General features: G+C 39.4%; 9 protein-coding genes across 21 annotated transcripts; 4 read left to right on the top strand and 5 right to left on the bottom strand.

The window, feature by feature from the left end:
• Nucleotides 1–5,111: 5,111 nt before the first annotated feature.
• Nucleotides 5,112–12,817, bottom strand: dusp26 (dual specificity phosphatase 26). The gene is made up of 4 exons (XM_026172912.1): nt 12,033–12,817; nt 11,549–11,732; nt 10,937–11,148; nt 5,112–5,920 (listed from the first exon to the last, which is right to left on the bottom strand). The coding sequence occupies exons 2-4, from the start codon at nt 11,725–11,727 to the stop codon at nt 5,715–5,717; spliced, it is 597 nt and encodes a 198-aa protein (XP_026028697.1). The 5' UTR covers nt 11,728–11,732; nt 12,033–12,817; the 3' UTR covers nt 5,112–5,714.
• Nucleotides 12,818–13,849: 1,032 nt separating this feature from the next.
• ddx56 (DEAD (Asp-Glu-Ala-Asp) box helicase 56) lies at nt 13,850–31,188 on the top strand. Its single transcript, XM_026172911.1, has 14 exons — nt 13,850–13,971; nt 15,795–15,956; nt 16,221–16,375; nt 17,148–17,318; nt 17,876–17,966; nt 20,324–20,565; nt 21,620–21,760; nt 22,646–22,759; nt 22,841–22,935; nt 23,581–23,654; nt 24,869–24,958; nt 25,047–25,152; nt 29,325–29,425; nt 30,928–31,188. Exons 1-14 carry the CDS (start codon nt 13,915–13,917, stop codon nt 31,009–31,011), a joined length of 1,683 nt encoding a protein of 560 aa, XP_026028696.1. The 5' UTR covers nt 13,850–13,914; the 3' UTR covers nt 31,012–31,188.
• A 1,514-nt stretch (nt 31,189–32,702) lies between these two features.
• aebp1a (AE binding protein 1a) lies at nt 32,703–61,599 on the bottom strand. Of its 8 annotated transcripts, none has more exons than XM_026172903.1 (23): nt 61,476–61,599; nt 60,261–60,448; nt 57,316–58,062; nt 50,893–51,141; nt 49,184–49,228; nt 47,353–47,427; nt 44,019–44,093; nt 43,835–43,894; nt 43,666–43,725; nt 42,734–42,811; nt 42,396–42,505; nt 40,933–41,072; nt 40,750–40,834; nt 40,509–40,653; nt 38,300–38,379; nt 38,034–38,157; nt 37,529–37,725; nt 36,648–36,821; nt 36,421–36,546; nt 36,084–36,330; nt 35,446–35,585; nt 33,785–33,884; nt 32,703–33,688 (listed from the first exon to the last, which is right to left on the bottom strand). In XM_026172903.1, the coding sequence occupies exons 3-23, from the start codon at nt 57,560–57,562 to the stop codon at nt 33,120–33,122; spliced, it is 3,126 nt and encodes a 1,041-aa protein (XP_026028688.1). In that variant the 5' UTR covers nt 57,563–58,062; nt 60,261–60,448; nt 61,476–61,599; the 3' UTR covers nt 32,703–33,119. The 8 variants fall into 8 exon arrangements, with proteins under 8 accessions (XP_026028688.1, XP_026028689.1, XP_026028691.1 ...); XM_026172904.1 differs by having other exon boundaries at nt 60,261–60,432; XM_026172906.1 differs by lacking the exon at nt 61,476–61,599 and adding an exon at nt 60,647–60,661 and having other exon boundaries at nt 60,261–60,432.
• An 8,532-nt stretch (nt 61,600–70,131) lies between these two features.
• On the bottom strand, nt 70,132–70,838 carry pnx (posterior neuron-specific homeobox). The gene is given in 4 exon segments (XM_026173600.1): nt 70,132–70,198; nt 70,200–70,301; nt 70,304–70,626; nt 70,718–70,838. Coding segments are annotated over 4 exon segments (573 nt in total). The 3' UTR covers nt 70,132–70,171.
• Nucleotides 70,839–80,916: 10,078 nt separating this feature from the next.
• ash2l (ash2 like, histone lysine methyltransferase complex subunit) lies at nt 80,917–101,951 on the top strand. Of its 2 annotated transcripts, XM_026172900.1 has the most exons (17): nt 80,917–81,019; nt 81,991–82,048; nt 82,130–82,275; nt 82,371–82,459; nt 82,565–82,659; nt 83,403–83,498; nt 84,448–84,543; nt 84,635–84,710; nt 86,377–86,394; nt 91,955–92,054; nt 93,738–93,955; nt 94,721–94,888; nt 98,533–98,726; nt 100,791–100,883; nt 100,977–101,075; nt 101,163–101,222; nt 101,308–101,951. In XM_026172900.1, the coding sequence occupies exons 1-17, from the start codon at nt 80,961–80,963 to the stop codon at nt 101,413–101,415; spliced, it is 1,773 nt and encodes a 590-aa protein (XP_026028685.1). In that variant the 5' UTR covers nt 80,917–80,960; the 3' UTR covers nt 101,416–101,951. The 2 variants fall into 2 exon arrangements, with proteins under 2 accessions (XP_026028685.1, XP_026028686.1); XM_026172901.1 differs by lacking the exon at nt 86,377–86,394 and having other exon boundaries at nt 80,918–81,019.
• Nucleotides 101,952–101,997: 46 nt separating this feature from the next.
• Nucleotides 101,998–114,607, bottom strand: LOC113025301 (G protein-coupled receptor kinase 5-like). The gene is made up of 16 exons (XM_026172899.1): nt 114,398–114,607; nt 113,713–113,793; nt 113,506–113,618; nt 112,319–112,396; nt 112,077–112,174; nt 111,217–111,309; nt 111,005–111,068; nt 110,514–110,654; nt 107,894–108,084; nt 107,779–107,816; nt 107,196–107,285; nt 104,959–105,167; nt 104,539–104,676; nt 104,064–104,201; nt 103,853–103,984; nt 101,998–103,770 (listed from the first exon to the last, which is right to left on the bottom strand). Exons 1-16 carry the CDS (start codon nt 114,450–114,452, stop codon nt 103,615–103,617), a joined length of 1,815 nt encoding a protein of 604 aa, XP_026028684.1. The 5' UTR covers nt 114,453–114,607; the 3' UTR covers nt 101,998–103,614.
• A 3,421-nt stretch (nt 114,608–118,028) lies between these two features.
• On the top strand, nt 118,029–213,284 carry LOC113025299 (ras-specific guanine nucleotide-releasing factor RalGPS1). 3 transcript variants are annotated; one of them, XM_026172892.1, is made up of 21 exons: nt 118,029–118,102; nt 118,202–118,401; nt 129,752–129,891; nt 138,020–138,124; nt 147,022–147,072; nt 151,611–151,694; nt 155,381–155,470; nt 159,070–159,162; nt 162,990–163,116; nt 187,136–187,273; nt 189,920–190,013; nt 195,785–195,852; nt 201,845–201,971; nt 203,360–203,511; nt 203,605–203,653; nt 204,136–204,216; nt 204,642–204,747; nt 205,466–205,558; nt 208,375–208,480; nt 208,590–208,681; nt 210,965–213,284. In XM_026172892.1, exons 3-21 carry the CDS (start codon nt 129,835–129,837, stop codon nt 210,992–210,994), a joined length of 1,743 nt encoding a protein of 580 aa, XP_026028677.1. In that variant the 5' UTR covers nt 118,029–118,102; nt 118,202–118,401; nt 129,752–129,834; the 3' UTR covers nt 210,995–213,284. The 3 variants fall into 3 exon arrangements, with proteins under 3 accessions (XP_026028677.1, XP_026028678.1, XP_026028679.1); XM_026172893.1 differs by having other exon boundaries at nt 118,046–118,106; XM_026172894.1 differs by lacking the exons at nt 118,029–118,102; nt 201,845–201,971; nt 203,360–203,511; ... (5 more) ...; nt 208,590–208,681; nt 210,965–213,284 and adding an exon at nt 197,766–198,961 and having other exon boundaries at nt 118,114–118,401.
• Nucleotides 163,544–183,995, bottom strand: LOC113025300 (angiopoietin-related protein 2-like). 3 transcript variants are annotated; one of them, XM_026172897.1, is made up of 5 exons: nt 180,249–183,995; nt 175,984–176,901; nt 170,994–171,187; nt 167,719–167,989; nt 163,544–163,980 (listed from the first exon to the last, which is right to left on the bottom strand). In XM_026172897.1, exons 2-5 carry the CDS (start codon nt 176,864–176,866, stop codon nt 163,781–163,783), a joined length of 1,548 nt encoding a protein of 515 aa, XP_026028682.1. In that variant the 5' UTR covers nt 176,867–176,901; nt 180,249–183,995; the 3' UTR covers nt 163,544–163,780. The 3 variants fall into 3 exon arrangements, with proteins under 3 accessions (XP_026028682.1, XP_026028683.1, XP_026028681.1); XM_026172898.1 differs by having other exon boundaries at nt 180,366–183,995; XM_026172896.1 differs by lacking the exon at nt 180,249–183,995 and having other exon boundaries at nt 175,984–177,524.
• A 17,261-nt stretch (nt 213,285–230,545) lies between the features above and the next one.
• Nucleotides 230,546–244,582, top strand: fbxw2 (F-box and WD repeat domain containing 2). Its single transcript, XM_026172891.1, has 8 exons — nt 230,546–230,857; nt 231,549–231,841; nt 232,891–233,113; nt 235,768–235,962; nt 240,671–240,804; nt 240,951–241,037; nt 241,154–241,323; nt 243,610–244,582. The coding sequence occupies exons 2-8, from the start codon at nt 231,575–231,577 to the stop codon at nt 243,896–243,898; spliced, it is 1,365 nt and encodes a 454-aa protein (XP_026028676.1). The 5' UTR covers nt 230,546–230,857; nt 231,549–231,574; the 3' UTR covers nt 243,899–244,582.
• The last annotated feature ends 6,471 nt before the right edge of the window (nt 244,583–251,053 follow it).

The raw sequence follows: 251,053 nt of genomic DNA, 5'->3' as shown, positions 1-251,053 counted from the left end.
GCAATTATTTTAGCATTTATTTATTCTAAATGTAAATTATTTTGATATTTCTAAACAGGACGTTCATTTCATTATCCCCCTTTGAATGCAATGTTACATCTTCCGTTTGCATTTCTTTCACTTATCACTTTTTATGTATATTGCCCTTAAGTTAATGGTCACTAAAAATTGTACCTGCGATGGAATTGGAATGACGGAACTGAAAAAGCACCACAGTCCTTGCAAAAAACACACATAAAGTGGGTTTTTGCCAGTAGAAGTAATTTTTAATACTGCAAGGCATAGACATTAAGATGGACAACATCACAGCTCCCTATTCTTGTTAGCATAGAGGATATGAGCCTGACTAAAACATATTTTATCAATTGTAGCAAATATGTAGTCAAATTGACTTTTACGCATCACTGTGATATTTTGTCACTGTTTAGTTGCTTGATTCTAAAAAAAGGTATCTGATGACTGAAAGTGACAGGTAGCTCCTTTGAACAAATAAGTAATGTAGACATGTTTTAGCATCTGTTTAGATATTGTACATAAAAACATTGGAGGACTTTTTAACATTTTTTAATAGTTTCTCTTATGGCTGACACAGCATTTTAGATATACAACAATAAACTACTGTTATCAAGTGAGCTACCATTTGGGTCAGGCACAAGTTGTGGCTACAATACTATGGTAATGTCATGCTAGTTACACTCAAAGACATGGGCTAAAAAGGCAGGAAGTGATAATGGGTATTCCATCCATCTTTATATGCTTTCTATAACAGAAAGTTATAGTCTGATGTGGCCATTTGATTATCTATTGAGCCCTAAGCACCCAGTTAAGATGCAATTAATTCCCTATAAAATGCACACAAATTGTCACTGAAAAGTCATGACAGTTGAGTTCAGATTGCTTGTTGTTCTTTTTTGCGTTCCAATACTATGGTTCAAAATACAGGTATGTATTTTGTGAAATACACCCTTTCTTGCCAAGAGCAGTGTTGCAGAGTAATGGAATACATGTACCGGCGTTATGTATTTAAAATACAAAATATGAGTAACTGTATTCCATTACAGTTACTGTTTAAAAAAGTGATAATAAGAATACAGTTACTGTGTTGAAATAAATGGATTACACTGCAGTCATTTCCTGTTTCACAGGCTGTCCCGTCTCTAATTTTGGCAATTCCCCGCAAACCCAAACCTGGAAACCCAAACAAAACGCAAAATACAAGTCTCTAATGTAAGCGTCCTGTTAATGTTGGTGGCGTCAGTTACACAATGGACCTGGAACAAGCACAACAGAGTCAGCAGTGCGTGGGAAGGAATGTATTTCTTACTTGGAGATTCTGACAACACTTCATATTTGCCAGCAACCAAGCTGCTGAGAGCAATAGTAATAGCACAGTCTGCTCATTTCCAGATTCTCATTTTTATTCTTCAATCATAATAGATTATACTATTTCTTTTATGCTGGGTGTAGGTGCAGGCACTAAGTTTATCCTCTGTCTGAAGAACAGCCAACTTTCTTTAGATTTGCTGCTCCTTGCAAACAGGTTTGAACACCATATGGGTTGGGAGACTAGAGCTGTGTGCCTGAGATGACCTTATTGGAGATATCTGTACTCACTGAGATAATAAAGAGCTAAGAGTAGAAAAAAGCTGTGTGAAACTGTACAATGTGAAGCCAGAGGTTTTACTTGTAAATAAAAATTACTTGTAAATACACTGGCATCAGTGTATTTACTTTAAACACTTTAAACATGTTTAATATGAAAATCCAATATTTTAACACTAATGCGTCTACATATGCATATATATATAATGAGCATAGTACACCCTCTTTAATATCCACAGACTGTACAGATCCTCATTTTGGGGGGTTATTTTTATCTCCATTTGCTGAGAGTAACAATGCTCAATTCATTCCCCCTTGTACCTCAACATGGTGATGTTACACAGCACAAATTCTACAAGCCACAAAATATGTGTTTCAAACATCATTCTTGAGGTAATCATTAGTAACACACTGGAAAGTATTTGAAATGCTGGTTAAAAGCACAGAATTGGCTCTTCTAAAGGTTTTTTTTTACAAGCCTCACTTTTAACATCAAGACAAAACAGCAGACTTTACCCGACTTGTGCACGCAGCATGATTACTGTGTATGTTATCCAGGCAGTTGGTAGCTTTTGCAACGGCACATCTGTGGTATTGTCTCTCACTGCATGTCTACTCAAAATGCTTCTTGAGCTAGCATACTACATCTTCACTTCGAGTAGTACTCTGGACAGCTAACAGTCACTGTAAAGTTAAGGTGATACACTGGACTGGGACATACTTAGAGAGCACGAATTTATTTTGATAAATTACCCCATAAAAAGGTTTACTTACACAACACCAAATTGTAAGCAACTAATTAATTAAAGATGCAACAATGGCTTGGCCAGGGACCATCTACTTGGAACAGCCTTACGCTATTCAGAGCTCAGAGCCAACCAGAAGCTGCTCTGTTACAAGAAAAATTATGAAAATTAAAAAAAATGTTAAAGAAAGAGAGGTCAGCATAATTTTATCTGGTAAATTTATAAACATACTGGAAATAATGCAACTACCTGATATTTGTTTTGTTATATAAATCCACCTGCTTACTTTTGGTAAGTTAAGATATGTCAGATAACAGTGGGTATATACCAACTCATTTCTGTTAATTATTTGTACCTCTTTTCACTGTTTAAAAAAAGAGAAGATCCTGTTATTTAATGCAATTTGGGGGATTTAGGAAGTTTAATTATTTCTTTTAGTATGAAAATAATATTTTACTTTGAGAAAAGTTGAAAAGTTTGTTTGTATATGCTGTAAGTTATAGTTTTTAGAAAAAAAAATCTGAATCAGCAAAAAAAGGAACTTGGAAGCAAACAACCAAATTGCAATTGGTGCATTTGCTTTTGTGTTCACAAACAAATAATTACATTATATATGCTGTAATTACGCTGGAATTCTATAAGCTACATAACTTTGCTGGATTAGACCCGGGTTATAGGGCACTTCACAAATGTAAAAGTGACTGGAACCACGGGGGAAAAAATCACAAAGAACATTTTTGGGGGTTGATATAACTTATTTACGCTCTATATTAACTAGAAAATACAACAAGGAACGTGTCTGCTTAGGGTCAGTTGTGATCAGTTTTTAATTACTGACACTCCTGAATCATAACAGTGACCCGTGTATTTTATCCATAAGATTCGGGCTAAAGTTGTGGAACATTTAAAGAAATTACTTTCAACATGATGAGGGAATACATTAAATTGATATGGAGTATCACACAGGGCCTAATGTTGCTGTCACACAAACATTTAAATTTCCTAGCACAAACAATTTTCTTCTGCCAATTTTCATCATGTTTTTTTTAACAGGCTGAGGTTTATTTTAATATACGATTCTATTCTACTTTTACATATTATAATTTTTGATCATAGTAAAATACCTTTCCTTTCTGCAAAGGACCTCATAACTTCATTAACCACTTTAAAACATCTGCCAGTTTAATTTCAGGCATGAAGTGGATTCACAAATCTTTAAGACTTGCAAATCTATTCAACTATTTTAAACAACAATGCCTGTTTGAATTTTAGGCTTAATGATTTGATTTTTGTAATATCACTCGCACCTTTCACTTTTCTTATCTATTTAAAAATATATTTTGTAATGCAGTTACAGCCACATAATGTTAATTCCAAATAGACAGACAAGAACATGGAGTCTGTTTTAAAATTCTTATCTTCACATAACTTTAAAGCCAAGTACCTTTGTGTTACCTTTGTGTAAATTCCCTCTCATTTTAACAACTGAGAGGGAATTTACACAAAACGTTATAAACCTAACGTTTCTGGACTACCAGGACCAATAAACAGCATTATAAACCTTGTGATCTGAGTAGTTCAGTGTATAGTTCAGTGTGTGGTTGGTTAGCTCAAACTAAGCAGCTGAAGTTTTTTGATATTGTTACTTCTCTCTGGGTTGAGGCAGTTTTGTTTATTTCATTTTGTTGTAATCATTAAAATACTGATATAAAACCATTCTTGAACACATACTTTCTCTTGCTAGAAAGTCAGACAACACTCAGAAAGTATGTCAAGACAACAGTAAACTCACATCTGCAACCTTGGCACAACTCATATGTGGAACTATTTCTCTACAAAGACTAGATAACAAAAAAGATTAACATCCTATTCAATATCACAGTGTCTGCTGGGGTTATTTTGTGACTCTTTGCTGGGTTCAGACCCCAGATATGTTAATCAGGTTGGCGATAACCTGCCTCAGGTTGACTATTTTCTTCTGAAATTTAAAAAAGTCAGACAGGAATCTCTGTTAGACGTGTTCTCTACAAGCTTGACTAAAAAGAAAAACAATGGATATGAGTTCGAAACTGCAGAAGCGTCCAAAAACATGTGTAGATGAATCCTGTAAAAGCTTTTGGCATAAATTTTGTGGACATCTGTGGCTGTCAAGATAACTGCAAACATGGTACCATGAATAAACATGTTAGCACTTGTCAACCATAAGAATGATTGTTTCTAGTCCTTTATACTTTTAACGTAGGTGTTTTCCCCTTGTCAGCCATAATTGTGCAAAAATTGTTTACCGAGCATCGAAACTAGATCTCAGATCAATAAATAGAAGCTAAGTTAAGGCTACGTCCACACTAATGTGTTTTCTTTTGAAAACGCATAGTTTTCTCTCCGTTTTGGCCTCCCGTCCACACTGAGATGGCATTTTCCCCAAGGAAAAACGCAGCGTTTTGAAAACGCTCTCGAAAATGCATATATTTCAAAACGGAGCTGTCCCGTCGCAGTGTGCACACTCGAAAACGCAGACTTTCTAAAACGATGATGCATTTTTGTCCTGTGATGCATTCATGTGACCAATTAAACAAAGATAGTGGAGGGCATTATACAGCAGTTGTTTTGATTGCTCTCAATTTTGACAGCCCTAAAAAAGATTAATATCAGTTTGTACATGCTCCAGATAGCTTTTCGTCAAATTCTTTAATTCTCACCCACTTTTGCGCATGCGCAGGACTGGAACGTAAGCGTTTTTGGCCGTTTCAATGTGGACGCACATTTCAGACGAAAACGCCGTTTTCAAATCTATCCGGGCTAGTGTGGACATAGCCTAAATTAACATAATTCAGAGGTTACACACCAAACTCCTGTTTCACATCTGACTCAAACCCCGTGCAGCAGTTTCCTCAATTTTGGACTCGCAGTCAACTTTTGAATCCTATACGTCAAAGGTAAGGTTTTACTACTTAACTTACATAGGTCAACTGATGTTGCTGTAAAATTTCTACCATTATGTGCGTGAATGAATCTGAAAGGCAGAGGTCAGTTACAAATTGAAAAAAACACTTTGAAGGAAATAGTGGAATTATTAATAAAAGTTTCTAATTTTTTAGAATCTTAATGTACCAGTAAACTTTGATCTTAAGGAATATAAAATTATTTGGTGCTGCTGTTTCAGAGTCTACAGAACTACAAAGATTAAACAAACTGAGCAAATTGACTATGAAAATAATGGCATCACTTGATCTGTGGTATCACTGGCTACCATTCAGAGATGCAAAGTCAGAAATTCACAGGTTGCTCCTAGTTTGGTCCCAGAATATCTCCCAGTGTAATGGGCTGCTACCTCAGGTGGAGTGTGTCTTGACAGTATTTTCAGCTCTATGGTGATGTCTTTCGGCTCTCTCTCAGGATGCTGTCCAGGCCATTCAGCTGGCGGAGGAAACCTCGGTTAGGGATGACACCTCTGTGGTCTTTTACTGTCTTGATGGCCTCCACAAGCGTCAGATTTTGTCTGATCATCAAGTAGGCTAGCACCAGAGTAGCTGAGCGGCTCACTCCCACAGTACAGTGGACCAGAACCTTACCTGCACATACCAAAAAACATAATCACAAGTCCACGCAAATTAAACAACCTGCATAGAACTCAGTAGCCATGCACACAAAGAACCCAGCACATACACAAAACTGTTTGCTTTGTATCCACTGTGGCAGAAACATCAGCGTTGTTTTAAAATGCATTTTTTTACTATTTGAAAAATGAAGTTTGTCAACAGTTATTGTTTGCTGTGTAGCAGTGGAAATATCAACAACTGCCACTGGATTACATGAATCTTTAAAACTGGAGGATTCTAAGGCGAGCTCTGAAGCCTCAGCACTCCTGTTCCATTAGTCTTGTACAATATCAATATCTTGTACAAACAAACAAACAAACAAACATAACGAGGCTCAGGAAAGTAAGTGTGCATTGTGATCCAGCAATTATAACTTTGGCCAAAATACAGACATTTCATTCGCCAATAAAAAGTTGCTCAGCCTTCAGCAACACATGTAACTGCACGTATCATGACTGGATGAGTTTCAGGTTTTGCATTTTTTTCTGTATTAGAGTGAAGCCAGTGATAAATCAATACATCCACCCATGTACAGTAGAAATTACAGCTATAGTTAAAATGGCAAACTTAACTTTCAAAAAGTCAACAAATCCTGAAGACAACAAATTATTGATGTGCAGCACACATATCAAATCTTTCATAGTGATTTTGTAATTTATTCAAACTATAAACAGGCAAAATAAATAATAAGTTATGGTGTGTTTTAGCTACAGTGAATTTGTTCCAGCTCGGGTGGAGACTTTAATGAGTAAATACTTTTATAGAGATTCAAGTAGATTTTATTGCAGCACATTTATACTTTTATTTCAGTAAAATGTTATTTTTACTGAATATACATACACTATTGTATTACTTTTATATAAGTAGCAGATTTAGGACACTTCTTCCAAAGCTGTAAAATGCTGATAATCAGCATTTGATCAGAGCATTTGTTCACTGTTTATCAAAACAGTGAAGAATACTTTACTAGTAAACACAGATCTAAGTACCACCAGATTTACATAAGATGATTTACGTAAAATGATAGAAACAACCTGAACTGTTCAGATCAGACAAATGAGCTACTTATTGTTGTCATATATTGTAAAAAGACAGTCTGTCACATACTCCTCTCTGTCCACTGCTCAGCGGACGTGTAACTTTATCTAGATGACCTATAATACTGGAACCTGAACCCGCAGTGAGTGGAACTCTGCAGCCAGAGGTGTACAGCTGTGTTTCACTGAGTGACCATTTGGCAGCAACATAAGCACTGGAGAGGCTTCCAAATTTAGTTTCCAAATTGTACACAAATACGGTTCAAAACAACGCTGATCATGGCGCCACCTTGCTTTAATGCAGTAACCTGAAATGTCCATTAAAAGTGACCAATCACATTAGAACCCCTCTTCCTTTGGGCTCTGCTCCAAACAGTCAAAATTCAGTTCATTTGCAGGAGCAAGAGTGAGAGTGTGAATCAAAGTTCTGCATGCACAGGTTGTTGAATTTATGCAGAGGAATTTAATTCTAGATTACGTTTTTTCCTGCGTGGAATTTTTGACATAAATAATTCCATAAGATTACAAAATGTTAGGTCAAAATGTTTTGCTTAAAATGGTCAGTTTGTTCTGCAATTGGAATTCCCACCATCTCTGGCTCCAAAAACAACATGCCAGTGGCCACAAAACTAACATTACGCCAGATTCCAGAAATCAATGGATGATGTCACAAACTTCCATTATTTTTATACAGTCTGCAAAAGAGACATACAGAACCAGAGTGTGAGCTTGTGGATGTTTGTTTATATTACAATCTTCAGCGTGGTTTTAGGATAGCTGTGCCCCTGATCACTGCTATTAAACACAAATGGTTGCTCCCCTCATCCCAGTGCAAATTACTAGGATAAATTGATGATTTACAAAAGACTATTAGCTACCCTAAAAATATTTATACATATTTTATATAAATGAAAATAGTTTCATGTAATCAGTGTAAAGCAATATACTAAATATTTGTTCATACTTTAAAGAAAAAGCTAAATGACCAGTTAAGACAAGGGCTGTGCCCCAAATTCCTCTTTTAGAATAGAATAGAATAGAATAGAATAGAATTCAACTTTATTGTCATTGCACATGCACAGGTACAGGGCAACGAAATGCAGTTTGCATCCATCCAGAAGTGCTTTAGTGATATAGATATATTACAATATATATTAGCAATAATATAGATATGTGAGTATATTACAGAAATGGGTCTATTATGGTATGTTATAATGTACACGGTATGAAGTATGTTGTGAATATTCTATAACTATAAGTATGTACAGGCTGTAGTGAGTACAAGCTATGTACAGGATATGAACAGGATATAAATATGAAAAACTATACAGGATATGAAATAAATAACTTTACAGAATCTGGGATATACAGCTATACAGAAATGGGAACTATGCAAGTTGTAAACAGTTGTAGGATTAAAGATTATCGAATGTACAGAATGATTATTTACACAGAGCTATACAGTAGTGCAGTTAAGATAAGTGAGGGTGTAGATAGTTTCTACAGAGGCTATATAAAGTGCTAGTGGTTGTGAGTGGTGGTTCAGTCCATGTTATTATTGTGTTTGAGGGTACAGTTGTCCATTGTGTGTGTATGTTCAGTCCATGAGTTTAACGTGGGTCAGATGTCAGGAGGCAGAGTTCAGGAGTCTGACAGCTGTGGGGAAGAAGCTGTTCCGGTACCTGGTGGTCTTAGTCCGGAGGCTCCTGTGGCGCCTCCCAGAGGGCAGGAGGGTGAAATATCAGCATGTGATGGGTGACTGGGGTCTTTGATGATTTTCCCAGCCCTTTTCAGACACCGCTTCCTGTAGATGTCTTTTATGGCAGGAAGTGGTGCTCCGGCGATGCGCTGGGCAGTTTTCACGACCCTCTGCAACGCCTTCCGGTCCGAGGCAGAGCAGTTCCCGTACCAGACTGTTATACAGTTGGTCAGGATGCTCTCGATGGTGCAGCGATAGAAGTTCACCAGGATGTCTGAGGACAGGTGGTTCTTCCTCAGAGTCCTCAAGAAGAAGAGGCGCTGGTGAGCCTTCTTGACCAGCTTGGAGCAGTTGGTCGTCCAGGTGAGATCCTCGGAGATGTGGACTCCCAGGAACTTGAAGCTGCTCACACGCTCCACAGCCGTCCCCTTAATGTGGATGGGTGGATGTGGGTCAGCATTCCTCCTGTAGTCCACGATGAGCTCCTTGGTCTTCTCGGTGTTAAGCAGCAGGTTGTTTCTGTCGCACCACTCAGCCAGACGATCCACCTCCTCCCTGTAGGCGGCCTCATCGTTGTCACTGATGAGGCCAATCACCGTGGTGTCATCTGCAAACTTAATGATGGTGTTGGAACCATCAGCAGGTCTGCAGTCGTGGGTGAAGAGGGAGTAGAGGAAAGGGCTCATCACACAGCCTTGTGGTACACCGGTGTTCATTGTGATGGTAGATGAGCAGCGGTTATCCAGCCGGACATGTTGGGGGCGGTTGGTCAGGAAGTCCAGTAACCATTTGCAGATGAGGGAACTGATGCCCAGGTCTGTCAGTTTCCTGATGAGTTGTGAGGGGTGGATTGTATTGAATGCTGAACTGAAGTCTATAAACAGCATTTTCTTCTTCTTCTTCACTACATTAGACATTTGCATCATTATTTAGACCTGTTGAGCCACACAAGTCTAACTATATAACACAACATTTAAGTGTTTTTGAAGAAGCAACAGCATGTAGTGGGAAAATTTATAAACTAAAAACAGGGCCATTCAAATACAAATGGATGAATCTGCTAAAGCAAGGTTACATTAAGCGTTCCCAGTAGTTATATAAGACCTTTCCTAGATCAAAAAGAGATTCATTTAAAATGTAGAAGATACTACAGTGGCAGCACGGTGGCACGGTGGTTAGCACTGTTGCCGCACAGCAAGAAGGTCCTGAGTTCAATTCCACCATCAGGCCGGGGTCTTTCTGTGTGGAGTTTGCATGTTCTCCCCGTGTTTGCGTGGGTTCTCTCCGGGTACTCTGGCTTCCTCCCACCGTCCAAAGACATGCAGCTTGTGGGGATAGGTTAATTGGATAATTCAAATTGCCACTAGGTGTGAATGTGCGAGTGAATCTGAGTGTGAATGGTTGTCTGTCCCTATGTGTTAGCCCTGCGACAGACTGGCGACCTGTCCAGGGTGTACCCCGCCTCTCGCCCTATGACAGCTGGGATAGGCTCCAGCACCCCCCGCGACCCTGAAAAGGATAAGCGGTAGCGAATGGATGGATGGAAGATACTACAGTCTGAAAATTTTTTAGGTCTTTGGGCAAGACACTTCACCCGTTGCCTACTGGTTGTGGTCAGAAGGCCCGGTGGCGCCAGTGTCCGGCAGCCTCCCCTCTGTCAGTGCGCCCCAGGGTGGCTGTGGCTACAATGTAGCTTGCCATCACCAGTGTGTGAATGGGTGGATGACAGATTGTGTAAAGCGCTTTGGGGTCCTTAGGGACTAGAAAAGCGCTATACAAATACAGGCCATTTACCATGTACCATTTAGGTCAAAGAACAGTCTTAGGTCTTAAGTCTTAGGTCAAACAACAAATGTATTTGTTTACTCTAGTAATATAATAACTCATTTTTACTTAAAATTACTTTAGTCAATATCTATCCATCAGGCCATCAGGGTTATATGGGGTTCAGTCTTGCCCCGGGATCTTTTTTTGATATGCAGAACACAGAGCTTCTAACTGCTAGATGACCTGCTATTTGAAATGATAATTTTCCCTCATGTTATCAATTAATAATACATTTTTCATAGGCATCTTTCAAAAGAATCAAAGATACCTTGTAAGCAATTAAATAACAAAAAACACAGCATGCAAAAAATAACAATTGGAAGAGTGCATAGATTTAAAAGTTAATAGATCATAAAATTAAAATCAAACACAGTAGAACAGAGAATCTACCCACACAGACCCCCACACACCCAGACTCAGACAAACCTCCACTGGTGAGGGCTTTGTGAATGAACTCAGAAGCAGGATAGAAGTTAACACTCATGTCAAAAGTTGGTGAGTCATGAGCCTCAATGCCAAGATAGGTGATGTTCATCCCAGCATAATATTCGGCTCCCCCGCGCCACTTCGTCTGTGCGCAGTTGAGGATATGTGTAATGCCAAGTTTGGCCAATTCTCGTCGATCTGATGCAATGTCCCTGCAGAGGAGAGAAGGTATTTCCAGCTCTAGCAGTTAAACTGTTTTCACTTGACTACATAACTTGTATGATTTATGCTGACATGTAACTCTTATGTGACTCCTAAGCTTATGAATGAGACAAACAGATACTGCTGGGTGATGGAGCTAGATATAGATGTTAGATAAATACGCTTGCTTTAGACTAAACAACTTTCAGCTTATATGGTGGAATGCCAGAATATTTACTTCATTAAAATTAGTTCTCATTGGGTGCTCATTACTGACTCGTAGTAATGGGTATTTTTATTTCTAAGTAATACGTTACTAAGAAATTAATACTTTAAGTATTTATTCACTGTTATTAAGACACTCTGAGTATTTACTTCTTCTGCCACCGTTTAGAGGTTAGAAACACTCACTGGTCTCCGATATAGAGTCGTGGCCACACTTCGTCTGCATGGTTGCAGGCCGTTTTGCCCGTGTAAAGGAGCCTTTCTAGCTCGGAGACGGTCAGGATCGGGGAGGAACGTTCAGAGTCTTTTCGGCTCGGAGACCTGGAGCTGCTCCGGGACCGAGAGAATCGAGACATGAACGCCATTAAATCTGTGAAAACAGAGATGAAAAGAACGGGTCTTTTATTATTATTATCATTATTATTATTATTAAAGAAATTCACACGCGCGTGCGTTCAGAATAAAACGAATAAAATTAAAATATAAACTGGTTGTGTGTTGTAATCCTTACGTTTATTATTTGAATATGACATTTTAATAACAAATGTACCTATAGCTTTATGTAAATAATTCGTAGCATGTTAGTTTACAGTTGCGGATACAAACAAAAGCATGCAGATCATGAATTTTACGTGTTTTTTAAAAACGCGAATACCATATTTGTATTTACCTGTGTTGTTTTATTCCGTGTCTCAGTTATGTGGGGCTAGGTGCTCTGCGGCCATGTTGACTAATTTATTTGTTATGGGAGGATAACTGTGTAGACGAGACAGCTGCTATTGCATTCAGTGGGCATCTTCACCGTCTTCTCAACAAGTCTTCATTGAGGTGCGTGACTCCGAGGACATAGCTCCCGTTTTAAAACGAAATTTAACGAAATTTAAAATAATGTGAGCTTACACAGTACAAAGAGCTTCTCCAGTTCTTCTCTGTGGCAATTTATAGTCGGTTGTGTTGAAATAAGCGACTTTCAGCTGCTCCTTTAGTCACATTGGTCACAAGGGGTCGCCACAGCGAGTAAGTCTGCATATTTGATTTGGAAGATTTTTACACCGAGTTCTTGACACCATTGTGACTAAAGGAAGCAATTGAAGGTCGTTTATTTCCCGACGCAACCCCAAAAGGATTTGTGAGCACTCCTGGGATCGAAGAGGGATCTTTCAGTTTTTATGCGAATGTTGCTATTGCTAACTGAAATGATGGCTTTAATGGTATTATTTAACATTAATGGATTTTAGTCATTGTGGTGTTTGCTACCATCTGCTGGTCAAATTGGGGTAAAGCATTAAAAATGTCAAGGTAGGAAAAAATGAATAGCAGTCTTACCACAAGGTCCATCTGCTCTGGAACTTTCCATCACACCGCTGGAGTAGTGCGGTGTTGTTCTCCTTGTATAAAGAGTGATGGAAAATTCTGTCATAAAACTGATTACGTTTTAGTTTTTCTTTAGGAAGACCCATGTGCAGAAAATAATATATGTTATGAATTACAAATTACAATTAATAAAATTAGTTTTAAATCTGATTTAATAATAACTGGTTTAATAAATCATTTAAAAATATAATGAAGAAACGTTAGACCCACTTAAAAAAATCTAACCATAAAAAAATCTAAATTTGGGCTTTCTACGGAAAAAAAAATATAGGGAAAATGAAAATTTATTTGGAATGATTGTGTGAAATAGTACGATTTCTTTCCAGCATCAGACAATAACAACATAAATAACATTATCAGAGGCCTGTATTATGAAGCAATATTATGGTCTTGGTGAGGTTAGTTTTCATTATTGAGGTGGTTGCTTGCCAGGGTACATCACAATGGTAACTTGCGGTAGAGTATATAGAAAAGTATATAAACCTGAAAATAGTATTACTGGTCATAAACAATATTGAGTTGAAATTTAACGTAAAAATGAATATATCCAGATCATATGCCTATCTCATCCAATCTGAAGCACCGTCTTCTGCAACACTAACATACTAAAGGTCCTTCATGACATCCATGATGGTTTTCCTCTTTTCCTCCTGCCTGACAGCTCCATCCACAGCATCTTTTGTCCAGTAAGCTGTCTTTACGGCACTTGCTCATACCATCTAAGTCTTGTTATGTGTGTGTGTGTGTGTATATATATATATATATATATATATATATATATATATATATATATATATATATATATATATATATATATATATATATATATATTTAAATATATATATATTTAAATATATATATATTTAAATATATATATATTTAAATATATATATATATATATATATTTATTTATTTATATTTTTATATATATATATATATATATATATATATATATATATATATATATATATATATATAACCTTGGTTATGTATTTGAAATATGCTTCAGTTTCTTTTTTAAGAGCAAGAAAACTCTGTTTAATATTTAAAAAGTACACTTTTTAGTTATAAAGTAGAGATTGACTACAAAATGTTCTTTCTTTTATTTCGGAGGTGCTTAAAAGCGACATGACGTCATAAACTTGCGACGCACGTGTGAGCTTGGTGAGAGACGAGCGATGGCTCATGAGAGGCTACAATTCCATGAAATGGGCTTAGACGACCGCCTGCTAAAGGTAACAAACTTCGAGGCTGTCGGGGGAACTGTGAATTTTCAGGTGGAGAATAAAATCCTCCGAGAAGTTTGAAAATCCGACAGTTACTTCGGGAGCCGGAACTGCTCGCTCGGTGGCAGAGTTAAGTTTTTATGCAAACATGAAGTTGTGCGTAGGTGAAATTACTAGACATGGAAAAATGCTGGATTACAGAAGTAATAGAAATCATGTCCGCTGTTTTCTAGTATAGACGCCGTTTCGCACTTTTATCAAAAGCTAATAACAGTTTGATTACCCTACATTGTTTTTGACTTTCTCCTGGTTGTAACTGCCTTCCTAGTATCCCGTTTATCATGTATGACAAAATCCGGTTATAACGATATTTACTTAAATGGTCATTCAGTTAACCCATAAATGATGATTTCGACATAAACATGCATACACAGACGCCACATTGAGGGAGGGGGCTCACCCGTTGCTGCGACCCGTCAGCGCGTCCGCCATATTGAATTTGTCCTTCTTTTTTAGCAGCAAAACTACTACAAAAATTATAGATCCGTGTTTCATTGTATGCAATAAAATTTTACGGTTAGAATGTAAAACAAAAAAGGGCTAGTTCCAATTTTTGTTTTGCAAATGTAAGGTGCACTACAAATTAAATGTGTTTATTATTATTCTTGTTGTTGTTGTTGTTGTTAATAGACAGCTGTTCTCCCTCAGCTACAGAGAACAGCTGTCTGTTCTCTCCCTGTTCTCCTCTCCAGCTCTTGGCTGCTTCTGGCTTCTCTTCCTTCTAATCTTCCACACACAATTTGTCTTGGCCTATCGTCAAGGGTGGAAAGTGTCTATCCTGTCACCTCTCACTTTGCAGTGTGGGTTTCTTAGTCTCTCTTGACTTTGGACACTTCAACCATGGCATTTAACAGATATTTTATAAAATGTTGCTATTTTTGTTAACTTGCAAAATGAAAACACAATTTTGACTTAGAATCCCATGGACATATTTTATATATTTTAATCAAAAGGAAAACCTAAGAAAGGTGAAATGGGACATAAAATCCTACAGAAATAATAATAATAACTTTTATTTAAAAGCACCTTTCAAGACACTCAAGGACACTAAACAATAGAGTAAAACACATACCGGTAGTAGAACAATGACAAAATGAAGAACAAAAAAAACAAACGCATACACACAAGATAAAATAAATAAGGTTGGGCAGATGTACAAATTTTATGTGTAACAAGTTTATTCCTGGACCACTTCACTTCGACTGTCCGTCATTTTTGTTCAAAAGATTTCTTCACCAATATGCAAAGCATCTTGGGATAGGGTGGGCCTCGAAGGGGGCTGCATTTGGGGGAGCCAGCTCAGAGTCTTTGCTGTATGTGTGTGTGTGTGTAAACAAATTCCAGCTCCATGTTACACTGCTGCTGCTGTGTTGCTAGTCCTTTTGTTGAAATTTTTTTGCAGAGTTTGTTTGTTTTTGTGGACATGCTTGCTGCTTTTTCATTCATTTTCAGTCCAGCCCTGTACCTCCCTGTTTTCAGTGGGTTTTTTGTTTTGTTTTGGGGTTTGGTTTTTTGTGTGTGTGTGTGTGTGTGTTTTAAGCACTTAAGTGTAGAAAAAGTGGTTGTGTGATTGAGTAAATGAGACATGTTGTATAAAGCACTCTGAGTGCTCAAGTAGATGAGAAAACTGCTCCATTTACATTTAGCACAGCAGTCAACATGGGTGAATGCTCTGCACCAAATATTAAACTGAGATTTGTCTGACATTTGTCTGTGTCACTATAATAATTTGTTTCACCTCTGGGTTTTTTTGTTTTTTATTCTTGACTCAGGCAGTCGCAGATCTGGGATGGTCAAAGCCCACTCTGATCCAAGAAAAGGTAATCCCTTTGGCTTTAGATGGAAAGGACCTTCTGGCTCGAGCCCGGACTGGGTCTGGGAAGACTGCCTCATATGGTATACCTGTCATACAGCGCATCCTGGCTTCCAAACAGGTGAGAAACAGCAATAATGTTTTTGGAAGCAGATTCAAATGCTGAGTTTACACACTGTAGGTTGATATTACTTTCATCTTAGATGATCTCTGCACCTTAGAGAATGTGACTATCCAGATTTGGTTTTTTGTTTTTTATTGTTTAGTGTATAAAATTGAAAAAACAAAATGGTGTTCCCATTGCTTAGGATGATGTTTTCTGTTCTCCAGACAATTTGTTTTACTCCAGAGTTGTTTATTCACTGTTTGTTGTTTCTCCTGTTAGACTGTGCGTGAGCAAGATGTGAGGGCTCTGATTGTGGTGCCAACCAAAGAACTGGGTCACCAAGTTCAGATTATGATGAGACAGTTAACAGCGTACTGCTCCAGGGACGTCCGAGTGGCCGACATCTCTAGCAAGGTTGATCTGTCAACACAGAGGTCAGCACATTTCTTTCAGTCAGAAAGCTGAAGCGGTCTGTTCAAATAAAGTCTGTGTGGGAGACACTGGTCCACGTGGTCTGAATAGTTTTTATTTATCGTTTAACTTCACGGAAAGAGTACTCCACAGAAAAAAAACACAGTGACCTCAATATTGCTGTCATCAGGTTACTTTTGTTCTCACTTTGGTTCTGATTAGTGCCAACATGTATGGAACACGTCAGAAGATGGGTGCAGCTGTGTGTGGCTACAGTAATCTCTAAAACATTGTGGAGGCCTCGCCATGCTTTAGAGCTGCATTTCAGCCAGTGGTGTTTGGGATCATGTCAATACTGATGGAATTATGAATACAGTAAAGTAGAATTTGATCTATCATGGTACAATGCTACTGTAACGTCTGTATTTGATTTCATGGTACGGTCATTTTTTTAGTATTTTATTTATTAATTAATTTCTTTTTTTTTTGTAAATCTGCAATCATTTTGCTAGTGAACAGTCCTCCTTGTTCTTTTGATTTTAATTGCTCTTACCCCTTCCTGTTTTATGCTTTGCTTGGGTTTATTGTTCTGTTGTGCATTTAGCAAGCTCAAAAGTCCCTGATTGTGTGATAAGAATCTAAAGACTTCAAGTGCCTGCATTTTTCCACAGTATTGCAGTTATATAATATTTTTAAATCCGCAAAGTGTAATTGTGGACTTCATAGATTAATAAAAAAGTCCGTGTTGTCAAATGAGGAGATGTATTTTAAATGATCACTTTTATGTGTGGACAGGCCCATTTTAATGGAGAAGCCGGATGTAGTTGTGGGGACGCCATCCCGTGTGCTTGCCCATCTCAACGCACAGAACCTGGTCCTGCGTTCTTCTCTTGAGATGCTGGTGGTAGACGAAGCCGACCTAATCTTCTCTTTTGGCTTTGAGTCTGATCTGAAGAACTTGTTGTGGTGAGAGTGTACAGATTTTCACCAGAGGGAACTCGCTTCATGCAAGCGTCTCCTGCTGCTGTTTGTTTTAAAATTTGCATTAGAAAGGTGGTGTTTTTGTTTGTTTTTAACGTCCGGGATTTAAATGAGAGATTCCCAGCCTGTTTTAGGTGAAAGTTGCATGAAACTTACATGTGTAATAGTGTTATAGGTTATAGCCTTCTTATGAATATGACACGAGCTAATAATGTTTTCAACTCATCCATTTTCCAAACTAATTTAAATGTAAGAGGCAAAGAAGAAAGAAGTCTCTTTTTTCACATCATAGTTTTCTTCTGTTCTTGTTCTTAAAATCTCAAACTTGGTAAAAAAAGAAATGAAGCAAAAATCTGTTTTAGATTGGAGCATCAGTCTTTTTCAAAGACCACCAAACATACTTTTCTTCCCTGCAGCCACAAGTTGCCTGTGTTTACATTTAGTTTGGCTTCAGTTGGGTTTAGGTTAGTTATTGTAGCCTTAATGTCAAATTTAACTGTTTTTTTTTTTAATCTTTCTTTCTTTTCTTTTTTTTAAAACAGCCATTTACCAAATATCTACCAGTCTTTCCTGATGTCTGCTACATTTAATGAGGATGTCCAGAGCCTCAAGGAGCTGTTGCTGCACAATCCTGTAATGTCCCCTTAACACTCACTTGATCAAAGGTTTATTGTTTTCTATACAATTGAATGTTTAGATACATTATTAATAACATTTGAGTTACTTCCTGTCAAGTCAAATCAGCCCTGACTTTCTCCGTCAGCCTCAGGTATCAACACAGATTTCTCCCAGAGACTCCCACTTACTGAATATATTTATTCAGTATTTATTATTAGATTTACTATTATTAGTGTGAATGCTTGAAAAGCATTCACAGTATTGTTCTTCAAATCTTTATTATTATTCCATATTCCGTACGTTTTTTGGCATCTAACTCCTTCAAAACCGTTCAACTTAGAAAAACCATTCAAACATCGTTAGATTCCTATTATTTTGGACATGACTGCTTCTATTTTTCTCATTTTTAACATTTATATTTTTAATTTTATTCAACTTTATTCAACAAAAATTTCCCATGTATTTCAATGGGGAGACCCTTCAAATTCTCATTCAACTTACTCATTTTTAAACTCTTACTACTTCCACATACATTGACATAGAGCCACCATTCAAACTTTAAAACGAAGACAAGACATTCAACTATTCAACTTGTATTTATCTTTTCAATATCTATTATACTTTTTCTTCAGTTCCAGTTTAAGCTTCATGATGTTTTTTCACCCGTTTCAGAGTTTATAATGGGTGTGTATGGGACGGAATGTTGGGGCTAGAGTGAGGCAGCTCAACTGCTAGAGTGAGAGGAGCAAAAAAATTAATCTTAAAATCTTTTTTAAAACTGCTGCTGTGTCCGCAGCGTTTGCTCTACAGGTATGATTTTACCCTCAAAACGTAGCCATGGCTGTCCTCTTTCATCCAATGTGTTTACTATTGTCCTAGGTGTTATGGTTCTTTCGTAAATGTCACCAATGCACAGCCTCCTCCCTCCAACTCTTCCATAGACTCTAATGTTAAAATGGCTCAGAAGGTTCGTTTGAAAATCAGAAGAGCATGGTGTCTTTCCACTGTCACCACGTCCATATAATAAACTCCACAGGCATGAAAACTGAGAATTCAGTAGACTAGACATTGCTGTCACTCACGGTGAAAGAATTTTGTCAATACGACTTTTACTTTTCATTTGGGAACGATTTGTTTCGGCCTGACTTTTCTGTTCATTTTAAGCAGCAAAAGTGAGGCGCATGTCTGTGTACGTGTGTATGGAGCCATTGGGTGCGGTCACTATAGCAACCAGGCTCACACCTGCCTGCTTAACGAGCTCTGCCTGCCACTGTACCAAGATTCATCTTAAGCACTTCTCTTTCAACTGCTGCTGTGTCCACAGTGTTACAGCCATCATTTTACCCTCAAATTGTCGCCATTATTGTTCTCTTTCCAACACCGTATCTTTCAAAGCTCAGGCATTTAAACTTTTTAAACTGTGTGGATCAAAGTGGAGGGATCACATTTGAGTCATTCAGTGATTCAAAGAATATGACCTTTTAATATTCATTCAGATGTTTTCTGACTCTAAATGTTCTTTTCTCATTTCTTAGGGTTTTCTAATTTACATTTAAAACATTTTCAGTTTTTTTCCAACTCCTTCTTCTGTGTAACCTTCAGCTTTTAGCAGTTCAGCACCTTTGTTTTCAGGTTAAATTCGTGTTTTTTTTTTGTTTTTTTTTTAATCTCATTCAATATTTTTAACTCAAAATTCAGCAATTAATTCATTTCAGTGCATACATTCAGATTCAAGCATTCACACTGCAGTTTCTTCAGAAAATGCACTTTCTAGTTATATTTTTTCTTCCCTTAACCCCCAACCAGTAACAGCAAATGGCTATATAAATTTAACAGAACACAGTAATTGCACTTGGGTTGAGAACAAAAGAAAACAATCATACCGTTCATACCATAAATTTGTTAGAAACAAATTTATGGTATGAACGTGATTCAACCCAAATACTAGTAAGTTTGAGATACACACCTTCCCACCTGAGATGTGGCGGGGCATCATAGAAGCGAAGGTCAGTACAAGTTAGCAACTAGCCACCTGATTCGGACCAGAGTAAAAGAACTATAGTTGTGAAAACACTCTTAGCCTGCTATGTTTCTAATTAATACTGTACAGACTGAGACCAAGAGTTAATTTCACACAGTGTGAATTGATCATTGTTGTATTATCATTATCAGTGTTCTCTTCTGCATTGTGCAGTTAAAGACTTGCGCAAAGTAAATGAGTACAAAAAAACATAACTTTATTCTCTTGCGAAAACCTTAGTGAAGAATAAGAGTGAAGTTTAAGCTGCAGTCAGAGGTGATATGCAGGATGTGTTGATGTTTCTGGTTTTGTCTTGACCCACACATCCATTTTGGATATGGTGTTTTGTTAGGTGATACTGAAGCTTCAAGGATCCCAGCTCCCAGACAGCAGCCAGCTGCAGCAGTACAGCATCAAATGTGAGGAGGAGGACAAGTTTCTACTTGTGTACACACTGCTCAAGCTGTGCCTGGTTAAGGGGAAGACGTTATTGTTTGTGGGAACTGTGGACAGATGCTATAGACTCAAACTGTTTCTCGAACAGTTTGGCATTCCTGCCTGCGTCCTCAATTCTGAACTGCCGGTCCAGTCCAGGTGAGAGGAGAATTCACAGGACAGTGTTATATACATTTTCAGGTTTTTTTTTCAACTTGGTTCTGTGTGGAAATATGAAGGTGTACAGTCACCTTATTCAGAGCACAACATTGGGCTATATACAGTGTAATTATTGAGTTTTCTCCTGATGTTGGACTGATGAACATGAACATAAGTGTTAAAAAGGCCAGAGTTCCTTTGTGACCATCTAGACTGTTGCAGTAAACTTTATTGGTCAATGACTCCCGTGAAGAGGGACAGTCAATTTCATTGATTTTATACGCAATGTGACAGTGCAGATGATTCTGTAATATTTCCTTAAATGATTAACATCAGAACCTGCATGAAACATGCGCTTTGAAGATCAGACTTTAGATCCCAAGATTGTGTAAAAAAAAATTAAAAGAATTGGGCTCAATAAGCATGCGAGTATCTGTGAGCACAGTAAAAGGAGTCCTTCAAATATTGCACTTTGCAGCCAATAGCTGCTCCAGCTCCACTAGCTTAGACTGCAGCTGATGGTCTTTGTTCTGCACCGTAGCCATGGGGAGCTCTGTGTAGCAGCACAAATCCAGTTTTGAACTCGCCACATTGTAAAATGCCCTGCATGTTTTGAAGAAAAGTTAGTACTGCAGTCTAAGTTGGTGAAATTAAGGTAAATTTACCTGTGGGTTAGGGTTGGAACCTCTGTTGATAAATAGCTGGATGACTTAAAGAACAAAAACTACCGTAATCAATAATCAGTCTAGACAGCAAAGTAACAACAAAGGATCACGTTTCAAGGCACTATTGGAGAGGCTTGTGTAGTGTTACACAGAATAGTCTGTCCACAAATATAAGTATCATAGTTTTGAACTATTAATGCATCTGTTTTAAGATTTTTGTTTATTTGCTTGTTTTCTTTTTAAGCGTCTTGTTAGTTTGGACCCGACACGGCACATGACACCCACAATAGTAAAAGTATACTGTAGCAGGCAGTCATCCAGTATGTATGGTGCATTATTGATTCCTTTCTCTTCTCTCTGTGTTTGTGTTTTGTATCACTCTGTTGCAGGTGTCACATCATTGCCCAGTTTAATCAGGGGTTTTATGACTACATCATCGCCTCAGATGAGCAGAGTCTGACTGATACAGCCGCTGCACCACAGACGACTGCAGGGAAAGAGAAGAAAAAGGCCCAAAAGAAGGGAGGAAAGTAAGTCAGACTATTGATTAACACTCAAATAAAAAATATTAGAGAGATAATATTCTGAAGCAGCACAAGATGGGGGAAAATGCCATAAGGGGGAAAACTAATGTTAGTAGAATACATTTTATGTGATGTTTCAGTAACCAGTTGGACTTTCTCAACAGTGTAAAACTACAGTTTATATTCTTAAGTATAGACAACAGTGAAGTCTTTTGGTGCTGGTTACCAGAAATGGTGCCCAGGGTTCGTACGGGTGCTTGAAATGCTAGAAATTGCTTAAATTTTAACATTGCCCTTTCGTGGTTTGAAAAGTGCTTGAATTTTGGATGTGGTGCTTAAAACTGCTTGAAACTATAACTGTCTTTCATTCACCACAAATACCTATCTGATTGGATAGTTCTTTTTTTCTCCTTCACATATAGAAATTAAATGAGTCACAAAGTCTAAAAGCAAAATTTCTCCGCCTGGGCTGCCTTGCCACTGTTCTCCATGCCTGTCTTACTGTACATGATGTTGTGAGTGCAAACACTTTAAAGGGGATAATTTAGGACTTTAACAATATTACAGACAGTAATATAGTCAAACAAAAGGCTCCAGTCTCTCCACGACCCTTATCAGGGTTAGCAGGAGAGGATGGATGGATAAATGGAAGCTTTCAGGTTGTTGGTCTTTATCAGTGGAAAAAGAGTTTGATAGTCAGTTGGATTGCTGAAGTTGAGATTTTACCATTTCAATAAATACATTTAAACCTTCTAAACAAGCTGTGTTTGCAGCCACATTGAAAAACCCACATTATGTGGCGTAACCCATGTCGTCAGATATTGGATGATAGAACCAGCCTATTAAAAATTGCATTTGGACACTGTATTGACTGTTTTGTTGTCTCTTTAGAGCTAAAGATAAAGAGTATGGAGTGTCAAGAGGTGTGGACTTCCAAAATGTTGCCAATGTAATTAACTTTGATTTCCCAAAAACTGCGGAATCGTATATTCATCGAGTTGGAAGGTATGTACAGTTTCTTTTAAAAAAATGACATGATAATCTTTACTAAAAATCAAACTCTGATGGCCACTTTTATTCTTGCAGAACGGCAAGAGCAGACAACCCGGGCACCGCTCTGTCATTTGTATCTCATACCGAGCTTGGTTTGCTGTCAGAGGTGGAGGAAGCTCTCACTGGGGGTAATGAAGATGTGTTTTGATCTAATTTTAGGCCTACACCTTTTACTGACTTTTTAATGTGAAAATTAAGTAAAAATGGAGTTGCAGAGAGATCCACTTGCATTAATATCATCATTATCATTATGACTGTTTCTGTGTTGATGACTGTAGCATGTTGTTTTTCATTTTACTTTAAACACAGTTAGGCTATGTTCACTTCACATGCGAAAAAGGCCCACATCTAGTTTTTCGCTGAATAAGTGAAATGGTAGACCGTTTCTCTAGTTAGTCAGCTTCACCTTCTACAGCTGCATCAGAGTTTGATGTATCTCAGAGCTAAAATATTGAACCTCAGGGAGTAGTATACAGTGCTGTGAACAAGTACTTGCACCCTATATCTTTTTGCATATTTGTCACATTTGCATGTTTCACATTATCGAAGAAATTGATAACCAGACTAAACACAAACTGCAGTTTTTAATGTTTTGTTTTGCTGGAAACCTGGTGGAAGTATGGATTCTGCTGTCTACCAACAAGTGAAGGGAAGACAAATGTACAAAATAACTATGAAATCAGGATGGGTGCAAATACTTTTAGAGTGTAGCATGATATTTAAATGGAGTGAGATAATTTTTTGTAAGTTGTTTTTATTCTGTTTGTGTTTAGATGAGACCAATTCTCCCCTCAAACCTTATGAATTTAAAATGGAGCAGATTGAAGGCTTCAGGTACAGATGCCGGGTGAGTATCCTCCTCCTCCTTTTGGAAGCTCAATTTAATTCCAAAAATGGCAAATTCCTCAACATTTGCTGATTGTTGGCATTAGTTAAGTCTATGGCTGAACAACAAATGGAAAAAACAAACAAACTTATAATCAGTTTTTCATATCAGCACAAGCCAGTATACTCTGTGCCAGTCCCTTCGCCCTTGTAAATGGGGAGCGTTCCTTCAGGAAGGGCATTTGGTGTAAAATCTTGGACAAATCAAACATACTGATCAAAAAAGATTTCCCTACCGATTGGTCAAGTTTTGACTCAACAATGACCACCTCTCTGGGCCAACAGGGTGTTAGTGTTGGCTGAAAAAAGAAATGGGAAAGGGGGAAGACATGTTAGGAGGCAACAAGAGAGAAGGAAAGGCAGGAGAAGGAGGCAGAGGATGAAGAGCGGAAAGATTTTTGGCTCAGTTGAAGGAGGGAGATGTGTGGGAGAGACAGCGGTGGACCTTCTGACCAAACTGTTTTAAAACAGTCTTGGAGAGTGAGACAGTGAGGCTAAAGAATGGAGAAAAAGTGTACTGGTAGGGATGAGACATATCACGAAGGTATGGGAACCCGTTGTTGAAGTTAGGCTAAGAAGGGAGGTGACAGTTAGTGAGCAGCAGTATTGCTTCATGCTGAGAAAGAGCACTACAGATACAATGTGTTGATGGAGTAGGTCAGAGAAGCCAGAAGCAGTTGCACTGTGTATTTGTGAATCTCGGTTAACAGATGAGGTTGGCAGGAATCCCTATGTTTGCAGATGACATTGTGATGTTAAGTGAGTGAAGTATACAGAGAAGAAGAACAAAAGTCAGTAGAAGCATGACAGAAGGCAGGTGCGTGAATGGGAGGCAGCCGGGTAGAAAAATGCTAGAAATAAAGATGGTGATGAGTTCCTTGGTTGTTCATCGTTTGACCTTTGGACTGTGTCTGTTCAGTTGTCTTGTGTAGTAATGCCATCAGCTGAGTTTTCGAGCACATGATTGATTTGGTCCAGTGCTATTCTCATTGTGCCTTTTGTGATGTCTGTCAAATTTCAAGTTCTACTTTATGTTGACCATTTCTCATATTTCTTTTGATGGAAAGACGAGGAAAGATAACCATTTTTATCGTTTTATCGCCAAGTCCTAGCCCCCTTTTTTTTCTTTTTTAAGTGTAATGTAAGGGGAATTGATTATTTTTAGTTTTTCTTTAGGACGCAATGCGCTCAGTGACAAAGCAGGCAGTGAAGGAGGCCAGACTAAAAGAGATCAAACAGGAGCTGCTCAATTCAGAAAAACTTAAGGTGAGAGATGATTTTTTTTTTTTCTAAAGACAGAGGAAGGCAGAAGTGTTTGAACACGTTTTGATTGCATGCTTGTGCTCTCACTCAGACATACTTTGAGGACAACCCCAGAGATCTGCAGCTACTCCGGCATGACAAAGACCTCCATCCTGCTGTTGTCAAACCTCACCTTAAGAATGTACCTGAGTATCTCAGTAAGTGTCTGATTATATATGAATATCACCCTAACCAAAATTTTCCATTAAGATATTTTTCCTGTTTATAATGTATATTGTTTATGCTAAAAAATATTGATCTTCTACTTCCATGATGCCATGTAGGTCTTGGCTAGTAAGGAGTGATTTGTGTGAAATAATTCATTTTTTTTGTTGAAAGTTTGACTCTAAATGCAATACTGAAAGAAACTATTACCCATGAGCACATCACATTAACAATTAGGTTTACATAGTGTTAGCTCAAATTTGGATAATTTCTTCTAAAATTCTGTTAGTTCATTTTTTATTGAAGGAAATTAACATTAACAGAACGTCATTTTTTTTTATTGTGAAAAATGTAATTGGGCGAGATAACTGAAAGTTGGAGTTAAGTTACAGTAGCATATTTTCAGAACTTACAGAGCTTAAGTTACACTGTGTAAAATTTCACCACTAGATTGCAAATTTCAGTCAAGTTGAGTTTTGTTTTCTTACGCCTCCCAATTCAGTTCAATAATCCTAGCCATAATGGTTGCTGTAGGACAAAAAAATGTTAATCAGCTGTCAATATGTGGTCAAATCTATTTACGCCGAAAGAATTCGATACAAATCCACGAGTCAGTCTGATGACAGTGATACTGAGTTACTGAAGAGATCTAAACTTTTCTGTCAGTAAGTGCTTCTGTTTGTCCTGCTGTTAGTCATTGTTTGTAAAACTGTCATATAATGTGACTGAGCAAACTATTCATCAGAGCAGAAAGTACATTTTTTAGGAAACTCGAACCTAACATTAGCTGGTATATTGCTAGCATATAATCAGCTATTGTTAACTGGCTTGTTGTTAGCTGTCCGGAGGTGGGATGGTCACATGTCTAATTTGGTTGACCATAAGCATTTGCAACAATATCAGGAATAAATAAGAATGTTTACATATGTTTTTGTATGTTAGAGGCCTGACTAAAGACTTCAGATGAGGAATGAGGTGAAAAGATGGCGTCTTATAATGATGCCTGTTGTGTTGTCTCTTCCCTTTGCATTTTTGCTTCTTTTGTGGAGACAGTTTCTCAAATGAAAAAAATATAAGAATGATCCTTCATATGTTGAGTGTGAAAGTCGACAGACAAATTAAAATTTGTCTCAGTGGCACGCAAATGCCTACGTGTTTCTTCTCTTCTGCCTTTGGTGTACTGCACATGTGGATCCTTCTCTGTCCACATACATAAAACGCAGTTAACGCAAAATGGCAAATCAGCCACTGTGTTCAAGATGGCAGGGCAAGTAGGGCTGCTCAATTAATCGAATTTTAATCACGATTACGATCTGGGCTTTCAACGATCATTCAATGACTGAGCCGATTATTAGCCCCTCCCTCATTTATCCGCGACACCTTAAAGGCCGGTGTTCCAGATCTACTGGCGTTTAGATCAACTGGCGTTGGTCGAACAGATGTGTGGCAGACTTGCGTTTCAGGAGCTGCTACCGACAAACCAGCAAAAAAAAAACGCCAAATGTGTCATCTGTGACACTTGTGAGGTTGTCTCAAACACACTCCGTCAGTCTTGATGCTGTTGAACAACAAAATGTATAAAAATGTGGCGAGTTTACCTGGTGATATCCTCATGCGCGACGCGATCGCGAAAACAGCAAACAAGTAACACCACGGCGATGTTGTTCACAGGACAGCAAGAGTAAACGATCGGGAGACTCTTGTCGTCGTTATCGTTCCCCTCGCACGGTTTATTTCTCCGAATTCAGCGTTTTTGCTTCACAACTACAGCGTGCAGTTTACTTTGTGCACTAACATGGACTCGGGTCAACCAGCGCCACCTCTGGCCAAGTGCCACAGCCTACAGCCAGATCAACTTGTGACACACATCTGCACCACATTTGAATTCGTTTCATGCACAACACATTTGTACCTTTCAATTGCACCTTCTGCACAGGGGAAGTCCACACACACTGTGTGGTACCACTTTCCACAGAAGGTGCATTCAGTCTGCAAGATTGAATGAGATTGTCAGAGTCATTGTCTGACTGTTTATTACTAATCACTGTGTAACTGCTGTACATTCAGCGTAACTGCCATCTCCTTACACATGTTTATTAGATTAACAGACTGTATATAACAACCAACTCTAACATGTTTGTTCGCAGAGAAAAGACACAGACAGACTACGCTAACGACACGTGATGTTACAAAACTAGTGAAATATTAGTGTCATTTCATTCTTTTCAAAGGTTTATTTGCATGACGCACAAACAGACACAATTGAAAGGTACAAATGTGTTGTGCATGAAACGAATTCAAACGTGGTGCAGATGTGTGTCACAAGTTGATCTGGCTGTAGGCTGTGGCACTTGGCCAGAGGTGGCGCTGGTTGACTCGAGTCCATGTTAGTGCACAAAGTAAACTGCTCGCTTTAGTTGTGAAGCAAAAACGCTGAATTCGGAGAAATAAACCGTGCGAGGGGAACGATAACGACGACAAGAGTCTCCCGATCGTTTACTCTTGCTGTCCTGTGAACAACATCGCCGTGGTATTACTTGTTTGCTGTTTTCGCGATCGCGTCGTGCATGAGGATATCACCAGGTAAACTCGCCACATTTTTATACATTTTGTTGTTCAACAGCATCAAGACTGACGGAGTGTGTTTGAGACAACCTCACAAGTGTCACAGATGACACATTTGGCGTTTTTTTTTTTTTTGCTGGTTTGTCAGTAGCAGCTCCTGAAACGCAAGTTTGCCACACATCTGTTCGACCAACGCCAGTTGATCTAAACGCCAGTAGATCTGGAACACCGGTCCGTGAAAATATTGTCGGGCATAAACCGGTCCGTGGCGCAAAAAAGGTTGGAGACCGCTGATTAAGAGGACCCGAGGGAAGCTCGGAAAGCTAAGCAGAAGTTATTTGGAGAGGAGAGAGTGACTGCCTTTGGTTGAAAAGAGAGGTTAAAAAAAACTTCAGTGGTGTTGCACACTATATTATATTATTTTTTAAAGTCATTGTTAACCCTTTAAAGCCGGTCAAAGCAGCACGCTCCGTTTTGCGTAACTATTTTTAAATCCCTGTAGAACCTGAACCGTGTAAGCTAGCGCAATAATTTGTTTTGCATATGAAACCGGAGGAGTTGTACTTACATCTTATGCCATCAGCTTGTCCTCGGTCATGGTTTCCTTCCACATAAAGCTTTGCAAAAATTGCATAAAAAGCGCTTGCAGGAACAAAAACATAATATTCCAGAAACACGCTTTGCCGATCCGATCAGCTGTTCGTAACACTTCCCACAGTGAAACAGACGTCAGCGCGAACTGTCGCATGTCCGCCATTTCCTGGCCGAAACCGGAAGTGACGTCATTTTCGCGGAAAATGTAGTTTTTTACTTGTAGGCCTTAAGGCCTTAAGGCCTTAAGACCAGTATAGGCTTATACTGGTCATGTTAGACTTTTCTGAATAGTTTCTGGGATGCTTAGAACTCGAATTGCACTGCTGGAAATAGTTTATTTTGATGCACCTGCTGTTTTCTTTGCAAATTTGCATCATAGGATTGTTTTTTCATTTTTCCTGCAGTATATAAAAATTGCTGTATCTCCAAAATAAAACTATGAAGACACTCAAAATAAATTTCCTGTTGTTGTAAACTATTTTTTGCAACTTTTTTGTATTTAAAGTTTTGAGGGATAAACCTCTTAAATTTCTCCAAGTAGAAATATATGTAAAAAAAAAAACCAAAAACGATTTTCAATTTTTTTGTAGTTTATTGCACTTTTTTGCAATTAATGTAGTTACTATGGACTTAATGCATACATATTATTAAAATATGGGCTATAACAGTTGTATAGCAACTTGAAATGCTCCCACAAATGGCACTACAACATGTAAAAAAATAATATAAGCTCTGGCGGACTTGGTTCTGTAGTAGGTCTTAAAGGGTTAAATAAATATCGTCAAATAATCGAGATCTCAATTTCAGTGAAAATAATCGTGATTATCATTTTTGCCATAATCGAGCAGCCCTAAGGGCAAGCATGGTGGCTTTCTACTCCTAAGTATGTTTCATGGATTAATTTATTTTATAAGGATGCATCAGTGTGCTGGAAGATCTAATTACAATGTATCGATGTATATTTGAGTATGCAATTTTTTTTCATTTTCATTTCACTTTCCTGCAGTTCCTGAGGCACTGAAGGGCGTGGTACATCCACTGACAAGCAGAAGAAGGCGGAGAAAAGAGATACAGAGACCAGGAGGAGTCATCAAGAGCAGTTTTAAGGTGAGATTTGGTTGGAAGGGACACCAGATCTTTGATACGCCACAGATCTGTGTAATAGTTTGAATTCTGTTCCAGGTTTCACCTTTTTGGCATATTTTTTGTCATGTATTTTCTGTTTCACTGTGAAAACAAACTGTATATCTATTAGATTTTAGTTAAACAAAATCAGGCAATTTGAGTTGTGAGCGTTTGTACTATTTTCTTACTTCTAAATTTCAGTTCACTTTTACTTATAATGTACCAAATGAGAACAGTTGCTTCAAGGCATTTTATATTGTAAGGCAAACACCCTATGATAGTACAGAAGAAAACCCCAACAGTTGAACGACCCCCTGTGTGCAAACACTTGGTGACATTGGGAAGAAGGAGCTTCCTTTTAATAGGAAGAAACCTCTAACAGAAACAGGGAGGGGCAGACATCTACTGCAGCTGGCAGGATAAAAGACACAATCTGATAATAATGAATTATAATAGTCTAGCCTAGATGTAATAAATGCATGAACTAGTTTTGAGCATCACTCTTAGATGACACGTTTTATCAATTTTATTTATATTGATATTAGGGCTGCACGATTTTGCATAAAATGAGAATCACGATTTTTTTGGCTTAGAATTGAGATCACGATTCTCTCACGATTTTCTTTTCCAGTATAAATATTTATTGCACTTATTTAACTGCACATCAACTTCGTAACAGTTGAGACTGAACATAAAAACAATAAATAAACATAAAAACAACAAATGTCTCACGTTTTGTTGTTGTACTGCTTGAAATTCCATCTCCACCGTTGCTCGGCGCTGCGTGTATAGAGCAGGTAGTGCAACAATAGAAAAATAGTTGCGGGACGGCACTGTGTAGCGTTTGTCTAGGGTGTTGATCATTTTCCTAAATCCCTCGTTTTGCACAGTGTTGATGGGAGCCATAATCTTTGGTCAGGTGATAAGTGATAGCCTCCGTAATTTCTTTGTGCCTGCGGGAGTTCGACGTGTATAGGGAAGCGCTGTATAAGGTTCCTGTTATTGGTGTTTGGGTGGTTGACGAAGACGGATTTTCTCCTGTCACTTTCGCGTCATCCCTGACGTGCTCTCCGTTGTTTTTTCCCTGCTAATTTTAGCATCACACGGCACAGCTTCTGTATCACGTGGTATAAGGCTCCGCCCTTGTCATTTGTTGAGCAGGAAGAGTGAGCGCTTGTTTTCATGCAGAGTACGTCCCGGATCAAAATGCGGTACAATCGTCGTCGTCTTTTTTTTTTTTTTTTTTTTTTTTTTTTTTTTTTTAAATCGTTGTCATTTGGAAATGAGATCACACATAAGTATGAATTGAGATCGCGATTTTCTAACGATTAATCGTGCAGCCCTAATTGATATTAGTGAGATGCCATTTTATGTCTTTTACAAAGCTCACAATATAAAATGTATATTAAAACAAAAATGTCCAGTTAGTTTGATGAAATCACCCCCTTGTTCTGAGCTAATGTGTTCCCTTTTGGTTTTGGTAGAAGAACATCCGGGGGAAGAACCCACTGAAGAGTTTCCAGTACACTGGAGGGAAAAACAGAAAAGGCAAAGCGAGCCAGTCATAGCCGTTGGAACACACCTGAATGCGTTTGAGTTGCAAATGTTATTACACTCATACACCAGTCTATTATATCTCATTAGCAATATCTGTTTTATTTGATCCATTGAATAATTAACTGTATACACAGTGCATTTGCTCTGTATAATTACACATGTTGGAATACATTTTTTGTCAAACAGTGTCTCTGTTGTGCTGTAATTCGATGAGCATTAGCATGCTGATGTTTGCAAAATGACACCTAAAACAAAGGAACGTTGGTAAAGTTTAGAAAACTTTAGTTTCCCTGAGTGAAATTCTAGTACTTTGTTACTTGGCAATAATTTGGTCTGTCTCGTGACTTCTGTCTTTTCTCTGTGTATTTGACTCAGAAGCCCAGAGGCTAAAACTGAGGTTTCTAACCTTTTAGACCTAGAATCTAAGTCCTTAGTAGTTGTTAATTTTGATCTGAAAATGCTTTTAGGTTAAAAGTATGGTTTATTTAAACTCTAAAGTTCATGGAGGGTAAGGATCTTGAGTGGGTCAATCTAATACTCCATAGGATTATAAGTAACTTGTAAACCAGTTATTTTCTGGGTGGTCGCTTCACCTGCCAAAACGATCACCCTTGGTGTAGAACTACATCCAGATGAGCCAAATTAAATGACTGGCCTGCACAAAGCCCTGAATTGAATCCTATTAATATTCTGTAAAACTGAAGACCAAGGTCCATGCCAGACGACTATTAAATCTGAAGGAGTTTCAGCGATTTGCCAAACAAAAGGATACGCAATTGAATATTTGCATTAGGGAGACATCTATATGCACAGGAAGCTTTTTGGAAGAAATTTGGGTATAAATGATCACTGTTTATTCAGGTTTGGCTGTATGTGTTTGTGCAACTGTTTTATGATTAGTTTGTTTAGTTATTTGTGTGGATTGGAGCATTGTGAGACCTCAAGTTACACACAAATCACCACACACATTTGCAAATCTTACTCTAGGCTTGTCATCAATCATGTTATACACATTTGTAACACTTTTGAGGCAAATTTCTCTCAAAATCTCTCTCACCAATTCCTTTTACAATGCAGCTTACAAATGAAGCTTGCAGGTGACTTCAGTAAGAGTAAGGTTTCTATGTTTTCTACTCCTCTACATCATAACTGTTGCTCAAGGTAATTAATAAGAGAAAACCTGTTCATATCATAGAGTATTTTGCTAATTTTAGCTCTATTTCCTATCTATTTTTGCATATGTATGTAGTAATGGTAACTGATCTTGGAGCAGTAAAAGCCAAGTCAGGGGTAGCTTGTCTGGCACTCTGGTCTCCCATCAAAGACAGGTTTATTTATTAAAAAACAAACAAAAAACAAGCAAAAAGTCTGCTACAACTATGGTTTGCCAGTGTGTGAATGTGAGAGTGATAAATAATAATAATAATAAACTTTATTTATAAAGCACACTTAAAAACCAAGGGTATGCCAAGGTGCTTAACAAGTAACATAGAGAATAAAAGGAAGATAATAGAAAGATAATAGAAGAAGAGTGAATGAATAATTGTAAAGTGCTTTGAGTGTCTAGAAAAGCACTATATAAAATGCAATCCATTATTATTACATAAATAACTACATCTACAATCTACATCTGTGGCACATTTCCCCATGAGTGAACTGTTACGGACCTTCTTTGAACTATAAATAAATACATAGACTATAGTAATTTAGAAAATAACGTCATTTTAATGCAATGCATTCAGCAGTACAATAAATCAGTTTAATTGAAGCCAGAAATGATTCTATGAAGCCATTAAAAAAATGAAGACAGACCTAATCCTGTCTTATTGAACATACTGTATGTTTAATTTAACATAGAGCTAATTAAACATGTGCTGTGTAGTCTTTGCTCAGCAGAGACTTCCATTTCTTCTTTATCTCTCTCCAAGAAATATTTGTTCCCAAGAATGTAACCCTCAATACACAATGCTGCCAACAAGTCTTATTTTGTCCAAGCTAAATCATTAAAGATGTTTTTTGTGGGTTTTTTTTGTTGTTTTGTTTTAAAGCTGTGATCTTGCAGCAGATTTGGTTAGTAAGGACTTTCTATAAGATAGATCTGGGTTTGTATGTGCAGTAATCAGTCTATAGTGTATTCAAAAGGATAGTCCTGTGTGGGCACTGAGTCAAAGACAACACTATCGAATGGGTTTTCAGTGGACCATTCATCCACAGGAAACCAAGAGTCATACCATGAGGTTGTTCTCTTGGTTTCAGGTGGTAGAGTGGTGGATGCTGTGGTGGTGGTTGTTGTCATTGTAGTCGCAGGGGTGGTTCTAAGGCTGGCTTGTAACCTCTGCAAACGCAGCCTCCGTATACGCATCAGCCGCAGCCGTCTACGTCGCGCAATGTCGTGAGTGTTGGCGGGATTTTCAAGCTCTGTATCAATGCTGGGGGCTGCCACAGTGCTGGCTGCAGTTGTTTTCACTACATTCGCTTTGGTGATGAGTCGAATGGGTCTTTTGCCGTGGAGTGCCATGATTTTCTTGATGCGATCCCAGTTGGATTTGGTTAAGGTGAAACTGCAGGGTGTTGCTCCGGAGTCATAGCCCACCATGCAGAGCCGTGTCTGAGGGGTGTAGCCATCAGCTTTGGCTGTTACCTTGTACTCCCCAGGATTTAGCAGTCGCCAGTAATCCCCGCCCACAGCTATACAATGGTTACATTAAAAAAGGTCATGTTAAAAAATGCTGTAAACGAATGACTGGATCTTCATGATCTGAAACACTATATAAAATAGTTTACCAGTTTTAACATCATGCCGTATCCCCTCAACAGATATTGTCGCGTTGGGAAGTGGATTTCCATCTATATCCCTCACAATACCCTTTATCCCGCGATGTACCTGCACAAGAAAAGTACATCCCAGTGAATCTTAAGGAAATTTCACATGTAGAAAACATTAATTTCCACGTTTGTCAATGACATATCAAAGCTGCTATGTACAAGACTTTTCGTGACAAAAGCTTGCGTTCAGCTACCACTAAAGCAGATAAGCAACTGACATGAAAATATAATTTTTAACTACACTCAACAAAAATATAAACGCAACACCTTTGTTTTTGCTCCCATTCCCCATGGGATGGACGTAGAGACCTAAAATTCATTCCAGATACACAATATAACCATCCCTCCCAAACAGTGGTCACAAATCAGTCCAAATGTGTGGTAGTGGGCACATCTGCTATATTGAGATAATCCATCCCACCTCACAGGTGTGCCACATCAGGATGCTGATCTGACATCATGAGTAGTGCACAGGTGTACCTCAGACTGCCCACAACAAAAGGCCACCCTGGAATGTGCAGTTTTGTCTCACAGCAAAATGCCACAGATGCCACAAGCAATGAGGGAGCGTGCAATTGGCATGCTGACAGCAGGAATGTCAACCAGATCTGTCGCCCGTGCATTGAATGTTCATTTCTCAACCATAAGCCGTCTCCACAGGCTTTTCAGAGAATATGGCAGCACATCCAACCGGCCTCACAACCGCAGACCTCGTGTAACCACACTACTCCAGGACCTCCACATCCAGCAGGTTCACCTCCAAGATCGTCTGAGACCAGCCACCCAGACAGCTGCTGGAACAATTGGTTTGCACAACCAAACAATTTCTGCACAAACTGTCAGAAACCGTCTCAGGGACGCTCAACTGCATGCCCGTCGTCCTCATCGGGGTCTTGACCTGACTCCAGCTCGTCGCCGTAACAGACTTGTGTGGGCAAATGCTCACATCCGATGGCATCTGGCACGTTGGAGAGGTGTGCGCTTGACGGATGAATCATGGTTCACATTGTTCAGGGCAGATGGCAGCTGAGAATGTCCCAGTTCTTGCATGGCCAGCATACTCACCGGACATGTCACCCATTGAGCATGTTCGGGATGTGCTTGACCGGCGTATACGACAGCGTGTACCAGTTCCCACGAATATCCAACAACCTCGCACAGCCATTGAAGTGGAGTGGACCAACATTCCACAGGCCACAATTGACAATCTGATAGACTCCATGCGACAATGTGTTGCACTGCATGAGGCAAATGGTGGTCACACCAGATACTGACCGGTTCTGGGTCCCCAGACCCCCAATAGCGCAAAAAACTGCACATTCCAGGGTGGCCTTTTGTTGTGGGCAGTCTGAGGTACACCTGTGCACTACTCATGATGTCAGATCAGCATCCTGATGTGGCACACCTGTGAGGTGGGATGGATTATCTCAATATAGCAGATGTGCCCACTACCACACATTTGGACTGATTTGTGACCACTGTTTGGGAGGGATGGTTATATTGTGTATCTGGAATGAATTTTAGGTCTCTACGTCCATCCCATGGGGAATGGGAGCAAAAACAAAGGTGTTGCGTTTATATTTTTGTTGAGTGTAAATATAATGAAATAAAATTCTCACTTGTTCAATAAAGGACAACAAAGCCTCACGGTTGTTCTCCCATTCAAGAGGCAATTCACTCTCATGGGGAAACTTATCACAGCCCAAGAAGATGGAGAGCTCGAAGCAGTTTGTGTGCAGGTAGCTGAAGTCATTCATACCTGTGGAGGAGATTGTGTTTTAGAGGAAATATTCTCCTTCAGTTGTAATATCATCTGGCTATTTAGATGATTTTATTTGTCCATTTTTGGAGAAACAGAAAAATAGCCTTTTGATAACCTTGATATTTAAGGATAAATCTTGTGATAGAATTCTGGTCGACTGTTTCTGATTTGCATAAAAATTTTAATAAACAACCCTAAACATTTATAATGATTGTCATATTAATAAAGACATTTGACATGGCATTTTCACTGGTTTTTCTTACCATCACAATGATGGTAAGAAATTAGGAAAGACACATAAAAAATGTACATTTTCCAGCAATATTGTAAAATTATAAATGGTCAAACTTTGGACCATAAACTTTTCATGCAAACAGGAGATGGTCGATCAGGAGATGTTCTAAGGTGATGATTTGAGACAGAAAGACCCCTTAATGGTCTTGACTGAAATATTTTTCATTTACGACCTTTTTGCTGTGTCATGTTAACACTTACTTCCCACCACTGGCTTCCAGGTGGCTCTGTTAGTGATCCCCTGTCCTCCAGTGATATCATCTCCATGGCAGGAACCTCGGTAGGTCTCTGTCATGGTTAGATGGCTGTGGGCATATGACATTGCCAACCACCGAAACATGGCGTCGTCTGGAGTCTCCCTCAGAGCACCCTCATTCTGGCGCTGAATGCGAGCCCAGGTGTCCTCGTTCATTTCTGCATTATTTCTCCAACGACGGTTGTCAGTTAGCTTAAACATTAAGACAGCATAGAGTTATTATACAAGTGTACAGCTGCCAAAGAGTGCTTTTGTTAGGTGTTCTTAGTAAAAGAGCCATACAGAAATTGGTGGGCGCTGCATGTCAAAAGGATATGTGACCAGTTTTTCGCCTCCTTGCAAATTAGCTCCCAGAACAAAAGGGTTGCGCTCCATCCAGGTAATTACAGCTTTTGTCTCAACTGCAAGCTAAAAGAGATAAAGATTGCTAATAAATTTGTAGTAAATTAAAATACACACACACACACACACACACACAAACAATCCCAAAGGACGGTAAACAAACTCACAGAGCCATTCAAAAAGTTTTCTGGAAGGGGGATGTGATGATTAGGCACTATACGAGGCACCCAGCCTCTGTCTTCAGCTCCCCACAAGATGCTGTTTAGATCTGGGAAATTCTGGAAGATGTCATAACCTTCTTCAGTCCAGTGGCCCAGGGCCCAGTTTCCCATCTCTGATCCCTGCAGGAGTGAGGATGGTGTTAGGTCATTCATGCTCTCTGGGATCTCTGAATAATTTTTCTACAGTGTTTTGAAAAATCTGTCAGTTGTGGTGAAGACAAGTAGGCTCAGACATGAGACGAAGCAACAAAATTCCTTTTATAAATGCAAGATTTGTAGAAAACAACTTAATTAAAAAAACATTAAAAACTGTATTCTAAACTAATTAACTAATTTAAGAAATTAGAAATTCTGGTATGAGATACTAAATTTGGATCAAAAATTTCATACTGCTTATGGCTCTGTAAACAAAAAGATGTTTACAGCCACTGTTACTTTGAAAGGCGGACACAGGCATCATCATGTATCATACTGGTTTGGGAAATCTTGTTGATGAAACCTTGAGCTTAGGATTTTTAAGCCTTTAGCATGTTTTTAGCAATGAAACTGGCAGATATTAGATATTCATATGGTAGTGACTTGTCAGTAAGAAGTAAGGCCTGACTTACAATGTTACCTATTTTATTGTCCTTCTGCACTAAAAATGGTATCTATAAGCTATGAGTTGATGGAACCGAGGGTTGTTCTCCACAGACTGCTCAACCTTTTTTACAACCTTGTTGAACATTAAAGTTTGTAGGTTTAAGGCACTTCCACAATTGCTTCACTTTTCTCCATATTGTTTGCGGTATGTGCCACTAAACAAAGTTTGAAGCCTTTGATTGTACCATCTCGTAGGCCAGCTCGTAAGCATCCGGGTTCAGTGAGGGCACCAAGTGTATTCTAACACCATCCACCAGGCGACGGACTCTTGGGTTGTCATCATTGTATTCTTTACATAGAAACTGCATAAGCAGCAGGAGGAGCTCTCGTCCAAGTGCCTCGTTACCATGGAGGCCAGCTGTGTAACGAAATTCTGGTTCACCTAAACAAAAAGACAACATATTAACGCAACTAACAATTTATTTTCTGGACTAAGAGCCACTTGAATGTGGTAAAACCTATTTACATTGCTCTGTAAAGATGCAAAGCGTTATACATGTACATTAAATGACAGACATCATGCAATGTCTACAAGTCAAAAAAACAAAATATTACTTTGCCAGCAACAAGTGTAATGACACTCAGATCTGTGTCTCACGGTGAACCATAATCTGTGTAAATTATGCAATTCTAAGATGAGCTTCAGCTGAGAGAATTACACTTAAGTAAAAATATTATAGATCTCTCTACCAGGCTCATGCTCCCCGGGGTTATCGGAGATTTCCATGGCATACATTTTCAGGCCCTGGGAGCTTTTTCCAATGTTGTAGATCCTGGTGATGTTGGGACATTCCTCATTTATTACCTTCATCATCTAGAAGAGTGAAGGAAAAACACATTTATGGATGGTTGCTGCAACATTATTGCTTTTGTAGGTTTTGGCATACTGCTAGAGAGGCAAGGTTGAAATGTTGCATTGTGGAGTAGACTGATAGTGTCCCAAGTGAGAAACAGACCTGTCTCATCTCCTTGTAGTTGTGGTGTCTGAAGTCCAGGTCATCGGATGGGTTGACCTCATTCTCACTGTGGTGGCTTCCTGAAAAAGTTGGCAAAGAGATTAGCAGAGTGGGAAGGAGATATTTTACTAAGCAGAAGTTTTTAATTTCAGTTTCAAGTACACTACTCCACTTTAAGTATTTGTTATGCATTTATAATTTATTTAATTTATTTAAGGGTACCTAATATGCTTATAAACAAAAATGTTTAACAGGTCTAGTGTTGGCACAAGTAATCATTGGGAATTAAAACACTGTTTTAGATCATTTCTAGTTTATTCTCACATTACGTTTTATGTGGTTAGAAATTCACTGTAGAATTAGTTAGAAAATCCCTGCCCAGCAACAGCGGGGGTTGAGACAGGAAGCTGTTATAACTGTAGCAATGCAGGAGTTGTGTGTGAATGTATAAAAGAGAGGCTGAGACGTCCCAGTGACAGAGCTCTCATGACTGTGGAGCTGTGATGTTTGATGTGTGTTAGCAGTAATTAAAAAAGCTTGGCCACAGCTGATTGTGTTGCTTTATTAACAGAAAATTCCATCACAGTTAGGACCCCTGGTTTTAGAACCCAGGGTTTTGAGTTTTGGTTACTTTCGGTATGTTCATATATACGTTGTTTAGGGTTTTAGTTTTACCCATTTTGCCTCTCGAATCCTGGATACTAGGTCCAAAACCTACCTGCTGTACAGCGCATCTTGATAAAAACACTCGTAATGGCTGAGGTATTTTGTTGCATTCTGAAGCTTTTGATGGTTTTAAATCCATACCCCATGAAGTAATCCACAGCAAACCCTCTTATTTTGACTTACCTACATGTTTAAATTTTGATCTTCAAAGTAACCTAAACCTCAGTTGTCAGATAGATAACACAGTAAAAACCCTAATATTTCTATTTAAAATACAAGCTTATGAGTAAGTACCAATATTTTGCAGTCAAAACGTTCAGCTGCTGCTGAGTAGATGTTATTGTTGTGTCTTTCCTAAAGCTAGTGGCAATACAAGCAGTTATCTTGCACTTATGTAGCACACTTAAGGACCACGGTTAGGAGGTTCATGCTATGATTCTGAAACAGACTTTTGTGTATTTCCACTCTTACTTTGGCAAAAGAACAATTTTTTTCTTGTTTCCCCCCTTCCAGTATGAGGTGACATACTGTATTATGGAATGAAGAAAACATGACTCATAAGGTTGGAAAACTTCAAGTTTCTACAAATGAAGTGAAAAGTCTGTGAACATGTTAAGACTGATGTATTTCTGCATAAATATACCCTCAAACATTAATTTTCACACAGCTACTAAAAGTAGATAAAAAGTTAAAAAGCTCTTTAAAGAATCAAAGATTTAGTTATTTATTTATTGAGATATTACATCCTGTGACAGGGGGAAAAGTATTTGACCCTTGAGGATTAGCAGTAAAAACAAGCCATAATTGTCACGGTTCTTGGTCATTTTGACCCAGCATTTCAAGTTTTTTGTGTTTTGGTATTATTCTTTATTATGGTTTATGTTCTGATTCACTAGTTGTGCTATTTTGATTATTATTATCATATGTTTCAGTGGAATTGTTGTTAATAGTTTAGTTCTTAGGTCTAGATTTCGTGCTCCCTCTGTTCAGTGTCTAGTCCATGCCTCTGTGCCTGTCCTGGTCCCTCATCTCTATGTTCCCTCTGTCGTAGTGTTAAGCTCGTGTCTCTGACTCCATGTCTGTGCATGCTTGTCTTATTTTCTGTTTTACTTTGATAGTCTTGTGTGCTTTGTTAGTATGTTTAGTTTAGTCCTACCTAATTAGTTCCAGCTGTGCGTTTCTCCTATCTCCCGTTCCCTGATTACTCCGATGAGTATTTTAATCCTCAGTCTTCCCCTCTTTCTGTTGGGTCGTACACAATCCCTTCGTGTTGTGTTTCTACCTCATGTTCTCGTTGCTTGTTTCTGGTTTAGTTTTCCTAGTTCATGTTTCCTAGTTTTACTTTCTAGAAAAAATTTTCTAGCAAATAAAGCTGAGCTTTAAGTTTATCATTCAGTCTGTGAGTCCTTCATTTGGGTCTTTCCTCCTGCCTGCCACACAGCAAATTTGACTTGACAGTAATAGAATCCAAGTTAATGCATACTAAATCTTTGTTTTGTCTGACATTTTAATTTAAAATATTACTATTTAAAAAAATACTAACTGGGTAGCTGACAAGCTAGGATCTCGGCTCTGAGACATAGGCTGCCATTCCAGCTCTGAGGCAGAATACGGATGTAACGTGCCACCACTGGTGTAGCAAACTGACTCATCACTGGTGTTTCCTTATCCACATTGCCATAGAACAACTGCAGGAGAGAATCACAGGAGAAGGAAATGAGAAGGTGTAAAGGTGTAATTCACTGTTACGAAAACATTTTCATAATTAGTTGTGGCTCAATCACCCATTCAGCGTAGCCATCGTGTAGTAAAGTCCAGTCTCTGCTGTCGTTGCTGAAGGCCACAAAGTAGGACGACACAAAATCCTCACTAGGATCAAAACAAAAGAAATTACTGAGTACTGACTTTAATGAAACACAGCAGCACTTGTGCAAGGTTTTATTATGTGGAGATGGAGTAGGACTCACTGTAGCTCAGAGTTTCTTCCCTGGGTGATGACCCCAGTAAACTCCACCTCTCGGCGGGCATCAACTTGAAACCAGTGTTCTCGCTCCTCTGACTCTGCACACCATGCACCACCATACAGGTCTTCATCATTGTCAGAGCCCTGTACACAACCACACAGAGAGCTGAAAATACATTGTTTTCCTGATAAAATGATGGAATAACTCTTGAAAGCCTACGAGGAGTAATCATTGAAGCTCTTTTCTCAACTGAGAGGCTTCTGTCATATTTCAGGGCCTCTCATAGGACAAAATGGTTCAGTGCACATTGGAAGTTTTTGAGGGTTGTCTCTGTCCATGCAGCTACCTTTGGAAAAACCTGGAAACTATTCTAATGGTTGTCTTTATTGACCTATACTGAGGTGCAAAAATTCTTAATTAAGGGTGAGGTCATCAAATACCATCTTTATGGGGGAGTTAAATTAGTCCCAGTGTGCACCTTTTATGTATTATTTTGCACGCTTTTTCTGTTAGTCCTGAGAATAAAAACATGATGATTCACAAAAGAATGTTTTTGTTGTTGTTTTGTTTTAACTGAAAGCATCATGCAGTTTTGTGCACTCTTTGTTTCTCCGAATCTGTGCAGCATTAGTGGAGAGTTAGGATGACACAGATAGTTTCATTAAATGAAATTAACATCCATCCATTGTCCTTATCAAGGTCATGGGGGGTGCTGGAGATTATCATAGCCACCACAGAGCAAGAAGCAGGGTACACCCTGGAGAGGTCGCCAGTCTTTCGGAGAGCTAACACAGAGTGACAGACAACCACTCACATCTATGGGCATTTTAGAATCCTCAGTTAACCTAACCCAACTAACTGTGTGTTTTAAAAATGTGGGAGGAAGCTGGAGTACCTGGAGAGAACACATGCAACCACAGGAGAACATGCACACTCCACACAGAAAAACCCCAGTCAGATGGTGGAGTCAAACTCCTAACCTTTTTGCTGTAAGGCAACCATCTTTACCACTGCACCACCATGCTGCCTAAAGGAAATTACACCAAAATGAAATTATCCTTTGTGTTGTACTCTGTTGCGGCATCGGGATAACAAGCGGAAATCTCCAGGTCTGGAAAATTAGGTTCCTCTAAAGACAGCTTAAAGCTAACTCCAAAAGCATGTCATTCCCCAATCCCAAGTAATGAAAAATTCCCCACAGTGCTTTAGTCAGTGGTTGACTCTTGTGCTTCAATACAGCTGCCATAAACACAGTAGCTACATATCATGTCTATTTATGACGGTAGGACAGTAACTAAAATCACTGTAACTTGTAATTTTCTACCAATTTTCAGGTGACTTGGTTTTATATTTTCATCTGAAAGGTTCTTGGTCCTTTGTGTGAAGGCCAGTGCACTTTGTGTTGATTTTTCTGAATATCAGTTGTGGGTTAATACGGATAAGGAAGTTCTGAATTTAGAGTATACCTGCATGTTAAGGCGCCCCCTCTGAGCTGAGAACCCATGATGAGACTGAGAGGAAGCTAACAGCTGGTCATCTTCTACCCGGTGAGACTCCAAGCCCAGAGGAGGACATTCTGGGAGGGAAATCAGAGCACACACCAACAAAATCTGTGTAACAAATGTTGCTGAGAGACACTAAAAAAGACACACAGTGTAAAAGAAATGTTGTAGTTCAATATAAGGCTGATTGTTTTGTTTTTTTACAGATCTTATCATTATTATTAATATTACATTAATCTCTGTCTTTACTGTGAATGTTTAAAACTAAAAAACAAGTGAACAAAACAGAGAGACTCTCTTACTTTTTGGTTCAGCTGGCACTGAGATCTGCTTACGTCTCTCCTCTTCCTCCTCCTCCCACTTTTTCCTCAGTCTTTCGGCTTTCAGAGATTAATAAAAAAATAGTAAATGTCAGAAAAAGGGACTTGCTCTCAAGCCCACCACCGCCACCACACAAACTATTTCCACATGTGCTCATAATATGCACCTTGATTTCCACTTGTGTTCCATTATTTGTTTTTACTTTAAAATACAGGGCATTTAAGTTTGTAATCAGGAGTAAATTTCCTTTACATTTCATTGGATTTTACAGGAAATTGTTCTGAAAAACTCTGTTATCAAACTGATCCTTTCAGTCACCCTCTTCTGCATGTTTTGATATCACCATAATATCTCCTAAATAGTCCCAGAGCTTTACATAACTATGCACAACAGGATACTGTGGCAGCTGTTGGAATTCTAGTTCATTATTTATTTTCTCATTAAAAACAGACCACTGATGACGTAAGAATAATAGTGTCACGCTACATTTTTTTCTGCCAAGATTTCAAATAAAAAGAGCAAAACCAGCAAGATGTAAGTCATTTAAAAACACTTCAAAAACGGAGCATATCCTCTAGCTTAATCTTTAAACAGTTTAGAGTAAATGTTTTAATTTGCTCTGTTGTACAATGAAGTGGACGGTTACTTGTATCAGTTTTGATGGAGTTGTTCTAATACTATTTCCATATTTTATCATGAGGCAGGTTTTATACTTTTTATTTTTTCGTTTCTTAATTAAAAAACAAAAACAGAAGGCCGTGATGAAGTATTGTTACTATTGAACATGTAAACAGAGTGAAAGAGAAATGTATAATTTTAATATTCTTCTGGGGTTTGTGGTAAAGGTTTACAACATGATGATGTTAAAGTTTTGATGTTTATCAATGTAAAAAAACAAACAATAAATATAAACCTTTTTCGGCCTTTTCTTTTAGAGCTCTCTCCTCCTCTTCTTCTTGTTTTTTAGCTGCCACTGTTGTCAGGGAATCAAAAAGTAAAAAATTATCTTAATGTCATGATGAAGAGCTGCAGTGTATGTTATATATTACACTTCATTAGTTATTTGTGGCAAGCAGACGTACAATCAGTGTAGTCATATTCTTCATACCAGGCTCCAATATATGGAACGGTGGTGGATTCCTCTGAAAGAGATGCAAAGATCTGATTTCAGTTGGAGTTTTTTGTTTCTGCATCACCAAATAATTTTTTTTTTAAAAAATGACACATTGCCATTAACACAGCCCTACACTGTATGACATTGTATACCTGGTATGTACATGATGACCTCAGGAGTTGTGACATCTTTCTTCATATCAGGATATCTGCCAGGCACCTCATCTGCTATGAACATAGCAATCAGACATTATTGTTTTAGCTGGAGGATGATAAAAACTTTAAAACGAATGAAAACATCTTAATCAGAACAAAAGTTCCATGTTACTGTGGAAATATTAATGGAGAAAAACTCCCACCAGAATGGATTTGAACTTAACTCTAAGTTGTCTTGATGCATGCTCAGTCATGCAAAGGACTGATTGAGCATGCATCATTCTGTTCAACTGGACAGACAGAATCAACTTTTGTGGGTTAGTTCCCTTCTTTTAAATTCTCAAACGCCCATTCTTTATTATATCTGAACTTGAAATATATCTTAAATGTGGTTCAGTCAAGAGAGGCAATCGCATGAATTCATTCATTATCACCTGGACCTAAAAATAAACTGTGTTTTATATTCCATCCATCCATTCTCTTGCTCATTTGGATAGCTGGTGCCTATCCCAGCTCTCATATAGCAAGAGGACATGTCACAAGTCTGTTGCAGAGCTAAACATAGACCACAACCATTTGTTGACATATTCACATCTATAGCCAATTTAGAATTACAAATTAACCTAACCTTTGAACCCATAATCTGTTTTCGGTGGGATGATAGTACCTCTCACCATTGTCATTACTTTAATGAACTAAAGTAATTTAATGAACCGTCTAGGCTGTTTTGACTGATCATTGTGGGCTGCCTGGACCAAAAATCCCAGGCGCCCAGTTTTGTTGTCCTTGTTCAGCCCTGATAGAGCTGTACAACACAATACAATACAATGCCCTGCAACATCACAATGATGCCATAATTGGCTGATGCAGTCATATTGTAATAAAAACATCATAAAGCATCAACATTTTAGCATAGACCTTGCTCTACGGGGGGTAGTGCTCTTTTTAATTATAATATATCATTATATACTGATATAAAAATTTTTTTATTGATGGCTATCTATAGTCACATTGTAAAATAACCCAAAACAAACAAAACTATCTATGATAGTTTCCTCCTTCACAACAATTGTAGTACAGGTAATTAAAAAAAAACTCACCCATTTGGTTTTTTTTAAACTCAAAGTTAGAATTATGGGGCTTTGTTAAGTGTGCTAATACAGGTAGCTGTAGCTGACAGTTGTCTGTTAGGCCTTTCCTCTGGTAATTTGATTCATTGAGCTTTTCAGAATATTTTAATGGCATTAAGTATCAAATAATATGGCTTGCTGTACCTGTATTTTATGCACTATTTATGCTACTTTGCTAATTATCAGGTTAATAAGCAGGTACCTGTCTGTGCATTGAAGTAGTGCTGTTTATGGATGCACCTTCTACCTCATGTCTAAATATGGTCACTTCTAGTTCCGCAAAACAACACGGCTCAGGCCAAAATATAAATACTGAGATGTCAATGAATGTGTGATGTCAGAAAGGTTACAACCACAGCCATCCTTTGTCTATTTGTATACAGGGAGTGCAGAATTATTAGGCAAATGAGTATTTTGTCCACATCATCCTCTTCATGCATGTTGTCTTACTCCAAGCTGTAAAGGCTCGAAAGCCTACTACCAATTAAGCATATTAGGTGATGTGCATCTCTGTAATGAGAAGGGGTGTGGTCTAATGACATCAACACCCTATATCAGGTGTGCATAATTATTAGGCAACTTCCTTTCCTTTGGCAAAATGGGTCAAAAGAAGGACTTGACAGGCTCAGAAAAGTCAAAAATAGTGAGATATCTTGCAGAGGGATGCAGCAGTCTCAAAATCGCAAAGCTTCTGAAGCGTGATCATCGAACAATCAAGCGTTTCATTCAAAATAGTCAACAGGGTCGCAAGAAGCGTGTGGAAAAACCAAGGCGCAAAATAACTGCCCATGAACTGAGAAAAGTCAAGCGTGCAGCTGCCAAGATGCCACTTGCCACCAGTTTGGCCATATTTCAGAGCTGCAACATCACTGGAGTGCCCAAAAGCACAAGGTGTGCAATACTCAGAGACATGGCCAAGGTAAGAAAGGCTGAAAGACGACCACCACTGAACAAGACACACAAGCTGAAACGTCAAGACTGGGCCAAGAAATATCTCAAGACTGGTTTTTCTAAGGTTTTATGGACTGATGAAATGAGAGTGAGTCTTGATGGGCCAGATGGATGGGCCCGTGGCTGGATTGGTAAAGGGCAGAGAGCTCCAGTCCGACTCAGACGCCAGCAAGGTGGAGGTGGAGTACTGGTTTGGGCTGGTATCATCAAAGATGAGCTTGTGGGGCCTTTTCGGGTTGAGGATGGAGTCAAGCTCAACTCCCAGTCCTACTGCCAGTTTCTGGAAGACACCTTCTTCAAGCAGTGGTACAGGAAGAAGTCTGCATCCTTCAAGAAAAACATGATTTTCATGCAGGACAATGCTCCATCACACGCGTCCAAGTACTCCACAGCGTGGCTGGCAAGAAAGGGTATAAAAGAAGAAAAACTAATGACATGGCCACCTTGTTCACCTGATCTGAACCCCATTGAGAACCTGTGGTCCATCATCAAATGAGAGATTTACAAGGAGGGAAAACAGTACACCTCTCTGAACAGTGTCTGGGAGGATGTGGTTGCTGCTGCACGCAATGTTGATGGTGAACAGATCAAAACACTGACAGAATCCATGGATGGCAGGCTTTTGAGTGTCCTTGCAAAGAAAGGTGGCTATATTGGTCGCCGATTTGTTTTTGTTTTGTTTTTGAATGTCAGAAATGTATATTTGTGAATGTGGAGATGTTATATTGGTGTCACACTGGTAAAAATAAATAATTGAAATGGGTATATATTTGTTTTTGTTTAGTTGCCTAATAATTATGCACAGTAATAGTCACCTGCACACACAGATATCCCCCTAAAATAGCTAAAACTAAAAACAAACTAAAAACTACTTCCAAAAACATTCAGCTTTGATATTAATGAGTTTTTTGGGTTCATTGAGAACATGGTTGTTGTTCAATAATAAAATTATTCCTTAAAAATACAACTTGCCTAATAATTCTGCACTCCCTGTATAGTCTGCAGTTGGTCCCTATCCAGAAGCTCAAATAAACAAAACAACTTAACACTTCTGTAGCCATTTTTTTATAATCTATGATAAGGGTTCATTTTTGATTGAATAATTCATTTGTGACAAAAACCTTTGCTGCCATTTTTTAAAATCTTTCATCTTGACAGTCATTGTATTCTCACTGGACCTTGTAAGCTTTGTCATACAAGGGTTGATTGAAAGTTCTGACTCTCAGTGAGATAATATTAATGGAACATACGTCTGGGATGCCAGTAGTCAACATCAAGCTCACTGTGGGTTTTTGTTGGAGATGTTGGCTTCTTGAACATGTCATCTGTATAGAAAAGACAAAGAGGAAGACTATTAGTAGTATAATTCTAACTTCAAGTAATAGGGCAGCTTATGTAAGAGTTTCTTACATAAGTTATCCAGCGCCAGTTGCTTCTGATCAGGCAGTTGAAAACTAGTGCCAAGATGTCCAGTATATTAGAACTGTGTGTCTAACTAATACACTCAACAAAAATATAAACGCAACACCTTTGTTACTGCTCCCATTCCCCATGGGATGGACGTAGAGACCTAAAATTCATTCCAGATACACAATATAACCGTCCCTTCCAAACAGTGGTCACAAATCAGTCCAAATGTGTGGTAGTGGGCACATCTGCCATATTGAGATAATCCATCCCACCTCACAGGTGTGCCACATCAGGATGCTGATCTGACATCATGAGTAGTGCACAGGTGTACCTCAGACTGCCCACAACAAAAGGCCACCCTGGAATGTGCAGTTTTTTGCGCTATTGGGGGTCTGGGGACCCAGAACCGGTCAGTATCTGGTGTGACCACCATTTGCCTCATGCAGTGCAACACATCGTCGCATGGAGTCTATCAGATTGTCAATTGTGGCCTGTGGAATGTTGGTCCACTCCACTTCAATGGCTGTGCGAGGTTGTTGGATATTCGTGGGAACTGGTACACGCTGTCGTATACGCCGGTCAAGCACATCCCGAACATGCTCAATGGGTGACATGTCCGGTGAGTATGCTGGCCATGCAAGAACTGGGACATTCTCAGCTGCCATCTGCCCTGAACAATGTGAACCATGATTCATCCGTGAAGCGCACACCTCTCCAACGTGCCAGATGCCATCGGATGTGAGCATTTGCCCACACAAGTCTGTTAAGGCGACGAGCTGGAGTCAGGTCAAGACCCCGGTGAGGACGACGGGCATGCAGTTGAGCGTCCCTGAGACGGTTTCTGACAGTTTGTGCAGAAATTGTTTGGTTGTGCAAACCAATTGTTCCAGCAGCTGTCTGGGTGGCTGGTCTCAGACGATCTTGGAGGTGAACCTGCTGGATGTGGAGGTCCTGGAGTAGTGTGGTTACACGAGGTCTGCGGTTGTGAGGCCGGTTGGATGTGCTGCCATATTCTCTGAAAAGCCTGTGGAGACGGCTTATGGTTGAGAAATGAACATTCAATGCACGGGCGACAGATCTGGTTGACATTCCTGCTGTCAGCATGCCAATTGCACGCTCCCTCATTGCTTGTGGCATCTGTGGCATTTTGCTGTGAGACAAAACTGCACATTCCAGGGTGGCCTTTTGTTGTGGGCAGTCTGAGGTACACCTGTGCACTACTCATGATGTCAGATCAGCATCCTGATGTGGCACACCTGTGAGGTGGGATGGATTATCTCAATATGGCAGATGTGCCCACTACCACACATTTGGACTGATTTGTGACCACTGTTTGGGAGGGATGGTTATATTGTGTATCTGGAATGAATTTTAGGTCTCTACGTCCATGGGGAATGGGAGCAAAAACAAAAGTGTTGCGTTTATATTTTTGTTCAGTGTATAATTGACTTGTGTTACAAATAATACAGGTCTTTGGCAAGTCATCCATACAAAAAAAGATTGTATGTTAACTTCTGACCACAATTAGAGATCAATTTACTGTATAAGACATTTTAAAACTCAATATATGTATTATATGTAAACTAGTGTAAATGTTTTAATCAGGCTTTTACTTCAAGTACTTAAACAGGTGAAGGTTTTAAAATCGTTCATAACCTGTGAAAGTCTTACCCAGGTCTGGCTCAACAGGCTCCTTTGGGGTCACAGGTTGAATCGCTACAAACACAAAAATAAAGGGTTAAAAAGCTGCAATCTTAACAAATAATCTCCAGTGGAAGTCCCAAGTAAAGAACTTGCTCCAATATAAACTTTTATGGACCTAAAACCACTGATATTCATAACAGGTACTTAAAATGCACATAATAAGTAATTTGTTATGTACAGTTATTATAGATGATCTGCAACATCATTCACTGCCATATTCTTAAAGAAGAATTTAATTAATTATTTGCAGACCTTTAAAAACACAGTTATCTATACATATATATATATATTTTGTTTTTTCACTGTGGGGTGCCCTAGCATCCCTATTGATGAGCCACCACTGGTCTATTGTGTTAAATAGAGATCAGGACAAATGCGAAGCTGACAATTTACCGGTTGATATACGTTGATGATATGATGATAACTACGTTTGGGTAATGACTGAAAGAATGAGATTACAATGGAAATGAGTTTTCCTCAAAAGGTGGCTGGGATCATTTAGGAATAGGATGAGAAGTTCATTCATTTGGGATGGACTCAGCAGACCTACCACTCCTCTACACTGAAAAGATCTAGGTAAAGTGGTTTGGACATCTGATGCCTCCTGAGTGCCTCTGGAATGAGGTTGGCCTAATGTACACTAGAGCCTTGAGGTGACATTTGATGTGATTTGGCGCTATATAATTAAAATTGAATTGAATTGAATAGAGAGATTATGTCTCTGCAGGCCTTTGAAACGCCTCAGTATTATATTAAATATAAATATTGTAAAATATAAATTGTATACCGATTCTGTTCATAATTTTTATGGACAGGATTTCTAGGCGCAGCCAAGTGGCGGAGGGCTTTCACTTCGGTGGCCTCAGAATCTCATCTCTGCTTTTCGCGGATGATATGGTTCTGTTGGCTTCATCGGCTGATGGCCTCCTGCTCACACTGGAACGGTTCGCAGCCGAGGGTGAAGCAGCAGGAATGAGGATCAGCACCTCCAAATCTGAGGTCATGGTTCTCAGCCGGAAAAGGGTGGAGTGCCCACTCAGGGTCGGGGATGAGTTCCTGCCCCAAGTGGAGGAGTTCTTGTTCGCAAGTGATGGTAGAAGGGAGCCGGAGATCGACGTCCCTACCCTCACCTATGGCCACGAGCTGTGTGTAGTGACCGAAAGAACGAGATCGTGGATACAAGCGGCGGAAATGAGCTTCCTCCGAAGGGTGGCTGGCCTCTCCCTTAGAGACAGGGTGAGAAGTTCAGCCATCCGGGAGGGGCTCAGAGTAGAGCCCCTGCTCCTCCACATCGAAAGGAGCCAGCTGAGGTGGTTCGGGCATCTGACAAGGATGCCCCCTGGGCGCCTCCTGGGTGAGGTGTTCCAGGCATGTCCCACCGGGAGGAGGCCCCGGGGCAGACCCAGGACACGCAGGAGAGATTATATCTCTCGGCTGGCCTGGGAATGCCTTCGTGTTCCCCCGGATAAGCTGGAGGAGGTGGCTGGGGAGAGGGAGGTCTGGGCTTCTCTGCTTAGGCTGCTGCCCCCGCGACCCGGCCCCGGATAAAGCCAAAGAAGATGGATAGATGGATGGATAAATTGTATAATATTTAACAGTAACTGGGAAAAAAAAACCACCATTACATGTGATGTTACATTTTTAATTTCCTTTTTTTACATTTAAAATGTACATACATGTGTCCAAGCCCAGCTTAGTCAGCAGTTTCTTCTCCTCTTCCTTGTCTGGATAAGGCTGCTTGATGTCTGGCTGCACTGTGGTCGTCGTCTTTGGTTTCTTAGTGGGTTTGGGCACCTTTGGCTTCTTTGTGGGTTTCGGTGGTTTGGGTTTCTTCGTGGGTTTGGGGGGTTTGGGTTTTTTGGTGGGTTTGGGGGCTTTCTGCTTCTTTGCTTTGGCCTCCCTCTCTGCTGCCTTCTTTGCCCTGGCTTCAGAGAGATGAGTTAACATTATTACTCAACAGTTAACATTATTTTTCAAACATATATATATATATATATACATATATATATATATATATATATATATATATATATATATATATATATATATACATATATATATATATATACATATATATATATATATATATATATATATACATATATATATATATATATATATATATACATATGTATATACATATATATATATATATATATATATATACATATATATATACATATATATATATATATATATATATATATACATATATATATACATATATATATATATACATATATATATATATATATATATATATATATATATATATATATATATATATATATATATATATATATATCCATCCTTACATGTAGGCTACTTTACATGCAGCAAAGAGACATAAGGCAGTGATGCTACTTCTTCTGCACAATTTTATTGTTTATAGTGTTTTTTATTTGCTTATGATTCTCTTTAGTTTGCCTTTATAGTCTGCTCATATTAGTTGACAGCAAAGATCATTTTATTTTAACTGTCTCCTAGTAAAACAGTAAAACATGTTCGAGCTAAAACTCAAACACACACAACATGAGAGCTTTTACATATCTGTGGACAGGGGTAGGTTGTTACATAATCCGGGGCTAGTTCGGAAACAGAATCTGGTGAGCTCATTAGTTTCTTAGGGCTGGAGATAAAAAAAAAAAATAAAGCACTCAGACCTGAGGCCTTGGCTGGGGGCTAAAAACATTGTCTTTTACATGTTCCTCTGAAAGTTACCACTGTTCAGTGTGCACAACAGAACAGATACATAAATGCACTCTGCAGAGGAATCGAGAGACAGTAGAAAGAGTAAATGTAAAGTAAGTAAATAAAAGTCTATTTATATAGCACTTCTCACAGACAGAGGTCACAAAGTGCTTCACAAGAGAGGTAACAAGAACACAATACAGTCATAAATACATCATAAAAACCCTAGTCTAATTACAAGCTTTTTGAAATAAAAATGTCTTTAGCTGCTTTTTGAATGTCTCAACCGAGTCTAGACACTGTAGAAATAGAGGAAGTGCATTCCACAGTCTGGATGCAACAGCTTGGAAAGATCGGTCCCCTCGAGTTCTGAAACAAGTATGTGGGACCACTAAAAGGTTTTTATTCGATGACCTCAGGTTACGAGAAGAGGTGTGTATGCGAATCAAATGACAAAGGAACTAATATTAGAAAATCTTTTTGCAATATATAGATCCAATTCATTTCCTGTTTGACTTATTGTCTATTGTTGTTTGAACTATTTCATTAGAACAAAAATGAAGTAGTAGTTTCAGTGGTTTAAACACCAGAACTACTTGGCCGGGAAGAGAACACGGCGTGGTTTAAAACACAGCCATACACAATGTTTACCTTGCACAATGAAAAACACTCAAGCAGCCCCTTGTGGGTGAGGTTTCTAAAGTTATCATTTTGTACAACACAAAATGAAGACAAAGTAAAATAAATTACATTACAAATAATTAGTAAACAATATTTTCAGTGCTAACAATAAAATACCTGTTTGCTAAATATGAATTCTGAATGTTTATTAAAAGTGTTGTTATTTTTTATCAACTTAACCTAAAGTGATAACTTATTCGAATTTGAAGTATTTTAAATTAAATTGGTGAGAACAAATAGTTATAGTAGTAATAGTTATAATTAGAAGTAGCATGTTAATCAGTGAGTGTTTGAGGTGTTAGTAGATGTCTATTTGAATATAACTTGTGTAGAGCTTCATGCTGAGTCCTTATGTTAAGCCAAACTGGCAACATATTTTCTGATAAATATTTTTTTTAATTTCATGAATTTTTTTAGGGAAGATGGGTGCATTAATTCGAAACAAAAAATTATGTTCACTTCTAAGCACAACATGTTGTGTAACTTGATGGCTAGGATGATGTCGGAACCACCAGACTCAAACTATGTTGATCTTTACTGCACCTCTATCATGCAGAAGTGTTGAGTTCCACCCTCTAAAGTTTCTGATGACAAACTGCTTATAAACTTGAAGGTATAAAATGGATGTTTTGAAGTTGAGGTACATAAAGTCTTTTGATGAGAGGATTTTAAAGCGACATCAAGGCTGAGTGTCTAATTTTCTCTCATTACATAAGCATCATCAGACTCCAACACCGACACACAGGGTGGCTTTTTTCTGCGGCTAGACATGTTTCCTGAAGTTCCATTAGTACTTACAAACAGCCAACCCATTACTCACCCTCAGACAACATGGCCACCAATTTTTGATCCCTGTAAAAACATTTTCCCACCATCAGTGCCTCCACTATATTGAGAGTCAGACAGTTTCTGTTGTTGCTGTCTGTTTGTCCTTTGTTTTACATCTACAGTGATTTCTACATGTGCATGCCACTATTGCATGTTATGAACTTGTGTCCAAACTCTCTCCTCTCTCTTGTAGTTTAAATCTTTTTTTGTGTTTACAGTCTCTCTGAAAGTGTCACCTGTTACAACCTTAATTCCAAAGGCAGTTCAGATTCAGTCCCAAATTTTTCCCAGACACATTTCTTACAGCCCTGGTTGATTGAACAAGGAGGCCAGAATCCATATGGCAAAAACTCCTGTCTGGCCCACTGGACAGCTTTGGAAAACATGAAGGAGAACATGCATTTTAGAATTTTAACTGTATTTTAAAGTATTACCAGCCTTTAATCAAAATAAAGACCTCTTCCAAGTAATATTTACAGAATTAGAAGACAGAAAATTTCCTGTTTTTGTCTGCAGTTTTACGCAATTTAAAAAAATTGTAATGTAGCGACAACAGATAAATCTTTATCTTATCTTATCTCGTCCCCTATTGGTGTATTTTGTAAATAATCTAATTCCCTCACTGTCTATGTATCTCCTAAGCATAAAGGATGAACTACTTATTTGTTTTATATACTTTTGTTTTGTTTGAGCTTAGTTCGGGAGTTATGTTTAGCATGTATTTTTTTGTCTTTTGGTTTTATGTAGTGATTAGGTACCACTGTTCCTTGTAGGGTGGCTGGTTTGGGTTTGATACTGTGAAGGTAGCCACAATAACTTTGGTCATGAATGACTGTGCACAACATCACACCATTGATGAGTCTATTACAGCCTGAAGCTCACACTTTGGCAGTGCACATTCTGTTCCTCCTTGCACAAAGGACCAGTTACTGGTCCTCCTAATGGCTTAAGGATCGTATATTGCACTGTCCAGCTCTCCTAGAGTAAATGCCTGTCTCCTGCAATATCCTCCATGTTCTTGAAGACTGTACTCAGAGGCAGTTCTAGCAATGGGATTTATTAATGGGACCTCCTGGAAGAAATGGGGCTCCTCTGCCCCCTCTGTAGGGCTAAGGTGTTGTTTTATACAACCAGTAGTGACTCTGATCCTAGGCAAACGCAAAACTAATGAAACAGTGAAAAAAAAAAAAAAAAAAGGGGGGGGGGGGGGGGGGGGCTTTTGTAAAAGCATTTGTGTTTTGGGAGTTGTCTCATTCTAGGGCACCAGCTGTTAATTTCACTGTTTGAATTTTGGATTCGTTTGTTGTAGTATTTTGAGTTTTGTACTATTTCACTTTTAGGCCTTAGTTGTTTGATTATCTTTACATGCTATATAGCATATTTGCTCATCTGTCTGCACACACATATGGACTTGAGTGTATGGTGAAACATTAAGAGTTTGTTTCACTGGAACTAAGAGGCCAAACATAATTACTATACATCATTACTGCACAATTACATAATACAACACCACAATTACAACACCACACCAGAATGCCCCCTTCACCCAACTTTACATTTAGCACACTTCAGACAGACAAGTACTGTCTCCCAGAAACTACCAAATCCAGACTCATTCATCGGCTTGCCAGATGGAAAACACATGTCCACTACTCTAGTTTCCAGTGGTGGTGTGCTTTATACTACTACATCCAATGCTTTTCTTTGGGCTTGGTGATGTAAGGGTTGGATGCAGCTGCTCAGCTATGGTAAGCTATTCCATGAAGCTCTCTACACACTGTTTTTGAGCTCATCTGAAGGCCAAATGGCGTTTGGGGATCTATAGTGATTGACACTACAGAAAGTTGGTGACCTCTGTGCACTGTGCTGTGAGATAATACAGTCAGACAGGTATAGTTCTCGTGCCAACCATCATACCCAAACATCCCTGTCAGATTGCCAGATGGCCAAACATCTGATGCTTTGTATTGTGCTTGGTAATGCAAAGCTCAGATACAGCTACTTAGCCATAAAAATCCATCCCATGAAGCTCTATTTGCACTGTTCCTGAGCACATCTGAGGGTTACATGGAATTTGGAGGTTTGTAGTGACTGACATTACAGAAAGTTGGTGTTCTCCATGTACTACAAGCCTCAGCATCTCTTGACTCTGTTCTGTGATTTTATGTGGCCAACCATTTCGTGGCTGAGTTGCTGTCTTTCCCAATCACTTCACTTTTGTTATAATACCACTAAAAGTTGACTGTGGAATTCACTGAGCTCCTCAGAACTTGTGAGAGATTCTTTTAGAAATGTTTGTAAAAGCAGCCTTGCCTGTCTAGGTGCTTGATTATATACACCCGAGGTTATAGAAGTGATCTGAACACCTGAATTCAGGGATTTGAATAGGTGAGCAAATACTTTACACAATTCAGTCTATTCTTAGGTCTGCTTACTTTTAGTATAGCTTTTGAATTCTTTTGTTACAGCTGAGATTTAAATCATTGGGTTTTCAGTTTTGATACCTCTCATACTTTTCTTTTATCCTGTTTTCAAGTTTGCATGTTAGAATCTGCTGTCTATGTCTTTACTTTGTGTTTTACCTTGTTAGTCATTAGTCTCTTGCACTTAGTGTTTACCTTTACTTCCCACATGTCTTGTTTTTCTAATTAAGTTCAGTTCCCAAGCATATCCTCTCTGCCCCAATCACCCCTTAGAGTACTTATAGTTGCTGTCTTCCCCTTTGTCTTTGTCAGAACATCTGGTCTCCTTGCCATAGTGTCTCCTAGCCCCCAATGTGTTTTAGCTTCATGTCCTAGTAGTGTATAGTTTCTGTACCCTGGTGAAGCCTATTTAAATTCTTTAGTCTTCCTAATTCCTGTGCTTGGGTGTTTCGTTTGGTTTTTGTTCTTAATGCCGAAATGCGTTAGCCCAGGTTTGAGTCCAACCTGCAGGCTTTTGCTGTGTCTCTTCCTTTGCTCTCGCCTCCTCCTTCCTGTCTACTCTTCACTGCTAAACTGTGAAATAAAGTCAGCCCTCCCCCACCACCTCAAATAAAAAAATGGTAGCAGTGTCTCCATTCTTAGTTGCATCTGAAATTCTCTTGAGCAATTCACTTAAAAACTGGGAGTGAATGTTGAGGTTTTACTGTCAATCACAGCTGATACAGATGTGCATGCTTGGCACAGCTGTCTCAAGTCAAACAAAATTCGAGAAATGAAAAATCACTTTGGATCTCTGGGTTAGTTGGCCTTTTATCTAACCTAAATCAGCCACACATGAAAAAACAACTCTGCTGCTGTGCTTGTGGTTTTGCTTCATGCAGCAGAAAGTTAACATGTATCTATGCTACTGAAAATGGGTCCTCTCATAAATCCTGCCTGCTCACTTGTGGAAAATCATAGTGGAAATTTTTCTGCAGTTTGTCATGCTTTGTGTTTTTCGCAGATGTGTCTTTCTTATAGATATAATTTAAACAGACATGCCATTCTCACATTAAAGGTTGATTTTCTGATAATTATGCTGAACAAAACACACTGATGTTTAACTATGTAATCCTGGCAGAAAAATTAGGTCATGTAAGCAACATTGCGGTCACACTGCCAAGAAAATGTCAGACCACCGACTGAATCACTGCAAGTTTCTGCCCCATCATTCCTTAGTCACAGAGATATTTTCATCCAAATTCCCTAGCTTATAAAGAAAGTATAGGTAGACCAAACTAAATGTTCCTTCCTCAAAGGCTGATTGCAGCCTTTCCTGTCTGTTTATCCTGAGTGTTTTGGCTGCAAGCTTTGATTGGAAACTCAAACATAGAGGCAAGGAAAGGTCAAGAATAATCTTGTATATTGTATCCATTCAGTCATAGTTTAAAGTGAATGTTGTTCTTTGAGTGCCTGTATTTAGGGGCTTTTACATACCTGCTTCAATCTCCTCAGGTGTTTTCTTTTTCTTCTTTGATTTTGTCTTTTCGTCTTCCACCACTTCAGTCAGCTTGTCTAACATTTCAGCATCCACTTCTTCTGCTTGTCTCCTATTCTTGGTCAGTGTTTGAGGTTCTCTCACCTGAACTCCAGCGAATTTGTTCTCCTTTACATCTTCTCGACCGCAGATCAGGGTGCAGCACAAAGTCAAGCCGACCCACAATATCAGCACCTCAGCCTTCATTTTTTCAATGACGGCACAGTACTAACTCGGATGAAACACACCAGACGTATTCCAGGAACAGCCCCAAATTTTTAGCTGTAGAAATAACTCACAGTGAGAAACATCTGACTTGCAGATGCAGGGAGTCGTCTATCTTGGGTCACCAGAATTTGAGGTCTTTAAGGAAACATGAAAGGGTACGGTTCTGCAGAGAACAAATGGATGAGCTGAGGGAGGACAAGAGCGTCTCCTCCTCCCTGGTGGAGAGTCAGCATGGACACAGGAAGAAAACTTGAATACTGAAAGTTTCAAAGCAGTCTCCTGACCGTGCGGGACTGAGGAAACTGCATCTATTTGGAGTAGATTTAACCAGCAGCAGCAGAGCAACACACCTCCCAGCTTTCTCCTCCTCTAACTCCTCTCCCACATACTCAATCACATTTCTCCTTCATGGCCCTTCACCCCCTTTTTCCCCTCAACTTCTGAGCAGAGGGGAGGAGCATCTGCCACATGTGACATTCCTATGGGGAGGCAGGAGGATTGTCAGAAAGAAGTGCTTTGCATTTGTTTTCAGAGTGACAAGGGGAATAAAAATATACTAAACCCAGTGATATTAAATATCAGGAGTTTATAAACTCAAAGTGATTCAAAACAAACTGCAGCTCAAAGTTCTAGAAAAAAGTATTTTTTCAAGTTTGCAATTAAGTTCAGTCTAATTCACTTTCATCTGTCACCTCTACGAACAACAAGATGCCTGAAAGCTACTATTATGTGTTTTACTTTATGAAACAGAGGTGAAAATCACATTTCCAAAATTTGACTTTGACTAGGAATACAAGTGCATCATGGTACCATACATGTTCCTTCATAAAGCTCTTTCCTCTGACACACCCACAAAGAAATGCACACATGTCATCATTTCAATACACACAAATTTGCTTGCCCACATACATCTCATATGTGTGACCCTTAAGTGACCCCTGATCTCCTGGTTCAAACATGATTCTGGGGTCACTCTTATCGAGTCCACAGTCCTTACTGAAGGAATGACTATAACTGACTATAACATTCTTTCCTCCCATAAAACGATCTTTTGCACATTTCCTGAAAGTTAGTGTAATTATTATTTTTTGCCTACTTATATCAAGATGCAACCCTAATCTCCTAATCTCTGTTTCAACACACCTTATTTGAATAATCAAAAGGGTATCAAATGTTACAGCCATCTGATAACAAGGTCTTAATTTGAATCAAATGTTTTGGAGCAGGGAAACACAATGAAAAGCTAAAACAAACAGCCACAAGGACCAAAGTTTAGAAACACTGCTTTAACAGTAAGAAAAGTAGACTAACTGCACAATGTTTTACTGAGGCAACATATCAAAAAACACTATTTTAGTAAATATATAAAATCAAAATTTGTCAATAAATGACAAAATATACTTCTCCTGATATTAATGTACATATTTGCTAATATAGTTCTTCCAATTTAAGCATAGGATGCGGTGCCAATTACTGCTAACCGGATTTGGTTTCTGAAAGAATTGCTCGACCCCAAGGTCAAAAATGAGACAACGCATGGTGTCCTCTGAAATGTCTATAGGTTTTTAGTCATCCTGGTCACGGTAGTCTAAGGAGCTTTGAAAGGAGTCCAGTCGCTTTCTTTCCAGCCTCCTTACACTGTCCTGGGAGATCTCCCCCCCAGATCATCACTGAGCTTTTGGCCAGTGTATGATGCAACCTAGTAGTGTCAAATGGACTAGAACAGCGGTCCCCAACCCCCGGGCTTCGGACCGGTACTGGTCCGTGAGTCGCTTGGTGTCGGGCCGCGAGAGTTGAGGCTCAGGTGTGAAATGGTTTTCAGGGTTTTTATCGATTTTCAGCGTTATTTTGTTATCGTTTTTATCGTTAACTGGGTCTTTACGTGTGTTATGAATAAATCTTCTTTTTTTTTGGTACCGGTACTAGTTTTATTTTGTTGTATTTATCCGCGACACCTTAAAGGCCGGTCCGTGAAAATATTGTCAGGCATAAACTGGTCTGTGGCGCAAAAAAGGTTGGTGACCGCTGGACTAGAACATAATGTCCCAGAGATGTTCTACAGGATTTAGGTCAGGTGAGCATGGGAGCCAGCCAGTGGTATGATTCCTTTGTCAACCAGGACCTGCCTGCATACTCACATGAGGCCAAGCATTATCATGGGTCCAAGGATTTTCTTCTGATACCTAATGGGAGTCAGGATGTTATTGGCTAGTCTGTAGATATCTGTGCATCCCTCCATGGATGTACCTCCCCAGACCATCACTGGCCCACCACCTACCTGTTCAAGCTGACTGATATTACAGGCAAAATAATGTTCTCTACAGTCTGCAAATTCCCCTGCTGATTAGACTTCTTATAGAAAGTCTTCTAAGAAATAAATATACAATGTTAACTTACAAAAAAAAACAAATTACAATTGTTGCCATGGTCTGGGTAAGTGGTTGTGCAGTTTTTCCAGTGTCAACGACTCCACCTCCAGGTGGAGTTCTTATCAAGTGCACTTGCAGTTCACATCTGATGATGATCCACCGACACTATTTAAGCCCAGCACTCACAATCGGTCTTTGCCAAATTGTCTGCTAACCACATTAGTGCTTCACCAAGTTGTTGCATTTCAAAGCCAATTCTTGCTTATGCTTATCACATATCTCCCTGTGTCATTAGTAAACTCACTCACCTGGCTGGATGCTGTTCACACTGCTTAAACATTTGTTTTGCTCCATCTCTTTGTCCTCCTGCCACAACTACCTAGAACCACTGGATCAATCAGGGTGGACTTGTGTAACTCGGCACTGCCCTTCTGGAAACTCACCCGGACCTCTCTGCCTCTCCCTCACATCACACTCCACCTGCGAGCAAGTAAGCCTGGAAAGTTAAAATGTATTAGTTCCCTGGCACCTCTCACAGTATTCCTCTGACGTCTCTCTCCCTCTGTTTCAGTGACCTCCACTCTCATTTTGCGAGCCACGGCTTTCCCCACATCACATTTCAATTCATAACTTGTTTCCCAAATTCACACTGCTACCTGCTGGCTTAGTAAATAAAGCTTCATTAAAAATCTACCTGTTGTCTCCTCACTTGCATCTGCTTTGGGCACACTTTCCCAGATCAGCCTCTGCGGCTGTGATAATAGTACTTAAGAGCTATTTCAGAAAACCACAACAATTCTTTTCCAGAATTTTGGAAACATCTTGTTTTACATCTTGTACAGCTCCTTTAACTAGCCCATTTATCACCATGCCTAGTTCTATTACAGCAAAACTTGGAAAGTCATTGATCCAAAGAACTCAGCTGGGCCTGATAATCTAAACCTCTATCTTTTAAAGCTTGCAGCTAATTTTATTACTAAGTCTATTACTCGTGTTTAAAAAAGAAGAAGAAAAGGAATCTGAGTAGTGTAAGGGTAGTGTACGGCTGTGATAGGCAGTGTAGGACCCAATGGTAGGACTCAGAATAACTAAGAGAGGCAGCTTTATTGCTGTTACTTAGATACTCTCAAAGATATACAAAACACCAAAACTTACACAAGGGAAAAACTAGGAACTAGAAATTAGGTACTGAAAAATAGGGAACTAGAAAATTTGGAAGCTAGAAGGGAAACATGGGAGACACGGGAACACACAGCAAGAGGGGACAACATAACAAAGAACAGGAGGAAAAAAGACAATATACACACACGAGAGGAGATATGGGCAAAGTGGACACACCTGGAGAACACAGGTGAACAGAACCTGACTAATGAGGAAAGGGAAGCAAAACTGAAATAATACACACAAGATGGGAGCCTATCAGAATAACACGTGTGCTGCTTCCTTTCCCACAATTCCTCCTGGGAAAACACGCATACAAAGGCAGCCGTGAGTACTTAGCATAACGGCAAACTGGCACTAACCTTACACATATTACTGAGACTGACAGGAAGTCACTCAACAATCCAGCGTCGAGGAGCTCTCAGCCACACTGTTTTGTGGCCGAGGCTTGATCGGCACCAGGTGTGTGTGGAGATTCTTGGGTGTGACCGGTCAGCTGGCAGGGCCACACCCACCAGGCCTGAAAGTGTCTGTCACGACCGCACTCTCACACACACGCACACACCCATACACACCTGCCAGTACACAAACAAGGAACACAGGACAGCAGCAGTGCAGAAGACACAACCCTCAAATAATAATAATAATAGTCCACACTGCTCACGGACCCCGAGTCCCTGGACCCGGGTCCGTGACAGACACAGGGAACTGGGGAGATAAAAGGACAAAGCAAACTGGACATGAGAAAGGGAACAGACATGAAAGCAAAAAATGAACCAAGAACTAGAAACATAAGCCTCTCAAAAACTGAACATACAGTGACTTGCAAAAGTATTCGGCCCCCTTGAACTTTTCCACATTTTGTCACATTACAGCCACAAACATGAATCAATTTTATTGGAATTCCACGTGAAAGACCAACACAAAGTGGTGTACACGTGAGAAGTGGAACGAAAATCATACATGATTCCAAACATCTTTTACAAATAAATAACTGCAAAGTGGGGTGTGAGTAATTATTCAGACCCCTTTGGTCAGAGTGCAGTCAGTTGCCCATAGACATTGCCTGATGAGTGCTAATGACTAAATAGAGTGCACCTGTGTGTAATCTAATGTCAGTACAAATACAGCTGCTCTGTGACAGCCTCAGAGGTTGTCCAAAGAACACACCAGACAGGTCAGGGATAAAGTTATTGAGAAATTTAAAGCAGGCTTAGGCTACAAAAAGATTTCCCAAGCCTTGAACATCCCACGGAGCACTGTTCAAGCGATCATTCAGAAATGGAAGGAGTATGGCACAACTGTAAACCTACCAAGACAAGGCCGTCCACCTAAACTCACAGGCCGAACAAGGAGAGCGCTGATCAGAAATGCAGCCAAGAGGCCCATGGTGACTCTGGACGAGCTGCAGAGATCTACAGCTCAGGTGGAGGAATCTGTCCATAGGACAACTATTAGTCGTGCACTGCACAAAGTTGGCCTTTATGGAAGAGTGGCAAGAAGACGGCCATTGTTAACAGAAAACCATAAGAAGTCCCATTTGCAGTTTGCCACAAGCCATGTGGGGGACACAGCAAACATGTGGAAGAAAGTGCTCTGGTCAGATGAGACCAAAATGCAAAACACTATGTGTGGCGGAAAACTAACACTGCACATCACTCTGAACACACCACTGTCAAATATGGTGTGGCAGCATCATGCTCTGGGGGTGCTTCTCTTCAGCAGGGACAGGGAAGCTGGTCAAAGTTGATGGGAAGATGGATGGAGCCAAATACAGGGCAATCTTGGAAGAAAACCTCTTGGAGTCTGCAAAAGACTTGAGACTGGGGTGGAGGTTCACCTTCCAGCAGGACAACGACCCTAAACATAAAGCCAGGGCAACAATGGAATGGTTTAAAACAAAACATATCCATGTGTTAGAACGGCCCAGTCAAAGTCCAGATCTAAATCCAATCGAGAATCTGTGGCAAGATCTGAAAGCTGCTGTTCACAAACGCTGTCCATCTAATCTGACTGAGCTGGAGCTGTTTTGCAAAGAAGAATGGGCAAAGATTTCAGTCTCTAGATGTGCAAAGCTGGTAGAGACATACCCTAAAAGACTGGCAGCTGTAATTGCAGCAAAAGGTGGTTCTACAAAGTATTTACTCAGGGGGCTGAGTAGTTACGCACACCCCACTTTTCAGTTATTTATTTGTAAAAAATGTTTGGAATCATGTATGATTTTCGTTCCACTTCTCACGTGTACACCACTTTGTGTTGGTCTTTCACGTGGAATTCCAATAAAATTGATTCATGTTTGTGGCTGTAATGTGACAAAATGTGGAAAAGATCAAGGGGGCCGAATACTTTTGCAAGCCACTGTGTATATATCAGAATTTCCAAAGAATGAACTTACAACTGCATTAACACTTTGTTGATAACAATATCTTAAGTTAAACTCAGTTTGGCTTCATGTCAGGTCATAATACCATAACAGCAGCTATGCCTGTAACAGATTCTATTATTAATGCCTTGGGCAGGACGCAGCATTGTAACCTGTGTTTGTTGATCTATCCAAGACATTTGATTCTGCACAGTACAGATGGATTTAACTCTTTCACGCATAGTGGTCACTACAGTGGATAGCTATTCAAAGGCTGTTTTTTTTGTATTTGTGTCAGTGTTGATGGTGTACTTGCACATAAACCACACTCCATACCATACTCCATATCCATATGTCACTCCATACTCTGCCACCCACTGGTCGTTTAGGTGGAGTGGTCGCCCCATGATCGGAAGATCGGGGGTTCGAATCCACTGAAAGGTTACCCTGAGGTACCCCTGAGCAAGGTACGGTCCGTAAACACTGCTTCCCGGTGCGCCTGCTTAATGGCTGCCCATTGCTTCACTGAGTGAATGGGTCAAATGCAGAGAGAGTAATTTCCCCACAGGGATCAATAAAATATACATTATTATTTTTTATGTCAGGATTTTTTTATTCATCTTTTCAGAGATGAATAAAAATACTTAAGAAATATTGACTGAGGTTGTCATAATTCATGCATGAGAGGGTTAAGGCAAGTTTCCTGAAGATTTTAAGAGTGATCCCCCAAGGCTTGATTTTAGCCTCTGGTTTATTTTCCATTTTCATTACTACTATAGGAAAGAATATATTTACAGCTAAAGTGCACCTTTACAGATGATACCATACTTTACTCAGTTAGCTAGTCTCCGAATCTGTCATAAAGTGCTTTGTGCAGGCAGACAGGTTTTGGACTCAAAAGCAAGACATGGATACCAGGATTCAAACTAAACAGCAGCTTTATTGGTGAACTCACATGAAAAAAAAAAATACAAAATATAAGCAAACTTGGACTAGACAGGAACCAGGAACTTATTTATTAGGAAACCACTAAGGTAACATGAAAAATATGGAGCACACAGGAAGAGGGAGGACATAACAAAGAACATACAGAGACTTGGAAAATAAATACACAGTGGGTAATGATGGGAGAGGAAACAATTGGGAACAAATCAGGAATAATGAGACAAGGAAAGTAAAATTGAACCTAATGCACATGAGACAAGAGACTATAACAATAGAACAGGAAACATAACTAATATTGAGGTCGCGACTAAGACACACTAACCTGATACCGACAAAAAGATAAGCATCATGCAGACATGAATGACTGGGAAAAACCACAGAGTGATGCTTGAAGCCAGCAGCAGTTTCGACAAAATGGAACTTACTGACACTCTGGGGATGAGAACAGGCTGGGAAGTCCTGTTCTCTATTTGCAGTATTTGTACATGTGTGTAAAATGCACAGAATGTCCTCCAGTGCTTCAATTTGAACTTTATTCACTAGAAGAAAATTCAGAGATCCAAATCTAACAAGTAGAGCAATTTGCAGATAAATATGTGTTTATGTAGCCAAAAATAAATAGATAAATAATACAAAAAAATCACAGTTTTCAAGGCAGATACACAGATGCACAAAGCATGCTTTGTGGTGTTCATTAACCATGACTGTTCTTTTTAAAACATTTAAAGTCATTTCATGCAACAGCTTGCAACAGTTCCTGGAGCATCTAGGGCACCTCCGGTCCATGCATCCATACCAGTTCCTCAGATAGTTGGTGTCCAACCATCATATGCACCCCCTGGTCTTGAACCTAGTCCTGCTAGGCAGAGCTAGAGGTCTCTGCTCTACTGTCTCTTCCTGTACCACCTGAGCCAGAGATCTGCGCTCCTCTATCTGGTCCTACTCTGCTTGAGCCAGAGAGCCTCCTCCGTCGCCGGCCTTCAGATCTGCTTTTCACTGTTGACCTCCTGGTTGACCTCCAGAACTGCTCTGTCTTTGCTTTACTGCCAACCTCCAGATCAGCGTTGTCCCTGCTGCCTAAGCCCCTAAGTCATGCCTTGTTGTCTAACAGGCCCCCTAAACAGGTGGAGTGGCAGGTGTTGGACTTGTGTGCTTTGATTTGGATTCTTGTGCTCCTGATTTTTCTGCAGTTTCATACTCTCATGGGTAACTATCTGTGCTTGGAGGTAATTCCTGCTGCACCGGTGCACGCCTCTGAAATTAAATGATTTGCTCAAATTATGTTTTTTCTCGTGCACCACTTTTGACAGAAAACTAATTGTGTACTTTAGAATTTCCAGACCATAAATGTTCCTTTGTATATTGGTGAGTTCATGTGAAGAAACGGCTCTGGAGACTGACAGGGCACAAACTGAAGACAAGGCAATATTTCGTTAGTATGCACAGGACAAGTTTGCAAGAGAAGAGTATAAAAGCTAGTCTGTTTAAGACACTGAGTATGCTGATAATCTGGCAAGGTCTGGATGGCTAGTCCCTTTGTACTGTGGCTGATTAGGTTGCTGAATAACAGGTGGTTCGATCAGGAAATCGAAACGCTTCAGCTCCATCCCAGAGTGGCGGAGAATCTCCTGCACACCTCCAGCTCTCAAGGAAATCAAAAACATTTATAGAGCAGTGTAGACTACTGCTATTTTTAACCTTTTCAACTTCTTTTTAGCCTTATTTTAATTTCCTAAACAAGCTTTGGCTCTTGGCAGCACACATGTCTAAATAAGAATTTATTCTAAATGCATTGTGTGGTTGAAACAAATTTACACCATTACATTACACCATCACGACACCATTTTGTGGTATGAATTGGTATATTACACTAAAGTACAGCCCTAGTTCAACTTTGTTTGATATCTCTTTAACACCAAACTGATGTTTTTGACTAAAGTCAAAGCGGTTGTTTCGTTATATTATTTTGATAGCGTTAGTTAATTTTGAAAGGCTAGAAACAGTTTTTAAATGCATTAATTTACAAAACATACCTTTAGTGTGAAGGCAAAATGAGACAATTCTCATGGTTACATTTTATTATTTCAAAACCTTTCAGACAGTCAAGTTGTGTTATATCATGCACACCACATGGATTAGATTTCTACAAACTGCATAATCGTTGCCCTAATCAGAACCATGTGCATGCATGCATGTGGAACAAATGTTTCCTCTTTCTCCTTTTGTCTCTTTTATTTGCTTCCATTATTCCAGTGCCTCATTGATGAATTGGATTCCAAATGTCTTTCCCTGAAAAGTTGCACTAAGAGGTATTGATTTAATATTCTGAAATTGGAAAATCTGTTGTTATATTGTTAAAAACTGTCAGAATTATGTATAAGTTGCATATGTAGCTTCAAACAAAATTCGTTTTTTCTCACTGAGTTACTCCCTTTATGTATTTTAGTTTTTCTAAGTCAACCATACGATTTATTTAAACTAAATACGGTTTCTTTTCCCATAATGGTTTAACTTATTGGCAAATTCAGGAGTCCGTGACGATTGAGTATAAGAGCATGTGTTAAATTGCATACAGATGTGTTGAAGTGTGTGTGTGTGTGTGTGTGTGTGTGTGTGTGTGTGTGTGTGTGTGTGTGTGTGTGTGTGTGTGTGTGTGTGTGTGTGTGTAAGCAAAATGAAAAAAGATTAAAGCAGATGGATTCTTCTCATTCATATTTGGGCCTGGTTGGATATGTTCATAGTTAGGAACTGGGTTTAACTTGATCACCTTGATTGATAACTTGATCAGAAAGACACCACAAATCGCTCCTTCCTCAGTAGGTGCAGCAGCACCGGCGTAACTTTGTGCTGAACACTGGGGAGGTCAAGATCTCTGTCTAAATAAATAAATAAATCTGGGTAAATTCCCAGATGATTAAACATGCAACTATTTTGCTGGTAATACTTGAAATGAGTAAAGAAAATCAACAGCCTATTTATGCAAGATAATTCATAATTTTGTTGGGGGGGTTATTTTGGTTGGGTCTGATTATTTGGGGGGTAATAACCCCCCTGGAAATTACACCCCTGTGCAGCAGCAAAAATAAAAAAGAATGAATGAGCATTATGGCTATCAGTAATGGTGTTAGCTAACTAGCTATCCAGCATAAATACATTGATTAGCGTGCTGCTGTGACATTAGCTTTAGCTCAGATATTTGACAGACAGTTCAGGTTCCAGCAGTGTCTTCTAGGGTTGCCAACTTTTTAACTATAAATTAAGGGACACTCTGAAGGGCCAGAAGCACAATGCACAGTCAACTGAGCATAGTGTATGCACTGTAAGTTCATATTCTTATAACAAAAATGTCAATACCTCATCTAAAACAATAAAGAAAGATAAATATAACATAAATTACATGGGGTTTTCCTTTGAAAAATAACCAAAAAACAAAAGATATTGTTTTTTTAAACATGAAATATTGTAAATACAGGCTTCAGTTACCCAGTTTAATATGCTACGCAGATCAAATGGCACCTTATTTTGATGAATTACGCATTACTCTTCATATCTGTGTGCCTGTACACAAAAACTAATCTGATACAATTCCTGTCAAATCAGATTTGGTATTTCGAAGAGTGTCATCTGTTGGTCAGAAAGTGGCATTGGCGGTAACATCAATATATGGGAGGTTTAATGTAGAATAAGGGACGAACCAATTTTGCTCATTATACGAGATACCCCGGCTAAAACAGGATAGTTGGCAACCCTAATGTCTTCTCACTCAGTTTTTTCCCCATTGTTGGTAGTAAAGGAGGTCCATTGGTTCATCTTTGAACTTGTCCCTCTGTCCCTCCCACTCACGAACATCAAGTAGTAATAAATAGTAATAAATGCATGAACTAGATTTTCTGCATCACTTTTGCTTTATTTGGGTCCACTTGTTGCCCTAATATAAATGGATATACTGTATGGGAGATTTACAGTTTCCACTCCCTCCACATTCTTTTTTCAAGTTCTCAGACTCCGATGACACCATGTTGGTTTCTGCACTAATGTCCTGTAACTGAACAAAATAAAATCACTGTTAGACATACATCACTTGTCTACTTTCATTAAGACAAATAATACAATATAGCATTCAAGGTTTACATTTTAAAAATAAAAGTATGTTGACTTCTAATGACTAATTAATGTCTGCTAGTTTTTATTCTTTATCTATGGAGTTCAGGGATTTGTTATACAGTGTTGGTATGAATCTTTAATAACGTAATAGTTTGCCTACAGACTGGCCAATATGGTGTGATTGTTCTTATTACAATTGTAATAAGAGATATCAGATCTCCCATAATCTCAGGAAATAGAAAACTACTGTAAAAGCATATTGATTCCAAGACAAGTTGTTTGTCCATTTATCTAATGTCAGAGGCTGGGCTTCTCTCATTTTTCAGTTTTGTGCCTCCTTTCTCTTTCTTGAGACCCCAAAAATATCTTCCATCTTATTGGACATTTAATTTCATGGACATTTCTCATTTCCTAAAATGCTTCTGAGACAGAGGAGACACAGGTGTATGTTTTTGTCAGTGGTTTTACAATGTAGACAAGGAGCAACAAAAAGTTGGAATATACAAATCATGAGGACAATAAAGTCAGAGATTTATTGTATTCTTAAGTTTTAGCTATTTGAGGTCATTTTGAAGTGAGTGTGATAAGACGAAAAACAATAAATCTACATGCACATTAGCGCTTAGTAAGTCTATAGCAAACACTTGCAAATAAAGTTTTTCTATGAAATGTGGTTTAAGCTGTAAAAAAGTGTTTCTTTAAACTGTCCATGAGAAATAAAAATGTTTTGGAAGTATCTGCCATGTGTAGCATAGTAAATTTACTGTTAGTTTGAAATAATTGAGTAACATGAGACATTAATACCAAAGAACAAATAAGAATGCAAAAAAGACACAATAAACAGTAGAGCACAGTAAAAATAGTGCTTATTTATTTGTATACCTTATATAGCTGGCACAGAGTGAAAGTGAAATTAGATAGAAGCAAGTGACCGTCCAGCAGTTCAGAGTGAAGGCTCAGGGGTAAACTAATAGGTCTCTTTTACTTGTATTAATCAGTGGCTTAATGCTGGATAGCCAGCCAGAAAACATGTTAACAACATGGCTGGAAAACATGGGCCCATCTCTTTCTTCTGAGAAGAGTGCTGTCACTTGTTAAAGTTACAGTATAGTTCTTACTGGGTCTTGTGCCAACTGATTTTCAACGTTCCATAAATGTCCCTGCACAGTTGCACCCTGAACATGATAAATCTTAGAACTTCAAAATCCCCCAATGCATCCAAATTGTAGCACAGAATTGTTTTAAAAAGCAACTGCTAACCAGTTTTGAATCCAACAGTCTGAATTCAAACAAAATTCAACAATTCAGGATTAATTTTTTTGATAGTTTGTTTTGATTCAAATCTAAATATAAACCTACCGCCTTTACTAGCACTGTGTAATGAAGAAAACGAAACTATCTGGGTAACAAATGAAAAGTAATTTGAAAAAAATAAGCTTTTACAAATTTGTCTATCGGAATAAATTATAATTACATTAGAGAACTTTAAACATTTAACCCATTTTCATTTCTAAATACATTCCATTTGTATAACTTTTACAACAATTTGATAACACTGCAATATTTTTGCAATGTAATTTTTTTCTGAAGATGCCGGTGGGCGACATTCTGGTCCAATATTCAGTCACTCCGTGCGTATTTTACGCCTTATGTGTAATAATGACAGATGTGCACCAGGGGCAGTGATGCAAACAGCTGGAGCGGAGGGTGCTGCTGGCGGAAAAGAGAACTGTAGTACAGAGAAGAGCAGAGCGCAGGATGGGAGGACAGACCGTATTTTTCATCTTCGCCCTCCTTCGCCTGCAGACGCTCTTTCTTCCACTTTGTGCGCCTGTTTTGAAACCAGATCTTTACCTGAGTCTCGGACAAGCGCATGGCTGAGGCGATGGTGTGTCGCTCCAGCACCGACAGGTAGTGGCACTTCTGAAAGCTTTGCTCCAGAACCTGCAGTTGCTCCAGGGTGAATGCGGTACGGACCCGACAGCTTTTTTCTTCCGAGCTCTGAAGCTGCGTAGCACACAGCGCTCTGGCCATAGGGCTGTTGTTTTCACTTGAGGTGCGATTGTGTAGCTTTCTGGATTTATTTCTGGAAGTATGACTTCCTGAAAGAGAATGATAAATTATTATTTCACTTGTGAATACATTATTACATTTAAAGTTAAATTCTCAGGCCTCAGAGAGTTTTATTCTCACCCGGAGCTCCTGTGTCCCCATTACGTATTTTTTCCCCTGTAAACTTCGTTGGGTCCAAAATATCTTCCACGGAAAACGATGTTTTGTGGATGAGCGGCAATTTGGCTTCAGCTGGCTGCATTTCAGCTTGCAGTGGTCCGCTAAGGGCACAAGTAATCAGTGTTGGTGTCTGTGCTTATATGTACTACCTCTTCGAACACCACCGGGGCGCTTTGAAATTTACATGTCATTCAAAAAGATACCCAAATGAAGCAATGCGTCTTCCAGAAACAATTGCACCCAGCGCCCTCCATGTGAGGACGATCTGTGGGACCCTCGGGTACTTCAAAATGTAAATGTGAGGCCCCAGGGTTGGGGGGGGTGTGGTGTGGTGTGGTGTGGTGTGGTGGGGCAGTTATTTATTGCTCCGGATCCGGTTAAAATGTGCCTTCTTTCTTTCAGCTCGTGTTCCTTATCGTTGCTTGGCAAGTTATTGTTTGCAAATAGGGGATTTTCCGCTGTTAGGACACGTACATGGTGGTTGTTATGCTAATTTATTGAGTCATCACAGGGAAAGTTTCAGCCTTTTCCTTCCTTGTATTCCACTTTTCAGGGTGCCATTTGTCTTTTAGAGCTTATGTTTTATTAGCTTGTGGGTTTAATTAGAAGGCACAGACAACTTTATGACAGCCATCGGATCATCGCAGACTGATCGTGTGCAGCCCTTCTCGTTAGAAAGACTGTTAAGATGTGAAGATAGATAAGTTTTCCATCACTCTTTCTGTTAATTATTTTATGTACCGGTATTTGGTGTTAAAATGCTTATTAAATCTTAAAAAAATCTAATGTTATATCTATCTATCTATCTATCTATCTATCTATCTATCTATCTATCTATCTATCTATCTATCTATCTATCTATCTATCTATCTATCTATCTATCTATCTATCTATCTATCTATCTATCTATCTATCTATCTACGGTATCTATCTATCTTGTGAGTTACTCACAAAACAGAAAGAATTCAGCATTTTTTAAACTGAACTGACTAAACTGTTGATGACTTCACTAAACAGGTAACCCTAAATATCAATATATGCACATGATGCTGAGTGTAAAAAATGGCTTATCTTCATTATCAAAACGCTCTTGTGCCTTTCCTAACTATATTTCTACACTTAGTTATTCAAATTAACTAGATATATTGTATGTACAAATAGAAAGAAGTTAACCTTAAACGCAAATGTCAGTAATTGATCACCTTAAAAAATTTATATTGTACTACCAGTGCACTTTTTTGGTGTTGTTTAAGATACTCAAGGCACTCATGTTTAACTGTACCATCAGACTTAAAATATTAACTTTGATGTACTCTTGACTTAATAAAGACTAATCACTTACTATTTTAAACATCTAATGAAAGTTCCTGCAACATATAATTTCTTAAATTATGTTTACTTGAACAGAAATCTTGTTTATGCAAACAAATGCAAACAATTACCTTAAAAAAAACCAACAAATGTTACTCACACTATTTCTGATATGTCATGCCATTAAGGCCAATACATGATTAAGACTCATATGCACACCCAAGGCAGACAGCGTTTATCATTTCAAAGCTTTTATTTTCTACAAGGAGAGAGGAGAGTGTGATTGGTCACATAGCATAGAAGTTGGAGGACCTCACGACTGAAGGATACATCAAGGAGTCTCCTTGGCGGAAGACCAAACAAGAAATCAATGAACCACCCTCTTTCATATACAGTGAAGTAGATGGACTTTCTGTTTATGTAGTCTCTTCTACATATGTGTGGCCTCTGCACCCTTATTGGCAATCATCAACTGCATCTGTCACACAGCTGAGACACCAAGAGATGGACAGCAGCAGCAGCGGATATGACTTTCTCACAGCTGTTTGGCCAGGAGATAAAGGTACTGGCCCTGTGTACACATGGTGCTCAGTACTTTTAATATGCTACTGCGTGTTGATGACTATGACATATCAAACTTGTCTAAGATCTCCCAGAAGCTATTTTGGTTGGCCATGTACCACAGGAACATCAACACCTTCTTTGTCACAGGAACTCTTGCGACAGCTCTTAACTGGGTTCTTTTTGTAAGCTCTTCTCCTGCAGCTTTGTAAGGAGGTATTCAAACTGTGGCTTGGTGACTCACAAGCGACGTGCAAAGGTTTTGCTATCCATGTCAAGCATGAGCTGCTACTCTGTCCCAGTGTTCAAGAGTAGGGATGCACCGATACCGATACTGGTATCGGGTATCGGGGCCGATACTGTAAAATGTGTGTGTACTCATACTCGTAAAAGTTAACCGATACCATGAACCGATACCAACTTATTTCATTAATCAGAGGGTGGCTTGTCATTTCTGTTGTAGTTTTTTAGATTGGCCACTAGAGGAACATTCCGCGCTAAACAGGCACAGGGTTAGGCGAGTGAGACTGGCGACTCCAGATAAAAAAGAGAAACTGGAGGCTGCTGTAGCTAGACTAAACAAAATGTCAGCAGTGTGGACCGGAACAGCCAAATTTAACTCAGGTTTTATCGCTCTGGATGACCAGCCAATGCCGGTCGTGGAAAATATAGAATTGCATTGTCTTCTCAGCATACTCGAGCTGCGATATGAAATTCCCAACTGCCCATACATCAGGGAGATAATGGTGCCAAAACTTTCTGAAGAGGTAAAGACAAGCAGTGTGTCAGTCTTTGGTTTAACGGCACAGTAGACTGATGAGGAGTTTGTTCGTCAATGCCAAATACTTTTGTTATTTTGTTTGTTTGTTTACAATATGGACACTGCAATAATTTAAAAGTTTATTCTATTCTCAAACCTAATTTGTATTTATTTTATTCCAAACAAAAGTGTTTATTTATTATTCTGAAAGCTCAAGACAGTGCCAATAGTTCAGTGATATTTTGTAAAATTACAATGTGGAGACTCTGCAATCATTTAACAGAAGTGCTTATTTTTCACTTGAAATTTTTTTGTGGTCATTTTTATTAAGATTTTATTTTTTTATCGGCAGGGAATATAATAAAACCTGTCTTCCAATTAATTGTATTTATGTGCGTGAGTGTGTGTGTGTGTGGTAGAAGTATCGTTTTTCTGTACTCTGTATCGGCAAGTACTCAGATCCAAGTATCGGTATCGTATCGGTTTGAAAAAATTGGTATCGTTGCATCCCTATTCAAGAGGAAACATTGTGTGAACCTCTAGTGTTGTCTTTATAAACAAAAAATGAAGAAGAGAAAAACAAAAGTAGAGAGAAATTGTTATCAACATGTGTGTGCTTTTTGAATGAAACAGTCCATCTGCTGATAGAAAAGCTACTTTAAAAAAACTGCAGCTAACAAGACATCAGCGAGTATTAATTAAATTGATTTGTTTGTTTTTTTATATTCTTTGCTACATTTTTATATACAAAAATGTTTCCTTTCTATGAAATTTTGATCACTAGCAGCCCTCAACTCACGCATTCATCCTCTCATGAACCCACAAATGGTGTGTTACAATGAAATGAAAAGTATGTTTTCTGCTGGAAATATAAAAAGAAGCAACATATGTGACCTCTGTAATGTCTCCTCGGGTTCTTTAGATGAATGGATGGGGTCAGGTCAGTTTTGCAGCAACAGCCCCTTTTTTCAGCATTTACATTTATGACAAACAGCAACAAAGTAGAATGGTTAATTCTCATGGGCAACCAGCACAAGCCCTCTGTTATTCTGAGGATTACCCACAATTTGTTTTCCTTACTGTATATATTAACATTCTGTTGAAAACAGTCTAGTTTTCCTTTTTCCCCCACTAAGTTATATGTCACTATAGCTAATACTAACTAATGTAAGTTGATTACAGCAACCAACCAACCAACCAACCCAGTGATATCACATTCTGTACAAACAGAAAATGGTGCCAAACATGTTCTAAAAACTTAATCTGTAAACAGTTATGTCTTAAATCCAGCTTCACGGATGGTGTTAAATCTATGGCAGTTTTTTAGAGGAGGTGTTCGTGTTGTAAATTAGCCTTACATGTGGTGTTTCATGTCCACTTTCAACAATTAAAATACATTTAGACCACAAAAGAGAACAATTGCCCCTATTTCAACATTCTTGGTGACAAAGTTGTTGTAAAAATGTTGATGACAAAAATTATGTGCAATTTTGAATAATTTGTTTTACAAATCAAAGTGTTCTGTGCCAAGAATCTTTATAAACAAAACAGAATGAATTAAACCAATTGGTACCTTAACCTTAACTCACACTGAAAGGCAGGTCCACTTTTTGTTGCAGACACCTCAAGAAGGTTGGCCAGTTGTAGACAGAAAAACTGTGTTTCAGTCCAGATATAGTTGACAACAGGTAGTGCTCAGATTCACAGCGAAATAGAAGGAAACAGTTGCCTACACCAAAAGAAAAGTGGCCAAAGACCATTTCTCTCTCTTTATTCCTTCTGATTTTTCTCTAGTTTTGATTACAGTACATACAGCCCATTTTAGGTTGCACAGGTAGTCCAGGATGACGCATTCATGCAATGCCATAGGAAGAAGGCTTGCTGTGTCTCTCAGCACAGTCTCAAGAATTTGCTAGTGACAGGCTAACAAGGAGAGCTCAACAGAGCTGTAAATGGTATCAGCTAAGCTGCAGCACTAGTATCTGTTCTTTTGTGTCTAGAGGTACAGAACATACACTGCCACAAAAATGACCTCCAGCTGGCTATTCATGTGCATGATTTCTCCACAAGGTCTGCATGAGGGCCCAAATGTCTTAGAGGGAGCTGTGCCCACAGCATGTACGTTAATTGACATTCCCCAGAGAATATCAGTTTTTGTCTCAATGGAACCTCATTGTCTCCACAGACGACAGTTCATTAACAGTTGGGGGCGACCGTGGCTCAGGGGGTTGGGAAGCGCATCTGTCACCGGTTCGATCCCCGGGCTCTCTGTCCTGGTCGTTGTGTCCTTGGGCAAGACACTTTACCCTACTTCCTACTGGTGTTGGCCAGAGGGGCCAATGGCGCGATATGGCAGCCTCGCTTCTGTCAGTCTGCCCCAGGGCAGCTGTGGCTACCACCGTAGCTTGCCTCCACCAGTGTGTGAATGTGAGAGTGAATGAATAGTGGCATTGTAAAGCGCTTTGGGTGCCTTGAAAAGCGCTATATAAATCCAATCCATTATTATTAACACATTTTTTGTTATCAGGGAAATGCTGACCTCTACCTCTTGTTGGAAAATCCCCCCCCCCCCCCCCCCTTTTGATCCTTTGAGATTTGTCTTGAAAATGCATCTCTGAAATTAAATACAAAAACATTCTATAACCAGTGATTAATTGTGGACTCCTCTGTGACACTTGTTGTAAATGCATTAACAATAAAATTAGAAAAACAGTTGGAATTTGCAAATAGCATGTTTGTGGTGCCATTTCTTTGGGTTTATGGGTCTTTATTTCATTATACCTGAACCGGTTTCTTTTGGTGTTTTTTCATGCCTTTAGTTCTGAGCTATGTTCAAGCTCCTGGCATGCAATTGTCACGGTTCTGGGTCAGTTCTGACCCAGCATTTTGGGTTTTCATGTTTTGGTTTGATTTTGTATTTTTGTTTATTTTCTTGATCTATTGTCAGGCTATGAGGATGATGATGATGATGATGATGATGATGATGATGATGATGATGATGATGACGATGATGTTTAGTATGTTCCAGCTTATTCTGGTTTAGGCTTAGTTCTGCCCATGTAAAGTCCGTGTTTCTTAGTCTGCATCTTTGTGTATTGTTTCCTGTTTTATTTTGAAGGTTTACATCTTATGTCAGTATGTCTAACTTCACTCCCCCTGTCTTGTTAGCCCTAATCTCTCCCAGTTGTGTCTCCCTCCTGTTTTCCATTCTCTGATTACTCCCCTGTGTATATAAGCCCTGTGTTTGCCTTTGCTCAGTGTTGCGTTGTACCCTCAGACTTGCTTGTGTGTTTCAGTTTCCAGTGATTCAGTGTCAGTTCGTGTTTTGCTTTCTCACCAGCAATAAAGCTGAGGTTTTTGAGTTTCAATTCAGTGTTCGAGTCCTACATTTGGATCCTCCTCTCCATCCCTCCGCACACAGAGCCCTAACAGCAATGGTTTTGAGCTCAGCATTAATTATGCTTTGGGTTCCTTGTGTTTGTCAGTTGTGCTTATAAATTTCTTATACATTTGCTCTACTCTGCTCCCTATTAATTCCCCATTGTATTATTTTGTTTCTAGTTTAGTCATAAATTACCTTACATTTGTTCCACTCCTGTTCTCTCTCTGTGTTTCATCCTTGTTTATTTACTTTTTGTCTAGGTGTCAGTATCTGTTTAAGTGTTTATGCTTCCTGTTTTATTTTGATGGTTCCTTTTCTTGCATATATTATGTTCAGTTTTTCTTCCAATGTCTCATTATGCCTAATTTGTTCCTGCTGTGTCTTGTTCTCCCAAGCGGTCTTTACTTGCCCTACCACCCTCCTGTGTATATTAGACTTGTAGTCAAGACCGCCTAAACCAAGCCCAAGACAATACCAAGACCAGAGGGTATCGAGACCAAGAGCAAGACAGACCGAGTCAAGACCAAGACAAAGTCGAGACGAGACTGAGATAAAAAAGTCTTTAAACTACAGCCAGATGCTGCTTCGTTTACGGGTGTCAGGCATATTTATGTGTTTTTGCGATGCACTCTCACAGCCCTCCTCACCGCTGTCTACTGTTTCACTCACTTACCGAGGAGACAGACGCACGCTCCACTTGACTGTCGCATCTCTCATCCTCTCCGTTTTTCACATAATGATATTATCCAATATCCTTGCATGTGATTGGCCAAAATATGGAGTGATTGGAGCATAGCTGAGCCACTGTGTGAGAGTTGAGCAGCGAAAGGAAATTAAGTGAGGAGCTGGCTCTCGCTCAGTGGGAGTCGACTCTTCGGATTCACTACAAAGCACTCTCTAAGCACGGCTCTTAGAGCTGATGCTTTTGTGCATGACACATTATCGAACGTTACGTTGTGTGTCATGGATACTGTTTACTCCAAATCTCCCGACCACTATGTCGATCTGAGACAGCAATTCCAAGACAAGACCGAGATCAAAGTCCGTCGAGACCAAGACAAGACCAAGACCACGTAAAAGTGGTCTCGAGACCAAGACCGGTGAATCCTGAGCCAGAACAGCTGCAGTCCTTGCCTCCAGAAGGGTTGGCTGTATGCTCTACAAGCAGCCCCAGCCTCTGGCATCTCCAGACCACCCTGTGTTGTGTGGGTTTGGGGTTATGTTTTTTTTTTTTGTTTTTTTTTTGTTTTTTTGCCTTCCCAGAATATCCTGTGAGTCTTCTCAGTCAGCCCCACTCTCCTGTTAAACCACTGGTGGGTTCTAGTCACTGTCACTGGTCCCCAGCCAGGCCACCAGAGGGTCTCCACCTTCAGTTCCAGTGGCAGGCTCCAGATAGTTTCCTCCTTCAATGCCATTGCGGGCCTCATCCCCAACCATCAGCTGGGCTCCACCTCACCTGTTGACCTCATTCCCTATCTCGTCACTTTTGCTTCCTCCATTCGTACTTCCACAGGGTAATGTAGGGTGACCAACCATCCTCTTTTTTTGCACTTGTTGACTTGTAAAAGCTTATATGATATTTTTTATTTCACCATTCATTAACTCATTCACTGCCAGCCATTGGCAGTGAATGAGTTAAACCCATTGACTCATTCACTGCAATTGACGGCTATAGACGTCAATGGCAGTGAATGAGTTAACCGCACAGAGAACATCGTTTAAGTATGTTAAAATTTTCTTTAAACAAACAGTATTATTAAAGTTCTTCAAGACTGGGCCGAGTGGCCTCTTTTTTGGAAGTCTAAATATGGTCACCCTAGGTAATGTCATCTTTGTTGCCAGTCGATTGGGAATAAGCCAATTCCGAATTTTTGGTTAATTTTGCTGAGAAAAACAAGTCTGTGAGCACAAGGAACACTCAAAATCCAAAGAAACATATGTGTGGATGCTTTGCTGGTGACATTGTGAAGGGACACTGAACCAGTATAGCTACCACAGCATCCTGCATTGACATGCCATCCCATCCAGTTTGTGTTTAGTTGAACCAGTTTGACCAAGAAGGAGAGTAATGCTGTGCTAGATGGCCTGGCCTCCACAATCAACTGATCTAAACCCAATTAAGATGGTTTGGGATGAGATGGACCACAGAGTAAAGGCAAAAGGGCCAACAAGGGCTGAGCATCTCTGGGAACTCCTTCAAGTATCTACCTCATGCAGCTCATTGAGAGAATGCCAGGTGTGGGCAGTAATCAAGCAATCTATTTTGAAGAATCTAAAATATAAAACATGCTTTGAGTTATTTCAAACGTTTTTCTTTACTATATAATTCCATATGCATTCATTCATAGTGTTGATGCCTTCAGTGAGAATCTGCAATGTAGAGTACGCTTGGGGAGTGTGATTGTGTGTACAGCGTCTCTTTATGTCTGTCTCCACGTTGGTTGAGTGTGGAGTGAGTGCATATGAGAGCATGAGGGTGGGAATGGATGTTTGTGTCTGTGTGTGCCTGTATGTCTGTATCTATATGTCAGGTTGGGTGTCAGACGCCACCTCTCTGGGGACACCTCAGGCCCTCCAAGGTTTGGAGGCCTATCTCCACCCACCACCACTTCCCCTGCCGGTGGCGGACTCCCTCAGGTGTCGGTGTGTTGGTGGTTCTTTGTGTCTGGGGGTGGGCGTCCGGGTACACACCGGCTCACTCCTTGGCGGCCGCTTGTCGGGGCCTGGGGCCTGGGGCTCGCTCGGGCCCCTTTGGAGGTGGGGTGCCCCCGGCCTCTCGGCCTGGGGCTCGGTCACTCAGGCACAGCTGGGGGCCGGCGGAGCTCACGGGCGCGTCACTGCAACTCCCCCTGACTTCTGCTCCGCGGCTGCTGGGCGAGCCCTCATCTGGGACTCTCCTCAGCTCTTACTGGAACAGTGGCGCGGCTGCCCCTCTGTTGGTCTTCCATGGTCTCTTGTGTTCTGGGGGCCTCTGGATGTCTGGAGTTTTGATCTCCTCCATACCCGCTTCACACCCTGGAGGACGGGGCTGTGGCCCCCCCCACACTCCCTAGCAGATCATTACATGGAGAAACCTTTGGAATGCAAACATGCTGATCCACACAGGTATGCACACATGGGTATTCACAGACGCGGACTAAAGCTTTCTTGGCTGCTGCCTCAAAGCACACTGTGCGCTGTCTATCTTGCGTGCTGCACAATATCGTTTATTATTTAGTAAATATTGATATCTATGACTAGCTAGTTTATTGTGATGGTGCTTTGTTTTCTCTATTATTATGTTGCTCTTTGTTGTTTGCTGTCTCCTCTGTTTGTTTTTTTTTTTTTTTTTTTTTTTTCTCCATACAGGTGACCCAGGAGTTCTTTTTTTTTTTCTCTCTCTTCCCCCCCCTTCTCACCGTCTCTTCTCCCCTTTGGTTTTCTTTCTTTCTCTCCCCCTCTTTCTCTCATTCATTCCCCCTGTCCTATTTATTAAAAAAAAAAAAAAAAAAAATGACAAAGGATGAACTGAAGCTCTGCCATCACGTAATGTCGCATACTGCTGTTTCTGATGTCATTTAGAAGAAAAAAAAAAAAAAAAAAAAAAAAAAAAAAAGAGAATCTGCAATGTAAATACTCATGAAAGTAAAGAAAAACAATGAGGTGTGTCCAAACTTTTGACTGGTAGTAAATTTCATTTAAGACGTAAAGACTATTTTTAAACTTGTTGAATTAGATCAGATACCCACAATTAGAAAACTAAAATATTTCAACTCCTCCTAACATGGATTTTACAATTTACATTTTAAAATTTTAAATGAAAATTTTCCAATTAATGATTTTATTAGGCTGAGACTTGAAGTTGATTCAAATGGTTGTACTGTTATAGTGAAAGTAAAAAAAATAAAAATAAATAGAGAGAATATAATCACGATTCGACTGTTTCTAATGAATAGAGAACAACAAAACAAACAAAAACAAAAAAAACCAACTTTAACCTAACATGATTGTTTATGCTGCCCTTTAAATGTACAGCTGGATGTAATTTGTGCTTTTGATTGAGAATGGTTTGCCTTTGTTTGTTTGTTTTTTGGTAATTTTGTGTATACAAGTTGAGTACAACTTCACAAATTTGAATTCCTGTGGCGCTGATTCACTAACCGGAAGCTGTCATCTTCTCGCGATGTTTTTTGTTGTTATTGATTCGAAACATGGCGTCCGAGGTAGAGGCGGGCATTGCTACTGCAGCCGAACCTGAGTCCGGAGAAGGGTATGTGCGCCTGATGCAACAGTTTTATTGTATAGAATTTTTAGGTCATATTGCGGATTATATGTGTACATATAACCCGCATTAATTAGCATTAACGTTCTGTTTTTATCAGAAACAATGTTAGCAAACTGGCTAAACTTGCTAACTAGCGTTAGCTTTTCTTAAACTTACAGCTTAAACGCTAATGTTAGAGTTTAAGCTGGATTTATGGTCCCGCAAATGTGTCCATCCGCGTACACGTTTCCCAACATCTGCATCTGCAGGTCCATAATTTCCACTGTAGTACAAGCGTGTACAACACCGGAATAGAGCTTACCGGGGACCATTAAACCGTGCCAAAACCCAAATATCAAAAATTATAGTACGAGTAGCACAGAGTGTGGTTGCAGTGACACTTTTTTTTTATTGTTTTATGCATTCGATTTCTATTCAGGTTTAACTTCGCTTTTCTCCGTCGCTAGCTAACGGACCAACAACAACACATGCGAGAGTGTCTCATAGACCGGTTGTAAGACATTGCACACCGCCTCCATCTGACAGCATAGCTCAATACTCAGCGGCCATAAATTCTGCTTAAATTCCTGACCTACCGAAAAGCGTACGCAGACGGACACATAAAGCCAGTTTGAAAGAGAAAGCAGCTTTACACCAACAGACCCTACACTGCGTGGTCTGCTGACAAACGCGTAAAATCTGGAAATTATAACTGAAGACCTTTATGTGGAAAATAGCAATTTTCTTTAGCAGTATGCTTTTGATTAAAATAAAAACTAACAAAGGGTAAACAAGTGAGCATGTACTAGCTGAAATAAGATCCCTTCATGGATGGGTAAACTTTGGTTTTCCTTTAAAAAAAAAAATAGACATTTATATTATAAAGTTAATAGAAATGTTGTTATTGCAGTTCTCTTATGGCTGCTTTTGCATGTATAATAATTGTTGGATCATCTGATTTGTCCATTGATGTTCAGGGAAACTGCATTTGGAGTGCTACCGACCATGGAGACTGAGTCATCTAATGGCAAAGAGGTAATGGTACTGAGTTATATAACTGCTAAGGCTTTGTTTTGTAAATTCTTGCTTTTAATTATCTGAGTTTGATTATTTCAGGAGGCAGCTGGTGAAGGCTCAGAGGCTGCTGACGCTCTCACTGGATCAGGAGATGAGGAAAGTGGCAGGCAGCTGGGAGAGGTGGAGCTGCAATGTGCTTTGTGCATGAAGTGGTTCACCGCTGACACATTTGGCATCGGCACAGAGTAAAGCTATTATTCGGTAGCTGGTCAGTACAATATCAGCAGCTGTGTAACGGTCCTGACAGCTTTCATGCTCCAGTCTTTCTCCTCCTCTACAGGACCTGTCTGCCCTTTATGACCAATTATGTGTTTCACTGCAACGTGTGCCATCACAGTGGTAACACATATTTTCTCAGGAAACAAGCAAGTATGTGTGCCATGTGCTTTAACCAGCTAATAACCTTTCTGAAGCTTTAAGATCATAACTTACTCTGTGTTTTGAATGACTGACAAAGCGCTTTTGGTTTCTCAGACCTGAAAGAGATGTGTCTCACAGCTCTTGCTAACCTGACATGGAGATCCAGAACACAAGACGAGCATCCAAAGACCATGTTCTCTAAAGACAAGGTGCGTGTAACTGTTTTTGGCTTTTCCAATGATATTACACTTATAGGATAGCCATTAGTCTTATAAGTAGGTGTATCAAACTGTTGCCTTCCTATCCCAGACATAGTAGATGTTCATGGAACAGTTTTAAATTCTGAGTAATGCTAATCTTTACTTAAATTACTGTTGTTGAGTTCGTTTCCTGACGCGCACTGAGTATATGAAAACTGAGGGTCAGGCAGTAAAGCAGGTCATCTACCACCTAAAAGAGCCATCTCCAGCTCCTTCAATATTCCTAAGGGTTAAAGGATAGACTATAGAACTGTATTAAAGTGGGTGTGAATGGGTGAATGAGGTTTGTGTTATACAAATTCCAGTCCAGTTAATTTCCTAAATCATAATGGGAAATGAGTACAAACATGTATAAACACACACTGGTGGATGGTCATCTCAGAGGAGCCATGGGAGGTCAGACGGTAGTGTACCTTTTGTACCAGTTTTAAGCTGGGAAACATGTGGCCAGTTACATCAGAAGGGGAGCTGAATGTAAAATCCTTTACAAATAAATTAAGTGACTAAATTAAGTGGGAGGCAGATGATCCGCTGTGGTGACAACCTGTTAAAAGGGAGCAGGGGGAAGAATTCAAGCTTATGGACATTTATGTGAAAGAATTATTGTTTACCTTTTTTTAACTTGTTGAAGCCCTCCTAAATTGTAGGATTAATTAATTTTCAATTTTCCTTTTTATTTTCTTTTGTTACAGGATATCATCCCATTTATTGACAAGTACTGGGAGTGCATGACAACTCGACAAAGACCCGGGAAGCTCACCTGGCCAAACAATATAGTGAAGACGATGGTACAGTGACTGCTACAGTCCATTACACAGAAAATATAGGCAGTTATGCTTTAAATTCTCTTTTTTTATTAAAAAACAAAACAAAAGACAAACATGTCCATGTGAAGACAGCACAGTTAGGAAAAGAATCAGAATACTTTAATAATCCGTAAGGGAGTGATGTGGGTTACAGTTGCTTCAAGACAATAACAGTAACAGACTAAATTAATTAAATAGTACAATATATTACAAAGTTTAAAAATGTAAGAAATATCACTTAAATATACAAATAGCTCAATTTAAATATTAAGAATATTACAGAGGTGAAATATATATGATTGACATTTACCTTTAACCTGTTAAACTTTGTCATTTGTTATTTTACTGTAGAGCATGTGCAAAAGGGTGTAACTGTTGCAGTGTGCACTGTACATTAGATGGAGGAGTTGTACAGAGAGAGAGCCACATGGAAGGAATGATTTTCTGTGTCATTCAGTGGTGCATTTTGATAATCTCACTGTCTTACTGAACATGCTCCTGTGACTGGCCAGCCTCTCTGGCACCAACCTAAGGAAGTCCAGCTCCATCCCCACAACATTAATGGCCTTGTGGATGACCTTATTGAGTCTGTTGGCATCTGCGACCCTCAACCTGCTGCCCCAGCATGCAACGTCATAGAGGATGGCACTGGTCACAACAGACTCGAAAAAGTCCTGAGCATTGTCCACCAGATGTTGAAAGACCTCAGCCGCCTCAGAAAATAGTGTAGAGTGCAGTGATGTTTTTAACCCAGTCCAGTTTATTATCTATGTGTACTCTGAGGTATTTATAGAAATGTTGTTTAACCATTCTTGTAACTATCCACCCTGCTGCACTGCTATATCATGACCAGGTATCCTCATATAAATAAATATGTAATGATTATTGAAATGTTGTAGTATTAGTATTGAGTAGAACTTTTATTTTCCAGTGCAAAGAGCGCGATGTTTTCCTGGTGAAGGAACACCCTGATCCAGGCAGTAAAGACCCTGAAGAGGAGTACCCTAAATTTGGCCTTTTGGACCAGGTATTTTATTCTGTTATTTGTTGCACACTGGAGGGGCATTTGTTGCATTTTTTAAAAAATACAGTATGTAAAATATGTATTTCTTGTGTAGGACCTGGGAAACATTGGACCCTCATATGACACACAGAAACAGACTACTGGTACTCCCATGGCTGGTGGGCTCAATGGTAAGGGTGCAAAACAATATTCCAAACTGTAATAATGATAAGCACAGATTAGTCCTGTTATATAACATTGTGTGTTAAAGAAAAAGAGGCTAAAATATTTGCAGGTGGTTTCACACCCACAGTTTGATTCGTTTTTGGTTCACTTGACATTATTATAAAATAAACAGACATTTTGGATAGATTTAACAGCTGTCATCCTGCATGCAGCAACAACTCTCACAGTTGCACATGTAAAGATAACATTTCGGAGATGTCACAGCAGATGATGGTGCACTTGATCGACATTGACATGTTTATCATCATTAACAAGAAACTTATTGCAGGCATTATAATCTGGCTCTGGCTCAGCCAGCATATAATGTTTATAACTCTGTAGCAATCAGAATTATTGTCTGAAGGCCATGAGAAATGCCCAACAGATTTCCTTTTCCAAGTGGATCATTATGGCTGAAGAGGTTCAGTGTTTTTAGTGCGTATGTCCAACAGGGTTGGATGTATATTTATATCCATATATAAGTCACACTCAAGAGAAAAGAACATAATCAGGAGTACTCACGAATCAGAAGGAAAAGATATGATCACACAGGTGGTCCATTAATGTTGTGAAGGAGGTCATGCTGAACATTGAAGTGTCAGAGGAGGATGTTAGGAATGGGGTGAGATGGAGGCAGGTGATTTGCTATGGCAACCTCTCAAGGGAGCAGCTGAAAGAGAAGATATATTCATTAAATTGTTAAGAGGTCACTGTTATACTAACTGGGCAAAATGTGCAGAAGCATATAATAGCAACTTTTCTTTTGCTAAAAAATTGAAGCTTTTGCTCAGTTATTCCACTGTTTGTGGATTCATTTATTGGTTAGGTGTAATGTTTTCAGGTTTGGGGCTAGAGATTTTTTTTTTTTTTTTGAGCAAGTTAACCACCTTATCTTGATTGACTGTCATCCCTCTTGGTCACATCAGTGACAAAAAAGCCTAGCTTTTGAAATGACTTCTTGCTTTCCCGTGCTCTCTCCTTGGTCATACAAGCACTGAGGTCTCAGTGAAGGAGAGTGATGTACAGTGCGTTAGAGCAAGCTTGTGTTGATTAAAACTTTCTCTGCTGCAGTCACTCTAACATAAATGGTTTTTATTTTGATTGGGCTTTTTTTCACCATAGAACTGGATAAAATTTCCTTGGATACATGCCAAGGCCCTCCTTTTCAGGCAGAGTTGGTTAGGTTTCATTTGCACCAGAGTTTGACAGCTTTCACAAACTGCTGGCATCTATCATAGTAAACCCTTGATTACAATTTCCATGTCCTCCAGGGTTTGCTAGGGTCCAAGTGATATAAATTTTGCCATCAGATGGTGAGTGTGAGGGCAGGGCAGACCTTGATGTGCCTGCCTATTGATTTTTGTTTGTCTTCTCCCCCCTTTTGCTACCTGACTTGTCCACAGAGAAGTGAACATCAATCTGAGTGTAACAGGAATGACTACTTGGCCATTGTGTCTCTACCTTTCCATGTCCACAACAGAGTATAATCAAGGCGTAAGAGTGTGACTAAACTGAACCAAATGGGTTGGGTGTGAAATCAGCCTTACATGAATAATGAGCTGTAAACTCCCCAAACTCAATCAAATGGTGTGATATGTGATTCCCATAGTGATTCTGTGCATTATGTTCCAGGTGGATCTTCTTTCTCAGGTGAATATGTGGTGTGTTGGCATCTGGAGTAATTAGTGTGGGGTTTGTGTGTGTGTGTGTGTGTCATAACTTCTCTGGATAGAAGTTGGCCCAAATGTTCCAATCAGACTTTCCTGTGTAGCACAAACCAACCCAAACTGATCCCCAAAAAGCATCTTGAGGGCAACTTCATCCATATCCAGTTGTAACCTCCCTGTTTGCTCTCTGTATCTGTTTGGTCTCCCACCCACCTTCTAAAAAGCTTTTACCCTCATTTGTGAATCTTTCTTGTCTCTGGCTTGCTGCTAATGAGCTCTGAAATCCTTCAAAATCTCCCGACTGTAATGGCACTCTGCCCTTCCAAAGTGCAATGGCTGCAAGAATAGATTTTCATTTTTGATTTGCTATTGGCTTTTACCCAATGCTTATTAGCCTCATCCTCTTCAATTGCCTCCATCTCAAGTTTTGTGTCACAGGTCTGGAGCCATAAAATTACTTTAAAAAGATAAGCTCGACGGCAAAGGGAAAAAAAAAACTCAAAATGACAGGTTTTAGACATTTCTAGAAACAATCTATACAAAAATATCCTACTGTAGTGTGAAAAATTTATTATTTTCTCGCATTTTATTTACCGAACAATTGTGTTCAATAAATAAAATGGAAATTGTGAAAATAATGTCTAGATTAGAATCTTTAATGTTTGTAGTTTGTGATGATCAAATATTTTAACATCACAATGAATTTTAAAAATTAGTTGTTGTTGGCATTAAGCTGTACTTGCAATGGGATGTTTATAATATGCATTTATTACTTCAGCTCACACCTACATTCAGTGGTTAAACCTGTAGTTCACAAATAGCCTTTTTTCATTAGTACCTACTTGGGTTGGCTTGACATGGCTCAACTCGGTTTGTAGGGTTTCCAATATAAATGGTACCAGGTATTTTCTTTAGTACCACCTCTTCTGGGGTTCCAAGCAATCTGAGGCAAAAATCTGACGTCAACATACTTCGTGCCAATGATGAAAGTGTCTCTCCTTTGTGAAAATCAACACCAATTTTGAAACCCAGCAATGAGGGGGCAAAAAAATAAGAACACTGTGGTCCCAGAATCTGACAAAAAGCCATACACTGAGCAGCAGGTATACCGTTGACTCAGCGTTAGGGCTGCCACAAACGATTATTTTGATAGTCGACTAGTCACCGATTATTTTTGCGATTAGTCGACTAATCAGATCATCATCCATTGGACGTACAGCTTATTGCACCAGCAGCATCTGGTCTTATATAACTATCATTAGCTTACAGCTTGAAGTGTTTGTGCTAACTAAAAATAAAGACAAGATGGTAGTTTATTAATTTTTAATGAAATTTGCAGATTGTTTCGGTGAAGTTTAATAAACTCCTTGCTTTCTAAAATATAACAGGACACCGGAGTATATTATCCAGCTGTCTGCTTGAAGTTTATTTAGCTGTGCAAAAACTATAACTTTAATCTTAGCCAAACCGATTTACTCAGGAACAAATAAAATACTAAAGAAAGCCAAACAATAACATTTTAAGTTATCTAAGTGACTTATATATCATGTTTAACCTGAGTAGCGAAAGACAGTGGTGGGTTTGAAAACGATTTGCCGGGAGTCCGGTGTTCTCACGGCTCTAGTTAGCCTTGCCCCCGCCTAGCTAACGAGCTAGTGGGTAACAGACGTCTCCGAAAACGTCGGAGAGCTTTTGAAAATATGTGGTGTCTTGATAAACTGAGCAGATATTTGAGGTTTACACAGCTACATTCTCGCCTGAAAATATGTTAAACGTTTATTTTGTGACCCAGAAAGAATAATAGGAGTAAAGTTAAAACTAACTAGCTGCCGCCATTGTTGACAGCTGCGCTATGAATTCTGGGACACAGCTTCTTCTTCTTCGGGGTTTAACGGCAGCTGGCATCCTTGTACATGCAGTGCTGCCATCTTCTGTTTCAGTCCGTTATTACACCCTTAAATCCTACTACTCATTCCTGCGTCCTTTGTGATCTTACAAAGCTTCAAACGATGCGTCGACTATTAAATTAGTCGTCGACGATTTTGATAGTCGACATAATCGTGACTAGTCGACTAATCGTGGCAGCCCTACTCAGCGTCCTCCTTTGTTGTGGGGTTTGTGTTGCATGCAAATGAGTCACGGGACCTTCGACTATGTTGCTATAATGACCCCATGTACATTTGGTGGTATTCAGTTGTAATGAAAATGACCAAAACTGCAGATATGTGATTAGGTACTAGTGGAAAAGACCTATAATTTAGTTAAAAGTAAAGTCAGGTAAAGTAAAAGATGTCCAGATGTATATTGAACAACTGAGTAGCACGTTAGAATTGGAGACAAAAATTTGACTTAAAAATTAGAAAAATAAGAACTGAGTTATGTGCAGCTACTGAGAAGCCATCACTTGGATCACTAAACTTATTGATAAGTGGGCATGTTTGGTTAGTTCTTGTTTACCTTAGAGCACTTAATTCTGACTTTCTATTTGTGTTTGGAGGAATGAGTTGAATCAAATGAGTAGGTCTTGTTCCATTTAATTTACATTTTGCCAGACAGATGTGGCAAGGGCACATCAAAGAGGCATTAGAGGCTCATAGTATTTGGAAAATGCCACATAACTCATGGACTAATTCCTGCCTTTTTGTGTCTGCTGTCCTTCCTGTGTACTCCAGATGCTGAATAAGCTGCTTTCTCCATTTGTGTGTGTATGCTTAGTGGTGGTTTTGGCAATATTATTATAAAAAAAAAAGAAAGAAAGAAACAATAGTTGTATATCAAATAGTAATATTGAGCAGCAAACATTTGTCTTTAAAGTCATTTACACATATTTATTGCAACTTGTTTTCAATGGCTGTCTGTCCACAAATTCACTGCTGCTTTATCTGTACTCTGGCCTTTGGGTTCAGTTACACCAACAGCACTTGAGCTAAGTCAGTCATAACTTACTGTAACTTCTTGTGTAGCCCCGGTTCTCAAAGCAGCACATGTTAGATGTTTCACTTGGAGATGCACATTGCTGGGTATTCTTCAGAAGCATGATACCAGTCCTGATCTGCTGATGATCACAACAACTGTTGGGCTGAACCACTCACCCTTAAATAGCTTGCTCTATTGCACAGTCTGGACAAACGTGAGGAGGGAGGACCAGCATGTTGTGGCACAGATGCCCCTTAAATAGGGCTCAGGATGCTGCTAGACAACAAGTAAAGTGAGCTTGCAGACCCACTGGCACCTGCAGCCCCTGACTTGTATAAACACTGATAAGCCAACCCAGTAAATGAAAAGCTGAAGAACTTTGCCGAAAACTCTTTTTCCTGCACAAAAAAAGCATTTGAAATGCAAACAGGGCACATATTATTCTTTAGACAAAACCAAAGGAGACATGGAGAGATAAAAGGCACATATGAACCAATCACGTTAGGAAATGAATGCTCTCCCCTTGCAGAGGCCCAAATCACTGCTAAGTCTCCAGAGGCCATCTGGGGGCCCCTTTAAAATGTTTTCATTTTAAAGGGGCCCCCAGAAAAGGACATGCAGGATGGTTGGCCAGCTGTTTTATCCCCAAACCCTACATGACAAATAGTAATAGCAGCCCAGTAAACTTTAAATGTGCTTGTCAATCAGGTCTTAAAAGAATGACAAAAAACTACTCAAACCAGACATGGAAAGGGAATGTGACACCAATCCTCATTCTCTGTTTACAATTTTAAAGAGATCTGGTGGATCCCAAAGCATTTTAAATGGTGTTAAACCCTGTGGAAGGCCCACTGGGACTCCTTGCGTCAGAAAAGCTGGATGTCACCAATGGCATAATGCTATTGTGCATTCTACTGTTACAATTACTCTTTTCTGCTGTGCACTGGGCTAGGTCTGAGATATGACACCCAGCACTTAAAACTCCCTCCTCTATACCCAGCTGAATCAGACTACTAGGGTACCTGATGCTATAAGCCCCAGTAACAAATGCATAATCTGAAGGTACCCATTTGTGCAGGTGGTAAAGAATGAGGCACGCTCTGAATGCCTTCACTTTAGTAAAGGAAATTGAGTGTCTTTTAAACTGTCTACTTCCCATTACCCCAAACCTGTTGCCAAAGATGGCTGCCCCTCCCTGAGCCTGGTTCCTCCGAAGGGTTTTTCCTCTTAAAAAGAAGTTTCTCCTTCTCACTGACACCAAGTGCTTGCTCAAAGGGGTTCATTCGATTCTTGGGATTTTCTCTTTATTGTTGTAGGGTCTTTACCTTACAATATAAAGTGAGGCAGTTGTTGTTATGATTTGGTCATATATAAATGGAATATAATTTAATTGAGTTCACGGATAACCCAGAAAAGTTATGTTGTTGACAACTTTTTCTGTGTTTATAGAAATGCTCAGGTAGGTCAGATGTATCGTGACAGCAGTGACGCAGCCTTCTGCTCTGGACATGTGAGAAGGAGCCAGTCATCTAAAAGTATAGCTAAAAAAACTTGCCTACTGCCTCAGGACACTTTTGTTGCTGCTTCAGTGCAGTGTACAAAAACAATGGAACTAAGGGATTGGCCAAATGGCAGCACTGTGTACTTGTAACAGGCGCCTCAGATACCTGCTGTCAGGGTAAAATTATGTGTCCTACAGATGTAAACCAGTTTCCCTGGTGCGTTAGACATCTCAGAGATACATGAGTGACCATCCCAAATTTGTATGTTGTGAGTAAACTGTTCAGACCCTGCAGAACAGGGCAAATGCTGCCCTATGTTCACCAAATTTTTATAATCACCTTGATCTTTTCCCACACATGCCTTCTGTGACACTGATACCTCTTCCAGCAGCTGGGAATAACTGGTTTGCTGGTATTCTCTGTTACCACAGCAAGCCAAGTAATATTCAACCTGTAATGTAGCACATTTGCAGACGTTCTGCATATCTGTCCTAGCAGTGGGGGAGTTTGGTGCGCTGTCCTCTTTACCTCAAGGGGGAATGAAAATTTTATGCGTCATCCTCCTAGTTGGATATGAGGAGCTGTGAGGTGTTCTCATAGTGATCCTCATAATCTCCAGTACCTCATTCAGTGGTGCCACAGTGGCAAGGTCCATTTGTGGTTAAACTTCCACAACTCCTTGTCATCACTGTCAGTCAACATGTCAGCCCAGAGTCGACTGTTCCCTCAGGACTGCAGGAGGGCACTGTCATTTCTGCAGATTTCTGCACCAAACTAGTGAAAGAAAAGACCAACCTAGTAGTTAAGGTCAGGTTCAGTAAATACCAGTTGGTGTAATCAGACCTGAAGACTAGTGCCTGCAGTACTGCAAGTCTTTATATGTCCACCACACCTAGGTAGAGCTAAGCTAATGGAAAGCTAATTTAAGACGCCGGCCCTGCAATAAATTCTCCTTTCATGAATATTGGTTGAGATTGATGAGAGGGGAGAAAAGCTGACATAAGGAAAATTTCTTGCAGGACTGTGTGAGAAATTGGCATCTAAGTGTATATTGCCTTTGCTACTGTCTGGCTGTTTGTGTGCCTGTGTGGGTTCATTTGAATAATCTATCTTATGTTCTTGAAGGTGCTTTGGCCCCTGGCCCAGGAAAAGGAAGAGGTGCCAAACGTAAACAACAGCAGCAACAAGAGGGGACGGCTGCAGGAGCAGCTAAGAGAACTAGGAGGTACTAACGGTCCTGTATTATGATATTGCACTGTTGTATGTTCTGTCTGTTATGTATCATGTATAACAACTGGGAGGCTTGTGTTTATTATATACTCAGTTATCACTATAACATCAGCAAAGTTTATTTAAATGTGATGAATCAACTAATGTCAAATACATATTGCATAGCTAAGTTATAGCTTTCTGGCTATATGCCTGCATGATGGCCATTACTGTTTAAAGCAAATATAAAATATGCATCTTTGCTTACATTATATGATTTGGTGATGGCTAAAATCCATTTAGTTGGTGAGGTAATTTGGCAAACTGGCACTTAGCATTTCCATTCTGGTTGAAGAATTCCTCAAAGTGACAGGCATAATGTCCAGGGGAAATACTTTGGGACAAAGTCAACATAGGCTTTTTTTCTTCTTTTTCCCCCTGATACACAGGCAATAGGTGAGCATTGATCAACCAGCTTAGTTTATGTTTGCAGTTAAAGGCAACCAAGGGAGTTTGATTTCGGAGTCTATTTAAGTTTTAAGGTTTAGGTAAGTCTATTCAGACACTGGGCCTCATTTATTAAAATTTCTGAGGAAATGTTCTTACCGTGTGCAAAAAAGTGGATTCCACACAAAATTACTGTTGAAATGATTAACTGCACATACTTGGTGCAGTTAATCATACATCTATTTTGTTCTCACCACATGCATATCATAGTAAATCAGAATCATTCAGAACCAACAGCCTTGTGCACTCTCCATACAATTTGCATGTTGCCCTGCCTCCATTTCACAATATAAGTACATACTTTTGAGTGATGTTGTTGTAAGAGAAGCCTGTACCTCTAAGGCAAAATATAAGCAAAAAAATCTGTCCCAGAAAATTGAATGGTAGTTTTGCAGGTCCACGTAGACAGCCGGAAGAAACTGCTTTCCAAAGTGTAAGTGACAGTCATTTAAAAATAATAATAATAAAAAGCAACACTTGGGCTGAAAACAGTGCATGAGTGATTACGGACTTTGTGATGGATGGCGATATCATCACCCTGACTGCAGGGAATATACTTTCTTCTCACATGTTCATCACTCTTACTCTTGTCTGGATTATTACCTAGTCAGCAGCTCACTGTTGAGACACTGTTTCAGACACTTAGATACACCCAATAGCTGTCAGCGATCATGCTCCTGTGTCTTTAATACTAGTAATTAAGAAGGTCATTCTGCCAAGTAAAAACTGGAGATTTAATAAATCATTGCTTAAAGACGAAAGAGAAAGAAGAAAAGAGAAAACAAGTATTCAAGAATTGGAGGAAACCAATAAATCCTTTTCATTTCATTCATTTGGTTGATTCTCAATATGATAAACTTCTCAGATTAGCTGGCAGGAGGTCTTATCATCTTTTTGAAGATGCCCACTACTTTTGAGGAGACCACTCTGCAGGCAGGAGGATCTGCCAGAGGTGGAGGGGCTGGATGGGCCTGGACCCCCCTGTCCTTGTTGGATTGTGGGGAATTTATTAAAAAAAAAAAAACATAGCTTGTGGGCATTTTAGTTATGGATATATAACAAATATATAGTTATATAGATGTCATAGTTATCCCTATGCATTTTTCTAATGCAAATCTATTTTGTTCCTCATGCAACTTTAACACGTGCATGCTACCATTAAATTACAACTGGTCATTCTATCTCTTTGCAGCGACCCTCTGTTCTCTGCTCAGCGGCTGCCTCCTCATGGTTACCCACTGGAGCACCCATTTAATAAAGATGGCTACCGTTATGTCCTAGCAGAACCAGACCCGCATGCTCCAGACCCAGAGAAGCTCGAGTTGGACTGTTGGGCAGGCAAACCCATACCTGGTGATCTGTACAGAGCCTGTCTGTATGAGAGAGTGCTGCTGGCCTTACATGACAGAGGTATGGGTTTCAAGGACGTTCTGTTTTCTTCGTATGAACAATACTGCGCACAAGACTTGAGCCACCCTTGAGTTCATTGTATTTTGTTTGAGGCAGTTTATTGAAACACGGACAACGAAAATGTAAATTCATTATATGAGGCAGAGTGTAGAATGTCAAGAAGTTTGAAAGTCGATATATATCTTTTTCCTTCAAAACAGCCTGAACTCTCTTTGGCAGCTTTTTTTGTTATTCATTTTCGCAGTCCTCGGGAGTAGTTTATCAGGCATCTGATGCAAAATTGTTACCTACAGTGAAATTGGACCCCTTCCAACCAAACATGCTGTTGAAACCACAAACATCATATTGGAAAGACAATGTGATGTTTGTGCTAAAGGAATAAGGATCACAATATCTTTAGGGGCAAAAAGTGCCTAAAGATATAACTGAAAATTGGTCCTTTGCTAAGTTTTCTGTTATGCTTGGGCACAACACTGAATCATCCCTCAACTTAGAAACTAATGAATGTTTGAATCATTCATAGGTGAGTTGCTTAACAAATTTTCCTCTGAAAATTTTCTAGTACAAAGACTGAAACTGAATCCAAAAGTAGTTAATATCTTGATGTTCAGAAAGTACAACTGTTGCTCAAAACCACTTTTAAAAAACAAATTACAAAAAAGTCCGGTTCCTTGAACACAAAATGGAGTGAGGTTATAGGTGACTCAAGACTTTTCATGGCACTTTACTTTATGCTGTGTATGAATAAGTATGTTTATGTTGCAGCGCCTCAGTTGAAGATCTCTGATGACCGCCTGACAGTGACTGGGGAGAAGGGTTATTCAATGGTCCGAGCTTCCCATGGCGTTCGGAAAGGCGCCTGGTACTTTGAGGTGTCTGTTGATGACATGCCTCCAGAGACCGCAGCCAGACTTGGCTGGTCTCAACCACTTGGTCAGTAGTGCTTTGTACTCATACAAATATGATTACATTTACATCTACAATATAGTTTGTGTACAGAGTAGGGCTGGGCCATATTATACCGTTCACGGTAATACCGGTATAATGTTAGGCAACGATAGGAAAATGAAATATCGCGATAGAATGGGAGTAAAACGCGCATGCGCAGTGCCTTTGTTTTCATACGCACATGGCCGATTGTTGAGTGAAACAGATGAACCAGAATTGGCTTGTAAAAATGGTGCAACTTCAGTGATGTGGAACTGGTTTGGTGTTTGTCCGTCAGATACACGACAAAGCACATTTTTTTGCAGAACATGCAAGCGGGCTGTCGTTATTGTCGTATTTGTCGGACTAAGATGCTGGGAGTAATCTGGGTCCTAAACTCCGTATGCTTCAGGTCAAACGAACACTGCAGCATCACCAAGAGTTAACTGTCTAAATTCTTTCATCTTTAATAAAACGATCAGCATTGCTGCTTTACCAGGTGTAACTATGAAGTTTAACTTCCAGGCATCCATGAAAACAAAATGTATTACATTTAACGGAGTTAGAAGTTAGCAGGAAGTTAGCGGAAGTTAGCTCGCTAGTTTCGCTAGTTACCTAAGCATGATATTGCATGTTCTGACTGAGAGTTTTCTGAAAAAAATCAAACGTACAGCTCTGCTATCACTTCCAACATAAATGAAGACAGGAAACTAAACAGCAGCGACGTTTGTAGGGTTACTGAAGTTGGGCTAGCTGGTATATAATTATATGCTACGTGCTCGCTAGCGACACAGCTATGTTAGCATAACATAAACAGTGAAGCTGGAGGACGAACACTTAACACTTTTCCACTTATAAAAGTTAACGTGAAGGTTCCTCATGGTTAGAGACAAATGCAATCGCATGGCAGGATGCTGTAAACGGACCAAACTTCAGTCAGGAGAACAACTGAGATAATCCATCCACAATACGAGGTTAGTCATTAATATACTGCAACAACATGGGAATAGAGCAGCTGCCAGAGAATTCAACATTAATGAATCAATGGCACAGAAGTGGAGGAAGCAAGAAGAATGAGTTTAATAAAGTTTGATTTATCTGACTGCTTTGTTTCGCTTAATGTGCCTTATAATCCCGTGCACCTTATGGTCCGAAAAATACGTACTGCACGCTGCAGTTTAATGTTGGAAAGCACCTCTTTTTAACTTCAGTGGATATTATACATGGTTATGCTCAGGATATGTCAGCACATTTCTACTGGAAATGCCTTTTGGTTAAACTTTCAGCAAGGAATTTGCATTTGCACTGTTAAATTTTTATAAAGCTTTAATGTACATAAAAACCAGTTTCTTGTTTAAGTGAAAATAAATGGAAGGTTGTCTTTTTGCGCTAGTAAGGTTGTGGAGTTGTATTTTGTCTCGCATCAATTATATCGTCAGTTATATCGTTATCGCAAATTTTCAAATATATATCGTGATAAATATTTTTGGCCATATCGCCCTGCTCTACTACAGAGTAGAAAGACATATACAATGGCATTAAAATAATATATAATTATAAAGTCTCATCAATTGACTGTAGATTAGATTAATAAGAGTTTACAAGGTTATCATAGTTCAGTAAAGCTAAACTAAAAATACAAACTTGGGTGTGGAAAGATATTTTTCTTAACTTGTAAAAGAATAAAAACAAATTTAAAGAAAATTATATAGTGTATCTGAAAAATTAACTAAAAGAAATGTATATTTTGTGCATTGAGGCAGGAATGTCATCACTGTGGGTCAATATCATTTAAGTGTATTGTGATAACCAGAGCCTTCATTCTGATTTAAAAACTAAAACTATAGAAACAATTGTTTGTTACAAAAACGAACAAATTGAAAATCAAATTTTAATACAGAAAAAAATGAAATGATGGAAAGAAAAAATAATGGCTTATATTAGACCTTTAGATTTCCCTTAGTGATGACATTTTGTCACAGTAGTAATCTTGCTCAAAAGGACCACAGATTCAGGTTTGGGTCGGTCAGGTGTGTGCTCGGCTGAAGAGCAAGTGGGACACTCCGTTCATTAGACTTATAGCTGAACTGCCAAATCAGGCTCAGGCTGTTTAAAGTGAGGCTAGGGTGACGTCTAATGATGGTTTGCAGGGTGCCAGGAAGATTTTATGGTGTTTAAGGCCCTGGGGTCTTGTCCTCTGTGCATGGTGATGTCTGGGTCTTCTGTACTCTTGAGGACCCATGCAGGGCTCAGATCTCCTGGATCTCTGGCTTCTCACTCTTATCATGATTGTTATGTAATAAATATATTAATGTGAATAGTATTTATTTATTTTTTTTATTTATTTATGTTTAAGGAAAAGAAATTGAGTAGCAGGAGAGATTTGTAGAGCTACCCTTGACAAAGCAAATGTGTTTGGCACATCAGAATTCAGTTTGCCTTTGGGCTCTCAAAGCTGTGCTCCTGAGATAGTAATTATATTGGGGCTACCTGCTGTTACTGCCGATCTAATGGTAAATGGCCTGTATTTGTATAGCGCTTTTACTACAGAGCTATTTTCAGTTTTTGGACAATAAAGATTAGTTGTATATACATTAACATGTTCAAAATGCACAACATGTACATTTAATGTTGGCTTTGGCTCAGGAGGCAGAGTAGGTCACAAGACTGGCAGGGATATTAAGATACTAACCCCAAATTGCTCTCCATTGTTTCCATCGGCGTGTGACTGTTGGATAGAAAGCACTTAAGCATAGAAAAAAAGTGGTCAGTTGATCATTAGCACCTGTTTTTGTTTTTATGTGCATTAAAGTTATATAAAAATGTGTACATAAAATCGTTTCCAGGTCAGTAAACACACCCAGAATTCATAAATAAAGCACACGGGATTATAAGGGGCACTGTCGATTTTCAGAAAAATCAAAGGATTAATTTTAAGTGTGCCGTATTTTCCAAAAAACACGGTAATAACGACGGCCCGCTAGCATGCTCTACCAAAAATAGTACTTTGTTGTGTATCTGACGGACGAAAGCTAAACCAGTTCCACACTGAAGTTGCAACATTTTTACAAACCAATTCTGGTTCATCCGTTTCATTCAACGATCCGCTTTCGTCCGCCATGCTTTTTCTGCCATGTGCCTATGAAAACAAAGGCACTGCACATGCAAGTTTTACCCATATTCTATCACGATATTTCATTTTCTTATCGTTGCCCAACATTATACCAGTATTACCATGAACTGTATGATATGACCCAGCCCTAGTGTATACTGCGTCTTATGTAGTGACTTCGGGGACAGCCTTCAGCCACCTCTGTGGCTCCTAACTAGATGGGAGGCTAAGAAATTCACAAACCTCAAAATTTTTCTTTAATGAGTATCTGCCATTATTATGTATTGATATATACATCAGAACAGGTCCTCTTTTTCCTTTCAGCTTTAAGGTTTGTTTGTCCTTACTCATTTTTCAGTTAATATGTATTCCCTTCAATTTAAATAATAAATTGTGTTGTCACTCTTTACCAGAGTGGATAGTGGATATCATTCTTTGGCATAATCTGGCAGCCCTAATATAGAGTTAGATACTCAGCTGCTTTGACAAAATGTTAATACCACAATATCTAACATGTTGGATCTTATTTATAACTTAGGTAACCTGCAGGCGCCTCTGGGTTATGACAAGTTCAGCTACTCTTGGCGCAGTAAGAAAGGGACGCGGTTTCACCAGTCAATAGGAAAACATTATTCCTCAGGCTACAGTCAGGGAGACACACTGGGCTTCTTCATAGAGCTGCCTGAAGACACAGAGACAGCGAAGGCTCTGCCTGATACATACAAGGACAAGGTAACTGCAGCTACATCAGCTGCACTTCTGATTTCTTCTTGTGTTCAGCATTGCATTTCTGTCACATGCAGTTGTATCAAAATGGTCCCAAGAGCTTGGCTGTGTTTCATTTGTCCACCTCCCATGTTACTTATACAAGAGAGATAAATGCCAATCAGATTTATACCACTGGATACCACTGCCAGTATTTTTTAAAGGAACAGCAACTGTTGGAATGATAGATGTGTTCCTCTGAGCCAGAATTTGTGTTGTAGAAATAACACAAATTAACAGTATTATTACTAGGCTGGAGTAAATAAAAATAAATAAATAAATAAAATAATATATTGTAACGACTGTGGGTTTGGGGAGCTGACTGGCTAAACTGCTCACTAGCTAAACGGCTAGCGGGGCGCTAGCAGCTATCGCTAAACCTCGCAATGAATGGAGAGCGCTCGTGCCTCGTACACCGCATGACCCCGAGCGTCTCAGCAGCAGACTGGTAATCCCCGAATAACCCAGCAGGAGGCAGTAGTGGTTCACCACGGGCATTTATTCACCTTTTTTAACAGCCACGTAACACTGCTGACACCGAACCCCTATCACGCTCCCACCACATAGAGTCGCGGTGTCAGCCAACCATGCCAATTCACCCCCCTCCACAGAACACACATCAACTTCACTGTGGCTTACATTAACATAACACTAACACAACATGCAAATCAAACACATATGAACTAGCAGAACGATAGAAAACACAGAGACAACACAATACCCAGAATGCACCTGGCTAACAACCCCAGCCAGGTCATTACAATATATTTGTGGTGGGGCGTGGTTTGCGGTGCCGTGCGGACGCACCTGCACGGCATCCGCAATCACGCCCGCCGTGTTAAAACACGGGGACTCAGGGGTTGGTGTGGGTGTGGTGTGACGTGAATTAAATAAAGTTGGCTCTGAACGTTGCTCCGGGGTCCCGCCGTGCCTTATTCACGCCACATTGGTGCCGAAACCCAGGAGGCGGCACGGCGGGTCCGTATCGGAGCCAGGGAATGGAGGAGCTGGCCCGGAGGGTGGCCGAAATGGCGGCCGCCCAGTGGGAGCAGGCGGCGGAGGTGCGTCGCCAGCAGGAAGAGCTGCAGGACCGGTCCGAGCGCCACCTGGAAAGGATTGGGGAGCTGGTGGCGCTGCTCTGGGCCTGGGCGCCACCCCTACAAGTGTGTCCCGAGGACAGTGAAGCGGTGGAGGAGCCGTGTGGGGCACCTCGGCAGCCGGAGGTGGTGGACGAGTCACGCGGGGGTCCGAGCCTGCCGGAGGAGGAGGAGCAGCCGGGTGAAGGGCTGCTCCTGCCGGGAGCGGTGGAGGAGCCGCTCCAATCGGAGGCGGAGGACGAGGCGGGCGAGGGTCTACACCTGCCGGAGGAAGAGGAGTCGCTCCACCCAGAGGTGGACGAGGGGCTGTGCCTGCTGGAGGCGGAGGCGCAGTGCGGGGAGCCGCTCCAAACGGGAGTGGCGGAGGCGGTGGCGGAGCAGCTGTGCGAGGAGACGGAGGTCCCTGCTCCAGGGCAGCCTGCGCAGCCAGAGTTGGAGGCAGAGGAGCGGGACAGCCCCGCTAAGCCGGGGGTCGGCGGGCTGGCTAGTCCAGCCTCGCTGCCACCAGTCGATTCTGCGCGCCTGACGTCTGCCCAGCTGCCTGGGTACAGGAGCTCACGGCCATGCCTGTGGGGCCGTGTCCGCTTGCTACGCGGCCGACCTCCGGGCCAACTTCGCCGTTGCCGCTGGATGCGCGGGCGGCCACCAGAATGGACGCTTCCCCGTCGCTTGGGCTGGGGCGCCGATGTTTTGGGCCGAGTCTCGCCCCAGTTCGCGGGGGGGGGAGTAGGTTCGGCCAGATTGCTCCCCGGCCTCAATCGGGCGATGGGGGTATGTGGTGGGGCGTGGTTTGCGGTGCCGTGCGGACGCACCTGCACGGCATCCGCAATCACGCCCGCCGTGTTAAAACACGGGGACTCAGGGGTTGGTGTGGGTGTGGTGTTTTCATGTCTTTCTTGGACTAGTTGGATCTAAAACCAGTTTCTCTTTTCAGGCACTAATTAAGTTTAAGAGTTACCTGTACTTTGAGGAGAAGGACTATGTGGACAAAGCAGAGAAAAGCCTCAAGCCAATGAGTCCCAGCAGGGTTAGAACATTTTTTCAAAATTAATTCCAGTGGAGAAAACCTACTGTCATTTTCCACTACCTACCTCTTATTGGCCCGGCTCTTGTTTTTCAGATGATTTTCTACAAAAATGGAGTGAACCAAGGTGTTGCCTTTGAAAACCTGTTTGAGGGCATCTACTTCCCTGCCATCTCACTATACAAGAGCTGCACAGTGAGTACACATGCACATTTGATGATTTATTTGATTTTAAGGTTGGAAAGGGGTTTGTTTTTTTTAAGTATACCCTTACCTCTTCAGGTTTCTGTCAATTTTGGACCCCACTTCAAATACCCTCCAAAGGATGTTAAGTACCAGCCGGTGAGAGCTTCATACCTTTTAAGATTCCCAACTTTCTCCAAATGATCTTGAAACTTCCTCTGAGTCATTGTTTGATTACTTTCAGATGAGTGACATGGGCTGGGGAGCTGTGATCGAACACACTCTGGCTGACATGCTGTACCATGTGGAGACTGATGTGGATGGACGACGTAGTCCTCCATGGGAGGGATGAAAACATTGAACTGACTATACACACACCCCTGAGTCAAAAACGTTGTTCAACCTTTAGATAGCCAAAATGAAAACACTTCATGCCTGCAGTAAACTGTAGGTCAAATAAGCAGCATTTCAGCTCTTGCAATATTAAAATATCGTCAGCAGTATGGGCTGAATGAATTCTTCCTAGACATAAAACATTTAAAATGACACCGAACTGCATATCATTGTTACCATAGGGCGAAGTTCCATATCAGGCTTTTCTGAATTAGTTTACTTATGGTGCTCCGGTTTCAAATGTGTATAATTTAAAGTTGTTATGCTTTAGAAAGGTTTTAGTTCAACACATTTTTGGCACCATGAAGTTGTGTGTGTTGTTGCAGCCAAACAGAGCCAATTCACCATTTCACTTATTGTCTAAATGAAAGTCTTTGTTATTGTCTCTTTTGGGTGAATTTTATTTGTTTGTGTTTTTTTTTACACTGGGTTAAATTTAATTAAAAAATCCCACATCCAAGTTGATCTGATTAATTAAATCTGTTTTTTGTTGAATGGTCTTTTTGGTTCACCTAGCCTTTTTCTAAGGAGCTGCTTTACTGGTGAACTTTGAAATTATTTGTATCTATGATGTAGAAAGACTAATTTATACACAGTTTCTCTCCTATACTGTGTCTGAATGAGCTGTAATGAACACCATCATTCACCCACTACCAAGGAAAATGTTCAATACCACTGGGAAGATCTTGAAAAAGGTATTTTTCCCAAATTAGAAGTCAGATTTAAGATTTAATTTATAGCTTTTATAAAGTTTTACAAAAAAAAAATATTGCATTACAGAGAGTGAAGGTGAAATATATTTTAGAACCTATTAACACACAGGGTACAAAAAGCCAGTATAATACCTATCATCTGAACAATTTATTTATTGTAAAAGAAGAGCTTTGTGGAAAAGTTACAAATGTACTTTATCAAAAGTCACTGCCTGCATTTTAAAACTGGCCACATCAAAATAAACATTTTAAAAATTATTGTAAAAGCAAAAAAAGTTAAAGTTGTCCACAGTCGCCTGCAGCCTCTTTCTCATTCACTGGCCACACTGCTCTGTTTCAGTGTGCAGCTTTCACCACCTCTACTCTTCAGGCCTAAAACCCATTTGATTTTGCTGCGCTCCCACAGATGTCATTCATTCTTTGCTCAGATTGGTTCTCCAAGCTCTGGGTGCTGCTCAGTTTAGCTACAGTTCCCCTGCTGCTTCATGCAACCAGTAACTCGCCTGGTTGTGTGTCCATAATCCGTTGCCAAACTAGTTTAAGCTGAGCATAGTTGTCTAAGCTAACCAAACACTTAGTGCTGCCTGTAGCTAATTGTGCGATTTGGAGGAAAAAAACATCAAGAGAGAGCAAAGTGGCAGCTAGTAAACTTCCACAATGATAGCCCTAGTATTTGGCTTTGATGCGGACGGCTGCAGTTCGTCCCACTCCCACTGTAGAGTAGAACAGAATAGAGTAGGCGTCCATGTGAAGCTCAGCCTGTTGTGGAAGCGAGGCCTGGTTAGCAAGCAAGCATTTCTGGTGCTACCTAGTTAGTTGGCCTTTCTATTTTGGAGCCTTTATTGTTTCTGTTATATCTTCCCCTCTTCTTAGCAGAGATAAGGCATGCCCTTAAAGGTGCTCAAATTGTGCTGAACATGACATCTAATTAAATATCTCTTTTAAGCTCCAAGATTTTTCTAAAGGCATCCAAATAGATGCTTAGACTCTATTAAAAGTTGGATGGCTGACAATTTTCCCCAACCTAAATCTTCATTTGTGTCCCTGAAAGATACCTGAGATAACACTAGGTCCCCCTTGCCTCTTTACTTCTACCAGGAACCTTGCTTAACTGCTGACTTGGCTTTGAGTTTTTATTTTTATGTCAAATATCTGGTTCAAGCTTGCTTTTTTAATTGAAAAATTATTACAAGTTAATGTCTTGATGCATGCTCCATCCAGGTAAAGAAATCCCAAAAGGTCTGAACACGTCTGGACGTCCAGGTGACCCATTTAATCCAGATAATTCCACATAATTTATTATTCAGATGACATTTATTATATTGGAATTGTTAAAAAAAAATACTAGTACTATATACTATATATACTAGTACAGAAAATGCTAATACAGATTAGGTGTAAGGAAGACAATGAAAACACAAAATAAATGCCTGCTGTGCTGCGATTTAAAGGGAAGAACCCTTTGCTACAATGACTTGTTGTTTTTTGGTGTCTTTGTTGTAGACTTTCCTGGGATTCAGGGCAGAGTTATGTATTCCTGATGAGCTGTAGCCCTCACTGGACAACAGGTTCTCTCTGCTTCCGTCAGAATCTGAATGATGCTGTTTGAGTGAAAAGAGGAAAGATATCTTCAGCTTTCCACAAAGGGCACACATTTTGACAGAATGTATTTTATGTCCTTACGTTTTTGCGAAAGATTCGGCGCAGCAGGCTGCGTTTGGGGCTCTCTGGGGCCTGGGACCAGTCGAGATCTGGAGATGCAGATCCCTTAGGGCCAAAAACATTCAGTTCTTCAAAACATCCCGTTTCTATTAGCTACATGGAAGACAGAGAAGGAAGGTGAGGTTTGAAGCTCTTGTCTGGATTAACCCTGGTAATGTAACCTAGAACTTGCCTCATTTTGCCAAATTATGGAATTGCTTCCTGTGTTGAACTGGGAGTAGAAGAAGCTGTCAGTCTGGTCAAAATGGACTCCTTTCACTGTGGAAAATTCTTCTATGTCCTGTACATCAGTGCAGTACACCTGACTGGGCTAAAAATAAAAGACCACATGCAGTGAGTACAAATTTAAATGGCTTTAAGATTGTTAAAATCTTCTTCTTCTACATTTGATCAGTTTTTATTTAAGTACTTTACATACTCTTTAAAAACCAAAGTCACTTGACAAGATATTTCTTACATCGAAAACACTACATCCAGCTAAATGGAATCCAATTTAAATACATAAATGTAATCCTGTATGTATGTATGTATGTATGTATGTATGTATACATATTCAAAATTCAAATTCATACACACACATATACATACATATCTAGATATCTGTCTCTATCAATCTATAGATATAGATATCTCATTTGGGTACTTACATCAGGTTTAAATGGAGGGTCAACGCGTCCTGCCTCCAGCATCCGAAAGTTGATCTCTTGGAAGAAAGGATGAAATTTTACATCTTTTCCCCCAGACTTCTGGGAGCCCAGCCTCTTTGTGGGGTCCTTGGTCAGCAGCTACAATAGTGGAAAAAAAGGTGTTCTCATTGCTTGAAGGATGTAATACAGCCTCTTCCGAAATTGGGGTTAGGATTTAGGCTGAAAAGCACATGTATGCGTAGTAAATCTCTAAGGTGTAAGCAACCCTGAACCTATCCTATTAGAATATGACTTGGCTTTTGGAAATTGTTGTACTGTCTTAACAATCTGACATACATCAGGGGATAAAGGTATGATGTGGATGAAAGAACATCTTCTGTGCATGCTGAAATAAAAATAGTTTCATTTTGAAGAACTCACTGAGGAGCAGATGTCTTTTGTCTCCTTGCTGAACTGGTTGCCATATTCTTCATGTTCATTCTGAATCCTTCTCTCCATTTCTGAGGATTTAGGCTGTTCTCCTTTGGCCCTGAAAGGGGGCCGACCTGCAGTCATTTCATAAATCAGACACCCGAGGCCCCACCAGTCCACACTCATTCCATAACGCTCATAGCCGATCACCTCAGGAGCTGAAATGGGAATGCAAACGAATAATCTTTTTATGCTTTGCTGCTGTTACTTATTGCCAAGGCAATATTCTTGTGTACTCTATAAGTCTATATTTCCATGTCGTGAAAATTACTAAAAACCAAACCCTGACTAGTCTCGTAGTTCCTGCTCCTGAAAAACAACCCCAGAGAATGATGCTGCCACCACCATGCTTCCCTGTAGCAATTGCATTCATCAGGGGATCATTGCTGCCTAGTTTCCTCCAAACATGACACTTTAAGGATTTCAATCTTTGTTTCATCAGACCAGAGTTTTATTTCTCATTGTCTGAAAGTACTTCATGTTCCTTTTTGCAAAACTCCAGGAAGGCTGTCATGTGCCTTTTAATGACAATTGGCTTCCAACTGGCCACTCTACCATACAGGCCTGACTGGTAGAGTTCTGCAGAAATGATTATCCTTTTGGGAGGTTCTCCTCTTTCCACAGTGCAATGCTGGAGCTCTGCCAGAATGAACATTGGCTTCTTGGTCAGTTCACTGACTAAGACCCTTCTACCCCGATTTAGATCAGATTGGCTGGAGTGCTTCCACACTTCTTCCTTTTATGTATGATGGAGACTGTTGTGCTCATTGGGAACTTAAATACTGCTGAAATCTTTCTGTACCTTTCACCAGATGTGTGCCTCAATAAAATCCTGTCTCTGAGGTCTACAGACAATTCCTTGGACATTATGTCTTCATGTCCCAGTAACTTTACCACAGGTGGAGTCCAATCAAGTCATAGAAACATCTGACCAGTGCACCAGGATTCAACTCACTTTGGAGTCTTATGGCAAAGTCTGTGGGTAGTTAAGTTACAGTTTTGTTTTGTTTTTTTAATAAAATTGCTAAAAAAAAAAAAATTCAAGCTAATTTTTTCACTTTGTCAATATGTGGTATTGTGTGTAGAGGTGAAACAAATGAATTTAATCAGTTTTGGAAATAGGCTGTAACATAACAAATGTGGAACAAGTGAACCACTGTGAACATTTTCTGAAAGCACTGTAGACATAAAGTCATAATAGGTTCTTTCTTCCCATCCAGTTGACAGCATCAGGTAATTTGAAAGTTTTAAACTATTACAATACAAGAATTCAGAGATTCTACATTGGAGACACCAAACAGCCATCCTATCAATGCATGGCACAACATAGCAGGACAAGACCAGCTAAAGATCTGCGCCTAAAGGTTAAAGGTCAATCTTTTGAGGATGCCAATTTTCATATTCTGAACTGAGAAGATAGATTGTTTGAAAGAAGAGTAAAAGATGCCATCTATTTTCACTGTGAATGACCATCACTGAATAGAGGGGGTGGCTTGTGACACCAACTGTCAGTCACATACAATGCAATTTTAAGATCTATTCCCAGGTGCCTCAGGTTTCTGTTAACCTCAGGTTAATAGGGTGAGCCAAGGTATCACATTAGTTTCTCTCAAAACCTCTGCTGGTCATGATCCATGCCTTTTTCTCACCTTGGCTCATGTGACACAATTAATAGTGGGTCAACAACCCTTTTAGTGACAAGCCCCACAAGGATTTAGATACCTGGGACTCATTTGGTTTTAGAACTGAAGACGTTTTCTGGATGAGAGGTGAAACATCTTCAAGAAACTTAAAGAATTCCAATTCCTTTCTTTCAAAGTTCCTTAGAAAATAGCAAAATCACCATTTGCTTTGCTTTGATTTTATTGACAGTTGTTTGATTTTTTGTTTCTGTTGTTTTTCTGATGTGTTAAAACAAACTATCAGGTCTACAAATCACCAACTCCCAACACAATGCAAACTGCATCATAAACTTAAATTTCAATTAGTGACTTTGTGATGGATAAACTTACATAGATAAACTCTATGTAAGTACTTAAGCAGTCCATCCATCTGTGTGCAGGCCAGTAAGCACCACTGAGAGGTATGGATAAAAGTCATACAATCATAAAAATAAATTGCTTTGTTTTCCAACACACTCATATAATCTAGTGATTTATGTGGGTCTGTAGAAGTTCCATACATACCCATATAGCCCAGTGTGCCCACCCTGCCTCGTACTAGACTCCCCTCAGACATCTTCACAGCCAAACCCAGGTCAGAGATGCGGATGTGTCCTTAATGGAACAAAAAAAGTAAGATTAACTGAAATGGCATGATTGTTGAGATTATTTTTCTCACATACTTTCACTTTTGCCCTGTCAAGTTAGGCTTCACTTTTCTCCAGCTGACACAATGGGAAACTACAACTGTTGCTTTTATTCCAAGAATGAAGGAACAGGTGTGGAAGTTTCTATAAATAGATAACAGGTTTTTTTACTTCCTCAAACTACTTTTCTTTTTCTTTTTTTTTTTACCCCTGTCAAAATACAATCAACACAGAATTTTCTTGAGAGCAGGTGGATGCTTCTGATAGGCTGCATGGCCAAATGTGTGGCATTTCAAACAGTCAGATTATTTTCAGAGTTAAAAATAGCAAGAAAGTAACTGCCAGCTTTTGCTATGTGTGGATGTTGGAATGCTATCTGCTTGGATGTTACTGTAGTACAGTTGAGGCTATTTATTGTACATGAATGATTAAAAAAAACACTGTTTTGTAGTTGCGCATACCATTGTCATCCAAGAGAATGTTCTCTGGCTTCAAATCTCTAGAAGAAACACAGCATTTAAAAACTTCTTCCCGACTAGTAGAGATGTGATTTAATGCATGTAGAAATACACTTACCTGTATAATATTGACTTTTGGTGGAGGTGAATTAAACCACAGCAGACTTCTGCAGCGTAGAAACGTACCCTGTCTTTGGTCAGACCAGGTGACCCCATGCGATGTATGTGAAACCCTAGGTCACCGCCGTTCATCATGGTCAAAACCATACAGAGATTGTGCTTGGTCTCATAAGCATATGCCAGATTCACCTGAACAATAAAAAAATAAAACAAAAATAAGAAAACAAAACTCACTAAGGCATCAGCAATACTATAAATTCAGCTTTTACAAAATACTTGAAACAATTCAGTATAATTCAGTGCAGAACACCACTCGCTATGAAAGAAAGCCAATCATAAGGATTAAACATTATCCTTAACCTCCTAGGACCTGGCATCCACATATGTGGACATCACATTTTGGGTTATTTAGACCAAAATACTCAATTTTGCTCTATATCCACTTACGAGGACATTATACTGCTACTGTGCTATCAAAATGTTAAATGAATATCCTCATATGTGGCTCTCATTTTTCTTAGAAACAAAAATCAGGTAAAAAAAAAAAATCTGGTAATTCTTTGTTTTTACATTAATTGGGTCCCAATCAGCCCAAATATCAAAGAGAAATTGAAAATGCATGTCATGGAAGAGTTCCGGTCTTAGGAGGTTAAAAGAAACTGCAAATACACATTTTAGAAAAATTGAGTTGTGCTCACTGATTATAAAAACTGGACATCATTCTTAAGAAAAATAAGACTATTTGATCACGAAATTCATCTGAATCAGTAGATCAGTATAAACAGAATTCTGTCTGACCGAGGTTGCTTTTGAACTTGTTCTCTCCCTGATTATTTTATACTCAGCTATATTGCTGAGACGAGGTATAGTGGCACCAAGAAAGTCCTTGGTTTGAATCCAGTCCGAGGCCTTTCTGTGTATAGTTTGCATGTTCTCTCTTCATCTGCATGAGTTCTCTTAGAGTTCTCAGACTTCCTTCCACAGCTCAAAGATGATGATGAGTCTGAATAGTTGTCTGCTTCAGTGTTAGCCCTGTTAGTCCAGCCTCTCATCCTGTGATGGATGCGATAGGCTACAGCCTCGATGTAGTGGATAAAAGCAGAAGAGGATGGATGGATGGATGGATGGATGGAAGAAAATTGATGGATGGATGTGTGTCAGAACATGTATAAAACCTGTTGAATGATGTGATGAGTCTCTAATTAAGCATATATAAATAGTAGATCGACTGGTTCTTATTAAGTACTTTTCTGCCTAACTTGAGCACTCAAGGATAGGTGAGTATGCAGACGGGAGCGACCAACCTTCCAGTTAATAATTGACCTGCTCTACCTCCTGAGTCACAGCCACCTCTTCTATGTCTTTTATAAAACATAGAGAAGAGTTCATGTCCATTATCCCTATCCCAACTGTGATAAGGTGAAAGATGGGGTATACCCTATACAGGTTTCCTATCGGTGTCACAGGATAAACTTCTCTTCACTGTAAAAATACCTTGTATAAACATTCAGTAAAGATCATTTTTGTTAAATGATTTGTTCAAACATTTGGCAGCTGGAGTTTTTAACAAGTGTCAGTTATGATGGAATTATAAAGACTATTTTGAATTGCTTATTAATGTCTCGTTCGGTGTGAGCTTAAGCTTTATTAATCTCTGTCTCTCTTCCACAGCATGTCTTTTATCCCGCTGGGGCGATCGTGGCTCAAGAGTTGGGAGTTCGCCTTGTAATCGGAAGGTTGCCGGTTTGAGCCCCAGCTCCGACAGTCTCGATCGTTGTGTCCTTGGGCAAGACACTTGACCCTTTGCCCACCTACTGGTGGTGGTCAGAGGGCCCGGTGTCGCCAGAGGGCCCGGTGGCCCGGCAGCCTCGCCTCTATCAGTGCACCCCAGGGTGGGTGTAGGGTTGATGGCACCCCAGGGTGGGTGCCATCAACACACTGTTGATGGCAAATCAACAGTGTGTGAATGTCTGTGTGAATGGGTGGGTGACTGGATGTGTAAAGCGCTTTGGGGTCCTTAGGGACTAGTAAAGTGCTATACAAATACAGGCCATTTACCATTTACCGTCTTCTCTCTCTCTCCCCAACCAGTCGCGGCAGACGGCCACCCCTCCCTGTGCCTGCTGGAGGTTTCTTGCTGTTAAAATGGAGTTTTTCCTTCCCAGTGTCGCCAAAGTGCTTGCTCATAGGGGGCCATATGATTGTTGGTTTTTTCTGTGTATCTATCATTGTAGGGTCTACCTTACAATATTAAAGTGCCTTGAGGCAACTGCTGTTGTGATTTGGTGCTGTATAAATAAAATTGAATTGAATTGAATTGAATTGAATTGAATTCAACTGAATTGTAGTCACAGTGTAACTTAATAACAGTGTATATGTTTATTTTAACGAAGAAAGAAATATCAACCATTGTAACAGTGCAGGTCATGGATTTGCTTTTTAAGAATAACCCAACTTTGCTTACACAGATAACACTGGTTAACAAACATACTGATTTAAAAAAAAATGAACAAGGCAATGTGAAAACCATCACAATGAACAAAAACTAGTTTGAAAATGTAAAAAAAATTGACAAATTAAAAAATGATGCAAATATTTGAAGAGCACAGCAGTCTCACCACAAAGCGACTATCCAGTTCCTGTAGTATCTCTTTCTCATTGAGAGCCATGTCCTCTCTTTTCCTCTTCTTTACATGGGTTTTTTCCAGCTTTTTGCAGGCATACATCTTGCCTGTGGCTCTCACCTGACAGGCCCACACCTCAAGACAGAATAACAGGATTGTAAGACAATAACACCCTTGTGATAAATTTGTATCTAATGCTGTTGCCAGTATCAGAGCTGTTCAATATGTCAAAAAAGAATAGGTTGCTGCAAAGTGAAAGTATACTAATATATGTAAGGGAACTAAAGAGTAACAGAGATGTAGAACTGTGTTGTGAAGGTCTAAGTCCATGAATTCCCCCAAGGGAATATGTATGTAAAATAAAAAATAAAAAAACTACCTTCATTTTGATACACCGTGGGTAAAGACATACCTCAAAAACATATACCATAAAGTGTCTGATATGCTAACACTGTGTCTTAGAGTAAATCCCAAAACATACATACCGCTCCAAACCCTCCTTTCCCCAGTAGTCTGTACTGTCGAAATGTTTGCTTCATGATAGGCTGCCTTGAAAGAGACAGACATGTTGTTTTCATTTGAAATATTTTTGTAAATACATTTTTTAAGAAGAACTGTAAACAGCAGCTACTTGGCTAACCACTGATCCATGAAACAATTCGTCTCATACCTTTGTTGGGCATACACATTTACTGACCTCTCCAACTGTTTCCATTGTAGAAAGCGGGCAAAGAACATGCTGTCCTGGTACTGGGTGAAGGGCTCGTTGCTGAGGTATTTATGTAGGTCTCTAATCCACAAAAGAAAGATGAACTCCATCTGCTCCATTGGTCAACAGTTTTCAACAGCATGTGCCACACTTTAGAGAACTGATTCTGAAAAGCAGTTCTTCTATTGGCTACTGGACATACTGTATATATTACTGTGTATATCCCAGTAATTTAGCAAAATTAGAAAAATAGTCATCACATCAGGCCAGCAAAACTCCAGTTAAGCCAGTAGTTAAAATTATATACAGTCAGTATAGTGCAGTGTTATGGTTAGATGCATTCAGATGTGTTTGATTTGAGGAAGATTTGGGCATGGATGTCCCAGAAAATTCACACCAAAATCTGACTGTGCAATACTCAAAGAAATTACAAAACACACAAAAAATACATCTCAGACTCTATAGGCCTCTGTTAGCATGCTAAATGTTAAAGATTTACAACAGTACAATTAGAAAAAGATCTAATAAGTGTTGCTTCCCAGGAGAAACTTGCTTCTCTCTAAGTAAAATATGGCATAGCTGAAGATAAATCTGAAACCCCTAAACCTTCTGGAACAATGTCCTTTGGACAGACAAAACCAAACTGGATACATTTGGCCACAATGTATAATGCCAGATTGGTGAAAATAACCTTTTTCACCAATGCAACCACAGGACCTGGGCACTTTGCAGTCATTGAGTCGACTATGAATTCCTGTGTATACCAAAGTATTCTAGACTGCATTGAGTCCCCTACAAACTTGTTTTAACATGACCATCTATAAGCAAACCAGAGAGATATAACTTACTCCCTGCAGCCATGAAAGACATCACCACAGGGATTGAGCTCCAGACTCTGATTGCAGCTTCTTTCATGCCTCAGTAGGATGGACACACACTCACTGGACTGAGGGAACATGATACACTTGGATAAAGTGATGTGTAGCATGATATAAGAATTCTTGTTTCAAACTTCAGAGGAGAAAATAATGAAAGAAAAATATCCACGGTTGTAAACTATCAACCATGTTTTCTACAAATGTTGTCACACCTGCTTCATGAGGAATCTCTGGATGATCCTGTTCCCAGACTCTTTCCTTTTGTCATCTGACTGAATGTCAAAGTTGTCCTAAAGAAGAAAATAGGTATTAAGATTGTTTGCATATGTGGATGCAGAGTCTATATGTACAGGTTAGTTCTTCAAAGGGTTTAGACAGTAAAATCTAGTATCAGACAGAAGGTCTGATGTCAGTTTTTCTGAAGTAATTTGAGCTATTTACTGCAAAATGTTTAAGTGGTCAGACATACAGATGCTCACACATGAAGCAAATCACCAGTAAATTAAATGATTTAGTTCATTCACAATCTGTAAGTCGTGCAATAAACTTAAAAAGATCTTGTGTCAATGAATAATTTATTGTTTACAAAATGTTGTGTAAACTCGGGCGGTTAAAATGTTTTAGAGAAGCACACTTCTCATCTAATTTCTCAGGTTTAATATTGCCTTTGAGACTACCTACTGTACCCTGGATGTGATTACTTGCCAGTTGAAGTAACGGTAAAAATATTAGGGTTTTTTGTTTGTTTGTTTGTTTTGAAACATTTGCCAGTGTTGCAGTGGTTAGCCACTTGATAAGGCAATCAGCTGCCGCTTAACGCTGGTGCTTTGAGTGTTTTGAGGGTCAGGCTCATTAGATACTACCTGTCCAGTAACACTTTGTTTCTGCACAGGATACAAGGTTATATGAGCTGTTGTATCTACAAGAGTCACCCTCTTGTGCACTGAAGTCCAAAATTTCTTTTTTACTCAATATGAATATACCAGAGTTAAATTTGGCTGATGTTTTTTTTCTTATCATTTAATAATGCCGCGGTGTCTCATGCATCATTATCCATCAGTAATCAAGAAAGAAAGAAAAAAATAACAGATGGAAATTCCAACATGCTATAGATTATTTTGATGTTATATTATATGTGTTATGGTGTAATTCTTCAAGTATATTTTCAGTTCTCAGTTTTCTAATGTTCTTCATGTTAGTTTCACATTTGTTTTGCTCTTAATCTCTTATCTCTCGTTTAATATTTTTAAAAAGCGCACTGCACTGCAATGTCATTACTTAAAACACACAAGAGCAATGCAACTCTAGCTTCTGAAATAATTACTGATATTTAAGTGCCATTATTTTCAATATTTTTAAGGACTCAAATTCCAGTAAAAGAATTTTTCACAGTTTGTACCAAAGCATCTTGGAGGGAAATGTAGTTCTGCAGATCAGGCCGACTCCGACAGAAGAGCTGAAACAGTTTCTTGCCAATAGGCTGCTTCACACATAGACTATAGTAGTCTCGTTCTAATGGAGAAATATAAAATAAAATATATGGTGTGAAATCTCACAAAGAACCAGAACTTGTTCACACTATTGAAACACACTTGCAGATACACACCTATGTTCATGGCCAGGTCTTTGCACTGGCTAATGTGGGGAAAGCGAAGCATTTCTTTCCATTTCCAGCTCCTTCCTCCACCTACAGACAGTGGGGACACAGAAAAGGAGTTCTTTAGTGTTGTGAATATGCATACATGCCTATAACCAAAGTGCTGACATATTGAATAACTCAGACTGAGATGTCAATCAGCATGCCTAGTCCTTCAGGTTTCAGACAATAGCTTGTTCGACTACAGTGAGTGAACTATAAATAGCTCCAGGAACAAATTAAACAAAGCCTGTGGAACCACATTACTCTGCAACGTACTTTACACACTATCACTCATAGTTTGCGTCTCAATTTCCACACTCCAAATTTATTTCATGTCTCAAGTAACAGCAAATAAATTTATGTTGCCTTCAGAGAGAATTTCACTTTATTCAGAAATGCTAAAATTGATAAACTGATTTATCCTAAACTGAACTGGTGAGTAAAAAAAACCAGACTTAAAACTCATCATTGATCAGGTTTATCATACATCACTCTTCCACACTGTGACTGAAAAATCATTGTCCTGAGATAACCCATATAAGCACTACTTCTGATGGAGGTCATGTCCCAAATTGAGAAATAAGTCAAAAATTGTCAGCATTTTAGCATGTCATCTTCTCACATAAACTTTCTGGATATAGAAAGTTCTTACCTTCTCTGGCTCTAACAAGAGCAGTATTTGCCGCAATGCTTTCTATGGTTTCCATGTAGCACTGTGCCTTTGCACTACAAGTTACCTTTAGTTAAGTACCGCACAGTATCCAGCCTTCATGCACAAAAGTAAAAATACAACTTCTCAGCAGGCCCAGTAAATGGCAACTATTATATTACAGGCTGCTGAAATAGCTAGTCGTGTTGTCTAACCTGCAGTACCTGTGAGTCACTAAAGAATGTGGGATACTTAATATATGACAGTGCACTCCAAGCACAGGACACGCCCTAAGTAAGAGAGGAGGGACAAAACACAGGTGTAAAGAGCATACAAATAAATCAAAAACTGTAGAGAGGTGATGGATTTGCAACAAAAGCAAAGCAGACAGAAAGAAAGAGTTATTAGAAAAGAGTTTCTAAATATTGACCATTCTTGATCAACAGGTAATCAGAATTTAATTGGTTTTGGACTACTTTTCAGTTCTGAAGTTACTCCCATTTCATGTCCAAAACCCTATTTTGACCAAAGTTGAACTTATCAGCTAACACTTGCAAGCTTGGTTAACAAATCGCATACATAAACTGTATGAGCATGATGCAATAACATCGTAAAACTAGAAACTGAAAGATTCACTTAACACACATCTATGAAGCTAATGTTCAGTCACTTGAAGACATCCCAATCTCCATTTGTATATAACTAACTAGAATATAACTAACAGGTCATATACACAAAGTGGTAAATGGTAAATGGCCTGTATTTGTATAGCGCTTTACTAGTCCCTAAGGACCCCAAAGCACTTTACACATTCAGTCATCCACCCATTCATGCACACATTCACACACTGGTGATGGCAAGCTACATGTAGCCACAGCCACCCTGGGGCGCAATGACAGAGGTGACACCCAGTGGCTTAATACTGGCCTCCTGAGGCACAGGGGTGGCTGTACCTCAGCATGTACAGCAGGTCCTCTACTAATTGAAAGTTTGGTGGTTTGATCCCTGGCTGCTTCAGTCTGCATGCCAAATTGTCTCGGACAAGATACTAACCCCAACTTGCATCCATTGGATGAATGAAGCGTATTGTATTAAATCTTTTGAATTGTCATGTTAAATAGAAGAAGTGCTATATAAGGACCAGTGCATCTACTATGTAGTTTACATTTATCATTTTTAGAAGGACAGCACATACCACATACACCACAATGGACAAAAACAAAAACAAACAAATGGACAACTGTACCCTCATACACACAATAATAACATGGACTGAACCACCACTCACAACCACTAGCACTTTACATAGCCTCTGTAGAAATTATCCACATATTTCACTTATCTTAACTGCACTACTGTATATGCTTTATAGACAATCATTCTGTACAATACGATAATTATAATTCTACAACTGTTTACAACTGTTTATACTGCAGTGGTTTGTATCATATCTATCTAATAGACTCCAATTTGTGCATGTAAATGGAGAGTCCTCTTCACACACTGAGGTTAATTATGGAGTTCCACAGGGTTCAGTGCTAGGACCAATTCTGTTTACATTATACATGCTTCCTTTAGGCAGCATCATTAGAAGACATAGCATACATTTTCACTGCTATGCAGATGACACCCAGCTCTATCTGTCCATGAAGCCAGATAACACACACCAATTAGTTAAACTGCAGGAATGTCTTAAAGACATAAAAATCTGGATGGCCGCTAACTTTCTGCTTCTTAATTCAGATAAAACTGAGGTTATTGTACTCGACCCTGTAAAGCTTAGAAATATGGTATCTAACCAGATTCTTACTCTGGATGGCATTACCTTGGCCTCCAGTAACGCTGTGAGGAACCTTGGAGTCATTTTTGACCAGGACATGTCCTTCAACGCACATATTAAACAAATATGTAAGACTGCTTTCTTCCATTTGCGCAACATCTCTAAAATTAGAAATATCCTGTCTCAGAGTGACGCTGAAAAACTAGTTCATGCATTTATTACTTCCAGGCTGGACTACTGTAATTCATTATTATCAGGATGTCCAAAAAACTCACTGAAAAGCCTTCAGCTAATCCAAAATGCTGCAGCAAGAGTGCTGACAGGGACTAGAAAGAGAGAGCATATTTCTCCTGTTTTGGCTTCCCTTCATTGGCTTCCTGTTAAATCCAGAATTGAATTCAAAATCCTGCTCCTCACATACAAGGTCTTAAATAATCAGGCCCCATCATATCTTAATGACCTTGTAGTACCATATCACCCTATTAGAGCACTTCGCTCTCGCTCTGCAGGCCTACTTGTTGTTCCTAGAGTATTTAAAAGTAGAATGGGAGGGAGAGCCTTCAGTTTTCAGGCCCCTCTTCTGTGGAACCAGCTTCCAGTTTGGATTCGGGAGACAGACACTATCTCTACTTTTAAGATTAGGCTTCAAACTTTCCTTTTTGCTAAAGCATATAGTTAGGGCTGGACCAGGTGACCCTGAATCCTCCCTTAGTTATGCTGCAATAGACATAGGCTGCCGGGGGATCCCCATGATGCATTGAGTTTTTCCTTTCCAGTCACCTTTCTCACTCACTATGTGTTAATAGACCTCTCTGCATTGAATCATATCTGTTATTAACCTCTGTCTCTCTTCCACAGCATGTCTTTATCCTGTCTTCCTTCTCTCACCCCAACCGGTCGCAGCAGATGGCCGCCCCTCCCTGAGCCTGGTTCTGCCGGAGGTTTCTTCCTGTTAAAAGCGAGTTTTTCCTTCCCACTGTCGCCAAAGTGCTGGCTCATAGGGGGTCATATGATTGTTGGGTTTTTCTCTGTATCTATGAAGCGTCTTGAGGCGACTTTTGTTGTGATTTGGCGCTATATAAATAAAATTGAATTGAATTGAATTTATAAATTGCACAGTTCAGATTTCTGTATAGTTTCATATTTTATATTTCTGTATAGTTTTCATATTTATATCATGTTCATAGCCTGCACATAGCTTGTACACCCACTACAGCATGTACATACTTATAGTTATAGCATATTCATAACATACCTTCATACCGTGTACATTGTAACATACACATAATAGACCCATATTTTGTACCCTTATACCTATAACAGACCCATTTGTGTAATATATCTACAAATCTATATTATTGCTAATATATATTTTGTAATATATCTATATTATGGCTAAAGCACTTCTGGATGGATGCAAACTGCATTTCGTTGCCTTGTACCTGTGACATGTGCAATGACAATAAAGTTGAATTCTATTCTATTCTATTCTATAGGCTTAAAAGAGCCTAGCTGCTCTCATTCTGCTTTATCAAACTTTCTTTGGGTTACACAACCAGAGAGATAATAGAGAAGATAATTAGACATTAGAGTGTCTTCTCTTCCTCGCTGGCTCCATGACTCTCAGTATGGTGCAGACTGGTTCGCTATGTCTTGCACAAAATCACCACCAAAAACACTACAAATTACTCCCATGATTGTATTTCTTATAAACCCCTGAATCGGGTATAAAAGGAGTATAATGTACGAGCTTATATACTGCTGTTGAAGGCAACATAGATGCACCTGCGTCTTAAGGACGCTGTCTTTGATCCGTTCCCTGATTGGTCCGTTGCTCTTAGAGGCGGGAGCTGTCTGTGAAGCCAAGCACACTATTAGGCAATACACCTGGCTATCAAGATGAATGCGCCTACCTGTCACTTCCTGCTGTCGGTATTTATTCATTTTCACTTTTTTTTTAAATTCTGGGGATAATTTGGCACGTCACTGCCATATTTGAATGATTTCGTCTAATGTATCCCTTGCAGCTTGTGGATCGCGCGGACCACACGTTGCGACCTTGGCTTCATGTTCGGCTTAAAGGAGGAGTAACCCTCCTGGACACCGCTTGGAAAACACCGTTTGGATTTTAATGAGCTGCAGCTTCGGGGGTTGTTTTAATGTGGGCTCATATTGTCGTCTTTGTTTTTACAGCAGCAGGAGGAGGGAGGGACTGTGCCATGGAAAGGTAGGCACAACAGATGTGTTTGTATGCTTTTTTCTTATCGTTGGGAAGAGGTTGATACAGACTTGGCAGCAGGCCTGGCAGTGCGCGCTTAATAAATAAGGCTACTAGAACAGCCGCGGCGTACGACGTCGCTGTCACAAGACGCAGCCTGCGGACACCCGCAAACATGCTTGCGATGCGCATCTTTTCTGTACAGGCGCGTGGATGTGTGTCTCTTTGAGGCTTTTTACATGTATTTCAGCTGCCAAAAGATGTCTGTGTGGTAAAGTGCTCGCTTCAGTGTTGAACTGGCCTAAAGCACAAAATGCCCCCCCCCCCCCTCTAAGAAACTAACTCGTCACTACCCCCACCCCTGCCTCTGCAGGGTCATATGTAGGGACGTGGCAGCATATACAATAGAGACAACATTGTCGACACACACACACACACACACACACACACACACACACACACACACACACACACACACACACACACACACAGGCTAACTGCGCTATTATTACAGTAGTATAGTGCAATACAAAAAATCTGATACTTGCTTTGATATTAAATGATGTTCCTTCTTTACTCTGACTTTCTGTTGGAGTCCAGCTGAGGTGAGTGAGGTGACCAATTGAATGCCATTTTGGTTTAATTAGTGGAAACAAACACTTCTATTGCAGTGACCTTAAACTGTCCCATAATACTGACATGCTCACACCCTGTGCATGTTTTGAGACTGCATAGTAGTAATGAGGTCCACTGTATGCTGTTTAAGTCTTATTTTGGCACATTCTCAAAAAAAAACTGTTTTCAGACTATTTAGTGAAATAATCTGCTGTCTTCCCATAGTATAAACACATGAATTCTATCTATATAAATAAATACTTGAATAACATTATCAGTGTAATAATCTATTCATTATGGCACTTGTTAGTGGGTGGGGTATATTAGGAAACAAGTGAATGTTTTGCCGTCAACATTGGTGTATCAGAAGCAGGAAAAATGGGCAACCATAAGGTTTTGAAGGAGTTTGCCAAGGGCTAAATTATGATGGCTAGAGGAATGGGTTAGAGCATCTCTAAAACTGCAGCTCACTGTGTGTGTTTCCAGTCTGCAGTAGTCTGTATCTGTGGTTATCAAAAGTGGTACAAGAAAGGAACAGTGGTGATCCAAGAACACAGTCATGGAGATCAAACTGCTGAAAAGGTTTATACTGGTTCTGACAGAAAAATGTGAGAATACATGGTGTATTGCAGTTTATTGTGTCTGGGGTTGCATAGGCACAGACCCATGCTGACCCCTGTCCACTACCTAAAGTGGTAACAACGGGCATCAGACCTCAACCATGGAGCAGTGCAAGAAGGGGGCCTGGTCTGATCTATTTCAATTCAATTGAATTGAATTTTATTTATATAGCGCCAAATCACAACAAAAGTCGCCTCAAGGCGCTTCATAGATACAGAGAAAAACCCAACAATCATATGACCCCCTATGAGCAAGCACTTTGGCGACAGTGGGAAGGAAAAACTCGCTTTTAACAGGAAGAAACCTCCGGCAGAACCAGGCTCAGGGAGGGGCGGCCATCTGCTGCGACCGGTTAGGGTGAGAGAAGGAAGACAGGATAAGAAGGAAGACAGGATAAGAAGGAAGACAGGATATCTGATCTGACCTTGAAAGATATTATAGTGGGTTATTTCACAGTGTTTATCAGAGTAGAGGAACAAACTGTCTCTGCAGCGGCTAGGTTTGGTAAACAGCACTGTAGGTAGGGGGTTCTCAGAGTCCGCCATCATTTCTACTGTCTTGAGCGGGTTCAGCCCCAGATGGTTCTGACGGCACCAGTGGACCAGCTGATCCACCTCCCATCTATACGCTGATTTGTCATTGTTCTGGATCAGACATTGGTCTGATGATGATGGCGTTATCTGTGAACTTCAGGAGTTTAACAGATGGTTCTCCTGAGCTCTTTGCCAGAGGTTTCCTTAGCGTCATGCATTCTATTCATTTTACACAGCATGTCTCTGGTCCCACACACACCAAAGGACACACACTGAACCTTGTTTTTACTTTAGGTTTAAACATTGAGTTTATTTGTACTGATGACATTTTTATTTCGGACCATTGTTGTATTCTTTTTAACCTGTCTTTTCATCTGTCCCTCTCTCCTCACTGAAAAAAATATGTTGTTGGATTTACTTAATTCAATGGTGGACATTTGTTGCACACAGATGTTTTGCTTTGGCAGCAACTTAAACAATTGAGTTAAATTAACACAATTTATTCATGTTCAATAAACCTGTGCAATTTGTGTTGATAAAATGTGACTTAAACATGTTTTGATGAAGTAATTTGAGCTCTTGAAATATTTTAATCCTTCACAATTTTCTCACTTTATCCCAACACCATTCAATAACTTTTACCCAATACTACTTGGTCACTTAAATACTGCATGTTATCTTCAAATTACATTTTGCTATTATATTCTAGTATCAAATACACAATTTTCAAATGGAGGCCTTATAACAGATTATATTGTCCTCTTCCAAGATGGTTGCTGGCATCCACCAGTAACCTTTCAAAACAAAATGTCTAATTTCACTGCATTGACAGTAGGTAAAGAATTAAACTGACATTACTCCACTACTGAATCTATATAAACCAACAGTTAAATAATGTCAGTTCTTCCGTGTTCTCTGGAATCAATCACAGCAAAGAAATTAGACTCTTTCTTTTGAAAAATGTTGGGAAAGAACAAATCAAAACATTCTATTTAAGGCCTCTGACGTCAAGATTCAGTTAAACAACAATTATAACTAAACAATTTGAGGTAATGTTAGTTTCCATTAACATTAAATTGGGTTACTGAATTGGCAAACACCTTCCTATCAACATTACCCATTTTACCCCAATAACTAAAGAAATTAGCACTTGCAGGTCAAAACCTTTATTCAAGAGATGCAAAAATAACATTGATACAGTGACTGTCAAAAATTACAGCACTGATCATACTGTGACATCTTGGTTCAAAACAGCACACTTAGAAATATTCAACGTTCTTTACTTCAACTGAATGAAACTGAAAATACCATTTCACACGGCCCAAATGGGATATTTAGACTGCATAACTGTTCATGCTACATCTCTTCACTAGTAAAAGAAAGAAAAAATACAAAGAGAAATTTAAAAATGCTGCCAAACAGAGAACTTGTACAGAGTAAAAGGAAAAACAAACAACAACAACAACAAAAAAACGGCTCGTCCTCATGGCAGTTGCAGTGTATATAAAAATGAACCCTGCGATCTGTTCCTGGAATTGAGCTTCAAAAATGCAGCAGAACAAGTGTGAGATTTAAATGTCTTCTCACCTAGAGCTGGTCACCTCACATGCATAACAGTGAGCTTTCATTGCAGGAGCAGTTTTGTCTTAGTTGTGAACTTTTCTTGAGAGCTGAGTTGCTTCCAACTCCATTACCACCCTTTGAATCACCTCAAAAGTGTAGCAGAGTTGTGATGGGTAACTCATATTGAAGGAATAAAAAAGGTCCAAACAGCATGGCTACTGCAAAGGTCACGTTATCCAGATCTTGAAGAACTACTATACTCTCGATGATGATGCCAACATCAGAAAAGTCATTCCCTGGTGCATCCTCTGGAGACAGATGTTCATTGTGGTTTTCTCAATCTGTGCAGTGGCCTCAGTCAAGTCCTGGTTAAACACAAAACATTTTTTTAAGATTCCCTTTTAAACTCATCTCTTTTGAATCTACCAGTTCTAATGTTAGAGTAATTTAAACCAATGCAAGCAACATAGTAAATAGCTATAGCCAAAGAGTGGCCTGCCATGCTGCCATTCATGGTCTAACAGAGTTTCTAAGAGAGGGTGAAAAACATAATTTTACATTCGTTTTTGTTAGAAAGACACCGGCCCATCAGAAATCCAGGTTTTGTCACTCAGAAGATGTTAGAATTTAGACTTTCAGCCCCACAATTTGGTTAGCTGTTGGTCTTTTTTTTTTTTTTCAAACAAAAGCTAATGTAAATATTGGTGGGATTTTCCTTTGTTCACTAGAATGACAAATTTAAAGTTTTTTCACACTGATGTGACCCCTAATATAGGGGGGGTGGGGCCTCAAGGGGGGGCGGCCGAGTTCACTACCAGGCCTCATGTGAACTTCAAATTATTAAAGAGGACTACTGGTCCTAACCAGTCCAATGAGGATCAAGTGGATAACTAAATGCATTTTTAAATGTTGCAAAGCCACAATCTACTCATAAAACACTCACCATGAACTCCTGCACCAAGATGTTGCAATTGTCTTTCACACAGATGCGGAGCACTTTGATGAGGGACTCCCTTCGAGCATTAATGTCATCCTAAAGTATTATAACAAAGAAAACAGAGATTTGTGAACTTTTCAGTAGCACAGAAGAAAATGATCCCAGACAAAAACTTAAACCAGTCAACATGCAACACCAGCATCTACAAAGCAATATCAAAAGTTCCTGTTTGACATCAACTTTATGGATATATAGTTTCCAGAACATTTATTTTTTTTAAAAGATCAATTTTTCTCAGTGGGCCAGTAAATGCATGACGAAAATTATGGCATCCTTTCGGTGGAATCAGTACTCACAGGTAATAGTTGACTGTTTCAATGGATGCAGCATAAAAATCTTTTACTGACCTAATGCAATACATATACACTTTGTAGTTAAAGAATTTTAAAGTTCTTACTGTCATTATGGCAGCTACATCCTTTAGCTTTGTGCCCTGTTCCCCCGATCACTTTGCAAACACTTTCAGCAGACTGTCAGAGAGAAACTCAGCTCCGTCAGAAACCTTGACTGTAAAGGCATGGTTGGGATGCACTGGAATGCTGCATTTCATCTGAAATGACATAAAATTATTTTGAAATAACAGCAGGCACTGTGCTTGGTTAATAATCAGTAATGTTTTGTTGAATAAAAACTGTGCTTCCAGATCTTATGGGATTAAAAAAATCCAAAGATGTTTATTTCTGATTTGCAACCCAAGAACCCACAAATTACAACCTCATTTTAGTTCAAGTGTGCATTAATGTGAGTCCAGTAATCACCTTTCTGACAATACATACAGGTATAAGTTAAACCTATGGCAGATTTTGGATTTCTCAGTTGTATTAATAGGGTGGTCTATTTGAGTATGCATGCACCTAATAATTATAAAAAACCTATTATAATTAAGTTACAGAAACCTTAAGCGAAAATAGAATATACTTTCTTACCATAACACCTTGAACCCACAATCCATCAGCTGACTCCTGGTGAAATGCAGAATAGATGTGGTCTCTCAATGTGCATCAACAAAAACAAAAACAAAAGGACAGCAGGTGAGGGCAGGAGGGGTAGGGATGTAAGCTAGCATAATACCGCTGATGATATTAGCTAAAGCTGTTCAATGTCCAAAATCTCACTAACACCACGGTGCAGTAAATACACAATGTAACTGAAGAGTCAGTTGACAAATCTATTCACACAGAAAACCAAATTATGTTATGAGCGCCTCGTAATTAGGTTTAATGTGATATTACGGCTCTTGTGCCAAAGACAAATTCAAATGAAAAAGCGCCAATTCTTTGACAACAGATAAAACAGCAAATAAGCTAACGGCTCTTTTTTAGCATGTTACATGGCGGCACTTTAGACGTTTAACTACATTTGGCTGAAATATGGTAAATATTAATTCAAAAAATCAAGACATACCAAAAAACGTAGAGTTGGCTGCTCGACTTGACTGAGATGGATGCATTTTTTAAACCACGATCCAAAGCCCGCGAGATGAAATCACGCGTGGTTTCACGAGATTTAACGTTGCTATCTTATTGACTTACTTCACCTGAACATGATATGAACAATTTAATACACCCTTTCTGCATATCATGTCGTTTTTACACTATATAGTTACATTTATCTTTAAAACATGAGGCAATTGTGTTAAATACATGCAAGATGCTTACATAAATCCAAGAGATGGCCAGTCCCTTTTTTTTCAGTGCTGTTCAACATGTGGTTAGCTCTCGCATCTTAAATTCCTCTACTGCTGTTAAATTTTCCGTTGCTTTTAATTTAGTTTTATCTCCTTATAACGATGTTCATCTTTTAACAAATCTTTTTAATAATCATTCTCTTTCTATTTTAGACAATGTTTGTCCTGTCAAAACTAGACTAGCTCCAGTTTCAAAGTCGTCCCCCTGGATAAATGACAGCATTCGCTTCTTAAAGTGTTGCTGCCATAAGGTTGAGCGTTTATGGAGGAAAACTCATTTGCATGTCCATCTCCTTCATTTAAGGGACCTTTTAGTCTCTTTTAACACTTCAGTTCGAGATGCGAACTAAGTTCAGACTTTGTGTCTAAGAGCAGAGGTAACCCCAAGGTACTATTAGACACTATTAGTGATATTGTTGCTCCTGCTCCATCTGCTGTCCCAATTTCATTAAATGAAGATTTTGAAAAATTTCTTTCTTTCTTCGTTGAAAAAGTCAGTAATGTGAGGAATCTCTCCTTCTGTGTCTCTGTTGTCAGCTCCAACTCAAGCTAGGCCTGTAATTTTAGAAAGATTTTTACCTGTGTCCTTACCAGAGCTGGTCAATTTAGTTGATTCGATGAGAGCATCCTCCTGCTCTCTTGATATTTTACCTGGATCTTTGTTTAAAAATGTCTTTCAGTCTATGTGTGCTTACAATTATCAATACCTCACTGATTTCTGGTCAGGTCCCTGTTAATATAAGAATGCTGTTATTCACCGACTGTTTAAAAAAAAAAAAACTAAGCTTGACGCTTCTATTCTCTGTAGCTACAGACCAAATTCAAAATTATCGTTCATTGCTAAGATTTTAGAAAAGGTTGTGGATAAGCACCTTATAGCTGTTTTAGATGAATACAGCATTCTGGATAAATTCCAATCTGGCTTTCGTAGAGCTCACTCTACTGAAACTACACTTCTTAGAGTCTCCAACGACATTTTGATGAGATGTGATGCAGGAGAATGCTCCGTTTTGTTGATGTTGGACCTGACCTGACTGTGGAACATCATATTCTTCTAGATAGGCTGAGACACTGGGTGGGTATATCAGGGGCTGCTTTGGACTGGTTTGAATCTTATTTGCATGAACGATCCTTTTCTGTGGCTACCTCTAAGTACAGTTCATCTTCTATTTTTCTTGCCTATGGTGTAACTCAAGGTTCTGTTTTGGGGCTTTTATTGTTTTTGTTGTATTTCCTTCCTCTTCAGCACATATTGAGCACTTTTAAGGGCATTTCCTATCACTGCTATGCAGATGATATTCAGTTATATATCTCCTTTGAGCCCCAAGATGTTTCCAAGCTACAGATTTTTCATAGGTGCATAGACTCCATTAGAGGTTGGATGGCTGGAAACTGAAGACTGAAGTCCTTGTTTGTGCTCCTTTTTTTTTTTTTTTTTTCTTGCCTGTCCCGTTTGGCTCTCTTGCCATCAGAATTATTGTCTAAAGGCGAAGAAAGATGCCCAATGGATTTACTTTACCAAATGGACCATCCCAGCCTTGCCATAATGGTCTATTTGATTCACCTTTTATTGTTTATTTTATTTTATTTTCACTTGCTAAATACGGGACAGACTTGACTGGGAAAAGAAAGGGGAGAAAGAAAGAGGGAAAGAAAAACAGCGGACAAGAGGGACGGGGATAAAGGGCAAAAAAACAAAAACCAACAACATAAGCAGACAAAAAATACCAATCAATCACCTGGATCACCTGTTGAGAAAGGAAAAAAGAGAAAACAAGCAGAAGAAAAAGAGAGCAATATAATAAACAACATCACGATGATCTATGGGAATATAACAGTAAATACTAAATATTAAACATTATTGTGCAGCACGTAAGATCGACAGTGCACAGTGTGCTTTGAGGTAGGAGCCAAAAAGGGTGTAGTTTGTGTGTGTGAGCACCTGTGTGTACACCTGTGAGCATGAACGCGCTTGTATTTAAAACGTTTCTTCATGTAATGATCTGCTAGAGGGTGTGGGGGGGGCCATAACCCAGTCCTCCAAGGCATGAAGCAGGTATGGAGGAGATCAAAACTCCAGACATCCAGAGGCCCCCAGAACACCAAGGAGACCAAGGAAGACCAACAGAGGGGCAGCCGCGCCACTGTCCCAGAAAGAGCTGAAGAGAGCCCCAGATGAGGGGTCACTCCGCAGCCGCGGAGCAGAAGCCAGGGGGGGTTGCAGTGACATGCCCGTGAGCTCCGCCGGCAGCCAGCTGTGCCTGAGTGACCGAGCCCCAGGCCGAGAGGCTGAGAGTACCCCACCCCTGAAGTGGCCCGAGCGAGCCCCAGGCTCCAGGCCCCGATAAGCAGCCACCAAGGAGTGAGCCGGTGTGTACCTGGGCGCCCATCCCCGGACACAAAGAACCACCAACGCACCGATGTCTGAGGGCGTCTGCCACTGGCAGGTGAAGTGGTGGGGAGAGATCGGCCTCCATACCTTAGAGGGCCTGAGATGTCCCCAGAGAGGTGGCGTCTGATACCCAACCTGACATATAGACACAGACATACAGGGATTTGATGTTTTTTTTCTAATTCCTGAATGTTTTTGTTTTCTTCTTTCTTTTTATGTGATGAGAAAGAAATTATTTTACCTCTCATCACAGCTTTCCCTGCTTCCCATAGAACAGATGCTGAAGTTCCGGGAGCATCATTATAGTCTAAATATTCTTTTTTAAAATATTTAATAAAGTCTTCATCTTTAAGCAGTGATGTATTAAATCTCCAGTTTTTACTTGGCGTAGTATTATTCTTGTGCATTAGTGTTGAAGATACAGGAGCATGATTGCTGACAGCTATAGGGTGAATCTCAGTATCTGAAATGTCACTCAGCAGTGAGCTGCTGACCAAAAAATTATCCAGATGAGAGTAGGAGTGATGGACATGTGAGAAAAAAGTATATTCCTTACTGGTGGGGTGAAGGGAGCGCCATGCATCGCAAAGACCAAAGTTGCTCATATACAGTTTGATTATATTTGTGGACTGCCAATTACGCCGAGTTCCTGCTGTATTGAGCCTACCCATTTCTCCATTTAGTCCAAGGTTGAGGTTGCCTCCAAGAACAAGTGTGCCATCTATGAATGAGGGATCATCAACATTTGGACCATATATACGTACAATACATAGCTTTTTTATCAAGTATAGATAATTTAATGATTAAGAATCTGCCCTTGTTTGTCCTCCTAAAAAAATTGTACCTAGTATTATGGAAAACTTGGGTCCACTTGCTACATTTGCCAAACCTTCTATCAGGAACCTTGATGGTACTATTGACTCAGCTCTGACTTTGGACGCTCATGTTAAATCTCTGGTCTGCTCCTGTTTTTATCACTTGAGAAACATTGTTAAGCTGAGTCCCATTGTATCGCGCTCCGAATTAGAAATTGTCATTCGTGCATTTGTTTCATCTCGTCTGGGTTATTGTAATTCTTTGTTTACTTGTTTATGTAAAGCCTCTTTGAAGCATCTGCAAGTTGTTCAGAATGCTGCTGCAAAGCTTCTGACCAAGTCTTCCAAGTACTCCCATGTCACACCCCTCCTGATTCAGCTGCACTGGCTCCCTATTAAATTCAGAATCCACTTTAAGGTTTTGACCTTGACTTTCAGGGCTCTGCATGGACAAGCACCAACATATATCAGTGAAATTTAACATCCATACATTCCCAGCAAGTCCCTGAGGTCATGTGATCAGGGTTTGCTGGTTGTCCAGCACACAAGGCTGAAAACAAAAGGCGACATAGCTTTTTTTAACTGTGGCCCTCAGACTGTGGAACTCTCTCCCTTTGAACATGAGATCTGTGGACTCAGTGGTCGCTTTTTAAAAACAAAAAACAAAAAACAAAAAAAAAACAGCTAAAAACTCATCTTTTTAAACTTTCTTTTGGTTGATTTTGATTTTTATGTTTTGGCTTCTGTGAAGCACTTTGTGATTTTTATCTTGAAAGGTGCTATATAAATAACATTTTACTTTACTATTTGCCCATTACGCAAACTACGGGAGATCCAGACTTGGGTCTGTGATGTCCTTCAGGTAGCTCAGCACCATACGGGGCAGAGAATATTTCCTCTAATGTAGAAGGGAAAGAAAAGGAATATGCAAACATGGCGAAATCATTTAAAACGTGATTATCTTAACTGGACCTTCATTAATCCAGCAAAAATCTATGGCAAAAATTTCAGATGCTGGCCAAGGAGAAACAGAATGACAGAACATTGTCAGAATAATATTCTCCAAACGTAACATCCCAGTGCACTTCAGACTCATCAACACCCTTTGACAAAAACTGGCTCATCACAAGGGACAGACTCATACCGTAAGCGGTGAAATGTCTTCATGAACTAAAATGAAGTTTGGTTTTAGGACCATCATAAAGTATTGTATCAGAAATAGGGAAAGGTTCCCTTTCATACAACTTGTACGTCTAAATGTCCAAATGTTTCAGTCTAGCCTTGATTTAAACTTTGATTACCATGCAGCTACAGAGATAGATTAGCCCTCTTCACAGAGCGGTGTTACCTGAGTAGGATGCATCAGTCAGCAGAGTAGAAGAATGGGTTGTCCATTTATTGTATATGTGTGTGTGTGGTTCTTAGAATTCTTGCGGGGCAAATATTTTATTTTCTAAAAAGAACACAAATGACTTCTGAGCTGTTGCTATGGTGTAGAGGTAAAGAAATGTTGTTAAACGCCAAACAAATGCATAGTAATAAGCCATGGTGTGGGGGAAAACTTTTGAAAGAACACCAGATCTCAATGGGGAAGAAATTATGCTCGATATCTATACTCCTATGGATCGGGTCATGTAAGGAATGAAAGGATGCCACATTGTTTGATCGACCTACAGAGGGGTGAATTCAAAGATGCCATGAGAGTTAAAGTTCAAAAGTCAAAGTGTTTGTGGTCAGTCTGAGTATTTCATGCTCCTAATGGCAGCCAGTGTGCTTTTGTCTAATATGTAGTGGTCTGTGTCCCTCCATGGTTATGCCTTCCCAGACCATCACTTATCCACTGGCAAAGCGGTCATGCTGACACAGGGTCTTATTGGTTTTATGGTCAAGCAGAGAGTGTGTTCACTTTTCGCTCTACTCAAGGGCCTGCCCGTTTGCCTGCAGTGAACTCTATTGTCAGATTGAGGCAGTGTACAAAGTATGTGCCACCACTGGTCTGTGAGCCACTGTTGCTTGTGTCTTGTGTGGGTAGTAGAGCAGGCCAGTGGTGGACCTGGCCGACCTGATATACAGGCATTTGAATACTGTTAAGATGGAAACAAAAACTCAAAGTTGCTTTATGTCTTCTGTTTGCAGGCATGGATGACAGGTTATGTGTGCCCCCCAGCTAAAGGCCTCAGTTGCCATTACCTGTGCATCCATTCAATCCCTCTGTGAGCATGTATCGCAGGAACGGGCTGTCGGATGGTACTAGCATCAATTCAGTCACCTCAGAGGTAAGGACATGGTTCTACAGAGATTATTGTTTGTTTGTTTATTTTTGTTTTGTTTTTTAATAATCCCCAAGTACTGTTAAAGAGAGCAACATTTTTTTTAAACAAATCCAAACATGCTAGTTTTATAACGGATGCTTCCATTATTTTGCTTAGCACACAGAAACAAAATTATTTAAAAATAACCCCAAAAGCTACAAGGGTCAAAATTATTAGTGTCCCATGATGCTAATAGCCAGTTGTGTATCCTTTTTGCTAGATAACAGCCTGCAGTCTCCTAAAAGAAAATCCCAGCCCATTCTTCTTTGAGGAATCTCTTAAGCTCCTCTAGATTTGATGGTCTTCTGGCATGGACCTTGGCTTCTAATTCACCCAACAGATTTTTAGTAGGATTTATGTGAGGACTTTGTCCAGGGCTAAATCAGAATTATCTTTATTTGTGCACACAAACAAGGGATTTGACTCTGTCCTCTCTGCATGCAACACAAGGCTTTGTGATACCTTCTCAAGTAACAGTTCAAACCCTTGCAAAACTTTATATATATATATATTTAATACACACACACACACACACACACACACACACACACACACACACACACACACACACACACACTATATAAGTTTGTGTATATATAGTATACAAACTTGCAAAAGCTTGTAGCTGCCTTGTAGCTGCCCCAGGGCAGCTGTGGCTACAATGTAGCTTGCTATCGCCAGTGTGTGAATGTGTGTGTGAATGGGTGGATGACTGAATGTAGTGTAAAGCGCTTTGGGGTCCTATGGACTAGAAAAGCGCTATACAAATGCAGGCCATTTACCATTTACCAGGCCATAAATATGGAAGAAATACCTCAGATTTAACTTCATTTTTACAAGCTTTGAGCATCAAGTTAAAGCACCTCATTGCTCAGCAATGGTTTGTGTAATGGCTCAATTTCTTTTTAAAAAAAAGGTCAGTTTTTCAGAGGGCTTAATAATAATGACACTGGTAATTTTAGTTGGATTTCTGAAATATTTCTACTACAGGTGCAAATAGAAATAATTGGTGCTTTCTAAAGAAAAATAGTATGTTTAGAATTGATATGTTGAAAATCCCTGGTTTTGTGTAGAAAAACTTTCATACGGGGGTTAATACACGGGATGGGAGAAAACATGATGCCCTAAACATTATCTTATGCGTGCTGTCTCTGAAATATAAAATGTATCCAACATTGTACTTTGTAGTACAAAGCTGGTGGGTTTATTTGTTTGTTTGTGTTTAATGTGAGTATTCAGTTTATATTTTGTATGTATTTTTTATTTGATATTTATATCAAAATGTCATATTATGAAATTGTTGTTATAACAATGCCATACATTTGCTGCTGTGTATGAATAACAACAAAATAAGCCCGGGCATGTCTGAGAGTCAGAGGTCGTCAGAGGTGCACATCCCCCTGCCAATGACTTTTGAATACCTAAAAATGGATCTACTTCAGAAAACTCCAAAGAAGCAGAATATTTTGCAAAATATAACAAACAAAAAACAAAACAAAACTTTCTGCTAAATGTGGAATGTGGGAAAACCAATGACTGTAGAAAACAGTCAGAAAACAGTTTTCTACAGTCATTGGAGAAAAAAAAAATAAATGTGGAAAACAAATGTTTTTCATTACTTGAGGCTGTTAAGTACAACCAGGCTATGACGGACGAGATGTTAGCAGCTGGTGATGAACAACTTATATTTTAAATAAATTACTGAACTACTTGCCAGTTGTACTCCGTATGACAGGAAGAATAAATAGTGGATGGAAGTTACCGATATTGTTACCTGGTAGAAAAACGGGGCATTAAGCAGCTGGTTAAAAAGCTCGACCCAAGAACGTTCCAGGTTGAAAATATTTTTCAGTTTTATTATGTGACATTATTGTGCAGTTCCTGCAAAGTTGCTTGGTTATTGTTAAAGTGTTAAGCAGTTATTTGAGATTTTTATTTAAAAAGCTTTCCAGGGAAAACTGCCTGGAAAACATTTTCGTGCCTGCATTTGGCTTGGTGTGACTGGATATAACGCCGTGTCACTACTATTGCATTATAATGCATTGCACAGCATATTAAAAGGCAGTAGGTATTATTGAATCTCTAATTCAGTTCAGTTCAATTTTCTTTCTTTTTTTTCCTTTTTTAATTCAAATTCTGTTGTTTTCAATCAAATTCTGTTGTTTTCATTCAAATTCTGTTGTTTTCATTCAAATTCTGTTGTTTTCATTTTAATTCCGTTGTTTTCATTTTAATTCCGTTGTTTTCATTTTAATTCTGTTGTTTGTTTTAAACTTCCGTTGTTTTCATTCAAATAGCATTTTTTGTTCTCAACTTCCGTTGTTTGGCACAGCAAGAAGGTCCTGAGTTCAATTCCAACATCAGGCCGGGGTCTTTCTGTGTGGAGTTTGCATGTTCTCCCCGTGTTTGCGTGGGTTCTCTCCGGGTACTCCGGCTTCCTCCCACCGTCCAAAGACATCCAGCTTGTGGGGATAGGTTAATTGAATAATCCAAATTGCCACTAGGTGTGAATGTGAGTGTGAATGGTTGTCTGTCCCTGTGTGTTGGCCCTGCGACAGACTGGCGACCTGTCCAGGGTGTACCCCGCCTTTCGCCCTATGACAGCTGGGATAGGCTCCAGCCCCCCCCCCCCCCCCCCCCCCCCTCCCCCGCGACCCTGAAAAGGATAAGCGGAAGTGAATGGATGGATGGAACTTCTGTTGTTTTCATTCAAATTCTGGTCTGGGGTCCGTTCTTCGTACCTCGCTAAGTAAGTTAGCTGGATTTGATTGTTGACGATTTCGCGTGATCTTGGATCGTTCGGTTCTCCGAAGCTCATCCGGGACTTGCTGCCATAGCAACAGAGCCGTGAGCGTAAACCTGCTTGGGAGCAGGCTTACTTTATGTAAACAGGATTAGATCGCGGCCACTCAGGTATGTCCGCTTCATGTATACGAAAGCAACAGCGATATTTTACCACTGTTTTTCCATAAATAAATATTATCAATGTAACTAAAGATAATGCAGTACTTGATCCTTTCATTGATTTCATACAGATACATACAGGTCATTTCCTAAAAAAAGGGAAATGTACTATTAACATTCTATTTCATGTATTTGATTATTTCAGATGTAATTCATATTTTAGAGTTGTAATAGTAAATTACTTCGTGTAATCAAGATGAGAGACCACGGCTATAAAAGCAAAGGTGGATTTGGGAAGCCTGTCGCAGCCATGTCCTGTCCGTATACGCGAGCCACCCATTGCGGAAGGTGCGAGATTGATAAGGAGAGTTTTCAGAACTCAGCGTATATTGCGGGATAGACAGGATCCTTTAGCTCAGCGCGACAGTGTGCTCATTGAGAGATATCGATATTCCCGAGAGGGTATTATTTACTCAACCAACTTGTTGACGAGGGGGTGCAGGACCACCACCTGTCTTTTTTTTGCTCTGTCCTTTTCTTGGTTGCTGTTATAAACAAACAGATTATTTCAGGGTCTCTTTTCAAGAGACTAAAAGCAATATAAGTGATAAATATTACCATTCTGTAGAATATTCTTATATTTCACTTTTACTTGTTCCCATGTTCTAGTGGGTCCTGTTGTGGCTCTAATGTGAAAGAGGATATGATATAATGTAATATAATATAATAAATTTACCCTGGTGTTGGCCAGAGGGGCCGATGGCGCGATATGGCAGTCTGGCTTCTGTCAGTCTGCCCCAGGGCAGCTGTGGCTACAACCGTAGCTGCTTCCACCAGTGTGTGAATGTGAGAGTGACTGAATAGTGGCATTGTAAAGCGCTTTGGGTGCCTTGAAAAGCGCTATATATATCCAATCCATTATTATTATTATTATTATTAAATTACTTACAAGTTTAATTTGTCAGCAACTTTCTGCCAGCCCTCTCTCCTTGCTTTTGCAGCCTTTGCAGTGTTCCCTTGCGTTTTAATTAAACTCTGAAACTCCTGAAATCCCTCAATCAAGAGTTCTTGCTCTGCTGCCGAAAAATACTGACTCCTTCGACATTTTCGCCGACCAATCAAAGGGTTGCCGATCAAAGGGTTGCCGATCAATGTTTCTACTATCGATGCGTAGCCCCTGTTAAGCCACCCAGTGATCTCACATTACTTCATCCAGCTATACTAATCGTCAACAACAGGTGTGTTCGGAGAACCGGAATAGCGAGCTCAGAGTTAGCGCAATGATTTGATCTTGGATGTGTCATTTGATCTTGGATGTAGTAAGCGAGGTACGAAGAACGGACCCCTGTTCATTCTTATTCTGTTGTTTTCATTCAACTTCCGTTGTTTTCATTCAAATTCCGTTGTTTTCATTCAAATTCTGGTCTGTTCATTCTTATTCCGTTGTTTTCATTCAACTTCCGTTGTTTTCATTCAACTTCCGTTGTTGTCATTCTAATTCTACTCTTGTTATTCAAATTCTATTGTTTGTTTTAGAATTCTGTGGCTTTAATTCAAACTCTGTTCTATACATTCTAATTCTGTTGTTTTCATGCAAATTCTTTGGTTTTTGATCAAATTCTGTTCGTTTAATATATAGCGCCAAATCACAACAACAGTTGCCTGGAGGCGCTGTTTATTGTAAGGTAAAGACCCACAACAATACAGAGAAAACCTAAACAATCATATGACACCCCCCCCCCCCCCCCCCCCCCCCCCCCAATGATATTATATACAAATATACTGACAGCTGGAAATCTGCAATTCTAATGTGATTACAACCTTTTGAATCAGTGAATACAAGTGCTCAATTGCTCAAACCGCTTACTTGCTTTTGCAACGCTTCTCTCCGGAAACATGTCGCAGAACTATAACTGTAACTAAAGGAGGGTGAAGGAGGGTTGGGGGGTGGTAGGAACAGGCATGAAGGCCAGCCAGCCAGTCAGGAAGCAGAAGACCAAGAGGTGTTCTTCCTTGCTGCCCTCTGGTAAGTTTCCTTCAAACCAGAGTCTTCCACAACAGATAGAGAAACACTGCTTTTATGCTTTATGGCTTATTGTCTATTTTCTATTATTTGACCTATTCTTATTGATAGCTTATTGATGGCTTATGTCTCATGTGACTCAGTTACATCAAGCACTGAATTTTGTTACTACACTATACATGGTACACACTTCTACACCTTTATTTCTAGATAGATAGATTTTCCACAGCTTAAACAAATGTATGCATGTTTCCAAGTTCCTTTCTGGATCACTAGAAATCAAACTATCTATTCAGCCATCTTCAACCATCACTGGCTCTGTGGAAGTAGAAAAACACATTATTTTAGACACTTTGAGACCAACTTGTGGATTTGTTGGTTCCATGTCATCTGCACTGTACTAACTATGGTTCTTTGTTTCTCAGATTCTCCACCCATCTTGCTCAGCCATCTACTGACCAGTGAGACATTTATCATGCTTTATGACTAAGCACCTACCTGCTTTCCCACCCCACTCCCTGTACTCTCAGCTGTTTGAACACTTTATAAATAAAACTGAATTCAGTATTTAACATACATGTGGACTTGGAGAAGGCATTCGACTGTGTCCCTCAGGGGGTCCTGTGGGGGGTACCTCGGGAGTATGGGGTGTCTGGCGTTCCCCCGGACAAGCTGGAGGAGGTGGCTGGGGAGAGGGAGGTCTGGGCTTCTCTGCTTGGGCTGCTGCCCCCGCGACCCGGCCCTGGATAAGCGGAAGAAAATGGATAGATGGATTTAACATATGTTTGTGTTGTTTATGAATACAAATAACTAAAACAAACACTAAACATATAGATATATCTGTATTATAATTTAATGTGTTACCATATTCTTTAATGGCATATTTCAAGTCCTCGGGCGCTTGGATCAGAAACACTCTGTTGGTTAATATCATGTGATTAAACTAAAAGAAGAATCACTCTTGGACACATTATTTGCTCACTTGTATTAAGGCAAATAATACAATATAATTAATAACAAATATAACAATAATGATAAACCACTGGTGATAGTCAAAGTTTTTTTTTTTTTTTTTTTTTTTTTTTTTTAAAAACAATGTCACTTCTAATGACCAGTGTCTTTTAGTTTTGTTTTTAAAGCCTTTATCTGTTGAGTTTGGTGATGTATCATACAAATGTTGTTGTAAATGTTTAATAGTGTAAAGATGTACCCATAGACTGACCAATACTGTGTAATATTGCTGATAAGGCCAACAGGAGGAACCAAATAATCTCGTAACTGAGAACTGTAAAGATACCTTAATTCCCAGACAATTTCTGTATTCATGTCACTTTTTTCTAATTTCTCATTTAGAGAAATTTAAAGAATTTTGTGCCTCTTTTGTCTTCTGTATCGTGAGACCCAAAAATTATGTCAAATTGGCATTGTAAAGGTTTTCTCACTTCCTAATATGCATCTAGATACACAAGTATAATACTTTACTGAATTTCCTGGAGGAATCCACCCGAGGGATTAATAAAGTCCTATCTAATCTAGTTTAAGTATGTTTTTGTTTGTTTTTATTTAATTATGTGATCTAACTTTCTCCCTTTGTGTGGCAAAAAACAATGTATATGTGTATATCATTATCGTCAAGGACCAGCCAAGGTCCAGTCAAGAATCAACCACAATGTCTCTAATTCAGTAACTGCCGGGGGGCTGGAGGTTAGAGTTGTGTGGTGTGAGGAGCTGAAGGAGGTGCACAGGCAGAAGGCTGTACAAGCAGACTGTTGGGAAGAAAACACCATAAATTAACTTCTGCTTAACTTGCAAAGCTTTGGGCATCGGGTCCTTCTGTTACAGTGTATCTGCCCCACGTTCAGCCTGGTTCTGCTGGAAATTTCTTACTGTTTCAAGGGAGATTTTTCTTCCCACCACTACCAAATGCTTGCTCATAGGAGGTTGTTTCTCCCAATATTTGTAGGATCTTTATCTTGTCAGTATAAATAAAATTTAATTAGATGGAAATAGCTTTGTGGTGTCTTGTTGGGTTGTGTTTGAAACAATTCCGTAGTTGCCGTAGTAGTGTTCAATATAGTCCTCTAGTCGTTTTCTCCAGTATACGAAGTATGCATTTTGATACCTGTCAGCTGGATTCTTTATAGTAGAGTAAAAATCCAGTGTTTAAAGTGTGCCTCATTGTGCGGTACATTATGAGTGATGCATGCTGTTGAGAATTCATGACAACTACTGCAATAAAAAATTTAAATCTACACACACGCCAATTTCAAGTGGCACCTCTAAAAAATATTTAGTTAAGAAATTTGTGGCATTTTCAGTACTTATTTTACTCACTGGTTGAGAATGACCAAACGCAATAAGCCTAAGCTTAAGTGCCAAACTCCACCTTAATTTTTCATTGATATTTTAATACCCCCTGTGAATCTAGACTGTTATTCTTGTCACAATGTGGGTTTGTGTTTCTGGGCTCATTAACAAATTATTTTCTACATTTGAAGAAAGTTCTAAACTCAGAGGACATGGCCAGATTCAAAATTTCAATGCTGCTCTTGGGTGGCTCAATAATTATATAAATCACAGAGAAAAGTTTATTATTTTATTTGTTTAAGCATCAGAAGTACTTTCTTCGACAGAGCATCAAGTTTTACTCATCATATGATTTGTGTTGATAATACATTTGTAAATACTTCTTTAAAAAATATTAAAATTAATAATATTGATATGCAAAAATGTACTGCACATGTACTGTATCAGAATCAGAATACTTTATTGATCCCTATACCTGTATATATTTATAGTGGATAATTGAGGATAATTTGGGGGGCATTTCCACTGCAATCTGTGTCTACTGAAGAATGTAAAGAGAACTATTGGTATTGTTGTAAAGGAGTATTTAATCTGATGGTAATTTTGGTATCAATTATTATGTATTAATTTTTGACATTCCTAACCAAAGTCACTACTTTTTTCATTGTTACTGTGAAACAGTGAAGAAACAACTTACCACACAAGTATGGCTGGCAGCAAATCACAATTGCCTAATCAGGCACAGTAAAACGTAAAATATTTTAGTTACAAATCAGAGGATTGTCTTGCATGAATTGTGACACTATTGTATCTTGAGTTATTCTGTGATAAATTGATGGTGAAATTTGTTTCTGTCAGGCCAGCAGCAGCTCTGACTCTCTGCAAGGACCTTATGTGAACTACGCCAAGAGCTACGATGCGGTCGTCTTTGATGTGCTTAAGGTGACGCCTGAGGAGTTTGCTGTAAGTATGTTGATTAAATTAGTTTATGAGGTTAATGAATAACTTCTATAAGAGAATATCATAGAATAGATATTATGGAATAGATGATAGTAAATGGCATATAAATTTAATTTAAGTACATTTTCTTTAAAAACCTTGCCATTTAACATTATTTTCAGATTTTTAGGTGGCAGCCTAAGCTAAATTGATTATACCAAACATAATGATAATTTTAGATGATGCTTGGTTAACATGAGTAATTAGCTCAACAATAAAATTAGCTTAGCTTAACAATAAAAATAATTTACTGTTACTTGGAATTCAAGTTGGACTTCAGATTTTTTTTTTCTTTTACTACAGCAGAGCTTCTACAACTTTGAGTGTAATTTAATTGAAAAAAATATATATAATAGAAAGAGTCATCTCTTTTGGTCATCTTGTCTTGACCTGGTCAAAAGTGGGTGGATCTGAAGGAAAGGAATACAGAATGAACAGTAAAGACTAACCCTTTTATCCTGGTTAATTAATTTTCATAATTGCTGGAAGCAAAAGTCGTTGAAATTAAAATCCAAGCCCTAAATCAAACATGATTGTGATATATTTTATTTTCCAAACTTTTTTGGTACACTGGATTTTTAAAGCATCCTGCTATGGACTAAGTGATATGCTGGAAACAAAGTAGAATAGCTGTGCCATGTTAACATAAATAAATTTAAAATAGGACAAAACATGCTTTTCCGTTAAAGTTTTCATTATTAATTAAGGGTTTCAAAAATAATACAAATAAATAAATGAATAAAAACATCATGTAGGTACTGTACAATTACAGGTAAAAAGCTATCCAAACCTATCTGGCACTGTGTTGAAAAAAGTAATTCCCTCCCTAATCTCCTTGTGGCACCCTTTGGAGCAACAACTGCAGTCAGGTATTTACAATAACTGGTAAGGAGTCTTACACATTGCTGTGAAGGAATTTTAGCTCACTCATCTTAGCAGAATTGTTATACTTTAGCCACTTTAGAAGGTTTTCAAGCATTATCAGCCCGTTTATGGTCATGCCTAAGCATCTCAACTGGATTAAACTCAGGACTTTGGCTAGGTCACTCATAAACCTCTATTTTATTTTTTTAAATTAAGTAATTCATTTTTTTGGAGCCATTCAGAGGTAGATTTAGTGATATGCTCCGAATCATTTTCTGGATGAAAATGATGCTTCAGGGTATAAACTGATAGCTGGACATTGTCTTTCAGGATGTTCTGGTAGAGAGCAGAATTCATGGTTTCATCAGTTGGTATGATGATCTTTTCATGACATGCTCTTAGTTTCATGCCAAATGTAATGGGTCACAAACCTTCCAGAAAGTTAAGCTTTTGTCTTGTTAGTCTACAGAATATTTTCCCAAAAGTCTTGGGTTTTGTCAAGATGTTTTTTAGAAAATGTGAGACAAACTTTTGTGTTTGTGGTCACTTGTGGTTTTTCACTTTGGATGACATGGATGACATCTTTGCTTGGTCTCTTTGTTACTGTTTGATTCATGAAGACTGACCTTAACTGAGGCATTTGAAGCCTGCGGTTCTTTAAATGTTATTATAGGTGCTTTGGTAACCTCTTGAATCACTAATGTGGTCTTAGAATAATTTTAGTAGGCCAACAACTGTTCCAAGATTTTTCCATTTGTGAATAAGGAATACCTCCTGTACACCCACCACCCACCTGCTGGGCGGCGGTCAAGGTTGGAAGCCCTGGGAGACTGATCCCCCCAGCTATTGAGGCTGGTAATTGGGACATGGAACGTCGCCTCTCTGGTGGGTAAGGAGCCTTAGCTAGTGCCTGAGGTCAATACCAGCTTGATATAATCAGGCTTGCCTCAATGCATGGTGAGGGCTCTGGAAGTCTTCAGGAGACTGGATGGACTCTGTTCCAGCCTGGACTTCCCCTTCGTAAGAGGTGGCAAGCTGGGGTGGGTATCCTTGTATCCCGTCGCCTTGATGCCGCTACTTTTGGTGTTTTTCTCCAGTGGGCCGAGAAGGCTGTTTCCCTGTATCTTCAGGCCAAGGAATGAGTCCTGACTGTCATTTGTGCTTATGTGCAGAATGATGGTTCAGAGTATTCAGCCTTCTTGGCGTTGCTGGGTGGGGTTATTGACTGTATTCCATTTGGGAGGAATGGACTTCCTGATTTGAACCTCAGTGGTTTTCTCTTATTGGACTTTGTCAATAATGAACACAATATTTGAACATAAAGATGTCAATAAGTGTACGTGGCACTAGATCTCTGGACACTTAGATGAAGGAGGAGCTGAACCGTCAGCTGATCACCACATGTGGTGAGTTGGATCAGGTGGCAAGGGAGGATGCTGGACAGACATGGCACACCAAAACATATAGCAAAGGTGCATTGGGAACACCTGGCAGAAGCCCCTGACCACAAGATGTTCAACTCTCACCTCTGGCAGAACTTTAATAGTGTTCTGAGGGAGGCTGAGGACATTGAGTCTGAATGGCAAAGTCACTCAGGTAGTTAACAGGGTTTTAATAGTTTTGCAATTTTCATTAGTTTTTTTATTTTTATTTAGTTTTGACTTCAGATTTTCAATTTTATATCAGTTTTAATTAGTTTTTACCAATTGTTTGCTAGTTTAGTTTAGTTTTTATTTTTTTGAAAATCCTTAGTTTCAGTTTAGTTTTGATTAGTTTCAGTTATAGTTTTAGTTGTGTTTGCAATAATTAAGTGTAACAAAATCCCAGTTTCATCATATCAGTCATTCTCTTCTGCTTATCTTTGGGTATGTTGCTATTCCAGCTACCATACCCTGCACCCTGGACAGGTCGCCTGTCTGTCGCAGGGCTAACACGCAGAGACAGACAACTCACATTCCCACCTATGGGTTCTTTAAATAAATAAATAGAGGCAGATGAACAACCATTGATACCAGGCAACTATAAAATGTACAGTGGGGCAAAAAGTATTTAGTCAGCCACCGATTGTGCAAGTTCCCCCACCTAAAATGATGACAGATGTCAGTAATTTGCACCAGAGGTACACTTCAACTGTGAGAGACAGAATGTGAAAAAAAAATCCATGAATCCACATGGTAGGATTTGTAAAGAATTTATTCGTAAATCAGGGTGGAAAATAAGTATTTGGTCAATAACAAAAATACAACTCAATACTTTGTAACATAACCTTTGTTGGCAATAACAGAGGTCAAACGTTTACTATAGGTCTTTACCAGGTTTGCACACACAGTAGCTGGTATTTTGGCCCATTCCTCCATGCAGATCTTCTCGAGAGCAGTGATGTTTTAGGGCTGTCGCCGAGCAACACGGACTTTCAACTCCCGCCACAGATTTTCTATGGGGTTGAGGTCTGGAGACTGGCTAGGCCACTCCAGGACTTTCAAATGCTTCTTACGGAGCCACTCCTTTGTTGCCCGGGCGGTGTGTTTTGGATCATTGTCATGTTGGAAGACCCAGCCTCGTTTCATCTTCAAAGTTCTCACTGATGGAAGGAGGTTTTGGCTCAAAATCTCACGATACATGGCCCCATTCATTCTGTCCTTAACACGGATCAGTCGTCCTGTCCCCTTGGCAGAAAAACAGCCCCATAGCATGATGTTTCCACCCCCATGCTTCACAGTAGGTATGGTGTTCTTGGGATGCAACTCAGTATTCTTCTTCCTCCAAACACGACGAGTTGAGTTTATACCAAAAAGTTCTACTTTGGTTTCATCTGACCACATGACATTCTCCCAATCCTCTGCTGTATCATCCATGTGCTCTCTGGCAAACTTCAGACGGGCCTGGACATGCACTGGCTTCAGCAGCGGAACACGTCTGGCACTGCGGGATTTGATTCCCTGCCGTTGTAGTGTGTTACTGATGGTGACCTTTGTTACTTTGGTCCCAGCTCTCTGCAGGTCATTCACCAGGTCCCCCCGTGTGGTTCTGGGATCTTTGCTCACCGTTCTCATGATCATTTTGACCCCACGGGATGAGATCTTGCATGGAGCCCCAGATCAAGGGAGATTATCAGTGGTCTTGTATGTCTTCCATTTTCTGATGATTGCTCCCACAGTTGATTTTTTCACACCAAGCTGCTTGCCTATTGTAGATTCACTCTTCCCAGTCTGGTGCAGGTCTACAATACTTTTCCTGGTGTCCTTCGAAAGCTCTTTGGTCTTGGCCATGGCGGAGTTTGGAGTCTGACTGTTTGAGGCTGTGGACAGGTGTCTTTTATACAGATGATGAGTTCAAACAGGTGCCATTCATACGGGTAACGAGTGGGGGACAGAAAAGCTTCTTACAGAAGACGTTACAGGTCTGTGAGAGCCAGAGATTTTCCTTGTTTGAGGTGACCAAATACTTATTTTCCACCCTGATTTACGAATAAATTCTTTACAAATCCTACCATGTGGATTCATGGATTTTTTTTTCACATTCTGTCTCTCACAGTTGAAGTGTACCTCTGGTGCAAATTACTGACCTCTGTCATCATTTTAAGTGGGGGAACTTGCACAATCGGTGGCTGACTAAATACTTTTTTGCCCCACTGTATATCTTGGACCCAATGAGACTATTGACTCTTGCAGCACCGGGTGTTCATAATTTTGGTTCAAGTGAATTGATAAACTTTTTGAAGGCAATTGACTCACACGGTTATGTAGATATCCCAGTCCTGTTGTCTCGGGATGCATCACGCTGCCTTGCCTAGGGTTAGCGTCTGTTTCTGGGGATGAGGGTTGAGTGTGCTCCCTTACATTCTCAAGGTAAGCTAGGTTAGCCTTCTTGTGTGAGCTTTTCAAGTGCACTTTAAGGTTTGTGGGATTTTTTTTCCCTTTAGAAATGTCCCTCATAATTTGTCTCTTTCCACTACAAGACACTTGCTTTATCCAAAACACAGTCATATTCAAAGTAATCCCAAATTGGACTCTGGCGCTTTCTCCCGACTTTTCCTGACATGATTCTGCGCGTGGACGGAGCAGCAACACAGACGACTCTACTAACGTACTGGCCACCTGCTGGCATAATTAGACAGCAAGAAAAAAAATCTGGAAACTAAACTTCATTTTCACCCTTGACTATTGTATGACACGCACACATCAATGAAAACTAAACACATTTTTGCTATAAATTCAGTTAATTTTAGTTAGTTTTCCTTTTTTTGTTTTTATTTTTATTTCCGTTAATGAAAATGTTTTTTCACTTCTAGTTTTCGTTATTTCGTTAGTTTTCGTTAACGATAATAACCTTGGTAGTTAAACAACACCTTGGTGGCCGTGGTGAATGAAATTCACCCTAAATTCCTGAATTCTCTGGATGTTATAGGGCTGTATTGCTGGACACACCTCTGCAGCGCTTGTGGCAATCTGGGCCATTGTCTCAGGATTGGCAGACTAAGGTGGTGGTTCCAATCTTTAAGAATGGTGTGTTCCTACATGTGTTTTATAGACTTGTAAAAGGAATTCGACCATATCCCTCAGGGTATCCCGTGGGGGGTGGTGCTGGAGTATACGGTGTTTGGCCGATTGTTATGAGCCATTCGGTCCCTGTACAGCTGCAGTGAGAGCTTTGTCCACATTGCTGGCAATAAGTCTAACTCATTTCTAGTGGGTATTGAACTCCACCAGAGTTGCCCTTTTTCATCAATTCTGTTTATAATTTTTATAAACAGAATATCTAGGTGTGTAGCATCTGCCTTGGTGACCTCAGAATCTCATCTCTGTTTTTGCAGATGATGTAGTCCTATTCGTTTCATCAGGTCGTGGTCTCTATCTTACACTGGAGCAGTTCTCAGCAGAGTGTGAAGTGGCTGGTGTGAGAATTAGAAACTCAAAGTCTGAGGCCATGGTCTTCAGCCAGAAAAGGGTGGAGTGGAGTGCCCACTCTGGGTCAGAGACATTGCTGTTCCAAGTAGAGGAGTTTAAGTAGCTTGGAATCTTGTTCATGTGTGAGGGGAGAGATGGACTGGGGCTGAGGCTGCAGTTATGCACATGCTACACCAGTCCTAGTCCGCCACGGAGAAGAGAGACAGGAGCGTAAAAGCGAAGTTGTCGTGTTATTGGTCAACCTATGTTCACACTCTCACCAGTGGTCACAGGCTTTGGTAGTAACCTAACGAACAGGGCTGTGGATAGAAACGGTAAGCTTTCTCCTCACCCTATTTCTCCTTTAGAGATGAGGGGTTCAGCCATCAGAGAGAGGATCAAAGTAGAGATACTACTCCTCCACATCGAAAAGTGCCACTTGAGCTGGTTTGGGCATTTGACTAGGATACTGCTTCCACTCTGCAGCTTTGCTTGCCTTATCTCAGCATTCTATTAAATAAAAGAAGCAAGACTAGACAGTTATTACTAGCAGCACCAATCAGCCCCAACTAGCACTGCCCTGAACCCACTGCATCACCCCTCATCTGCAGCTGAAATACCTGTGTTAAAAAAAATACTCCAGTTAAAGTTGAAGCATTGATTTAACCTCTTTCCTCAAGTAAAAGTGAACAAGTACAGTCTCTGTAATCTACTCAAAGTAAGAAAGTTAAAAGTATAATCTGTTTTTATGCACAGACAACTGGACATTCTGCTTTATTAATATACTTATATATATAAGTATGATATTAGTACATGAGAATTCAAATGTTTTTTGAATCTAAATTCTAATTCTAATGAATGTACTCAGTTTGAATCTGTTATTCAAAGCAGAATAAAAAAAAAAGAATAAAAACAAAAAAAATGTCTTCTGTTGCCTCCACTACGAAATAGAAACAGTGAACGGTTACAGTGAGATTTAGCAGGTGGGGCAAGACTAAGATCTTTTGTAGTGGCACAGCTTGGAGAAAATACGAACAGCTTACAATAATTTATATTGTGAGCTCCAATAGGTTTTCTTAGTAGAGAAGCTGTTATCAGCTGACCTGTTGCTGTTTGTGAATTTTCACAACTGAATTCAACAAGATCTAAGAAGCTGTGTGACAGCTATCTCTGCTGAGTTCCATTTCCTACACCAACAGCATACAACAACATACATAACAACATAATGAGTGAATTCAGTGAAAGAATCTAAGCGTCATCAGTTTAAATGTAAATTAATCTCTGCTACCTAACACTGACCATCACAGCCACTGTGTATCAGTCCAACACAGTTTTTCAATGTGAATTCACTACATTAAAGCTAAGCTAATCCTGCAAAAAAGTACCCAGAATTTTAATGCAACATTACATGTAATCTTTCAATCTGCAGTTTATGTGTTAAGTGTCACTGAGGAGTCCTTACCTTTAAATGTACCCTCTCTTCTTCCCCTTCTCTCCTGTCTTTTCTTATGTTTCTCCATCTCTCACTGAAGTTAACTCATTTTTTTTTCTCTCTCTGGACCTTTAGCAGCTGGACCTTTAGTTAGCAAAACACTGTGTGACAAACTGCGCACGAACAGTCCATGTTTTTGCTGATATTTGTTGAGCTGATAGAGATGTTGTAGAAACTGTCATGTAGAAATGTTACTCTCTTTATGCCTATTCTTCTTCTGTAGCACTAGCTATACAGTTAGGTCCATAAATATTTGGACAGAGACAACTTTTTTCCTCATTTTGGTTCTCTAAATTACCACAATGAATTTTAAATGAAACATCTTCGACTCCAGTTAAACTGCCGACCTTCGGCTTTAATTCAGTGGGTTGAACAAAAAGACTGCATAAAAATGTGATGACCTAGAGCATTTTCTAACACAATTCCTTCATTTCAGGTGCTCAAAAATAATTGGACAAATTAGATAACTGAAAATAAAATGTTCATTTCTAATACTTGGTTGAAAACCCATTTGTTGCCAGTGACAGCATGAAGTATTGAACTCATGGACATCACCAGATGGTGGGTTTCCTCCTTTTTAAAGCTCCGCCTGTTTGTAGACCTTTTTGTCCGAAGTTTAGTCTTCAAAATGCATGCTCAGTTGTGTTAAGATCAGGTGACTAACTTGACCATTTAAGAATATTCCACTTCTTTGCTTTAATAAACTCCTGGGTTGCTTTGGCTGTATGTTTTGCGTCAGTATCCATCTGTATCAGGAAATGCCACCCAATCAATTTGACTGCATTTTGCTGCAGACAGTATTTCCCTGAAAAACTAAGAATTAGTTCGGCTGCTTCTGTTTTGTGTCACATCATCAATAAATGGTAGTGTCCCAGTGCCACTGGCAGCCACGCACGTCCAAACCGTCACACTACCTCTGATGTGGTATGCTTTGGATCATGAGCTGCAGTCTTCTCTTTATGGTAGACTTGTATATTGATTCGTCTACCTCCTTGGCTGTTTTGAAGGGGTCTCTCTTCATTATGGAAATGATTCTCCGATCATCCACCGCTGCTGTCTTCCGTGGACGTCCAGGACGTCTTTTTTCATTGCTGAGTTCAACAGTGCTTTCCTTCTTTCTCAGGATGTACTGAGAACTGTAGATTTTTCCACTCCTAATGATGTGGCAGTTTCTCTGATGTTTTTTTTTTCTTTTCTGTTTTCGCTGCTTAAGGATGGCTTGTTTTACCTGCAGGGAGAACTCCTTTGACAGCGCGTTGTCCATTCACAGCACAATCTTCCAAATCTATCAACTGCAAGCACCACACCTCAAAACAATTACAGGGCTTTTATCTGCTTAATTGGCAATGACATAATAAAGGAATTGCCCATACCTGCCCATAAAATAGCCTTTAATGTTCAATTATTTGCAATTACTTTTGGTCTCTTTAAAAAGAGGGTGGCACATGTTAAGGAGGTGAAACTCCTAAACCCTTTATCCAGTTGAATGTGGATACCCTCAAATGAAAGCCAAGCGTCTAAACATTATGTCCATGTCCATTATATAATTTTAATCGGACTTGGTGTGTGTGTGTGTGTGTGTGTGTATATGTCTATGTAACTTTTTTTTTTTCTTTCAGAGTCAAATCACCCTGATGGATGCACCAGTGTTTAAAGCCATACAACCAGAGGTAAGAAATGCTTGTGATGTTAAAGTGGTGGGTAGTCTTCTAAAATCATTTCACAGTTTCATTCTCAATGCCAACTGTGGAGTGTCATAAGCCTAATAGTTGATTATTACTGAATTCTTCAAGCAGTTTCTGATTAATTTCTATGAGCTTAGATGTATAACAGTCCCATGGAATATGAACACTGTTCTTAGGCAATATGATTATGATTGCTAAATGGTATCACCTATACAGTGGCAATAACAGTGCACTCAGTGGTGTGACTCTTGGCCAGACAAACCTTTACTGCGCTTCATTGAAAGCCATCTTTCTCTACCATTAAAAAAAAGGTGAAAAACCAAAATGCAGGATTCCCCTCAGAGAGCTACTCCTCCTCATTCACTGATTACAAGTATTTCTACTCAAGATGGTCTTCACAGCTGCTCCAGTCAGCTGAACCTGGATTGTCCTCCATGTTTGGAAATGCTGCTTAGCCTGCATTAGTCAGTAAACTTCCTTTCACTGTTCCTGGCTGAAAAATCTCGAAGCATCAGTGTCTTCAGATGCTATGTGCCAGGAGGATTACCGGGGAGAGAAATGGAAAGAAATTGAGATTTGGAATTGGGTCGGGATGAAATCCCCTAATTACGTAATTGTACACAAATCTGTTCTTCTAAAATGGCATCCCAAGTAGTTTTATCTCTAAATGTCAGTCAGAAAGTTATGACTTTGCAGCCATGGGTTTCACATCTGTCAGTGGTAGGTGTACAATAAAGCCCATCCAACATGTGTTCAGGCTTCCCCCAAATGTCACTTGAATCAGGTTCAAACAATTCATTCCTTTTTTAACCAAACAAAAGCACATATGTACTTCTGTTGTTTTTGTTGTGTTTTATTTACCTCAATTTAATAATTTATAACATTTGCATTATCTTGGCTTTTTAATATTGTGTTGACGGATTGAAATGCAAAAGGATTACCATGAGTGTGTGGAGCAAAGCATATGCTTTTTGTTGTAGATATTATGCATTTGTAAGATATTTGTTGATAGATTTTGACATGGCAGTAAGTTATTAAGGACTGAATATATATAAGTTTGTCATTGCTGCATAATGTATTGCTCCCTTTGGAAAAATACATTCTTGAAGGCTCTTTGCATAATTAATCACCAGTCTCTGGTATTGACTAGTTGAACTGTAGTCCTCCAGGTTCAGATCTGTTGTTTCAAATCTGGGCTTTAATTAGGCTATTATATAACCCTCAAATTCTTCTTTTTGATATATTCCTTGGAGAAATTTTCTAGTGCTAGGTTAGGATCTATTTCTCTTCCAACTTCAAGTTTCAGACAGATGACGACATTATCTTGCACCACTGCTTTTGAAGTGTTACAGAATTCAAATGGAAATTAGAAACCACAAACTGCCCAATCTGTAACACAGCAAAAGCAGAACACTTCCTCCACCATGCATCTGCTTCTTCATTGAAATCTGTCTTTGGTTTGTGCCAGTTATCTCTACTATATTGGTCAGACAATTCCATCTTTGACAGAAAGTCTGGTCAGTCTTTATGCTTTCTGGTAAACTGTAGTTTTGGATGGATGTAATTTTTGGACAACAAAGGCTTCTCTTGGGTCACCTTCTTTTTCCATAACGCATTTGGGTCTTGAGCTGAATATGGTGGGGTTCTTAACAAAGTAGTTGTCATTCGTTGTTCATTTTTCAATTATTCAGTTGCATGTGGCTGAGGTAGTACAGTGGGTAGTCTACCAATCAAATGTTAGTTTAGTCCTGAGCTCCTCAAGTTCACATGCTAAAGTTTGCTTGGAGAAACATTCTCTGACCCCAAATTGCCCCTAGTGCATCCATCATAGTGAGTGTATGTGTGACAGAAAGTGTTAAGTCAAAGTAAAAGCTCCCTTGGAATGCTGGAATGTTAAAATCACTGGGCTCCATTGCTGACTGTTTGTATATGGGCTGCACAACTATTGAGGCACAGTGCAAGCGGAGCAGTACACAGCCTGAAAAACAAGCCTGGGGTTAATGAAATCCAAGACTTAGAGAACTCTCCACACATGCCTCTGCCATGAGAGAAGCGAAGCAAAAATTTCAGGTTGCAACTGTTGATTCATCTGTGTTTTAAATACTTTGAGCAAAGCATTTAGGACTTTCCAGCAGTTAATCTCTACATCTGTCCACATATCCAGATCTAATTAAACATGAATCTGAATACTTGGTGAGTGGCACGTTGAGAGTGGGAGCCCGTTGCAGCAGCTTCCTTAGTTGCAAAGCATAACAAACTGCCCTGTACAATGTATCTCATTGTACAACTGTATAGTGACAATAAAGACATTCTATTCTATTCTATTCTATTCTATTCTATGGCTGTATAAAAGATGGATGATTTGTCTCCTCCTATTGTACAAAAATGAAGAGAATGATGAGAATAAGAATATATATATCAAAAAACAATCACATGGAAATATTGTAACTTTCACTTTGTCTTTTAACCTTTTCAATAAAATTGCTACATTTTTCACTGATAGTGTATACTATAACTTATCCTTTGTACTTTCAGTGAGTTAATTTTAGACTTACTAGAAATCTATTAAAGTTTATTTAAATATGACCTTCTATGCAAACACCTGGAATGGTTTGATCTGCCTATTGGGTTTGAGCTGCCTATTGGGTAGATCAATCCATGTCCAAGTGTTGAAGTTGTCCTACTGCTGACTTGGAATGTTACTGGCCTAAACCCAAAAGATTAATAGCAGCAGGGGGGCATCCCGTACAGAGTCAGTGAAATGAATCTGTTTTTCAACAGGTTTAGTTTTTGAATCCCTGTTTACCCTAAACACTAAATACAGCCTTAACACGCCCTCAGCCCATTATACAGTTCTCAACACGACTGTGACAGTTGGCCAGGTAAGAAGACAGCTGGAAAGGTTAGACCAAGCCAAGGCTCAGGAATGATCGCATCATTCCAAAGCTCCTAAATTTATGTGCTACCCAGCTGCCTGGCATCCTGCAGCAACTCTTCAACTTGAGTCTTTTACAGAAAAAGGTACCAGTGCTAGACATCCTGTTTTGTGCCGGTACCAAAGAAAGCGATTCCTTCTTTATAAATCTTTATCACGATGTCACATGTCATGCAGGTGTTGGAGAGACTGGTTCTTGGCTGGCTTAGCTTACATGATCTTGAATCTCTTCAGTTTGCTTATCATCCTCTTGTGGGGGTGAATGATGCTGTTATTTACCTATTACAGAATACTCATTCTCACCTGAATAGTGAGAAGATGAGTGAGAAGAAGCTCAGAATGGATTTCACCACTTCTAATGTTTCCTGGATTGCTGTATATATAAGTCAGATAGGCCTCAGTTGGTGCAGCTAGGGGCACCCTGTCTGACGTGGTGGTTAGTAATGTTGGCGCACCATAGAGGACAGTCGTATCTCCATTCCTGTTTACTGATGTGGATTGCAGATTTCCAGTATAGGAGTAAAACATGCCACCTGCAGAAGTTCTTTGACACTTCACTGATTGGGTGTATAAAGGGTGGAGTGGAATTGGAATACAGGGTGAGGTGAGGAGCTTTGTGGAAAGGTCCAGCAGAAATGACCTCTTTCGGAATGTAAGCAAGAAAAAGAGATGGTTGACTTGCAGAGTAACAAAAAAAGAAAAGGAAAAAAAACTTCTACAACAAGCCTGTTAACATCATGGGTCATTGCAAACATAATGATAATGAATTTGTTGAGAGATCAACATCATTAAAAGGATATAAAAATAAATTAAAAGAATCAGAATAATTTAACTGCAGAAAAGAGATTTAGGATGTGAGAGCTAACTACATGACAAACGGGAGACGAAGACACAAGGAGAGAGAACTTAAAAAGAAAGGATGAAGTAAAAACTTCCTGAGAACAAATGCCACTCTGAAACCCAAAGTAAAAACAAGGTCCAGTATCTGTCCTTTACTATGTGTGGGGCCAGACACATATTGGGTAAAATGAAAACAATCCATGATACTGATAAAGGTCCTGGTAAAGAGGTCAGAGTCATCGCATCAACTATAACTAATCTGGACAGCTTCATAGTGGAAGATTAGAGTGTCACTTGAACTCCCTGAAAAAGCAGATGATACAAATGCACAAAATGGGAAGATTATTCTTATTCCCTGCTTCAATCAACTGTATTTGAGACAATGAAAAATGTCTAACTTTCATAGAATGACATGAGGATCTGTTTTCAAACACAGCAGCAAAGCCTCCAACTGGACCGGATGTATGAGGCTGACTAGCAATAAAAAAGCAATAACCACCTGAACAAAGTTTGATGGGGAAAAATTCAGTTAAACCTGTGTGAAAACACCCTAAATGGCAGTTTGTTATTTTGCAGCAGGGGAATCCCATATATTCCTAGTTTCACAAGTGTTGCTGACCACGAATAATGTGGTGTGATCATTCCTTGTCAGTTTAGTAAAATGCATAAATATATATAGTGTCAGCAACCACACTCCAGGTGCTATTGGTGATTCCTGAAATAATTTTTCTTCTTTCCTACTCTGCAGGAGCTGGCTAGTTGTGGATGGAGTGGGAAGGAGAAACACAGTTTAGCCCCCAATGTGGTTGCATTCACACGTCGGTTCAACCAGGTTTGTCCCATACGATTTCTAAAGCACATATTTGTTTTAGTCTTCTGGTCAGGTAGGGACATTCAAGGTTCAAATCTATTAATACTAAGGTGTCAGACTTGACGGCCCACTTTTATTTTAGCTTTACATTGAACGCAATATTTTTGAGCATTTTTAAGTTCAATATATGGAGTTAAAAAATGAAAATGAAACTAGGGAGTTTAAACTATAGTTCTTTCAACTATAAAGCTCATAGTGAACATTCTTGGCTTTGATGTTAATAAAAAACTTGATGCTGCTCAAAGGTCATTAGTTAACCCTTTAAAGCCAGTCGGAGCAGGCATGCTCCATTTTGATCTATTTTTAAATCCCTGTAGAACCGGAACCACGTAAGCTAGCGCAATAATTTTTTTTGCATATGAAACCGGAGGAGTTGTACTTACATCTCATGCCATCAGCTTGTGCTAGGTCACAGTTTCCTTCCACATATAGCTTTGCAAAAATTGCATAAAAAGCGCTTGCAGGAACAAAAACATAATATTCCAGAAACACGCTTTGCCGAGCCAATCAGCTGTTTGTAACACTTCCTACATTGAAATAGACGTCAACGCAAACGATCGCATGTCCGCCATTTCCTGCCCGAAACCGGAAGTGATGTCATTTTCGCAGAAAATGTAGTTTTTTACTTGTAGGCCTTAAAAGCCTATACTGGTGTTTTTAAAAGTCATGTTTGACTTTAGACTTTTCTGAATAGTTTCTGGGATGCTTAGAACTCAAATTGCACTGCTTTAAATAGTTTATTTTGATGCACATTTTCTTTGCAAATTTGCATTATAGGATTGTTTTTCGTTTTTTCTGCAGTATATAAAAATTGGTGTATCTCAAAAATAAAACTATGAAGACACTCAAAATAAATTTCCTGTGGTTGTAAACTATTTTTTGCAACTTTTTTGTATTTAAAGTTTTGAGGGATAAACTTCTTAAATTTCTCTAATTAGAAATATATGTAAAAAACAAAACAAAAACGATTTTAAATTTTTCTGTAGTTTATTGCAGTTTTTTGCAATTTATGTGGTTACTATGGATTTAATGCATAAATATTATTAAAATTTGGGCTATAACAGTTGTATTGATGTACAGTGGGGCAAAAAAGTATTTAGTCAGCCACCGATTGTGCAAGTTCCCCCACTTAAAATGATGACAGAGGTCAGTAATTTGCACCAGAGGTACACTTCAACTGTGAGAGACAGAATGTGAAAAAAAAATCCATGAATCCACATGGTAGGATTTGTAAAGAATTTATTCGTAAATCAGGGTGGAAAATAAGTATTTGGTCAATAACAAAAATACAACTCAATACTTTGTAACATAACCTTTGTTGGCAATAACAGAGGTCAAACATTTACTATAGGTCTTTACCAGGTTTGCACACACAGTAGCTGGTATTTTGGCCCATTCCTCCATGCAGATCTTCTCGAGAGCAGTGATGTTTTGGGGCTGTCGCCGAGCAACACGGACTTTCAACTCCCGCCACAGATTTTCTATGGGGTTGAGGTCTGGAGACTGGCTAGGCCACTCCAGGACTTTCAAATGCTTCTTACGGAGCCACTCCTTTGTTGCCCGGGCGGTGTGTTTTGGATCATTGTCATGTTGGAAGACCCAGCCTCGTTTCATCTTCAAAGTTCTCACTGATGGAAGGAGGTTTTGGCTCAAAATCTCACGATACATGGCCCCATTCATTCTGTCCTTAACACGGATCAGTCGTCCTGTCCCCTTGGCAGAAAAACAGCCCCATAGCATGATGTTTCCACCCCCATGCTTCACAGTAGGTATGGTGTTCTTGGGATGCAACTCAGTATTCTTCTTCCTCCAAACACGACGAGTTGAGTTTATACCAAAAAGTTCTACTTTGGTTTCATCTGACCACATGACATTCTCCCAATCCTCTGCTGTATCATCCATGTGCTCTCTGGCAAACTTCAGACGGGCCTGGACATGCACTGGCTTCAGCAGCGGAACACGTCTGGCACTGCGGGATTTGATTCCCTGCCGTTGTAGTGTGTTACTGATGGTGACCTTTGTTACTTTGGTCCCAGCTCTCTGCAGGTCATTCACCAGGTCCCCCCGTGTGGTTCTGGGATCTTTGCTCACCGTTCTCATGATCATTTTGACCCCACGGGATGAGATCTTGCGTGGAGCCCCAGATCGAGGGAGATTATCAGTGGTCTTGTATGTCTTCCATTTTCTGATGATTGCTCCCACAGTTGATTTTTTCACACCAAGCTGCTTGCCTATTGTAGATTCACTCTTCCCAGTCTGGTGCAGGTCTACAATACTTTTCCTGGTGTCCTTCGAAAGCTCTTTGGTCTTGGCCATGGCGGAGTTTGGAGTCTGACTGTTTGAGGCTGTGGACAGGTGTCTTTTATACAGATGATGAGTTCAAACAGGTGCCATTCATACAGGTAACGAGTGGGGGACAGAAAAACTTCTTACAGAAGACGTTACAGGTCTGTGAGAGCCAGAGATTTTCCTTGTTTGAGGTGACCAAATACTTATTTTCCACCCTGATTTACGAATAAATTCTTTACAAATCCTATCATGTGAATTCATGGATTTTTTTTTCACATTCTGTCTCTCACAGTTGAAGTGTACTTCTGGTGCAAATTACTGACCTCTGTCATCATTTTAAGTGGGGGAACTTGCACAATCGGTGGCTGACTAAATACTTTTTTGCCCCACTGTATAGCAACTTGAAATGCTCCCAAAAATGGCACTACAACATGTAAAAATATAAAGTAAGCTCTGGCGGACTTAGTTCTATGGTAGGTCTTAAAGGGTTAAAACCAGGAAGATGCACTCTATCAATTATGACAAATTTCATCTTCATCATTGTTTTTGTATGAAAAATACTGATGGATTCAATCTATGATGCATTACTGGTGAAGATAAATGCTGTTTTTTCTCTTATTTAAAACCTATAACTACATTTCACAGTCAAGTAAGCACTTTACCTTCTATATTCCCCATTTGCTAATCTTGGTAGATCTGGTGTAATTACTATTGAAATGGACTTTTCACAAGCTAGAGTCTTTCTTTCCCCTTGGAGCTCTTATTTTTTGTTTTTTAAAAGGTTTTTTTTAAAGGTTCTTTAAAATCAAGATGTATTATATTTAAAAATGTCAGCCAGCTAACTTTCACTGCACTTTTTTTCAAACATTATTGTAACTATTCTGGTTATAACTAGTTAAGTACGTTTGTTATATATATGCATATTTTGGCTCTTAATTTTCAAATTCTTCCAGGGGAGTAGGCCTCAAAATTGTAGGAAGACAGGGCAAATAGGTCTTGAAAATGAAAAGTATGCCTATATTTAACAAAATTATTTTCTTAGTTTTTATTAGAGTATCATCTAAAAAATATACACTCCAACATGAGAACTGACTAAAAATAAAATTATCTTCATTTTGATATTAGAAATTTCATGTTGTTTCATTGTATTTTACAGTACTACACTATACATCACTAGTTGTCTTCTGTCTTCAATTTGGAGTGTGTGTGTGTGTGTGTGTGTGTGTGTGTGTTAATGAGTCATTCAAAATCTGTGGGATCATGAAAATCCTAAATAAACAGACTTAATCCTCAGAAGTTTTGTGTGTATGTGTGTGTGAGCATGTGCCTGTGTTTCAAATTATATTTGTGTGTTTTAGGTGAGCTTTTGGCTGGTGAGAGAAATCTTAACTGCCCAGACACTGAAAATCCGAGCAGAGATACTGAGTCACTTTGTCAAGATAGCAAAGGTGAGTTCAGATGATGATGAAGATGATGACGACAACCTTTTATTTAACATATACACAGCTGCATATACACATGTGCACACACATATGTATACACATTCACACAGATATGTGCTCAAACAACATACACTATATGTCAATGACATGTAATAACCTCTAAATCATTAAGTCTGAAATGGAGTTGAAAGAAGTTTATACACACTTATTAATCCCTACCCCTGCTCAACACACTATTGATTTACCATATTCATCATTACCACCATTTCCCACTAGTACTTGTATAGACTTACCACACAGTGTTGGGGAGGAATATATATACTGGCGTTATGTATTTAAAGTACAAAATGAGTAACTGTATTCCATTACAGTTACCGTTTAAATAGGCAGTAATCAGAATACAGTTACTTTGTTGAAATAAATAGAATACACGGCAGTCTTTTCCGATTTAGGCTAAAGGCTAAACGCACTTGGGCGCATGGCTGAGAGCGGCCAGCCTGAGTTCGAGTATGACCCGCTGCTCTTTTTTTTTTTTAACTTTTTTTTTTTTACTCAATTTCCATCTGGGATTAATACAGTTTCTCTCATTCTGACTGCTGGAAACCCAAACAAAACACACAATAAGAGGCTCTAATGTAAGTGTCCTGTTAATTTTGGTGGCGTCAGTTACACAATGGACCCAGAGCCAGCACAACAGAGCCAGCACTGCACGGGCAGGAATGCATTTCTTACTTGGAAATTCCAACACTGCTTCATAAGAAGAATGGGATGGGCAAAACTTCAGTATCTTTGATGTACTATTACTGTATGATTTTTTTATTTATTTATTTTTTTAATTACTATTAATAAAGGATTCCTGACACTGAGCTAACATTGTTAGCTGAGGTCAGTTAATAGACTGCAGACTTTTAGACCATTTCTAAATACTCAAGTACGGGAGTCCGTATTCGCGTTTTCGATAGCCTGGACTTTGTAAGGTCACATGGGAGTCCAGACTTCCAGACAACGCAGCGCGATTCTGCAGTGGGTGCTGTTCTCTCACAGCAACATTCTTGTAAGATGCATGCGTGTGCCTTTTTCTCCCATCGTCTGACTCCAGCAAAGGAAAAACTATGATCGGGAGTTGCTGGCCATTAGAGGTGGGAATCACCATACATCCCACGATACGATATTATCACAATACTTAACGCACGATACGATATTATTGCAATTTTTTAAAATATTTTGCGATATTCAGATTCTGTACATAAAGGTAAACTTTATCAATATTCATTTTATCTAATATCAAAGTCTCACACTCAGTCTTTCTCTCATGTCAGTTTTATTGTTGACAAACTGAACGGTTTGTATTACAGTCTAGTCCAACTTAACTGAGTGCAACCATCTGGTACAATTATAGCTATTCTGAACTATGCAATTTATGAAAACTATGCAGCCCATTCAGCAACTGAAGAATTTGAAAGTAAATTAAAACAAAATATAATTTTACATTAAATAAAAAAGTTTTAAACTTAATTAAAATAAAACATGTCTTAAATTAAAATAAGTAAACTGTCGTGTTTATTGCTGCCAAAAAAAAAGTTAAACACATTTGGACAGTGAAGGAATGTCAGGATTCTTGCTCAGAAAAAGGAGTTGATCAACATGCTCTGAAGTCAGAGCATGTTCCACTCCACAAAAACTTTTTTTGTAACAAAATATCGATTTCTGCTGTCCCTGTATCGATACATTATTAGCAAACAAAATATCACGATACTACACAGTATCGATTTTTTTCCCCCACCCCTACTGGCCATGAAGTTGGCATTGGGGGAATGGAAGCATTGGCTTGTGGGCTCAGAGCATATATTTATTGTTTAGACAGATCACAAGAATATTGCCTATGTGTAAACTGCAAAAAGATTAAACTCCCATCAAGGCAGGTGGGTCAGCTCTCTACCCGCTTTAATATTTCTATAACCTACTGGCCCACTGTCAGACGCCTTGTCTAGACAATTTGCCACTTCCAACAGCTCACCTGAGGATGAGACGATTCTGTCCTCATGCTGGTTCCGTAACCTGGGAGATTAAGTCTGAGATCGTCAGTGCCCAGAAGAGGGAGCCATACCCCACTACAGGACCCCCAAATAGTCTCTATGTTCCCACAAGAGTTCAGTTTAAAAGTAATTCATTGGGCCCAGACTTCAAGATTCACCTGCCATCCTGGCCATCCCTGTCCAAGGATGTCTAGGAATATGTTCCAACCCAGATGTGCTCAAAACAAAATTTCCACTTCCCTACCTGTAAGACTCCTGAAACCCCTACCCACACCTGGTCATCCGTGGTCTCACCTAGCCCTAGATTCAGCATAGACTGGTTCTCCAAAGCTGTCCATTTTGCTGCTCTTCCTAAACTCCTATCAGCTCTGGAAATTGCAGAAAAACTCACCCACCACATTTTTAGACTTATCTGCATTCCTTATGACATCATTTCTGACTGGGGCCCCCAGTTCACATGGAAGTCCCATCTAAAAATGGGTAAAGTACGTCCACAACTCCATGACCTCTGCTGCTACAGGCCTATTACCCTTTCAAGCATTGCTCAGTTATCAGCTGTCTGTCTGCCCAGCCATCAAAGGTGAGACCTCCGTTCCCATCTGCAGATGCTGCTACCTTTGGAGAGCTACTTGCTCCACACTGCTAAGGACCGAGGAGGAAAACAACCTTTTGGCCATCGAACCTTGACTCCATCCTGCCAGGACAGCCAGATGGTTTGGCTATTGGCAAAAGGCATTCCTCTCCGTACGGAGTCAAAGAAATTGTCCAGATTGAGATAGACTTTATGATTAACCCTGTTGCTGCCCGGTTTAAATTGCCCTCCGCCCAGGCCCTCTCTACCCGTCTGGGTCATTGAGGTTGAGATGTGGAAGATATGCAAAGGGTATATTAAGGGGGTCAGGGCTACTTTCAAGGTCCCTCAGTTTGTGTGTGAGTCAGTATGCACATCTTATTTCCCAAAAAATACAAATTTATTTGGGAGAGAAAAAGATTTATATAGCAGGGTGTCTCGGTGGTGCAGTGATTAGCATTGTCCCCTCATGTTTCTAGTGAAAGATGAGGGGACAATGCTATAGTTATGTGAGAGTGTGTAGTTGTCTGTTTGTCACTCAGAGATAGCTTGGAGGGACTTCAGTCCCTCAGACCTTTAAACATGTACAGTTTTTTTTAAAGGACAAGGTGATATAACACAGTGGCTGTTAAATTTAAAATGAGCGCAAATGTTGCAAGAAGCAAATTTCTCAGTGTTCATATTTTAGTGAAGTTGTCTTTTTTGCTATTCTTAGTTGAATATAACCTTTAAATAATTTGTAATTTGTAAATAAGACTTTTTTTTTTTTAATTGTATTTTTACTCCGCATCTTGGTACTTTATCCAAGTAATAATTGGAATTTGTTTTGTTGTGGTGTGGTATTTTTTTTTCTTCATTAGTAATTAGTACCATAATTGGTAATCACTAATAATGCCTAATAAAGCCTAATAACCAATTAAAATTAAAGGAAAACTAAGTTACTTTACGCATTCCTATCCTGTTCCTAACATGTCTTTTATAATCGCTCTTGTTTACAGAAACTGTTGGAGTTGAACAATCTCCATTCTCTGGTGTCCGTGGTTTCTGCTCTGCAGAGTGCGCCGATCTTCAGACTCAGCAAAACCTGGGCGGTAAGATTTCAGCTTTGTGCATGCCTTAAAGTCTTACTTCTGTAATTCATAGTTTTGACAAGTCATGAATATGTTGTTTTTTGTTTGTTCTTTAAATTAGATGCTACTGTGTGCCAGTGATGACATTTACCTGTCATGGGTATCTATTTATCGTAGGTCAATTGCCGTTCTCTTTTGAACTTGTATTAAACTTAACTAACATATGGTATTACCAGTTAATGTATTTATACGACACTTTGACCCAGTGTTTTGACTTGTATTTTGTTATTTGTTGCCCGTCCATGAATCACTGCTTTATTGTGGTGGAGGGGTTTGTGTATCCTAGGGATCCCAGGGGCCATGTTGTTGGGGGGCTTTTGCCCCCTGATAGGGTCACCCATGGCAAATTGGTCCTGGGTGAGGGAACAGACCCAGAGCAAATCAACCCCTAAGAGTATACAATCAAGGGAACAGTTCACCATACCTGGGATAGGGTTAGCAGAGCTGCGCCCTGGAGCCAGACCTGGGGAGAGTGCCCTAGGGTGAGCGTCTGGTGGCCGGGCCTTAGTCCATTGGGCCAGGCCAGGCACAACCCAAAAAAGGGACATGAGCCCTTCCTTCTGTAGGCCCACTGCCTGCAGGAGGTGCCATAGGGGTCGTGTGCAATGTGTGTTTGGCGCTAGCCAGGAGGGGAGGCCCTGGTGGGCCTCAGCTACCAAGATTAGCAATTGGGATATGGAATGTCACCTCTCTGGTGGGAAAGGAGCCTGAGTTAGTGTGTGAGGTGGAAAGGTACCGGCTAGATATAGTCGGGCTCACCTCATCGCATGGCTTGGGCTCTGGAACTAGTCTCCTGGAGAGGGGCTGGACTCTGTCCCAGTCTGGAGTTGCCCTTGGTTGAGAGGCTGCGGGCTGGGGTGGGTATCCTAGTATCCCCTCAACTTGCTGCTTGTATGTTGGGGTTTCTCCCGGTGGACAAGGGGGTTTGTTCTCTGCGCCTTTGGTGCGAGGAAACGGTCCTGACTGTTGTCTGCACTTATGTGCCAAATGATGGTTCAGAGTAACTGCACCACCTGGTGGTGAGTTGGATCAGGTGGCCGGGCAGGATGCTGGACAGTTAGTCAAACCTTGGATACAGGAGGAACAATGTCGTTTTTGTCCTGGTCGTGGACCACTAGACTACCTCTTTACCCTCTTGAGGATACTTGAGGGTACATGGAAGTTTGCCCAACCAGTCTACATGTGTTTTGTGGACCTGGAGAAGGCATTCGACCGTGTCCCTTGGAGTGTCCTGTGGGAGGTGCTTCAGGAATATGGAGCATCTGGCCCAGTGCTACAGGCCATTCGATCCTTATACAACCGTTGCAAGAGCTTTGTCCCATAGCCAGCAATAAGTCAGACTCATTTATGGTGGGTGATGGACTCCGCCAGGGCTGCCCTTTAGATTGATTGGTGCTGCAGCTGCAGTGATGAGCTGAATGTAAAAGCGAAGTTCTCAATTTACCGGTTGATCTATGTTCCTACCTATGGTCATTAGCTGTGGGCAGTGAAAGAAAGAATGAGATTGCGGATACAAGCGAGGGAAATGAGCCTACTCCAAAGGGTGGCTAACCTCTCTGAGATAGGGTGAGAAGTACGGCCATCCGGGAGGAGCTCAGAGTAGAGCGGCTGCTCGTCCATATTAAAAGGAGCCAGTTGAGGTGTTTCAGGCATGTCCCACCGGGAGGAGGCCCTGGGGCAGACCCAGGACACGCTGGAGAGATTGTATCTCTCGGCTGACCTGGGAACGCTTTAGTGTCCCCCTGGACAAGCTGGAGATGGTGACCGGGGAAAGGGAGGACTGTCTGGGCTTCCCTGCTTAGGCTGCTGCCCCCGTGACCTGGCCCCAGATAAGCGAAAGAAGATGGATGGATGTTTCTCTTGATTATAGGTTGTAGTTCACTTTTAGGATCCCTGACTGTTTCTATAGTCTTGTGTCTTTGTCTGTCTGCCCCGTCTGTGCCCTGTCTGAGTAGTCTTGTCTCCCCAGTCAGTCATGTTTCCATGTTTAGCTCTTGTCCTTGTGTCAAGTTCACGTTGCATTCTAATAGTCCATTTTACTTAGGAAGGTTCCTAACTGAGAGATGTGACCTGAAAGTAGCTGTATGGCAGCCTTAATAAGAGCTGTTCCAGCTCTCCAAACACTAAGGAAAGGAGCTTCTGTGCTTCCTTTATTGCTTTCTTTAGCGTAGGATAGCATTAAATTGTGTTCCACAGACTTTGTAATTCACGTTTGCATAATTTGTTTAAATATTCTCCTCATGAAAATAAAACTTATAAATACATATGCCATAAGGTCAGCCAAAAAATACTCCTGTTCACAACTTTGTCATAGAATTGACACTGCTTCTTTTGTAAATTCAGCGGTTGTGCTGCTGCTAATGTTTGTAAATCTGGTCCTAAATGTTCCTTCTCCTCCTTTAAAATTCCAAGCTTTATAATGAAGTAATATTTTTCATAGGCTGTTCTCATTTAAATGACCTCCATACAACAACAGTGTTAGAACACTTTTGAGATGAATTAAGATTAAGATTTGAGCATTTTGTAGTCTGTCTTCTGCACATTGCAGTTTCAATACGGTGGTCATTTATTAAGGTGAGACAAGTGTAAGGTCATTCCAATTCCACATGGTTCTTCTCTTTTTCCGAAGTCCTTGGTAATTCTTCTACCTGCCCTATTAATACATAGGGTTACAGTTAACCCTAATTCTAGCCCATGGCTCATGAGCCACAGGTTGCTGACCTCTGTCCTAAATCATGATAGTCTTTTGGAACAGTAGACAGATCTGATGACTGGGGACCTGGTTTAATGGGTGGAAGGGTTGATCGCATACAATTAGAGAGGCATAAATTACTCCAAGAAATTACTCAACCTGCTGACCAGTCAGTCACATGATTGTTTAACTTTAGCAGGGAATGTCTAACTATGTGTGACTCTTTTGCCAAAAGTATTTGCTTGTCTGCCTTCACACACATATGAACTTGAGTGACATCCCATTATTAATCCATGGGTTAATCTCATTATTAATCTGTGACCAATAGAAACGAAGCCTAGAGCTGCATTAAGTTAAACCACACAATGAAGGAAAACATTCCGTGTGTATCTGAGTTCATTGAACTTTTTGACACAGGTTTACGTGCATATACAGGGACCTCCAGAGCCTTTAATTCATTCCTTTCAATGGCTCTGAAGATCTCGGGAGGAAATCAATGTTGTTGAAACTACACTCTCTTCACTAGTCGGGATAGTTCCAAAGCTTTCTTCTTTATGAATGAGCAATACATGTTTATGATCTATCTATTTGATTGTGATAACAGACCAGGAAACTTGTCGAACCAGAGAACCTTTTTTAATTGTATAGTTTTTGGTGAGCCTATGCCCATCTGTCCCTTTATTGCAGCCTCAGGTTCATTTTCTTAGCTTAGGGAGAAGAACTACATCTGAGCTCAGAGCTCTTCTGCATACCTTGATTAGAACAGCTGGACAATTGCCTTACAAAAGAATTAGTCATTTTTCTCTTCACCAAAATTTTTTTTGTAATGTTGATATCGAGTATTACTGCCAAAAAATTGACTTTGTGCTTGGGAAAATGTTTGGGTCTCATTTTGACATTAAAAAAGCCAGATTTTGTCATATGTGTCTGGATCAGTCAGGATGACCAATAGAAACAACTGAGTTCATAATATCAATAAACCTGTTGGTTTTTAGAAAGCACTCCAGTCTGTCAATGCTTCTGTTCCCACTTAAGTAAAAGGTTCTACATGAAAATAGAAAATTATGTATGTGTTATTGTTTCCTGTCTGTTGTAGCTGATCAGTCGGAAAGACAAGGCCACGTTTGAGAAGCTAAACTATCTGACATCCAAGGAAGAGAATTACACCCGCATGAGGGAATATATTCGCTCCCTGAAGATGGTGCCCTGTATTCCTTACCTTGGTGAGTCTGCTATCTGTGTCTCAGCATTAGTTTAACACAATCTGCTTTAGATTCTTTTATTTTCTTTTAAGTAAGTTTTAGATTTCCAAGCCCGGCCTCCATTCCAGACTTATATGTATACTTTTTCTTTTTGTTCAAAACAGTTCAAATTCCGCTAGGCACATCGGAAGAATCAAAGAAAACATTATGTCAAAGAGCACATATTTTTTTATACTTAACGAGTATTACAAATTCCATGAATATTGAGAAGTACAAGTTTTTTTTGCCAGCAATCAAGAAATTAACATTTCTGGATGTCAATTTCTTGGTTCTTTTTCACTGATATGTAACTGTGGATTTTGTTCTGATGGGGAAAAAAGCCTTTAAACACTACATCGTTAACAGCTTGCATTGAGAAAGGAATGCAGGCATCATCTTACATTCATTACATGCAAGGTTGTAATCTTTTTATTTGTGTGCAGTATAACTTTATGAGCACAAGAACATGAATAAAAGCATTACATGTAGGACAAATGAAATGAACAAGTTCTGCCACGTCTTGGCATTGTGAATGTATAACAACCAAAAGAAGCTTTGAAAATCAACCAATGGTGCCTGGTCTTGTGATACAGAATCCCTTTGGTGGAAACATCTTGTTAAATATAAGTTTCAACATACTGAGCAATTATTGGAAGGTATTTCCATTGGGTCTTATCATCATGGTCACTTTTTTCAGAGAATAAGCTCCTCCTCTGAACTCAGCCCAGTAGACCCCATCCTGATAGCGGCTGCGGTAATGCCCACCTTTGTACCACACACCGTTCAGATTGGAATGAGCACAGGCATTATACCACCATCCTCCCTTCTGATAGTGGGCACAATTCCCTGGAAACACAAATAACACAAGCAAATAAGACCAATTGGTATGTACACTAAATAAAACAGCTAGCAGCCTAACGGCTTTAAATATGATAAAGACAATTAAGACAGTTTCAATTTTGTCCATCAGTAGACCTGATATACGAGAAAGACTGCAGCATTAGCGTTGAAAGAAAACTGATGATTCCCTGCACTATTAAGTTCTTGGTTTTCCTCCATTTGGAATCCATAGCTTGAAGATCTAAAGATGAGCCATTTGTGTGTATATTTCAATTCCTTCCACCACAATTAAAGTAAAAATTAAAATATTTCTTTTTTTCAAATTGTGAACAGAAAAACAGGAACACATACACAGGAAAAGAAGAAACAAGTGATCATGGGACAATTATCGACAGATTAAAATTTAATAATGATTATTGCACAAAAAGTTAAAATCCAAGACATTGGATTACTGATACTTCATTCAAAAAAGTTTGAATAGATACAAGACCAGAATATGTTTAGATGTTTTTTTTAGATTATAAAATTAGATTATAAAGAAGCAATTTATGTTTTTCCAACAAAAGTCTTTGTAAGTCCAGGAATTTCTAGATGATGGCTGTACTTTCCAGACAGATTACCAATATCCAGTTCCTTTTCCCATCGTTCTTTGAATATCTATAAAATTCCAGTTATTTTCAAGCGGTATGTTTGAAATAAGGTTTTAAAATCGCAGTTCCCAGTGTTTAAGGAGCTTACATATATGGAGGTAATCTCTAAAGAAAACCACTGGTAGAACCTGCTGTCTTGTACTGCTGGTGCAAAGTCAGATTTATATGTTGGCCGCCTAAACAATTTTGCCTCATCCTAAAGTTAACAGGTTTTTCTTCCCATATTTACCCATTGCTTGGATGCCTTAATTTCTTTATCAACACAAACAGACATTGACTGTAATGGTTGGCTACATTAATTGGCTACATAATATGGATTACACAAACATAAAGTGACAGTAACTGAGAAAGTAAGTAATAAAGGCAGAGCCTTACCCCCATCTCCTCAGAAACAGGGTAGAGAATTTCACTTTGGGTTTCTTATTATTCCAAATGAATTGTGAGATATTTTTATTCCAGGCTCTACATTGGTGTTTAGGTTTATTTCTGTTTATGGGTAATACTGAGAAAAGAAAAGAATAATTTGGGGAGAATATTAATTTTAAGTCATATAATTCGGCTGCTAAAGTCCAAAGGGAGCAGGATACCTTCTTTGGATACCATCCAAGTTGTAGGTGGCTTTTTGTGTGTATCATGATCAAGATACAACCACTTTTGGACCATTATCTTCTTAGTCTGAGCTGCATGGAGGATTCTATTCTTTGACTACATATCTGTCAGAGGTTGTGTGTGGAGGCGAAGAAGAGATGACCCAAACGCAGGACTCACGATGCAGGATGATGATATTTTATTGGAGCGAATGAACGAACAGCGCAGGAACAAAAGGACTGACTGACTGAAAGACTGAATGGCTGGCTGAACAACTGAACACAGGCGGGAACGACAACATAACATCTACAATGACACAACAATGAACTGGTGGAAACTGAGGACTTAAATACACGCTGGATGATGAGTGATTAGAAACTGGTGAGTACATAGCTGAACTTAGTCTGACTAATGATTAGGGCTGCCACGATTAGTCGACTAGTCACGATTACGTCGACTATCAAAATCGTCGACGACTGATTTAATAGTCAACGCGTCGTTTGAAGCTTTGTAAGATCACAAAAGACGCAAGAATAAGTAGCAGGATTTAAGAGTGTAATAACGGACTGAAACAGAAGATGGCAGCACTGCATGTACAAGGATGCCAGCTGCTGTTAAAACCCCGAAGAAGAAGAAGTAGCAGCTCTGTCCCAGAATTCATAGCGCAGCCCAGCTCAGTTTCCAACAATGGCGGCAGCTAGTTAGTTTTAATATTACTCTTATTATTCTTTCTGGGTCACAAAATAAACGTTTAACATATTTTCAGGTGAGAATGTGGCTGTGTAAACCTCAAATATCTGCTCAGTTTATCAAGACACCACATATTTTCAAAAGCGCTCCGACGTTTTCGGAGACGTCTGTTACCCACTAGCTCGATAGTTAGCTGGGGGCAAGGCTCACTAGAGCCCGTGAGAACACCAGACTCCCGGCAAATCATTTTCAAACCCACCGCAGTCTTTCGCTACTCGGGTTAAACATACATAAGTCACTTAGATAACTTAAAAATTTTATTGTTTGGCTTTTTTTAGTATTTTATTTGTTCCTGAGTAAATCAGTTTGGTAGAGATTAAAGTTATAGTTTTTACACAGCTGAATAAACGTCAAGCAGACAACTGATTATCAGAAGTGTGAGATACTCGAGAATATACTCCAGTGTCCTGTTATATTTTAGATAGCAAGGAGTTTATTAAACTTCACCGAAACAATCTGCAAATTTCATTAAAATTTAATAAACTATCATCTTGTCTTTATTTTTAGTTAGCACATACCTTAAACACTTGTTAAATGATAGTTATATAAGAGCAGATGCATGCTGGTGCAATAAGCTGTACGTTTTACGTCCAATGGATGCATGATCTGATTAGTCGACTAATCGCAAAAATAATCGGTGACTAGTCGACTATCAAAATAATCGTTTGTGGCAGCCCTACTAATGATACATGGAAATCAGTGGAACACAATACAAAGGCAACATGCTGGCACAGAAAACAGGAAGTGAAAACCATGAGTGTGAAGAATAAACTGAACGTGTCAAAACTGAAAGCACTGGGTCAACGACCCAGGAACCCTGACAATATCGAATAAACTGGACCACTACAGAGCAAGGAGGTGTGCTTGGAGGCCCTGTGCGAGGACCCCTTGTACTCGTTCTATTCCTAGGTCTCACTCTCAGTTTAGCATGCTGTTTTCAGCCAGCTCTGACTTAATTAGATTTTCAACAAAAGTTACAGTGGCAGTGCAATCTGCAACCTCTGGAATATCGTGATCATATTACATCAGGAACCATCTTCGAGGTCAGACATTTTGCTCATCTTTATATTTGGCTTCTGAGAAGCCGTGAGAGAACATTCCACCGCTCCGTCCACGTCCCCCTCTATTTCTCCAATTTGTTTTTCAGTTACTTCCATATGATGCGCATTTTCTTGTACTTTCCGGTTAAACTCTGCTGTGAGTTCCTCCTTTTTTTTTTTACATCTTCACATAACTTAATGAGGAATTCAACAGGGTCTTTCCACACAGTCACAGCTTCCTTCAACTTTCCTTGAATTGTAAGTAGAGTGTCGCTTTCTTTAAGACTGCCATGTTGGGCTTCCCATTTAAAATTTTGTACATGACACTGGAAGTCCATAAAATGACATCTTTCATATTCATTAATTTTCATATTCCTTTTTTTCTCACAGAGAGGCTCTGGAGATGGGAAAAAGAGGTACAGGTCTGAAATTCCTGTTCTAGAAATACCACCATAGAAAAATTGTGTACACAAGACAAGCCTGTGGTTTGGGGAAAGAGAGATCAGATCCTAATTGAAGTGTATAACAAAGCAATAAGCAAAAAGCAATTGTTGTATCCAGTATTTTTGGATAAGTGAATGTCCCTGCAAACCAATCTACAAGAGTGTAGAAACTATTAAGAGATGTTAGTAACTACTAATAACAACTGTAGAGTGTGTGAAAGAGAAATCTACCAGAAGGTGTGATCACCTTGTCTTTTACGGGAACCCACTTACCTGCGTAGACATCATGGTCCCTATCCAGTGTGGTAAAGTGCTTTCCATTGTGCCAGGTTAGAGAGTCTCCAGCATTGCCGTGGTATCGGCCCAGTCGTAGCCTGTAGAAATCAGCTTCTGACTCTACACGAAAGCTAGCATATTCTGCAAAGGTCTTCCGTCCAGTCCAGTCTTCCAGCGTCACTAAAAGCTTGTAGATGCCCTGGTTTGTCAGCCAAAAGATGTTGTCTAGGCCCAACCAGTATTCACCATCAATGTTTCCAAAACCTTGCTGTGGAAGGAGAGAGACACTGAATTGATCAGGTATAAAGTACATGAACGAGAACATGGATTAAGTCAGAAGAGAGGCCTCTTCTCTCCAACTGTGAGCATCTAAAAAAAGTGCTTTGTTGACTCATCAATGTTGCATTAGAGGAATTGTTGGCTTGGAAATAGTAAATGGTAAATGGCCTGTATTTGTATAGCGCTTTTCTAGTCCCTAAGGACCCCAAAGCTCTTTACACATCCAGTCATCCACCCATTCACACACACATTCACACACTGGTGATGGCAAGCTACATTGTAGCCACAGCCACCCTGGGGCACACTGACAGAGGCAAGGCTGCCGGACACTGGCGCCACCGGGCCCTCTGACCACCACCAGGGGGTGAAGTGTCTTGCCCAAGGACACAACGACCGAGACTGTCCAAGCCGGGGCTCGAACCGGCAACCTTCCGATTACAAGGTGAACTCCCAACTCTTGAGCCACGATCGCCCTTTATCTTGAGACTGAGAAGAGAACTCGGCTGACTTTAGGTCACAAGATGACTTTAGGTCACAAGATGTTTGGCAATAAGGGCTTCTACCTTATGCATTTAAATTTGTCTATTATCGAGCACCATTCATGACTACATGGAAACACAGCATGCTTATAACATTTTTGGATCACTGTGTTGGCAGCAACACTGAGAATTTTGAGACCACTGGAACTGATTTCTTCTCTGCTGTTGTGATCTCATATACTGTATTTCATTTTACTGAGTTTTTCTTACAATTAGTCATGTTACACAATGAGATGGGTTTGCCTAACAGCTTGTTTTCTTAAAGTCCAATTTTAGGTGTGACCCTTGAATCTCAGTTTAATAATATGTTATGAGTTCTCTCAAATGTCACACAATGCAAGCGTTGCATAACATTACTGAAAATTTTTATTTATTACAAAAAGCTATAAACCCCCTGCCCTTCCCTCTCAAGCTAGTTGCTGCATGCTACACTGCCAAAAATGAGATTCCTCTGAAAAATGTTTTGTATCTGACTGCTGACTATATGAACAGTTAGAGTCAGATTATCCTTAATCTCAGAACACAGTGATTTATAAAGTGGAGTTCAGCTGAGAGCTACTTTTTTCTCTACATGTTTATTTTTAATTATACACTAAGAATACCCAGACTCATACAGGGAGTGCAGAATTATTAGGCAAATGAGTATTTTGTCCACATCATCCTCTTCATGCATGTTGTCTTACTCCAAGCTGTATAGGCTCGAAAGCCTACTACCAATTAAGCATATTAGGTGATGTGCATCTATGTAATGAGAAGGGGTGTGGTCTAATGACATCAACACCCTATATCAGGTGTGCATAATTGTTAGGCAACGTCCTTTCCTTTGGCAAAATGGGTCAAAAGAAGGACTTGACAGGCTCAGAAAAGTCAAAAATAGTGAGATATCTTGCAGAGGGATGCAGCAGTCTCAAAATTGCAATGCTTCTGAAGCGTGATCATCGAACAATCAAGCGTTTCATTCAAAATAGTCAACAGGGTCGCAAGAAGCGTGTGGAAAAACCAAGGCGCCAAATAACTGCCCATGAACTGAGAAAAGTCAAGCGTGCAGCTGCCAAGATGCCACTTGCCACCAGTTTGGCCATATTTCAGAGCTGCAACATCACTGGAGTGCCCAAAAGCACAAGGTGTGCAATACTCAGAGACATGGCCAAGGTAAGAAAGGCTGAAAGACGACCACCACTGAACAAGACACACAAGCTGAAACGTCAAGACTGGGCCAAGAAATATCTCAAGACTGATTTTTCTAAGGTTTTATGGACTGATGAAATGAGAGTGAGTCTTGATGGGCCAGATGGATGGGCCCGTGGCTGGATTTGTAAAGGGCAGAGAGCTCCAGTCCGACTCAGACGCCAGCAAGGTGGAGGTGGAGTACTGGTTTGGGCTGGTATCATCAAAGATGAGCTTGTGGAGCCTTTTCAGGTTGAGGATGGAGTCAAGTTCAACTCCCAGTCCTACTGCCAGTTTCTGGAAGACACCTTCTTCAAGCAGTGGTACAGGAAGAAGTCTGCATCCTTCAAGAAAAACATGATTTTCATGCAGGACAATGCTCCATCACACGTGTCCAAGTACTCCACAGCGTGGCTGGCAAGAAAGGGTATAAAAGAAGAAAAACTAATGACATGGCCACCTTGTTCACCTGATCTGAACCCCATTGAGAACCTGTGGTCCATCATCAAATGTGAGATTTACAAGGAGGGAAAACAGTACACCTCTCTGAACAGTGTCTGGGAGGCTGTGGTTGCTGCTGCACGCAATGTTGATGGTGAACAGATCAAAACACTGACAGAATCCATGGATGGCAGGCTTTTGAGTGTCCTTGCAAAGAAAGGTGGCTATATTGGTCGCTGATTTGTTTTTGTTTTGTTTTTGAACGTCAGAAATGTATATTTGTGAATGTGGAGATGTTATATTGGTTTCACTGGTAAAAATAAATAATTGAAATGGGTATATATTTGTTTTTTGTTAAGTTGCCTAATAATTATGCACAGTAATAGTCACCTACACACACAGATATCCCCCTAAAATAGCTAAAACTAAAAACTACTTCCAAAAACATTCAGCTTTGATATTAATGAGTTTTTTGGGTTCATTGAGAACATGGTTTTTTGTTTTTTGTTTTATATGTCTGAAACAAATAAAGATACAATACAATACAAAACAATGGTTGTTGTTCAATAATAAAATTATTCCTCAAAAATACAACTTGCCTAATAATTCTGCACTCCCTGTATATGGTGTTGGGCAGACATTCTTTACATTAGCAACAGCACTACTATAGTTCTGCATTTATTTCCCATTTTAAGAAAGACTGAGGTTTCAATTACTAAAATGCAATGCTCCATCGATATTTAATGCATTTGCGGCTAACAGTTTTGATTCGTAGTATCTTCAGTGTATCTAGACAGCACATACAACCTCATAAGTACAATCTTGGGTGCTACTATAACTTATTACCTTGTAAGTGTCCCAGTTCCTAAAAAAGTTGACAGAGCCATCCTGACGTCTCTGAATAACGATCCAGCCACCAGGGTCTTGTCTCTGGTCACACCAGACCTGCATAAGTTGATTGCTTTTGTCTGGTTTTAAGAGGTACATTCCACTGCTGGTATATCCACTCTCCAGAGCCTCCAGACAATCTCTGAAATGTCCTGTAGAAGGCAGAGAATGAAGGGTAATACAATTGCATCTGGTGTGTGATCATCATAGGCTCATTTTTAGTGACATGCTGGCTTCATCATTATTATAGTTTTAACAACCTGTGCACACAACACACATGGAGACATGAAGTGCAATAGAAAAATATACAGATGGAGGGTTCCTGGAAAAGTGAGTCACTCCTGATCACGTGTTGTCTCTACGAAATATGACAAATACTTTCCAGTCTGTTTGCTGCTGGCAAGAATAAACAGTACTGTGGGCAAAACCTTCTTTGTAGTCACAGCGCACACATGGGAACACAGCTATTCTTAAATTATATCTCACTTTTTTCCCTCTGTGGAATGATAGAAGGTATTACACAAAATTAGTGGAATTCTCTTTATTCTATTAAAGACAGAACCTAAAAGAGCCAGTGATCTATGAGCAACCACTTGTCAACCATCCATCCATTCTCTTCTGCTTATCCAATTCAGGGTCACAGGGTGGCTGGGACCTATCTGAGCTGTCTTAGGGCGAGAAGCAGGATACACCCTGAACAGATCGCCAGTCTGTTGCAGAGCTAACACATAGACAAGTATTTACATTTACAACTATGGTCAATTTACAATTATCAATTAACCTAACCCCACTAACTACATGTCTTTGGACTGTGGGCTGAAGCTGGAGAACCCGTGGCAACCGTGGTTCATGGGATTGGGAAGCTCATCTTGTAACTGGAAGGTTGCCAGCTCTGTCTGTCTTGGTTGTTGTGTCCTTGGGCAAGACACTTCACCTACCGCCTACTGGTAATGGTCAGAGGAAAACCCTTACTTTTACACGGGATTCACCCTCCAACAGAACTCACTTTAGGTAGGGCAACTCCTGTCATCCATTGGGGGCAAAAGAAGAGAGGGGAAAATAACTGCAGAAAATTGTCAGTTGGGAATAAACACTGAGTAGAGTACGGTGGCTGTATCTGAAAATCAATGAGAGGTAAGATTTGCTCAGTCAAATGCAGTTTAGATCTGTCACCCACTAAAACATTTAGCATATTATGAAATGAAGTCCTACATTAAGTGAGAATGGGAAACATTCTTCTTTAAAATTACAGCAACTGGTTTCTTTAGTTCCCATACACTTTAGAGAGTATTAAAAGAAGAAGTCATATTACACACATTACAGGTTTTTTTTCTTTACATTTTACACAGCATCGTAACTTGTATATAAACCATTGACCATAGAAAATGTGATCAACCTAACATCTCCCCAACAATGAAGCCAAAATTTGTCTGTTATCCCCTTGGCCTCCATATTAGTGGATGGGACTATTCTTAAAAAAAAAAAAAAAAAAAAAGTTTTTCCCAAAGATGCGTTCTGCCATTATTAGTAGTCTTCATCACCGATTTGTATTGAAGCATTTTTTTCTCATAAGTTCTATTCTAATTACCAACTACATGATGTGAATTTGGGGTGTAACATCATCATGATAGCTTTGATGGTAGCTGCTTTCTTGGAGAAACTTGCGTATCTCTGTTTGGGAATGGCAGATAGACGGGAATGCTGTGAGGAGATTCAGTGTTGATTTTCCATAACCACAATTGAATATTTTAAACTGACGTCGTGAGGTGTTCTGGAATAACCTGGACTAACTAAGAGAAGGACCCAAGGCCCTGGCACACTTTTTCAGTAAGTTAAATGTGTTTGTAAGCTAATCTGTAATCAATGTCCTTAGCTAGCCAGCTAAGATGAGCAATCAGCTGTTGGGGAAAGCCATGTTTAGTAGCTAAATCTGTGCACACGAATAAATTTACCCTCTGAACCTGAAGGTCACACTTAATTGAAGGATGTTCAGACCAGTAGCTGAAGATGAGGCACTGAAACAGTTTATATGAGAAACAGAACAGGAATACCACATTTTTAAAAAAGCTAATTTTTCAGCACAACTCTATAGATTTTTTTTTTTACAGAGTTTGTTTCAAATATTGAGGTTAAAAAATTATCTGAATTAATCCTGAATGTACATCTTGCATCCTTTGAGAGAAATAATATAGAGAGCGTTAATATATGTTGTCCAGTGCTCAGGCAGCAGCTTAAAAACTGCATACCTCTATATGTTTCTCTATTTTCTTGCAGGTGACCAGGACTGGAAACCTGCTCATCTCATCTTTGCAGGTCTCCTTTTAAAAAGCACAAACAACTTAAATATAAAAATGATACTGGATAATCTGGATATAAGGCTTTGTTTTATTTAATATTTGAGGGATAAACTTCAAATTTCACGGTGTGTGATGATTCTGTTCTTTGTGATTACAGGAGCTGCCCTCAGATTCAGACCTCAGCACCACCCAGTGACAACAGACAAATCATCCTATATATCCGTCCTTTATAGTAACTCCAAAATTAACTGATGAAAAAAGTACAAAGGCTAAAGTACCTTATGAAACACTGTCAGTGAAAACTGCAGCTGTATTATTGATAAAGTTAAAGTCAAAAAGTCAAAGGGATTCACGATCTATGTAACTGGTGTCACTATATAAGAGCATAAACAGTAATTCATTTTGGTGTTTAAGGTGGTGCTGATCTCAGACCTGCACAACTTCTGCTTTTAACACTGAATGTAGTTAGGTGCACGAAGAGAACATGATATTTTCCTCTGATAGCATTAACTATAACCTGATGAAGGTCAAACATCTTCACTTGTATGTTGAACTAAAAATTTTAATCTAGAATTCTTTCACACTGTGTTTTGCTAATAGTGTGTTATTTACTAAAATATATTCAGTCATTCATACCAGAGTAAGCAGAAAGAATAATATATATTTTAAATATTCAGTCCTGTGGAAAGTTCAATATAATATCATTATGTAAAAGTCCAGAGTCTCTGTGCTTTATCTTAGGATGATGTGAGTGCTTCTAACATTACAGAAAGCAAAGGGTCACTATCACACTGTTCATGAAATGATGTTTTTTTTATATAGGGGGGGGGGTGAGGAAGATTTCTATTTAGGATTTCTGAATGATAAATAATTAAATTGCACAATACTGTAAAACAATCATGTAGAATGCTTTTTAACATTAAATTTGTGGTCCCCAAAATGACAAAAATGCCATTTTGATTCAGCTTTAATGCTGGATTGAGAAAATATGAGTAGTTGTACCACAAAAATATAAAATGTTGTCCTTTCCAAATGGAACAAAACATTGGAGTTTGATAATTTTGCTAGAAATGATTATAACACTAATGTCAAATCATCAATTTTTTTAGAATGTTTTCTGCTCCACCATCTTCAAATACATACATTTGTATGTTTATACAGTTTATAAAGTGATTGCTGTATAGGCAATTATATTTTTGATGGTAAGATTCCAGTTAATACTTGTACAGCTGTTGTTATTGTGTGTATGTATACATTTATTTATTTATATTTCTTCATACATTCTTATATAGTTCTATACTGTGTAATACTGTGTATTGTGTATTTTGTTGTACAGTTATTTTATTTTCAGCTTTAATTTATATATTTTATCTTATTCTTTCCCAGTTAAATTTACCCTTCATTATAATTTGTGTTGTACAGTTATTTCATTTTTAACCTTAATTTTTTATATTTTATTCCTTCCTAGTTAAATTTACACTTTTTAATTTTTCATATTTATTTCCTATCTTATTCATAGCCTTTTCCTTTTTTTTTCTTTAGGTCATGAGCAGTTGTCTAAGCATTTCACTGCATATCATACTGTGTATGACTGTGTACGTGACAAATAAAAATTTGAATTTGAAATTTGAAAATGGACTGGTTCTTATAAAGCGCTTTTCTACTCTGAGCACTCAGAGCCTTTTACACAACTTCCCTCGTTCACCCATTCACACAAGCACTTTTCTCTTTGCTGTTTCTAATATTCACATCCCTCATCAGAGAGCAACATGGGGTTAGTATCTTGTATCTTGCCCAAGGATGTTTGGCATGCAGCCTGGAGCAGACTAGGATCAAACCACCAACCTTCCAGTTTGTAGCTGATCTGCTCTGATCTACCTGAGCTAGTAATGATGTTGGTACAGTTTGAGATATTTGCACAATCCAGCATGAGATTTGAATAAAAATTGCATTTCCTTCTTGTTGTGACTAAGAATAAACTCAAGTATGTAGTTCTATTTGGAATATACTATCTAATGATATTTTTGCTCAACCCAGCATGAAAGTTGCAGGCATGCTCAGCTTTTTCCCCCCACATTTTAACTAGCCAATATCCAAACATTTTTTGATGTCTTAAATTACAGATTGTGATTTGGGTTACAGATTGTAATATTGTAGGGTTTTTGCCTTACAATATAAAGCATCTTGAGACAACTGCTATTGCAGTTTGGCATTATATAAATAAAATTGTATTGAATTACATTGAATTCATATTGCTGACCTGACTTTCACCTGTAATAGAATTTGAGATATTTATTATCAAACATTCCCCCAGACTGCAAAAAAAAGTTCAAAAGTGGGGATTGACAGACCATTTTTCAAAAAAAAATATATCTGTGTTATATGATGCTAAAATTTAATAGCAACCATTATATATGTTGAAATGTGCTACCATAAAACCTTTATGCATATCATTCGAACAGAAGATGTTCTACAAATTGGCTAATATAAGATGAATATAACCTAAACTATCTGACATTTTTGTTAAAAGAACATTCAGTTATTCAATAAATATGTCTCTGTTGGTATATTCTCAGTGAATGCAGGACTGCAAATGTTTGTTCAGTTAGAGACTTCAAAGGAAGATACAAACATTTCTTACCAGTACTTACCAGAGGGCTCATTTGTGAAGCTGTATGTTGCGGCTGGCATTGTGGGCAGTGCTCTGGCTTTCTGGTCATTTTGGATCTCATTATTCATGGGGTAGTTGGTGTAACGAGTGTAAGTGGGTGGATGGAAAGGTCTGTAGCCACCAGGAGACAATTCAGGTGTTTGTAAAGGAGGCTGGGAGATTGCAGGAGATTGTGGCTGGAGACGACGGCTGGGCTCTTGAACCTTTCTGTAAAAGTATCCTCCGTGCTTACACTGCTCTTCAAGCTGCTCCAGGAGAGCACTCTGGCTGCTTGCGAGGGCTGATAGATGCTGGTACTTATGATCCAGGTCTTGGTACCGTCCAGCTAGCCTCCCCATCTCATTTGTGTGGTTGAGCACACGGGTCTCCAGCTGTGACACCTCCAGAGCATTGTCTCGTTTGCGAATAATCTCATGCAGCAGCTGCATGTAGAGCTGAGTAACTCTGGAGTTCATGTTGCGGCTCTCTTTACGCAATAGCTTGACTTCATTAATCACACCCCCATCAAGCTCTATCAGCAGTTGCAGTGCCTCAATCTGCTTTCGCTGCTTTTGCAACTCACTGTTGAGCAGCTCCAGTTCCTGCTTATTAATACGGTTTTGCAGCAAGGTCTCTGGCTCCTTGGAGTTCACACATATTGCCCCATTGTTTTTCTGCTGAGGGACAATGAAGGTATAAGAACATTTGTCTGTTTGGTAGGCACTGTAGTCAGCAACAGCCCTTTTTTGACGTTTTGGTACGTAGATAAATTCTCTCTCTAGGATGTCATTGCTGTTGTCAATTTCTAGAGTGTCTTCTTGGAGACCTGACTCTGGTCCAGAGAGCAACAGGAGACTCACCATTACCACCACAGGGAGAATCATAGCACAGTTCAGCTGCTCCCAGACTACGACAATTTCTGAAAGAGATGAAGCAGAGATGCTTATCAAGGGTCTGTTTTCTCTCATCAGTTATTGACCTGGTGTTAGTCGTTGAAGGCAATTACTTTATCACCACCTCTGTGTGCTCAGAAGCTCATATGTATATACATACAGGCAGTGTATGTATTTTCACAGCTCTGTCCCAGAAAGTTGCTGCCTATAATGTAGCAAGGTAATGCCATCCAGAGTTAGATACCATATTTCTAAGATCTTTATGGCTGAGTTCAATAACATGAGTTTTATCTGTTATTTTAAGCATAAAATTAGAGGTCATCCAGGTCGTTATGCTGTTAAGACATTCCTGCAAAATTGGTGTATTTTATTTGGCTTCATGGATAGAAAAATCTGGTAATCATCTGCATAGTAGTGAAATGTATATTATGCCTTCTATTTGTAGTGCTTAGGGGAAGTGTATGTAATATAAACACAACTGACCCTAGCACAGAACCCTGTGGAACTCCATAGTTAACCTTTATGTGTGAAGAAGACTTCCCATTTACATAGCCACACTGAAGTCTGTTAGATACATGTAGTTCAACCCATTACAACGCAATACTTTTAATACCTACAGCATGCTCTTATCCGTGTAATAAAATATATAGTCAGCATTATAGTCTAGCAGGACAAGCACAGAGATGAGTCCACTGTCAGAGGCCAAAAGAAGATCATTTGTAGCCTTCACTACCACCATTTCTGTACTGTGATGGGTTCTGAAACCTGTCTTAAAATCTTCAAATAAACCTTTTCTCTGAAGATGATGAGGTAGCTGTTATACAACTACTCTTTGAAAAATTTTCAAAATAATAAAATAATAATTATGGCTGGTAACTTGCAAATCAACTAATATCTACTTAATTACACAGCAAGTCTTGCAGCCAGTCTATGCTAGGGTAAAATCAGAGAGGAAAGAGCAGGTTTATAAGGATGAATCAGTATAAGAGTCAGTATTTATATGTTAAGTTCGCCAGAACAACAACCAGCTTCAGTCATTGCCTGCTGTTTTTGCATGTACATATTTTATGGTCTACATTATGAACAAAAGATATTCACTAAATATTAAGTATCTCTTAAGTATTAAGGCTCAAAGTTGCCTTTTTGGCTTATTATGAAATAGTGAAAACATTGCTGCTCATTTTAACAATATTTGACCAGTTACACTTTAGTAGTTTAGTGAAAGATGTTCCCTGTATCCAGTCTAGGCTCCAACCTCATATAATAGAATATTGTGTTTTCTTGTTTCTCTTGCTTTTTGTGATGAAAAATACTGTCACAGCTTTGGAATGTTCAATAACACAACATGAAAAGTGGAGCCTCCCCTGACAGTTACACAAGACAATGTTATCTTGGGCTTTAGGATATGGTAGTTACTACATCATCTATCTTTTTCATTTTTCTTTTTTTAAATGTCGCCTCAGCCAGGTCAGTTCTGACATTGGTGAGCTGTTTTTCCCCCATACAACAGAGGCCATAAGTACTATTACTTGGCCAAGTTGACCTCAAGTAAGTTCAACATGTGAGTGGTCATAAATTTATTGCTGTATAGTTTTTGCACTCTGTCTGGCTACAAGCATAATATAAAAACTCTTTTGGAGTTATTAGGTTTTGCGAGGCAGCTTCCTCTGTCATTCAACCCAGTACTTGTACCTGACCATTTTAAGAGATGGGGTTATTTTGTTTTGTTTTATTGTGTTTGTTAGGCCACTTAACACTGACCTGTGAGTCGTTTAATCGTGGAAAACACCTAACCAGAGTTGGATCAATGTTGTCTGCACAAAACACACAACTTATAAAAGAACTAGTTCTTAAATTGTAACTTATTGTGACTGAGAAGCTGATGTATACAGAAGCAGACACTTATCCGAGTCTGTCATGCAAATCCACAAATGGTGACATGTTTAAACACACTTAAGTGTGTTAGACATCAGAATCATTCGGCTGTATTATATGTGTTTAGAAATAAATTTGTTAAAATAGGATCTTAAATATCACATTAAAGTTTGCATTCCAATGAAGCTTTACATTTGAGCTTTGTATTTCACATGTGCCTTTCTTTTTTACCTCAAAGTATGTTATATCTTTAAAGCAAGTATTGTCAGGAGCAAGAAAATGAGCTGCCCAGTTAGTTTTATATAAATTCATTAATTATACTGTAGTATATATAATAAGCTAAAGTTATTTGTTTCCAGTTATTTACAAGTCAATATTTATTATTCATTATCTTCTTCTACATAATCTTTGTGTAATTAAAGTCATCGTCATAAACATTATACCCTTATAGACGTCACAAATAGACATTATCAGGATAGTTAAAGGCATTCAAAACCTTGGGGATTCAGCCATCCAGTGTGAAGCTACAGCCTATAGCTTGCACAGCTTGTCACATATTATCAGTATTGTTTAAGGCACTCATGAGGAAAAAACTTTTTCACTTGAAATTTAACACTAAGCAAATTTTACTGAACAATGAAATGAATTCTGCACCTGTACTTTGTTCACATAAAAATGAAAAAAAGTACTCAAAATGATGTCAAGTATATTAAAGTCGGTTTAAACAGGACAAATAGCAAAAGTCTGCATTTTGAACGTGTATTTAATGCAACATCTTAAATGCCTCAAATTGTGTTAAAAAGAAGAAATAAAATAAACCAAATATTAACAATAATTTAATAGTAATAAATAATTTAATACTATTATAAGTAAAAACCTGCACAGAGAATGAATTGTCTTGGCTCTTGGAGTGCTTCTTATAATATTTAACACAAACATTTTTAAAGGCAGTTCATGGATTGAAAGTCTGAGTTAAATGCTTGAGGTTCAAGATAATTCTTTAGTATAAAAGCTGAATGACTTCCAGGCTCCCTGAACCACAATGTGAAGTGATTGCACACACTTTCTGCAAAGCAAGCCTTTATTAAATATTTTTCCACATGTGATCATATGCGCCTGAGACCCAGCATATTCTTTTATGTCCTCTGTAGTGGATGCACAAATCACAAAACAGTTAAACTGAAAGATTTTTGTCTTCAGTTCTCAGGAGTATATGGAATGTGAACTAGCAGTTATGTGACAAAGCATTTCAAACAAACATTATAGAGTAATGCAAAGTAATGTCATGAACTGTGTAACCTCTCTACTTTTTAGAGATGTATTAGAGTTGAAGTAATGCATTATTTTTAAATAAAGCAGGAAATAACTTTAACATACATATAGTTAATAAAAAGGCAGAAGGGAAAGTAAACTCTGTGTTAAGTGTAAAATAAGGTTGAGCCACTTATTCAGTGTGTGTTGCATATAAAATGAAAATTGAGAGAATTTCCTGACTTACTTCCACTTGTTTATGTCTCTTTCTCTCTTGCTTTTGTTTAAGATTTGAATCCAGCTCCTCAGAAGTCATTCACGTTTCCTCTGTTATTCAGTAGAAGTTCTTCATATCATTTCTTACCTTCTGTCAGAATCAGATTTAAAGTTCACAAAGACAGTGGTCCACTTGTGGTGATGTGATGATCTGTACAGCGGCAACAAAGCCTTCCTTTCTAATTTCATGTGTTGCATTGAAGGGATGAGTCTCAAACTCAAAGTTCGTGCCTGCTCTGCAGACAAAATCTGTTTCTCTTCCTACTTCGTGTCTCATATGTAATGGAAGGAAGACAGTGTTGCTTGGAGTAATTAAGCTGTGAGGCATAGCGACTCCTTCTTCCCCTCCCCTTTGCAGCAAAAACATCATCGGGACACGAGACAGGCTCCAAAAACCCTTTAATTCCTTATCCTCAGCAAGCTCCGCTGTCATCCCTTTTTCCACTGTTCTCCAGTGATTGTGGAATTCCATCTGACTGGGAGATCATTCACAAATAACAATTCAACTTAACATGCATGTCTTTGGACTGTGGGCAGAAGCCCTCGCAGGCACAGGGAGAACACAGAGTGAGATGATAGTAAACCTTCAAGAGCTCCTTCAAAAATAGTGTATTCTGTCCTTCTGTCTTTAAATGGGGGATATCTGTAAAACCAAGCAGTGACTGTCCATTCAAACAATTTGCCTGGAGGAGAGGTGGAAGCGTCTGGATACAGTTTGTTATGTTGTCATAGTAATTACTGGTTGCATAACATGTGAGAAACTTTCAACAAATAGTCAGTGACTCAGTGATTTTTTTAATTGCACAACATGCTCACAAACTTGTGCTGTAAGACATACTTTTATCTTTCCCTCAGAGACATCTGATTGAGATGTTTTTTATTTAATTTGGTGAAACTCTAGAAGCTTTTGATTGTGCTTTTTGTTTATTTCCAAATCTTTACAGGGACATTCTCAGTGGCTTTGTATCAGAATTGCATCTTCAGCTGTAACATTTCTCATTGTGGAGGTGGAGTCCTGTTTGAGAATGACAGCAAAGATCCTAAGAGGCATTATGGTACAACAGCAATATTATTCCTATTATTATTTTACATTTTTTTGCTTTTAACACTACATTTATCTTGAAGAAAGGTAACAAATATGGACATGACAAAGAAATGTAGTAAAATAATGTAATCATTAAAAACAACTTCCTGAATTTAAATTGGCTTCATCTGTTATGAACAGTAGCATTATATCCTGAGTGGCAGCTGCCCAACTACTGACTCAATGTGTTTGAATTCGCCAATGAGTGCTGGATGCTTTGACTAGGCTTTGCTGTGAGACAGGAAACAAGGCTGCACAGCTTTTTTAGACTGAGCACAGCTGAAACGCATTAAACTCTACTATCAGTATGACATCATAGGCAAATATTTGTTAATCGTTTTGGTTGTTTTGTGCAGCTGTAATATTAACAGTTGAACTGTCAGAACAGCTGATATCATGTAGAGCCAGTACATCTCAGTGGGGTTAGGCTGTAGCACTAAGAAAAATAGAAACCCAGAGAATTGTTTTTAACCCATTATATTCTTGTTTGGACTTGTATTTGTCTTCTTCGTGTCCTTGAAGAAGTTACTACTTTTGATTGTTCCATCCAACACTGATATGAGCTGCAAAGGATTCAGAGCCAGTACTGAGGCTTCATTCTATTAATTTCTTTCGTCATTACATGAGGAGATAAAATGCTAAAACACTGCCTGAGGTGTTACTCAGTATTTCCAGTAGATTCCATGATCCTCTTCCATGTGCACACATCTTGTCAACTTGGTGTGTAATTGTTAGTAATAGTTCTTCCTCATCCATTTTAGTAGCCTGCAACAACAGGCCCACTACCCTACACTCTGAAAGTACCCCTACAGGACAAAGGGATGCAGCTGAATACCTTCTCCAAGTCCCGTAACCACATGTAGACTAGTTGAGCAAATGTGGAGTTGAGAAGATGGTGACATGTAATAGCAACAATATTTACATAGATGCACACAAAAAAAGGAAAAAAACTACAAACCACTCAACTAACAACGAGCTGATAACAGAAGGAAAAAAAAGGTACATTTATGTATATTTATATATTTTCATATACAAAGTAGGCATCAACATTTCATGGCATCACATGCCAGCAACGCCCCTTTCTTTCAGCAGCATCACATCATATCCTGTATCACTTTATGGGATATTATGTGACTATCAGTTACGATAACTTCAGGGGTGGAAGGAATAGTAACTTCAGGTCGTCTGTTACTATACCTAATATCTAGAGTACTGGGATCTGTAATGGCTGTATTCCGAGTATTTCAGTGAGAAACAATAATTATTTTTCCATAGATTCTATTTCTTTTGGTATTCGTATAGCATGTGTATTAGTGTGTCTCTACTCTTGTCACACCCCAGCACATATCTGATTCCCTCAGTTTTAATTTTGCAATCTTATGGGGAGTCCAGTACCTCCTATGAATGATCCTATATGTCATTTTACCCAACAGAGAGAGCCCTAAATTGGCCCAACTTTGTAAGGCGCTCTCAATTTTCTGAATAAGTAGAGGAAGGTTTTCTTTGTTTATGTCTTTTAAACCAGTGCTAAGTTTGTTGCCTAATTATACAAGACTTGAAGGAAGCTATTTAAACCCCCAAATCTTCCTAATATTTGACGGGCTAGACGATGACTTTGCCTCTGATTTCTATACTCACTAAAATTTATTCAACAACCAGTTTACCATTTATTAGGATCATATAATAAAATGTTACTGTGAACTTTCTTTAGTACTGTTGTATTTAGTATGGTTGGCAGTTAGCATACAAGTTTAGCACATTATCACTTCCTTCTGTACTGAATTAAAGTACATGGCTTGCATGTTTGGAAAAACAAAACCATATTTGTGGCCTAACAGCTGACACTGATTTATGTAACTGTGTATGGAACACTTGGGTCATGAGTATAGGACACTACAGTGGAATGGAATGTGGCCATGGCTATTTATAAATTTTTTTGTGTACACTGAATAATAATTGAGAGGGAAACAGAAAGGTATCTACATGGGGTAAATTTCCAACCACTATGCCACTGTGCTGTTGCTTTTACTTAATAAAAACATGGTTTTTTTGCTGTTTACCGTGGTGGTTTAGCATGCTCTATGGATGTAACCTTAATACAGTCTTTGAACTCAGGTTTTATCAGCTACAGAAGGAAGTATTAGCTAAATAACTGAACATATACCTCTTTGAAAAGGTAATGTGTTTGTTTGATATTTTCACCATAATCGCTTGACCAAAAGCATCTCACTGTTTATAGAACAATATCTTTATACAGTTTCCATCTATTAGTCCCTGGTCTGCAGATTACATATTGTACATTATACAAACACAAAGCTGCACAAATATTGCAGGCACTTTAACACAACACCAGTACTTCTGTGTACACTTGTACACAGTTTTTCTCGGATGAAGGTTGTACCAGCAGTTATTGTTCTTCTTCTTTAATTGAAGATAGTTTTTTGTGACTTTCTCTGGATGTCTGGAGACATTGCAGAATGAATTTAGATCAGGCACCTTTTTGATCATATTATGTGGATATAAAGTTAAATATAAAGTGCAGAAAATGTTCTACATTATTGTATGCGTAGTTATTTTTCTAAAGTACACTGCAGGATCAGAATCAGAATCAGAATCAGAATACTTTATTGATCCCTGGGGGAAATTATTTTTTGTTACAGTGCTCCATTATAAACCAACATTAAGACAAGACAGACAATATGCTAACTAAGAATAGTACAATATATACATATATATACATACATACATACATAAGTCACTTATAAATAAATATTTGGAAAAGAAACATGTGTAGTTGTAGCAGCAAACAGTGTGTTAAGTGGATGCGTTGTACAGGGAGATGGCCACAGGCAGGAATGATTTCCTGTGTCGTTCAGTGGTGCTTTTCGGTAATCTCAGTCTCTCACTGAACGAGCTCCTGTGACTGACCAACATGTCATGGAGTGGGTGGGAGGTGTTATCCAACATTGTCTTTATCTTGGACAGCATCCGCCTCTCCGACACCACCTTGAGGGAGTCCAGCTCCATCCCCACAACATTGCTGGCCTTACGGATCAGTTTATTAAGTCTGTTGGCATCTGCGACCCTCAGCCTGCTCCCCCAGCATGCAACAGCATAGAGGATCGCACTGGCCACCACAGACTCATAGAAAATCCTCAGCATTTTCTGGCAGATGTTGAAGGACCTCAGTCGCCTCAAAAAATAGAGACGACTCTGGCCCTTCCTGTAAAGTGCTGTGGTGTTTTTAGCCCAGTCCAGTTTATTGTCAATGTGTACTCCAAGGTATTTATAGTCCTCCACAATGTCAACACTGACCCCCTGGATTGAAACAGGGGTCAAGTGTTTCCTGGTCTTCCTGAAGTCCACGATCAGTTCCTTGGTCTTTGCCACGTTGAGCTGCAGATGATTCTGCTCACACCACGTGACAAAGGAGTCGACCACAGCCCGGTACTCTGTCTCATCATCCCTGCTGATGCATCCAACCACCGCAGAGTCATCAGAAAACTTCTGAAGATGGCAGGTCTCTGTGCAGTGGCTGAAGTCTGTGGTGTAGAGGGTGAAGAGGAAGGGGGAGAGGACAGTCCCCTGTGGTGCCCCTGTGTTGCTAATCACCTTGTCAGACACACATTGTGGGAGACGTACATATTGTGGTCTTCCTGTCAGGTAATCAACAATCCAGGACACCAGAGAAGCATCCACCTGCATCGCTGCTAACTTATCACCCAGGAGGGTCGGCCTGATGGTGTTGAAAGCACTGGAAAAGTCAAAAAACATGACCCTCACAGTGCTCGCCGGCTGGTCCAGATGGGTGTAGACACGATTGAGCAGGTAGATGATGGCGTCCTCTGTTCCGAGACGAGGCTGATAAGCGAACTGAAGGGGATCCAGATGTGGTCTTACTATGGGTCGCAGCTGGTCCAGGATGAGCCTTTCCAGGGTCTTCATGATGTGGGAGGTCAGTGCCACGGGCCTGTAATCCTGGGGGCCACTGGGACGAGGCGTCTTTGGTACAGGGACGAGGCATGATGTCTTCCACATCACCGGGACCCTCTGCAGACTCAGACTCAGCATAAACAGTTTATGAAAGACTCCACACAGCTGGGGGGCACAGGCCTTGAGGACAAGGGGACTCACTCCGTCTGGTCCAGCAGACTTGCCTGAGTGAAGTCTCCTCATTTGCATCTCAACCTGGTATTGAGTGAAGGTGATGGGTGGGGGAGGGGTGTCAGGAATCTCACAGGAGGCAACATGTGAAGAGAGAGGCTGGCACAGTGGTGTGGCTCTGGATTCCAGGCTGACTGCAGGTGAGGTTGTGGGGGTGGGAGCAGACACTGTGGTGTCGAATCTATTGAAAAACAGATTCAACTCGTCGGCTCTATTCTCACCTCCCTCAGCTCCCCTGCTGTTGGTTGGCCTGAATCCAGTGATGGTCTTCATGCCCCTCCACACCTCTCTCATGCTGTTCTGCTGGAGTTTCCACTCCAGCTTCCTCCTGTAATTGTCCTTAGCCTCTCTGATCTTGTCCTTTAGTAACACCTGGACCTTCCTCACCTCCTCTTTGTTGCCCCCTCTGAAAGCCCTCTTCTTGTTGTTGAGGAGGGCTTTGATGTCCTTAGTCACCCACGGCTTGTTATTTGGGTAACAATGAACAGTCTGAGCTGGAACAATGGAGTCGGTGCAGAAAGTTATGTAGTCTGTGATACACTCAGTAAGCCCATTGATGTCCTCGGCGTGAGGCTCACAGAGTGTTTCCCAGTCGGTCAACTCGAAACAGCCCTGTAGTTCCGCTATTGCCTCCTCTGACCACCTCCTAACAGTCCTGGTGGTCACAGGTTCCCTCCTCACAATTGGCACATAGCGGGGGGTGAGGTGAATCAGGTTATGATCTGACCTACCAAGTGGGGGGAGGGAGGAGGAGCTGTATGCATCCTTGACGTTAGCATACAGTAAGTCTAAAGTTTTCTCTCCCCTGGTGGGACAGTCCACATATTGTTTGAATGTTGGTAGTGTATTGTCCAGTGATACATGGTTGAAGTCACCCGAGATCAACATAAAGGCACTCGGGTGCTGAGTCTGTAGCCGAGCTATGGCAGAGTGGATAGTGTCACATGCAGCTGTGGGGTTAGCATAAGGGAGTTTCTGTTCATGCTCAGGGTATGTTTCCACCCCACTATTTTGTAACACTTGAGAAGTTAAAATAAATTGTTGGAAAGTTGGTGACTCAGCAGCTGTTTTCCAGATCACTTGTGACAGAGCTGATGTGATTATTTAAATTGCTTTTACTACAGTTTTTCTTAAATTTTAGTAATTATATTATTCTCCTGAGGTTTGCAACTACCAAAGTCCACTATTCATAACCAAAATCCACAAAATAATTCATGTATTCCAGTTGTAAATAATATGTCCACATCCTTTATAAATGAGTAAAAACATTGCAATGACCAATAAAAGCCTAATGCCCATTTTCACTAGAATCTGTAGTGAACAAGATTAACAGTGTTTATCAGTGTTTCCATATAACACATTTGTGTTAATGACTTCCAGGGGAAATCTTCTGGCAGCTCCTCTAGCTCTCACAATATCTCTCGCTGACATTATGAGACATTGTGAGAAAGACTAAAAAGAACCAAATACAGAAAACACTGATGCTTCCACACATTAAAGCTTTCATTGAAGTAATAAATTCTTCTGTTGAAATCACTGGGTATGCTTTCAAACCCATCATTATTCCTGTTGTTAGAAGAGTTTAACTAGCTTTTTTGTGCCTTCTACAGGGATCTACCTGTTGGACATTATCTACATTGACTCGGCTTATCCTGCATCAGACAGCATCATAGAGACAGAGCAGAGGACAAATCAGATGAACAATCTTCTGAGAGTTATTTCAGACCTGCAGATGTCATGTAACTATGGTAAGACACAATTACATCAGTAGTTGCAGTAGGAACAGTATAGTGTCTGTTTCCTAATCATGTATATATTGATGATCTTCTGACATCAGAGTTATGGTTGTACAGTACTGTGAAAATGTAATTCCTTAATAAAAAAAAAAGCATTTAGTTTTAAAACAGCACTTTGTATTTACAAAGCTTAATTTTGTTTAATATTTAAATTGTTTGATCTGAAACATGTGACAAATATGAAAAAACCTAAACATTTTTCACAGCCCTGTATGTCATAAATCTTTAATATGGATGAAGCCAAAATATGTATGTGTTCATAATAACCCAAGTAGATCACCACTGCAGGATGCTAAAGAAATATGGTCTTTTTAGCTTTTATATGTAAGTTTGGGTTTTTGTATAAAGTTCTAATGGCTTGGCTCTGCTTTAGTTACCCGAGCCTTTATTGCTCTGCTTTGCTTAAGTTACTTTCACTGATGAGTTCAGGAAAATTTTCAAGTGTCTGCCAGTCGAACTAAGTTTATTCAAGTCCTTAATTGTTTTGGCTAGCATGTGGTGTTTCCAGTGTGCTTTGTGTGGGGAGCTGCTGAGTAATAAAAATGTTCAAGATACCTGCATGAAATGTTGCCCCAGACGGAGGGGCGAGTAGGGGTGAATTTCTGCAATAAATATAAATCCTCTATTACTATTCTGAAGCCTTTTAAATGCTTTATTGAAAAAAATCTGGAGATCTTAATTAGTTTAAATATGTTTACCTTTCACTATCTGCAAGTGACTAAAAGTTAGAATTACTCAAATTGTAACTCTAAGCGGGGGAATCATTGAATAAATGAGTGAGTCATTGTAAAGCTTTTGTTTCAGGGAAGTCACTTTTGTGTTTTATCATTTCTGTTCCCAAATATAAGCTTGGCTTGCTGTACCTACATTTTAATGTTATTTTTAAAATGTCACTGCAAAAAAATAGGCAACACTATAATATGCTCAGCTACTAGGGGTAAGTAACTACTGTGTAATAAAATGTAATTACAAGTAATTGATTTGAAATCATTAGTATTTTTACAGGAAAGAAGACAGGCATTGTACTGTAAGCAATTTTAAGCAGAGTAATTAATTTTAAGTATAAGAACAGAGACTCAAATTTTATAAATTTGCCTTTATTGGATAATAACAGTGAAGAGGACAGGAAGCAGGGAGGTGAGAGGCGAAGACATGCAGCAAAGGGCCACGGGTCAGACTCAAACCCCGACTCCTGCTCTTTGGCCATGTGGCATGTGGTCACCTGCTCACACACTGTGCTAAACCGGTGAAATTTAATAAACATGATGAAAAATTATTTTTAAAAAATATTATATTAATACATATAATTCAGATAATTTTAAACTGACAAAATAAGTTCCTAGTCTTCTATAGATGGTAAATCAGTGGGTTGATTCTGTAATTGCTTTGCTGTCATCCTTGTGCGTTATTGAGTGCTAGCGTTATATAAAATATTGTTGTCCAGATAAAAAATTTACTTCTATGTTTTGCTGTGCATTTACACAGGCATAAATGCAAGTCCAAGATAAAATTGCTGTCAAGGTGATGAAGAAAGTATACAGGACTACCAGGAGTCGAGGTGCAAGGCCAAGATAGCGGTGGCAAAAGCAAAGGAAAAGGCTTATAATTAGTTGCACGCATAGCTAGACACTAGGGAAGGATAACCTACATGGAATGCAGACAGTTGGTTAGAAAGACAGATTGAGCTCAAAAGAGTGTGCGCAGATTAGTGTGATGAAAGATAGAAATGTAAATGTTCTGACACTTGTAGCTTATGTTGAGAAGGTGGAAGTGTGAGGTGTGAGCAGCAGTATGGCTTCATACTGTGATGTTTGTTTTGATACTGTTGAGAAGTATAGTGAAGATCAAAAGAAGTTGCACTGTGTCTTTGTGGATCTAGAGAAAGGCTGGTGCAGTACATGTATGAGGACTGCCAGACAGTGATAAGGTGTGCAGTAGGAGTCATTGATGGAAACAAGGTGGACTGCATTAAGGATCAACTCTAAGCCCCTTCTTGTTTGCAGTAGTGGTGAACGGGTTGGCAGATAAGGTCAGGCAGGAGTCTCTATTGACTATGATATTTACAGACGACATTATTATCTAAAGTGAGAATAGGGAGCAGATGGATGGTAGAGAGCCTAGAGAGGTGAAAGTATAAGAGAAGAGAAATGAAAGACAGATTACACGTGGGTGGATGAGAGGTATACAGGTAATAGTATGACTGAAAAAGTTATATAGTTTATAGTTTTACTACTGTTTATGTTCAGTACTGCCATGTTGGATTGTTAACTCTGCTCTGAGTTTCTGAGTGGGAAAGGAGGCTTTCCATTTTCTGACTGGGAACTCTGAATTTCTGACCTACAGCTTACTCGGGACCGTTCCAAAAGTTAGAGAGCTAAGGCTTAAAATTGTTTGGGTGGTGCAGAAGAGGAATAGTGGATATACTGGATAAAGGATGCTAAAGCTGGAACTACCAGTCAAGAGGAAAAGAGAAAGACCACTGAGAAAATTCATGGATGTACTGAAGGAGAACATAGACAAGAGAAGTAACTTTATTTAAAGTTAATTCTCTACCAAGAGTTGTGTTGAAGGTAATTTGCTTTTTCTTTTTTCCATTAGATCACTTGGTGACCCTGCCGCATGTTCAGAAGTATCTGTTGTCAGTTCGCTACATAGAGGAACTCCAGAAGTTTGTAGAGGACGATAACTTCAAGTAAGTGTTTTCAATGTGAATGGCATGGGATTGTGAAATTAATTATTTGACAATTGTTTGATTTCAGTCGATTATGGCAGGCACATAGAAGCATGGGTGTAAGTGTAAAATTGAGGACGGTCAATACACAGGAAGCAAAATGGAAAGGATCTTTTTCAATAGTGTGTCCTTTCATTCAGCAGACATTGATGGCTTTATCTGACAGAGTCTAGGTTGCTCTGCTTGTTTCTTGGTTTCTTAGGGTCACTTTTGTCATCATAATTTTTCAAGTTGGACATAAATGATATGTCATATAAGCTTTAAATATGAAATGAAATATGATATCATTTGGGACGATAGAGCCAACACAGTAAATTTTTCAAGCACTGTCACAAAGCACTGTGCAACAGAAAACAGTAAAAGAAAAAAGAAAATGAGAAGCCAATTATTAGCAATAAAAATATTCAATAAAATAAACAGGTAAGTACAAAATGAAATCATCAACAAAAAAGTTTTTTAAGCAAAAAATATTTTAACTAATTTTAAAAATGAGTCCACAGAATCAGCTAAATGTAGCTGTAGTGGTAGACTGTACCACTGTCCTGGTACCACAGACTGAAAGGCTCTTTCCCTTATAGTCTTTAGTTGTGGATGAGGAACAACTAACAAAAACTCAGAGCTTGGGAATGAAGATGGCAAGTATCTGTTTATTTTGTTAGAAACTCTGATAAATAATCAGGAGTCTGGTCGTTTAGTATTTTTAAACTAATCCTAAAATGTATGGGGAGCCAATGTAAAAAGCATAAAATGAGTGATGTGAACTTGTGTTAATAGTCGGGCCATTTCATTTTGTATAGTTTGGAGATGTGAAAGACATGATTTGTTCAAGCCAGTAAACAGGCCATTACAGTAATATAAGTGTGATGTCACAAATTCTTTGAATATTTGCTTGAGTTCAGCTGAGGAGACTATATGTCACAATTAGGAAATATTCCTTAAAGGAAAGAAACAGGAACGTGACAGATTTTACATGCTAACTGACTTCTGCAATTTTGTTAACAAATTATTCGAAAAATGGCAATTTTGAAATAGGCAAAAAAATGCCATATAGAGCTGGCATCAAGATTAGATTTGCTCTAGTAAAGATGTTACCTTGGTATGTTTAAAGTAGATTGAATGCAGCCTTGCCTCAGTTAGCTGTTAATAATAGCAATGATGGACCAATCCTGGTGAGAGTCCAGATAGCACTGATGGAGGTAATATCTCTAAGGAGCATCTAGCCTATTAATGTAGTTAAGCTATTAAGTGTAATTAGAGAAAAATCAGTAAATGTCTTAGGACAACAAGGACCATCTTAATATGTGTGACTCTTTTCTTTGTCACAGAGACAGACACTGGTGAATGATCACTGATAGTGATAGGATGAATCTGAGTGTCTTTAATATAAAAGTAGGGAAGAGGAACAACTTTATTGCCTGACCGACGGGTTTCGGCTTGTGGCCTTCATCAGGCAATAAAGTTGCTCCTCTTCCCTTCAAGTGTTGCTGGATTGTGACTTTTTCATCCTCTTCACGCACCTTGGGAGTAGGTTAAGTTGTGCCAGAAATTTTTGCTTTAATATAAAAGTAGCCTAAGTGAGAATGTGAGTGGTGTTCTATTGAAAAGATAGACAGTCCCTGTAGGGACATATGAATGCAGAGCATTTCAAAGACCAGAATAATTCATTGTTTAAGAATGTCTGTAGCCTGCAGTTCCTTTGAGCTAGTCCTGTACTGAGCCTATAATTTTTTTTGGATTAAATGGCTGGTGAAGTCTCCCCCTATTATGAGTACCTTAGTACCTTGAGACGGCTGTTGTTGTGACAGCAACAACGCTATATAAATAAAATTGAATGGTGAAGTTTATCTTTTTCTTAATGAATATGGCTACAACTCTTTGTTCTGAGTTTTAGCAGACTGTGCATGTGTGAGAGAACTATAGAGAGGTGAGTGTGTCAAGGTGGAAGGAATCTTGAAGAAAGAAGGCTATGTGACAATTCTGAAAGAAACTCTCAAGTATTTGCAGCAAAACTGGGTCTGGGTTGACAACCCAAAACATGTGTCGCTTCTGCTAAAGAAATAACTCCATCACCAAAGTGAATGTTATTGACTGGTGTGCACAAAAACTTGACTTCAGTCCCATTGGAAATCTGTAGGGTGAACAGAAGACCAAGAGCCACAGATTCACCAAAGAAGAACAAGCTGGGATTGCTTGGGAGACGTGAGGTTTCTTGAAAACTATAACAAATGACTTCAGCAAAACAAAATAGACAAATCCGCTATTAGTATCAGGAGGTCTATTTTGACCATGATAGTTTTTGGTTTTGTATAATAATTTTGTTTCTAACAAGATTGGGCTGGTGCAGCACAGTGGGGCAGTGGTTAGCACTGACGCATCAAACAAGAAAGCCCTGGTTTTGAATCCACCATCTGGCCAGAGCCTTTCTGTCTGGGGTGTGCATGTTCTCTTGGCTTCCTCCTATAGTCCAAATACATGCAGTTTGTGTAGTTATATTAATTGATGATTATAAATTGCCCATAGTTGTCCGTGTTGAATGTGAATGGTTTTCTGTCTCTCTGTGTTAGCCTTGTGTGTACCCCATCTCTTGCCTTCTCCAGCTTGGCTCATTTGATGAGGCATGTGATTAATAGTGGGTCAGTGACTACCTAAGAGACAACTCAGAAATAAATACCTGAAGAAGGCTCTTGAATGTAAGGTGAAAAATGTACAAAAAGTTTTTAAAGTCCAGTAACTTGCTTTTTAAACTCTCAAGATGTTCATGATGGAAACAAATTCACCTGGGTGAGATTTCCTGAACAAGTACTAAGACACCCAAAAACCACCCTGTGTAGGATGAGCTTGCATGTACAGAAGATGCATCTTATTCAATAAAGTTGACTCATAGGTCATAGACGGTTATTTAGTGGCAAACTGGGCAGGAACACGTGACATGTCTTTTCTTGGCTCTCAAAAAAGTTAATAAATGTAAAGCCTCCATAATATAATTGGTAATCGTTGTGTTGTAAAGGTTTGCTGCTAGTAGTTGTAGCGAGACACAGTGAAAGATACAGTGATCTACCAGTCATTTCTTTGTTATGCTAGGAAAGTGTTCAGTAGGCGCACTGATTAATGGAAACATGTGAACATGCATGCAAATGCAGCATATAACGCAAAAACAGTTTGTATATTTCTCATGAACTTTAAAGTCAGTATTTGGTATTGCCATCTTTATTGTTCAAAACAGCTTTAACTCTTTAAGGCAATCTTTTTTGTAATTTCTTTAAGTAGTCTTCAGGAATAGTTTTCCGGGCTTTTAAAGAACATTCCAAACCTCTTCTTTGGATGTTGGCTGAATGGAACTGTTTCAATAATACTAAGGTCCAATCTCTGAGGAGGCTAATCTAAGGCTGATTGTGTCCTCTTCCCTACATCTTATCAAGGCATTTTATGGCATGAATTTATTATTAAAGTTTTAATCCGTATTTCCAAAGAAATTACAATACTGCATAGTATTGTATACTGCATATTAAATCCAGCAGCAAAAGGCAGATCAAAATGAGACTGGTCTAAAAAGAAACTTTCAGTTACTGGCAAACAAAGACAAGACTTCAACCTTTTGGGGCATTACAAGTAGAGATGGCACGATACCACTTTTTTATGTCCGATACCGATATCATAAATTTGGATATCGGCCGATACCGATATGAATCCAATATAATGTGTTTTTCAATTAATAAAACTGTTTTTTTAATATCTTGTTGCATTTTGTATAAGTTCATACTCAAGTTTAAATAAACAACAACACTAAAGCTATTCTGTTATACCTGTATGTAAAAAATACACTGCACCCAAAATATTTCATAGTTCAGCAATACTGATCAATCTAATAATCTTAAACCTACTCCATCCTTCCTATTCTGGTATTTTAAAGAGTACTTAGCAGAAATATTAAGCAACCTAACTAATAGGGTTGCAAACTCCCAGCAAAAAAAAATAGGGAACCACCCCCCACCTCATGATGCTTAATCAACGTAATCAACTTTAATTTGATGCAGTGTGGGGAAAAAAAATGCACAGAAATAAATTATTTTTCAAGAATAATTAAATAGATTCCACATCTTTCTTCAACAGAACTGCAGACTGCACAGATGGTATCTTTCCAAAGGAAAAAGTAGTATAGCTTACTAGGGTATATTAAACTTAACAGTTACTATATACAATCATGGACTTCTATACATTTTACATCAGATTAAAACTTTGGGTGTAAGATTCAGATAATTATTTATTAAAAGCTAGACATTTTAAATGAGAATAAGAAAGAAAAGTATGTCTTTGTGCCCCCTTTTCCCTGTTAATGCCCTATCGGCCCCCCTGGCTAAACTTTGCTAGATCCGCCCCTGCACAGTTACCAGCCGTCAGCTACGTAGAAAAGGATCCTGGTCTAGAAAGTAATATTAAATAAATTCTAACAAAAGCTTATCAAGGTTAAACGTGCTGCTGTTGTTCAGCCGCTGGTTTCCTCTTTCTGGTGCAAAGTGGGCCAAAAACAAAGAAGAGAGACGGACTCGACAGAAAAGCCGATCAGCTGATCATTAATCAGTTTCACGACTGAAGTACCAGCAGGAGAGGGAGGGAGAGAGAGGCAGTTGCTCCATATATCGGTTGTTAAGCTTAACGTGGGAATGCTTTACAAACATTCAGAGATGAACTTACACACTTGCTTTACTTCTCTCTGGGATAACTTCCTCGGAGATGAAATGCCACCAGTTTGGTAGCGAGGCTACAAATACGCACAGCCGCTCTATCACGTGATGCATACTGCTCAGAGTGCTACGGTTATGAGCTGAGTTACGCCGTGTTGCAAGTTTTGTGAGGTGCTTTTTTTGATATTTAATGGATCAGATTACATTTTTTATTTCTCTCCGATATCCGATCCAGTAATTTACGTCAGTATCGGACCGATACGATACGTAATATCGGATCGGTCCATCTCTAATTACAAGGCTTGTGTTTTTCATTAAAAAGACATGAATAATAACTAATGATTAAATACTGAGTTGTTTATAAGCACATAGTGAGTGAAAAAGCTGAGTGAACAAGAAACAGTGCATCATGGGACGCCCCCAGCAGTCTAGGCCTATAGCAGCATAAATAAGGATTCAGGAGGATTCAGGGTCACCAGATCCAATCTTAACTATATACTTTATCAAAAAAGACAGTCCTACATATTTGTTTAATATGCACAGGACATATCCAGGTCAAAAACTAGTCCAAGACTCCTAACAATATTACTGCTGGCCAAGGTAATCCTATCCAGACTAAGTATGTGTTTAGACTATGTTAAAAAATGAGGAGTGGCAGCAGTAAATCTATCTTTCCTCATTTTTACATTTAAAAAAATGTTGCTTAATGCTGTCTGTCTCAGCCCCAGTAAAACTGCATATGCTGTAAGAAATTTGTGGTGATGTGGCAAACAGAGACCAAAGAAAGTGATTGATATTTTGCGAGTATTATGGGCGACGTAACTGCTTGACCTAAGACTTGAGATATAAAAGAAAGTGTGAGTGAGACGGCTTCTATGTAGAAGTAACACAATGCTAATTAAAAGAATTTTCTTCATCAGCAGATGATGTGACATCGCCTTACTCAGTTGCGTAATGTTTAGTGTGTTTAGTAAAATCTGAAACTACCTTTTAACTGACAAACACAACAGCACTGAGCTCTTTTATCTAATGGAAACATTTGTGTTACAGGCTTTCTCTAAAGATTGAACCTGGCAACAGTTCCCCTCGCATTGCTTCTTCTAAAGAAGACCTGGCAGGTAAGTCACACATGGTTGAACTACACTGATAAAAAGCCCTGCAGATATCCACCACTTCCACCAAGTTGTACTCAAAACAAAAATTATTAGCTTTTTCTGTCAAGTCTGCAAGGCGAGGTTATTATAGTTACCTGAAAATGAACTAAAAAGTTCAACTAAATGTGAAAAAACATTTTAGTTAACTGAAATAAAAATAAAAACTAGACTTAAAATTTTTTTTAAAGTAACTGAACTGATTTTTGTGGAGGAAATTTGCTTTGTTTTTAGTATCTATTAGTTTGGTTAAAAAAAGAATTGCAACTTGCCTGATGACTCATTGATAGACACGTTTATTGTGTGTTTATTGTAATACCTGTGCTAATTTTCCAAGCCCTCCATGCAGTAATAAATTTAAAAGATATAACTGTGAAACGAATGAAAACTAAAGTAAAACTAAACATTTTAGAACAATAAAAACTAAACTGAAATAAGAAAATCCAAAAACCTGAAATGGAAAAAGGAAATAAAAATAAAACCTAATTAGAAAATACAAAACTATAATAACTCTGCTGCATGTTCATGACCGTTGAGTTTTCATAAAAAGTATATGTAAAGTACACTATGTGAAGTGCCCTGATGACAGTTGTTTTGCTTTGGTGCTATGTAAATTTACCTGGTATGAACATTTACTTTACACTAAAAACAGAAAAAAAAATTGGGTGTGTTAAAAAGAATAATCAGAGATAAACACAACTGTTCCTGTGGTGAAACAGATCACGCACACACACAGGCACACACATATGCTTTTCTGTAGCACTGTAGTTCCCACAGGTACTCCTACTGTTCATTTTTTCACCATTTCAGTAACCAAGTGAAAGCTATCAGTAGCTAACAACATGAACAAAGAAGCCATCCTCTTTCTGTTTCCGTTGTAAATTAAACCTTCATTTTTTACAGTATCGTGTACCTGGTGGTTTAGACTCTAATGGTGTATTAGTTTATAGTCATTACATGCGGGTGTAACCAACATTTACTTCATAATGTCACATGCTGTGCTTTGGTGCACTGCACTGATAGAAACATTTACCATTTAAGTGATGGTGTTCATTTATTAGTGTAGCATGATGAAGACTACATTCAGGGTTATTTTCTACCCATCTCTACCAGGAAGTAATGTCAGCATCATACAGCCAGACTCAATTGAACTACAGATACCTAAAAAATTGTATGTTATTTCCCACCCGTTGCCTTGTAAATACTATATGATACTGGTTCTTATATAGCACTTTTCTACTCTTCTGAGCATTCAGTGTTTTACACAACTTGTGCATTCACCCATTCACACCAATTCGCACAAGCACATTGTTCTAAGTGCTTTCTAAGAGTCTAATCTGTTTAGCTAGCTAGCTTGATTGAAATAGAAACAAACAGACAAACAATAAAACACACACAAATGTAATGAAATTCAGTTATTAAACATAAACTAAATTGCCAAACACACATATGAATTTGAGTGGCATCCCATATGGTATGTGGCCGACACCATATTAAAGCATACATAGCCTTTAATATGGTGTCGTCCCACTGTTTGCAGCAATAACAACAGCTTCAACTCTTGTGGGAATGCTTTTCACAAGGTTTAGGAATGTCTTTATAGACTTTTTTTAGGATTCTTCTGGAAGTGCAGGTCAGACAATGCTGTTGAATGAGAAGGCCTGGATTTATATCATCCCAAAGGTGTTATATCAGATTAAAGGAAAGACTCCTGGTAACCACTAAAACAAAACTCATCAGTCAAATTGCCGGACAGATACGCCTACCTCCTGGAGAGTGTTGTTCCCTTAATTGGCTGTTGTGAAGGGTTTCTCTTCACCATGGTAATGATTCTGTGATCATCCACCACTATTTTCTTCTGTCTGCTATTCCTAATGTAGCAATTTCTTGGATGTTCTCCCCACCCCCAACCCTCAACAAAAAACATTTGCAGCTCAAGGATGGCTTGTTTCACCTGCATGGAGACCTCGTGTGACCGCATGTTTTTTTCTCAAAATGTAAATGACCCCCCTTATTGTTTTCATTGAATGGGAAACAGGTATTTTATATACTTTAAGTATATCCACAGTCTGTTTAGAATCACCAATAAACCTGACATCTCTCTTTGGACAAATTTGTGTGTATAGGTGTTTTTCTTTCAAGGCGGCTCCATAGTGTAGTAGTTTACATGTCTACTTAACAAGTAAAAGATCTTTGTTTGATCCCTAGCAAAGACACATATAGTTTTGGAGTTGCGTCAGAAAGGGTATCTAATGTAGACAATCTGCCAACTTAAAGATGCAAAGTTCTCTGCTTTGGAGTAATGTGTTTTAATTTTAAAAAATGCTTTGATGAGGCAAAACATTCTAATCAACCTCATATAAAGTGAATAGCACTAATTATATTGTGACGGAGTCAGAAGCATGAGAAACTCAGATCTTTTGCTTTTTATTTAGTTTTTATTTATCAGGAACCATGCACAGTGGCACTTATCTCATATGCAAAAACGTATTTTGTATCAGATTTAACTACTAGTTCATTTTAATTTGCAAATTCTGGGCAGGTGAATATAATGAAAATAAATCTCCAAGTAAGCATGTTGGATGTAAGAGAAATGGTGTAAAGCTCATGTGATATCCAAGACTCACTGGTACTTCTTTAGTGCTTTTTTTACTCTAGTTGAGACTTCATTGAAGCGTAAGCGCTTCATTCTGACGACAACATTCGCAGAAACACTCCCTCTCCAATTAATATATGGGGCATCTCAGGGCTCAGTATCTTTCCCAAAGATACTTTGACATGTAGACTGGAGGAGCTGGGGACTGAGGCATCTGGGCATTCTCCTGAATTACAATGCTCTGCTCTCATCCAGCTGGCTAAGTAGATAAGAGCAACTAGAACCTGCAATTTAATTGTGCAGTGCTAGAGTAACATAGCAGCAACCTTTTTGTTAAAGCAGTTTTAGATTAGGCACCAGTGGAAAAGATGTTGTAGACATCCAGATTTTGGAGGTGTGGTTTCAGTTTAAAAAAACAACAACAGAAAACTAATATAGGGGTGAACACAATGTTTTGGCTAACTAAGGGATTACCTGATTTTCTGTCAGCAGGCTGTCTCATACTGTAAGTGCATGATAGCAGCTAATGGTACTCTCCTCTTGTTGCTTTGATGAAGATTTTCAGTTACATAACATGGCAGAAAAGGGGTGTTCTGGCTGTGTCCACTGTCTTGTTGGCTCAGTCAGTATAAACAAGTCTCATGCACTTCACACAATGCCAAACAGAAGAATTTGGTTTGCTCACTCTCTTTGTGTAAGACTGAGAAAATGTGGTGGACTGAACTGATCAGTTTCACCATCACTGTGTCTGACAAGGTGAAACCGTCTAAATGTTGCTGCTCTGTGTGACGTTAGCACCCTTACAATTTTCCATTCTCATTTTAATAATTGTCCTTGTAAGCCTGTGACTGAATTCTTCGTGGCAGAGACTCCTCACTGTGGTTGATTTCATCCAATCTGTTTTGTAATGTCTGAGCAGCAGATCAAAAAGCTAAACAAGCCTGTATGTGTGCTTGCCACACAATCACTGGGAATGACTGTTCAAAGAACTGTTGTAAGGTAACAGCAGAATTTTACTGCTGCGGCCAACCTGCCAGGCCTGCTTTGTATGAATTGCTTCTCCCGTTGGCTGTCTGAGAAAAACTAAAGGACTGGTTTTAATTTAAATTATAATCTTTTCATCACACAAAACTAATATCTTTTAATCTTTACAGCATACAGACAGAGTATAAGCAGCATGTATTAACTTCAGTAACAACAAGAAGAGGCAGTCCTCCAGCAGCAGAACCCTTATCTCAACATCATGGAGTTACTCTGAGATTACGAAAACAGGCAAAAAGCACTAAAACAATATGTTTGCTAAGTACCTTCAAAACTGCTTATATCAAGAAACAATGCTTTTTAAAGACAAAAGCAGCAAACAAGAGTAGATTTGATTTTTGTGTGTTTTTGTGCTTCTCAATATTGTAAAAGTCATTTTCGTTTGAGTCACTCTCAATCTAATTTGATCTAAAAGTGAGCTAAACCAGTTAACCTGTCTCATAATAACCTAAAAACAGATCCAACATTTTCTAGCGCATTCTGAAAATGCACTTTTCAGCACAGTGTGTCTCAGTTTTTCTTTTTTTCCTCCACATCATTCTACTCTTATTATGAAGAAATGCTGCAGTCATATATTAAGGACTCTTGTCAGCATATCATTTTGGCTTAACTGTTGTTCTTTGGTGAGATATGGGAGGCAATGGATAATGTTTTATTTCTTAAAAAAGGCTGAAAAACACACAATGATTCCCACCTCTTGCTGATGAAACTAACCGCCAATAAAACCACTCTCACTTAGAATAGTTACAATCATGTGGTAAATTAAAGAAAATACTTTTGGCAATTAAAGAAATGAAAATTAGAGTTTTCATTAGACTTATTCTGCTGAGTGTGAATGTTTCCAGAGCAAGCAACAATAATCCAAACCAGCAGGAGCTTTTGTCAGCTGATAATTAAGCCATATTAAGAACGTTCTTTCCTAGAAAAATCACTTTATTCCCAGTTTTGGGAAAAGAAACTGCCTTAATGTGTGTTATATTCCTTCAATTTACCTTTACTGCACTGCAATACTGATTGCTAATAGAGCTCTAAATCTATTCCTCCTGCTGGTAGAACGATTCTGATTTCAACAAATTCCACATTACATCATGACTGGGAATGCATCTGCTTTCCCAACAACCCCACCAATAGACACAATCATATACAGCTGCTTGTATGTCTTTTGTTCAGCTCTGTATGCTCCATATGAGATCAAAAGATCCTGCTATACTAAAAAATCTTTAAAAAAAAATAACTTCATGCAAATCTAAAGTGTTCAAAGCTGAACATGCTGAACACAGACTGGCCTTATGGGTCCCAAATGGTCAAAATGACTGGCCCCCAGTGGGTTTCCAGTGAGAGGGAAGGCACAGTGAGTCAGAGGTTCCACTGGCGCAGAAAGCACATAGGAACAGTGGATCAGTTTACTAGTCCATCAGCAGTGCTGCCAGAAACTGTGACTGGACTGATGATAAATTTATGTAGGCACTTACACGGGATGACTGCACTGATTAATTATGTTAACAAAGGCTTTTATGTGGTCAGTTTGCACCTTACCAGTGCCCTCTAGTGGCTGTGGTGTTGAGTTGTTTTTTTTAATACACCCTGAGGTCTCAGAGTGTGGCCAGCAGGCCAGTGAAAGCCCTTGGTACCTTTTTATGTGCATTTATAAGGAATGCACTCTTACTTCTAAGCCCTTTGAAATGAGAATAAGCATATGCATGTATGTGTTTCATTTGTAGCATCCCATTAAATGTAAACCCTGTTTAAATTCAAGTCTGAAAAGATTTGTGATCGGCCAGAGGTCCTCTGTCATAAACTATATTTTATTTTAGTGAATTTGTTTCACACACTAATTGAATTACAATATGATTATGGGTTTTGTTGATTTTTGGCCAGTGATTTCAAAAAATCCTGCTTTAATGCTCCATAAGCCTTAATTCTCTGCATTGTTAATAATTGATCTAGTTTCTAATATCAGAAGTGTTCTTTGTGCCTTAATATATTATTTAAGGTCTCACACAGACTAGTAACCAATAAGCGGCACATAACCTGAAAGTCTCAATACCAGGCAAATAAAGGACTCGCACTTGTTCCACTGCTGCTTTTGTTTGCTACTTTGAAGATGTGAAAGAAAGAAATTCAGATATACAGTAACCAATTTATCATGAACCCTTTTTTTGCGCTGTCAGAAGAAAATCATTGTGAAATAATAAATGTGAATGGGATTAAATAAGACACATGAGTTTCAAGTAACCAAAGTAGCCTACTACAAGTCAATTTAAAAGAGTTGCACATAAGTAAATTGCACATAAGTACTATTAATGACCTTTTATGTTTCAGGTCTGTGTGAGGTATCAGCCTCTATGAGGTATAACCGACGACCTACTTGCCCTGATGCGTCTGTGGGGGTTCATATTCCCACCCCCCCTCCCTCTCACCACAGGAAGAGTCACAGTCTAGGAAACAAGTAAGCAGAACAAGCTATTACCAATTTTAATAGTAGTAATAATATTAAAACAATATTATTAAAATAATTCATCCTCATGGCATGTTCTTGTTTAACATTTTGGAGCACAAGCCTTTATTAGGGAATTAAACAGACTTCACTGAAAGCAACACAGAAAAATACAGTGTACTGAATACAAATAATATGAGTGCTCATAGAAGGACAAACTAATGCTTTTTTAAAAGCAGTAAAATCCAAGTCATTCTTGGCCTATAATGTATAAATCCAAAATGTTTCCAAAAAGCTTTCATTGACTGGTATGGAAAGGAATGGTTGTAATATGGACAGTGCACTGTTATGGGGGTGTAGGTAGTCCCATAGTCCAATTCATGGTCTGCAGTGTACAATGACTGATCCATGGTTGCCCATTGTTTCTGTATCTGTATTCTCCAGCTGTTTGATCGTTTTGTACACATCAGTATTGTCCTCAACAAAAGCAGAGTAATGAGTTATAAACGAATCTGACTTGGAAAAAAAAATCTGTGTAATATAATAACTCTGTAAGGTTGTCATTGCCTAACTGGTGTTTGGAATTCCCATGCTGCTCTTTCCATATGAAGGGGTGACAAACAAATGAGAGTTACCCAACAGGAAGCCATTAAGGACATTAAATAACCTGCCTTAAATGAAGACTTACTGTCTTTCTATAAACTGTTTAAACCATTTGAGATGCATTCATGTTATTTGTAATTAGTAGTATGGTGTGTTGGTTATGGAATATTGGTTTATATTTGACAAATATCATAGACTTTACATGCATTCAAAATATTATTTAAAAATAGAGGACTAATGTAATGTTGGCCGTTTCCAACAGAGCGCGATAAAATGGTAGAAAGATGGGAACAAAAGAAAGAAAACACATGCAACATGTTAGGCACACTTGTCGAACTCCAGGCCTTGAGGACCGGTGTCCTGCAGGTTTTAGATGTGTCCTTGATTCAACACAGCTGATTTAAATGGTTAAATTACCTCATCAAGATTTCTTGAAGTTCTCCAGAGGCCTGGTAATGAACTAATCATTTGATTCAGGTGTGTCGACCCAGGGTGAGATCTAAAACCTGCAGGACACCAGCCATTGAGGCCTGGAGTTCGACACCCCCGTGTTAAATGAATGAATTCTTGTCCAGAAAATAATATTGTCTTTTATGCTTGTTCACAGTTATAGAACAAGAATAGAACAAGCAGAAAAAAGGATGATAGATTCAAAGTGAACTTCAAGGCCATGAAATGCTTCTGTTACCTACAATCAGTGTTCAGGATTTCTTTACCTGAGCCATGACATGACACATAAAATGTACAACCAGCATCTCTGTTTCATTGATTGTCTGATGGTTGATCTCTGTCCACAGTGTGATGTGTCAGTATGGCATGTCAGAAAGCAGGAGTGCCACATTTCCTATAGAGAAAACACGACACCTGCTAGATGACAGCTTCTTAGAATCTCAGAGCCCAGTCAGAAATGATCCGCACAGTACATCTGTGTCCAATGGCCTGTCATTAGGTATGTGTGATGAAAATATTCCCAAGTATTCAATTTATTAGCAAAACCAAATCTTTAGACTTTTACATTTGTTTTTCTTTTTTCCTATGATAGGCAGTAGTGAAAGTTCCTTTTGGGAGGAGCTATCACCTGCAGTGGAGAGGTGAGAGACAATTATAATTGTAACAATTTTGAAATAGGAATTTTTTTTAAATGACAGTTTTTTCCCCCCACAAATTTTCACATTAACGGGGAAAAAGAACTTTGTTTTAGAACCACTAATAGGTTGTAGTACAATGAGATGAAAAGACTATTATCAACAGTATTTTGGTCAGTCCCTTTAGAATTTATCACCCCGCTGTCCTTATACTGAAGCTATGATAAATTCATTTTAAAATTTTCAATGAGGCTTAAAGTTATTAGAACAGCAGTTCTCTGTAGTTAACAGATATTCCAAAAAGAGGAAATGCAATTTTGCAAATGAGGTAGATTATTTTCTGTGTAGAGGCTGGGAGTGGACAATATGACATGTTTAGTCATATATTACTGTAAAGTGTTGACTTTGGTTTACACTTCGGGTTCGATGATGTTGAGCACTGACCTATCCAACCACGAAGGCTGACTATGATAATTTATGACAAACAGGGGCCGCATGTATGCAACACTGGGCCCGAACTGGAGGGTCCCTCTTCGCAACTCTCCCCGGAGCCGAAGCTATGTTTACAGGTACAGTGAATCAACAAAGTAAGAAATTAGTATTACAGTCTTAAAAGAGAATGAAGTCATTATTTGTATTTGACACACATGTTTGATGTTTTAACTCCCTTCATTTCCTGACTGCTTGGATGTTAGAATTATGTTGCTTTGCTTTCCACTTAATTAAAAAGAGATTTTCTAGTTATAGAAACACTGACTGTATGTTGTGATATGGTCATTGTTTAAGTCTCTAAAGTGTCCGTTTACCAAATTAAGTAGGAAAACACCACACAGTGACGTTCATGGTTTGCCAGCAGCTATTTTTAGAAACAATTATGGATGTTCCTTTTGTTTAAAGAGTCTCTTAAAGGTAGCTTTAACTGCACTCACTGAGCTCTGAATACTGTTTTAGTTGCTTACAGTGTTAAATGTTCTTTACTACCCAACATCCTTAGCTACTCTGCTACCAACTCCTGCTATGGATGCAGTGAAGCTGGTAGAGTGACCATTGAAGGACCACTGCGAAGGAAAACACTGCTGAAGGAGGGACGAAAGCCCAAGGTATGGTGAACTGTTAAGAGATATACTCTAAAACACTTCTTCAGTAGAGACTCAGAGAAGAGAAACACACAGAACTTCTTGCTAGCAAGGGCAGCCTCCAGAACTGAGACTCGCACTGAGGACTGCCCTGGTCTTTATTTATATGCTTCAGTGAGCGTTTGTTCCTTACATTGGAATGTGGAGGTATACGTGTGTGTGTGTGTGTGTGTGTGTGTGTGTGTGTGTGTGTGTGTGTGTGTGTGTGTGGGGTCAGAGTGTGGCCCCATAAACGACTTCCCTTAACCTGCTGGTCTGGAAAATCCAACAGTTCATCTATATGTAAAAAAACACTTAGACTAAAACTGACATAGCTACGTTAATCCTACCGTAAAAGAATAAGACAAGGTACGACCTCTCCCATGCTCCTAGGATGTGGGGGTGAACGCCAGAACACCCTGGAATGTTACAGACCTCCTAGGATGAGACATTCTTTCAATATGCCACCAACTATATACTTCTAAACACAAATGATTACATGCAGTATTCTACCATATGCAAACTTATATCATTAAAAGATTATACTGACTACTAAGTACAATTTTCCATTGACATGAACTTTCATTGTTGTTTAAGTGAGTTATTTTGCATTCAGTCTAGTACTGAATATCAGCAACTTAAAAAAAAACTGTGAGCTGACAGTGAGCTGTTTTCAGCCTCTCTATATATTTCTCTCTAACAGTTGTCCTCGTGGACCAGATTTTGGATCATTTTGTCTGGATCAACACTGACGTTCTATGGAGCGAAAGCACTGAGGGACTCTGAGAGGAAGCATGTAAGTGTGATGCCTTGGAAACATGAGTCTACACCTAAAGTCATGTGAAAAAGAAAATACCCCCTCTTCCAGTTGTAAGGTTTTATGTATGAGCACATAATTACAAAAAAGTCTGTTCTTTACTGTGTTTAAACTTTATTTAAATAAAAGCTCAAATGAAAAACAAAACGAGACAACTGACAACAGTGTGTGAAAAACTAAATACACCTAATTAGGGCTGCAATTAGCAATTCCTAGTTATTGAGTATTATGTTGATTAATCAAGTAATTGGATAAGAAATGCTTTTGTCTTATTAATGAAGACTAATAAATATTCAAAATAGAAAAAACACAGGTCTGAACTGCTCATTGGTTTGCATTTCAGAAATTGCAAGGTTTTAAGTTTAACTGCATACAACATCTGTCAAAAAATGTTTTGATTGTATTTAACCCATATAAAATTTTATGTTTTTAAAGAAAACATTTTCTTAAATGCATAACTAACTAAATAATCTCAAGTACAGTCAAAGCTCAAAGTAAAATAAAAAAAATGCATAAAATAAAACTGCCTATACTCTGCTTTTATGGAATGCTTTCTTAGGGCCCCAATATATCATTTTGTCATTTTAGTTGGCTTTTGGGACAAAAGCAGGTAGTGTGACAATGATAAAATAATAATAAAAGCATTAGGAATTATTTGACATTAACCTTGTCCTTAATTTGGTTGTACTAGATCATGGCAAGTGAAACAAACATGAAACTCTTTAGAACAGAGGCTCCAAATTTGATCTTATTACTGAAAATATATTATTATTGTTATTATAATTATTAGTGTGACTACTAGACGATGGCGGCCCTTTTGTTTGGCTCTCTGTTAGTGTTCTATTGTGTGTTTTTCTTTCCGGGTATGCTTTCAGTGCATTGGCAGTGTGTTTGGTATCATTGTCATGATCTTCACAATTAGATGCACTATTTTTATTTCTTAAGAACTTGACTTTCAGACACTGTTCATGTGGTGTAGGGTTTTTTTTTATTTATTTTTTTATAACTGTCACTTCTTCATTTGTGCTTCACATGTCTGGAAATACACACTGCATTGAGCTGACAAATGCCAAGTTTTCAGTAACAGCTCTTTGAAAAGCAACTCGTTGAAGAAAAAGTATGCTTCTATGCCTGTCAAACTGTGTTATTTGTGGCACTTTAGTAGATTCAGCTAACACAATGTGATCAAATGATGTGTTTTTGTGACAGCCATCTAGTAACAAAATAACAAAGTTTTTATGTTCGAATGATTGTGTAAGTGGGTTATTAAACAAAAAAATCATTCCACTGAAAATGGTCAAGTAGTAAGGACTGGTCTTTAAATGAGTAAAAAAGCAGCCAATGCCTAACGAACAATCTTGAAATGCCTTCAGAAAACCTGGAGAACTGTTGCTCAAGACCACTTTTAAAAAAATACAAGGAAGTCTGACTCCCTGGGGTGCTGTGTAAAATGTCATCAGAAACAGAATGTGATTATTTTCCAAACTAACTAATTAACCCATCTTTTATTCAGAACAGAGCATAGGAAACATATCAAATATTTAAAATTAGAAAATAATGTTATAAAGAGTTTGCGCAAACCAAGTTTATTGTAATTTTTTATTAATTTTCAATATCTGCAGCAGTGAATAGGGAAATTTTTGTGACTACTGGATGTAATAATTTCAGATTTCTACAGTCATATGATGTGAAAATGATCACAGATGTACCTGAGGACATATTTTATTTTATGTGATGTTTGCAGAAAAATATTTGTGTTCCAATTATTATATATTTTTTTTATATCTGCTCATGCAGGAGAGAATGGGATAATATAGTGATGTAAAAAGCTAAAAATTTTAAATGCTCCCACCATAAACCTTGAAAATCTTCATAGCTCCACTTGAAGATAGCTTGAACAAGAATATAGAGTTAATAAAAAAAACTTGATAACAGCTTGGTTATATTCTTAGATATACTCCATTGTACAGCAGGACCTTGAGGCAATTTTGCTGCAATGTCCATTCCTGGAAAGATTAACAAATGTCTGAGGTGTTTTCCACCTTATTGCTTTAGAATTATGGGCTTTAAATTGTTTGGAAATGTTCTTATTACACTTCCTAGATTAATTGCTGATGTCTTTCCTATTCTTTTATAGAGGTAGTCACAGGTTACTTAATTCCTATGAAAACAGATAAGGCTTTCCGTTACAAATTTGCACAGTGGTGCCTCTTTATTCTATTATGTTTTCTTTCCTGTTCATAGAAGAAATGAATGAATTGGTCGTCATGCATCAAATGCTGAAAATGAGAAGTTTATTTTTCCTAAAGCCTCTCCTCATTTTGAACAACACATTTGAAAAATGATGGAAAGGAACGTGTTGAATCCGTGTCGCAAAACTCTCAAAGTTAGAACTCATCTCTCCACATCACATTTTTGTCTTTTTCTAGTCTAGAACACACTAAGCTTGTGCTCTGCTGTAAAGTTGTAAGGAACTTTGATCTAACCCAAATGGTTAGTACTGGACAACTGGTCAAAATTTCTTGTGGCAAGCTTTAGTGAACAGTGATGACAATTGGACAATTGTCCAAGATATGGCGGGGCATTTGGAAACTACACACTACACTACTACACATAAAGATCTGCTGCTAATGTCTTGACACTTTCAGAGAAACTATGTCCACATTTTGGCTTTAAGTGTGTATTGCACAGCCACATAAAGTTGTATTTAAGGTGAAGGTTTTCCCCTGATAAGTGCAGAATTGTACAGTGAGGGCAAGTGGATAAATTCATTTTATGCTCTGTGTTTGCCACAGTACAAGTCAAGGCCTTGTAAAAAAGTTTGTGTGACTGGCTGGATGGTGGTACTGCCAGATGACCCAGCCCGACCCAACATCTTCCAGCTCAGTGACCCAGAAAAAGGTCAGCCTCCCACCATCAGCAAAACTTGCCTATTTTATTTGTCTTTTTTGTCTTTATTCATGTGACTATTTTAGATACTCACATGAAGACCATTTATGTCACTTTACAGGCAATGTTTACAAGTTCCAGACGGGGTCCAGGTTTTCAGCAATCATCTGGCACAAAAACCTAGAGGAGGCTTGTAGAAAAAGTAGACCTCAGGTAAGCTAAGCACACACAACATATCGTTTGGCTCGCTCGTCTGGTTTGGTCAGATTAAACGGTCCTTTTTCATTAAAACGTGATTTAAACAAATTTCATTTTATTTTATTAAAGCAGTATTCCTTCTTGTGTTGTATTTGCAGCACTGGTTGAGCTCAACTAGGTCCTGTTTATTTTTGAGGAGTAGCAGCTCTACTCTGAACCACTCTTAAATGACTGAACTCCTCATCCTGTCTCTGAGAGGCCAGTCAACCTTTAGAGAAGGTTTGCTTAAACCACTAGCATCTGCTAGCTTATTCTTTCAGTCACTACCTAAAGCTCATGACCATAAGTGAAGGTAGGGACATAATAAATAAACAAAACTACAGCTTTGCTAGGGATCAATCAGCTGATTTCAGTTCGTGTGTCAGAGGAGAAAAATAGTGGCGCAGTCTCCATCGTGGATATGGACATTACTTTTATTTTTATTGCACAAAAGGATGAAAGCGCGATGGTAAAGTGGAGACTTTTCAAGGACAGAAACAACTGCATTATACTGTTAACACAATTTTGGAACTTTGCAAGCACCTGCAAAGGAAGCATGCTAACATTAAGCTAGCCAAAAATCTAGAGTGATATTAAAGCTGAGTAAATGCTCACTCCAGCCCAGCACCATGATAAAGTGAGCTGCTGCTGAACTTCAACAGGTAACAAACTGATGAGCAGTCAGGCTGCAGGCTCTGTTTCTACCGGTTCAAGTTTCTAAAGTAGAATCACTGTGGCAGTTGCTTTAAAGCAGGAGTGTCAAACTCCAGTCCTCGATGGCCAGCATCCTGCTTGCTTTTGAGATATCCCTGCCCTACCTGCTGCTGATTACCTGGATCAGGTGTGCTTTGCCAATAAGAAGCTACAAGGGCAGGTTAGTTGGAAAACAAGCAGCACAGCAGCCCTCGAGGTCTGGAGTTCAACACCTGTGCTTTAAAGTCTCTTTGTGCTGGTTTCCATCTCTGATTTGTCCTGGTGTGTGGGGGCTGTAGCTTGTAGGTTTATATTGTTAAATAGTAATTATGAGACTGTGTGTTTCAGATCATTTTACAGAGTAAAATGAAAGTAACATAACAAGTAGTATAACCAAAGTCTGTCTTCTGGGTTAATTAAGTAACTTACTGTATTAATTTTAAGAAAAATTGTTCTGTGTAATATGTGCAATGATTAATTTTGAGTAATGACCCCAACACTCATCACAACAAAGAGAAGAAATGCCTCCAACATGCACAAACATTTGACCATGCAGCATGTAATTAATTTTCATGAATCAAAGTGGAGCCAAGAGTGATATCAATAATGTAATTGGAATTGCTAAATTCTTATCAATCCCTAGTCATCATTCTCTTCGCCACAACAGACTGGTACAGGATCTGCCTCACTGAAGTCACAGTCCCAATCTGTGTGTCAATATTCTGCTTCCCTCACTCATGAACAACATCTCAAAGACTCCTCCACTTGGGGCAGCAGCTTGTCCCTAATGAGTACTGTGCACTCCGCCCTTTTCCAGCTGAGGACCATGGCCTCGTTCCTCATTCTTAATCTTTTATAGAATCATCAGACAGATGATGTTGTTTTGTGTTTAGTGAATCAAAAAAAAGGAACTGAAACAGCTATACAAATAGGAATGTGGTGTTTGTTAGTTTCAAAGTGTAAGCAAAAAACACACCTTTGCACATATAGATGCACAGAAATGTTTGTATTCAGTCCTTTAGCTGGTCACCTTCAGCACTTCTGGTCTCCAGCCTGTCACTTACTGTGCATTCCTAGTTTTGCCAAATTATTTAAAAAAAATTATTTTAGTGAGTCAAGGTAAACTGAGGAGCATCTACATATTTGCAGTGCTGTTTCTCTAAACTAACTTGTATTACAGAGTGGTATATGTGATGCATACAGTTATTTAGAGTTGCTATGAAAAGAATGTAAATTCAATGCTTCAATTCAAGTTAGTTAACGTCAGTGCTAGCAACTTTCACAAGTTAGTTGTCGGCCATTAGGATTATCAAGGACTCAGAAAATAGCATCATATGAGACATTTTGGCTATTTTGTGAACCGCATTGTAGAGATGGATCTTCCTTACTGTTGACAGTTGAAAGTGACCAATCACAGGAGAAGACACTAAACATTAAAGGACTGTCTGGGTACACAGTCTAGAAATTCTTCATCATATACCACATTCCCTCTTATTCAACCTACTAGTTGCTTGTTGTAATTTTTTCCATTACTTGTGCTAAATATCTGCTCTGTTCTCTCAACAGATACCTGCAAACCTTATGTCATTTGAATGAGAGCAGCCTTTATTGAGCAGGATATTATCGTGCCAAACTGTTGTTTGAGAATTACAGACTGAATAAGGAATTTGATAATGCTGACATCAGCATTAGAGTCAAGAAGAATATGACACTGTCGAAGAAGCTCTGCGATGCTGGATGTGTGACTGTCGTGCCAGTGCACCTGCTTTGATCTTCACCAGAACAAGTCTTATATGATGTCTATAAAAATCCAATCAATGGAAGACTTTTGTGGGGTTGGATTCGTTCCCTAAGTTTCCATGTTCTCTGTTATTTGTTACGCTGCTATAATGTGTGCATGAACACGTTGGTTTTTGGCCCATGTTGGGCTTATAATTGGGTGAAAAGATGCATCAGTGTATAAATGTGGATGACAGTGTTAGATGACCGTTAGATTTAGTTTAGTCTGAGTGTCATCGTCATAAGGAAGTGGAAGGTGGGAAGTGCACATCCCCACTCATAAACTTTTATTCACCAGAAAAAATGTGACATCATCTCAAGGCCTCGTTATTTTAATGAAGGATCAGTACTGTAGCAAAAATGACAGAAGCTGAGTCTTCATTACCTTCAGCCCTGTGACTTACAGTTTGACTGAATCTAATCCAGAATAGAAGATTTGTACATACAAACGCAGGAATTAACCTTAAAGGTTGTTTTATGATTAAGATGCGATGCTCTTGTGGGGATGAAGCCCTGGATCTGTGTTTACCCCTGCTACCTCAGTTGGTAGTCCTTGTGTAAAATGTGCTTGCAAATGTATGTAACAAGATTTACAAACAATTAATATTTTCTACAGAACAAATGAAAAATAGTAAGATACCATGGAAACAATACTGAACAAAGAGGTGATTCCAGTTAATAAGCAGAAGACAGCCAGCTGTTGTCTACACCAGTATGCTGAGGCAGCTAGTTGAGTAAAATTAAAGTGAATTCCAATGAAATACCAATTTTTCATTAATCAAATGTGTGTAAATACTGTATTTATGTAAAAAAAGAGTTTATTTTTGACAATTGGCTGTAGAAGGGAAAAGGATATGATGGATTGTTGTTGATTCACCAGCTGCTGTGGGATTCTGCTCTTCAGAGACACTGTTGGTAAGCCCACCGTAAAACTTGGATGGACTCCTGTTCTCCAACTGAAGGACATCAGGATAAAACTCCATTAGCAATGGCATTAATTAATGATCTGCATCAAAATCAAAATATTATGTTGATTTTAAATACTAATTCTGTTTTATTGGATGGGACTTGTTTTTTTGTAAATTTTACCAATAACTGAATCAGTGGTCAGAGGTGGCAAAAGTACAGCCGTGTGAGTCAGCAAAGCTAGCCAGCTAGCTGGCTGGCTTAAATGGGTTTTCAAGTGAGAAGAACCATTTACTTTACTTAGGTAGATGTACAAATACTTTTTAGTAAAAAATACTCCAGTAAAAGTTAAAGTACTGATTCAACTTCTTTACTCGAGTGAAAAAGTACAAGCTCCTAAATATATATCCAAAGTAAGAAAAGTAGGTCTTTGAAGGACCTTTCCAAGCACGACTGTTTTGTGCAAAGCTAAATGAACCTCTTTCTACAGTGATATAATAGTGGTATATGGGAATACCAACTTTTTTGACTTTGCATCCACACCTAAACAGAAAAATTAGTACAGTCAGGAGTTAACTTGAAATTTAGCAGGTGGGGGAACGATAAGATCAGTTGCAGTGACTCAACATGGGGAAAAGAATTACAACTCAATAATTTCTATTGTAAGCTATAGTAGATTTTCTTTGTGTACATGCTGTTATCAGCTAACCTGTGTTGAGCTGCTTCGAGGTTTATTGCTGTTTGTGGATTTGCACAACTGAATTCAACAACATGTAACCCAAGTTTTCATGAGTTATCTTGGCTTTCCGTCCCTTACACATACAGTACACTGTTTATATTGTCTTTACTGAGTGAGTTTAAGCATTGTCAGCTTAAATGCAAATTCATCTCTGCTACACTTGCTGTAACCTAACACTGACCATGAACACCACAGCCAGTGTTCCCCTGTGAAAAACAGTGTTTCATCACAGTACAACAAGCTAACCTGTTTATCCTGCATTAAACTGCCAAGTATTTCAATAACACAAAATTAGTATACTTAGTTTGTTTTGCAGGACATTTCACAATATGAAAAACATAACTTCATATCATATACAGGTACAATTTAAATTAAAATGAGGACATACGTTTGCTTTAAATTCCCAGCTTATCAAATGTCACTGAGTAGTCCTCTTCTTTAAATAAATAAATCCTGTTTAAATCCTGTCTGTCTTACATTTGTGTTCATCTTTGAGTGAAGTTTTTGTTCTCCCTGCTAAATACAGCTACTGAGCCATTTGCACACAGACTCACTGTGTAACAAACTGCACACAAACAGTTTGTGTGGTTGGTGATATTGTTAACGTGATATGACACGTTAGAAACATCGCATTTTAAATCACCTGCCTGTTGTTGTTTTTTTTAAGATATACATTTGGCATACTTTTTTTTCCCTCTTTCCTCCCTTTGTATGTGATAAGCAACGATGTTGATATCCCAATAGAATTGTTGATTGATTGATTGCTTGATGTGCGAAGGTGTGTAGTGATGTAAAATAATATCTTACCTCAAATGCGTTACCTCAAAAGTAACAAAGTATATTTGTGTTAAATATTTGTAGAGAGTATAAGTAAAAAGTTGTCAGAAAAATACTCAAGTAGAGTGCAGATACCTGAAAGTTATTCTTTAGTGCAATTCTTTCACTTCTGTTAGTAATATGGGAATGACAGAGTTAAAAGAGTTTACCTTTCTTTAAGTCTGCTTAACCAGTGAGCCAAATGAAGTTATGTCAAGCTTCTTCATTATCAGTTTATTAAAGTCTCCTGTGATTATAAGTTCAGCATTATAGCCCATAAAGTGATATGGCAGGTAAAAGACTCCAAGTAAGTTTGCTTGGAAATGTCTTTGACCTTATTGAAGCAACAACATCCTAATCCTAACAATAAAGCATCATTAGGATTTGGCTAAACTAGATTGTATCATGTGCAGGTAGAGCACATGATAGAGCAGGTCACCTACTGATCAGAAGGTTGGTGGTTCGATCCACCAACCCTCCTCCAGTCTGCATTTCAAGTATCCTTGGGCTAGATGCTAACCACAAGTTGCTCTCCAGTGCATCCATGTCCATGGGAGTATGAATGTGTGTGAATGCTTGTGAGAATGGGTGGTACTGGGTGAATGTGGCATGTTGTATACAGCGCTTTGAGTACTCCAGGACAGTAAAAAAAAAGTGCTATATAAGAATCAGTCCATTTACCATTTGCATGTGCAACTACATTAGAAGGTGAAATTATTGGTATGACTAGAATGACAACACTACAAAACAGAGTGAAAAGTAATCATAGAGAGAGAGAGAGAGATCAGCCATGATATATTTTTAAAAAGGGATAACACCTTTTTAAGCCATCTCTTCTAGAAAAAATGAATAATACATAAATAAGAACAGAAGTAATTTAGTAACAAAAAATCCATATGGTAGGAAATCTGAACGCTGGAATCATCCTATTGGCATCCGTTTGTCTCGTGAGACGATGGTGTAGTGCTATGAGTTGGATGTGGACATCCTAGAGTGGCTGTGGAGTCCCACTCTGGAGGGACAGTCTCTTGTACACTGGCTGCAAACAAAGATGAAGGTGAAAGATGGCGCTGTAGCAGTGTATGAGCTTGCTGTCCTCTTGGGTCTCCTGTCAGCCAGCTTGGTATTTCTGGTGTTCTCTACCCTCTCAACTCCTGCCTTGATAGTACTATAGCTCTTCAGGCCTCTCGATAATCTGCTAGCTTTCCCAGGTAGGTGTAGGTTGATATCTGTGAGCTTCATGTCACATTTGCAGACACCTTTGAAGCGGAGTTTGGATTGGCCGACAGGGTGTGAGTCTTCGCACCGTACATTCAGTGTCAACGTACATTCACCGTACAGATTGTCCTTGGAGATGCGACCCGCGTGTGTGGAGCATATGGCCCAACCATCTAAGTTGTCTCTAATTGAGCAGTGCAGGAAGGCTTACTACTGACTTGCTGTACTACTTTGGTGTTTGGTACTGTGTCCTGCCACTCGATGCACAGAACACATCTAAGACAAAGAAGGTGGAAGGTGTTCAGCCTTCTCTTCTAGTTGGCATTAATGGTCCAGTACTCACTGCCGGAGAGTAGTGTGTCAAGTACACAAGCTTGATAGATGATCTGATATCGTGCCCGGTGTTCTCAGTCAGCTCGCCACTGAGCAAAGTCTTGGGGCATAGACAGAAGGTTAATGGTGCCTGATGATACTGGAACACAGAGAATGAGGATTTGCTCTGTTCCACCGGTTTGTGTTTCAATGGCTGCAGTAAGCTAGATTTTCACAGCAAAGTTGAAACCATGCTGTCTGGGGACATCCTGTGACAGACCCTGGCAGAAGAAGGTCTAATTGGACTCTCTGATGTCAGCTAAGCATGTCTCCTGTAAGCAAGCCATGTAAGCATTTAGTCTTGCAGATGCTTGTCAATGATTATAGTTTTGCAAGCATTATTGATCTGCTGGAGATTGTTGGTGAGTCCAGGCCACATGGTCCGCACTTTCCTGCTTGTGAAGAGCTGAAGTTTTCACATTCTTAATTCTATTGTTTTTTCCTAGTGCAACATTACAGCTTCCTTGTCATGGTCAATGACCTCTAAGCCTAACGCACCCAGGGGAGCAGGCAAGCTGTGGCGAGACGATACCTAGCTTGTGGCAGGTGGCAGCTGTCCAGTGAGAAACAATGGTCTCTCCCACCATCGGAAATGGTCCCATGCACTCCTTTCCTATGCCAATCAGACTAAGCTTTTTACTGATAACTGCCACTTCCCCCTTGTTTTACCATTGTCGCAAGACAACAGTGCCCAGGAGTGTGCTCTCCAGGGCACTATGAGCCTGAGTGAGATATATGGAGACCTTGAGCTGCCTTGACTTCAAGGTCCTTCCCTTGGCATTGCCATTGGCAGGATCAAAGGGAAATGTTAGACGAATACAGTTTAGTACAATCAGTTGCTGGAGAGTGACAGTGAATAGACATAGGCAAAACATACTTTCCATGAATTATACACACCCTGTTTGTATCATCATCAGTCATTAGAGTCATTTTTAGCCATTTGAAGTTGCTGAATGTTGTTGAATTTTTTGTTGCACCTAATTGCCACTTCCTTTGTGGGCATAGCTATCCCCCACCTGCAAAATCTTTAACTCCTAATTTTATAGTGAATAATTTGGCATTTGTTTCGGTTGACATTGACATATTCACAACTTCAGCTCATTGGAGATACTTCTGTATTCGAGTAACTGTATGCAAAAAATAAAAGAAGGAAATAATACAAAAATGTCATTAATATGGTTTGAGGTAATTTGGAAACACTATGAAGCTTAAAATCCATGTTAGTTCTATAGTTTTGTTAGTCCATTTTGATTGGCCTATGAATAGGCAGTACATTGTGTAGACATCAGAATGAATTGTAGCATTTTTTGGCACATGAAGAATAGTCTCCCTGCCCATTTCAATATACAACCTTTCCACTAAAACCAAAGACCTTATATGCTGGTTACATTTATTGTAAGGTGGATGTAGCTTCTTGATCTGATAAAGGCAGTCAGTGCAGACGTGCCTTAAACATGCATTTTTCTAATGGTCAGAAGTGGGCAGTGACTCATTTTGCAAAAAGCCCTGCAATTGTATAGAAGACCATGGGAAAACAGCCCTTGGCTTCAGCATGTTTATTTTGAAATTGTGTTCCAGTGAGTGTTAGGAATTAATATAAACCAGAGTATGCTCATTGACTAACTATTATAAATTACAGTTTGTACTGTACCCCTGTTTCACAATCAGATCTACCCCCACAAGCATGACATACCAGTTTCCAAAAGCTATACTGGTAAAGGTGAAAACACCTGGAGCTTCAAAGCATGTCTTAACCAATGGGTAATGCCAAGGTGGTTATGTCCATCTTTGTATATACAGTCCATTGCTAGTTATATCCTGATATTTGCTATACTTATGTAAACTTTATATATTTATATATTTCTTCTTCTTTTTTAAAGAAACACTCATTTAAAGGTGTACCAAGAAAGCACTTCAGAACGTAATGAGAAAAACATGATGATGGATATCTATACTGAGATGGACTGGGTAATTGTTAGGAATGAAATAAAATGATCCGGCAGGCTAGTCTATTTCACCAAAATTTCATTGCAGCAACTCAAAATGGCAGTCAGTACTTTGCATGGCCTATCTGCTTCTATGCATGCCTGAAAACATAATGTCATGCTCCTCATGAGATAGCACAAAGTGTCCTGGAAGATCTCATTCCAGATCTGGACCAGGGCATCACTGAGCTCCTGGGCAGTCTCAGATGCAACCTAACAGCGTTGGATGGATTGAAACATAAGGTCCCAGAGGTGTTCTATTAACTTTAGGTCAGCCAAACATGGGGCAAGTCAGTGGTATCAGTTCCTTCATCCTTCAGGAACTGCCGGCATATTCTCGCCAGACGTGCTGTGAACCAGGAGGAAGCCGGGACTCACTGCACCTGTGTAGCGCCTGACAATAGGTCCAAGGATTTCATCCCGATACCCAATAGCAGTCAGAATGCCATTGTATAGCCTGTGGAGGTCTACGCGTTACACCATAAATATGCCTTCCCAGACCATCACTGACCCACAACCAAAACCAGTTAGGTTGAGTAATATTACAGGCAGTATAAAGTTCTCCATGGCTTCTCCAGGCCCTTTCACATCTCTCATATGTGCTCAGGGTGAACATGCTCTCATCTGTAAAAAGCACAGGGCACCAATGCTAATCAAACTCCACAGTGCCAGGCAGTGAGCACAGGGCCAACTAGAACACACTAGACCTGGGCCACCATTGTGAAGTCTGTTTCTGATTGATTGGTCAGAGAAATTCACACCAGTGGCCTGCTCGAGGTCATTTTATAGGGCTCTGGCAGTGCTCATCCTGCTCCTCCATGCACAAAGGATACCCAGCAGGATTGGCCCTCTATGGCCCTCTGCTATACATATATATATATATACACACATATATACACATATATATATATATATATATATATATATATATATATATATATATATACACACATATATATATATATATATATACATATATATATATATATACACACACATACATACATATATATATATATATATATATATATATATATATATATATATATATATATATATATATATATATATATATTAGAGATGGACCGATCCGATATTACGTATCGGTCCGATACTGACCTAAATTACTGGATCGGATATCGGAGAAAAATAAAAAAATGTAATCCGATCCATTAAATATCACGAAAGCACCTCACAAAACTTGCAACACGCCATAACTCACCTCAGAACGTTAGCACATCGGAGCAGTATGCATCACGTGATAGAGCGGCTGTGGCATGCGGGACCTGTCGGTGGTCTGGATAGCATGTGGAGCTTCGCTAGCAACCCGGCATTTCATCTCCGACAAAGTTATCGCGAGAGAAGTAAAGCAAGTGTGTAAGTCCATCTCTGAATGTTTGTAAAGCATTCCTGCGTTAAGCTTAACAAGCGACTGCCTCTCCTGCTGCTACTTCAATCATGAAACTGCTTAACGATCAGCTGATCGGCTTTTCTGTCGCGAGTCCGTGTCTCTAGTTTGCTTTTGGCCCACTTTGCACCAGAAAGAGGAAACCAGCGGCTGAACAACAGCAGCACGTTTAAGCTTGATCAGCTATTGTTAGAATGTATTTAATATTACTTTCTACTCGAGGATCTTTTTCTACGTAGCTGACGCTGGTAACTGTGCAGGGGCGCATCTAGCAAAGTTTAGCCAGGGGGGCCAATAGGGCATTAACAGGGAAAAGGGGGCACAAAGACATACTTTTCTTTCTTATTCTCATTTAAAATGTCTAGCTTTTAATAAATAATTATCTGACACCCAAAGTTTTAATTTGATGTAAAATGAATAGAAGTCAATTACTGTATATAGTAACTATTAAGTCTAATATACACTCAACAAAAATATAAACGCAACACCTTTGTTACTGCTCCCATTCCCCATGGGATGGACGTAGAGACCTAAAATTCATTCCAGATAGACAATATAACCATCCTTCCCAAACAGTAGTCACAAATCAGTCCAAATGTGTGGTAGTGGGCACATCTGCTATATTGAGATAATCCATCCCACCTCACAGGTGTGCCACATCAGGATGCTGATCTGACATCATGAGTAGTGCACAGGTGTACCTCAGACTGCCCACAACAAAAGGCCACCCTGGAATGTGCAGTTTTGTCTCACAGCAAAATGCCACAGATGCCACAAGCAATGAGGGAGCGTGCAATTGGCATGCTGACAGCAGGAATGTCAACCAGATCTGTCGCCCGTGCATTGAATGTTCATTTCTCAACCATAAGCCGTCTCCACAGGCGTTTCAGAGAACATGGCAGCACATCCAACCGGCCTCACAACCGCAGACCTCGTGTAACCACACCAGCCCAGGACCTCCACATCCAGCAGGTTCACCTCCAAGATCGTCTGAGACCAGCCACCCAGACAGCTGCTGGAACAATTGGTTTGCACAACCAAACAATTTCTGCACAAACTGTCAGAAACCGTCTCAGGGACGCTTGACTGCATGCCCGTCGTCCTCATCGGGGTCTTGACCTGACTCCAGCTCGTCGCCGTAACAGACTTGTGTGGGCAAATGCTCACATTCGATGGCGTCTGGCACGTTGGAGAGGTGTGCGCTTCACGGATGAATCATGGTTCACATTGTTCAGGGCAGATGGCAGCTGAGAATGTCCCAGTTCTTGCATGGCCAGCATACTCACCGGACATGTCACCCATTGAGCATGTTCGGGATGTGCTTGACCGGCGTATACGACAGCGTGTACCAGTTCCCACGAATATCCAACAACCTCGCACAGCCATTGAAGTGGAGTGGACCAACATTCCACAGGCCACAATTGACAATCTGATAGACTCCATGCGACGATGTGTTGCACTGCATGAGGCATATGGTGGTCACACCAGATACTGACCGGTTCTGGGTCCCCAGACCCCCAATAGCGCAAAAAACTGCACATTCCAGGGTGGCCTTTTGTTGTGGACAGTCTGAGGTACACCTGTGCACTACTCATGATGTCAGATCAGCATCCTGATGTGGCACACCTGTGAGGTGGGATGGATTATCTCAATATAGCAGATGTGCCCACTACCACACATTTGGACTGATTTGTGACTACTGTTTGGGAGGGACGGTTATATTGTGTATCTGGAATGAATTTTAGGTCTCTACGTCCATCCCATGGGGAATGGGAGCAGTAACAAAGGTGTTGCGTTTATATTTTTGTTGAGTGTATATACCCTAGTAAGCTATAGTACTTTTTCCTTTGGGACGGTACCATCTGTGCAGTCTGCAATTTTGTTGAAGAAAGATGTTGAATCTATTTAATATTTCTTGAAAAATAATTGATTTCTGTGCATTTTTTTCACACTGCATCAAATTAAGGTTGATTACGTCGATTAAGCATCATGAGGTGGAGCGTGAGGGGTGGTTACCTATTTTTTATTTATTTATTTTTGTTGTTGCTGGGAGTTGGAACCCTATTAGTTAGGTTGCTTAATATTTATGCTAAGTACTCTTTAAAATACCAGAATAGGGAGGATGGTGTAGGTTTAAGTTTATTAGATTGATCAGTATTGCTGAACTATGAAATATTTTTTTTTGCATACAGGTATAACAGAATAGCTTTAGTGTAGTTGTTGTTTTAAACTTGAGTATGAACTTATACAAAATGCAGCAAGATATTTAAAAAACAGTTTTGTTGATTAAAAAACACTATATCGGATTCATATCGGTATCGGCCGATATCCAAATTTATGATATCGGTATCGGACATAAAAAAGTGGTATCGTGCCATCTCTAATATATATATATATATATATATATATATATATAGATGCAAGTAAAACACAGCAGAAAATAAATAACATCAAAGACTAGCGGTCCTTTGGCTCTATTTTCACCTGTAAAGCAGGAGTGTGGTAGGCAGAGGTTTACCCTGGTGCAGGTGTGCTGCGGTCAGTTGAAGAATCTGCGAGTTTCTCTGTGAATTTCCCATTACGTTGTAGCGCACTCGTGCTTGCTTGGAAGTTTAGGGGGTTTTTCTCGCTGTAAAAAGAAGTTTTCTTCCCACGCACAACGGACACTAATGTTTTTTTCACTTTTTATGGAATCAAACTTAAAGTAAGGTCAGTACTTCCACGCTTTAAACGCTGCACGCTCATACTCTCTCTGCACTCGATATATTATCTGTTGTTGATCTGCACACAGCTGTTGTCACAAACGTGGCACTTGCTTACGTCACTGTCATGAGACATTCTTGCAAAAAAATCACGGTTTTAGTAACGCAGTAACGCAGCGTTCATACGGGAAAGTAATGTAATCTAATTACCGTTTTTGCAAAGGTAATCCCTTACTTTACTCGTTACTTGAAAAAGTAAGTTACTGCCCATCTCTGATCCTTAGCATAACCATGTATAATATCCACAAAACTTAAAAAGAGGTTATACACACACAATACGATAATATTATGTTGAAGCACAGCATGTATCACTCCGCCAGGCTCCTGCCTACGATAACCGTAATGCTCTTGACAATCCATCAAGCGGTGCGGGTTCATAGCTTAGCGGAGTCATACTAAAACAGACAGATTTTAGTATTGAGACTTGTAGTTGAAATTTAGGGATTGTATTGAATTCTATGAATTTCCACTTAGCTTTCAAATTAAGGTTACACCATTGCAGCAGGGGGATGACCTGAGATGCATAATAGTAATATTGTAAACATGAGAGCATTGCCCCACCTTTTGCCTTGCTTAACTGTAAAATACTAAATTTAATTCTTGTTTTTTTTCCCCTGCCAAATAAAGAGTGAAATCCATTTGTCCCATTCCCCAAACTGTGTTTGACTTACTTCAACAGGCAAAGTTCTAAATAAATTGAGGAGTCTTGGGAGTATGTTCATTTTCACTGCTGTTATCCTTGAATTTAAATTTAAGAAAGGCACCAGATTCCACCTATCTAAATCAGATTTCATGGCCTGTCACAAGGGACCATAATTTACTTGTGATAGATTAGAAGTATTCTTAGTTAGAATTATTCCCAAGTATTTATGTGTTTCAGCTTCATATTCAGATATATGATATCTCGATAAATCGAGCAGATATTTGAATTTTACACAGCTACATTCTCGCCTGAAAATATCTTAAAAGTTTATTTTGTGACCCAGAAAGAGTAATAAGAGTAATCTTAAAACTAAGTAACTGCCACCATTGTTGGAAACTGGAATTGGCTGGGCCACACTATGAAATCTGGGATAGGTTGGGCCACTAAGGATACACTCAACACATCCTTTAAATCTGGGGAAAAGGAGGACGCATTTGTCTGCCGCAATTGGAGGAGTCTTCCCATTTTTTGATAGCCTTCGTCGCGCCGCTGTGACGTAATTTGCCTACAGATGCAGTTTTAGGAGGATGCAGCCTCTGAATTTGGACACAGCTGATGTATGTCTGAATGATAGCACAGTAACACAACACACAACGCAACCTTGGCTGTGAATAAAGAGCAGATAGTTCATAGCTCAGACTTTTAGCAAGGTCAAAACAAAGATCAAGCAATCAAGCAGTTACAGATATGGCCAGTGGTGACTTTATTGTAAACAAGCAGCCGACATGATCAGTTAGTGATGAGATTTGAGAGCACTGATGTGACTGAAGAGTTGGTGAAAAAAAGAAACATAGTCCAAATTCCTATAAACTCTTCCTTTGACAAATGGAGCAATCAGGTCAGACATTCCAAAGGAAAGCATTCCACAAGAATTATGTGCCAGGTTGTTTTAGTGGGAGGTTTGCCATTTATCCAAGAGATAACAATGTTTTTTTTCTTGCAGTATGTGCAAGGATATCATAAAGTCTATTCAACCTCGCATTAGCAAGATTTTTCACACTCAGATGTCCCAAAAGCAGAGATACAGCATCCGTTTTCAAAGACACGCCAAGTTTTTTTTTCTATATTCTGCAAGATGTGTATCTAATAGGACTGGCTTTTCTGGCAAACAGAGTGTGTGTAGGTTCCTACTGAAGTCTCAAACTTCAGACATAAAGGTAAAAGTTGGTGGTTCCTCTGGTGCCTTTCATTGGGGAGATTTGCACATGATGCAGGATTTTAAATAGCAACGATCTTAAGAAAGACATAGATACACACATAGATTTTTTTTTTTTTGTTTGTATGGTGCCAAAGTACATTACATTCCTCTTCACTGATGTTTAAATCAACTTCTTTTTCCCAGACCTGGCTTTTTGAGACCTTTTTGACGTTTTCAGACTCCTCCAGGCCCAGTTATACAAAAGGAGGGTCATTTTTGATTCATTCTGTTATAAAACTGAGATGGTTGCCAGACCTCCATTTGAACTACAAAGTTGAAGTTTTGATATCTTTAACCTTGCTTTTCTTTTGTTCCATATAAAGTCACTTAACAAACTATTAAGTAATTTTTGAGCCTTGTTTGATATAAGTGAAAGAATTATTTGGAGGGGGTATAGCAATCTTAGCATGTCACTCATCTTAGTTATTGATATTTCTTAAATCTAGTGATTAGAATTTCTGAAATGTATAAAAGGACATCTTCGTGTTGAGCAGAGAAGTTGAAAGCTGCTTGATCTTAGGCCATTAGTGATGATGAAAGGGTAGTGTACAAGAGTTTTTATATATATGTCTCCCAGACAAAATGTATGCAAAACATAATACAGCCAGGTGACACGATCAAAGGCCTTTTCTGCGTCTAATGAAATGATCATACCACATGATGCTGGAACCCTTATTAAAAAATTGAATTAACAGCTCAAGCCATCAGGCCCTGGTGATTTACCATGGTGATAATAAAATTGCCTAAAAGTATTGTTAATATTTATGTTAATTTAATGTCTATCACCATACTGATCTGTCTGTGGACCTCTGTGCACAGAAAAACAAGCAACAGTCACACAAAGTCGCTTGTCAGAGCACCATGAATGCAAGGTACCCCTACCTAAAAAGTGAAGACAGTCTTCAGTCAACTGAACTCCTCTTCCTGCTGTTTAGATGTCCTGCCAACAAGTTCAAGTTCAAGTTCAAGGTTCTTTATTTGTCACATGCATAGTTATACAAGTATAATACACAGTGAAATGTAGCCTGACACGCTCCTCGACATATGCAAAAATTGGGGGGGGGGGGTGTAGAGGAAGAACATGATATATATATATATATATATATATATATATATATATATATATATATATATATATATATATATATATGTGTGTGTGTGTGTGTATGTAGTATATACATTGGGTGAATGTGCAGTAGTAGCAGCAGGCAGGTGAATTCTGTACATTAATATGAATATGAATAGACATCTGACTATTTTACAGGATAGAAAATATAAACATATTTAAAATTAAAGGAATTGAAATGTACATTGTGCCTTGGTTTATTGTCTGGAAGAGTCCTGTCTCAGTCAATTATAGATGATGTGAGAGGGCAGGTGTGTGTGTTTAGGGCACGGATGGCTTGGGGATAGAAGCTCCTCTTGAGTCTCTCTGTCCTTGCCCGGAAGATGCGGAACCTTCTACCAGATTGCAGAAGTTGGAACAGTTTGTTGCCAGGATGGGACGGGTCCTTCAGTATCTGCGCTGCTCTAGTCCGGCATCTCCTGGTGTAGGTGTCCTGAAGCAGGGGGAGAGCAATCCTGCAGCAGCGTTCTGCTGTACGGATCACTCTCCGGAGAGCTTTTTGGTCCTTCACACAGCTGTTCCCACGTTTTTTTAAAAAGGTCTCAAAGACTTTGGAGTCAGACTTGTTACAGATTGTCAACTTTTCTTTAATGTCAGGTGTGTTTCCAGAATCACTAAAAATTGCTGTAATAAAACCTATACTGAAAAAGGACAATCTTGACAAGACACAAATGAACAACTACAGGCCGATCTCAAATCTCCCATTTTTAAGTAAGATCATTGAAAAAGCAGTTTCTCAACAGCTCAATTACTTCTTAAAACAGAATAACTGCTATGATGCCTTCCAGTCAGGTTTTAGACAGAACCACAGCACTGAAACCGCTCTGACCAAAGTGTTTAATGACATATGTCTGAATACAGACAGTGGAAAAATGTCAGTCTTCGTTTTACTGGATCTCAGTGCAGCATTTGATACAGTTGACCACAACATATTACTCAAACGACTGGAGAACTGGGCAGGTCTTTCAGGAACTGTACTAAACTGGTTCAAAACATACTTAGAAAACAGGAAATACTTTGTATCAATAGGTAACTTCACATCTGAGCACACAAGTATCACATGTGGAGTTCCCCAAGGTTCCATCTTGGGACCCCTTCTGTTTAACATTTACATGCTCCCACTGGCACATATTATAAAAAACAACAAAATAAACTATCATAGCTATGCAGATGACACACAAATATATATCACAATGTCACCAGGAGACCAAGGCCCTGTACAAGCTCTTGGTAAATGCATCGAGGAAATTAATGACTGGTTGTGCCACAATTTTCTCCAGCTAAACAAAAACAAAACTGAGGTAATAGTCTTTGGCGCCAAAGAAAAACGATTACAGGTCACCAGAGAACTTCAATCTATACACCTAAAAACCACAAACCAGGCGAGAAATTTGGGTGTAGTGATGGATGCAGACCTAAACTTAGAAAAACACATTAAGACAATAACAAAATTGGCTTACTATCACCTCAAGAATATTTCAAGGATAAAAGATCTGATGTCTCAACAGGACCTGGAAAAACTAGTCCATGCATTCATCTTTAGTAGGCTTGACTACTGTAACAGCATCTTTACAGGTCTACCTAAAAAATCAGTCAGACAACTACAGCTCATTCAGAACTCTGCTGCTCGAGTCCTCCTGACCCAGTATGAACCTTTCAGATCCCTCAGGTCATCTGGATCCGGTCTTTTATCAGTTCCCAGAGTCAGAACCAGACACGGAGAAGCTGCATTCAGCTTTTATGCTCCTTATATCTGGAACAAACTCCCAGAAAGCCTCAGATCAGCTGAAACACTCAGTTTATTTAAATCCAGGTTGAAGACACCTATTCTCAGCTGCATTTGAACAAAGCACCAAATCCACACTTTTAAGCTTAAATTTCAAAACTTACATTTAACTACTGATTTAATCTGTTTTGATTTTATAGACTGTTTTGTTTGTTTGTTTGTTAATTAGTTGGTTTGTTTGTTTGCTTGTTTTAATCAATTTTAAATCATGCTTTTTATTTGTTTTTGTTTCTAATGTCTCTGTAAAGCACTTTGAATCACCTTGTTGTTGAATTGTGCTATACAAATAAACTTGCCTTTCCTTCACTGAAAAGCTCCTGCAGGGATCTGACTGTATAATTGGGAATGTGGGTGTCAGCCCATTTTTGATGATGTTCACCTATGAGATGAATAGAATTGAACTTTCACTGGGTAGCCGCTGATCAGGTATTTAAGCCTTGATCTTTATGCAGTTAATTGCCAAACCATCCCCTAAGATGGCTGGGTAGAGATCACCTTCATCTTAGGAGGGAATCACAATTCCAGTTTCACCATTCAAGCCCCCTTCCTGGTCAGTCAGCTGTCACTGCAACAGCACCTACTAGCAGCTAATGTGCTTGAAGCGATTATCAAGAGACAAGAACTCTCAGGTGATGCCATTCCCTCAGCTGTTAGCCTCCGATGCGATGTCTTTGGAATGGTGAACAAGTGATTCCCATGGTCAGTTTCATCCAGGTACCACCAAGAAAATACTGTGACACAGCTACAGTAAGAGTGGGAGTGCTGTCATTCCAGGTTTGGTACAGACTACTGTTTTTGTGTGAACCTGTGGAGCAGGACGATGTCCGAGGACAGCTGAGTTTGAGGGAAGGCCTTCTGGAGTTCAATAACCCTCACCACCCCTATATCATGGTACTAATCTCTAAGCACTTAAAACATGAGATCATGCTACCAAAGAGAAAATTTTTTGGTACAGTTTAGCAGGTCACCAAGGTGACTGAGATTGGACATGCCAGAGACACAGTTTTCTGTGTCTCTGGCATGAGAGAACAGTTAATCTTTTTAGATTAGCTTTTTTCCAGTAAACCCCAAACAGAACTCTTGCTTTTCCACCAGCTGACATTAGCCATCTGATCCCCGAAAAGCAACAAGTGGTGGAAGAAATGTTCTGTGAAGAGGCCGTGTTTCAGCCCTGTAAATAGAAATCAGACTTAAGGATGATGTGCCGGTCGATAGGGAGGTAAAAGAACAAATTCCAGAGTTATTGGTAAAAAGATGGTTTGTTAAATCTTAGTCACCCTATGGTGCTCCAGTCGTGTGTGAGGAAAAAGGATGGCTCCATACGCCAAGAGCTTTATTATAAGCTCTTGAATAACAAAACAGTGCCAGACCAACCCCAGTCTCTGAGATTTTTAGCGCCGAATACAATAACCTCAGTTTTATTTGAATTAAGAGGCAGGAAATTAAAGCCTGTAGTTTAACTGATTGGTGTGTATTATCTGGCTCCATGGATCGATGTTGGGTATTATCTGCATAGCAGTGAAAATTTATGTTATGCGTAATAAATGGTAAATGGCCTGTATTTGTATAGCGCTTTTCTAGTCCTTAAGGACCCCAAAGCGCTTTACACTACATTCAGTCATTCACACACTGGTGATGGCAAGCTACATTGTAGCCACAGCTGCCCTGGGGCGCACTGACAGAGGCAAGGCTGCCGGACACTGGCGCCACCGGGCCCTCTGACCACCACCAGGCAAACATGGGGTTAGTATCTTGCCCAAGGATATTTGGCATGCAGCCAGGAGGCAGCCTGGGATCGAACCACCGACCTTCTGATTAGTGGCTGACCTGCTCTGCCACCTGAGCTACAGCCACCCAGAACCAGGCTCTCACTGACTCACTGGAGGGATCCAGCTGGTTTTCCATACTGGACCAGGGAAAAGCCTACCACCAATGTTTCATAGCAGAAGGATCAATGTACCTGACAGCTTTCACAACTCCTTGGGAGCTATATTAGATGGGCAGGATGCCATTTGCATTATCAAATGTACCAGCTGCATTTCAAAGGTGCATGAAAGGAACACGGAGAGTGGAATATGTAAGTTAATGTAAAAACTTATCATTTAATTTAACATCTGATATTTAATGACAATAAAATGTTTCTTATTCAGAACATGTAACATCAGCAAGCAACAAATAAACAGCAGCCAAAGTTGTTTGTCCTACATCAGTCCCCTTAGCTAAGACCATTCACTTGACTTGGGAGGGATAAGAAAATAGTGCGATCTACTGATGTCCCCTCGTGAGATTTTAAACACTTTTCCCTTTAATATATTGCAACCACAACATTTGTTTAAAACATTTTAGTTACTCATATTTAGGGCAATACCCCCTAATGTTAGCAAGAAAAACAAAACAAAAACAAAGGTTAAACTGGTATATTAAAATATGTCTTTATTAACTGACAAAAATAATGCCATATCATAAATATCGGAAGTAAATGACAACTATCTCGGAGCTGTAAAGAGACTGTTTTTTATTTGTTTGTTTCGTCTTCTTTTTTCTTTTTCTTTTTTTTTTTTAATAAATGGGTCTAACAGGACACTAATAAAATATTATATAATGCTGTAGACTGAATCTTATGGGAGGGTATTGTTGACTCCTCATTCCAACTAAGCAACTGATTATTTGCTACTGATTTTGGGGGTATTGCCACTTCCCATTGTACTTCGCTCCAGTAAACATTTTGCAATCCACAATCCACATTTGCTAACTAATACCAATCAGCTGATACAAATGTAATGTCAATAGATGATGATATTGATTGATTTGTCCTAAACCATGTTGGTTATCCGTCACTTGAAACAACCAAGTTGTATTTGTCTATAAATTCCTCCACTACTATACCATTTCTATCCTTCTTCTTGCTTCCCAACAGCTCATTATGTGCATTTAGGTCTTCAACCCACATTAGAGGGACACCGATTTTATCTGTAATTTCTACGAAATAGTCTTCCTCTAATGTAATGCAGAAATTATATGTACTTACAACAGTAAATTTTCCCCTGTCTGTCCACACTTCTGTTATTATGCACTCAATTATTGCATTCATTTCTAGTCCTTTTCTAATAAAGGTTTTACAGGTTCCAGCACCAAAAGGTTATCTCCTTATTTTTCCTCTCAAATTTGGATCTTGGAATCACAAAACCTAGCCTTGGTTTAAACCAACTTTCTTGTAATATTAACAATGCAAGTAATATTAGGCTTTTAATTATGACCACTTAGAAAATGTTTGAATTCCTATTCATTTGCCATGAGGCTCCTAGCATTCCACTGCATAACAAACAGCAGTATGCAAATGCTACTAGTTGCCATGATCATAACCTCTTTAGAACAAGTCCTCTGTGTCTGTGTCATCCCATCCTAAGTGCTGACTTTGTTTTGTTCTTTGTGCTTCACTGTCCTGAGGATAGGTAATTTGACATATTTCTTCCAAATTAATTTCCTTGAATCCTAGCAGCCTAGCTGCCACATATCCATAACTCAGACACTTGAAACATCTCACTGGAGGGCTCTACCCCATCAAAGTGTAACTAATTCATCCCACATTATTTTCCTTAGTAGCATATCCTTCATTAGAGGTGATGAGTACTGGGGTAGACCTTATACCATTCCTTGCTATCCTATGGAAGCTTGTTTCCACCACTAAAAATAAATAAATGCTATCTATAATAACTCGAAATTTTTACTTATTTCGAGTTATGGATAGCGTTTTTTTAGTGACGGAATGAAGCTTCCATACATAACTAATGCATTCCTTTATGCTAAGATTTTCTTTTGGACTACTCGGTTCAATTTTTAATTTTATATTTGTCCACCAAGTGGTGCTACTTTTTACCATTCAAAGCCTGCAGCAAAATTTAACTTTTTCACTTTTTTTATTCGACTTTCTTCTCAAGATAGTATTTGTACTATTTTCCTCGAAATAGAGCTTTAATCTCGAAATTTCGACTTTATTCTCAAAATGATCAATAATATTTTGTTTTCTTAACGTGGCGCTATTACTCCGTCGTACTGATACTCCTTTTTTCTTTTAAAAAAAGGGTTCTGACTCTGGACACACCTACTCGCGCGAAAACCGGAAGTTAGTTAATCTATTTGTTTTCGTGCCAGCAGCATTGTCTTGCAGGCAAGTTGCGTCAAAAGAGGGAACGCTGAAAATAAAAATGCAAAAATGTTATAAAGTATAAGTATACTGAATATGCTGGCAAAGCTACTAAATATGCGGTTGTATATTGTTAAATGTTGCCCGTTGTTTTGAGATAAAAACTCTTACTTTGCCTCCTGTAAGATTATACTGAGGGTGACAACGACCTCTTATGAAGGGGTAGCGTTTCCATTATATTATAGTTTCATGCTGTCAGAAGGTGCTATCGTTTTCCCCTGCTGCATGAAATATCTACACCATAGAGCTGTAACGAAGACTACCGTTACGTGTTTTACGTGTAATTCAAAATTAACAAAAACAAGCACTATCGTGGTTGTTAGCTAACCTCAACTACAAAACTAGCTTTCTTTGGAATCCGTTTAACTTGGTGGTTGCCAGATTAGCTTTCGACAGCTAACTTAGCGATGTGACCTAAACCGGGAAAGTGTTGATCCGGAAACTCCCTGCAACTCTGGTTGGTGGGCAATTTGAATTTCCAATTACAGTTATAAATCATTTAATAGCATATACTGTTCTCTAAGTATTTGAGTGTTTCCACTTGTAGCTAGTTTGCTCTAAACAATAACACTGCTACAGAGCTAACGTTAGCTACAAAAGTTGCTAGCTAGTCAGGCTAACTTACAACGAATGCACAAGCAGACACGGGAGCCCATAAAAGTGGCTTCCTTTAAATTTCAATTTTAAATAAGTGAAACATATACCCGAATGTACTTTATTTTACATTCATGTGTCGTTTTCAGGCTCGGAAGGCTTTATGAAGCCTGACGGAAAGCCTTCTGCAGCTTTGGTTATTAGCTACCCTGCTATGGCCGGATCTTAAACGCTGTATGAGTGAGGAGATGATGCTGGTTGATCCAGGTTAAATGTCTGAACCAGGGACACTTCTTAAATCATACATTTTGTACTGTTATTGTTCATGACCTTTCAGGGATTCAGAATTGGCGTCATTCATTCTTCAAGAGATTTAAATGTTAAGGGGTTGGAGGGGCTCAAACGTACTCTTTAAAAAAAAAAAAAAATATATATATATATATATATATTTTGCAATGACTGGAGGGCATGTTGAATCTGTCTCTGTGTATGATGAGTTTGGTAGTTTTCTCCTGACCAAATTGATGAGGTCGGACCCTGCATTATTCTTATAGCTCTTGCAGGTCGCTCTCATGTGCCCATGGAGAAGGCAGCATTTGAGGGGTGGCTGGAGTCAGTCTCTGCTACTTTCCTTACTCTAAATGACCAGCAGCGCAACCAGTCTTTGGACCACCTCATATCTTTAAGTGGTGCTGCTCAGCTCCGCCATCTCTCGAATGGACTAGAGACACTGCTGAAACGTGACTTTTTGCGCCTTCTTCCCTTGGAGTTGGCCTTCTACTTGCTGCGCTGGCTGGATCCTCAGACCTTGCTCACCTGCTGCCTAGTCTGCAAACAATGGAACAAGGTAATTCTAAAATTTCCAGACTCCTTGTTTATCTGACTTTCCTCAAGGAATGAACTGTAAAAGAAAATAATGATTACAAACATTCACAGTGAAATCTAATGCCTTCTTTCAGTTTTTGATAAAAGTGCAGCTATTAGCTTCTGAAAGAATTGTTTGGTTTGTAGAAGGTACTTATCTGTTATTATGCTGTCTATAGGTATCCATTTAATCCTCAATAACAACCTAAATCCAAAAATGCAGATATGACGGTTGTCCAGGCCCAAAGATACAGTCAATAGCTAAACTGACAGACATATACAGACAGTGATGTTGTTGCACTGATGTATGCCCACATATGAGCTTCACTGACAGTTCCAATTGTGATATATTCATGTTGTATTTTCAACATTGTTTTTCTTGGTTTACTGTATCTGTGAAAAAGAATAGTGTTTGTTCAGTGCTCTTGTGGAATACTCTTGAGATGGACATCATGTCAGCACTCTGGATTGATCTGTTGATGAATCTGTAATACTGTCACATTAAAAGTATAACATGTGGGAGCAAAAGCATACAAGACTGCGTTTTATGCACTAATTTTACACATTTATCATGTAGTGTTACTGGTCCAGCCCACTTAACATCAAAGTGGGCTGTATGTGGGGCCAGTGATGTAAAATGCTTGTGACATCTGTGTTTTGGGATGACTTTTGTTTCCTTGCATAAAAAGTGAACACATATTTAGATTACCAAGACTGTATACATTCTCATAGTTAGATGAATATGAACCTCTCCACCAAGTGGCATATACGTTATATATATTGTTGTTTGCATGGACTTTCTGATATGTTTGTTGAAATGTATAGATAATGATTATATGAAGCATGAGCAAAGTGAATTACAGGTGGAAATTTAATTGATTAAATCCGTCATACAGCTTAATTTTTGTGACACAGATGGATAATCAAGTTTTTAAGGATGTTTATTATTGATCCACAGAGCCTGACAACACTTGTTTCACATATCAACTATTCTTACTTTCTTTCTTTTTTTTCTTTTTTTTTTTTTGGTAGGTGATAAACTCTTGCACTGAGGTGTGGCAGGGTGTGTGTCGGGAGCTAGGCTGGAAGACTGATGAGACCATTCAGGATGCATCACATTGGAAGGGGGTCTACCTGAAGGCTAAGCTGCGTATGATGCAGTTAAAGGATCAAGAAGCCTTTGAGACGTCATCACTTATTGGTCACAGTGCTCGAGTATATGCTCTTTATTACAAGGACGGCCTCCTCTGCACAGGTACCCCATGACTGTGTGTTCTGTCTTTATTAGAGTAGCAAAATATCAAATTGGTAGCTCTCAAACGTCTACGATAGTCATGACACAGTGCTGTACAGCTCATCAGTTTTATCCAGAGATATTTCTGTCAACCTCATAATACTAACACTCCTTTTAGTTTAACTTCACATCATGTCCTGAGAAATGTACCCATACACACATGAAAAACTGCAGTTTGAAAATAGCGTTTAAACAAGTCTATCATCTGACATCTGTATAGACAAAAAGTAAATATAAAACTATTCACTGAATACACTAAAAATACTGATATATGATGTGTTTCAAAGGGTTAAAACCATTTCAATTTTCTCTTAAGCGCAATGGTAAGAGTTATAGTCATTTAAAGAGTGCTTATAAAATAGATCTGTCACCGGGCCTATGGTTTTTTTTTGTTTTTTGTTTCTATTTAAAAAGGAATTTGATTTGGAAATTGTCATGACCATGGATTAACGTCCATGAGTACTATTAACAAGAGTTGGGAAATGTCTTCAATCTTAGCACACTCCTTAGTTCAGAGGTGACAGTTCACTTTTCACGTACAGCAGGGGAATTAATTGTTTGATCCCCTGCTGAATTCATAAATTACGTAGTATAAGGTCCAGCTTTTGGCATAGTGCTTTTGGCATAGACAAAGCACATTTCTTATACTCCGGACACATAAGATCTTACCATTGGTTTTCGTTTAGGAAGTAGTTGATCTCTCTCTCGCCTGGAACATTCTTTAGCTGTCTTCTGAGCTTTGACAAATGCACAGTTGCGATAACCACATTTACTCAGGGCCTCTTTGATATGATATCCATTGTCTATGGGGATGGTGTTCACTTTGTGTTGTAGAGTCCTGATGTCACACAATTTGTGTTTGAGTGGATGATGATAGTCAAAACCTTAAAAACTGATTGGTATGTGTCAGTTTACAACTTTCAAATGTTCCCTGTTGTTCACAGTAATTTAAGTTCAAGAACACTACCACGTGATTTTGTCTTTCCTTCTGTGGTGAACCTGATGTGTTAATGTAATCAGTAAATTGTTGTACGTCTTGAAATTTGATTTTCACCCAGGAGTCATTCACATGCAATGCGTCCAGAAAGTATTCACAGTACTTCTCTTGTTCCGAAATGGATTTATATTTAAACTCTATACACCATACCAATAATGGGTAAATGAAAAAAAAGTTTGCTTTTAATGATTATAGATTTATTCAAAATCTATAATTTAAATATATGCATATGAGAGGATGTCTGGACTATGCTTTTATTGCAGAATTTTTAATAGTACTCAAATTGGACTTTGATCAGTTTGATCAATTTGCATATTAATGATCATGAAACTGCACTTGTGGCTCAATGTTAGGTAATGATGCTAGTTCATGGTTGATATTTGTTATGCACCTGTACAATCTATATAATCTTGAGGAAACCTTATACAGAAAACAGAAGTCACTTGAATGAGTGATCAGAGGTTTCACCTACTGGAAATTCGTAGTGCAGATAAACAGAATTAACTTTCTGGGATTTCATTACTAGGAATATTAAGCATACAACATGATATCTCTTTTCTATCATCAGCAAGTTTCTCTGACGGGTTCCTGGCCTTAAGATCTTAAAACCACACCTTAATTTGTCCTCTACTGTTTCCATTAACTACCATTTCCTATTGGAAATGGTAGTTAATGGAAACTTTACAACTTAGGAAGCTGCTACCTGAAATACTTTGCCAACTTCTTACACCCCAAACAACACACACACACACACACCGCATTGATGGTTTCATATGCTTTTTATTTTACATTTCATATTCCAACACAGTTTTTCCATTCTCTGCACCCTTGTAGGAAGAGGCTGACTTTCACTCAGGTTCATAGTTATCATAAAAACACTTTTTCTTTGAGTCTGTTTTAGCTACTGTTGGTTCTTCTTTGGAAGTTTGATAGATAAAATAGAGACGAGAGAGTTACTAGGAAAAAAGATAGGCGTGTGAGTTATCCTCTCTTGTCTTGTATCTACATTTGTCTTGCTTAAAGTGATATATAAATGATAACTAGGGCAGCCCTAATCCAAACCTACCTGGCCGTGTGTGAAACAGAAATTGCACCTTAACCCTAACAACTGTTTGTGCCGTTGTTGCCAGCAAGAACTGCACTAAAGTATTTGGGATAACTGTTTTTTGTCTTGTTGTATTTAAAAAAAAAAACAAAAAAACCCCCACACAATTGGTAGTGGACTTGCTCGTGCGTTTCAGATCATTGTCCTGCCGCATAACTTGAGTGCCCTTGCTTCAGGGCCCAAAGTATGACAAACATGCAAAAAATAAAAACTAAGACATATACTTGTTAATGGTACTGTATAGGTTGCTGTTGTTGTTGTTTTTTCATCTGTATCACATTATGGCACAGTAGTTTCTACCAGTAGCACACTCATAAGGGTTGTTTTGAGTATACCCAGTTTTGTCTTCTTTCATGCAGACCATGTCTGGAATAGGTGTGGAAGCATTGTTTGTAATGTTTGTTTCATTCTCAGTGTGTGAGGGCTTGTACATGTTGAGCCTTCTATATACACTCATGTAGGTTGAACCTGTCACTACAGCAGTAACACTGATGGTTTTTACTTGTTTTTCAGGATCTGACGATCTCTCTGCCAAATTATGGGATGTGCGTACTGGACAGTGCATTTATGGAATTCAGACACACACCTGTGCCACAGTAAAATTTGATGAACAGAAGCTGGTGACTGGGTCCTTTGACAACACTATTGCATGCTGGGAGTGGAGTACAGGGGCTAAAATCCAGCAATTCCGTGGCCACACAGGAGCAGGTTGGTTTCAGTGTTGAGCAATTATGTCCTTATCTAGAATAGGAAGCATATTAATGCTAGAGGAGAGGCAGATAACATGTGGTCAATAGCGAAACGGTCAACTTTGCATGGAAGAAGCGTTATTTTTAGTATTTTATGTTATCTCTTTGTGACAGTGCTTTATATGGCAAGGGAACTTTAAAATCTGTCAAAACAAAGGCATTAAAAAAGTCTGATTAGGCAAGAAACACAAGTCCACAGACAGTTTTGAAACAAACCTAAAAGGAAATGGCAAAAAATATAACCCAACTGTCTGTGCACATTTCTGTACACTGTGGAATATTTAGCAGTCATCTGCCACCAAGTTTGGGGATTAAAAAGAGTAATTCAGTTCAATTCAATTTTATTTATATAGCGCCAAATCACAACAAAAGTCGCCTCAAGGCGCTTCATAGATACAGAGAAAAACCCAACAATCATATGACCCCCTATGAGCCAGCACTTTGGCGACAGTGGGAAGGAAAAACTCCCTTTTAACAGGAAGAAACCTCCGGCAGAACCAGGCTCAGGGAGGGGCGGCCATCTGCTGCGACCGGTTGGGGTGAGAGAAGGAAGACAGGATAAAAGACATGCTGTGGAAGAGAGACAGAGGTTAATAACAGATATGATTCAATGCAGAGAGGTCTGTTAACACATAGTGAGTGAGAAAGGTGACTGGAAAGGAAAAACTCAATGCATCATGGGGATCCCCCGGCAGCCTACGTCTATTGCAGCATAATTAAGGGAGGATTCAGGGTCACCTGGTCCAGCCCTAACTATATGCTTTAGCAAAAAGGAAAGTTTGAAGCCTAATCTTAAAAGTAGAGATAGTGTCTGTCTCCCGAATCCAAACTGGAAGCTGGTTCCACAGAAGAGGGGCCTGAAAACTGAAGGCTCTCCCTCCCATTCTACTTTTAAATACTCTAGAAACAACAAGTAGGCCTGCAGAGCGAGAGCGGAGCGCTCTAATAGGGTGATATGGTACTACAAGGTCATTAAGATAAGATGGGGCCTGATTATTTAAGACCTTGTATGTGAGGAGCGGGATTTTGAATTCAATTCTGGATTTAACAGGAAGCCAATGAAGGGAAGCCAAAACAGGAGAAATATGCTCTCTCTTTCTAGTCCCTGTCAGAACTCTTGCTGCAGCATTTTGGATTAGCTGAAGGCTTTTCAGCGAGTTTTTTGGACATCCTGATAATAATGAATTACAGTAGTCCAGCCTGGAAGTAATAAATGCATGAACTAGTTTTTCAGCGTCACTCTGAGACAGGATATTTCTAATTTTAGAGATGTTGCGCAAATGGAAGAACACAGTCTTACATATTTGTTTAATATGTGCGTTGAAGGACATATCCTGGTCAAAAATCACTCCAAGGTTCCTCACAGCGTTACTGGAGGCCAAGGTAATGCCATCCAGAGTAAGAATCTGGTTAGACACCATATTTCTAAGATTTTCAGGGCCGAGTACAATAACCTCAGTTTTATCTGAATTAAGAAGCAGAAAGTTAGCGGCCATCCAGATTTTTATGTCTTTAAGACATTCCTGCAGTCTAACTAATTGGTGTGTGCTATCTGGCTTCATGGACAGATAGAGCTGGGTGTCATCTGCATAGCAGTGAAAATGTATGCTATGTCTTCTAATGATGCTGCCTAAGGGAAGCATGTATAATGTAAACAGAATTGGTCCTAGCACTGAACCCTGTGGAACTCCATAATTAACCTCAGTGTGTGAAGAGGACTCTCCATTTACATGCACAAATTGGAGTCTATTAGATAGATATGATACAAACCACTGCAGCGCAGTACCTGTAATACCTACAGCATGTTCTAATCGCTCTAATAGGATATTATGGTCAACAGTATCGAATGCTGCACTAAGGTCTAGCAGGACAAGCACAGAGATGAGTCCACTGTCAGAGGCCATAAGAAGATCATTTGTAACCTTCACTAAAGCTGTTTCTGTGCTGTGATGAGCTCTGAAACCTGACTGAAACTCTTCAAATAAGCCATCCCTCTGCAGATGATCTGTTAGCTGTTTGACAACTACTCTTTCAAGGATTTTTGATATGAAAGGAAGGTTGGCCTATAATTAGCTAAGACTGCTGGGTCTAGAGATGGCTTTTTGAGTAAAGGTTTAACTACAGCCAGTTTGAAGGCCTGTGGTACATAGCCGATTATTAGAGATAGGTTGATCATATTTAAGATTGAAGAATTAATTAATGGCAGGACTTCTTTGAGCAGTTTTGTAGGAATGGGGTCTAAAAGACACGTTGATGGTTTGGAGGAAGTAATTATTGAAGTTAACTCAGAAAGATCAATTGGAGAAAAAGAGTCTAACTTAACATCAATGGTACTAAGAGTAGCTGTAGATAATATTACATCTGTGGGATGATTATTGGTAATTTTTTCTCTAATGATAAAAATTTTATTTGTGAAGAAGTTCATGAAGTCATTACTAGTTACCGTTAAAGGGATGGTTGGCTCAACAGAGCTCTGACTTTTTGTCAGCCTGGCTACAGTGCTGACAAAAACCTGGGGTTGTTCTTATTTTCTTCAATCAGTGATGAATAGTAAGATGTTCTGGCTTTGCGGAGGGCTTTCTTATAAAGCAGAAAACTATTTCTCCAGGCTAAATGATGATCTTCTACATTTGTGACACGCCATTTCCTCTCCAGATTATGAGTCATCTGCTTTAGGCTACGTGTTTGAGAATTATACCACGGAGTCAGGTACTTCTGATTAGAGACTAGAGCTGGGCGATAGAACGATAACGATATGTATCGCGATATAACTTTTACTCGATAGAGAAATTAAGCTATCGCGATAGACCTCGCCGCTCTTGTCCTCTTAAAAAAAAAAAAAAGTCAGCCAATCCAAATTAAGTAGCCCAGAGCCGAACCAATCACAGCCGCAGCGTCACGTCGCGTGACTTGTTACGTACAGCACAAGTGCCAAGCTGCACGTGTGTTTGTTTGGGAAGCAGCCAGCGGGTAATGGAGCCAGCGCGTAATGGAGGAAATGAGTGTGCCGACTAGAAAAATCAACCGAGCGTGACCGAAGAGAAAACAGATGATGGTTCCAATGCCGGAGAGATTGTCGAACGGAAGAGCCATAGAAGTTCCGTAGTGTGAAGGTATTTCGGCTATTTCAAGTCTGACAAAAAACAGAGTAGCGTGCACTGCAAATTGTGCCGAAAGCAAGTCTGGAAATACATGCATGCATCACACTGTGTGCCACGTTATTGTTTCGGTGAAATGAATTTCTACAATACTGTTAATTCTACTCTCTGCAGTGTTTAAATGCTTACATATACACACAGTTACTGTCCGTCCACACATACGACTCGGTTCTGCTTCTATGCCCCAGCTTTGTTTACTTTTTCCCACCGAGGCTTCTAGACTTCTGATTGGCCAACATTTCTGCACGGTTAGGAATCTAGCGCCACCTGCTGCTTTGGCATGTTCATAGCAGCGTTTTCCTTCATTTCTGCCTTTATGTGTGGACGGGATTATTTTTTAAAACGAAAACGGAAAATCTCCGTTTTCAAAAATACCCGTGTACGTGTGGACGTAGCCTCAGTCTCTGACTGGAAGCGCTAATTCGTCATTCGGCTTTTGTCAGACTAAAGTAACTGTTAAAACTGTTTGAAAAGCTAAGCTATACAACAAGGAGAGATTGAGAATTTCCTTTTAGTTCTCAGTTTATTTGATATTGACAAAAGTTAGTCAGTTTTGTCTGTTCTTCTGTAAAACAAACTAAGATTTATTTTTAGAATTAATATTTTGTTTCTAAGTGGAATTGACAATTTAGTAGTCTGTTTCGTTTGTTCTATTTTGAAACTTAAACGCTTTAGCGGCTGCCTTTTGTGTAGTTTGCAATATTTGCCTTTATTTATCTGAAAAAGTCTCATTTTCCTTAAGTACATCTACCCTGTTGAACTTATTATGAGAAATAAATATTTAAATCAAAACAAGCTGCTGATTATTTCACATTTTACTTGTGAGCAACGGGACATTTAAATCTTACAAATATAGTTATTTGGCTTATATCGTGATAGATATCGTTATCGACTGAAATGAAAAAAACATATCGTGATATGAAAAAAATCTCATATCGCCCAGCTCTATTAGAGACCTTAGTTTTCACTGGAGCTACAGTATCCAGAGTCGTACGTATTGAGGAGGTGAAATTATTAACAAGATAATCGACCTCTGATGGGGTAGCGTTCAGATAGCTGCTCTGCTCTGTGTTGGTACAGGGCATTGAAGATGATAACAGTGGGTGGATTATATTCTTAAACTTAGTTACAGCGCTTTCAGAAAGACATCTACTTTGATAAAGTCTACTCTCCACTGCTGTGTAATCAATTATTGTAAATGTAAATGTTATCAGGAAATGATCAGACAGGAGAGGGTTTTCAGGAAACACTGTTAAATGTTCAGTTTCTATGCCATATGCCAGAGTAGAGAGATGGAGTACACTGAAACAGTCACTGGTGGATTCAAGAGCTTTTGTAAAGATGAGGGTTATCAAGAATGGGACAGTTCCATTTTTGTTATACTAGTGGAACTTCTCCTAGGCAAAGCTTGGTATTATCTGCCAACAAGAATAGCTACATGTTTAATGTGTGCGACAGCTCCTAACTGTGTGTGTGTGTGCGCGCGCATGTGTATGTGCACGTGTGCAGTTTTCAGTGTCGACTACAATGATGAGCTGGATGTACTTGTCAGCGGCTCTGCAGACTTCTCAGTGAAGGTCTGGGCTTTATCTGCTGGTGCCTGTCTCAACACGCTGACTGGACACACTGAGTGGGTAACAAAGGTCAGAATTTTATGGGTTTTTTTGTCTGAGTTTGTGTGAAACTTATTTCCATTACTTCAATTACTGGCAGGAAATAACCAATCTTAATGTTTTTTGTTTGTTGTTGTTTTAAAGATGTGAAACTTTTGTTGATTTTCTGTTATCAGGTGATACTACAGAAGAGTGAAGTGGAATCAATGGTGCACAGTCCTGGTGATTACATTCTCCTCAGTGCTGACAAGTATGAGATTAAGGTAATGTTCCCTTTCATAGTTAATGTGTTTTAAAGGAAAACGACTTGTTCATCATACATGACCTGCTATATCTAAAGAGTCCATAAGATGGAGCCAGTCCTGTGTTTTGTGTACAGGTATGGCCTTTAGGCCGAGAGATCAACTGCAAGTGTTTAAAGACACTGTCGGTGTCAGAGGACCGCAGCATCAGCCTCCAACCTCGCCTGCAGTTTGATGGACGCTACATCATATGCAGCTCTGACCTCGGAGTCTATCAGTGGGATTTTGCCAGTTTTGAGATTCTCAGGTAAAATAGGTTGCATAATTTTAGAAAACATGCAGGTGCCTAGTATGAAGTAGGAACAGAAAATGCAGTGGTTAGTACTGTTGAGTTTCACTCCCCCATCAGACCGGGCCCTTTTTGTGTGGAGTTTGCATGTTCTCCCTGTGTTTGCGTTTTGTTTTCTCCAGGTAATCCGGTTTCCTCCTGCAGTTCCTCCGTGAGTGGTTGTCTATCTCTCTGTGTTAGCCCTGTGACAAACTGGCAATCTGTCCAGGGTGTACCTTGCATCTCGCCCTGTGATAGCTGGGATAGGCTCCAGCTCTTCTGCAACCCTCATAAGGATAAGCACAAGAGGATGGATGGATAGAGAAAATCAAATAAAACTACAGCATACAAAAAGCTAGTTAAAAACTGAAGTAACCAAGGAAAGTGTCCGTCGATCACCTTGTTCACATTTCCTTCCCAAGATGTCCATATGACATTCTTTTGGGATTTTAAAGTTGTAAGATCATGAGGGTTGTACTAAAGTGGAGGAAATAATTATTTGATCACCTGTTCAATTTGTATTGATGACAAGGCTGTAACCCTGAAATTCAGATTATAATTCCATTCATCCATTCTCTTCAGTTTAACATTTTCAGGGTCGCGGGGGGACTGGAGTCCATCCCTGCTGTCTTATGGCAAGAGGCAGGGTACACTCTGGAAAGGTCGCTAGTTTGTCACAGGGCTAACACATAGAGACTGGTTAGGAAAAGCTTTGTGTCATAAGCACAACATCAGAAAAAATGCAACATGTAAAACCGACCCAAATTGACCACTGACATATTTTAGTGTGGTTTATCCATCAGTTTGCTTTTGTTCTAGATTTAACTGCCAGTTCTCTATCAGCAATTATGGCGTGTAAGGGGAAATTTGATAACATACCGAATTCTAGTTCCAAATTTGTTATTGATATTTGTTTTGTTGGCACCCCTCTGAAATTCCTGAACCTCTAAAAAATCCTGTTTGATTGAAAAGTAGCCTGATTAGAGTAGGATGAATCAGCATCCCCAAGTCATACTGTTAGAATCCTCGAAGCATAAGCCGAAGAGTGGCAGCAGTCTTTGACTCCAGTTAAATAATCAACCAAAGACCCAAGCAGAGTTGTAATTAACTTGAAAGGCTAAATCTTAGCCTTGTACATTGTAACTGGAAAACTCACAACGTTATTTGTTGTATATCATTCTCCTGGCCTTTACTCAGTTTCCATCTGAATTCTCAGACTTTTATCTTATTTAGTACTCAGGTCAGGTAAAGTGATTAATATGGGTGATTTTAATATTCATGTATATCAGGGGTGTCCAACTCCAGGCCTCAAGGGCCAGTGTCCTGCAGGTTTTGGATGTGTCCTTGATCCAACACTGCTGATTTAAATGGCTAAATGACCTCCTCAGCATGTCTTGAAGTTCTCCAGAGGCCTGGTAATGAACTAATCATTTGATTCAGTTGTGTTGACCCAGGGTGATGTCTAAAACCTGCAGGACACCAGCCCTTGAAGCCTGGAGTTGGACACCCCTGTTGTAGATGCTGAGCACACTACACAACACTATATTTAATCTGTTATTAGACTCAGGTGACTTCCATCAAAATGCATATGAGACCACCCACCACTTAAATCATACTCAAGAAATCCCTTTTTAATAAAATTTCGATTTACTATAATTGATTGCACAACAGTGGGGAATATGTTTCATTACAGTAGATGTGTTTCTGAAAGTGGTGTAACTAAGTTCAAATGTAATTCCTCCACTGTTAACATTTTCAATGCAGAACAGCTACCTAAACTGTACTCGCACAGAGGTTGATTATCTTGCCAATAGTGTTACATCCTCACTGTGTACGACGATGGATACTGTGGCTCTTCTGAAAAAGCCTTAAATCAGAAGTGCTCGACTCCCTGGTGTGACTCACAAATGTACAGTAATAAGGTCCCATCTTAAACACCTCATATCACCACCCCTTTAATCTTAGATTCCTGACTTAGTTGTAGTTCCAAGAGTATTTAAAAGTAGCATGGGAGGTAGAGCCTTTAGCTTTCAGGCCCCTTTTCTGTGGATTCAGTTCCAATTTGGATTTGGGTGACAGACGGCCTCTCTAATTTTATGATTATACTTAAAACAAATGTGTAGACCATTATGCTATAGAGCATCTAGCCATTTAGTTGTTGTTGTTGTTGTTTTTTAAACTCTTTGCATGTACAATCAGAGCAAACTCATGAGTAACCGATTATATTTTGGCAACTTTAAATGCAGCTTATCTTTATTTTCCCAGGGTGATAAAAATGCAAGATCCAGCCAACCTGTCCCTGCTCAGCTTTGGTGAAGTGTTTGCGCTTCTTTTTGACAACCACTTCTTGTATGTGATGGACCTGAGGACAGAGGCTATCTCAGGCCGTTGGCCTCTACCAGCGTATAGAAAATCCAAGCGAGGATCCAGCTTTCTGGCCGGCGTGACCTCTTGGCTTAACGGTTTGGATGGGGGCAATGACTCTGGACTGGTGTTTGCCACCAGCATGCCAGACCATAGCATTCACTTAGTACTGTGGAAGGAGAACGGATAAACACAGACAGGGTCAGTGTACCTGAGACTGCTAGAATATGAGCTGCGTCATGCATGCTCTGGAATATATCAACCCTAACTGCCAAGATAGATCATACATGGACCAAAGCATTTTCTTTTTAGCCATTTTTTTCTTCAGCATACAGTCATCCTCTAGAAACCCACATGAGCACTCACAGTTGGAAATGGAAGATGAAGAAATCATTTTTCTGACCTTGTACAATCGTTCCTGATTTCTAAAGAAGCCTGAAAACCTTTCACTGGTTTTCTTATCTTGGACAAAGAAGAAAAACAGACTTAGTGTGAAGACCAGTAATTGCTAATAGTTGGCCCCCAGAATAAATACCATCATAGAAATTCTCCTGTGATGGCCTCAGCTGTGAAAGAGGAAATGTGTTAGGCAGTTTTGCAGTGTGTGAATGGGTGTTATTTCTGGGTGAACTTTTATAAACACTATTGGGTCATGTTGCATGCACCAAGAGCACATCCATTGTCAAGCCAGTCTCCACACTGACCTGCTTAAATATTGGTCTCCATCAGGAAAAGCAGGGTTGCCTTAAACCAGTGGTTTTTGAACTTCCTCTGGTATTCCTCCTTTCAGAATTTGCAGAAAGTTGACACTCAAGTCTGTCTCACCCTGCAAGAAAATAAACTAAAGTCTGACACATATATATATATGTATATATGTGTATATATATGTATATATGTGTATATATGTGTCAGACTTTAGTTTATTTTCTTTGCATAAATTTTGTCATTTAACTTGGTTTGACACCATATTTTCCGCTGGTTGTCCACACCTCGAATTACGAGAGCCACTGCAGTAAACACAGCAACTGTTTTGAAATAAGATGGGAATATAAAGATTAACACCACTTAACTGCGTGTTTAAGTGACATTTTTGCTGAATTGGTGTATATGTATACAATGTACAATATTGGGCGTTTTCACTAAATTCCACTGAAGATTATATGATAAGAGGTTTCAGTGTCAGCTTGAGTGAGTTGGGGTGCCTTTTCAGTTCATTTGATGTTAAAAACTAGAAGTCCTGGTAACTTTGGCACATTGCAGTGTTGTTACATTGTTCTTTTCTTTTGATATTTTTGTACTTGATATACTCTGTCTCAGATGTCTGGATTTTTATTGCTACTGCCTGGCATAAATTTCTTGGGGAACAAATGAGAAATTGACTATTCAACATCAATTTTATTTTTGTGAAAGGTCTCAATATTTCACACAGCTGAGATAGTGACTTCTGCCAAACTGACTATTTTAAATTTCAAAAGGAGTTTTGACCAGTTTTTCCATAATGTAAATTCTGTTAAACGTGCCTCATTCTATGTCACCTTTTTATTATCCCCCACTTTTCATTGTCTTTTTTTGGCACTGGCAGGCCTTATATGACCATGGATCAGAGTGCATTCACCAGACTTGATTTATGAGATTTAATTCATTATTAATGATCTTTTTCTTGTATCCTCACATGGATGAATGTACACAGCACACTTACAGACTGCTTTTAGATTAACACTTCCAGTCCAATTAAAACAATACCGCTATACTGTATTCTGACTGTTGTCTTGACCGTTACAACACATTTAAAACCCAGTAACATGACTTGTAAATAAAGTGAAAAATGTGAAATAAGAAAATTTCTATGTTCATGTACCTTTCAGAGTTGGTTTCATTGCATTTAAGCACTTAGATCACAAATTATTTTGCTCATCTGTAATCATTCTTTGGTTACTTGCACCTATCTATAATCTGCTTCAGTTCTGCAGTCCTTCAAATAAATAATGTAGCAGATGCATCTGTTTGTGTTTTATCATGCCAAAAATGGTGTATCCAGGCTTTTTTCCTGAAAGCTGAGTTTGTTAACCCAGAAAGAGCGCTAACCTAACCTGTATTTGACTCACTAATTCTGCACATCTAACCTGCTTGCAGGCAAGTTTTCTTCAGCAAGCTCTGACTCCTCCCCTTCTTCTGCACCTGAACTAATTGACTCTGGGTTTAACTTTTGCGTTCATACAGATATCAAAGGAAATGGCGGTTTACAATTAATTTGCCAAAGTTTACAACTTTGTAAACTTGTAGTCCTATTTAGATATTAGAGTTGCGTTATGTGTTTACCATGAGGTAATTTATAATTAGTTATTGAATTGAAAGGCTGACATCACTCAGTGGACATGGATTTTTTTTTAAAGGCACAGGAGATCTATAAAATCTACAGGTTACATCTTCCTAACACTGGGCGAAAGGGTTCCCTGGAAATATTAAAATAAAACTGATTGCAAACTGCAACATTTAGATTCAGTTCCAACTTTTAGATAAATTTGTTTTTTCACTGTTTGCCAGTTTAAATGTTAAATTAGCTTTACTGACATCAACATAACATTGTGAAGTTGTTTTTTTTTTTCAGGTTTTCTGTCCCAAAAAGGCAGATGCAAGTTGGTTCAATCAACATCATCATCATGGTTGCTAAACCTGCTTTCTAGAACTAGAAAGAAAAAACATATTTCTCATATACTGGCTTTTCTTCGTTGGCTCCTTGTTAAATCCAGAACTGAATTTTAAAGCCTTCTCATTAAATATGAGGTCCTGAATATCCAGGCCCTTATCTTACCTCAAAGACCTCATAGTACGGTATTACCCCAATAGAGCACTAAGCTCTCAGATTGCAGGTTTGTGGTTCCTAGGGTATTTAAACATAGAATGGGAGGCAGAGCCTTCAGATTTCTTCTGTGGAACCAGCTCCCAGTTTTAATTTGGGTGACAGAAACCCTCTCTACTTTTAATATTAGTTTTAAAACTAAAAAATAAAGAAAAAAACATATCGTTGGGGCTGGATGAGTTGACCCTGAATCCTCGCTTAGGCTGTTGGAGACTTCCTTTGAGTCTTCACTCGCCTTTTTTACTCATTGTATTTATATACCACTGTATTTAATCATTAGTTATTATTAATATCTGGCTCTCAGCTCTGGTATCTCCAGCTCCACCTCCTGTCATTTTGCTGATGTCCCCACCTCCAAATTATGCATCATAGCAGGTCTTAATGTCTTCCTTTCACTCTTGCTGCTATCCACCTGTCACAAATCACTCCTGAAACTCATCTCTGCCTGCTTGACCCTGTCCGTACTCTCTTCTTCACCTCTCTTGTGCACTGTCCATTGCTTTGTATTATTGACCCCATCTGTTTAAACTTGTCTACCTTCTCTACTGCTGTTCCTTGCAACTTCACTGTTTTACCTGCCTCTTTCTCATTCACAAATGTGTATTCCATCTTGCTTCTACAGACTCTCGATTCTGTCTTTGCATTTGCTCCTTACACTCATAACAGATCACAATGTCTGTTAACATGGACACCTTCCTGATCTCATCTGTCAAACTATCTATCACCATGTCAAACATGATCGGGCTTGGCACCAATCAATGACAGGACGAGTTGCAGCAAGAAAGTCAGATGTCTGAATAAGACAAAGAGGCTTGCCTGGGCCATGTAAAACCACAATTGGACTACTGAAGACTTGAAGAAGGTATTATGGACTGATGAATCAAAATTTCAGATCTTCGGTTCATCACATAGGATCTTTGTATGCCGTCAAGTAGACGAAAGGATGGTTCCACACTGTGTGGCATCAACTGCCAAACATGGAGGAGGAATTGTGATGGTCTTTTTTTTTTTTTTTTTTTTTTTTTTTTTTGGCCTGTCCCGTTTGGCTCTTTTGCCCTCAGAATTGTTGTCTAAAGGCAAAGAAAGATGCCCAACGGATTTACTTTACCAAACTGACCATCCCAGCCTTGCCGTAATGGTCCATTTGATTCACCTTTTATTGTTTATTTTATTTTCACTTACTGAATACGGGACAGACTTGACTGGGGGAAAGAAGGGGAGAAAGAAAGAGGGAAAGAGAAACAGCTGAGAAGAGGGACGGGGGAGAAGGGCAAAATACAAAAACCAACAGAACGGGCAGAGAAAAAAAATGCATATATCAATCACCTGGGTCACCTGCTGAGAAAGAAAAAAGAAAGCAAGCAGAAGAGAACAAGAGTAATAGAATAAACAACATCACAATGATATATGGGAATATGACAGTAAATACTAAATGTTAAACATTATTGTGCAGCACATAAGATCAACAGAACACAGTGTGCTTTGAGGTAGGAGCCAAAAAGGGTGTAGTTTGTGGGTGTGATCACCCGTGTGTACACCTGTGAGCATGGACGCACTTGTTTTTTGTTTTTTAAAAGGTACCTTGTGACATCCAGACATCCAGAGGCCCCCAGAACACAAGAGACCAAGGAAGACCAACAGAGGGGCAGCTGCGCCACTGTCCCGGAAAGAGCTGAGGAGAGTCCCAGATGAGGGCTCACTCAGCAGCCACGGAGCAGAAGCCAGGGGGAGTTGCAGTGACGCGCCCGTGAGCTCCGCCGGCAGCCAGCTGCACCTGAGTGACCGAGCCCCAGGCCGAGAGGCCGGGGGCACCCCACCTCCGAAGTGGCCCGAGCGAGCCCCAGGCTCCAGATAAGCGGCCGCCAAGGAGTGAGCCGGTGTGTACCTGGACGCCCACCCCCGGACACAAAGAACCACCAACGCACCGATGTCTGAGGGAGTCCGCCACTGGCAGGGGAAGTGGTGGTAGGGGGAGATAGGCCTCCAAACCTTGGAGGGCCTGAGATGTCCCCAGAGAGGTGGCGCCTGACACCCAACCTCACATATAGACACAGACATACAGGCACACACAGATGCAAACATCCATTCCCACCTTCATGCTCTCATATGCACTTACTCCACACTCAACCAACGTGGAGACAGACATAAAAAGACGTTGTACACACGATCACACTCCCCAAGCGTACTCTACAAACCGGGTCTAGGTGCCCCCGCCCCTGGAGGGGGGAACTGCACCCAGACCCAGGTGGTGTTTCCCTTTTCCCTGCGGTGGGGGGAGGCAGACCGCCCCGACTCCGCAGCAGCAGGAAGGCTCCACACTCCAGACCGCAGTCGGACGGCCAACTCCTCCTCCTAGCCCCCCTGCTCCAGCAGGTCGCAGAGAATGGGGGTGAGAGAAGACTCCAAACCTCCCTCCACCCGCTCATTGTAGTGTTGATGCATGTGTGTTTTAAGGTGCATTTAAAACCCAGGAGGGCTTGGAGCTACCTGCCAGAGAGCAGCAGGTAAGCGCATGGTCCCTCCTGCTAGCCCTCAATGTCTATGTGTATTTAAAATTGAGAGGTGGGCAACGATGCCAGGGGTGGGGTGTACACCCTGATGGTACTTTGGACTCCTTGTATCGTGCCCACCCCCAAGATCCTATATGTATGTGTAATGAGAGTGTGAGTAATGTGAATGTCTAAGTTGTGGGATAAAATTGAGGCAGAGGCAGCCAGAAGGGGACAGAGGGGGGGGGGGGGGGGGGGTAGCCTCCTCTGCACCCTGGTGGCATACCCCTACTCCAAGGCCCTGCATGTGTGGGTGGTTGTGGTGGAGCGGGAAGAGGGAGGCAGCTGGAGATGGGGAGGGAAGGAAGGGAGGGGCAAGTGACCCCTCCCTGGGGCCAGCTCCCCCGCTGACCCCAGTAGGCACCCCCACACTCCGCGACCCGCCAGGGAAAGGGGGCCCAGGCCCATCCAGACCGGGGCCCAGTGCAGCAGTGCCGCCCGGCCCCACAGAGCCCGGGACAGTCCACCCAACCCCACCACAGAGAAAACTGCACCCACCCCACCATCCACTCATCTTCCAGACTACATAAGACAATAAACACCCAGGCTGAGATCTTCCTCCACCTCTCCTGTATCTCCCCCTCCTGCAGAGGGAGCTCCTGAGGAGAGGAAAGCTCCTGCAAGATGTGACAATCTCCCCCACCAGTTGAAGAGCCCCCCAGGTGGCTCGATGCACCGGCGGCACCCTGCTCCAGGGCCGGGCCCCCATGCACCCACCCGCCCACAACCCCGGCAACACACCAACCAGGACCCAAGCCCCCGAGGCCCGGTCCGGGTCCCAGCCCAGAGACGGAGCGCCCCCAGAACCTCACGCCCATCCCGGACCCACCCAGGGGCAGCCAGGCTACCAGGTCAGTAACCCACGTCCGTCAGCACAGACCCTCCCCTAGCCCCGCTGCACGCAGCCGCGAGGAAACAGTCACCTGAGAGCCAACAGAGCCCCTAACCGGACATGACCGCTACCCCGGGTTGAGCCCCCCAAGGAAGATGCCTCCGGGGAACCCCCCGACGCCCTAAGCCTGTCCCTACCCCCACACCAATCACAACAGTGAAGGCGGGACCAAACTATGACCCCCCACCCCCACTAGGTGATGGAGCTGATCAAAGGATCCCAGAGCAATTGATCTGATGTGGTGGCAGAGGCTGTATCAAGACTAATGTAGTCTAATAGATAATTTCTATATTGGTTAGAATTAAGATTATTTTTATTTTTCCAGTTCATGAGGACTGTTTTCTTGGCTATGCATAGGGCAGTGAAAACCATATGGGCTATATTCTTTTCTGAAGTGACATTATCTAAGCTGCCCAACAAACACACTAAGGGGGAAGTTGGAATGTTACATTTCAGACACTTCGATAAGTCTTCACATATCTCGCGCCAAAACTTCTGAACTGGTGGACAGAACCAAAGAGCGTGGATATAATTGTCCGGTGAATTGGTTTGGCAGTGTGAGCAGTTGTTGGTAGACGTAAAGCCCATCTTGAACATCCGATGACCTGTATAGTGCACTCTATGTAATATTTTGTATTGAATTAATTGAAGACTGGGATTTCTAATTAGATGAAAGGTTTTTAAGCAAATCTGAGACCAGAAGTTTAGGTCTAAGTTAACTGATAAATCCGCTTCCCATTTTGCAATAGGAAGTGATATTGATTCATCTGTTTTAGAAAGCATTCTGTATATTTTGGATAGTAATTTGGAGGGTTTAAGAGTAAGAAATTGAACCACACTTGGTGGTGTTTGTAGTTCAACTTGACCCGGTTTAAATTTCTTTTTTACTATGGATTTAATTTGTTGATATTCTAAAAATCTTTTCTTGTTGATCCCATATTGTGTAACTAGTCCGTCAAATGAAATAAATTCTGTTCCTTCTAGTATATGTTCTAAATATTTGATTCCTTTATCACTCCAATCTGAAAAGTTTATCATATTATT

This window comes from Astatotilapia calliptera, chromosome 7, assembly GCF_900246225.1.
Source record: "Astatotilapia calliptera chromosome 7, fAstCal1.2, whole genome shotgun sequence".
Taxonomy (NCBI): domain Eukaryota; kingdom Metazoa; phylum Chordata; class Actinopteri; order Cichliformes; family Cichlidae; genus Astatotilapia; species Astatotilapia calliptera.
This window is presented reverse-complemented; position numbering and strand designations above follow the sequence as displayed.

Excerpts from the sequence above, each read along its gene's own strand:
- dusp26 (XM_026172912.1), bottom strand. The coding sequence starts at position 11,727 with ATGGCGTTCATGTCTCGATTCTCTCGGTCCCGGAGCAGCTCCAGGTCT. Across the intron at positions 11,149-11,548 it reads CGACTCTATATCGGAGACCA|GGACATTGCATCAGATCGAC; the intron begins GTGAGTGTTTCT and ends TCTCCTCTGCAG. Across the intron at positions 5,921-10,936 it reads CAAAGCCCTCACCAGTGGAG|GTAAGGTTCTGGTCCACTGT; the intron begins GTTTGTCTGAGT and ends TGGTATGTGCAG.
- ddx56 (XM_026172911.1), top strand. The coding sequence starts at position 13,915 with ATGGCTCATGAGAGGCTACAATTCCATGAAATGGGCTTAGACGACCGC. Across the intron at positions 22,936-23,580 it reads GGAGGAAGCTCTCACTGGGG|ATGAGACCAATTCTCCCCTC; the intron begins GTAATGAAGATG and ends GTTTGTGTTTAG. Across the intron at positions 24,959-25,046 it reads TCAATTCAGAAAAACTTAAG|ACATACTTTGAGGACAACCC; the intron begins GTGAGAGATGAT and ends GCTCTCACTCAG.
- aebp1a (XM_026172903.1), bottom strand. The coding sequence starts at position 57,562 with ATGAAGGCTGAGGTGCTGATATTGTGGGTCGGCTTGACTTTGTGCTGC. Across the intron at positions 37,726-38,033 it reads CCCCGGGGAGCATGAGCCTG|GTGAACCAGAATTTCGTTAC; the intron begins GTAGAGAGATCT and ends CTTTTTGTTTAG. Across the intron at positions 33,885-35,445 it reads TGTTGTCCTTTATTGAACAA|GTACATCGCGGGATAAAGGG; the intron begins GTGAGAATTTTA and ends TTTCTTGTGCAG.
- ash2l (XM_026172900.1), top strand. The coding sequence starts at position 80,961 with ATGGCGTCCGAGGTAGAGGCGGGCATTGCTACTGCAGCCGAACCTGAG. Across the intron at positions 82,049-82,129 it reads AGTCATCTAATGGCAAAGAG|GAGGCAGCTGGTGAAGGCTC; the intron begins GTAATGGTACTG and ends TGATTATTTCAG. Across the intron at positions 84,544-84,634 it reads AATTTGGCCTTTTGGACCAG|GACCTGGGAAACATTGGACC; the intron begins GTATTTTATTCT and ends TTTCTTGTGTAG.
- LOC113025301 (XM_026172899.1), bottom strand. The coding sequence starts at position 114,452 with ATGGAAACCATAGAAAGCATTGCGGCAAATACTGCTCTTGTTAGAGCC. Across the intron at positions 112,175-112,318 it reads AGAGATTCCTCATGAAGCAG|TCCAGTGAGTGTGTGTCCAT; the intron begins GTGTGACAACAT and ends ATGTTCCCTCAG. Across the intron at positions 105,168-107,195 it reads GGGCACACTGGGCTATATGG|CTCCTGAGGTGATCGGCTAT; the intron begins GTATGTATGGAA and ends TTCCCATTTCAG.
- LOC113025299 (XM_026172892.1), top strand. The coding sequence starts at position 129,835 with ATGTATCGCAGGAACGGGCTGTCGGATGGTACTAGCATCAATTCAGTC. Across the intron at positions 159,163-162,989 it reads GACTCAGCAAAACCTGGGCG|CTGATCAGTCGGAAAGACAA; the intron begins GTAAGATTTCAG and ends TGTCTGTTGTAG. Across the intron at positions 163,117-187,135 it reads GCCCTGTATTCCTTACCTTG|GGATCTACCTGTTGGACATT; the intron begins GTGAGTCTGCTA and ends TGCCTTCTACAG.
- LOC113025300 (XM_026172896.1), bottom strand. The coding sequence starts at position 176,950 with ATGAGAGAAAACAGACCCTTGATAAGCATCTCTGCTTCATCTCTTTCA. Across the intron at positions 171,188-175,983 it reads CTTCACAAATGAGCCCTCTG|GACATTTCAGAGATTGTCTG; the intron begins GTAAGTACTGGT and ends TGCCTTCTACAG. Across the intron at positions 163,981-167,718 it reads GGACCATGATGTCTACGCAG|GGAATTGTGCCCACTATCAG; the intron begins GTAAGTGGGTTC and ends TTGTGTTTCCAG.
- fbxw2 (XM_026172891.1), top strand. The coding sequence starts at position 231,575 with ATGGAGAAGGCAGCATTTGAGGGGTGGCTGGAGTCAGTCTCTGCTACT. Across the intron at positions 240,805-240,950 it reads ACACTGAGTGGGTAACAAAG|GTGATACTACAGAAGAGTGA; the intron begins GTCAGAATTTTA and ends TTCTGTTATCAG. Across the intron at positions 241,038-241,153 it reads CTGACAAGTATGAGATTAAG|GTATGGCCTTTAGGCCGAGA; the intron begins GTAATGTTCCCT and ends TTTTGTGTACAG.